This window comes from Sciurus carolinensis, chromosome 1 (genome assembly GCF_902686445.1).
Source record: "Sciurus carolinensis chromosome 1, mSciCar1.2, whole genome shotgun sequence".
NCBI classification, from domain to species: Eukaryota; Metazoa; Chordata; class Mammalia; order Rodentia; family Sciuridae; genus Sciurus; species Sciurus carolinensis.
The window spans coordinates 98,904,660-99,185,540 of NC_062213.1; the positions used below are offsets into that span (position 1 = coordinate 98,904,660).

Consider the following 280,881-nt stretch of genomic DNA (forward strand, 5'->3'; position numbering starts at 1 on the left):
CAAAATCGAGGCACTAAGCAACTCAGTGAGACCCTGTCTTTAAATAAATAAAATACAAAAAATCCGTAGTACCTGCCCCCAAAATGAAAAGAGGGTCCCACTAAATTGCTTAGGCTAACCTTGAATTTGTGATCCTCTTGTCTCAGCCTTGCCAGTAGCTGGAGTTATAGGTGTGTATCATTGTACCAGGCAGTTACTGCTTTTTATATCTTGTTTAAGGAATCTTGGTAAGGCAAGAGGATCAATTAAGCCCACAAGTTTGAGATCAGCCCAGACAACACAGGGAGACCCCATCTCCAAAAAATTTTAAAAAATTTAAAAAAAAAAAGGAAAATAAAAAGAAATGCAGTTTTGACTGGGTATAGTGTCACAGGCCTGTAATCCAAGCAGCTCAGGAGGTTGAGGCAGGAGGATAGCAAGTTCAAGACCAGCTGGGATTACAGGCCTGCGCCACTGCACCTGGCTAAACCATATTTCAATGAATATGAACCCTCTTTACCTTTTCTGCTTATGTTCCTCAAATACCTTATCTTCCACTGAAGTTGACATACATGGCAACTCCCTAAAGTTAACATGCCTTATTTTCAATACAAAAATAAGAGTCAGCACTCTCAGGAAAGGTGCTGATTCAGTAAGGCTTATTTGTAAACAGCACCAGAAAGTGGAAGAGAGATAGGGGAAGGGGAAACGTAGAAGACTGGAATATTGTTTAACTGCCGAGGAACAATTTTGCATAATCCACTTATATATAAATGGTTCTTTATGGTAGTCCTCGGAATGTTCCAAACATTGCTGGACTGAGTAGCAAGCTGAGGACGTGCAAAATGACTACAGGTCCCCAACACTTCCCTCTTATTTAATCTCTGTAAGATTTGCTCTTCATACCCTTTCCCTCAACCTCTGGGTGATTCAATGGTTAAGACTGATTTGGAGGGCTGGAGTTGTAACTCAGGGGTAAAGCGCTTGCCAGGTATGTGTGAGGCACTGGGTTCGATCCTCAGCACCATGTAAAAATATAAAAATAAAGGCACTGTGTCCATCCACAACTAAAAATTAAAAGACTGATTTGGAGCCAGGGGTGGTGACACTCACTTATAATCACAGAGGCCAGGGAGGCTGAGGCAGGGGGACCGCAGGTTCAAAGACAGCCTGTTAATTAGCGAGGCCGTTTCAAAATAAAAAATAAAAACATGGGCTGGGGATGTGGCTCAGTGGTTAAGCGCCCTTGGGTTCAATCCCTGGTGCAAAAAAAAAAAAAAAAAAAAAGAGGCTGGTTTATTGATTCGATTAATAGCCAGTAAAAACCTCTGACACAAGCCAGGCACGGTGACGCACGCCTATAATCCCAGTGACTCGGGAGGCTGAGGCAGGAGGATCGAAAGTTCCAAGATATCCTAGTCAACTGAACTGAACAAGGACCCTGTCTCAGAAAATTTGATAGATAAAGAGTTGGGGATGTAGCTCAGTGGTTGAGCGCCCCTGAGTTGAATCCCCAGTAACCGAGAGGAAAAACAAACAAAAACCTCTGGCCGCCCAAAAAACGGAGCTCGCGAGTCGGAGAGAATCACAAGAACGCTCCAGTATCGACCGGTGCAGAACCCCACGAGCCGAAGAGCTCAAAGCCACCGTTACGTAACCGGCAGCCAGAGGCCCGGAGACAGGAAGTCGCCTTCCCGGCCCCGCCCCGGTCGTGCGCAACTCTCCGGAAGCTTCCGCCCTTTTCCCCTTTTATGGGGATCCCTTTTTTTTTTTTTTTTCCTTTCAGTTTTTCTGACGCCACCGCGTAGGACTGGCTCTAAAACCGTGATCTAGGAGAACCTCTCCCACTCCTTACTTCCGCTTCCTTCAAGTAAGGAGTCGAGGCCTCCCCTATTTTTCTCACACCGACAGGCAGCGGGTGGCAGCGACGTCTTGCGATGTTTGGCCTTAAAAGAAACGCGGTAATCGGACTCAACCTCTACTGTGGGGGCGCTGGGCTAGGGGCCGGCAGTGGCGGCGCCACTCCGCCTGGAGGGCGGCTCTTGGCCGCGGAGAAGGAGGCCACTGCTCGGCGAGAGGTAGGGGGAGGGGAAGCCGGCACTGTGATTGGCGGAAGCGCCGGCGCGAGCCCCCCGACCGCTCAGGCGCAAGACGCCCGAAGGGTCGCGCGGCCGGTGCCCATTGGCGCCGAGGTCCCCGACGTCACCGCGACCCCGGCGAGGCGACTGTTCTTCGCGCCCACCTACTGCGTGTCGCCGCCGGAGGAGATGGAAGCCCCCACCGCCGACGCCGCCATGTCGCCCGAAGAGGAACTGGACGGATATGAGCCCGAGCCTCTTGGGAAGCGACCGGCTGTCCTGCCCTTGCTGGAGTTGGTCGGGGAGGCCAGTAAGAGCCCCAGCACTGACGGGTCACTACCCTCGACGCCGCCCCCAGCGGAGGAGGAGGACGACGAGTTGTACCGGCAGTCGCTGGAGATTATCTCTAGGTACCTTCGAGAGCAGGCAACAGGCGCCAAGGACGCAAAGCCAATGGGCGGATCTGGGGCCGCCAGCCGGAAGGCGCTAGAGACCCTACGACGGGTCGGGGACGGAGTGCAACGCAACCACGAGACGGCCTTCCAAGGTAAGGGTTGGTTACTCACCAAGGCCTTTTTTTCCATGTCTCCCTGGACTCACTCACCGAGGGTGGGCAGAAACCGAAAGAAGTCAGTGTTGAAACGAGTCTTACCCTATTTCTGAAACCAGAATATTCAGGCCATGAGTCATTGTTTCCGCCCATCTTGATTCTTTTGTAAATGGCAGTTCTGTTCAAAGACCGGAAAGGGTGGGATGTCAATTTGAAGTGGGGTCGACCTGAGTTCTATAGAGCCCAAATAGCGACTTCCCCCGCCGTGGGTGGGCAGGCGAATCGTGTCCTGGTTTAGACAAAGGAGGCCATGAGGGACGTGCATGCTTTTCTTCCTCTCAGGCATGCTTCGGAAACTGGACATCAAAAACGAAGATGATGTCAAATCTTTGTCTCGAGTGATGGTCCATGTTTTCAGTGACGGAGTAACAAACTGGGGCAGGATTGTGACTCTAATTTCTTTTGGTGCCTTTGTGGCCAAACACTTGAAGAGCATAAACCAAGAAAACTGCATCGAACCTTTAGCAGAGAGTATCACAGATGTTCTCGTAAGGACAAAACGGGACTGGCTGGTCAAACAAAGAGGCTGGGTAAGTTTGCTTTGGAATCGAAGGGGAGCATAAGAGTGAAAACAGAGTGGGGATTTTCTGAAGAAACTGGGACTATCTGAAGATTTATTCCAGAACTTAAGATCTTCTGGTTGCTTGATGTTGATTTAAGTAGTGGGTTTGTAGAAAAGAGTGCTGTGGTGGTCTTGAATTGTATCAGAAGTCCTGGTTTTCTGTAGGTTATTCTTGTAATTCAATCGGATAATCTTCAATGGATACAAATCGTGAAGAAATAAGTCACCTGGGTATGGCAATTAAAATACATTCTTATTAGGGCCCATTATTGGGTGGAGCCTGTGTTTTCAGCATAACACCCAGATGGCTCTAATGCAGAATGTACTTAACCGCGTTGAGAAATATTAATATACACATACACAGTTAAGCTCTTGTGTGGTGGGGATTTGAGAGTAGTAATTTTGGGATGGGGGTGTCCCTTTTACCTAAACAGTGGTACTCAGTCCTTTTAGTTTGTCACAATATGAGCAATACACAGTAAAATAACATTTAACTATTAATGGGTACCTATTTACTGAAGGACTCCAAAAATGTTTCTCTTTTGCAGCCCAGGGATGAATAATAATTGGTTCGTCATCGTTTTGGGGGGGGGGTGCCTTAGATATTTAAATTCATCTTTTCTCTGTATAAGGGGGCAGAAACCCATACTTGAAAATGTGCTTTTCTTTTTTGTTTTCTAGGATGGGTTTGTGGAGTTCTTCCATGTAGAGGACCTAGAAGGCGGCATCAGAAATGTGCTGCTGGCTTTTGCAGGTGTTGCTGGAGTAGGAGCTGGTTTGGCATATCTAATAAGATAGCCTTGTAAGTGCAATAGTTGACTCTTAACCAACTCCAGCCACCAAAACTTCTGTGAAATCAAATGTATTTATGAAGTTGGACTTCAAGCTGCCCAGGCTGTAACCTCCAAGAGTTTCACTCTAGCAACCTAGCCAGAAAGCAAGTGGCAAGAGGATTATGTCTAACGAGAATAAATACATGGGAAAAGTAGTCCCCCTTGAAGAGTTCACTGTATGAAAGAAGCAAAGTTCACTTTCAGCACCAAGCAAACTGGGAGGCCATGGAGGAGGACTGTTAGATTTAGTGAAGATAAAAATGGAAAAACTTAAATTTCCTTGTCTAGAACCAGAAGAGTGGCCAGTAGCCAGGCTAGTCATAGAATTCATTAAATATGCCCACCGAATTCATTAATTTCCTATAGTGTTAAAGAGAAGCACTAACAATGCCAGTGACCTATAAGAAATGATTTAAGCTCCAAGTAATTGAGCTATGACTAGAAGCCTCAGTACTGTGCAAAAATGAAGGGAAGCTTTTCCTCTCTAATTAGCTTTCCCAGGTATACTTCTTGATAGAAGATCCAAGTGTTCAGGATTTTTCTACCTGTTCTACTTTGGCTTGGTTTGAATGATTCTTAGTTTATTAGCATAGTAATGACCAAGAGTACTTAAAGGCTCAGCTAGTTACAAATATGAATATTCTCATTTTTTTAAGACAGAAACAACTTATAAATGTATTTGTCTGTAAAAATGTATATTTTTACAGAGAAAATATTTCTGTGAACATAAAAGGAGAAAAGTCTCGAATTTAAACTTTGAAATCTACAACTTCTTCAGTTAGGAATCTATTTCTTCATATAGCTTTTCTATTCTAAACTTTCTCCTGGTCAGTTCTAGAGTATTTACAGAATCAACTGTGAGTGTGTGCAACCTGGTTGTAGTGGGACAAATCTGATTCATAACTATGCAGGCTTTAATTTTCCAATCTGGTATTGGTAAGTATTCCTTAGATAGTTTTTTTTTTTTTTTTTTTTTTAAACCTGGGATTGAAAAGTTGTGGAATGAACATTAATCCTTTAATTTGGTTATATGTAGATTTTCAATAATTGAGTCAAAGTGGAGTTCTAAGTTTTGTTTGTTTTTGTTTTTGTTTTTGCAGGGGTGGGGATAAGCTAGTGACTTAAAAATAATGGGCTCTGATTAGGCAACTACTCATTTAAGTTCCTTCCATTTGACCTAATTTAACTGGTGAAATTTAAACTGAGTGAATGAGCTCATCTTTAAAGCTTTTACTGAAGGATTTTCAGCTGTTCCAAGTGGGACTTATTAGCATTGTTTATAAAAAGATAACATCAGGTGGATGAGAGACATTGGATCCCTTGTTTGCTTAATAAGTTGTAAAATGATGGCTTGGAAAAGCAGGCTAGAGTCTAACTATGGTGCTATTATGGGGCTTGCTTGTTAAACACAGGTTTAAGCCTCATATATCAATAAAAGAAATACTTATTGTTTTTTTTCTATTAATGATTCCCAAGCTTTGTTTTGAATTTTTGCATTGGCATCTCGGTGGATTTCAAACCTGATGTATTGAACACATTTACTTCTGTCCTTCGTTGAAATATTTGCTGCTTGTTCTGCTCCCTCTTCAGATATTTATATCAGTTTCTGCATCTTTACCCTGCCATCCCTGAACTCTTACCTAGACCTTTTAGTTTTTAGCACTATGAACCTGAGTGACCCCTTTCTTCCCTAATGCCACCCCCCCACCTCAAGAGTCAGCAGACGTTCATCATTTATGAATTTTGTCCTGTTGGGAGGTAGTAATACCATGGGTCCTGGAACAATGACAGTCAGTGGGGATGGGAAGGGAGTCCCTTGTCCTTGGATTGATACCTTTTCACTTGTTTTAACCTATCTTTGGGGAAAAAGGTTTCAAAAGTCCTTTTAAGAATTTTCAGGAAAACATCATTTTACATTGGCTTTCTGAAGTTTCCTTTGCATTTGAATAAGCTCACTTAAATTTTATATAAAGAAGTGGGCTCTGTTAAAACAACCTCAAAGAGTTATATAAAAGCTATTGGTAAACTGAAGAAAGCTGTTGGAACTAGGGTCATTTGAAAGCTTCAGCCCCAGAACATGACCTTTAGTCTGTGGACTCCAGATAAAAATAGGCATGAATAAAATGACTCAGAATGTAATGGGGAAGAATTGCCTTGCCTGCCCATCTCCAGAGCCATAAGGTCATCTTGCTAGAGCTATTTTTACCTATGTATTTATCATTCTTGATCACAAACCACTTATTTATATCATGTCTATCTCTTAAGGACCTAAAAGCACTTTATGTAGTTTTTAATTAATCTTAAGATCTGGTTAAGGTGACTAAAAGGCCTTTCTCCCCATATCCAGTTGTGGAAATAAGGCATAGGTGTAGATTGGTGTTTAGAAGCACCACTTCCCAATTCACTAGGTGTGACTGCTGAAATGTAGACCGGATATTAGTTGGTGTTTTGGGTCCAGAACACTTGAGGGCTTAGGGAGCCCAAATGGTTTGGGAAGCGGTGGAACAATTGGTTTATAGGGAGAAGAGGCACGTGGTTCGAGTGCTGACTAGCTGCATAGTTCAGGCAAATCCTCCAAAATGGAGAAGGGAGGAACTGCTTGGAATAGCTTTCTCAGTGACTTCTGTTTGTCTTATGCTTCTCTCAGGGAAAAACATGCAGTCCTCTAGTGATGTCCATGTACATTCTATTGGGGTGAACACTTTGGTTCTGGTTAAACAGCTAGTGTTTTTGACAGCTGTTCCAGGAAGTGTTAGGACCAACTACAAATCAATGTGGGTTGTAAAATGTAGTGTTTCCCTAACGTCCTGTTTTTTTCCTGAGAAAAAAATAAATCATTTTTTTTTTCAAATGTAAGGTGTGGTATGGGTCCTTTCTATTGACACTTTCCTTCTCCCTCTTAGGCAAGTCTCTTTAGGGAAGTCAACTGAGAAAATATGTATAGATTAATTTAGAAAAGAGTTTCTTTTCATTTAAGTTGAAGGGTTTTTTTCTCTCCAAAGACAGGTGTATCTAGGAAAGTAAGATACATAGAGTCCTTCAGGGTAAAGCAAGGAATGTAGACACTGAATGCTGGCTATCTCCAGAGGGAGAGACAGCTAAGGTGTTGATTCTTTAGTTAATTATTGCTGCACTTTGGAGTAATTCTTATACTTCAGTTACAGTACACTTAATATAAAAGTAAAAATCCCTGTTCTGATTTTTGAGTCACTAAGTTGTATTTCTGAGGTAAGAGGGTTCACTTAAAGCTGTTATTTCACATTCTCTTCTCTTAACCTTTTGCGATGAAACTAGGAATAAGTTTTTAAAAAATTTTTTTTAGTTGTCGATGGACCTTTTGTTTATTTATATGCAGTGCTGAGAATCAAACCCAGTGCTTCACACATGCTAAAAGCAAGCGCTGTACCACTGAGCTACAACCCCAGCCCCTAGGAATAAGTTTTGAGGAAGTTCTTGATACTGTTCAATGCTTTTCCCCCTTCTCCCAAAAAGGAGATGAGAATGAGCAAGTCAGTTTGAAAAACTTGAGCAAGCCCTTATTTTCAGCTACCTTGAAAGGGAACTGAATCACCATGGAAATGTGCAAATGAGAGGTTTGCATACTGGTTTTTCAGCCCAGAGCACCAAATGCTAATCAAGCAAACAAGATTCATTTTCCCATTTGTGTGTTTAAACGCTTTTGGCTCAGAACATTTTTTTATTATAAAGTTGCTTTGTACAAATGCCCTCCCAAGCATAAAGGTTCCAAATCTTGGCCTGTGTCAGGTTCTGCTCAGTGCTCTAGCTCCTACTTGCATTGTAATGTGAAGCCAGTTGCTAGCAGTAGTCTTACAGTTTTACACTTTAAAAACTTTGATCAGATAGTAACTAGGTAACCTGAATCACTAGAGGAGTCAATAATCAACACTTCCCTTTATTTGATACCACCAAACTTTTAGTTCCTGTTTTGTGATCTTTAGAGCTAGGTCTTCCTTTATACTGTTAGCTTTCAAAAAATTTTCTCTTGGGTCTGGGGGAGTTGCTCAGTGGTAGGGTGTAGGCTAAGCAATTGCCAGGCTCTCAGTCTCTAGCACCCAAAGGAAAAAAATTTGTTTTCTTTAAAATAATTGACAGTGGGAAAATTTTACAAAATTAAAGTGAAATAACTTGTATAGCTGGTGTGTAGCATAACTCCAGTCAGATGCCCAAAGCTCTGGCCATTTTATTCCTGAAACTCAGGATTATCAGTCAAATATTCTAGGTGTTTGTTTGTTTGTTTTTGCTTGGTTTATCAAGCATGTTATGCGCACAGAAGGGTGTAGGTATGGGCATCCGCACCCATACCTACCTCTGAACTACAATCCCCAGCCTTCCCCACCCCCACCTCCCATACATGGTTTCACTAAGCTTCTGAAGCTTGCCCAAATTTGCAAACTTTGAAATCCTCCTGCCTCAACCTTTAAAATCACTGGGATTATAGGCATGTAATCCACAGTGTGATCCATTTAGTTGTCCGGAATTTTCCCACATTCCGCAAAGGCCTTAATTTGAAGATTTGAAAATTTTATTCTGTCCCTCTTCCATAGTTTCATAGTTGTTACAGTGTTTTGTTTCAATGCTCTGGATCCAAACTCTGGCCTCAGGCATGATCAGGGAAGGTTCTACCACTGAGCTCCCTCCCCAGCCCTTGTTATCTTAAATTATGTAGAGCATGTGCCAAGATGGGGCCTGGGAACCTGCCTCTAGGCAGATGTATCAAACACCTATTAAAATTCAGATTCGATTGTTTTTTGGTGACAGTTCTTGCCGTGTTGCCCAGGCTGACCACAAACACCTGAGCTCAAGTTGCCCCTCCTACTTCAGCCACCACCTGACTAGCTGGAAAGCATACTTCCATGCCAGGCTAGAATCCCATCCCCACACTGTACTGGGGATTAAACCCAGGAGTACTTTACCACTAAACTATATTCCCATTTTTATTTTTCCACATTTTTTATTGGTGCATTATAGTTGTACTAATGATGGAATTTGTTTTTACGTAGTTGTACATGCACCACTATTTTGAGGCAGGGTTTTGCTAAGGTACTGAAGGTATTGCTAAATGGAGGGAAACAAGTTTTTGAGTATAGATCTGAGAGCACTCTAATTTCTGTAGAACAGAATTTTAATAGGGGGCATCTCCTGGAAGTTATTTAACTGGACCCCCAAAATACTGAATGGTGGCTGCCACTCTCCCTAATCTTGTTCCCATGGGAGTCTCAGTTACTGCTCTTCCCATCCCAATTCAAAAAACCAGTTTGCTCTGGCCACCCAGACTTCCCCACAGGCTGCATTCCTGCCCATGAGCTCATTGTTTTGACTTCTTTGCCTGTATAAATCCACAGCCAGTGCCAGAGGTTTCAGCCCAGGCCCCCTAACTGGCTGAGGCTACATTCCATTCAGAATTTCACCACCCCCACTTGGTATTCTTCCCGCCCTCATGTGGTCACATGTGTATGTTTATTCAAGTTAGCAGGGGACAAGGTGTGCTGGAGCAGTGAAAGAGCCAAGGAAGCAGACAAGGGAAAAAAAACAAAACAAAACATTTAACTGTTAGGTTTCACCTTAGATTAGTTTTCCAGTTTATTATTATTTCTTCTTTTGGTCCCAGGGAGTGAACCCAGGGGTGCTTAACCACTAAGCCACATTCCCAGCCCTTTTTATTTTTTATATTGAGACAGGGTCTTGAGTTGCTTAAGGCTGCGCCAAATTGATGAGGCTGGCTTTGAACTTGTGATCCTACTTCCTCAGCATCCTGAGCTGCTGGGATTACAGGGGTGTGCCACCACCCATGCCTGTCTCCACTTTTTAAATAATGAGAAGGCACCCAGGCACAATGGCAAACACTTGTAATCCCAGCTCCTTGGGAGGTTGAGGCAGGAGGATCATAAGTTCAGAGCCATCATAGACAATTTAGCAAGACCCTGTCTGGAAAAGTGTGGTGATACAGCTCAGGTAGAATGCTCCTGGGTTCAAACCCCTATACTGAGGAAAAACAAAACAAGACAAGACAAATTTATTCAAGGGGGCCATGGCAGCCAAGTTATAGGGCCACTACAAGGGGTTGTGGGGGGGTCTTCCAGTTCAGAGGAGAAATTGAACTCAGACTCCCTCACTAAACTTATATTTTATTTTATTTTTAGATGGGGTCTCCCTGTGTTGCCTGGGCTGACCTTGAACTCAAGCCATCCTGCCTCAGCCTCCCAAATAGCTGGGTCTACAGGTGCACAGGTACAGTGAGGTAAAGAGCTCACTATTTTTTATGCCAGGTGTGGTAGTGCATGCCTACAATCCCAGCAGCTCAGGAGGATGAGGTAGGAGAATTCAGAGTTCTAAGCCAGCCTAAGCAATGTAGCGAGACCCTCAGCAACTTAGGGAGATCCTGTCCAGAATAAAAAATTAAAAATAAGGACTGGGGGTGTAGCTCAGTGAAAAAGGGCCCCTGGGTTCAATCCCCAGTAACAAAAAGCAAAAGAACATATTCAGGCCAGGCATATAACTTAGGTGGAGCACTTGCCTAGCATTCTGAAGACCCTAGGTTTTTTATTCTTAGCACTGGGGGGAAGAGAGATTCTCAATTCTGTGCCCTAAAAAGTTAACTGTTTGTGTGTAGTATTAGGAAGAAGAGCTGGCCTTTTTTTTTTTTTTTTTGGTACCAGGATCGAACCCAGGAACACTTAGCCACTGAACCACATCCCCAGGCCCCTCTTTTTTAAAAAAAATTTTGACACAGGCTCTAAGTTGCTTGGGGCCTAGCTAAATTGCTGAGGCTGGCTTTGAACTTGCAGTCCTACTGCCTGAGCCTCCAGAGTCCTGAGATTACAGGCATGCGCCACCACACCCAGCTAGGAGAAACTGGTTTTGAAATTGTTGCCATACATTGTGTAATGTACTGAGCTGGTTTTGACTTTTGGGTATTCTGATCTAGGGGACAGAAAGAGGGTTTCCCTAGGAAACACTGCTTTCCTATGCATTTATTTTTTTAATCTCCTATGCCTAAATCTAGCCTGCATTCCTTCCTACTCCATTCTTTTGGTTGCTTGGAGCAGTTCCCACCCATCTCCTGTCCTTGGAAATGGGAGGAGGGCAGACAGCTGGGCTGCTGTACTGGAGCAGCTGTTGAGTTTCACTGCTTTGTTACTGAAATTTCCTGAGGGCAAGATATCTTGTTTATTTCCTGTTGACTCTAAGAGCCCAGATCTAAGGAAAGGTGGGGCACTGCTCAGGTAAAGAGAATAAGGGTGTTTTTCTTAGTCTATTAAGTTTTGGAATAATACTATATGCGTTTAAGTAGTATACTCCTTTCCTCTCCCCCCACTCCTCTTCATGATTTAAAAAAACAAAAACTGCAGAGGCTGTGGGAAGTGACATTTTCTCATTTCTCAGAAATCCCTCATAAGGCAGAGAAGAGAAATAGGGAAACAACTTTGTGTTGAAATGCAGTTTTGTGCGCGTGTGTGTGCATCATGCACACACAAGTGCATGTTTTGAAATGATATGGCTCGCTTTGTTTGTTTTCTGTTCTGAGGATTGAATTCATGGCCTTGTGCATGCCAAGCACATGCCTCTCCCATTGAGCTACACCCCTAACCCTTGTTCTCAGTTGTAAGGGACAACAAACAATACTACAGAGGAGCTTGGTAATAGTGGGGAGGAGCCTGTAGTTGCCTGCTGCTTTGACCCTTACCCCCACCTCATAATTTGGTGGTTTGTCAGATCTGAAACAGGGTGGAGGTCTCCTACCTTCTTTTCCCCATTGTGAGTTATGAAGCACATATCAGTGCTATTGAATTAAAAACTAGTAATATAGAGTAAGGATTTGGTAAGAAGTCTTGAGTAAAGATTATTTTTAGAAGAGAATGCAGTTGCATTGCTTTCAAGTACACAACATTAACATAACACACTACTTTGAATTTGTTCTAGAAAAAAAAATCTTGTTAATTAGGAATTGTTTTTTTTCTTTACTTTTTTTTTTTTTTTTTTTTTTTGAGACAGGGTCTCACTTAAGTTGAAGCCTTGATAAATTGCTGAGACTGGCCTCAAACTGATCCTCCTGCCTCAGCCTCCCATTGCTGTGATTACAAGCGTGTGCCACCTTGACCCAATTAGTAATTCTTGTTCCTTACAAGTGTATAAAATCCTGTTTGGTTGGCTATGGTGGCACACACTGTAATCCCAGCAATTTAGGAGACTGAGGTAGAAGGACTGCAAATTTGAGGCCAGTCTCAACAATTTAGCAAGATCCTGTTTCAAAAGAAAAAATAAATAGGACTGGGATATAGCTCAGTAATAGAGTATCCCTGGGTTCCATCTCCAATACTGGGGAAAAAAATTTTTTTTCTAAAGAATATTTTGTGACATCTTGAAATGGTATGAAATTAATATTTCAGTGTCATAAATAAAGTTTGCTTGGAACAGCGGTGTCCATTTGTTTACTTATCATCCATCTGTGGCTGCTTTTGTACTGCAACAAGCAGGGGAGAGTAGTTGCAACATAGATATGACCTGTAAAGCCTAAGATATTTACTATCTAGTTCTGTAAAGAAAAAGTTGCTCAACCCTTCACTAGAGTCTCATTTTGTGATGAAAGAGGCAGGCAACCTGTAATCCCAGCCACTCAGGAGGCTGAGGCAGGAAGATCACAAGTTCAAAGTCAGCCTCAGCAACTCAGTGAGACCCTAACCCTAAATAAAATACAAAACAGGGCTAGGGATGTCACTCAGTGGTTAAGTGCCCCTCACTTCAATCCCTGGTACCAAAAAAAAAGAGAGAGAGAGACAGGCAGGTTAATGGTAAAAAGGAGGAAAGCAGAGATGAAAAAGAGTAACCTAACTCCTAACTGTGTATCCCATCAAGGGGCAGGTCCATGCCACCTTGCATTTTAGCCTAGGAATCTCAAGGATACAGTCTGCTTTTTTTTTTTTTTTTTTTTTTTTTTTTGGGGCTCCTTTTATAGTCACCCCATCCTTGTTCCACCAGCTTCTTTTCCTGTACAAAGTTCTGTTTTGAGCTCTTTTAAGGGATATTCTGGCAAGGCTCAGAAAAGTACCATAAACATCTCCAACGTGGGACCTTTCTTTAGTTAACTGGGGTTCTTCCTCAGACCACTGCAGCCCTGCTCTCTGGCACTAGAAGAAATGGTCTAATCTCTCTTGTTTATGCACCTCTCCTTCAACTGGGTGGTTTATGTTCCCTAAGAGCTGATTATCATGTCTCATATTTTGGACTACTAGCCTTGGACATTTCCTTCTCAAATCCTACCCAGCTTCAGACCTCAGCCCTGAAACACCTTCTTGAGTTTTCCCCCACCTCCTAGGTCAAGGAACCCCAAATCAATTTGCTGATTATTGCCAGTTATGCTGAGGTTAACTCAAAACTGTTTCTCTTGTTGACAGTCATAGACTTAGGTACTTTCCTGAGACCTTCTACTTCCTGTATAAAGGAGTCTTTCACCTCTTTCTTCATCACTTGCCTGTGACAAACCCCCTGTGCTTTAACTTCCTGGCCCAGCTGCCTCTCAACAGCAGAGACGTAGGATTTGAGGAGTATTTTGGGAAGAGAGGGATTGAGAACCCCATCCCTTCTACACATTGTCTCCCCAAACCATAATCATGCTCCATGGTTCCAGGAGAGGAGAGGTCCCTGGTTCAGTTTACTTCAGTGGGGGAGAATGTTAAATTAAATTGGAATTTTTATTTGTTAAATTGGGGAGGAGAGAGCAAGAAATGAAAGAGAATCTGCTTGGAGAGGATCTGAAGGGGAGCAGCTCCTTGCATTTTGTTCTCTGGCCCACAGCTGGCAATGTCTACCTAGATCTTCAACCTTAATTCTCATACAGGTTTTCTGAAAAACCATGGTTTAAGGCTAAGACTCTGGTAACTGGGCCAGCAGTCTGGTTCTTGTGCTTTTTTTCACTTCTAGTTATCAGAGAGGCTGAATCTGAAAGAGTGGAGATGAAGGGAATGCTAAAACTCCATCAGGCCACCCCTGCAGCTGTGAGCACCTGCTTACAAGGGAGGCCTAAGGGCTTGGGGAAGTCTAGGAGCTAAATTTAGTCCAAAGTCTGCAGCTTAAATTGGGTGGTATTTACTGGCTGGGAATGGGGGAGGGGGGGGAATCCTGACCCAGCTGAATTTTTTCTTTTTTGGTGCTGGGGATGAACCCAGGGCCTCATGCATATTAAGCATGATCTACCACTTAGCTATACCCTCAGCTTCCAAGTGAACTTCTGAAACGTCACTGTATACACCTGGACTAGAACCACAGTCTGTTCCCCCAGCAAATATTTAAAAATGAGGAGTCCTGGGCAATGTGTTGTCCATCTACATGCTTGATCTCTCTTGTACATGTCAAATTTGTTCCTATCATCACACCACCCCCATCTCGATTCTCAGGGGTCCAGTTCCTCTGAACCCTTCCCTAAATTCCCCCTAGTACACCAAAACTAGGGGCTCCTCCACCACATCTCTCTGCCCTTTGGGTTGCAGCTTCCTCTCTCAGCCCCTCCATAGAGTTTCAGAGGTTAACATAGGTGTCTAACCGCAAAATCCCCTTCTTGGGGGCCAGGAAAAGGCGTTGCTTGGGGTCAGGTTCCCCTTCCTAAGAATTTCCACATTGTCTAGAGGAAGGAGTTCCTAGGGGCTAAGCTGAATCCTGGCTTTCAAGTGAGGAAAACAAACAAACCCCCAGATGAGAGCCATTTGATAAAGCAGAGGTTGGAGATAGGGAACTCTGGGAAAGAGAAAAGAGGTAATGGAGGCTGGGGGAAACCCCACAAGGGGAAATGGCTACATTCTCCACCTGTGATTGGTTCTCAGGCTCAGACCAAACTCCAAACCTGCCCAGCAACAGTCTTAACAGGCTAAAGAGGAAAGGGAAGGGCTGGCCAGTCAGCTGAGCTGTGCCTCCACCCAGCTCACTTGGTTTCCAGGAACTTGGGGGAGGGTTGCTTTCTGCTGTGCACCCTCCTCCATCTCAGGACTCTGCTTTCAGCCTCCCTTATCTACAGGGCTTGCTTGGGTCCCATTTCCTTGGTTCCTTACATGTTTTGACTCCCCTTGCAAGTTCATCAGAGGGGAATCCATCTGACATCTCTTTAGACTGGACAGTGACATCAAGGCTACACTTTCCTTGTACCCCCTTTTCCTCACTCCCTGCCCTGGCTGAAGTCAGTTTCATTTTCCTTCCAAGATGCCCAAATTCTTCCTTCTTAGCCATGTCCAGCCCAGGGAAAGTCTGAGTCCCAGGGTAGCACTATGAAGTAAGGAAGACTGCTTGAGAAGTCCCGTCCCCCTAGGCAACTCTGGTGTCCTTCATGGGATCCAGTCATTGGGTTAAACTGTTTATTCAGACCCTTTATTAGTGGTCTTAGCCACCTGGGGAAAGGAGAGGCAGAGATGGGGAGGCTGTCTCAATGGAGGGGCATCTACTCCTGTCACTCCTTGGAAAATCTGGCTTCCATAAGTAAGAAACTCAGAACTGCAGGGTCACACCACCTCTAGAAAGTTATTTACCTTGAGAGAAAAAAATGGACAGGGGAGGGCAGAGGGAGGGGACTAGGGTGAGACATTTCTGAAGAATGTGTCCTTGGCAGGACATCCAGTACTGCTTTGGCCCCTCCCTCACCCAGCCCTAAGGCCCTTAGAGCCAGGCCAGGCTCCTCCTCTAATCATTTCCTCTGAGCAAGGGATAGCGGGGCAGAAGTCATTTCCCTTTCCCCCATCCCATGAAAAGCAATAAACCAAGACTTTAACAGGAAAATTGGTAATAACAGAAAAGAAGGGGGAGGCAGAACGACAGGGCCATAGAGAAGAGGAAAACACCACCAAAGGCCAGGTGCCATTCAGCTCAGCCACAGTTGAAAAATACTACTAAATTCTGAGACTTTACAGAAGGAGCCCACTGAGAAATCCCCACAAACCAGGCATTTTTCCCTTAGCTGAGGATCCAAGATCCCAACTTCACATCTAAACTGGGAGAAGTGGTGACCCCTAGTGGCCAATGAGCAACCTGCAGGACTGGGACTGGCCAGGATCCTCTCCCTCTGACTCAGGCTTTTTTTTTTTTTTTTTTTTTTGGCAGTGCTGGAGATTGAACCCAGGGCTTCTTGCTTGTGAGGCAAGAAGCATTCTACCAACTGAGCTATTTCCCCAGTCCAGTTGTTTACTTTTTTACTTTTTTTGCAGGGGGTGGGGTTACTGGGTATTATACCCAGGGTTGCTTAACCACTGAGCTATGTCCCCAGCCCTTTTTTCAAACTTATTTTTTTACTTTGAGATAGGGTCTTGCTAAGTTGCTTAAGACCTTGCTAACTTGCTGAGGCTGGCTTTGAACTTACGATCCTCCTGCCTCAGTCTCCAGAGCCAGGAGCCATTGCATTGGGATTACAAGTGTGTCCTATCTGGCATTTGAGTTCACTCTAATAGCCCTTGGGGCCCACACTCTCCTCCAGAACCTGAGTACTCTTCCTACCTACGATTCTGATCTCACACTGCTTAGGTGGTTCAGATGGCTGTGTTCCCACAAGGACAATGAAAAGCATATTGCTTATTTGTCATAATCAACTTTAATACAAAATAAATTAGTTCTGGGGTGGGAACCATTTTAGAAGGTGGGAAGTGGGGACAGGGGCTAGAATGTCTTATGCTAACATTTCTTTTTTCCACCCTCTGCCCAACTGGTCCCTGCTCCAAGAGGCAATCCTTTGGGGGTAAAGCAGTATTGAAAGTGGCTGACCCCCTACCCTTAGCTAATTAGGGAGAAAGGAATAGAGTCTAGGTAAGGGAAAATGGGGGTCAAAGACAAAAGCATGGTTCATTTTTATTTTAATTTTTTAGGTACTGGGGATGGAACCCAGAGCTTTGTGCAAGGCTCTACAACTGAGCTCCACCCCTAGTCCAAAAGGATGTTAGAAGATGTGAGGCCTGAACATAAGAAATAAGGTTTAGGGCACAAAATTAGATTTGATGGGGAAACCACACTCTTAAGTAACTCAGATTAGTAAGGAACTGCAAACTTGCTTTTCTCTCAGCTTAGAAAAGTCTCAGGGAAACAAGTATTGTCCCCTCACCATTCCTTATCAGTCTATGTAATTTCTTTTTGGGAAGTGACACACATGTAAGGGGGTGCACACCCCTGCAGCCCAGATACACATCTGGGGGCATATGTGCAGACATACCATCACACCACATATACAGACCCACTCACATCTTGATAGTCACCTTCAGTCACTTTGCTACCTTTAGTCACCCTGGAGGATACCCTGGTGAGACTGGGACATCTAGAGAACCAGGGAGTACAAAGTGTGTTGATTGATGGGACTAATGATGGCATGAGAAAACCTTAGGAGAGGGTCTCCTGGAACCATTTCAGGCAGGCTCCAGCGGACTCCGCTCCAGAACATGGGCACAAGAGCGGCAACAGGTGGCTGTGTAGTAGGGGTAGATGCAGAGCCGGGCCTGTACCACCAGGGGGCAATGTGGAGAGCTGTCCTTGCATTGATCATCTGAGGATAGAGGAGGCCAATAGGTACAACATCCATCCATCTGGAGCTGTACTCCCCCTCCCACTGGTCCTTTCTCTCCTCCACACAGACCTCAGCTAATTCCACTCTGTTGGGGATTGGGGAGAGGGGGCATTTTACCAGGGCGCTGGTTGCAGGGTTGGCTGTTACAGGGTCGTTTCCTGGAAGGTCGCAGGTGAGGAGGGCATCGAGTGCTGAGGGTTTGGTTGGCACTCAGGCACTGAATCTCTCTTGTCTGTATGCCCCCTTGGCAGGATTGAGAACACTAGGAAGATTACAGCTATCATATCAGACCTTTGGTGATCCCAGGGTTCCTCTTAAACCCCAAGCCACCACCTCCCTCTCTGGAATGTAGTGATGGCACATTATCTAGGGACATTATGAAATCCCAAGTGGAGAAGGCCCATCTGTCCTCCAAGTCTATAGGAAGTAGGACAATGTGAAACCTCAGCTGGGCTTGTCCTGGGGCTCAGAGACTTAGGGTGGGGAGTACAGTGATATGAACCCTCCCTATTCCTTGGAGATCCAGACTGAGCAGAACAGGGAACCAAGCACTCACCGGACTCCAGGGTGTAGCAAACCATCGGTCCTGGCAAGCCTGACCCTGACAGGGCTGTAGGGCAGAGGGTCTGGGCAGATGGGAACAGTTGCTAGGAGATGTCACATTGAACTCAGTTCCCAGTTTGGACACACAGATGACATCTCTACGTTGTGTGCCAGAGCCACATTCTGAGGAGCACTGATATAGGGGAAGGGAAAACAAATCATTCCCAACTTCAGATGTGAACTCCCACTAGGACTGGCACTCCCTTTCTGTCCTCCTCCCAGACCCTCAGCTCACCTCACCCCAGGGTCCTGTGTACCAACACCATGTCATCTCACAGGGCCCCAAGCTGCAGGCACGCATGTCAGGAGGGCGGCTTCCTGGTGGACAGCTCTGCTCACTGGTTCCTGCTCCTGCTTCCTCTTGCCCTGCCCTAAGCATCTCCCCACTCCCAAGACAGACCACAGAACGTCTCTGGATTCCTGTCCCACAATCTGCTGAGCACTGTTGAGAAGTAGAGTGCCCTGTATGAAGGGAGGCGTCTGGTGACTGGAACAAGAAGAGGGGGCTTTGGGATGGAAGCATCTTGGGTCCTGTTCCTAGGGATTTGGCAATGCCCCAGAGGTATCAGCTGGGCAAGGGCAATCACAGCTGCATGTCCAGGACCCTCATTTATCTCTGAGTTCCCAGTATCAAGCACATGGTAGGTATTTTTCAATAAATGCTTTTTGAGCTGTGTTGGGAAGACTGATAGGATGACCTGGGTGTGGTCACCAGGGATGTAGGACTTGGTTAAGGGGGTATGGGGCCCACCTTTGAACTCCATTCACTGTGGAACCAGGCTGTGGTACAGGGCCCCATGTCACAGGCCTCTCTGCTGGGGGGCTGTGGTGGGCCTGAAGCACACTCCTGCTCGTTCACTTCATCGCCATTGTTTCCAACACAGCGAACTTGTCGGCTCCTCTGGCCTCGACCACACCGGACAGAGCACTTGAGGGTGTGAGGGAGAATCCAAGGAGCCGGGCTGCATCCAGCATCCAGCTCTGTGGTTCTATGGCTTTTGAACCAGGATCTTCCTTTGATACCCACCCCTACCCTAGTCTACAGGCTTTTGTGTGTTGAAGAGGAGGAAGTTGAGCAGGGGGCTCCAGGCCCCCACTCTCTGGTTCGGTCTCTTATACGACATATATTGGGATTTCATATGAGATCCTGTTTGTAAAAAGTTTCTGTCAATGAAGAAGGAAGTGGAAAAACTACTGATCTAGTTCACTGGTGCCCACTTCTCCAGGGTCCTCCTTGCATAGACCCACTCACCTGGCTCCAGGCAGAGCCAACCTCCCAATGGCCACAGAGGCGCAGCTGACAAGGCTGGGTAACATTGGGCCTAGGAAGATGTCCACAGCGCTCTGGAGGCACAGAGGAGCCACCTGCCCCAAACTCCTGCCGGCAGTGCAGCTGGCGGTGCTGGGTGCCTGGGCCACAAGAGCGACTACAGGATGTCCATTCACCAGTCTCCCAACTGTGGGCACGAACAGGGGAGCGGGAGAGACAGGGATTAGATGTGTGTGGGGCTACTGCGTACAGGAGAAGAAACACTCTGGGCATGGGGCCCCTTGTAGGAGAGTGGACACATCTAGTATTTGGAGTCTGGGTTCCTTGTGGCAACACAGACGGCCAGGGTTTTCTTGCTGTCTATGGGGTGTCAGTCATTCTAATCTTTTCCCCTTTTTTTTGGCGGGAGTACTGTGGATTGAATCCAGAAGGGCTTTACCATTGAGCTACATCCCCAGCCCTTTTTATTTTATTTTGTGGGGGAAGGACAGGGTCTTGCTAAGTTGCTTAGGGTCTCAGTAAGTTGCTGAGGCTGGCCTTGAACTTGTGATCCTCCTATCTCAGCCTCCCAAATTGCTGGAATTAAAGGTATTGAATGTTTGCCAGTTAACTCACTTGCCTCTTTTAATTTCTGTTTTTTCCCCCCTTGCTGCTGGTGATTAAACCCGACGCCTCACCCATGCTAAGCAAGTGCTCTACCACTGAGCCACATCCCCAGTTATCTCAGCTATTCTAATCTAGTATTGTCTCTTTGCAGCCAGGAAATGCTGAGTTGAATGCACAGTCCAGGTAAGATTCTGTGGGCAGGGAGCAAGTCCAGGAGAAATTTGTGAGAAATTTCTAGTATCCTGACCCTGCTTGTGGGCTATACTCACTATGGGGGACATGGGGGGTTGTGGCAGGGTTCAGGGTTGGCTGGAGGCCTGGCACCCGTGGCACAGTTGTGTTCATCAAGCTCCTCTCCTGACTCTCGAGAAATGCACAGGAAAATGGGGCGCCAAACACCTAAAGGGGATGAGAGGGTAGTCAGGGGAGGCAGGATGGTTTAGACATGCTTCCATGGGGTTCCAAGTACCGGGTCAAGGTGTGGACCCACAATAAGGAGTTGGGAGTGTCAAGTTGGGGGTTTAGACTGAAGATGCCAGGAATATAGGCTTGAAGTCACCTTTTCCACAGGATGCTGAGCACTTGGAGTGTCCCACTCGTTTCCAGTATCCAGCTGGAGATCCCAGAGGTGTCCTGAGATGGGTTGGGGCAGGCATCTGGGGGATCCGTACCTGGCGCTGCAGGGTGCCTGGGGTCCGGGCTGGGCGGGGTACTGAAGCAGCTGGGGGCTCCCCCCTCAGCATCTCTGTGCAGGAGAGTTAAGTAGGCAAATCAGATGCCTCCCTACCACCTTGGAGCCCCTCTCAGCTTCTTTCTCTTTCTAGGTCTAGGGATCAAGTGGAGTCTTACCAGGCTGAAGTTGAAGGATAGGAGGCTCTGCAGTGGGGCTCTCGAGGATTGGAGGAGGTGAAGAGATGACATACTGATAAAAAACACCAGGGTTATCCTCCTGAAAGATCATCTAGGGAAAAGAGAAGGTAATGAATGTTTTGGGGGTGACAGAGAGGCATACCACCAGTCTTCCTCTCACGTGACCTAGCTTTTCTCTTAGAGGGTAAGACCTTCCTCCCCAGGCCCCAGGCTCACGTAGACATCCACAGGCTGCGTTGTGGGGCCTTCAGCTGATAGACTTTCTGCCTTTCCCTCCTCCCGAGGAGGACGGTTATACCGGAAGATAGTCCCACCAGCTGTGTAGGACCCAGGGGGATCCACAGCCCAGTTCCCATTGATGATGGACTGGCCTCCAGGGCCTCGAAGTGCTGAAATGGAGAGACCCGGAAATTGGAGGTTAGTCATTCTGTCCTCCTCACCACTACTTCCTAAACCTTCAGCACATTCCACCCAGAGCTTAAGATACCCCAAGCCATCTCAGCTTCCTCATTTCCCCCAAAAGATGAGGGAACTTCTCCCTGTTTGGCTTGTTTGTTGTGCTGAATGAGGACCTGAAAAGCAGAACAAAGAGGCCAGGAGTGAAATGGGACAAAAGACTGGGGGAAATCAAGGGTACTCACCAAGGTAGTTGGCACTGGGCCGATGCTGGGCAATCTGGAGCTGGGAGGCGCCAGCTGGAATCCATAGGATCTTCTGATAGCCCAGAGGGCGCCCTTGATCAGTGAGATTCCCCGAAATGAGGCGACAGGTAGAATCATTACCCCCACAGACTCCACAGCTATCTGGACGCCTGCCAGACCCGAGGATCCCATCACAGCCAGGGCTCTAGGAAGAGTAAGGTGAAGCAAGGGTCACACGAAACCAGATACCACCTCTTACTTACCCTCAGCTCATCACCTGCCTTACTCTTGATGCTACAAGTGAGAATGTGATCTTTATCAGCCCCACCATCCCCTGCCAGACTCAGGGATGCATATGTGAGCCTGATGGGATCCCTCCTCAGTTTGGCAGGCAAGAACTTTCCCTGTGGTAGTTTGTCTGTTGTTCTGTTGTTGTAATGATGAATGAGAGACTGTGTGTGTGTCTCAGTGTCTGCACATGCGCACCCTGTCCTCCCTCACCAGACAGCGCCCAGCCACACATATGTCTGGTGCTCCAGGCTGACACAGGGTCCCATCCTGGACCTTTTCAGTGTGACGGACATAGAAACGAAAGCCACGGGGACGGCAGTTCAGCTCGCAGCGTTGGGATCCCTGAACTAAGAGACAAGGTAGAAGGTTGGTTAGTTGGGGTCCCTGGTGAGAGGTGAAAAGGTAAAGAGCCCAGAATCCTGACAGCAGCTTTACTTATATCATCTATGGGACATCTTGAGATCGCGTGAATTGGTGTGGTTGAAGGGTAAATGACAATTCCGCACTTTGAAAGATTGGTGAGAGCCTGTCATGTCATGAGGCTGAGGCAAGAGGATTGAAGTTTTGAAGCCAGCCTCAGCAACTTAGCAACACTGTAAGCATCCTAGTGAGACCCTGTCCAAAAATAAGGCTGTGGAGGTGGTTCAGTGGCCAAGTGCCCTTGGGTTCAATCCCTGGTACCAAAACAAAAACAAAAACAAAAAAAAAAACGGAAAAGAAAGGTTGGTTAGGTCAATAGAGGCCACTGAGCCCATCAAGTTTTTTTTTTTGTTGTTGTTGTTGTTTTGTTTTGTTTTGAGATGGAGTTTCTGTACATTGTCCAGGCTGGTCTCAAAGTTCTGAGCTTAAGTTATCCTCCTGCCTCTTCCTTCCAAGTAACTGAGACTACAGGTGCTTCTCATTATTCCTGGTCATTAAGGGGACTTTTAACACTTATGATTACATGAGTTCAAAGCTCATAAAGATTTGTCTTGGTATCAAGCTGACATAGGCCTAAAATCAAGGGGATGTTAAATTGAGTGCAACTGATAGCACCAGGATCCATGGCACCTCTGCACCTAATGTAATGTCTATACAGATCTCTGGTGACCCAGACAGGATCTCTGGTGTCACATCAACCCCCAGCCTCTTAGGATAGACATATTCCCAGAGAAAGCTAACCAAAGGGCACTTCTAGACACCTCTCTCTCCCAGCCTGACTGCTCTGCTGACCATCTGTCCCCATCTGACAGCTAAAGTACCCTCCCCTTTATAGGCCTGTGCTAAAATCTCTCTGGCCCAGCTCTGTGGAGTAAGAAAGAAGGTATGACACAGAGGAGAAAGAGAAGGGTCTGCACGGAGAAACAAAGGGTTGGATATCTTCCAGGTCTGAGAGTAAGCAGGTGTCCCCCCTCTCCATCATACCCAATACTGAGCCACCCATGCCCTTGGGGTAGGCTAAAAACCTCACCTTCAGTGAAGGGCTCCCACTGGTACAGCTGACCCATGAATTCCTGGGAGTCAAAGGCTGCACACTGTAGGGCCCGGGGGTCTGGCTGCTCAGGTGGGCAGGGCTGAGGTGGGGGGGATACAAAGGAGTGAGAACCAGGAGGGGATGCTGGGGTGTGGGCCAGGGCTGGATTTAGGGAGTGGTGGAAAGGTCAGGTCTATGAAGAGCCCCAAAGCCCCTACCCTAAGATCAGATGCCAGGGCCCTTTTCCCTCAGGTCCAGGTCAGACAAGGTGAGGACACAGACTCAGTGTTAGGGAACCAAACTGGAAATCTGGGCTAGGGAGAGGAGGCCCAGGGAAGAACTCACCCCTTGGCTGCAGGCTCTCAGCTGCTCACTCTCCCCAGAACATCTTGGGACAGGGCTACTAGGAGCAAAGATGCTCCAGAGGGAGCTCGAGTGGGGGCCAGCATTCAGCAGAGGCAACCAGCCATCTGGTAGATGAGGGGCCGGCTCCATGGGGGACTCATGAGGATTCCCCCCAGGTCTCCAATGCCTTCGGCTCTGCTGACCTCGTCCCCAAGGGACAGAAGGGAAAGGATCAGGGTGGCTCCCTGCTACCCAGGGACTGGCCCATCTCTGGGAATTTGGCATTCTTGGTTGAGAGGACATGTGGAAAGAGTCACTTTCTCCCAAGGAAGGGGAAGGTGAGAGAAACCCTGTGCCAGAGGCTTGGGCTATGAAGTGAGGCTGTGTGGGGACAGGACTGGTTCTTTGGGACACCTCATTCTGAGAATTTTTGGACTTTGGGGGTTCATCTGGGGAGGATGGGATGTAGACAGATGGTTCTGGAGGAGGGAGCTGAGTTTGGGAGCCATGGTTTGCAGAGGATGGCTCTGCTCCAGGAGTCAGGGATGGAAGGTATTTTTCCCTTCTAGAAGAGGTCTGGGGAAGTTCAGGTCTGGGTGACCTCCGGGGGTGCCTGCGGCTCCTATGCAGTGGCAAGGCAAAGGGCACTCTTCCATAGCCAAACATTCCTGGCTTGATGGGGTCTCGAACCCGGGACCTGAAGAGGTGTTGCAGACATGGGGTCATAGCTCTGGCCATCTCTGATCCTGTCTCTCCAGTCTATTCTTGGCACCAAAGGCCAACTTTCTAGATCATAGTGTCCTTTACTTCCCTTTCCTATACCAAGTCCCCACTTTTTTTACCCACAGCCCACTCCTGTACTAAGAGCCTTACCTCTGGGGCCCTTGAACTTCTTGGGTCTCTTCTTTCCCCAGTTGGGAAGCAGGACCTCGAAGGGAGCCAACCCTTCCCTGAGGCTGTGGCCTATACAGAGGATGGGTTTCTCGGGAAGTCTGAGGTCTAGGGCCCTGACCCCGGGATCGAAGGACTTCTGGATGTCTTGGGGGTCGGGGAGGGAAGGGCAGGCCCAGGCGGAGTTGACATGTCCGGCTTCTGCGCTGCACCCCCACCCCACAGGGCTGGGAGCAAGAGGCCCACTGGTCCCAAGATCCCCAGACACCCTCAGGGCCCCGGCCCTCCTCTGGGGGTGTCTGAGGAGACTGTTCAGACAACACCTACACAGAGAAAAAGGGCAGACAGAATTAGAGTGATCTGAGGGGAAACCATACAGAGTTTCTAGTTCAGGCCTGGAGGCTCAAGGAGTTGTTACTGGCTGAAGGTCAGAGCAATATTAGAGGCAGAACCCAGCCTTCAGTGTGTTACTTGTCGCCTGTTAGGGAGTTAGCAAAGGGAGGTTGAGGGTGCCAAGCATGAGTGAAGGGGACCACAGCTCAGCAGGTGTGGGAAATGAAGACTTGGCCTGGAGAGGCAGCATGGGAGGTTAGGGGAGATGAAAAGACTCCAGGCCAGGGCTGGCGGCTGCACTCTTGCCCAGGGCTCACCTCCTGGTCCAGGCAGAGCTGAGGGAGGTACAAAAGCAGCATAAGACAAAGCCGGGGCCTGCAAACCAAAGGCGGAGGATGCATCAGACTGAGCCAGAGGTGTTGCAACACCGCCCGCCCCCGCAGCGGACTCCCACTTCTGCCAACTTCTCAGAAAGCAGAAGTTTCTCCTCACTACCCCAGCCCCTCCCAGTGACCGACCGCTCATATCCATGGACAGAGCCATCCTTCCTCTCTGGCTGCCCCTCCTCTTACCTGCCCGCCCATTTCTCCATCGCTCCGCCCCACTGACCCAGGGCAAGGGAGGAGGGGACCCGCCCGGATCGCTACTCAGGCATCTGGGCGTGGAGGCTGCACTCTGCTGGGACAGAAGCCGGTGGTTACCTCTCCAGCAAATTGAAGGGCTGAGAGAGGTGACTCCTCAGAAGGACATCTCAGGACACAGGGGTGGGGGAGATTGGGCCAACCCTTTATGATCCTGAGGGTGGGAGCAGGAAGGAATGCTGCCTTGGTCCATCTGCTGAGGCTAAAGGGTGGGGGTCTGACCTCAGCCTCCCAGCTCACAGCTTGGTCCCCTCCCCTTGGCCCTGTAGGGACTTCTCAGCTCCTCCCTAAGTCCCGAGGAGGGGCTGTGTGTAGGGCAGCTCAGGCACAGAAGCGGTTCTTCCTTAAGGTTTTATCTAGCTCCCACTCCTGCCCTCTCAGGGTTCTTTGGGAAGGTGAGGAGGGAGGCTGGGGGGGGATGTATCAGACAACACCCCCACATCCATCTCTGTTTCCTACCTGACTCTCGGCCTTTTCTTCCCTTCTTAGCTAAGCTCCTCTATGGAAGGAATAGTTAGGCACATCTCAGCCTGCCTCTGATGCTTTTGGCCAAGGGATAAACTAAGTGGGTTGATGGCTTCATCTCTAGAGAAGAAGAGGGTAATTTAACCTCCCCTCAATGCCAGCATCCATTCAGCATGGGCTCTGTGGGGGCTTATTTCGTTCAGTTATTTTTCGTTTTGGGAAAAAAAAAAAGTATTTTCTTTTGAGGCACAGCTATAATGGCTGGGGAAACCTAGGAAGGAGAAAGATGCAGCCAGAGCTGCCCTTGCTGCCCAGTCACAGTTCTTTCATTCTGGAATGCTGGGAAATCCATTCTAAAGCCTAGCTTTGAAAACTGGGGAAGTGGGGCTTGGTCAAAACCTGACTCGCCCACCCCTACCCTCCAGTCCCTTCCTTCTCACTATGAACCCTTCCCACCCCCATCCTCATCCCGTCTTGGTTATGCTTTCCAGGAAAAAAAGCACTGTTTCTGTTGGATCTGAAAGGCACCAGGCGAAGAATCCAAGGAGCTGTTGAGCCAGCTCAAGGGCAGGAAAACGACAGAGGGAAGGGTAGGAGGGAAGGGTAGGAATGTGCTTGGGGGTAGTAATGCTCAGCTCCACTCCCCTCTGTGGGACCCCAGGACTCAGAGTTAGAGGGAGGAATCAAAGTGGTTGAGCCACATGGCAGGGCCACCTCAGCTGCTTGGAGTTGAAGAGGGGGTTGATGGTAGCCTCTCTTTCCCCTGACTGGGCTGGTCACTGAGGTCAGCAACTCCACCCTGATGGGAGGGGGAGATGAGCTTCCAGAAAAAGACCTACATTCCAACCCAACTTTCAGCCCTCTGCCTGGATGTTACTTGGGAAGGAGAGATGGGTGATGGTCACTGCTGGTCCCCTCTCCACTCCCTCTTTGCCTCTACTCCTCTCCAATCCCCAGGTCTATTCTTGCTGCTTCTCCCCATGGGTCTACCCAGTACACATAATCCTGTCCTGAGCTGGCTTTGGCAGTTCCCAAGAGAAGTGAGGGGCGGGGGTGACGTGAGCTCCTGGGGCTGGGGCCAGGCCTGGCTCTCTCTCTGGAAAAGTCCCACCCCACCCTCCCCTGCACAGCTGGGCAGGGGGCCGATACCCTCTGCTCTGTGGAAACACACATATTTGTGCTTTTCACCCCTTTTTATGTCCCTCATCTGGTGTCCTCTCTGACCAGGGTGAGGAAAGTAGAGGTCAGAAGTGGTCACTCTGGTGCCAGGTTGGACCCTGGTCAAGACAAACCTGGGCTCCTTCTAGCCACATCTTCCCACTCTGGCCTGTAAAGATCAAGGAAAGAGACCTGAGCAGAGCTAATCCCTCCACCAACACCCAGGGGACTCACCTCTAGGAAATGGGTTATTGCTGGTGGGTGGGGCTATGTAGTATGGTTCTGGGCTGGCCGTGGAGATTCCCTGTCCTGGGTCAGAATTCCTTGGTTCTCGTATTGCCCTCTCCTGGGTCCTGGAGGACTATCCCAACAGGTGTCTTTCCTTTCAACCTCCTCCGACATCAGGTTGAGCTGTATCAAGGGCACTCACCTGCATCCCTGCCAGCGACCCTATCCCTCAATTCCAGGAGTGAAAGTGTCGGGGATGGGGGAGGGGGGGAACATGTCCTCAAAAAGCACCGTCCTAGAGGAGGGAGGCAGGAGGCGCCGGCGCGTGCAGGGAGGTCTTAGGGTATGTTTTCCAACTTTACTATGTGATTTAGTAGGAATTTTGGCTCATTCTCTCGCCCGGATGATGGGGCCAGAGTACCCCCTCCCCAGGAATTCAAACCCAGGGGCTGGAGGGTCTTCTGGGGCAACCAGAGCAGGGGCCAGGGTCGTGATGGGGGCGCGACCGCTCAGCTTGGGGAGTGGAGGCGGCCGGGGCTGGCGGTCTAATAACGGGACGGGTGGGGAGGGGCGGCCGGGTGGGGTCAGGGGAGGCTCTACCTGCTCAGCGCGCCCCCGGCGGCCCGCGGACCCGTCTGCGCCCGGGCGCTGTCTCTAAGCAGCCTGGCTCCGCGGAGGCCACTGCGGCCCCTGAGCCCGGCTGGGGACACTGCCGCTTCTGACCGCGGCTCCGCCCCCGCGCCCCGCCCCCACGGCGCCCCGCCCGTCAGCCCGCCACCGGCCTGGGCCAGTGCCCCTCGACCGTACGGGGGTGGGGACCACCGACCCTAAGGCCTCCACCTGCCGGGCCACCCACCCCGAGGCTGCGGGCGGTGGTCCATTGCTGCCGGGCGCCCCCCGACGACTAGACCGGGAAAAGCCGAGGGTGTCAGCCTAGATATGACTGCTAGTTTGGAGGCAGCGGTCGATCCCGGGCACTGTTCCCACAACCCGGTTGGATCTCGGGACTCCCGGCACTCCAGGCCTTTGGACAGACTCTGATAGGAGCACTTCCCAGGCCTGGCGACCGCAAAGGACCCAAATGGTGTCTGTATCGGGTGACTTGGGCAACCTGTCCTGGTGGAGAGCTGACCACAGTCGGAGTTGACCCTGCGCGCCACATGGATCAAGGCCCTCTCCTCCACACAGCCACTTGCAAGCCCGGTCACCTCTGTCTCTCCCATGTGGAGCAGCGAATTATGTGGTTCTGACTGCTGTGGACATCTGTAAGCCTCAGTTTCTCCATCCATAAAGTTTACACATGGGGGAGTAGTGTAAGGGATGCGTGCTAATTTATGAGTCAGACTGATCTGGTTTGAATTTCAGATGGAGCACTTGCCAGTCTGTGATCTTACGGAATACTACAACCTCTCTGCTGCAGTTTTCTCATGTATAAAATGGGCTAATTTGAGGTGTAAGATAGACTTGAAGATATCTATCCATTTATATCTGCAAGAATGCACCCCAAACTCAGTAGTGTTGGTGACATCAGTGGAGGGTATGCAGGGCTTGGAGAACAGTGGGAAAGACTTTCACATTTTACTCTGCACGGTTGTATTTTAAAAAAAAATTTTTTTTAGTTGTCAATGAACCTTTATTTGTTCATTTATATATAGTGCTGAGAATTGAACCCAGTGCCTCACACGTGCTAGGCAAGCCCTCTACCACTAAGCTACAACCCCAGCCCTGTATATTTGTATTTTTTAACCACATGCATTATCAATGTATTCATGTTAAAAATACATAATATGTGTAAAATGGCAGGCATAGTGGAGATAATAAGTGGTTACTATATGTATATATATTTTTTTGTTTTTTTGGTACTAGGGATTGAACCCAGGGGTGCTTTACCACCAAGGTACATATAGTCCTTTTTATTTTTCAAGACAGGGTCTCTCCCTAAGTTGCTTATGGATTGGCTAAATTGCTGAGACTGACCTGGAACTGACCTGTGATCCTCCTGCCTCAGCTTTCTGAGTAGCTGGGCTTATAGGCCAGAGCCATGCTCTGGGCTGGTCACTACTGCCTTAAATTTTTATTTGCCATTTGCTCATGAGTCCAGTTTTGTTGAATCTCTTCAGTGTTTTAAAACTACTTTTATTTTCTCCATGGCACCTGGGATTGAACCTAGGGTCTCTCTGCCACTGAGTTACATTCCCGACCCTTTTTATTTTTTATTTTGAGACGGGCTCACTAAATTCCCTAGGCTGGTTTCTCATTTGCAATCCTCCTGCCTCAGCCTCCCAAGTAGCCTCTTTTCTATAAGAGGACTGGGGATGTTGCTCAGTGGTTAAGCTCCCCTGGGTTCAATCCCAGGTACCAAAAATTAATAAAAAAATGTGACTTGGAACTGGCATGGTGGCACATGCCTGTAATCCCAGTGACTTGAGAGTCTGAAGCAGGATTGCAAATGCAAGGCCAGCCTCAGCAGTTTAGTGAAGCCCTAAACAATTTAGGGAAACCCTGTCTCAAAATTAAAAAGGGATGTGACTCAGTGGTAAAGTCCCCCTGGATTAAATCTCTGATACCAAAAAAAAAAAAAAAAGTGACTTGGAGGTCAGTTAATACTCAGCTCAGCAGAAGATATTAGGTATAAGAATATGATGGGTGAAACTATAAAATGCTTTTAGGGCTAGAGATGTAGCTCAGTGGCAGAGCACTGCCTTGCATGCTCAAGGCCCTCTGTTTGATCCCCTGCAAAAGAACGGCTTTTATTTTACTTATTTTATTTACTTATTTTGCAGTATTAGTACTTCCATGCTAAGAAAGTACTCCAAAACAGAACTATAGCACTTCTATTTTATTTCGAGACAGTGTCTTGATAAATACCCAGCTTATGCTCCTTTTTCCTTTAAAAAAAAAAAAAAAAAACCCAGAAAATAAAAGGAGTCACTACTCCTTTTTCCTTAAAAATAAATAAATAAATAAATAAATAAAAGGGTGTCACTGCTCCTTTTTCCTTAAAAAAAGATAAATACCCAACTTGACCTTGAACTTGCTATCCTACTGCCTCAAATGGCTGGGGTTACTGGGTTTGTTTTTTATTTATTTAATTTATGTATGTATTTATTTATTTTATGGTACTAGGAATTTAACCCAGGGGTGTTCTACCACTGAGCTATATTCCCAGACCTATTTATTATGAGACAGGGTCTTGCTAAATTGCTAAAGCTGGCCTTGAACTTGAAATCCTCCTACCTCAGCAACCCCCTACCCACCCCACCCCAACTGGGATTACAGGTGTGCACCACCATGCCCATCTTCAGCTGTGTTTTTATTTTTCAAGATACTCTGGTTAGAAATATTGACAAAGTACTAAAAACAAACAACATAACCTCAAAACAGGAAGCACATCACAAAACATGGCTGGGGGTCACATTTACCTGCAGGCCTTCCTTGGTGCCTCTCAAAATGTACTTGTGCTCTGGTCCACCTTGTTCCTAAAGAGCTTGGGAAGAGAATGGGTTAATGGCCCACTCCCAAGGGAGTAGTTTATCTAGGGACTCCTGGTGACACACAGTCCCAGAGGCATATTTATAGTTCTGAGTTCTGAGGGGAAGCCCCTTTGCCCAGGTCTCAAAAGTACAATGCAAACCAAAGGCCTGACTGTGAGACCAAGGGAGATATTTTAGGGTAGGTAACTTTCAGTGCTATCCTGTCACAGCCCATCAGCTTCCACTTATCTAGAAGGAGGCAAGCGAAAAGGTTTGCCTTTGACATTTGTAACTGCTTAGAACTGAAGGTCAGAAATAGTCTTTTCCATTAAGAAATGGCTGCTGATCAAAGAGCTCACGAGATTTATTTACGACAGCTGTCACCTCCCCTGGTTTGGTGACCTGAAAGTGTTGCATAAAGAAAATTTCCTAGCTGGGCACAGTGGTGCACACCTGTAATCCCAGCTGCTCAAGATGCCGAGGCAGGAGGATCAGGAGTTCACAGCCAGCGTCAACCAAAGCAACTCAGTGAGATCCTGTCTCTAAATAAATACAAAATAGGGATGGGGATGTGGCTAAGTGGTTGAGTGCTCCTGACCTGAGTTCAATCCCTGGTACAAAAAAAAAAAAAAAGAAAGAAAAAAAGAAAGAAAATTTCCTAGTCAGGTGTGGTGGTGGATGCCTGAAATTCCAGCTATTCAGGAAGCTGAGGCAGGAGGAACACAAGTTCAAGACCAGCCTGGGCAACCTAATGAGACCCTATCTCAAAGTAAAAAATAAAAAGGACTGGGGATGGTGCTCAGTGTTAAAGCACCCAGATTCAATTCCCAGTACTGAAAGAGAAAGAAAAGAAAAAGAGAAATTTTCGTATGCCTCAGCAACTTGTGAAGTATCAGATTAAGTTTGTGGAACCTGTCTTAAGGATAAAAAGAAGTTTGTAAGGACTTAGGGTATAGCTCAGTGGTAGAGCACTTGCCAAGCATGCTCAAGGTCCTCAATTTTGATCCCTGGCACTGGGGAAAAAAAAGGTGGGGGGATTATATAGCTGCCTAGTGGTGTAGCTCAGTGGTGGAGCCTGTGTTTATCATGAGGAGCGCCCTAGCACCATAATTATATAGCTAATATGCTATAGCATTTATTCTGCACCTGGGATGATATGAGCTTTGCCCATACTATCTCCCTCTGTCCTCGTTACACCATATACAGATTGGCAAACAAGAAGACAAATCTGGGAATTTGCCCCAAATCTCTTAGCTAGAAAAGGAGAGAGACAGTTTTCTTTTTCTTTCTTTTTTCTTTTTCTTTTTCACTCCTGGTTCTTTACCACTGAGCATATCCCCAGCCCTTTTTATTCTTTATTGTGAGACAGGGTCTTGCTAAGCAGTTTGTAGAGGCTGATTGTGAACTTTCAACCCTCCTGCCTCAGTCTCTGGAGTTGCTGGAACTATAGGCTTGTGCCTCATCAGCTGCAGAGATCCAGTTTTCTAATCAGGCACTGTTAGCTGCATATGTTGTGAGCAAGTGAAATTTTTAAGAAATGTTACTGAGTTTACTTGATTACTTCCTTTCTGACAGTACATTCAGAAAGTTTTATTTGTGTTGAATTAACACTATTTTAAATTAAGGTCTGGTGTGAGAGATTGATTGTCCCTATTCTAGAACTGATGCTAAAGCCAATGTATACAGGTTGGCCCAGAAACTAACAAGAACTGTCTTTTGATGTGTGATCATAGTAACTATATCTGAAAAGCCTGGTGTTTGCCTTTCTGCCTCTCAAAATCATGGTTTGCTGAACTCTTTTGTTCCAAAAGAGACACTCCATGGTAGGCTGGTTTCCAGCCATGAATTCTCTGTTCTGTTGCATTGTCACATTGTCACACACTGTTCTGTCTCACTAATGCTGTTTTGTTTTGTTTTATTTGCACTACTGGAGATTGAACCCAAGGGTGCTCTACCACTGAGCTATATCCCTAGCCCTTTTTAGTTCTTTATTTGCAGTCAGGGTCTTGCTAAATTGATCAAGTTGGCCTCAAATTTGAGATCCTCCTGCCTCAGCCTCCTGAGTAACTGGAATAACAGGTGTGTGCTACCATGCCTGGCTCTCATGTTGTTCTTTTGACCTATTGGCCTTGGCTTGGCCCAGTTAACCCACTGCCCATGACTGTTACGGAAGCACCCTGACACCTCCTGTTCTCTCCCAGGAACATGGAGGGCGGGAATCCCCTGTGGTGTTTACCTTTGTATCTACCACCTCACCTCACTCATAGCAGGCATTTAATAAATGCCTGAGTGCTGAGCACTACCTCTACTCTGGCCACATTCCAGCACTTTCTGGTTGTTGTCTTGCTCCACTGTAGCTAAACTGGCTCTTGGGTGATGAAATAATGGAGAAACAGGATGTGAACCATTGGGTAAGATGAGGATCAAGGCATGAATAGGGTGTTCTGAACTCCTAATCTGCTCTCTAGATGTCAAGTTTGGTCAGAAATTCCCACAACCAAAATTTTTCTTGATTTGATTTACATATTTCAACTTACTAGTGCCTCTCAGGCAGGCCCAGGAGACCCAATGACAGATTTTGCCTGTCTACTGCCCTGAGCCATATGTCTATCTGTTGATTGGTGTTCCCAGAACAGGAAGTACCCAGTAAATATTTATGGAATTAAATGAATTGATCAGACATGACCTTGGCAGTCATTTAGGTCTGCAAACTCATCAGTACTTCGACAACTATGTTAAGTGGTTTGAACTCATGTGCACATCTCCCTACATCTGTGTTTGGGAAACAGGTATAATCCAAGCTTCTGGATCAGGTCTCCAAAATGGCTGAGAGTATTTGTTGTCTGCTAACAGGAAAGATTTCTTAGATGATAGTCTTTGGTGTAATCTCTACATACTGTTTCATAGATTTGATAAAAACAGTGCCTATGGGCTGGGGATGTAGCTTAGTGATAGAGTGCTTGCCTAGCATGGGTGAGGCCCTGAGTTCAATTCTCAGTCCTGCAAATTAAAAGAGGGGGATGGAAAAGACTGTGTTAAGACTAAAAACTGATCATCATGATGCCCAGAGCTCTTTGCTGAGGATGCTTTCAGATTTCAACAGGACTCAGTTCAGGATTTGCCCATGACAGAGTACATATATGTGTTTTTCATAGCTAGTTGATGATGATGGCCCAGCCCTGTGCTAAGGGGTCAAGGGAAATTACATCACTATCTGAGCAGAACCTGTCTTCTTTGCTAAGAAATCTGGCAGCAGATATGCCACCAGGGCTGAGTTCTGTGATACCTTCTCAACATGGCAGGCTCGTTGTGTCATAAAGCTCCTGGACCAGAGTAGGAGGTGGCTGTGAGCTGGGGTGCTCAGCAGCGGCTGAGGGTAGATGCTCTGGTCTGAGAGGTAGGTAGGCACTGCCCAGAGGGGAGAGATGGAAGGGTGGGGGGCCAGGCCTGAGGGCTCAAAGCATTTTGAGAAAACAGAGCAATCTATTGGTTCATTCCTGAATCTGGAATTGCATTTATTGTACTGACCACACATAACCCTGTGACCAATTCCCAGATCAATTGCAGATGCAGAATTAAGGGCATTTTGTCTTAAATAAGGGAGGTGATAGATACCCAACTCCCTCGCCCTCAAGAGCTCCTATGAGGACTGGGGTTGTGGCTCAGTGGCAGAGCTCTTGCCTAGCATGTGAGAGGCACTGGGTTCAATTCTCAGCACCATGTATAAATAAATAAAATAAAGGTCCATTGCCAACTTAAAAAAAAATTAAAAAAGAACTCCTTATGAGCATATGATAGACCATATGATAAGGGACCAGCTTCCAACCTATCCTGTCATTCTAGAAGTAAAGTTTCCATGCAAATCAGGCACACAGAGGAGTCAGCTCTGGAGGTGATAAGGGTCCTGTCCCTGATTTCAGGAGGAGGAAACTTTCTTTCAGAGTTAGGGAGCAGGGAGAAAAGAACCTGAGCAAGTTATTTCCACCAGGTGAGCCTCAAGACAGGGCTTCTTCCTCCCCTGGGTTGTCATGGGTCCTAGGCCTCTAGCCACAGTTCTGCCTCAAGGAGACCATGGTAATCTTCCCCACACGGATCTTATTTGTGCCTAGAAGTTTCTTGTACTTCCAGAGAAAACCAGTTTGTTTTCTCTGTAATTAATTAATTAATTAATCTTGATAGATTGTGCTGAGGACCTAAGAAAGGCAGACATAAAAGGATAGGAATAAGGGTACAAAACTCAAGAACTGCAGCCAGAGGCAGGCAGGCCAGTAAAAGGAGAGACAAGAATTTCATACATACCAAGGCCTTGAAGTCAGAAATAAGATCCTCAGGGCCTGCTGTGAAGGAAGCACAAGTTGAGGCAGGAGGAAAGCACTCAGCCCTGACCACAGGCCCAAGTTCATCCGGGTGGACGAAGAGTGGATGAAGGGGGGGAACAAGTTCCAGGGCTGGAAAGATCTCCCTTCTCTGCTTGCGGCCTTCCCTGTCCTTGCAGCTGCTGGATCTGATCCCGGCTCTTAGCTCAGCACGAAAAGCCTTTGCTCTCTGGCCTCAGCCTGCCTCTCCAGTTTTACCCGCCCTAAACAGACGAAGCACGCCAGCTAGGCCTGTGCCCCACAAGCCCCCTGCAGAGAGACAACTCTGTTTCTGAGGGAGCTGTTGCCTTCTGGGACAGTCTGTGCCCTTCTCTCTCCCCAGGGGAAGCTCTGTCCACCCCAGGGTATCTCTCACTTTGGTGATAATTGCCTATGGAGATTGTGAAGTAAGTGGCTTGGTGGCCTGGTTCCTGAGCTCCATGGGGGCCTCTTCTGCATACAAGTGAAACTCCCTCCTCTCAAGGGCTTATGAGCCAGGTACTAATTGCGGTCGGTTGGTTCATAGGAACAAGTACATTTCAATTTCTCAGTAATTTCCATTTCAAGCATCACTATGGACCTGGGGGATTCCTATCTTCCTCTGTGAGCTCTCTAGTGCCACCATCAGATTGTGTTGGTAAAGGTGGAGGTGTTTCCTCCAGGGGTAAATGTCCACAGACTCTCCTGATGGAAAGGCTGGTTACTTTGGCTATGATAGAGTCAGAGTCACAATCTCAGGCAGGAGAGAAGCAGCAAGTGCCTTGCTAGACTAAACATATCAGCCTGTGACAGTGGAGACCAGAACCCAGTGGAAGGAAGGGGCATGAAGGAGTCCATTCAATTTATCCAAACTGAAGTCTCCTTCCCAAACCTGTGCCCTCTCCTAGTCTTCTCATCTTCTGTGGCTAGAGCTGTTCTTTGAAATCTTAAAGTCATTTTCACTCCTTTCCAGTCTTGTTCTAGAATAGTAAAGAACTTCAAATATCATCTTGCCCAGTCCCCCCCTTATTGTTGTTGTTGTTGTTTTTTTTTGTTTTTTGTTTTTTGTTTTTTTTTTTGTCTTTTTTGTAATCCCAAATCACTGGGATTACAGGCATGTGCCACTGCACAAGACTTGGCCCCTTCATTTTACAGGTAAGCAAATTGAGACTCAGGATGGACTGTGATTCACCTTGGCTTTAGGGGCAAACACAGACTTAGACTAGACTTTCATATAGACATAAAGTCCTGGTTTTTTAAGCCCATGGATTTCTTCTTCACATATTTGTGGTCCTCAATGACTAAGCTCTCCTCATCTTCTGTGTAAGTGACATTGATCAATGCAAAAGCTTAACACTTTGCTCATGACATCCAAGGAATGCCTTCTGTCCTTCCTATGCCTCACATTCTTCTCATTCTTCAAGTGGCTCAAATGCCACTTCTTCCAAGAAGCCTACATTGGCTCTGGCATGACCTCTCCCTTCCAGCTGTATTCAGCATGCAGAATCCACATAGCTCATGCCATGGTGTGACTATAAACAGGCTGCATCCTATGTTCTCACCATTTTAATAATTGGATTATAATAACTTCTTAAGAGCAAAGATCTTGCCTCATGTCTTGGTTTCCTTGGCAGGATCTGACGTTCAAAACAAAGCAAAACAACAACAACAAAGGATCTGACATTCAATATTTGAGGCCAAGTGTGGTGGCACAGGTCTGTAATCCCAGCTGCTCAGGAGACCAAGGCAGAAGGATTGCTAGTTCAAGGACAGCCTCAGCAACTTAGCAAGACCCTGTCTTAAAATAAAAAGGGCTGGAGGTATGGCTTTGTTTGTTATACTAGTACCACATACACAAAAGAGTGATAAAATTTTAGTCACTTCTGTGGAGTAGAGGTGCAAGGAGGAGATTTGAGAAAAATGCTTAGAAATGTCTTTTGGGCTGCGCACAGTGTTGCATACCTGTGTAATTCCAGCAGCTCAGGAGGCTTAGGCAGGAGGATTGAGAGTTCAAAGCCAGCCTCAGCAAAAGTGAGGTGCTAAGCAACTCAGTGAGAGCCTGTCTCTAAATAAAAATACAAAATAAGACTGGGGATGTGACTCATTGGTCAAGTACCCTTGAGTTCAATCCCTGGTACCACCCCTGCCCCCCCAAAAAAGAAATGTCCTTTTGGGCCACTGTCCCAAGTGAAACAGGGACACAAACTGAGAAGAAAATGTCTAATTTAAGGAATGAGAATGTTCCTAGAGTAGCTGAAGGCAGGAGCAAGAACAGGGTATCTCCTTCCAGAACAGAAGGAAAGATGAAGTACATACCAAGCAACTGAAATCAGAACTTAGGGGTTGGGACTTGCTGCAGAGATGCAGGTTGAGACAGGAGGTGACCCATACTCACCCCTCTCGCCAGAGGCACAGGCTCATTTGTCTACAGGTCCCACGTGTGGTCAGGCCCACTGACTAATGACATTAACCCCTAAGAGAATTTCAGTTTCGATAAGTTGCTCTTGTAGAGATGAGAACTGGGACCCTGCTCAGGTAAAGACAGTCACCTGGCTCTCCAGGTTTCCTAGTCTGCCTTTGGCCCATCTAACTTCAACTTGATTCTCTTCACATCCAGGCACCCAAATTGGCTGAGTATTTGATTATTCCCAGGTGCCTTGGCTTGGCCAATGTGGCAGGAATCTCCCAATCTCAGCCTCCTGGGATTTGCCTCAGGCATTTTGGACCTCATTATTTTCCCTCCCCAGCATAGTACAGCACCTGAGTCTTTTTTTTTTTTTTTTTTTTTTTGTACCATGGACTGAACCCAGGGGCGCTTAACCACTGAGCCCCAGCCCCAGCCCTTTTCGTTTTTTATTTAAAAATATTTTTTAGTTTAGATGGACACATTACCTTTATTTTATTTATTCATTTTTATGTGGTGCTGAGGATCAAACCCAATGCCTCACACATGCTAGGGAAGTGCTCTACCACTGAGCCACAGCCCCAGCCCCACCAGCCCTTCTTTAATATTTTGAGATAGGGTCTCACTAAATTGCTTAGGGCCTTGCTAAGTTGCTGAGCTTTGAACTCACGATCCTCTTGCCTCATCCTCCCAAGCTGCTGGGATTACAGATATGCACCATCTGTAATTGTCTTTTTTTTTTTTTTTTTTTTTTGTGGTGCTGGGGTTCGAACCCAGGGCCTTGTGTTTGCAAGGCAAGCACTCTACTGACTGAGCTATCTCCCCAGCCAACACCTCTGTCTTGAAAGACTTTTCTGCTGGTGTGCCTGGGATGGAACCCAGGGCCTTGCACATGCTAGACAAGCACTCCATGACTTGAGCTACAAAGGTTTTTGTGATTCATGATGTCATTTGTTATTCTTAAAACTTTATGATGGCTGGGATTGTGGCTCAGTGGTACAGCACTTACCTCGCATACATGGGGCACTGGGTTCAATCCTTAGCATCACATAAATAAATAAAATAAAGGTATTGTGTCCATCTACAACTAAAAGAAAAATTTTTTAAACTTTATGAAATAGGAGTATGATAGTGAGCATTACTTTCATTTATCACATGAGGAAATGAGGCATGATAGGTAATTGCTTGACTCTGGGGACAAATGGGCCAGAGCCATAGTCTCTGGACTCTAGGCCCAGCCCCTTTCCTCACTGAGGAAGGGAGAGGGGCTAGGAAGTTAGACTGTGGTTTTCACGTATCCTAAGGAGGCAGCTGATGCTCTTAAACAGGGGGACCTGTGGTTTACCAGAGCAGGAAAGGGCATGAAGGAACATAAGCCATACCCTTATGTTGCAAAAGAAACAACCCAGGAAGTCAGGAGCTGCCTCTGACCACAGGGTCAGTGAGTGACAGCAGAGGGAGGACCTCTGGCTCTGGGGTTTGGGCTCCTCAGCTCTGTACTGTATGTTCTAAACCTCCTGTGAAGAAAAACCCTGTTAGCATGTGGACCTTTGTTCTCCAGTTCCTGGGTGCAGATGATTCGGCAAGTGTCTGTGAGACCTCTGGTGAGTCACTTTGTTTTTATTTATGAGCAGCAATGTGTGCAGGAGAATATGGACCATGCTTCGTGTCAGTGTTCTATGGGGTTTAAATGACATGATTCACACAAAGTTCTCACCTGAACAGTGCCTGCCCCACAGTAAGTCCCCCTCAAACAGTGGCAGATATTATGATTTAGAGTTTGAAAATTGGACATTAAAACACCATTTGTCTACACAAGTATGGCTAACTATGCTCTCACCCCTCAAAGGAAGCCACTCTGCAGGCCTCAGGAGGAAGCTGTTGAGCAGTCTGGATTGTTCCACAGCCAGAGGAGAGCAGCTTTTTGATTTAACTGACCTTGAGCCATCCTCAAGTCCATTCTTCAAGTCTGGAGCCAAGAGGCCCCCATCTGCTCTGCAGCCTGCCAGGGACCTGTCATCAGTGGCTGACTCTATTCCCCAGCTCGTGGCCCCAGATTACTGGGGATCTGAATACCAAGAGGGGCTTGTTGTTGCCCACTGGCTGATGACTGAGAACAGGTGGGTCCCAAAAGCCAGCCAGAGCCTATTCATGGTGAGGCCAAGCAAATCCAAGCCAAGATTCTGGAGAGATTAAAGAGAACATTCCTATCTCAGTCTCCATCTGCTGGGGAAGGCTGGGCACAGACACCAGGCAGACAAGGTGAGCCTTTACTGAAAGCAAACCAACACACTGGAAATGGACCCTTTATAAAAGCAGTTAAGAGTCAGGCGTGGTAGCACATGCCTGTAACCCAGGAGACATGGGACACTGATGCAGAAGTGCTCCACGGCACCAGGCCCTCCCCATACCTGTAATCCCAGTGGCTCTGGAAGCTGAGCAGGAGGATTGTGAGTTCAAAGACAATCAACCTCAGCAACTCAACAAGACCCTGTCTCAAACTAAAATATAAAAAGGGCTGGGGATGTGGCTCAGTGGTTAAGTGCCCCTAGGTTCAGTCCCTGGTACAAAAAAAAAAAAAAAAAAAAAAAAAAGGTCTAGCATACCCTTGGTACAGGATGAAAGGGGGATCTCCTTCTCCTTAGCCCTCCTTCCTTTCCTCTGAGGCAACATCTGTGTGTCTTTGCTGAGTCAGTCTGTGCATATGTCAGTACACATGTCAGTATTCTTTTTCTTCCTTTCTTGGATCACAGTCTCCCCAGAGGTACAGATTAAAGCTCTGGGTTCTGATGCACAGAAGATTAGCATGGCCCCTGCGCAAGGATGACACATAAATTTGTGAAGCATTCCACATTGTTTTGTGAAAAAACAAAAACAAAAACACATTCCGATTCCTTTCCCTAAAATAGGGCCACACGAAAATATAACTTCAGGGGTTCACACATACCACATAGCCCATTTTACCCTATTCAAGAAAGAATTCTGGTTGTGGCTTATAGCAACTGGGTCTGATCTACACTGGATCTCCTTAAACCCTGTCCCCTCTTCCCACCATATCTCCTAACTTCTGGGATTTTGAGAAGATCCCAACCAAGTAGCTTTTTTTTTTTTTCCCCCAGCTTTCAAGGGATCTTTTATTTTTTATTTATTTATATGTGGTGCTATCAAACCCAGGGCCTTGCACAGGCTGGGCAAGCACTCTACCACTGAGTCACAACTCCAGTCCCCCAAGTAGTTCTTTTAAGTCCATGATAAGACAGCCATTTAGTACCTTCTTTCAATAGCTTTCCATTATATTTAGAATAAAAGAAAACCTAAATTCTTTTTGTTTATTAGTGGTGCTAGAGATCACATCCAGGGCCAAACACATGTTAAACACATGCTATCACTGAGCTGTGCCCCAAGCCCCATCCCTAATGATGCTATGGGTTTTGTTTTGGTTTTTGTCTTGTTGGGTTACAGGGGATTGAACTCAGGAGGGCTTTACCACTGAGCTATATCCCCAGTCCTTTTGATTTTTTGAGATAGGATCTTGCTAAGTTGTTAGGTTGTCCTCAAACCTGTGATCCTCTTGCCTCAGCATCCCTAGTAGCTGGGACTACAGTGCATACCACCACACCCAGCTTAAATTCTTCCCCTGTACTGTCTGGTCTGAGCCTCCTGCCAGACCTCACCCATCACTGCTGCCCTTTGGGTATCAGCCACATTGTCCTACTTGTTCTTCATTGATCATGTAAAACCCAGTTCCAGCCAGGGATGGTGGCACACATCTGTGACCCAGGCATGGGCTTGGGAATTAATGCAGGAGAATCACAAATTCCTGTCCAGCCTCAGCAACTTAGTGATGCCCTAAGCAACTTACCGAGATCCTTTCTCAAAAAATAAAAAGGACTGAGGATGTGGCTCAGTGGAAAAACACTGGTTTCAATCCCCAGTACCAAAACTAAAACAAAAACAAAAACAAAAACCCAGTCCCACCTCAGGGCCATTGCTTAAATTGTTCTCTCTGCCTGGAAGGCTATTTCCCCTGACAGTTGCTTTGCTGGCTCCTCTGGTCACTCAGATGTCAGAACAAGTGTCATTCCTCTGAGAGGCCAACCTTAACCCCCAAAATGCTGCCCTCCACCCTCAGCACCCTTTCTAATATCCCATTTTGTTTTTACTTTGCCCCCCTCAGGACACTTGCCACTTCTGAAAATACCTTACATTTTTAGTCATTTCCGGTTTGTCTTCACTGTTAGGCACCATGATCCGCAGGAGCCACCTTGCCTGCCTCATCTCCAGCACCTGGAACAGGGTCTGGCACATACTATGCACCCAGCCAGTAGCTGTGGCATAAAGGATCCTAGTGGGGGTTAGAAGAGAATCTCAATCCTGTGACCATCCAGGCAGGTGGCTGCTGACAGTGCCTAGCTCCTAAACTAGGCGGAGGTCCTGCCTCATTCCTCTATTGCCTAGCCTGCCCTCTTCCCACATCTCTGGAGCCACTCCCTTCCAATCAGCATCTAACAAAAACTCTTTTGTGATTTTATGCCTGGGGGATTTTATCTGAGTCAATTGGCCTCTGCAGCTCCCGCTCCATTGAGTCCAAAGGTCTGCTCAGCATTTCCAGTGAAACAGCCAACAACCCTGCGGTCTGAGGGCTCAGAGCTCCACCCAGGGGGAGCCAGGCGACTGAACAAGGCCGCCCGCCTCTGCTCCTGGCCTGTTGTGTCCTGGGTCTTGTGGCAATAAATGCTGACCAACCAAATAAGAAAAGTAAAGGCTATTTATTCAGAGCTTGCTGTAGCAAAGAAGTTGGCCACTGTCACTTGAATTTTGGCAGAGACCCAAAGGCAGTTAGAGGAGTGGGAAAGATTTACAGTGAAAATTGGAGGCCTCAGGTATGCCCTGATTAGAGGTGGTGGGCATGGAAGACCTAGTGTACTACCTAGAAGTGAGGCATCCCTGTGTAATCAGGGAGGGTGTGTATTCTACTTTCTCTGCTTGGTCCTAAATTGCGAGGGAGGACACAAGAGGAGCTGTAAGTTATTAATCAAGTGCTGGCCATTTGGGGCTGATTGTTTTATAGAATTTATTGCTTAGCTTCCTCTAGTAATCTGGCCTCCTTCCAGTCTTCCTGGGATTGTTTATCATCGTAGACAAGAAGTTGGTTTTCCTGGCAGGTGACACACAAGAGTTATATTTTCTTTCTTTTCTTTTCTTTTCTTCCTTCCTTCCTTCCTCCCTCCCTTCCTTCCTTCCTTCCTTTTTTTTTTTTTTTTTTTTTTTTTTTGGCTGTACTGAGGATTGCTCTTCCTCTGATCTACATCTCCAGCCCTTAACTTTGAGACAGGGTCTCACTAAATTGCTCAGACTGGCCTTGAACTCCTGGGATCCAGTGATCCTCCTGCCCATGTCTCCAGAGTTGCTGAGACTACAAGCACACACAACCACAATTGGGTGAGGGTTCTATTTTTATTTCCTACTATTATTTTTTAGTTATGGGGAGCCCAGAGCCATGTACATGCTAAGCATATACTCACCAGTCCAAGAGTTCTGTTTTTACATATGGTCTGGCCAGCATTCATTTGTATGTTCAGTTTCTTAGTCAACACAGCAGATAGATCTGTGAGACACACTGGACATGTGAAAGTGCTTTTGTGAGTTGTGCAGGTTCTGGTGTGAGGGAAGGCCGTGGGAACCTGATGGAGAGGGCCTGTCTCATCAAGATGAGGAGCCTGAATGTCAGCACTGGGCAGTTGACAGTAACAACAACCAGTATTTAGTGAGTGTGAGTCACTGCCTTGAGCCTTCATAGAACCCCTACAACAATCTTATGAAGTAGTTACTATTATTATCTTCATTTTTACAGATGAGAAAACTGAGGCACAGAATGATTAAGGAAATTGCCTAGGATCACACAGTAAGTATCAGAAGGGAGAAAATGGTTATATTGTGCTTTGCAAAAAATTTATTTATTTATTTTTATTTTTTGTGGTACTGGGGATTAAACTCTGCCTTGCATACACTAGGCAGGTGCTTTACTGCTGAGCTATACCCCTAACCCTGCTTTACACATAATTAGTTGCAGCTGTGCTCTGCTGAATGCTACCTCCTCATTCAGAGCCTTTGCCCCGGGCTAGGGCTATTGCTCAGTGGCAGGGCCCTTGCCGCCCTGGGTTTAATCTCCAGAACCACAAAAATAACCCAAAGTCTTTAGCTGGGTGAGATGAAGTGCCTGTGGTCCCAGCTACTTGGGGGACCAGTGCTGGGGGTTCACCAGAGCCCAGGAGATTTTAGCCAGCCTGGGCAACATAGCAAGAATGTCTCAAAAAATAGTCTTTGTCCTTGACTGTCCTGATGCATCACTATTAGCATAAAAAAAAACGACCACCACTAAGTACCAGGCATGGCCTAAGCACTGACATGTATCAACTCAGTTAATCTTTACAACCAACCCTCTATCATTCCCTTTTTTTTTTTTTTAAATATTGTTGGCAGACCTTTTATTTTTATTCATTTACATGTGGTGCTGAGAATCTAACTCAGTGCCTTGCACATACTAGGCAAGTGCTCTACCACTGAGCCACAACCCCAGCCCTATCATTCCTTGTATAGAAAAAGAAAAGATTATCATTTCTTTTTTTCCCCAGTACTGGGGATTGGACCTAGGGGTGCTTTAATCACTGAGCTGCATCCCCAGCCCTTTTTGTTTATTTATTTTAAAATTATTATTATTTATTTATTTTTAAAGATTTTTTACTCCATCTGCTATTTTATTTATTTATTTATTTATTTATTTATTTTTGGTGGTTCTGGGGATTGAACCCAGGGCCTTGTGCTTTCGAAGCAAGCATTCTACCAATTGAACTACATCCCCAGCTTGGTTTTTTTTTTTTTTTTTTTTTTTTTTTTTGTGGTGCTGGGGATTGAACCCAGGGCTTTGTGTTTGCAAGGCAAGCACTCTACCAACTGAGCTATCTTCCCAGCCCAGCTTGGTTTTTTAAAATATTTTTTTATTTGTAGATGGACACAATTCCTTCACTTAACTTGTGTATTTTAGGTGGTGCTGAGGATTGAACCTGAGGATTGAACCCAGTGCCTCAGATGTGCTAGGAAACACTCTACCATTGAACCACAACCCCAGAGTTTTTATTTTGAAACAGGCTCTTGCTAAGTTGCTGAGGTGAACTTGCTATCCTTTGGCCTTAGCCTCCCAAGTTGTTTTGCCATTGTGCCTGGTTCTTTTATAGAAGAAAAAACTGAGGAGCAAAGTAACTTCCCTGAGGTGACCCAGTTCAGGCCTCTGGGCCTTGAGTTTGTACCTCAAACTCTGTGCCACAGTCCCTCAGTAGTCAATTAGTGGGATGTGACTACTCATCAGTCAAGTCCAGATCCATAGCAATGGATCTGTGGTGGCCCATGGCTAATAGCCAACCCCAAGTTAGTGGTTCTTACTTTTCTTAATCACAGATTCCTTTGAAAATCTGGTGGAAGCTACAGACACTCTCCCTGGGAAAAATGCATGCAAAACACACACACACACACACACACACACACACACACACAGAGTTTTGTACACTTGTACACACTGGGAAAATCACAGGTGCCTTTTAAGCCTTTTCATAGATCTCACTAGGCAAGTGGGTAATAGTGGAAGACTTCTGGGATGAATGTCTCAGCTTTGGGGTATTCTCTAGTGTGGAACCAAGGGAAAGTCTTGGAGTTCTCAAAGGTTTCATTTATTAAGACAATGGAAATAAAATTCCACATTTATTTTCATTTACTTCATGTGTGAAAAGAACAAAAAGCAGTCTGTCTGGTATTGGATTGATCTAATTACCCAACTTCTCTCCCACACCCAGACAGTTGAACATTGCTGGGGAAATCTCAGAATTCTACCAATTTATGCCAGTGTATTTATGGTTTCTAATCCCAGTGGGGTCTTTAACACAGCTTGGCAACTTTTACTTGTACCAGACAAATGCTCACACCCAGTTCCCACAACAGCTATTCCAATTCTTCTTTAATGACTCATTAAGCTTTAAAGGTTTTCATGTGATAGAAGCACAACTGCACAAATTTTAATTCTTTCCCTTTCAAGACTGTTTCTCCTTTCACCTATGCTCTTGACCCTTCAATATTTTTTGGTAGATATTTATTTAGAGGTTACCATGAATGGCACTGGGCCAACCTCTAGATACCTATCATAGTCTCTGCTCCCAGAGGCAGAAAGACCACCATTCAATAAATAATTACAATTCTGATGAGAGGTATTTAAGAATATTTTAGGAGGGCTGGGGTTGTGGCTCAGTAGGAGAGAGCTTGCTTAGCATGTGTAAGGCACTGGATTTGATTCTCAGCACTGCATATAAAGAAATAAAGGTCCATTGACACTAAATAATTTAAAAAAAAGAATATTATAGGATATATTGATCTGGGGGCTTTAGGAATAATATCTCCCTGAGAAAACTGCATTCAAAGATAAGTCTTGAGGGGATGATATGTCAGTTAGGAATGCTTTGAGGTACACATAACAGAAAACCTGACTAACAGTGAAATCATAAGGATGCTTATTGTTGCCTCATAACGCCTGAAAGTAAAGGGCTCCTGGATCTTTAAGTGGCTCAATAATATCAAGAGCCACAAGTTGACAACTCTGCATTTTTCTTGGCTTTTCCTTCAGTTCAAAGAGGGCTGCCACAAATTCAAGTGTGACTTCCTTACATAACACTGTCCAAAATCAGAATAGATAAAAGGTTCTGTTTCCTGAACAGCCTTCTTGCACAAAGCCATAAAAATTTATCCACAAATTTCCTGATGTCTCATGCTAAGTGAAGTAGGTCAAGGGCAAAAAACCAAAGGCCGAATGTTTTCTCAGGTAAGTGGCTGACCATACATAATGAAGGTGGGGTGCGGTGGTGGGGGTGGGGATAAGAATGAAGGAAATTTGGATGGTGTAGAGGAAAATGGGATGGGAGGGGGTGGGGAAGGAAAGATAGAGACAGACAGTAGTACCTTATGTATATGTATGATTACATGAATGGTGTGAATCTACATTGTGTACAACCATAGAAATGAAAAGTTGTACCCCATTTGTGTACAATGAATCAAAATGCAGTCTGTAAAAATAAAAATTAAAAAAAATTCTCTGATGTCTTCCTCCTGTGTCTTTCTGGCTGAAAGTGAGTCATATGCCCACCCAAGACAGGTAAAAAGGAAGAGGGTGACCTTGATTGATTTAGACAAGTCGTGATTTTTTTTTATCATGTGGCATGAGAACCCTACAAAAGAATGAAGTTGGAGCCCTGCCTCACAGTACATATACAAATTAACTCAAAGTGGAACAAAGCCTTAAGTATAAGAGATAAATGAACAGAAACAAACAAAAACAAATAGAAGAAAACAAGGACAAATCTTTGTGCCCTTGAATTTGGGAATGTTTTCTGATATGACACTAAAAATACAAGTAACTAGCTAGGCATGTTGGCACATGCCTGTACTGCCAGTGACTCTGCAGGTTAAATCAAAAGGATTTCAAGTTCAAAGTCAGCCTCAGCAACTTAGTCCTTAAGTAATTTAGTGAGAACCTGTTTCAAAATAAAATAATAATAATAATAAAGACTGGGGATATAGCTCAGTCATAAAGTGCCCCTGAGTTAAATTCCCAATATTAAAAAAAAATCTGATAAAAGACAGTATGAGGCATGTATAACTAATTAGGACAAATAAAAATATTTTTAGTTTTTTTTAATACAAGTATTTATTTTTAAAAAGACAGTATGAGGAAGAAAAACTGCAAGAAAATCATGGGAAATGATACAAAAATTCCAAACAAAATAATTGGAGGTTTAATCTGGCGATATATAAAATAGAGTGATACAGCATGTCCAAGTGTGTTGATTTTTTAGTAATGCAAGCTAAGCAACTTCTTAAAAATCAATTTATGAATTTACCACATTTAACAAACTAAACAAGCCTCATGAGGTGGTGCGTGCTCATGTCTAGCTACTTGGGAGCTCAGCCTGGGCAATATAGCTAGATCCTGTCTCAAAGTAAAAGGACTGGGGATGTAACTCAGTGGTAGAGTGCTTGCTAGTTCATATGAGGCAGTGGGTTTAATCCCTAGTACCATCAAACAAAATCCAAAATTACAACAATTAAACATCTTAACTGGTTTTATTTTCAATTCTTAGAATCAGATAACAAGTCATTTCAGAAAATAGTGTTCCAGTGGGCTGAGCAGAAGTTGGTTTTATACGGAGAAAGGCTGAAGAAAGTAGAAACACAAAAACAAATAGCAAATTAGTCATTTCAGTTACTTTCCTTGTAAAGTGGATTATTGCCTCCTTCGGGAATAACTACTTCTGTTAATGGATATTAAAGTCTTCACAGACCTAACGTCCTTGAGATGGTGTTGTGGTCCTCTTTACTTCTAGAATATCTTGCACTCTAACACAAAAAATCTTTAAGTGAACTTTGGAGATACATCTAATGCTGTGCACATCTTTCTCTTCCTTTCCAACAAAATCCTACTCAAGCTTGAACTCCCCAGGCTTCTCTACGTAGTTATGAGCTCTGACTCCTGTATCTTCCACCCCTAAACTTAAAAGATCACATATTAGTAGTTTGTCTATTCAACTAATTGCTGTAAATGTTAACCCTTTCACCTTTTCTTGCTAACAATATGACCCTTGCTTCCGGGCTCTAGCCAAACTCACCTCCTTTAATAGTTCGCTGGTACCTACAGAATTGGTTTTTAACTCTCAGCACATATATCTACTTAGCACCGTCTCTGGGTTCCCTTCCTCTCCTGCCGTACTGACCGACAGTAACTGCTAAGAGCACGGGATGGCGCTCCTATTCGTCTCTGACTCCAACATCTGGCTCTATGCTGGGAGCCTAAAATATCGCCAGACAGCGCCGGCAAAGACACGTCCCCGTCCGCCAGTCCCGAGACGAGTTTTACTGGCTATAACTCAGCCTGCTTTGAGCGGCTCGCTCAGACCCGGGGCGGGACGTAAATGTTGGCGTATACCGGAAGAGCCGCCCCAGCGCTTTACCCGCCCAGTTCTGTCCCAGCCCGGGTCAGACCGCGCCCACGTCCGCGCAGGCGCACTCTCTTGGTCAAGCGCTGTACGCGAGGGCAGCCCGTGGTTCCTCAGGCGGGATTACCCGTGCGGCCGCGGGGCACAACCCGGATATCCTAATTGGCCCTCGTGGACAGAGGCGGGGAGATCTGCCTGCGCAGACTGGCTAACAAATTACTTAGAAACAACCATCTGGTCAAAAAATAATAAACAATAGACTGTGGAGGAGAGGGGAAGGAAGTGGCAGATGTCGCCTTGAGCTACTGAAGATCAGCTTGACCGTGGCTAGGGCGGCACAGTAGTTCTTGGTTCCGCCGCAAATTTCGTCGTTCTGGAATGGTATCTTGGAAGCAAGGTTACAGAAGACCCATCCCGACCCGCCCCTCGCCCTGAGTCTTCATTTCGATTTTTCAGCTCCAACCTTGAGGCTATAGGTTTCTGGGTGCAGCTTCGGTAGGGCTTGAAAGTCACTGTCACCGCCACTTTCTGGTCTAATTTATGGCTGGAGGTTCTGGCCCCACTTCCCTGGGAATGGGCACGACACTAGGAACTGGTTTCCTAGGCTCCCGCTTGAGGGTTGTTGCCAGGTAGACATTATCGAAAACAAATCTAATTTGATTTCATTCTCTGATTGAAATCACCAGTAACCTCTTATCATTCAGCAACACCTGAGAGGAAGCTTGCTTTTGCGGGGTGACCCTTCTGCCTGATAATGCACCTGACCCTTGCACTATCTCTTCTGGAGGTCTGACCACGCTGCCTTGAGAGGCCATCTCCAGTCGCAACTAACCCAACTTTCACCCTGCCCTAGTCCTGTGCTCAGAACACATTAGCAACCCGGCCAGCCTATATCACAACAGTTGTGCAAACAGGTTCATGAACTGTTAACTTCAGGGCAGCTGAGCACAGTGGTGCATGCCTGTCATCACAGCAAATTGGGATTCTTTCATAGTACACAGACAGGGGTCCAATAAATGGATAGTGAACGAATCAGTGCATGAACTTTCAAAAAGGAAGATTTTTAAATGTCAGGCTGGGGGCTGGGGTGTAGCTCAGTGGCACAAGGTAATGGATAAGCCCTGGGCTGAATACCCAGTACAAAAAAAAAAAAAAAAAAAGACTGAGCTGGTTTGGGGATGGAGTTCAGTGGTAGAGTGTGTGCTTAGCATTCATGAGGTACTGGGTTTGATTCCCAATACTACAAAATTAAATAAATAAAATGTCAGGCTGGATTGTGGCATTTTGGGTATTCATTAAGGACATGTACCATTTTTTTTTTTTTTAAATTAGAGAGTTTCCTTTGTTTTCTCTTTGAAGCTCAAGGGGTACATCAGTAAACATAAATTGTTGGTTCCCATATAAAATTATCTGAGATGATGTTAAAACTTAAAAGCCAAGAAAAACCACCAAATATAGGCATGAATCATCTTTTTCACCTTGAAATTGGACAGCTAACTAAAAAGGTGGCACTCCTTTTTAAATGTGTGAATAAGTTTAAAATGACAAGTAGTAGAGTGAAGCCATTTAGTTATGGTCCCACCACAGCCTGTGGGACATCTTCTGCTCCTCAGTGAGGGCAAGGCAGTGGGCCTCAGGGGTCAATGAAGGAAATTCAAGTAGGCTGAAGAGGGTGTGTTTGTGTGTTACAGACAATGAGGACGCCAAATCCAAGAGATGGTTACTGTAATGAGTGTTCAAGAAGGGTGGGGTTCCCCGATCTGATCCGCCAAGGCTTTGGAGTGACTCATTCTTCCTTGGACTCAGGGGTAGGGCTGATATTTGTTTCCCCTGTTGGGACCTGCTCCCCCTGACCCCTGGCTCCCTCAGTGTCTCCAGCCACTAGAGCTACATTCCTCAAATAATTGATGTTAAAACAGTTGGTCTGTTCATCCCCAGGACTCAGATCACAGCAGGAGGCAGGATCTCTCCAGAAGTTCCGATGGGGACCACACAGATCATCCACGAAGGCTAGTTTCTGATAATCGAAAAGGAGAAAAGGAGAGATGATCAGAGGTCTGGTGTGGATACCTGTGCCAAAGTCCTCCTCTTGCCAGCTTATACTGCTCACCCCCTGGATCCCTTCCTGGGGCCCAGAGATAGTGCACTCCTGCCTTGCACAGCTGGATTCCTTATGACTGACAGATGGGTATATCAGTAAATGCTAGGAAGCTTGACACCCAGAGAAGGCATAATAGGAACTTAGGAGTGGGGAGTTTGCCAGATCAGGAATGAAGACTTCCAGAACCAAGGAAAAAAAATCCTCATTATTTCTGTGGGCTGATTTGAGGTACTAAAGAAAAGGGACAGCCTGCAGTTATAGCACCCTCCTCCCCCTCTCCTGCATTCCTCTGTAACTATGACCCCCTTCCACACACACTTACCTCCTCCTCAGCACAGCAGGCCCGTTCTGGAAATGGCAGGTCACAGCAGCGGGCAGTCATGTTCTGGATTAGCCCAGGAATCTGTTTACTATGTTGGTGTGAAAGAAGCAGGGATCAGGGTCTCTGGGTGTCTCTTGGCCCCCAAATGGTACTGGGAGACTATCATTTGTTTTCTCAGAGGACACGCCAGAAGGAAGGGTTTGAGAAGGGAAGAGTACCGGGGAAGATCTGAGCAAGACTCACTGCTTGGTGAGAACTCTTCGGTTTCCACAGAGATGGCCCATGAGGTTGGGGGTGACTCGGCTGAGGTCAAGGGTCAAGATGTCCCTGTCATAGTTGGGATAGGGAGCCCGACGGGCAAAGCACTCATCACGGGCAGGGCTAGGAGGGTAGTGGCAACATGAGTAGTGGTGCGTCTTTATAGCCTGCTCCTTGTCACAGTACCCATCCAGGGTATCCTCCCACTGTGGGTCAGAGAGAGGGAAGTCAGAAACTTGAACACTTGGTCCTTCTCTCCTTTACCATCTTACTCCCCTTATCACTCAGAGCTCAGAGATGTGGGGCTCCAACCCAAGGGGCCAAAGGGGGGTCAAAGAACTAGTGGGCGAGGAGGCAGCTATGGATGTGTGGGCTTCGGAAGGGGAAGGGAGGAAGCACAGACGAGGTTGCGTTGGCCACGGGAGATGAGCTGGAACAGTAGGTGCAGAGGATCAGGTGAGGCCAGAGCTGGACGGATGGATGGCAGACAGGTGGATGTGGGGGTCATGGGCGGATGAGGCAAGGACGTAGTATAAAGGCTCAAGATGAACGGATTCAGGTGATGGATACAATGATTGGACGGACAGTCACGAGCAGACGAACGTGGATGTGCTCACAGCAGGGAGGTACATGGATAGATGGATGGACCGTTGCATTCAGAGGTCGGAGAAGGGCAGGCAGACAGGCTCTCAGAGGCCTGGGATGCCCACTTACAGCCTTCCATGTACAGGTATGGTTGTTCCCCTGGCGGCAGCAGCGCTGGAACTCCATCTCCAGCCGAGTCAGAGCATGTAGCTGCCTTTGGATGGGATCAGTAGCTGGGAGGTTCCGTGGCACCGAGCGGAAGCGTCTCAGGTGGCAGATGTTCTTGAAATTGTCCAATGTGGGCATCCCAGGGGGAAAAGGCAGCTCGGGGCCCAAGGAAATACCAGGCTGGTGGGTGGAGCAGGCCTGGAGCTGGTAGTGTGGCTGAGGAGCTTCCTCCTGGAAGCAGGAGTATCGAGCCTCCTCTTGCTTTTTGCAGCACCAGTGGGGGCGGGTCTTGACTGAGAACTCGGCCTCACAGAACCGGGTCATTGCGTCCTCCCACTAGAGTGAGAGGGTGCATCAGGCCCAGTAACCCATTGTCCATATTCCTGCCTTCCTCCCAGGCTGCAGGAAAGGACCAGGGGCAGGTGGAGAACAAAAGAGCAATGGCTGTCCTCTACCTTTCCTACCGAAGAGGTCCAAGTAGGGCCAATAAAAGGGACCTGAAGTTCCTCCATTCCAGGCCTAACTGTCTAACCCTTAAAAAACACATGCTGTCTGGGGGTTTAAGGACACCCCCAGCCTCCAGAGCCCAACCCTTACCACAAGTCTTGCACAGTCCAGGCGGTTTGTGTGGCTGCGGCAGCGGCAGCAGCGGGAGTATCCGGTCTCCAGCAAATTGAGGGTCTCACCCTGGCGACTAAGATGGGAGTATCCAGACTGTGGCAGGTTCCAGGGGCCATATACCACATGTTGACGTTCAGGAAGGCAGATCTGGTTCAGATTGTCTGGAGAAGGCCGCCCAGGGGGGAAGCCATCTAGCCGGTGACCCCAGCCCCCTCGGAATCGGCCCGGTTGGCAGTGCTGGGCCGGATTCCAAGAGTGAGGTTGTGGGGGAACCTGGCCCATGAAGGGAGCTGGTTTCTCTAGAAGGGGAACAGAGGGGGAAGAGAAAGAATGGGGAGGAACAGACAAAGGCTGGATGAACTGGGAGGATTAAAAGAACTGGGGGTTAAGGAGAAAGGATTAGGAGGATAAGGGAAAATGAGGAAGAAATTGATCTGTGGTTCTTACCTTCCGATTGACTGACTGAAAGGAACAAGAATTGAAACATGAAAAGTGTCACCCTCTGAGCTGTCCCCTCCTCCCAAGTCTCTGCTCTCTGTGCTATTTCTCTCCCTGGAGTCCTGAGTCATGCAGGGGGATGGACAGACAGATGCTGTCACTCACCCTCTTTCTGCTGGGAATGGAAAATCTCCTGGTGTGGGAATGGTGGGTCTATAGGGCAGAAGGAGATGCATAAGCAAACATCCAATTAGGATGGGTATCTCTAGAAGACAGGCACCTGGCTAGTCCTCATTCATAAAGAGGAACCCAAGTACAGAAGTGAAAATAAATGCTTTTTTTTTTTTTTTTTTTTTTTTTTTTGCCGTACTAGGGATCGAACTCAGGGCCTTGTGCTTGCAAGGCAAGCACTCTACCAGCTGAGCTATCTCCCCAGCCCAATAAATGCTATTTTTGCGTCATTTAATCACATAACTATCACAGGTATTATTTCTTCAATTTTATAGATGAAGAAACTAAGGTTTGGATAGGCAATTCACTCATCCAAGGTTACATAAATGGGAAGTGGCAGAGCCCATCTTGTCTGCCTCCAAAGCCCGTGCTCTGGGGTAAGGTTGTGGGGGTGAAAGTGGGTATAAAGAGGAGAGGAGTTGCTTACTTTCTTTCTGTTCAGTAGGGAGTTGGGGAGGGGACATCTCTTTTTGGAGAGGGATGGCTTCCTGAGGGACAGGAGGATCCACTGCAAGACAGAGGTAAGGAGTACAGATCAGACCAGTGTCAGCAAGATCTTAGTGGGAGGCAGGAGAGTGGGCAAGTACTCACCTTTCTTTTCAGTAGGAAGATGGGGAGGGGGCAGCTCTTCCTGCTGGACAGGTATGGTTTCTGGAGAGGGAGGGGGCTGTACTACAGAAGGAAGAGTATGTGAGCAGCCCACCCCTGCTTGCCAGGCCAGGAGAGAGGTGGGGTTGCTCCCTCCTTCCCATCTGAAGAGCAGGAAGTGTCTTAGATTAGAGACCTGGAGTGGTAACTGAGATGGGCATGTGGTGGCCTTACCTTCCCTCTGTCCCTCAAAAGGAAGGTCATGCTGAGAAGGATCCAGGTGATACACAGGGAAGCCTTGGGTCTGGGGTGGGGAGGGCGGTGCTGCATAGCCAACTAGAGACAAGAGGGGAGAAAGTCAGAGTCTTGCTTTTCCTGGGCTCTCATGTCTATAGTTGCTTTCCTGAACTTTTTTATTTTTTACTTTATTTATTTTTTTGCTTGTAGTAGTATAGATTGAACTTAAGGGCATTCTATCCCTGAGTCATATCCTTTGCTGTTTAAAAAAGAATAAAAAGTTTTTTTTAATATATAATTTTTTTTATTATAAACAAATGGGGTACAACTTGTTTCTCTGTACATGAAGTAGAGGCATACCATTTATGTAATCATACATCTACATAGGGTAATGGTGTTTGATTCATTCTGTTATTTTTTTCCTTCCCCCCATCCCTCTCACCCCTCTTTTCCCTCTATACAATCCCTCCTTCCTCCATTCTTGCCCCCTTCCAACCCCCCCCCCCCATTATGTATCATCAGTGAGATCATTCATCCTTTGGTTTTTTGAGATTGGCTTATAAAACATGGTTTTTAGAGGCAGGATCTTGCTAAATTGCAGAAGCTGGCCTTGAACTTGAGATTCTCCTGCCTCAGGTTCCCTAGTTACTGGGATTACAGATGAATGCCACCTCCCCTGGCTCCCCCAAAACTCTTACCTTCTTGAAGGTGCTCTGGTCTCAGTTCCTTCTGCCCTGAAGCCTTGTGGCCTGGAGAGAGGAAATCAGGGGTGGTTTTGAGGGGCCCCTTCTGGCTCTGAGCAAGGAATGAGGAGACTGTGGAGGTCAACAGTGTAGGAAGACAAGACATGGCAATTACCTCTATAACACACCTGCCCCATGTCCCCACATCTCCCCTATAGACACCTGGATGTTATTGACTGGGTTCTGAGAGAACCTGTGATATTCTGATGGCCCCACCTCTACCTGGCTCAGACACTGAGTTTAAAGGAAGTGTGACATGTCAGGTTGGGAGGAAGGTTCTTATTTCCTTTGTCAGTGTCACTATCTCAGGGGTTGTGGCTGCCCTCCCCATAGCTGCTCTGCTGTGATGCTTCTTTAAGTTTCAGAGGAAAAAGTCTAACCTTGAGCTGGTTAGGACCTCACTTGCCCACCTCTTCCATCTAATCTTCTATGCCAGGCCATTTAAACCTCTTTAGGTCTTCTGGTAAGGAACTCAGCCAGAAGTTTAAGTGCCTCATTTTAGCTAGTCTCAGCTCCTCCTCAGTTTAGGTCTCAATTTGGGACCTGCAAGACTGGGACAGGCACAGAGAAAGACTCCCTTGTGGCTGATGTGTAGGAACAAAAATTAGGAACTGGGAGGGATGATGATGAGGTAGGGCTGTACCAAGATACAGACTAGCTCTCTTGAACTTCTCTCAGCAGTTTCCCTCCAGAGTTCTGTTTTGTTCAGGCATCAAAGCAGTTTATCTATACCCTACAGTGGGTGAGTCTGTAAACGGACAACCCCTCAACTCTTCCTCTAACTAGACAATGAGTCAGTCAAGGCTCTCTGGGTCAGCAAACCGGTTCTGAGCAGCCTGGGGGCCCCTTTCCTTCCCTCACCTGCCTCATAGTCCCCCCCACCACATTTTCCTCAGGCAGAATTCCCTTCACTCTGTGCATTCACTTACCTCCTCAATTGTCTACTTGAATCCAATTTTATTTCTTAGCAGTAACTTCTAGGAACCCTTCTAGGTCTGTTCTGGTCTCCCTGGTTAAAGGTTCCAGTGAGCCAGGCCTACCTTGGGCCTGCTCAGAAGGAGTCCAAATCATCCTGCTGGCGATAAGCTGCCTAGCCAGGGCCCTTCCCAAGTGCTGACCCCACCCCTACTCACCTCCCTCAGAAGTGGCATAGGCGACAGCCAAATAGGCCAAGATCAAGGCTACTCTGGCCATGGTCCCCATCCTGAGACAAGGACTGGCCACCTAAAAGCTGGGTTGTCTCAGTCAGATCTGGATGTGAAGGGCTGGGCTGCAGGAAGCCTGCTCCTCTGGCTGCTCTTACTGCTACTGTGAACTTCAGAGCTAGCTCTGGCTCCCTTTTATATGTTGTCCGTTGACATCTCCCGCCCTCCTCAGCTTCCTGCCATGACTCAGTGCAGCTGCTCCTCCTCTAGCAGCCACTCCTCCCAAACTCATACTGAACCTCCTCAGAGGATTGAGAAGAATGAAGGTGATGGGAGGGAAGCATTCACAGGACCCTAAGAGAAACTGATTCAGAGGATCATGGAGCAAGAGACATCCGAGCCTCACTTTCTGTGCACGCTGCCTCTGTGGAAAAGGGACCTGACCACCTATGAAATTGGGACTAGGGAATCAGGGCACTAAGGAATTTAGAGTGGGGAACAGGACAGCTGCCTGAACAGGTAGCTCCCCTACCAATGGGAGTCATGCCCAACTCAGGGACAGAATGGAGCTTCCCCTCTTTCTTTTTTTGGTACCATGGATTGAACCCAGGGGTGCTTAACCAATGAGCCACATCCCCAGACCTTTTTACTTTTTTATTTTGAGACAGGGTCTTACTAAGTAGCTTAGGGCTTTGCTAAATTGCTGAGTCTGGCTTTGAACTCATGAGCCTCCTGCCTCAGCCTCCCGAGCTACTGGGATTACAGGTGTGTGCCACCATGCCTGTGGAACTCCCTTTTATCCTTCTTTAAGGAGTCAGAGATCAGACACAGCAGTTTCAAGTTTATTTATTTATTTTTTGTTTCATTCTTCTCACATCCAAATACCACATCTTCCCTCCCTCTTGAGGTCCCCAAACCAAGTCCTTTTTTTTTTTTTTTTTTTTTTTGGCATTGTTGGGAATTGAACCTAGGACCTATGCTTGCTAGCCAAGCACTCTGCCATTGAGCTGCCTCCCCAGCCCCCAAGTCTCTTTTCAGGAGAGCAGACATATGCAATTCTGAGGATTCTGGGGGACCCCAGACTGTTAGTAAGGATGGAATTTCCTGCCATTAAGGGAGGTTGATGGCTCTTGCAGGTCTCTGCCTCATGTATGAACAAAGGCTCAGAAAATTTCTTCAGCATTGGGGACCCTGGTATTCTGTAGCTCCAGCAGCCGTTGCACAGCCTTGGTCAAGTCCCACTCCCCAAGTTGGCGATTATCTCGAGTCCGTATGTTCACTGTTCTCTTATTCTGCTCTTTCTGGCCAACCACTGCAGGAAGAGGAAGGGAGGTTTGGGAATCTCAGGATAAAGTCACCCGTATGGGCTATTTCCTTTTACTTTGTAGAAATTTAAGAGACTTAAATCTTTAGGAAGGGTGGGAGCAGAGTCTAGATATGGTCTAAAGAATATTTTTGGCTCTTCCTTCTCTCTAGTTCACTGCTCATCCTGAGGAGATAGGAAATGTTCCAGGTTCTACTTATCACTTCTGGTCAGGAGCCCCAGGGTCAGAGATACTAGTGTTACCCGGAGAAAGACAAACAGATCAAGAACCAGACATAAAGAGAAATGGTATGTGGGACTGGGAAATGCGGGGCAGGGAGTGGGGGGAGGGAGAGGAAGGGGAAGGGGGGATATGTAAAACTAGAAAATCAGGCGGAGGAATTTCTGCTCCTTATCTTCAAGAGCTCTGAACTCTGGATAATGTAAAAAAGTAGGAGCAAGACTTGTCTCCTTAAGGCCTTTCTCCTCAATCCTTAGGGCTGACTCCATTTATGTGCAGAATAAAACAAGGCTAATTGATTAATGCCTTATTAACCCATCCTGTCTTTGATACTTCCTTTGTTAATTAGCCCAAAAAACACCCCCTAGAGTGGGGTTAATAAGAGGAAAACTGTTCTGAGGGACAGAGTTGTGGGGAGGCACAGTGTAAAGCAACTTAGGACAAATGAGTCAGGTTCCTACCCAGCTCAGGTAATGAGCCCCAATTAACCCAAATATGCATGTAATCAAACTTAATAGACTTAACAGACAGAAGAATGAAAAGGGCACGTGAGAGAACAGGGCTCTGAGGTCCTGAGCAGCCACTCTCTTACCAAACTGGAAATTGTAGAGGGCAAGCTGGGCCCGGCGCACTCTCCGACTGACAGTCAATCCAGAATCAGCATCCAGGTCGCTGACCAGGCCTGCAGCCCGCAGATTCTGTTGAACCTGGGACACATGTTTGGTGACAAGAAATGAATTCAATGGAAGACTGAGGAGATGGGACAAACAAACGTCCTTCTTTCTTGGTCTACCCTACTCCCCATCCCTCATCCTCTGCTTCAGTGCTCCCCAATTCACACAAATTATCTCGCCTCATCTCATTGCTATATTGAGACCTCCTCTCCATCCCCAACCCACAGCATTTGTGTCTATCTTACTGGAGAAGAGTCCTCCATTACCCCATGAACTTTGCTTGCTGCTAGCCCTCACTACCCAAACCAGCTGGTCAACTCTGGTGCCATCCATATTCTCAATTCTCTTTAGAAAGGAAAATAGGGGCTGGGGAGATAGCTCAGTTGGTAGAGTGCTTGCCTCGCAAGCACTAAAGCCCTGAGTTCGATCCCCAGTACTGCAAAAAAAAAAAAAAAAAAAAAAAGAAAGGAAAATAAACCCAACTTTACCCAAGCTCATTTTTGTACCAAGTGCTCTGCTAGTAGTGTTTAACATTTTTTTCTCTTCAGTACTGGAGACTGAGTCTAAGGGCACTTCATCACTGAACTACAACCCCAAACATTCATTTATTTTTTTATTTTCAGACAGGATCTTGCTAAGTTGCCTAGGCTGGCCTTGAAGTTGCGATCCTCCTGCCTCAGCCTCCCACGTCACTGGGATCACAGATATTTATCACCATGCCCAGCAGGTCTTACTATTATTTTTTTGGGTACCAGGGATTGAACTCAGGGGTACTTGACCACTGAGCCACATCCCCAGCCCTATTTTGTATTTTATTTAGAGACAAGGTCTCACTGAGTTGCTTATTTGCACCTCACTTTTGCTGAGGCTGACTTTGAACTCATGATCCTCCTGCCTCAGCCTCCTAAGCTGCTGGGGTTACGGGTGTGAACCACCCGGCCATACTTTTTAGAGAGACTTTAGAGCATATAGGAGAGCTGCCATTCAAGTGCAATCTTGTGGCTGTAAGGGCTGTGCCCTTCCCACTACCTGATGTAGCTTCTTCCTATCCACTGCTGAGCACCGGACTCCCTAGTGTTCCTTTCTACTCCTTCCCTGAGTCCAACTCCTCACCTCTCTGGCATATTCCTCTTGCTTTGTTCCCACAGGGATGACCACTACCTGGAATGGGGACAGCCACAGTGGCCTGGATGAGAGGAAACAAAGTAGAAAATTATTTATTCTGGTTCTGGTCAGAAGTGTAGCTACAGGGGCTGGGGGGATAGCTCAGTCAGTAGAGGGCTTACCTTGTAAGCACAAGGCCCTGGGTTCGATCCCCAGCACCCCCGCCGCAAAAAAAAAAAGAAGTGTAGCTACAGGGAGCAGATATGGGATATGAAGTGGGGCAGGACCTGGAGCATGAACTATCTGTTGTGAAGGCCAGAACAGAAATCTAACACCAAAAACTCACCATTTCCCCCCACAGCTTTCTGCCAGCACTCCCAACAGCCTTTCCACAGAACCAAGCACTGCTCGGTGAATGAGGACTGGCTGCTCCAGGGTCCCTGCCTTCCTTGGAAAGAAAAAAGGTGAAAGTATCACAAATTGTACACATAAGATCACCTTCCAGTTTTTAAGAAATATTCAGCTCGGGCAGGGGAAAGTGTGGAGGATTTGATTCCGTTCTAGGCTGAAAGGATGAGGGGGAGTTGTTTACCATTGGCTGTCAAGGGAAAAGGGAGATGCGAAAAGCTTCTGTACCCCTTGTACTGGAGGTTGAATCTCAGGGGCAGCTGGAAATCAAGCTGAATCGTTCCACACTGATGGGGCCGACCCAGGGCATCAAGGAGGTGCACATCAATCTATAGGAGATGGATAGGAAGACATGAAAGAAACCAGAAGCAGCATCTTCCGTTATCTGCACCATGCATTCTTCCTCCTGCCCATGTCAGGACTATTTGGAGAATCATGTCATCCACTATACTTCACCTCTCTACTGAACTCCATTTCACTATGGCAGTGGCTCTCTCCCCTTAATGATGTTATTATCCACACCCTAGCTGCTCAATTCCTTGAGTTCCTCCTCACAGAGACCTTCAGCCCCACACACACTATCGCTAACCATTCATCCTGCCAGTGCCCCTCCCCTACCCCATTGACTGTGTTTCTGAACAGTTCACCAAATACCTACTCTGTTTTTTTGTGTGTGTGTGGTACTGGGGATTATACCGAGGGCTACATGCTAGGCAAGTGCTTTACTACTAAGCTATATTCCTAATCCTTTAGGGTTTTTTTGTTAGTTTGTTTTGGTACCAGGGATTGAACTCAGGGTACTTGACCACTGAGCCACATCCCCAGCCCTATTTTGTATTTTATTTAGCAACAGAATCTCACTGAGTTGCTTAGTGCCTCGCTTTTGCTGAGGCTGGCTTTGAATTCGAGATCCTCCTGCCTCAGCCTCCTGATCCACTGGGATTATAGGCCTGTGCCACCATGCCAGGCTCTTTTAGTTTATTTTGAGAGAGGGTCTCATTCATTTGCCCAGAATGGCCTGAAATGTGTGATGCTCCTGCCTTGGCCTCCTGAGTGGCTAAAATTTCAGGCATGGGCAACCCTGGCTGGCTTCAAAGATCTACTCTGGTCTTCCAGCTGATAATTACTACTATTACTGGCTCTTCAACTCTTAAGTTCCTTTATTCTTCTTTATTCTCCCCATCCAGAAGTCCCTCTGACTTTTGTTTCTCTCCCCATGCAGCTGTAATAGTTTTCTAGTTCCTTGTACTACTCATTGTTCTTTTATTACTTCCATATGGCAAAATGCCCCCATGGCAGCATCTTAACCTCCTATCCCCTTGACTCTGCAATAGAAATGCTCTGTGCTATCCAACTTGCCACAGACCACGTAGATGCAAAGGCAGAGATTAATGCCACCATGGATTCACAGTTTCAAGACTCAACTGGTCCCTTGCTACTGCCAGCAATTCTTTGGCTGTCATGTTGTCCTCAGAAATTTTCAAGCTTTTTTCTGTCTCTTTTTAACTCTTATCTCTAGCCTTGAGCACACTGTTTAACCTTTCTGAACTTTTTAAAGTAACAAATACTTTATTGCTTTGTTTTATTCGTGAAATCAATAAAACATTTTCATTATTCTTCAATCTTTTCATTAACTATTTATTGAGTTGCTAAATAAATACCTAGTGCTAGAATAAACATTTGGGACATAAAAATGAGCCAGGTACAGTGGCACATGCCTGTAATCCCAGTCACTTGGGAGGCTGAGACAGAAGAATTGCAAATTTGAGGACAACCTCGTCAATTTAGAAAGATCCTGTCTCAAAAATAAAATAAAAAGCGCAGGATGTAGCATAGAGGTAAAGTGCTTATCTAGCATGCTTGAGTCCTAGGGTTCAATCCTGAGACTATTAAAAAAATAAAATAATAGTATGTATGTTACCAAACAATGCCAGCACATCCCACAGTAGCTATTGAGCACCAAAAAGATTTTAGCTGCATGGTTCATATAAGTTTGGGGTTTTTTTGTACTGAGGATTGAACCCAGGGGTGCTTTACTACTGAGCTACATCTCTAGCCCTTTTTAATTTTTTATTTTGAAACAGGCTCTCACTAAGTTGCCTAGAGCATTGCTAAGGTGCTGAGGCTGATTTTGAACTTGCCATCCCCCTGCTTCAGCCTCCTGAGTCACTGGGATTATAGGTGTGCCACTGTGCCCAGCTCATATTATAGCTTTTGTATCTCCTTTCTCTTTAAATCTTCAACCCCTTCACTGACAATTCTCCTCTCTTCCACTGTATCTCAGCAAATGATTCTACTTCCTATCTCATGAAGAATTCAGATAATTGATTTTTTTTTTTTGATAATTGATATTGTGGGACAGGAATATACCTCAACTTCCTGTCCCCATACCTATACACCCTCCTTGCATCTATCCCCAGCCTTTCTTCTTGCCTGAGTACATTGGCAAGGTGGTCCCTTCTACAGAGGGCTCTTGATCCCACCTCAAGCCTCCCCAATAATTTTCTATTTCCCTCTTCTGCAACCTTTTCTCTTGTACTTCACTTTTTTCACTTTGACCCCCCCTCCTAAACAAATCCCCTCTCATCACAGCACTTACACATTCTCAAATCCCTCCCTTCATAAAAATCTCTTTTGACTAGTCAGACACCTTCAGCTTCTTTCCTGCCTTTAAAAGAGTCAAAATTCTTCAAAGATCTGTGTTCACTCATTCACTTCTGTCTGACTCCATCCACTAGAAAATAGTCCTTCAAAAAAAAAATCTAGGGGCTGGGGAGATAGCTCAGTTGGTAGAGTGCTTGCTTTGCATGCACAAGGCCCTGGGTTCGATCCCCAGCCCCGCAAAAAAAAAAAAAAAAATCTAATAGCTGGGAGTGGGTTTGCGGCTCAGTGGTAGAGCACTTGCTTAGCATGTGTGAGGCACTGGGTTCAATCCTCAGCACCACATAAAAATAAGTAAATAAGTGGGAGGGGTGGGGAGAAGGGAAAAAATAACAGAATGAATCAAACAACATTACCCTATGTAATTTTATGATTACACAAATGTTATGCCTTTACTCCATGGACAAACAGAGAAACAACATGTATCCCATTTGTTTACAATAAAAAAAATAAGTAAATAAATAAAGGTATTGTGTACATCTATAACTGAAAAAAAAAAATCTAATAGCCACCAGGTATGGTGGCACATACTTATAATCCCAGCTACTTAGGAGACTGGGCAGGAGGATTGAAAATTTGAGGCCAGCTGTGGAAACTTAGTGAGACCTTGTCTCAAAATAAAAATCAAAAGGGCTGGGGATGTAGCTCAAATGGTAGAGCACTTGCCTTGTATGAGTGGCCCTGAGTTCAATACACAGTACTGCAAAACAAAACAAAAAGAAAACACCTAATAGTCTTTTGCACTTCTGTTTATTTTTTGCTTGTTTTTTTTTGCAGTGCTAGGGACTGAATACAGGGCCTTATGCATGCCAGGGAAACACTGTTTCTCTGAGCTACATCCCCAGTCCCCTGTGAATGTGTGTGTTTTGTTTTTGTTTTTGAGGCAGGGTCTGGTTGTGTTGCCCAGGTTGGCCTCATAATCCTGGGCTGAAGTTATCCTCTTGCCTCAGTTTCCTATATAGCTTGGACTATAGGCCACATTTCAGGCCACTGCACTGGGCTCCTAACAGCCTCTATACTGAATTTAGCTAACGTTTATATTCTTTTTCCCTCTCATTTTCTTTCTTTCCATTTATATTCTTTTTTCTTCTCCCTTTCCCTTCCCCCACTTCCTTCCTTCACACCAGTGATTAAACCTAGGGGCACTTTACCTCCCCAGTCCTTTTTATTTTGAGACAGTGTCTAGCTAAGTTGTTTAGGGCCTTGTTAAGTTGCTGAGGCTGGCTTTGAACTTGCAATCCTCCTGCCTCAGCCTCCCGAACTGTTGGGATTACAGGTATACGACACTGCGCCTGGTTTCTCTTCCAATTTGTCATGTAAGTTCTCATCCCTAGCTCTAGCCTCTACATACACTGTACCTCTAGAAACCGATGTTTTTTGTGGGGGTTGGGGGGAGGGTACTGGGGATTGAACCCAGGGGTGCTTTACCATTGAGCTATAGCCCCAGTCCTTTTTATTTTGAGTCAGGGTCTGTTAGCAAGACTGGCCTCAAACTTGTGATCCTCCTTCCTCATCCTCCCAAGTTGTTGGGATTACAGGTATGTACCCTGGTGCCTAGGCCAGAAACAGATCGATTTTTGGTCAACAAATACATTTAGTCTGGAGAGTAACCCCTTCAGGAAGCCTTTCCTGTCCCCTGAACCATGCTAACTCCCATCTTGTACCCCCTTAGTATCTATATAGCACTGATCCATGATGCTGACTATCCTATTTACCTTCCACAACAATCTCTAGCCTGCAAGTTCCATGGAAGCAGGAAATATACTGCTTTTCTTTATATCCTACATGTTTAAAAAATATTTCTTTGTATCACTAAATATTTGATAAAACAAAACAAAATATGAATAAAAATTCTAAGCAGGATTCTTAGTTTACCTTAGGTCCATAGAAGGCACCATCTCCAGGGTTGAGGTCCCAGGGTTCTCCAAAATCTTCCAAGGACCTTTGAAGGACCTTTAGAGGGCATGAAACAAGAGAAGAATACATCTGAGACTTCACTTCATCTGAGCAAAACACCCCTTCCATCCCCAACTAATGACTTCCTCAGCATATTCCTCTATCTGAGGACTCTGGTTGACTTATCCCCTCCCCTTCCATTAGAGAGTGATTTATCTGCTTCTGCTTCCCTACTTTCTGCTCACCTGCTCAGCCTGGTCCCAAAGCCAAGGTTCTCCTAGGAAGCCAGATGGCCGGGTGGACAGTGCCAGGTGGAAGGAGAAGCCAAGAATGGCATAGACAGAGCGGAGGAAATCAAGACAGCCTCGGATCTCTTTTTCCAGCTAGACGCAGGAAATAAGAATGGGTGAGCTGTGCGTCAGTTAGAGATCTGAGGTGATGGTAGTTTGGGGAAAACAGAATAGCAGAAGAAAACTGGGGGTAGTAGGTAGGCAAATTATAGTATATACAGAGGGCAACTGAAAGAAAGTGATGTTGGAGGGCAGAGGATGAAAGGTGATTCAAGAGACACTTTGGTGGAGCTGGGGATCAGCCACCTGATCTGGTGCACAGAAGATGTGCGCGTCATCCTGTTGGAAGCGCCACAGCCGAGTTAGTCCCCCCAGACTGCCAGAGGCCTCGGCTCGGTGCAGGGCTCCAAAGTCAGCCAGTCGTAAGGGCAGCTCCCGCCAAGATCTGGGCCGATGGGCGAATATCAAGCTGAGGTTGGGGTGAGGAGGGTGTCAGGGCCACAGGGAGAACTAGCCTTGAAGACTGCTCCTCCCCTTAATCTGCTTGCCTATTTTCTCTGCATTGTCAACTACCATCTCCTCCACCTTGGCACAAGCTTCCACTAAGTCCTGTCTGAACCATGCCTGGTTTAAAAGTGAATTTCTGTTACACAGTAACAGGCATTATTTACTGTGCTTCTGTTCTGTGACAGGTACAGCCTTGATGTTACTTGTAAGGAGACCAAGACCCAAGAGGTAGAATGATTTTCCCAATTTCACATGGTTAGCTAGAGATTCAATTAGGTGTATCAGTACTCATTACAAGGTGTTTTTTTTTTTTTTTTTTTTTTTTTTTTTTTGTGGTGCTGGGTATTGAACCCAGGGCCTTGTGCCTACCAACTGAGCTATATCCCCAGCCCCCAAGGTGCCTTCTATCACTTTACATTTAGCAGTTGTTACCCCAGCCCCAGGGGGACCCAGGCCTCCTGGCTCCCAGCTTACCAGTGTGCAGGGCAGTTCATGGGCTTGAGGGCGAACGTATTTGTGGGATGCTTGGCAGAGCAGCCACTCTGGGAGTTCATGGACCTGTCAGAGCCTGGGGGCTTCAGGGCAAACATGTCTTCCCTATAATGTTCCCAGTGCCCTGACTGTTCCCAAAGTTTCGTAGAAAACATTGTGGGGGTTTTCACCTCTGAGAAACCACGATGGGCGTACTCAGCCTGGACAGGAGGGTACAGACATGGAAGGTCAGTGTACTGTGAAAGGAGAGGCAGGGAGGGACCTGGTTGATACTACTGGGCTCTCAGATCATTCTAACCAATAGCTATAAGCTATTAAATACCATGTCCCACGTCCACATACCATCTATGGTGTGAATGCTTCCCCAATGCACACCATACAACCTTGCTAAAGGTTACCAGCACTTTACAATATTTATGTTTAAGCTTCTGATCCACTCTTTTTTTTGGTACTGGGGATTGAACCCAAGGGTGCTTTACCAATGAACTATATCCCCAGCCTTTTGCTGAGGCTGGCCTTGAACTTGTGAACCTTCTGCCTCATGCTCCTGTGTCACTGGGATTACAGGTGTGCACCACTGTTCCCTGCCTGATCTCTCTTTTAAAACTCAAACACCTTGGCTTCTTCCCCAGCCCCTCCTTGGTCTTCCCTGGACTTGGTTCCCCCTTACCCTGATAAAAGCCACCAGGGCATTATATACCCTTGTCCCTCGTGGCAGGAAGAAGCAGCTTCCAGGGCTCAGTTCATGGAAGAAGAAGAGCTCCTGTTCCTGGGGACAGAAAGGTAATTGTTACTTCAAGGAAAGGGGAGGGCTTTAGAACCACAAGAAACAACTAACAGAGTGGCTTGGTTTGTTTGACTGAATCTGTTCCTATTTTTGTAATCTGGATCCTATGTGGGTATGGTGGCGCACACCTGTAATCCCAGTGATCTGGGAGGCTGAGGTAGGAGAATCTGGAGTTGGAAGTCAGCCTTGAAAACTTAGTGTGGCCCTCTGCAATTTAGAGAGACTCTGTCTCAAAATAAAAAAGACTGGAGATATAGCTCAGTGGTAATAGCACTCCTGGGTTCAATACATAATACCCACTGCCCCACACCCCACAAAATTAAAAAAAAAAAAAAAATTAAAGAATCAGGATTTTTCATATCTTTCCAACCCTTAAGACCCTTATCACCTTCCCTCCCTCTCTTCCCAAGTTCTGTACCTTCCCAACACGTCTGTGGTCCCGCGACACTGCTTCCTCCCTCTGTGCTTCCCAGGCCCTCAGCAAATCTGCTGTGGGAAAGGATATCCCTGACACTCTCTGCAGTGTTTCTGGAGCCCCTGAAGACCTCCACAAGGATGATGAGTTCTGTGGGAGGACAGAGGAAATCAAGGGAAGATGAGGCTGGGCATGGTAACACAAGAATTTTTTTTTTTTTTCCAGTACTGGGGAGTGAACCCAGGGGCACTTTACCACCGAGCTATACTCCCAGTCCTTTATATTAATTTTTAATTTTGAGACAGTGTCTCACTAAATTGCCCAGGCTGCCTTGAATTTACGATGCTACTGCCAAAGCCTCTGGAGTCACTAGAAATTATGTAATACACAAATGTAATCCCAGAGACTCGAAAGCTGAGGCAGAAGTATTACAACTTCAAGGATACCCTGGATAACTCAGCAAGACCCTGACTCAAAAGAACTGAAAATAGGGTTGGAAACAGTTCAGTGATAGAGCACTTGGCTAGCATATATGAGGCCTTATGCTCACTTCCTAGCACCACACAAAAAAAGGGGTATGTATCATGAAGACTGAAAGCACCCAACCTCCTTCAAGTCTCATAATACTCTCAGTGTTGTCACAGGTATGTACCTTGACAATGATCCCATCTCATCTTGCTCATTACTTTTTCTACCATCACCAATAGTAGGATGATACCTTCATCTTCTGGACTTCCTGGCCACAATTATTGCCTCGGCTTTGCCTGACTTGATTCCTACACACGTCCTGCTCAAGTCTAACCTGATCAGGCCACCATTCTTTCTCCCCATTCTCACTGCCCAACCAGTACCCCTGTGCTTAATTCCTTCCCCTTCTAGCCAATGATTATTCAGGGGAGTAACTAAATTCTGGTCAAATGTCAGTCTGTCTATCCCCTCTGTTAGAAAAGTCAATCTTTCACATTCCATTGTATTCCTGTCACATGAAATTCAAAGCCTATGCTTGCTCTTTATTTATTTATTTTTCTTTCTTTCTTTCTTTTTTTTTTTTTTTTTGATATCAGGAGTTGAATCCAGGAGCATTTAATCACTAAGCCACATCACATACCAGTCCTTTTTATTTTTGAGACACAGTCTTGCTAAGTTGCTTAGGGCCTTGCTAAGCTGCTGAGCCTAGTCTTGAACTTGCAACCCTCTTGCCTCAGCCTCCTACGTTGCATGGTGTGTGCCACCATGCCTGGCTTGCTCTTTTCTTTAAAAATACTCATAAGAGCCTACTTTCCCCCTCAGTGCTGAGGAGAACCAAGGGCCTCATGCATGCTAAGCAAGTACTCCACCACTGAGCTACATCCTGAGCCCTGAAACATCCTACATTTTATAGCACTTTTCCTCAAATACTTTCTCCTGTGTTTGATGACTTTCATTGTTTCTATGATATGGATTTATCAGTATAGGAATAGTCTTGTTTTGTAGATAGGGAAAATGGGTAAGGAGATTTACCCAAAGCCACACATTTCATTAGTGGCAGAGTGAGGACTAACGTAAAGGCTTTTTGTTCTACACTTCTGCCTGTCCCTTTGCTCCCGCTTTCATCCCATTCTAGCAACTTGCCTTGTCCAAGAACAGTATTTTCAATAGAAGGTATGCCCTTGACTGAGGGTATTTTCCCTGTGCCTATTAAATGGTATTCATCCATCCTCCTGGACAATGCACCTTCTCTCTTCAGGCTTCTTTCCTGTCTAGTCTGCTCACACTCTCCTGCTCCCTCTTCCTTAACACTGATGTTAGACTAGGGAGTTTATTTTTTTCAGTATTAGGAACTGAACCCAGAAGCACTATACCACTGAGCTATATCCCTAGCTCAGTGGGGATTTTTTTTTTTTTTTGCGGGACTGGGGATGGAACTCAGGGCCTTGTGCTTGCAAGGCAAGCACTCTACCAGCTGAGCTATCTCCGTAGCCCGGGATTTTTAAATTTTAAGATAGAGTTTTAAATTGCCATGGCTGATCCTGAACTTGAACTGCCTCAGGCTTCTAGCTGCTGGAATTACAGGTGTGCACCACTGCACTTGGTTTAAACTAGGGACTTTAAATTGACTTCTGGGTAGTTGTAGTGGCACATGCCTGTAATCCCAGTTAACTCAGGAAGTTAAGGCAGAAGGATTGCAAGTTCAATGCCAGCTGGGCAACTTACTGAGACCCTATCTCAAAATAAAATAAAAAGGGCTAGAGATGCTACTCAGTGGTAGAGCACCCTTGGATTCAATCCAGTCCTGGAAACAAAAACAAAAACAAAAACAAATAAAATTGAATTGGTTTCTGGGCTCTGGCAGGGTGTGCAGAATCTGCCATCAAATCAGGAGATTTTTGAGTGCAAGGACTAATTATCTTTCTCCTTCTGGGTTCCCTCCATAGCCATAAGAACAAAGAAGGGGCTGGGAAAGAAGATCATCTTTCCATTCTCTTGCTCACTCCTGTGAAGACAGGAGTCTCAACCTAACTACATCTTCACAACCGACCGTTAGCAGCTTCAGTCTTCCAATCTGTCCAGTGTGCCGAAGGTGGGGGCCCTGGCAAAGATCAACCAACATGCCGCAACTGGAAGAAAAAGGCCAATTAGTGCTTTTCAGATTCTTATGTGTCTAGTTTTCTCCCTTTCACGGCCTTTAGATGTCAGAAAAAGGTGAAGAGGAAGGATCTGTTCTATTGACAGAGCAATGGCAGATAAAAATCAATTCTTCCCATTTCTCTTCCTGGAGTAATAGATTATCTTCTATCTTCCTTCACTTATCCTATTTCTGGTCTTTTTCACTACTTCTCCACCTTGCTCTCTTTTCTATTCTTTTTTTATAGTGCTAGGGATCAAACCCAGAACTTCACACATGCCAGGCAAGCACTCTACCTACCTAAATCCCCAGCCCTCTCCCTGTTTTCTTTAATCTTGAAAACACTCACCCATATACTGTTGCTGTTGGGCCCGTCACTTTCTCCTCAATCAGTCGAAGCTTAAAGGGGTTATCCTAGAAGAAGGCAGAAGGGAGAGGGACCCAAAGTCTTTAGTCCCATAAAGATGTCGTGGAAGACAGCTCCTATTCCTTCAAGCCTCGATCTTCCTCCTGAAAATATGCTTTATCACCCCACCTTGAAGAGTTGACGAAGTTGATCCTGGGAAGCCTCTAGTCTCCGGAAGGGTTGTGCAGCAGCTGCAATCTCCTGGCAAATCCGCTCCAAAACAGGCAAATCTGTGCCCCTGACTGTCCTGTAAAGAGGGGAGTTGGTCAGTTTGCTTCCTCTGGAGAGACATTACCTGGTGACACACCAGTTGACCAGGGAGTGAAGTTTTGCTCTTCAAGAAAAAAAATCTAAGTTGGATGTGGTGGCGTATACTTGTAATTCCAGAGGCTGGGAAGTCTGAGGCAGGAGGATTTCAAGTTCAAAATCAGCCTCAGCAACTTAGCAAGGCCCTAAGCAACTCAATGAGACCATGTCTCTAAATAAAATACAAAAAAGAGCTGGGGATGTGGCTCAGTGGTTAAGTGCCCTTGAGTTCAATACCCAGTACCAAAAAAACAAAACAACAACAATGACAAAAAAAAACAAAAACAAAAAACTAGAGTTAAGGGCAAAGAAATAAGGTACAGCCCCTCTCCCCATTGTGACGCTGGTGATCAAACCCAGGGCCTTGTGCATGTCAGGGAAGCACTCTACCACTGGACTATGTACTCCCACCCCAAGGCTGATTTTACAGCTGGAAGAAAAGTTCTGTGCTTAAATTTTTTTTTTTTTTTTTTTTTTTTTTTTTTTGTGGTACTGGGGATTGAACCCAAGGCCTTGTGCTTACGAGGCAAGCACTCTACCAACTAAGCTATATCCCCAGCTCTCTGTGCTTAAATTTAAAAGTTGATCCAGGTATGGTGGGGCACACCTATAATCCCAGCAGCTCAGAAGGCTGAGGCAGGAGGATCACAAATTCAGTCAGCCTCAGCAACTTAGCAAGGCCCTAACCAACTGACTGAGACCCTGCCCAAAATGAAAAATAAAAAAGGCTTGGAATGTGGCTCAGTAGTTAAGCATCCCTGGGTTCAATCCCTGGTATGTATGTATGTATGTATGTATGTATAAATAAATAAGTAAGGTTGAGAATGTAGCTATGTGGTAAAGCACCCCTGGTTTCAATCCTCAGTAATTAAAAAAGAAAAAAAAGGTTAAAAGTTGAGTGCAGGGAATCTGGATAGATAAAATTAGGATAATAGTAATAAGGATATGAAGTAAAATTTGAAGAATTCATGAAGACTAGAGAAGGTAAGTTTCAAGCACAGTTAGATGAAGGAGGATGTGACCTAATGGTGAGGTTGGTACCAATATCACAGTAGAGGACTAGAGAGGCCCTTGCCCAGATTTCTCTTCCAAATTGAACATGCCCCAGATCCCAGAAACCACTCCAGAATCATTCTCCTTCCTTGTACTACTCACCGCTCCTTTCCCAGGAAGAAATCATGGTAAAACCCACATTGTGTACTTGGACCTCTGCACAGAATAGCACCCAGGAATTGTTCAGCTGCTGCCCCCAGGACATGGGTGCTAGAGTGCCAGAATACCTGGGTTCACAAGAAAAGGGTTCATGAGTTCATAAATTTCTCTTTTAACCTCTAGATCTCTGATCCTTTCCTCAGAGAAGCTGATAGGAAAATCAGTGTGGTTCATTTAAGAATAAATATCATAAAATGGAGAACCCGACTTTGAAGGTTACTGCTAAATACTAAAAAGTAAAAAAAATAAAAAATAAAAAAAGAAAAAGAAAAAGAAAAGAAAGCAGAAGTCCAGCGTCCTCTCTTTTTTCAGTACAGAGAAGCCACAGTTCCACTCCTCAATCCTTGGTACTTCCCAGTCCCATAGCACAGAAGCAGGAAGCCAGTCAGTGTTTTTTGGTACTGGGGATTGAATCCAGGGCCTTATGCATGCAGCTAGGCACACATTTTACCATTGAACTACATTCCGGCCCTGTTTGGTCTTTTGGTTCTACTTTTTTGTAGCCCAGGAATCTAGTACAATGCAGTCACTCTTCTAGGATTTGGTCACTATCCATACAAAGATGACATAAGAACTTCATTTTTCTGGATCATAGACAAGGTCTATGTTATTTGAGCTGACATGAAGAGAACAAAGTCGGGAGGGGAACAAGACTTTACTCAGTTGTGAAAGCCATGTTAGAACTATATATCATGGATGACTTACAATGATTGAGTTCAAGAAATGAGGATGTTGAACAGGTCTATTATACTTCTGTTTTTCAACTTATTATTTCTTCCTTTTGCTAGCACAAATGATGTTTGCTTCATAGACTAAGACCAAGTAAAAACTTTCATCATAGCCAGGTGCAGCAGCATATGTCTGGAATTCAAGCGACTTGGGAGAATGAGGAAGGAGGACTGCAAGTTCAAAGCCAGCTTCAGCAACTAAGCAAGATCCTGAGCAACTTGGCGAGACCCTATCTCAACATAAAAAAGAAAATGGGCTGGAAATGTAGCTCAGTGGTTAAATGCCATGGATTCAATCCCTGGTACCCCCCAACCAAAAAAAAAAAAAAAAATTCAGACAGTTATGCAGTCTGACTGGTCTTCATCCCAAATGCAAATGGAGAAAATGAGGCAAAACAAATGTTATAGTCTCCTACTTAATTGCCTCTTATTTTGCTAAGCACTGTACTCACCATGTGGAAGAAACTTACCGCTTTCCCCTCTGGGGAATCAAATGTCAGAAATCTGAGATCAGAATCTGTCTCCAAGGGTCGCTCCATATCATAAGGTTCTCCATTCACTTGAGCAGCCACTGCTGTATCTGCTAGTGTTAAACTTCAGCAGTGGGGAGTGGGGATGAAGGAAAAATCAGGGTTACAATCCACAGGAAAAGGAGGGGCTAATCTCTCGGCAACTCTAAATCTACAAAGGGCAAATGAGTTTCTAGAGCAATGAAACCTATCTTTTTTTGTTTTTGTTTTCTTCAGTGCTAGGGTTTGAACCCAGGGCCTCATGTATGCTAAGCAAGCACTGTACCACTAAGGAACATCCCCGGCCCAAACCTATCATTTATTTCCCCAGCAGATAACAGAGTAAGAGAAGAAACTCTGGAACTAATGTAGATAAAATTTCTTAGGAGCTGCCCATAGTGGCCCATGTGTGTAATTCCAGCAACTCAGGAGAGTGAGGCAGGAGAATCACATGTCCCAGTCCACACTCAACAATTTAGCCAGGTCTTAAGCAATTAGAGACTCTGTCTCAAATTAAAAAAATAAAAGGGCTGGGAATGTGGCTCAGAGTAAGCGCCCTTGGGTTCAATCTCCAGTACAAAAAACAATAACAAAAACAAAAACTTAGGAAAAGTTATCTCAATGGGGATGGAATAGAAATGGCCCAAGTTTTCTTTCCTTGATCAGGTACAGAGTAAGAAAAGGGGCAGAGGGATACTCCTGATAAAACAGGATGGACCTGATACCTGATCTGCCGGGCTAGTTGATAAGGGGTTGTGTTCCATGCTACAGCATCCACTTTCTGGCCTCCAGGAAGTGATATTTTAATAGTCCGGAGTTCCTTTTGTGCCTTGCTGGCTATCCGCTGTACCTGGGCAGCCCATAGCTCCTCAAAAAGACCAATCCGTTCTACCAACCAATGTGGGGGGGTCGGCACAGATGCCTGAAGAGAAAGATGTTAGGAGATAACGCAGATCCCATCGTTGGGGATTGGGGATGGTGAGCTTTGTGGATATTTTAAGTGGCCTTGATCCTAATCCTTGGTCTTTAAGAGGAACTGGGTAATAAAGGGTCTTAGGCTGTGGGTCCTAAGGGACTCTGCTCTCCCCTGGCCTCTGACAGAAAAAAACAGCTAATTTTAGGGTCAGGGTAGCCCTGTCCCGGCATTTGGGAATAGTGGCGTGAAGCTGGGCTGGGTCTGACGGTTCGGAAATTTGGGGACCTCACGCACCGTGTGTAGCTTGCAGGCTGGTAACTCTGGGAGCCGGAGCCATCTCCACCTCTGATAGAACCCCATGTTCCTTCAAACCAGTGCCTGCATTCTCAGGTTATCGCCGCTTTTCTTTCACCAGATTCCTTATTGGCTCTACCACAACAATATCCCTGCCTATTGGTTATCACAGCTGTCACTCTGTCCTGGCACCACCGCCCGGAGCTCTGAAGAGGCACACCCCAAGGAGCACGAGCAGCTGTGTGAGTGGTTCCGGCGAACCGGAAGAAGGAAACTGTTACACACACCTGAAATTGAGAAACCCGCAGTGTTTCAGCTCAAAGCCCAAAGTAGCAATGTGTCCAGTGTCTTTGAGGAAAGGGGCAGGAGAACTGAAGAGTGAGAGTGGGAGAGAAACTGATGGTAATCATTTCCCTTTAGCCATACATTTTTTTTACATGATCCTTAAGGTAAGTTGGAAACTGTTGAAGAGCATATAGACTTTGGAACCAGGCAGACCTAGTGTAAATCCTGCATCTGCCATTAACTACTTTTTTTTTTTTTTTTTTTTTTTTTTTTTTGCAAATTACTTAATTTCTCTAAGCCTAAATTTTCTTATAATGAGAATAATAGTATCACTCCCAACTGTTGAGGTGAATTTTATATAAATGGTCTGCCATAGGGCTGGTATATGATAAAAGGCAACAGCAACAAGAAGTCATTGTAATAGATGGATATAACAGCTTTAAGACTGGAATAAAAAATCTGCAGAGGTCACTTGTCGGAGTCCCTTCATACCCAATGTACTTAAGAGGGATCTTAGAGACCACTTAATTTTAGCTCTGCTGGCTTTTGAATCCAAGACTTGCACTCTTTGACCATGCTTTCTTTAATAGTACAGTTTACTCCCAATACACTCCCCCATCGCCTCAGAAAGAGGTAGTCGACTTCTGCCTCTGCTCCCTACATAAGTTTTTTGTCTCTCATTCCCATCCCAGCTCTCAACTTCCTTTATCCCTTCTTTCCCTTTCCATTGTTACAACTATGATACAGGACTACCCGTATTTGATTAATTTACACAGTAAGAAATAGAAACATGGTCAGATTTGTAGTAAAGGATGAAGGGAAATGAACTTGTGGGTGACTGTGAGGCTTTCAATAACTCCCATTTACTCCCCTCACCTGGGGGTATGGATGGTTAGAGTTGGTTCTCAAGTTTCAGTGGTGATGGAATCAAGGGTTGTCAGAGAAAGTAGTTTAATCTAGTTTTCCAGAGAGTCAGGAAGTTCTGTCTGGGGAGGGCAGTTGATCTGAGTCATAGGCACCACTCTGGATCTTGGCTCCATCTTCTGGTATGTTAGGCACCCTGAAATACAAAGAGAGAGAGAGAGAGACAAGACTTTGGGAGAAGAAGATTACTTGTGTGTGTGTGTATGTATGGGGCAGCACAGTCAGAAGGGAGTTAAGAATTTTTAAATGGCATTCAAAAATGGTCACAATGGGCAGAACTTTTCTTGCAGCTTTGCTCTAAAAAAGGGCAAGGGAGTGTTACATTGCAGGCAACAAAATGTTAGGTGCTCCATGATTAAGTATGTATTGACTTGAAGGCCAAAGGATAAGTACACTGACACAATTTCTTTAATCATTCCATATTGTCCTCTTTTGTTAGGATGGTAGGAATAAAGTAGGCTATCCTGAGTTGGCAGCTACCTATACTCATCCCTCAAACATTTGCTAACTGCTTACTACTGTGTGCAGTGCACTGAGTTGGGTGCTGAGGTGATGTTGATCAATCAACTACCACATCATCATCTTTATAACTTGTGTTGCAGTGGAGGAAGCTATGTCTAGTTATGCCATCCTACCCCTTGTAGCAAGCACAAAGCCAACAAAGGTCAATTCATTAATTATTGGTTCTTCTACAACTTCTGACTAGTATATGCCTCAGCCTCAGGGAATTCTAATCCATTAAGTCTCTGCCTGAGAAACATTTATCCCTGAAACTTCTCTTTACCCACTCTACCCCTGCCTGCCAGAATAAGACAACACCTACTATGTGCCAAGTGCTATGCTTTCACTAGCTCATTTGTCAAGGAGTATTCTTATGCTCCCTTTAAAACATAGAAAATGGTGCTGGGCACGGTGGTGCATGTTTGTAATCTCAGCAGTTCAGGAGGATGAGACAGGATGATTGCAAGTTCAAAGCCAGCTTCAGCAAAATCGAGGTGCTGGGCAATTCATTGAGAACCTGTCTCTACATAAAATACAAAACAGGACTCGAGATATGGCTCAGTGGTTGAGTGTCCTTGAATTCAATCCCCTGTACTACACTCCCCTCCCCCAAATATGGAAAATGGTCCTCAGAAAAATCAAGCTCCATTCTACCTGAATCTAAAGCCTGGGTTGTTCACTTTGACTCTTGGACCAGATTGCTTCCTTTTCTTCTACTCAGATACTTACAAAGCGACCTTTAAAATAGGGTACAGAGATATTGTCCAACTTTTCTTTATCAGACTGAAGTTGAGGTAAAAGAAGCATGAAGGAAATCACTAAAAGATTTCCACAGAAGTGTAGGGGAAAGGGAATCCTAAATAGAAGTTATCCTAAGCCCTTAGTCATATTTTAGGAAATTCCCAGCTTCTAGAATAGACATCCCAAGATAGCTAAAATCTTGGTTGAAAAGATATTGTTTTGGGCTGGGGAGATAGCTCAGCTGGTAGAGTGCTTGCCTCGCAAGCACAAAGCCCTGAGTTCAATCCCCAGTACTGCAAAAAAAAAAAAAAAAAAAAAAAAAAAAAAAAAAAAAAAAGATATTGTTTTTACGACTTTAAACTAGATGTAAGAGCCAGGTACAGTGTTGCACATCTGTAATCCCAGAGATATGGGAAACTGAGGCAGGAGGATCCTAAATTCCAGGCTAGCCTCAACCACTTAGCCAGAGCCCGTCTCAAAGTAAAATATAAAAGGGCTGGGGAGATAGTTCAATAGTAGTGTATCTCTGGGTTCAATCCCCAGTACCCCTTATAAAATTATATGTAAGAATACTATCCATTGGAGATAAAATACATTTTCCCCTTATCATGATCAGTACATACCTCCAAATTTATCTTAGCTCCGAAGTAAATTTCCCCCACTTTAAAGGTACTGGAAGGTTAAAAAAAAAAATTCATGTCATTGCCAACAATCTGTGTGTGTGTGTGTGTATGATGCTGGGGATTGAACCCAAGACCTCCTGCATTCTAGGCAAGAGCTCTACCACTGAACTACACTCCCAGTCTAGCAAACTCTGAGGCCCATAGAAGTAGTCAGGTGGCTAAAGGCACAGGAGGGAGTATGGAGATTAGATTTAACAAAAAAGCCCCCAAACTTTAATAATATGAATGAAAGGTCTTGAATGGGGCCAAGCTTTTACTTTAACTCTGCTTTAGATGCCACAATGGGGGAAAATCCAGAAAAATTTGTTGAGTCCACAGAGAGGAAAGCTTCCTGTTGGGGTCATGGAGATAAACTGAACCTTGGCTTTGAAAAACAAGGCCTCGGGCTCACCTAAAATCTTCACAAATTTTCCTCCCCCAAAACATCTTATTTATAGAAGAGAAAGGGGAAAAACACACACACCCTCGCCTCTTAATACTGGTTTGTCAGGTAAAGACCCAGTGGGGTGGGTCTGTTGAGGGCAGGGGCACAGAAATCTCCTAAAAGGCAGGAGCCAGTACAGGATATGTCAGTTTAGGTTCAGTGCTGAAACAAAGGTGTGGGGGTAGTGGGTAAGGAGCAAAATACTCTTAAAGGACCCCATGCACAACTAAGGCCCACTTCTAAGATTTCAAAACCACCTTTACTATGGTTCTTGGCAGTGATTGGTCACCTTGAGTTCTGTCTCATCTAAATTCAAAGGACTCCTAGCCTGAGGAGAGGGGGGAAACATTGGACGCTCCATCTCTTTGCTACTCTTTCTATCCTAATAATCCCAAGAAAAATGTATTAGTATCAAGTTTTCTCTCCTTTGCAAATTATTTGGCAAAGAACTGGAGTATTTCCCAAACATAAGGAGATACACTGGAGATAAGGAAGTAAATTTGCTGGAATATTTAATGTGCTCTGAACCTAAACAGGTCCAGGATAGACTGGTTTAGCCAACACCCTTTTGAGTCAAACACACAAAAAATTGCTGCCTATTTGTTTCTCAGTTGGCACAACAGAACTCACTAGCCCCTCCACCCACTTCTGTAGTCTCAACTTTTGACTCTTGTTTAGGTGAAAACAAATAGAAAGTTCTGGGGAAAAAAAATGGGGTAGCTAGGGATATAGCTTAGTGGTAGAACAAGTGCTTAGCAAGGGTGAGGTCCTTCTGGACTCAATCCCCAGCAACAAAAAGGGAAAAAAAAAAAAAAGAAAAAAAAAAACTTTACGGTCAACCGATTATAAATTTCTAAATAGATCTCAGCCTTACCTCCTTCACACTTTTAACTAAGCAATTTTCCTTTCTTCCCTCAGCACTGTCAGAAGTAACTTTCAAAGTTTTACATCATGTTTGCTCCTTTCCTTGAAAGCATTTGTGCTCCTCTTCTACCTTGAGATGAGGGAACAGGATGTTTACTTGAGATATCTTACTGGTGACCCTCTAGTAGCCTTGTCAATGCAGCCTCAATGAGTTGTTACTCAGCAATTGTGAGCAGCAGCTGATCAGGCTTGTCTATACAGTTACTCATAAGCAAGTATGAGAGACACTCCAATACCCATTCTGATGGTGTGTTACTGTGTCTACACATGAGGAGGTAACTCATCCTTTCGGTAGAAGATGGGCTTAAATACAATTTAGAGGTAGGAAATTTACACGTTTTAAATAATCCTTCCCCAGAGAGTCCAATGAGGAAGTCTAAAGGCTGTGGCTTTCTTAAGGGGTAGAGAGAACAAGGTGGGCAAGTCCAGGTCCCAGGAGAGAATAAGGAAGAAAGGGTGAGCTAGATTCCAAAAAGCAGCCAGAATGGTGGTACGCCCTACTTGCTGGGTGTGTTCCTAGGCTGCTGCTATTTCCAAAGTGTCTTGTGACACACGTTATATAGCTTCACGTAATCAAGGCTGCTATTTAGAGCCTTCTACCCTGCCAGTGACCCAGACCTGACCCAGATGCAGTGACTAGTCCTCTTTACCCCTTAAAACCAACATTCCATTTATTAAGCCTCATTGGGTTATGATGAAAAAGGGATGGGTAACAGAGAAGGGTTAAGTTGTGGCTTCTATGTGACAGGTTGCCAATATGCAACAAGGGTAGATGTGGGGAAAGAACTGACCAGAAAGATCCTTACCACACCCACCACCCAATTGTACACCTGCTTTAAAAATGCTTCTTGGCTAACAATTTTACAACTTTTGGAAGACACACAATTATCTATACAGTATATCCCACTTCATCACTAACCACTCCCTCAACATCTTGGTCTCACCCCACCCATTACACAATTATACTGAGAATCACACAAAACTCACAAGGCCATAAAGATCTTAAGAGGCTCAGATAGCCTTTAGTGATATTAACCGCATAAATCAAAGGGGACAGCTGGACAAGATCAATGTGAAGGGGAAAGTCAACCACACAACAAAGAAAGCTGTATTTTATTAAACTGGAAAACAAAATATTGGGGACAAAGAGTTTTGTTTTGTTTTTAAAGGAATGGCTGGAATAGAGTGCAAGTGGTCATGAGAAAGGAATGACAGGTGGTCTGTGGCCACTCTGTGGTGCCTCAGAAATGTGTGGGCACACAGGTCACTTACTCCCACTTCCCCACATATCCTTAGACCAAAAGCCAACACAACTGCATCTTCAGAGATATATCCAGGATTTTCTTTCTGCATTCTGTAGTTGGTTTCACCTTCAGCCCTGGACAATCATGTTGGATCTTTGCTGGAGAAAATTTAGGTTTTCCAACCACAGGTCTGCTCCTCAAAGCAGCAATTTCAGTTCCTGGAGAAGTTCCCTCCTATTTGGACTCACCAGAGAAGCCAGGGGCCCTTGGTCAAAGCCCCAATCTCAAAAAGAAAAATGTCAAACCTTTAGAACTAGTTATTTTATTAAATGATATCAATACACATTTCAAAAAGGATTTCATTGTTGTTGCCTCTAAAGTATGTACTTGTTTTGTTTTCCACACTGAACACGTGAGAATATCACCAACATATCTAATTTTAATCTTAACAGGCACCCCTACCAGTTTAAAAAAGGGGTGGGAGAGGGAAAAAGGGAAGCAGTAATTTACAGCGGCTTCAAAACAGTAACATCTGAAGCTTAACTGTGTGAACAGGTAACTTCAGGACTGATAGTGAATATTTTGCAAGTAGGAAGTTTAGCATATTCACATTATCTAGATAGGTTTGCTGTACCATATATACCACATTGTTTTCCTGTTATCAGTATGAGAATCCTACTCTCTATTCATTTTACCTTCCCTGGAATCAAATCAAATTCTATTTACCTTGACTTTTGGGCAGGCAGAGGGAAGCAGGGAGGAAGTTCTCAAGTTAGCTGGCTGAAGAGAGAACTCTTACAAAATACTTAAGGACCGTACTTCTGAGACGGAATCACTAAACTTTTAAGTGATACTAGTGTATTCACTAGGATTCTTTGTCTGTGATTTTACAGTGAGCACCAGGACCTTAGTAACAACTTCTCATATTCTGCTTTCATATGAATCATGTCCTTGCTAAGACACAGTATGTTATACTTTCTTTAAAAAATATCTTGTTTATTTTTTAAACTCAGGTTGAAATACAAAAGTCAGAGCATGGTCACGGAGTTTTAAATCACAGACACAGAAAGAATAAAACCCCTTTGTTTCATGTTTATGAATACCAGAATTGTCTTTTGTTTCACTATATCACATATATACATTGTTGTCTTCTTTTACTGCTGAAGAGATTTCCTTAAAATTAATAGCTGACAGTCTCATACAAATCCTCACTTCCATCCTGAAGCAAATTGCACTGAGGACTCTGTGGCAAAAACAAAACAAAAATATCCCACAAAAACCCAACCCCTTAAAAGTCCATCTTTGTACAATGTCTTTCTTTCAAGGATCAGTCATCATGCTTCTGAGGACAATTACCCTGCCCCAATACTCAGGAAGCCACTTTCCTGACACCCCCACATTTTCTGATAAAATCAAACGGTCAGAGAGCCTTTTCAAGTAAACACTACATTTAGCTTAAACAAGAGCAGCAGAAAGAATTCACATTCTTTTTATTCTAGAATGAAAAACATCCCACTTAATTTCTGCACAAAAAAAAAAAAAAAAAAAATCAATTCTCAAAGTCAGACAGAATTTCCCTTACCCCAACCCCACTGTCTCTTTCTCTTATGCTTTTTCACTAAACAAATGCCTTAGGACTCAAAACTATACTTCCTTTGCTTTGCTATACTATATACCCCATCCCACACACAAGGTCATGATATCATGCATTTTTGTGGGGAGAGCTACAGGAAAAAGGCTTGAGGGTCAAAGAAACAAAGAACAGCTGGCTTAAGACCAGATACGCATTAGGAAGATGAACGAGTTGGCGCATCCTATCCACAGAACACAAGGTGAGCCCAAATAACATGGAAAACATTACACAAAACTCCCAAGCTATGATGTACACCTCGTTTAAGCTGCTCTTTCTCTGAAAAGCAAGTTTATTCTGAGAATCATCTTCTGTTACTACATTGCCCACTCTCCCCCACCTTTAATATTCCACTGGAGAAATCCAAAGCAATTCCCAAACTTCCCTAGAGTTAGTACTGTACTAACTTGGGAGAAAATATATGAAATTTGCTAAAATTCCTACAAAAACTCAACACATACTGTTTTACTCATGTATCTGGAGATTTGCCAATACCTTGGGGTAAAAACACTAAAAAAAAAAAAAATTGTAGTAAGCAGTATTTGCTTTTCAGTTGTCCATAGATACAAAGATTTAAACAAAAGTACAATGATTGTCTTTTTCCCAAATACTAGATGTAGAAACACAAACAAGCCTTTTAGTCCAAGGAGGATAGTACACTTCTCTCATGTAAAATGAAGAGCATAAACATTGTTTACTTCCTGTTGAGCATAAGAAATGGGGATAAGGCTTGAGCCTTGAGATGTGATAGGCTGCTATCACATCTCAAGTGGTGCCAATTTGGATTTATCAGGTCCTTCTGTTTCTCTGTAATGACATGAATAGTAACACCTGCCTGCTTCTAAGACACATTTAAAGAGGTATAATATAAAGATACCACTGAATCTCCTCCTCTGAATTACCAAGAATAGGGGTGAATACAGGACTGAGGCAAGGGGAAAAGGAAGAGGAATACAAAGATTTTTCTTTCTCTAATAGTTGACATTTGCTGAAAACCACCAATGAATACCATGTTAGGGAAGTAAAATTAACATCTACTCCTTATATAAAAAAAATGCAGATATTTCATTTGTACCTTTGTATCAACTGTCAACTGTAGTGACTTTCTATTCAAAATAGAAATGAAGATCAAGGGAGAAAAACAGTCAAAGAAAAGCAGGAAACAAGAGGTTGGTGCAAGATACATGGAAATGTGTCCTATTCTCTCGTTTACAAAAGATAGATCACATCAGGTCATTAATGGTTCCTTTCCTAGTTTTATATACTGTAGGCACTCCTTATTTTAACCTGGAACTTATATTCAGCCCCTTTCTTTCCTTTTAAGAGGAGAAAAATCTTGACCAGGATAGAATGAGATTTGTATTTCCTCAAAGTTACTGCCTGATCGTACTTCAGAAGAAGGGACTGATTAAAAGAAAAAAAAAAAAAAAAAAAAAAAAAAGTAAGATTTTAGCAGAAGTGTAAAGAACAACATGCCTTTAAAACAAATCTGACAGAAAAAGTCAACAAACAAAACAAAACAACCCCGACAGGCCCAGAATATTCCACCTTTCCTCCCTTGCAACATCTCTTGGCTGTCAGTAGGGCACAGAGCATAGAGAAGGTAGTCATACTTGGTTACAGCAGTTACTTAGCTGAAGAAGGAAGAGGACAGGGTCCTTTCATGGACTACTACAGAAGCCAACCCAAAATAACACCCCAGCATTGCACATGTTATTATCTGTACTGATGGAAGTTTTATTTCAAATGTAGAAATACTCTTCAATAGATGGGATAAAATAAAGATTGCTTTCCTCCCCAAACCCCAAGCCCCCAGCCAAATGAAGTGGCTTTGGTTGTGTTTCTTTCTTTTCTTTCTTAAATACAAACAGCTTGGAGAAGGAAGTAAGTGCAGTGGGAGGAGGGACTGGATGGAATAGTAAAATGTAAGCATATATGACTTTTTAATTTGGAAGGGAGGCCCTTTATCATAATAAAAAAATAAATCAAGGGAGGGAAAACAAATAAAAACAACAATAAACCGAACTCCTACTTCCAATGCTCTCTAGACTGTTCAAAATGCCTTTTACCCTTGGTTTCCATCAGTACCTGGGAGGGAAGAATGGGCGTTTTGGTGCAAAGAACGGAGGGCCCCTAGCAAAAGGTGGCCTGGGTCTCTTTAAACTGTGGAATGGATCTCTGCCAAGAAAAGGTTCCCTAGGCCGAAAGTCTGGCCGGGGACTCCGTAAAATCATACCACTCCGGTTGATGGTGTCTCTGTGTGAGGGACCCATGGGGGGGCCGCTGCTGCTGTTGCTGCCTCCCCCACCTCCTCCATGGGCTGGGCCCAGGTGCTCCAGAGAATGGGCAGGTAGGCTCAGGCTCTCCCGTACACGGCTAAGGCCAGGGCCGTTGAGGTCCCGTTGGGTGGGGCCTCCATGGTCCCTGGGTCCTGCGAGCACCCCAAAATGCTCAGCCAGGGTCCCTTGAAGGAGGGAACTATGGTCCTTGGGAAACACTGCCACAGTCCCTGCCACTCCATGCTCTGCCAGTGGTGGGGCTGGGAAGGGTACAACTCCAGAGTGGTCAACAGGGGGTGGAGGAGGGGGTGGAGTAGAAAAGGGGACACCACTCCCGCCACTGCTGCTATGTTCCCCAGGGGGTGGAGGAGGGGGTGGGGCAGGGAAAGGAACTCCGCTGTGCTCTCCAGGAGGAGGCGGTGGGGCAGCATGGGCCAGAGCTGCCTCCTTTGTGAAGGGGTTCGAAAGATCCACAGAGGGCAGATGAGCGGGCGCATCTCGAGAGAAGATACCACTGTGATCCTTAGGAGGGGCGGGTGGGGCAGATGATGGACCCACTGGCTCTCTCTGGAAGGGTGTCCCATGTTCCAAGGGGGATGGGGGGAGATGATGCTCAAATGTTGAGTTGAAACTGTTGGAACGAAAGTTGCCGACACTCTCCTGAAATTGGGGTGCCCGTTCTTTGTATGGTGTTGTTTTAAAGCCAGTGAGGCCTCCGCTGCCCCCACCCCCAAGGGATGCCAAATCAGAGGCATTTGAGGGGCCATTGTCAAAAGAGCTGCCTGATGTGCTCAGGTCAAACCAGCCCACCCTTGAAGCCTCACGCCCATGTCCTCTATTTCCCTTCCCAGGAACTCGGATGGACTCTACGGTCTGTATTGGCTCTCCTGACATCCTTCTATTGGCTGCGTTATGATAACCCAAAGTTTCTATAGGGGCCCCTTTTTCTTCTGTGCTATCAGGCAAGTCTAAGCAGGAGGAGGAAACGCGGGTTTCTATGCGGTAGTGCTCTTCCTGTTGCTGCTGATCAGTGGTAGTCAAGTTGGGCTGGGTGAGGTTAGAGAGACTGACACCATCATTTGAAGTGCCCTTGTTGGGGGTCTGGCCAAAATGCTTATCATCTGAGGGCTTGCGTGAGGCGTTTTTAAGCATATTCTTAAACTCAATCGTCGACGTGGTGGAAATGGTGGAGGCCAGGACTTTCTCCACGCCTGACGTGGGTGGGTGGCCCGTGGGAGCAGCGAGGGTATTCTGCGGAGAGAAAAGGGAACGATGTGGGACTGGGTGAGGAGAGTCTGGGTACTGCTTCTGTGGCAAACTGAGATGCCCAGTGGTAGACTGAGACAAGCTATTGTGGTTGGAGTCAGGGGTGAAAAATGAATCATTCTTACTCGGTGATGGTGACCGGTCAGACCCAGGTTCATTCCCTCTTATGCTGAAGGCACCAAATAGCCCAGGGGAAGATGAGAGACGGTCACAGTTCTCACTAGAGTCCAGGAGGGCCCTTACAGATGGAGGGAAGGCGGACTTTACCCCAAATTCTTGGGCCCTGTGGCTATAACTGGATAGGATTGGCTGGTATTCAGTGGCGTCAGATAGCTTGCTTGATTTCAGGATAGATTTGGCTGGTTTCTTCTCCAGGTTCATCATAGCAGAAGGTGGAGGCCCTGAATACTCAAAATCTCGGTAGTCTTCATCTTCATGGAAAGAAGTATCTGGATAGAACTTTTCCTGTGAAGAGTCCATCAGGGAAGATGGTCTCTCCATTCCATCAGAAGGTTGCTTATAGGGAGATTCGCTGCCCAGGCCAAAGGGTCGATATGTAGATACAGAATTAGAGAGCTCCCGGGTGTAGTTTTCATCTCTCCCAGGGGGTGGTGATCTTGTACTGCTGGGTGTTGAGGAACCAGGGCTAATGATCTTAGAAAGCAGGGACATAGTATCTACACTGCTGGATGTGGGCTTGTCCATCATCTCATCCTGGGTGGGTGTCCCACTCCGTTCATCCCGTACAGGGGTTCCATCAATGTTGTCGATTGAGGTGCTAGTAGGGCCACGCTGGAAGTCTGAGGGATGGCTCTCTGATGGGGCACTGGACCCCAAACTGCTCAGGATTGGGATATTTAAGTTTAAGCCACTGAAACCAGGATTACCTTTTAAGAAGTTGTGGATCTTCATTTCCAGGCTTGGGGAGGTGGACTCTGACTCCAGTTTTGGCTTGGAGATCTCTGAAGATTGGCACATGGTAACTTCAGTAGGCGGGGCAGCAGGGCTAGTATTGTGGGTACCTGTAAACCCTAGAGAGTTGGATGGTAGTTTAAACGTAGTGCTTGGAAGTCCTGGGCTTTGCCCGATTGATGTCTTGCTGGCTGAGGTTGAAGAGACTTCAGAAGCTGATGAATTAGGAGAATAGTTGAAGCTTTTGGGAATAAAAGACTGGGTATTAGAGGACACATTTCTTCCCTTTATGGTAGAGACTGTGGTGTTGGCAGGGGAAGCTGATGTGCTCTGAGATGCTTCACTGGCTGGAACTGGGTTCCCAGTAACACTCTGAAGTAAAGATGACAGGCCTGTAAAAACAAAGATTAGAGGGGTTAAAAAGAACAACTCCCTGCCATAGAATAAAAACAATGTAGACTTATTAGATATCCTCATTCATTCTGGTGGGAACCAGATAGATTTTAAAATCTATTCCCTCAGAGGGAATCCAGACAAAACAAGTAATGGCTAAATGTCCTAAAAAATACTGGACCTATTTATCAATCCAAGAGAGAAAAATCACTGAAATGTTTCCAGTGTAGTTCGGAAACAAGTTCAACATGGCATAATAAAAGGCAACAGGAAGAAACAGATTTTAATGTCAGAATCATTCACAGTTTAAACAAGGCAAAGTAGGAAAAGAAAGGAAGTAAAATTATTCTTAAAACAACTTAAGCCAGTATTTCTTAATGTTTGATATGTGGAAATGGTTCTCAAAATGCAAATGGATATCCTGCCCTACCTTTCTTTCCAAACTCCACAACTGTCTCAAGGTAATATACACTTGTTATTCCTAAGAGGGAGACAGCCTATGCAAACTTCAGACATTTATTTGAAAGGGGAATACTTTTTTCCAAGAAGTATCTCTTGCTAGAATGGTGTTAGTTTTTGCAAAACAACTCTTTCAACTACCAATTTGTTTGTAAAATGTTGCAATAAAAATGAGAAATATACACCACAAAGACTTAAAAGCCAGAAAAATGGGTATTGATCTTTTCACAAGGAAACACAATTTCCATGCCATAAATTGGAAAAAAAAAACAAGGATTATTGATAAGTTAAATCTGACAATGATGAGATTCAATCCTATTCGCTGACAGATAAAACCTCCTCAGAAGTACTGAGAAATAATTCTTTGGGGCAAAGGTTGAAGGTTCATGAAAATAAATTGCTCCTATAGAAAATGTTTTTAAAAATATTTGACAAAGAGGTAACAGAAAAGTAGATAAATTCAACCATGTTTTAGAAATTTTGCCCAATTTTTGGTCATAAATAAAAATCATAAAATTTCATGTAAATGTATAGATTTTACTCTTTTTGGTACTGGGTTTGAACCCAGGGCCTCTTATATTCAAGGCAAGCACTCTACCACTGAGATACATTTCCAGCCCCAAATGTATAGATGTTAGTCAATGAATATATTAAAACTTCCTTAGCAATGATTATGGTAAAATATTTCATAATTTTATATGATAACTTTAATATTTCTTCAAAATATCAGTTTTAACCCATATTTGCTGAGATTTAAGGTCTGAAGAATTTTAGGGCCACACTAGTCTTACTTTTTAACTTTATTAATTTATTTATTTTTAAATACAAACATTTATTTATTTATTTAAAAATTTTTTTTTAAACTTGTCAATGGATATTTTACTTATATGTGGTGCTGAGAATTGAACTCAGGGCCTCACACATGCCAGGCAAGCATTCTACCACTGGGCCACAACTCCAGCCCCTAATTTTATTTTTTGTATGTGGAGGGGAGGTTCTGGGAAATGAAAGTGGTGTTTAAACACCAAGCCATATCCCCCAGGCCTTTTTATTTTGTATTTTGAGACAAGGTCTTGTTAAGTTGTTTAGGGCCTCACTAAGTTGCTGAGGCTAGTCCTGAACTTGTGATTCTCCCATCTCAGCTTCTTGAGCTGATGGGACTATAGGTGTAAGCCACCATGCCTGGCAAAATTTTAACTTCTACGTAATGTTTCCTGGTTTTTATTATTATCTAGTAATCTATTATCAATATTCAATAATATCCAAACGACTGACGTACTGTTGACTTCAGTTATTCTCTTGGGGTGGGGTAGAAGCATGTTTCATTCTGAAAAGTTTCCAGACTATACAGTTTTCCCTTTCCTAACAGTTTGATTTAATTCCTAAAAGTCACTGTTGTCCTCCAATCCCAGAAGTCCTGAAGTACTATAATGTGATATGTAATAATGTCATGTAATTTTTAAAATTTTTTTTTAGCATATCTTTCAGATACTGCAAGATAAATTCTTCAAAAGACCATCTGGTTAAGATAGATAATACCCAGATTTTTGGAATAAATAAAATTGTCTTTCACCATTAAATATTACTTTCTTTTGTGTTGAAAATCTGTCAATAAGGGCTATGGACTGTGATAACACAGAACCAAGCTGTAAGAGATTTCTTGGAAACATTTAGTAAACACATCTATTTATGCTGTTGGATATAGTCCTTTGAAAACTATAGGAGAATTCCACTTTTTATAAGAGAATAAAAGGTGATGAACCACCCTGTTAGTCCACAAAAGTTGTTTTTTGGGGGTTCTCATTTCTTATTCTGCCAAAACACTCTTAGTTCCATGCAAATTTTGCTGGATGAAAGTCCAAGTCCACATGATACTGTTTCAGAAATCTAGTGAAAAGTTCTTTAAAATGTAGTTTTATATATCAAATCACACAAATGAGTTCAAGATTTTTATTGCTACTATAGGATGGCAATAGGAGAAGAATCGAAAAGGAGAAATCATAAGCATGTTCATCTTTCAAATGAACTATTCCTGAAACTAGTGGTTCAAGATACGCCACAGTATTTTTTTTTTTGGTGGTGCTGGGGATTGGTGCAAGCCAAGCACTCTACCTACTGAGCTATATCACCAGCCCCACAGTATTATCATCAATTATTGATTGCTGGTACCAATAGTTGGAAGCTATATATTATTACTTTATAGTATTTAGTTCTGTGTGCCAAATTTTTTCTTTATCTTATAACAAAATTCATCATGATATAGTACTTGACTGATCCACTTACAAAACGGTTTAGGAAACAGAAAATTAATAGATACTTATACTACTATACTCATATTGAGCATGATTTCTCAAGCTCAGCACTTTTCACGTTTTGGGATGGATAATTCTTTGCTGTTGGGGGTTTTCCTATGCATTACAGAATGTTTAGCTACATCCCCATGGCTCTGGCCCACTAGATGCTTTAGTATCCCTCCTACTCAGGTGTGACAAACAAAATGTCCCTAATCCTTGCCAAATGTCCCCAAGAGGCCCCTCACTGAGATTACTGACATCAAGTATACCACTACAATGAAGATACTGTATTTATAATTCATTGCATAATTATACTGAGGTGTTCAAAAAGGGTTATATTGGTATCTGGAAAGAAAGAGTAGAGATCAGATAGACCTTAGGAAAAAATGTTAGAAGCAGGCAGTTTTACATGAAAACACAACTGGCAAAGCTGAACAGAAGTTCAAATGAGGCAGAGATTATACGTAAGTGAAAACAAAAAAGATGTAGAGGCCTTTATAACTTTAGCTGGGCAAAATGGCTGTAATTAATCCCAGCTACACAGGAGGCTGAGGCAGGAGGATTTAGAGTTCAAGCCCAGCCTGGGCAACTAAAACAACACACTGTAACCAGTACTAAAAGCTGGGATGTCATGGTATAACCATGTAACCAATCAGGAAATCTGGTTTTAATCTTGGCTCATCACTGATGAGGTAGGTGTGTATGTTTAAGCAGACCATCTCCTCACTGAGCCTCAGTTTTCTTACCTGGAAAGGAGCAGATTAGACTTTTTATATGATACTGGGAATTGAACCCCCGCTTAGGGCATCTTCCATGCTAGGCAAGTGTTCTGCCACTCAGCTACTTCCCCAGTCCTTTATTTTATTTTGAGAAAGGTTCTCACTAAGTTGGTCAAGTTGGCCTCAAATTTGTGATCCTCCTGCTTCAGCCTCCCCAGTAGCTGGGATTATAGTCATGTGCCACCATAGCCAGTTTAGACTAGATAATATTTAAAGTCTCTTTCAGCTTTGACATTTTTAATTCCATAAATGCCAAATCATAGATGATAAACATAAAGAGAATCAGGAACTAATTGTATTATACATTTTATGACTTTGGATTCCTCAGAAATGGAATATAAGATTAAGCCAGGGACAAACAAAATTCAAGTCCCTCTAGCACATGTCAGTTTACCTTGCAGTGCAGGGGCTGACTGTGTCTGGGTTTTGGAAAGAGCAGATAGAATGCTCTCTGGGGTGATCTCCACCTTGGAAAGGATATTTGCCAGAGGGTTGTGAGATGTTGTTGTGGCAGGTGCAGGTGTTTTCAGGCCACTGGTGAGGTTGCTGGGACTAGTAGGAGTTCCTGGAGAAGGTCTTGATGCAGGACTGACCCCTGGTGGCAGAAAGATGAACTCAAGAAAATGCAACTCAAATGACCATTCAATTCATGACATTTTCCACTCACTTCAATGAGTCTGATATGTTTAATAGAAATTCTTGTGTCTGATCCACAAATGGCCCTTTATCATGGAATGTACAAAGAAAAAATATCTGAAAATTAAGATTTGCTCCTTCTATTTGGAACATCCTTAAAACAAACAAGCATGAAGTTATTTTCTTATATATTCATTAGTTTTGAGAACTCCAACAAGAAGAGACCAGGCAATGCTTTTTTTCCCCCATTACCAAACAGTACCTATACTTAAGAGCCCTGTTAGTACTCAGTAAACTGTTGGATGACTGGATGATCAGACCTCACTGGAATTGCAGAATTCCATACTGCATACTTCCACATGACTGATAATTTACTTGCTTTTGAAATAATGACCTTTATATGTTTTTATATTTCAAAATGGTTGATTTTTAACAGGAAAGATGGTATATAAAGAGAAAAACATATGACTATTTAAAAGATGATTAAAAACTATGAACAGATTATTTCACAAACAGAAATGAAAAGCAAATAAAAAGTTTTAACCATATCTTTAATCAATGAAAAACATTAAAACAACTTGTAAAAGCTGAATGTCTCACAGATTAAACGAAGTAAAATAGTAGAGGGTGAGGATCAGAAACTTTCAGATACTAGGTACATAAAATAGTTATAGTCTTGGATATCAATTTCATTATAACATATGAAAAGACTTTAAAAACATGATGATTATTTTTTTGGGGGGGGTCTTTATCCAACTTTTTTTTTTTTTTGCAGTGCTAGGGAGTTAACCTATGACTTTGCACATGCTGTGTGAGCACTCAACCACTGAGCTGCATGCAGCACAATAATCTTCATCTCTTTGAAATATGTAAGTATTTATGATGAAACTAAATGTTTGGACTGGGTGAGGTGCCTGTAATCCCAGTATTTTGGGAAGCTAAGGCAGGAGGATTGCAAGTTCAAGGCCAGCTTTGGCAATTTAGTAAGGCCCTAATCAACTTACTGAGACCCTGCCTCAAAAAAAAAAAAAAAAAAAGGGTGGGGGTGGGGTGGGGGTTTGGGATGTAGCTCAGTGGTAAGGCACCTGAGTACGATCCTTAGTACAGAAAAAAAGAAAATAAATTAAATGTTTGGATTATTTTCTTCAAAATAATCAGGGTATAGATTTCTCATGGTTATCCTATTGTAATTGGGTGATGAGTATATGGGTTGTTCTACTTACGCACATTTTCATTTAGTTTTTTTCTTGTGTATGTGTGTGGTTCTGGGGATTAAACCCAGCACTTGAATGTGAGACAAGTGCTCTAACACTAAGTTAAATTCCTAGTCCTTTTTATTTTGAGGCAGGGTCTCTCAGTAAGTTGCCTTAGCCTTCCAAGTTGGAATTCCAGGTGTGTGACACTGCACTCAGTGCTTCCAACCTTTTCTCAAAAATTTTTATTTTGAAACAGGGTCTTTAAGTTGCTGAGGCTGGCCTTGAATTTGTGATCCTCCTGCCTTAGACTCTTGAGTAGCTGGGATTATATGCATGTGCCACCATGCCTGGCTAGCTTGATCTTTCTACTTCATCTAATCTTTATCCATCTATCTACCTACCTACCTACCTACTTACCTATTTACTTATTGGTACCAAGGATTGAACCCTAGGGCACTGAAATACTAAGTCACACCCCCAGCCGCCCCCCTTTCTTTTTTAACTTTGAGACAGGATCTTGCGACGTTGCTGAGGTTGGCTTTGAACCTGCTATTCTGCCTCTGCATTGCAAGTTGCTTGGATTACAGGTGTGTGTCCAGCTTGGCTAAATAGTTTAAATTAAAATTTTCCATTAAAACAAGATCTAGGGCTGAAGGGATAGCTTGGTGCTGAGCATGTGCTCAGTATAAAGTCTTAATTTTGATTCCCAGTATACCCCCCACAATTTATATGCTTATCAATTAAAAATGTAATTTTGGTTTTATTATTTTAAACAGTGAAATGAATGGTTTATTTATTTTGAGGTACTGGGGATTAAATCCAGGGTCTCACACATGTTAGTCATATGCTCTACCACTGAGCAACATTCTCAGCCAGCATATTTCTATTATTATTATTATTACTATTATTTTGGGTACCGGGGTACTGAGCCATATCCCCAGTCCTTTTTAATATTTTATTTAGGGACAGGGTTTTACCAAATTGCTTAGGACCTTACTAAGTTGCTGAGGCTGGCTTTGAACTCGTGATCTTCCTGCCTCAGCCTCCTGAGTTGCTGGGATTACAGGTGTGAGCCACTGTTGTCTGGCTATTTCAATTATTAAAAGAAAAATCATTACAAATATTTAATCCTTCAAACACTCATAAACACATATACTTGTAAGGGTAAATAAATATAAGTGGTATCCTTTGGGGTAATATGAGGACATATTTATTTTATTCACTACTGATCTAATTTTTCTATATTTATTTTCACTACACTTTTTAAACAAAAAAATAATTTTAAAAATTCAGTAACAACAACAAAAAAAGACTGATGGCTCAATTTAAAATGATGGAAATCAGTTTTTTATCTTCTTCACTGGGCTTACTTACCAGTATTTTTCATGACTGATGTAAGGCTGCTAAGGATGGAACTGATCTTTGCCAGGTCCACATTAGCTAGGTTAGGCAAAGCCAAAGCTGGGGAAGAGGACAGTAGTGAAGTATTCACAGGCTTTGGAAGAGGTGGGGCTGCTGTCATGGTCACAGGCACTGGGGTACATGAAGAGGCCTTTGAGAGAGTTTCTGTCGGCTTTGTAGGTACAGAAGTAGAGACAGCTGACTTCTCCATAGGTTTTTCCTTCCTGTCCTCCACTGTTTCAACAAAGAAAAGAAATGATATTATATCCTCCTACTTTCTAGGCTTTGCTCTCAATATGAAATAATATGTCCTCATATTTTCTAACTTGAGGGTTCAAAAGCATTACAATTCTAAAGAAAAGATCTGGTTACTTTGTGCTTTTTATTTAAAGTCAGTCTTCATAATTTATTTATTATTATTTATGATATTTATTATCAATCCCACCTTCTACATCTACTTAAAAGGAATTTCTCAATTATTCTTTCTTGCTTACTCATGATTCTTTTGCATCTTCTGACTATTTGTGTATTTAATGTATACATTTCTGAAACAGGAGGGAGAGAGGCTGGGGAATGAGATGAGGCAGGAAGAGGAGATGAAAAGGAAGTGGCAAAAAAATAAATAAATAAAATAAGAGGCTACTGTGCAGCCACAACTCCCCAAATAAAGATAAAATAAAAATGTGAACATTTCTGGAAAACACATTATGTGGTACATATTTGTATTGTCCCTTGGTAATGATATTTGTCATAAATTGTAATCTTTCCTTTTTCATTAACCTGAGAATCTTCTTAGTGACAACCTATTTTTGTTATATTTTCTTAGCATTTTCTTTTCTTCTTCTTCTTCTTTTTTTTTTTGTACTAGAAATTTAACCCAGAGGTGCTTTACCACTGAGTCATATCCCTAGTCCTTTTACTTTTTTATTCTGAGAAGGGGTCTACTGAGTTGCTGAGGCTGGCCTCAAACTTGTGATCCTTCTGCCTCAGACTCTTTTAATTTTTGTTTTAGTTATAGGTGGACACAACACCTTTATTTTATTTTTATTTGGTGCTGAGGATCAAACCCAGGGTCTTACGCATGCTAGGTAAGCACTCTACCACTGAGCCACAACCCCAGCCCCAATGTTTTACTTCTTGATAATTCTGTAACATGTACCTTTTAATGCTTTAAAGACTATTGGGGCAGATAATTATATTCAAAAGAGGTCCAATTATCTAATAAGAATAAGTGTAAAAGCTGGGGATCTAAGAGCAACAATTTACCAATTCAGGCAAGTTCTTAAAAGTGTGGTTAACAAATTGCAGTTTTGTAATTCTGGAAGATCAAGAGTGGCAGAGAATAAGAAATTCCAGTACAAATGCCCCTCCTCTAGAGCAGTGCAGGCTAACTGAAATTTAATTCAAGTCACCTTTAAGTTTAAGCTTTCTAGTAGCCACATTAAAAAACAAAAAAAGAAATAGATACATTTTGATAATGTGTATTTATCTTGACATATCACACTTTAATTTCATTGTTATAAAAATAAAAATCATTAATGTGATATTTTATTTGGAGAGGTACTAAGTTTTGGGAATCCAACATATATTTTATACTTATATAACATCTCAAGTTGCAGAAACTATATTTCAAATGTGTAAAAGTCAAATTTGGCTAGTGGTTGCTATAATGAAGTGTTGATCTTCAGTGGTGATTTTGTTTTTAATTTTTTTTTTTTTTTTTAGCTTTTGATGAATCTTTTTTTTATTTATATGTGGTGTTGAAGATTGAATCCAGTGCCTCATACGTGCTAGTCAAGCACTCTACCACTGAACCACAACCCCAGCCCAGCAGTGATTAACTCACGTAGCATACAAAAACATGAACCATTTGCTCTACAGACAAATGTTACCTTAGTGTTCTAATATGTTCTAAGCTATCTTTTAATACCTATCCATTAATTAGTGGGCAGGAAAAACCAATATAAAGTAAGTTATCTAATAATTACATAAGGACATACCAATGATTTTAGACCCATCATCTTCTACATCTGAGAGTTCCATGTCTTCCACATCACGATTATCTGTCACAGGTTCCGGTGTGGCAGATTTCTCACTCTCTATTGTTGGTGACTGGGATTCCTCACCTCCCATTCCCTGAAATGGAGACTCCGAACCAGTTGGGGAGGGAGCATCCATACTTGGGGAAGGGACTGGTGATTCTTCAGGATCAGGAAGGGTTGACTTCAACTGATCCAATTTCTTCTTTAAATTGTTTACTCGGTTAGCAAAGGTTTTGTATGCCTAAAAGAGAAGAATAAGTTTATTTCTCTGGGAAAAGGACCAAGAAGTTAGCATTCTGACTCTGATCAGATTTACTCATGGTTACAACGTCGCTGGCATGAAACTAGAAAATAACATAATCTGTCAAGTGTGGAGTAGTTTTTAATCGCTCTCTCTCTCTTTTTTTGGCACTGGGGATTAAACCCAGGGGTGCTTTCCCACTGAGCTACATCCCTAGTCATTATTATTATTATTATTATCTTTTTTGTGGTGCTGGAGATTAAACCCAGAGCCTTGTGCATGCGAGGTAGGCACTCTACCAACTGAGTTATATCCCTAGTCCAGTCCTTTTTATTTTGACACAGGGTCTCACTACATTGCTGAGGCTGGCCTTGAACTTTTGATCTTTCTGCTTCAGCCTCCCAATTCAATAAATTCACACTGTTTAAATCATTCAGTCTGAAATGGTTTCAATATTAACTGAAACCACTAATTCAGAACCCCAAGTCAGGTAAATATAAAGAAGAACACACTTGGGACTGGAGTTGTGGCTCAGCAGTAGAGTGCTTGATTAGCATGCATGAGGCCCTAGGTTCACTCCTCAGCACCACATAAAAATAAAATAAAGGTATTATGTCCACCTACAACTAAAATATATATTTAAAAGAAGAAGAAGAAGAACACACTTAGGCACATCATTTAATGACTAATGAAAACCAAAGATAAAGTACTAGTAGTAGCCAAAGAAGAAAAGACATATTATATTTGAAGAAGAAACAATAAGACTGATTTCTCACTGAAATGATGGATACACACAAGACAGAAGAACATGTTTTAAGTGCAAAATTAACTGCTACCCTAGAAGTCCATACCCAGTGCAAAAAAGATGCTCCAAATAAACAAATTTTAAAAATGGGCTACCATTTTATCTATAGTAAAAGAAATCCTAAAGAATATTCCTCAGCAGAGAGAAAATTATCCCAGATGGAAGAACAAAGATGCAGTGTTTTGTTTTTTGGTACCTGAGATTGAACCCAAAGGTGCTTAACCATGAACCACATTCCCAGTCCTTTTTATTTTTTATTTTGAGACAGGGTGTCACTAAGTTGCTAAGGGCCTCTCTAAGTTGCTGGGGCTGGCCTTGAACTTGAGACTCTCCTGTCTCAGCCTCCTTAGTTGTTGGGATTACAGGGGGGCGCTGTCATGCCTGGCAAAAACGCAGTTGTAAATAACACTTCCTACATCAAATGATGGTAGAACACACACAAACACAATTGAACTACATTATAATAAAAACACATACAATATAGGCAGGGATGCTGAATCCAGTTCCTTTGGTGATACCTTCAAAGAAACCAAAAGTAGTAGCAGCTAGGAAGTTAAAGATCTGAATAAGGATTTTAGCAGCTGCCCAGTGCCAAGGTGACAGAATTGAATTTATGTCCTGACAACAAAATACTGTCTTTTCTTTCTCTTTTCTGTCTTCCTTTCTCTCCTCTTCCTTTTGCACTTATGTGGTATTTGTAATTGAACACAGGTATGCTCTACCACTCAGCTATATCTCTGATCCTTTATATGTATGTATGTGTTTATTTTTGAGACAGGATCTTGCTAAGTTGCCCAGGTTAGTTTCAAACTTGCAATCTTCTGTTTCCAGAATCACTGGGATACAGGTGCGCATCACCACACCCAGTGTACGATATACTTTTGTAACCATATAGAGTAAATTAAAACTTTATCATTCAGAGGCCTTTTAATAGGGGAAGAGAAGGTCTTTAGTTGGTTTACATAAAATTTAGCAATAGAATGTCTTCATGTTACCTGAAGGAAAAAAACAGTTTATAATCCACTGGTTTATAATCCCAATTTTATATCCTATTACAGTAATTATGGGTGATTCTTCAGGGTAGTCCCTTTTAAATACCAAAGCTTTAGGTTTTTAGTAAAGCATAATGGTTAGGGTTTGTATGAGTGTTAGCATCAGAAGGACCCAGGTCTAAATCTAGTTGCCATCACTTTTTACTACCTATGTCATCTTGTACTAATTCTTCAAAAGTAAATTTGTTCATCTGTGAAGTGGAGATAATAATGCTTATCCTCGCAGAGTTAGATACCACGAGTAACAGTCTCTGGCATACAGTAAGCATTCAATATAAGATACGTGTAGTAATTACTTACATTGGCCACCACTTTTACTTCTTTGTACTGTGCTTCATAGAAAATTCCAGCATTTTCCAGTGCTTCTGTTAGTGAAGGCCCATTTTTCACCTGCTTATCCAATCCATTCACAAATTCTTCCAGCTTAGAGCTTGCCTCTTCAAATTCTTTGGAGAACTTTTTCCCCCCAGTTTTATCTAAAATAAAAGAGAAAGTATTTATTTTGAGATAAAAAAGAACAAGTGAAAATTTTACTCTTTTGAGGATAGTCCCTCTCTGTGAATCAGTTCATGTTATTCTGTGAACCTGTTTCTGCTTAGTGTATAATATTTTTAGTTTTAATTTTATCTTAAATCAAACAAATTCATGTGGCTCTGCTGAAGTGAAGGTATTTGTAATTAAGATAAGGAAAAGGAAGTTCAACCAAAACAAAGTTTGTTGATTATTGCTTTTCACCACAAATATAATGCTACACTGCTACTTAGAAATAAGAATGAAGCTCAATGCTATCCACTTATACTATACTAAGATTCAGAAAAATAAAGGGATCTTTGTAGCTATCACACTGAATATTCTTTTCTCTGTGAAAAAGATGCTTATTAATTTGATACATACTTCTTTCCCAGTAACTGCTAGGCTACAGCTTTGGATATGGGCATAATGTTTGGCCTTGCCTCTTATTAGCTATGCAACTTGAAGAAACTACTCATCTCCTTATACAGCCTCAGATTTCTCATGAATAAGAGATTTTTTTAGAATGTTTCTGGGTTGTTATGAGAATTAGATGACATATAATCAATTAAAGAATGGTGCAGGAACAAAACAGGTGCCAAAATTAATAGTTAGTAGTCATTTACTCATTATTTCAAATATATTTTCAAATGCTTATTATGTAATAAGGATTGCTTTAGGCACTAGTGCATAGTGATAGCCAAATAAAGATAATTTCTGTATTCATGAGGCTTACATTTTGTATTTGGGAGTATGAATATATAAAATTTACAAAGTAAGGAAATGAGAACAACTTACTAGATTTTTTTTTTTTTTTTTAAGTTGTAGATGGACACAATACCTTTATTTTTTTAGTGTGGAATCCAGAGTCTCACACTAGGCAAGAGCTCTACCATCAAGCCACAACCCCAGATCCCACTAACTAGATTTTATAAGGCATTACAGTGACTTTATTAAAGAGCATAACCAAACCAATTAACCTCACATGTGAAATACAAATGTTTACATATAACTCAATACACCCAGAAACTGAGAAGGATAAGAATTTAATTATGAAGGGGCTGGGGAGATAGCTCAGTCGGTAGAGTGCTTGCATTGTAAGCACAAGGCCCTGGGTTCGATCCCCAGCACCGCAAAAAAAAAAAAAAAAAAAAAAAAAAAAAAAGAATTTAATTATGAAATTTATATGAATGAAATCACTATTGGGAAAATCAGAGATACCACAACTGTCTTTAAAACCTAAAGTTCTCTTTATGGGGTAAACCAGTGTGATACCTGAAAACTACAGATCTGGAAAGAAAAATCTGAATTATTTTGTTTAAAAGGATGTAAGTATTACCTTTTAAGCATTTGAGGGTTTCTGTGCTGCATACATCCACCCTCATAGTTGACAACTGTTTCTCCTTCAATTCTATCTGATCTTCTGAGCGCTTATACAGCAACAGTTCTTCAATGAGGGCCTGAGACTGAACACAGATGAGAGTCATATTTTATTCATAAGATCATTCAGTTATTTTTATTCTACCTCTCCATTTTTCTTCACAGTCGGAGATATCAAAGATAATTCTCATGTCAAAACCTTAGGAACAAAAGAATCTTCCTTAATTATTCAAAGGTAATTTATGGATACAGGTTTATAAAACAGGCAAAGGCCTATTTACATCTCTTTATTTTATTTTTTGGAACTTGGGATTGAACCCAGGGGTACTTAACCACTAAGCCCCATTCCCAGTCTTTTTATTTTATTTATTTGAGACAGGGTCTGACTAAGTTGCTTAGGGCTGCACTAAATTGCTGAGGCTGGCTTTGAACTTGTGATCTTGCCTCAGGCTCCCCAGGCACTGGAATTATAGGCATGTGCCATCACACCCAGTTACTTACATTCTCTTTAAATTTTAGTTAGATAAACATAGTCTTCTCAACAAAAATTCTAATTTAGCAGAATTTCACTGATGAACCTCCTTGTTGGCAAAATTCAATGAAGAACTCAGCTGATAGTATATAGTCTAGAAGATTATTTTTCTCATTAGAAACAAAATTATAGACAATCTAATCCCAATCTGAATTTCATTAGAACAATTCAAGCATGTTTAGAACATAACCGATATAAAATCTAATAAAAATAAATCTTACTAAACAATATTGGAAACTGCAGCATAAAAGGAATGAATAATGTTTTGCTCTAGTTAACATATTCTGTGACTTACTCGAAATTCAGCAACTATCTTAGACTTGAGAGCAGCTTTTGGATTCGTGGATGCTGTTGGAATTAAACAAAAAGTCATTATGAATATAAAGAGTTGACTAAACTCTTAGCTGTATAGTCAAATACAAAATAGTCAAATAGGAAAAATCTTAGCTGTATAGTCAAGAATATACTCTGAAAATATGGCAAACATGCACATTTAAATCATAATATGCTTCCTAGGATAAATAATGAACTATGAAATTTTTTAAGCATGGTCAATATAAAAATATACTATTTAGACAGGTCTAACCAACTTACCTCTTGAAGTCATACAGTCATAAAGTCCTAGAATTACTGATTTGGAGATACAGAAATACATGAAGTACCTTCTTTTTCTATACTGACTGAGAGTGTAAGAGGATCTCAATATCTCAACATAAGAGTTTTTAGGAATAGGATATCAAATTAATCCTGAGTGCTGGCTGAAAAATTTACTAACAAATATCAACTCTATTCCCATATATTTAGTTTTGGATTTATTTTCTGTTAATTCACTTCACAGAAAAAACAGGCAAGGACAGTTCTAAGTACATTACCACTGTGGATGAACTTGGCTGAAATGACGACTCTTGTTGTTCCTAAGCATGCAACTTATGACCAAAAGGATGTCAGAGGATTCCCTTAACCATGATGAATATCATATGCTTGATGGAGCAAACCATCTCAAGTGTCTTGCTTCACCTCCCAATTCTCACTGTCTTTTACCTTGTTCCCTCCACACTTTCAAGTCTCTCAATATTCCTCAGTTTTCCCACAGAAGCCTATTACATGCAGTATTCCACTCCCTTGATCTCATGCTGGGTAAATATGATAAACATAACAGGAGCTCCAGTTACAAAACGAGCTTCTTGCCAGGATATGAGGCCCATGTCTAATTTGGTAGAATATATCCCCAAATTTGAAGGATTTCATGGCTCCCACAAAAAAATGCTTCTTAATGCCTAGACTCGTCTTCAGTTCTGTTGTTTAATGCCAGCTGCCCCTAACTTCTGAACCTGAAAATTAGCCTAAGCACTATCGTTTTGTTTTTCTTCTTTCAATCCCCCAACTACTTTTGAATCTTCACTCAATTAAACCCTTTTCCTGAATTTTCTTTGTTTAATAGTAGTTTTTTAAGAGGTAACTTCATGATGGCTTGTTTAATATAAGTCACTGGGAGCCTCCCAGGCCTGGAAAACATAGGCTTGCCCATGATTTATGCCAGGTACGATGTCAAATGGTCTACATTTTCTTCTGCTCCAAAAAGAGGAGGTAATTTTATATTAGTTGAGGTTTTGTTCCTTACTTTGTGATTTCTTCCACTGCTTATTCGGTTGTTTGTTCAGATTTTCTTTCAGCTGCTTCTGAGTTTTGAAAGTGGTACCTGGAAAACATTTCAGTTTTTGCAATCTGGCATTATGGGAAGCTGTTTTGTCTGTCCACTTCAGTGCCAAAGTTGTAGCATGAAAAAAGGCAATCCGAGACTGTGTTGTTTCTTTCTTTTCTTTTCTTTCATTTTTATTAAAAAAAAAAAAAAAAAAAAAAAAAATAGAAAACACCCACCAGATCTAAGAAGCTGTCAAATAAACAATTTCTACCAAAGATATTACTGATTCTGAAAAGAATAGGGCAGAAGGCTTAAAAATACCAGTTAAATTCAATGAAGAATTTAACAGCTTCTTAGAAGATTCTATTTTAAAAGCAAACTTCTAGTCAAATAATGATCATGAGAGTAGATTACCACCAACTTCTATTCAACGACTTAATTACATGCATCAAATATATAAGGACAAAGTTGCTAAAAAACAAAACAAGCAACCCAAAAACTCCCAAAACACAGGTATACAACTTACTGCAAATCTAAATCAAAACAAAGTCTGAAGACTGCCAATATATACTTACTACCAAAAAGCTTAGGGAGAAATGAATCCCTGTTAAAAAATTCTCCAACAATAAGAGGACAGAGTAGTATTTTGAAACATTCAATTAAAGTAAATGCAGGAAAATAATCAGATGACTATCATTACTTAGATTTTTTTTAAGTCAATAAAAACAAAATCCAAACCCATCTCCCAAATGAATTCCACTTAAATTCTAAATTTGAACAGATCTAGTCTGACAAATATTTAATTTTAAACAAATAAGGCCAGATCCCAAATTTTATTTTTCATTATTATACAACAGAACTGGATCTATAGATATATATTTGTAAAGTATGACTCAATTTTTCTTTTATGAGAGAATAAGACACTTACTCAAAGCTTCTCTCAATGCCAAAATCATTTCTTCTGGGTATACATTTCTGTCTTCCCAGATTTTAAAGATTCGTTCTATAGACTTGGAGACAGATGGATCCCTGAAAAAAAGAAAAAGAGATTATAAAAATACTGACTTATATCCCAAACTAGAAATGTAAAACCAACAAAATTACTATTTTCCAAGTTTCTTCTGATGTTTATTTTAAAATATTTTTTCCCTAAATGTTGAGTATTCTTTCTTCTTCTTCTTTTTTTTTTTGTGGTGCTAGGGATTGAACCCAGGGCCTTGTGCATGCGAGGCAAGCACTCTACCAACTGAGCTATATCTCTAGTCCAAGCATTCTTATGATTAGATTGATGAACTAATTTAATTTGGAATAAAGTTTTCATAAAATATAAAATGTAAATAATCCTTTTCCTAGTATGCAGGGTTAAAGAAATCTTAAAAACTTATTCAAGGGCCTGGGGAGATAGCTCAGTTGGTAGAGTGCTTGCCTTGTAAGCACAAGGCCCTGGGTTTGATCCCCAGCACCCAAAAAAACAAAACAAAAAACAAAACAAAACAAAACAAAACAAACAAACAAAAAAAACTTATTCAATACTTTTATCAATGACAAAGAGAAGGCTATGGATGAAATACTATACTTTGTGATAGATATGAAATAGACACTAGTCAATGCACTAAATGACACAACTGGCATTCTTAAAGGTTGAATCTAACAAGATGAAATTTAATAAGAACCTGATACAAAAGACAAAAACAAAGTCCAAAATAATTACATCAGCATGGAATGAGAAGACAAGACTTAGCAATACTGTGCACTGCCCACCTCCCGCTTTCCCACCACCTTTTAAAGGTTTGGTTAAAAATAATTTGAGCTGGGCACACGCCTGTAATCACAGCGGCTTGGGTGGATGAGGTAAGAGGATTTCGGGTTCAAAACCAGACTAAGCAAAAGTGAGGTGCTAAGCAACTCAGTGGTCAAGTGCCCCTGAGTTCAATTTCTGGTACCAAAATTTAAAAAAATTAAAAAGAGAATAAATCCTGTTTCAACATATTATCTAAAAAGCTATGAAATGATACTGTAAGAACATATATCTAGAATGAAGGAGGTGAAATGTTGTGCACATGCTACTTTCCAATCCCTTTTTTTTTATTTTGAGACAAGGTCTCACACAGTTGCAGAGTTGCCCTCAAACTTTTGATATTCCTCAGTAGCTGGGATTATAGACATGTGCTACTATGCTAATCATAATTATGTTTTAAGTGAAACTACAGAAGGAATAGGAGAAAATGTTGAGAGGCTTGTGAAGAAGAGGAAGAAGATGAATCAGTGACAGGTGTGGTGGTGCAAGTCTGTAACCCAGGGATTCCAGAATCTGAGACAGGAGGATCACAAGTTTAATGTCAGCCTCAGCAATTTAGTGGGACTCTCAGCAATTCAATAAAAAACTTCACTCACTTTCACCAAATGGAAATTTATAGGATAATAGTTTCAGCTTTACTGTTCTCTAGTAGTGTTATCCTATGAATGTTGGTATTATGTTTGAAACCAATTACACACACACACACACACACACACACACACACACACATACACAAATTGCATTCTATTCTCTTCATGTAACAATGATTTCCCAATGTTCTGATCAACTCTTTGTAAAGATTTTCTTTCTCTTTTTTGGGGTGGAGGGTACTGGGGATTGAGTCTAGGGATGCTCTACTCCTCAGTTATATCCCCAGTTCTTTCTATTTTTTATTTTGAGACAGTGTCTCGCTAAGTTGTCCAGGCTGGTCTTGAACTTGTGATCCTCCTGCCCCATTCTACAGAGTTCTTGGGATTACAGGGGAATGCCACTGCATCAGCATTTTCAATCACTATGCCATATTCCATTAATATTTATGAATTTTTTTTTTTTGGTACCAGGTACTGAACCCAGAGGTGCTTAACCACTGAGTCACATTCCCAGCCCTTTTTTATATTTCATTTAGAGATAGGGTCTTGCTGAGTTTCTGACAGCCATGCTAAGTTGCTGAGGCTGACTTTGAACTTGTGATCCCCCTGCTTCAGCCTCCTGAGCTGCTGGGATCACAGGTGTGCACCACCACACCCAGTTTGAATTTGTATTCAATATTCCCAAGTATGATTTTATTCTTTAGGTCTCACATTATTTCCTTCTAAGGTTATTCTTAGATATTTCATATATTCTATTGCTAGTATGACTTATCATTCCTTCCCATTGCTTACTTCCCAAAGTAAAACTCACTCAGAATTTTGTTGATGGTAAATTATCTCAGCTATTTCTCTGAAGGTATTTTTCTATGTTTGTCTGGTTCTTGAAAGTAGTTTTGTTTTTGTACCCAAATCTACATTGAAAGATACTTTATATCAATGTTCTAAAGACATTTTTCACAACTGCCCTCTGGTTTCCATTGTTGCTATGGAGAAATTTGCTGTCAGTTTAATTGTAATCTTTTGTATGTGACCTTTTTCTTTGGTGGTTTCCTTTTTTGCCATTTCTAAAAATTGTAGTTTAACATATGTAACATAAAATTTGCCATTTTAACCACTTTTTAAATGTACACTTCAGTGGTCTTAGTTACACTACAATACTGTGCAAATGTCATGCTATCTAGTTCCAAAATTTTTCATTAACTCCCTTAGAGTTCTTTTATAAGAGTATTAATCCCATATGTGAAGGTGGAGCCCCCCCCTTATGACCTAATCATCCCCAATGCCTCGCCTTTTTTGGCCAGCGGGGCGGGGTGGGGGGGCACCAAGGATTGAACCCAGAGGTGCTTTACCAATGAGTAACATCCCCAGTCCCTTTTACTTTTTATTTTAAGGCAGAATTCTCATTAAGTTGGTTAGGGCCTTGCTAAATTGCTGAAGCTGGACTTGAACTTGTGATCCTCTTCGCTCAGCCTCCAGAGTTGCTGGGATCATGGGACTGTATCACCCCACCTGGCTCTATGTTTAACTTTTTGAGGGACCATCAAACTGTTTTTTATAACAACTGTACCATTTTACATTCTAATCATAAATATTGAAGGGCTCCAATTTCTCCACATCTTCTACATCTACAACATTTGTTATTTTCTGGACGTGTATTTGTTTGTTTCTATGTACCAGGGATTGAACTCGAGGGGCACTTAACCACTGAGGTCCATCCCCATCCCCTTTTATATTTTATTTAGGGGCAGGATCTCTGCTAAGCCTCAGTCTCGGAAGCCAGTGGGATTACAGTCATACACCACTGAGCCTGGGTAGGCCTCTCATTCTTTCTTTCTGTGGTGCTGGGGATCAAACCCAGGACCTTGTGCATGCAAGGCAAGCACTCTACCAACCAAGCTATATCCCCAGCCCTAGGCCTCTCATTCTAATCTTCATTTTTCCAAATCCTTATTTTTCTTGATGCAATGTAATTAACTCAGAACTATATTCTATTTATTCTTTTTTCCTTTTCAGAATTATTGATTCTTTACAAATATGCCTAAATCTTACCCACTGTTCATTTTATTATATCATTTAATCTTTAATATTCCTTACACAGGTGTTTTATATATTCTGCTTAATACTTGGAATGTAAGAACTCATGGGAAGTGGAAGTCAAAATTTGCTTGTTTTCATTTATGGTGGTTTGTTTCCCTATGTGTTTGGAGATCTTTGATTCTGACTACTTATTTGTTTGATCTCAATCTATGGGATTTCTGTGGCCTTCTAGAAGGCAGGGAGAACTAATGACACAAAATAACATTAGCCTCCTCCAGCCTAGTCTAACTGCCTAGGTCACCGGGTACTATTGATATGGGTATACTGGTTAATGTCAACTTGGCCATTCTAATCTGTTTCCTTCCTGGGTCAGCTTATATTTTGTCAAGAATGTAGTTATTTTCTTACAAAAGCACTCTTCAGAACAGATGGTTGCTCGTTCTGCCAAAAGTCAAGTCATAATTACCTATAAACATATTTTTTTCAAATAGACTACAGAGCTTCTTCAAGGCAGAGTTTAGAACATTGTTGTTTCTTCACCACTATGAAGTCCCACTAAGTAGTAGCTGAGTAAATGACAAATTGGGTTTCATAATTTTTGTACCAAACTATTCATTATGAAGTCCCAGTAGCTATTCACCAGAGTTCTCAAGTAAAATATGCTAGAAAAAAGGAGTAAATGCTACTTCTTTTCTTCTGCAATCACAAAAACCTGACATTTTTGAACTTTAAGTTATACTAACATACTGTTTTTAAAATATCAAGGAAAAGACCTTTGGCTTAGACTGTGTGCCTTTGTAATAGCTTCTTTCCTTTGCTGATCATCAGTTACTACCCATATAGGCAAATTTTACAGAAAAATACTGAGTGATAGGATAACTCGATACTGAAAATGAAGCCTCAGTTTCTTTTTCTGTTTTCTTTTGCACAGTACTAGGGACAGGGTCTTCTAAGTTGCCCAGGCTGGCCTTCAATTTGTGATCCTGTCTCCTGAGCTGCTGGTATTACAGGTATGAGCCACCACGCACAGCTTCTAAAGTATTTTGAGTAAGATAATAATAATACTGTTATAGTTTGAATGGCTTAAAATCTAATTAACATTTCTTAAATTCTCCACCTACTAACTTGAATTTGCTTAATTCATTAATATTTCTCAGAAATGCACTCTGGCTGAGTGTGGTAGCACACACCTATAATCCCAGCTACTCCATAACCCCAGTTACTGGGGAGGCTGACGCAGGAGGATTGCAAATTCAAGACTAGTCTGGATAATTTAGTGAGAACCTGTCTCAAAATTTAAAAATAAAAAGGACTAGAAATGTAGCTCAGTGGGAGAGCACTTGTCTAACACACATAAAGCTCTGGGTTTAATCCCCAGTACCTCAAAACAAACAAACAAATAAAACCCAAATATTCTGATGGTATTCACAGCAAATGATAAAAACCTCACTTTGTCTTACAGGGAATGAGATTTTGAGTAGTCTTTTGAGGTTAGGTTTCTGCATTTGTAAACCAAATTAGTAGGTAATTTCTGTGAACTTCAGAATTCTTAGCTAGATTGTTCCTTATTTACAGAAACACAGAGATCTTACACTCTATGGTTTAACCATCTCTTGCCTTTAGGAATTCTCAAAAAAAAAAAAAAAAAAAAAATACAGTCTAGAATAGCAGCTTTCCTTACTTTGTTATCCTAGCTCTCTATTTTATCCACAATGGATCATGCTCTCAATTTCTATAGAATTTACAATCTATAATTATTACCATACATGTCATACACTTAGTTATAAGCTTTTGCTATTTGATTTATAACAATAACAACAACAACAACAACAAAAATCCCAAAAACTGGTTGACCTTACAGAATTGTGAGGATGTTCAACAGATGCTTTCTTTGCAAGTCCTACCTCCATCCCTTTAAAACTGCAAGGTTTAGCAAATTATTGAAGTTGAGAAGAATACAAGTGGAGGTACCCAGGTGTCACAGTTAAAATACAACTAAATAGCATAATCTCGTGCTTCACTTAGGGGAGTAACTCATTTATCAATATCTCATCACCAGGACACCATCAGAATAATGTGCTATTTCTTTTTTCCTGGTACTAGGCACTGAACACAGGGGCACTCAACCACTAAGCCATATCTCTAGACCTTTTTTATATTTTTATTTAGAGACAGGGTCTTGATAAGTTGCTCAGAGCCTTGCCAAGTTGCTGAGGCTGACTTTGAACTTGTGATCCTCCTGCCTCAGCCTCCCAAACCACTGGGATTACAGATGTGTGTCACCATGTCCAGTTTTAATGAGGTTTTTTTTGGTTTGTTTTTTGTTTTTTTGGCATTACTAGGGCTTGAACCCAGGGACTTGCACATGCCAGACAAGTATAAACCCAGCCCATCTTACAGGTTCTTAGTAAATATTTGCCAAATATCTGAAAGACTAAATGATGGGTCAAATCATGGGGGAGGCAGTCAATACCTTAAAAAACCAAAACAAAACAAAACAAAAAAAAACAACCCAGAGGCTCAGAAATACTCGGTGAAAATAGATCTTATCTCACTCTAAAAACTCAAAAACTTGCTTCTCCATATCTTCTGAAACTCACACTTATACAACTTATTCATCTATGACCACATACATTCCCTAGTCTGTCACCTGGTTTTCAGTTTTACAGTGTCATCTGCAATGCAGAAGTTCAATCCTTTTTTTATGTACCAGGGATTAGACCCAGGGGCATTTGACTACTGAGTCACATCCCCCGCCCCTTTCATTTTTTGTGAGACAAGGTTTCATTTTTTATTTTGAGACAGTAGCTTAGGGTCTCACTAAGTTGCCAAGACTAGTCTTAAACTTGTGATCCTCTTGCCTCAGTCTCCTGAGCTGTGTGCACCACTACACCTGGCTGGAAGTTTAATCTTGCTATAACCAAATTTACAGATATTTCAAGTCTTTTTTTTTCAGTACTAGGGACTGAACCCAAGGCTTCCGTGTGCATGCTAGGAGAGCGCTCTACTACTGAGTTATATCTCTAGTTGTTTATATTATTTTAAGACAGAGTCTCACTGAGTTGCCCAGGCTGCCTCCTTAAATTTGCAAGCCTCCTGCCTTGGCCTCCTCAGCAGCTGGGATTTTTAGGTGTGTTCTCTATGTTGTAAGGGCCTTTCATCCCCTATACTCATAAAAATATTCCTATTTTCTTCCAAAATTTATCTTTGGTGGTATTGGGGATCAAACCAAGGGTCTCATGCATGCTAAGCACAAACTACCACACAGCCAGCTGTAACTTCAAACATTCTAAGATTTTTTTTTTTGTATATCAAGGTAATTTTTTTGGTGTGTGTGTATGAGTAGGAAAATATTTTATTTTTTCTGCAGAGAAAGCATCATATACTAGAATCTTTTATTGAAGAGTTCATCTTTCCCCCAGTGACTTAAATTTGACTTCTACCGCTTACAAAGGTACCACAAACATATGGGTCAATTTCTGGGCTCTAGGTTTTGTTAAGTCTATTTGACCATCCTATACCACACTGCTTTAATTACTACAGTGTTATGTTCTGAATGTTTGTGTTCCCTTAAAATTTTTTTTAAAATTTTTATTTATTTACTTTTATGTGCTGCTGAGGATTGAACCCAGTGCCTCACATGTGCTAAGCAAGTGCTCTCTCTACCACTGAGCCACAACCCCAGTCCCTCATTTTAAAATTCTAATACCCCACAGTGATAGGCAGTATTCAGCAGATAGAGCCTTTGTGAGGTGATTAATGCCCTTATAAAAGAGGTGCCAGGGAACTCATTAGTCCCCTTTTTCATGTGAGCTTGAGAAGGTGGTTATCTATGAGGAAGTCAGCCTTCACCAGACCATGAATCTGTTGTCACCATGATCCTAGACTTTCTAGTATTCAGAATTGTGATAATTATTTCCTAGCTTTTCTTTATAGTTTAAGGTTTATGTTACACATAAATAGTATTTTGTTTTATTCCTTTCAACTTAATATAAATGAATTCATACATCTATGTATGAATATTCCTCTAATCAATTTTTTGCTAGAATTATCTATGCTGCTGCATATAACTGAAAATCATTTGTTTTGTTTGCTATCTGATATTCTAATACAACATAATTTAACCATTTTATTGCAGGAAAATAGCTGACTTGTTTCTAATTTTTATTACTATGAACAATAACAATGTCACTGTAAATTGATCAATCCTCTTACACTGACCTTGCTGTATCTGTGCAAAAATTTCTTTCTTAGGGGTATAAGCTTGGGAATGAAAGTTACTACTTCATAGGGTAAAAACAAACTGTTTTTTTTTTTTTTTTTGGCGGTGCTGGGGATCGAACCCAGGGCTTTGTGCTTGCAAGGCAAGTACTCTACCGACTGAGCTATCTCCCCAGCCCCAAACTGTTTTTAAAAAGGTTGTACCAGCCAGGCATGGTGGCATGCCCTGTCATCTCCAGTAGCTCGGGAAGCTGTAAGCAACCTATTGAAACCCTGTTTCAAAATAAAAAAGGATGTATGTGGCTCAGTGGTTAAGCATCAGTGGGTTCAATCCTGGGGACTAAAGGAAAAAAAAAAAAAAAGTAGTACCAGTGGGGCATGGTGGCCAGCCTCAGCAATTTAGTGAAACACTGTCTCAAAAAAGAAGGTATGGGGGCTGGGGCTGTAGCTCAGTGGCAGAGTGCTTGCCTAGCATGTGTGAGGCACTAGGTTCAATCCTTAGCACTGCATAAAAAGAAAATAATAATTAAAAAAAAAAATAAAAGGCTCCTGGGGGAAAAAAAAGGTAAGGGTACAGTACCAGTTCAATCCCCAATACCAGGAAAAATAAATTTTTTTGGATTAATCAATCCTCAAACCATGAGTATATGAGAGCTTCCCTTGTGCCACAATTTTGCTAATGTTGGTATTAACTTTAAAATTTCTGCCCTATCTGGCAGGTATTCATGTTAGTAACTGATTTTTTTTTTTTTTTGCCTTACAGCTCCAAATCAATGCTTATTTGACTCATTTTGTGATACCAAAGCAATACTTAAATCTCTAGTTCCTCTTAGCTCAATGTTAGATTCTGTCAAGGCCCTGTCAGTAATGACTTATTTTTTTAGAATTTAATCTTTATTTTTTATTTATTTGTTCTGTATGTGGTACTGAGGATTGAACACAATGCCTCAGCTGTGCTGGGCAAGCCCTCTACCACTGAACTACAACCCCAGCCCTGGAATGACATTTAAATGTTAGAAAAGGCTGAAAGGATTCTCCTTTTCGTGTTCAGTTCTCAGGTGAATCCACACACAGCAGTCCAAGTAGCAAGGGCTGCTCATGTAGTTCAGTGAGAAATGCTCTCTAGCCTGTTTTTTTGCCACTATAACAGCAGACAGCATTGCCACAATCACTTTCTCCTCAGTCTAGATTTCACTTGGAGGAGGGACTCCTTAGGTCCAGAGGTTGTAGCTGCTTTCTGTGGACAGTATTCTTCTATCACACCTTTTATTCCTTTTAGTAGTTTACCACCTTACACCTATTTAATGATTCATTTTTTAAAAAAAATTATTTATATGTATATTTTTAGTTGTTGATGGAACTTCATTTTTTTTTTTTTTTTTGCAGTGCTGGTGATTGAACCCAGGGCTTTGATCTTACAAGGCAAGCACTCTACCAACTAAGTTATATTCCCCGGTCCTTGGACCTTAATTTTTATTCATTTATTTATATGTGTTGCTGAGAATTCAACCCAGAGCCTCATACACGCTAGGCAAGCACTCCACCACTGAGCCACAACCCCAGCCCTATTTAACAATTCTTCATGTTAAATTTTCCCTGTTTAAATTACTGGTGTGTTTTCCTTTCCTGATCTGACTTACAGAGTATGTAATGATGTATTTCAACACTTCTTGTGCTGACAGGTGCTATCCCAACAGAATACAGAAGCAGATAAGAGTTTAGGCATTTGCAATTAAGTCAGGTATTAAAGGGTATACGGAAATGTAATATAATACTTCTGTCCTTATTGGTCATTTTTAATATACTTATTTTTCATTAAAATATTATTTATATTTATTGTTCTAAAAGTGATTAACAGGGGCTGGGGTTGTGGCTCAGTGGTAAATGCTTCCCTAGCATGTGTGAGTCACTGGGTTCGATTCTTAGCACCACATATGAATAAATGAATAAAATAAAGGTCTATCAATATCTAAAAAAATATTTTAAAAAATAAATAAAAGTGATTAACAATTGCTGGATTATAGTCCCAGCAACTCCGGAGGCTGAGGCAGGAAGATTCCAAGTTCAAGTCTGGCCTGGGCAACTTAGCAAGGTCTTGTTTCAAAATAAAAAATAAAAAGGGCTGGGGATATAGCTTAGTGGTAGAGCACCTTTGGGGTTCAATTCCCAGTACTGTCTGTGTGGGGGGAGTGACTAATAGGGGGAAAAAGTGATTAATATATGTTCAAACAATTTCCTAGTTTTTTAAAAAAAACTTTTTAGTTGTTGATGGAGCTTTATTTTTTTAATTTATTTATATGTGGTGCTGTGAATCGAACCCAGTGCCTCACACATGCTAGGCAAGCACTCATCACTGAGACACAACCTCAGCCCCTCCCAGTTTTAACTACTTTTTTTTTTTTTTGGTGCTGGGGATCGAACCCAGGGCCAGCACTCTACCAACCGAGCTATCTCCCCAGCCCCCAGTTTTAACTTCTAACATAAATGCCAGATAAAATTGTCTTTCTTCTTTATTTGCAATTCTTTATACATTCTGGATACGAACCTTTTGTTGACTGCATTGTAGATTTGAGGCTTTGAGTCTTGTCTTTTCACCATTTTAATAGTATCTTTTTTGTGTGTGTCTGGTAGTACTGGGGATCAAATCCAGGGCCTTGTGCATGCTAGGCAAGCATACTCTACCACTGAGATACATCCCAGCCCTATATGGACTTTGTCTGTTGTTGGTGTTGATGGTACTAAAAGATTTTCAAACCCAGAACCTTGCACATGCTAGGCAAGTGTTCTACCACTGAGCTACATCATCAGCTCTTTACAGTGTCTTTTGATAAACACAGGGTTTTTGTTTTAACCCACCAAGTCCCATGTTTTCAGTTCTTGGAATATTTCAATGAAATGGACACAAATGCATTAAAATTGGTTGTAAATAATCTATAGCTTCCATATTATTGATTAATATTGTTATAATTATTGTATTATTATTTAAATACAACATATAATAATATATTTACATTATTCTTAATACATATATTCATAATATATAATAATATATTGCTCATAATATATAAGATATATATTCATAATATATATACATTACATATTTAAGTTTAAATAGGTGTTCCACATCTGGGAAGAGGGGACAAAAGGGGTTAATGTAGTTGAATTAACTAATCTTATGAGGTAAGATAATGAGATAATCTCCTATATAGTCTTCAAGAAAATATATATAGTTCTTTCACATTTAAGTATTTAATAAAATGGAATTAAAATCTGTGTATGGTATAAATGGGATCTAATTTCACTTATTTATGAAAAAAGTCAATAAATCAGCATTACTTATTAAAACATTCATTTTCCACTACCTGCAGTGTCATACAAAGATCAAGCAGACAGAGATACTAGTCTATTTGTAGGCATTCCACTAGTTTCTTTGGCTAACCTGGACCAATATCACATTGCTTTATTTATCTAATTTACTTATTGCAATAATGGGGATTGAACCCAGGTGTACTCTACTACTGAGCTACATTCTCAACCCTTGAAACAGGGTCTTGCTAAGTTGCCTAGGCTGGCCTTGAACTTGTGATCCTGCCTCTGAGTCTCCTGAGTCACTGGGATTACAGGCAGATGCCACTGTACCTGGTTATTTATTTTAGTTTTACAATAAATTTTGTTATCTAGCAGAGCAAGCCCTCCCACCTTGTTATTCTTCAAAAATTTCTTGTCTTTCTTTTACCACCATTGGTGGGGAGATATGACAGGTAGACGCAGTTCCTCTGCACTTTCATATAAAATTCAGGGTTAATTTGTAGAACTGAAGGGAAAAAAAATCCCCTCAGATCTTACTAAGGATTGTGTTAGATTTACCAATCAATATTGTCAAATACTGAATCTTTCCTCTTCACAAATATTTATTTTGGTACAATGTTTCTTAATTATGTTTTAGAATTCTCTCCACAAGCCAGCTGAGGTCAAACAACGTGATATCCTGCCTTCTTGTTTTAGTTCTCATGGCTATGAGCAAGTATCCTTTCTACAGTGTATTTAGTGCCATGTTTCTTAGAATTTTTGTTCATTCCGTTGTTTAAAAATAGCTCCCAAGAATAGTGCCAGAGTACTGTCTAGTATTCCTAAATTTCAGAAACCTGTGATATGTCTTATGGAGAAAATATGTGTGTTACAAAAATGTTATTCAGGAGTTAGTTACAGTTCTGCTGGCTGTAATTCAATGTTAATGAATCAACATCATATATTAAATAAGGTGTATTTACATAGAAACATTCATAAAATAAGCTTACTATATTCACTGGTTGATGAAACTGTTGTGACCAGGTGCTTGCAGGAATCCAACCCTGTATTTCCCTGAGAAGCAATGATTCAGGATGCACTAATTCAGTGAACAGGGTAACTTTACAAAACATAAATGCTACAAATAACAAGAATAAACTGTGAGCTGGTGATGTAGCTCAGTGGAGAAGCACCCTTGGGATTAATTCTGGGTACCCCAAAACAAAAACAACAACAAAAAACTTTCTTTTTTAAACCAGAAAAAAAGGATGAGTCAAAATGTTTTTCATTTTCTTATTTTTTAAGTTCACTTTTATTTTTACATTTTGATTCATTGTAAACAAATGGGGTATGACTTTTCATTTCTATGGTTGTACACAGTATAGATTCACACCATTCGGGTATCCTATTTTCTTAAATATGATTAAGATAATGAATTTTCCCATATTGATTTGAATTCCTCAACCTTGCAAACTAATTAATGCCAGTTAGTTTATCCATAGATTCTTTTGGATTTCCTATGTATACAACCATACCTTTAAAATCAGTCACAATTTTGTGTTTTCTCTAATCCTTTCACTTATATTATATATTTCTTTTTGGGGGCAGGTATTAGGGATTGAACTCAGGGGCACTCAACCACTGAGCCACATCCCCAGACTTATTTTGTGTTTTATTTAGAGACAGGGTCTCACCGAGTTGCTTAGTGCCTTGAGTTTGCTAAGGGTGGCTTTGAACTTGGGATCCTCCTGCCTCAGTCTCCCAAGTGGCTGGCATAATAGGTGTGCACCACCGTGCCCAGCTACATCATATATTTCTTTTTCTTGCCTTACTACCCTGGCTAAGAACTTCATTACAAAGTACTGGGCATCATTCTTGTTATCACTGCTGACGGTTGTTATTTTTGGAAGATACTACTAGACAGAAGTTCCTTTCTATTACTGGGTTCTTTTATTAAGGAATGAAATTTTAACTCATTTTTTCCTATACTTTTTGAAATCATCACAAGATTTTTCTTTTTATTCTCAAGCATTAATTTATTTTCCAACATTAAAACATGCTTCCATTCCTGGGATAAACCCTATTATAGTTAAGATGATTTATCCTAATTATGATGCACTATACTCAGGTGTTTTTTCTATCTATGCTCATGAATACAATTCTATTAATTTTCTTTCTCATATTTTCCTAGTTGGATTTTGGTGTCAAAGTTATATAAGTATCTATCATTAAGATGAGTTGAAGAACATTTTCTCTGAAAAAAATTGTGTACTAATACTGGAATGATTCTTTTCCTTCAAAATTTGGTGAACTTGTCAGTAAAGGTCTAGGTCTAGGTCAGGGATGTTTCTTTTCTTCTTCTTTTTTTTTTTTTTTTGGTACTGGGGATTGAACCTAAGGGTGCTCGATCACTAGGTTCTGCTGCATTCTCAGTCCTTTCTATTTTTTATTTTTAAATTTTGAGTCAGGGTCTCAAAATTTAAGTTGTTGTCCAAGATGTCCTTGAACGTACAATTCTTATTCCTTAGTCTTCTGAGTTGCTAGAATTACAGGCATATGCCACCACGCCCAGCTCAAAATTAAAATACAAAACAAAACCCCATTTCAGATCCTAATGCTTTTTTTAAAAATATTTTTTTAGTTGTCAATGGACCTTTATTTTTATTTATATGCAGTGCTGAGAATCTGAACGCAGTAGATTAGGCATGCTATGCAAATGCTCTGCCACTTAGCTACAACCCCAGTCGCCTAATGCTTTTAAAGGAACTTAATCAACCACTTTGTCTAAATTTTCTTTTTCTTTTCTTTTTTTTTTTTGGGGGGGGGGGCGCGTGCTGGGTATTGAATCTAGGGCCTTGTGCATGCAACACAAACACTCTACCAATTGAGCTATATTTCCAGCCCTTAAATTTTCAAATTCATATGGGGCTGGGGACATAGCTCAGTTGGTAAAGTGCTTGCCTTGAGTGCACAAGGCCTGGGTTCAATCCCCAGCAACCCCCCCCCAAATACATATATATATATATATATTTATATATATATATATATATATATCCCTTTTTTTATGGCCTGTAACATCTGTATAATGTCCTCCTTTGACATTCCTAATATTTATGCCTTTCTTTTTTGTGTTAATAAATCTCACCTAAAGTTTTTCAGTTTTATTCTTTTTCTCAAAACACAACAACCCAAAATAATGTTTTCTTTGTTGAACCTTCTATTGCATATTTGTTTGGCCTTATGGTTATTTTATTCCTAGTTTTTTTTTTTTTTTTTGGTGGTGGTGGTGGGGATTGAACCCAGGGCCTTGTGCTTGCGAGGCAAGCACTCTACCAACTGAGCTATCTCCCCAGCCCCCCTAGTTTTTATAAATTTGAATATTAATCTTTTTTGTATGTGCAGACTGGGGATCAAACCAAAGGCCTTGTGCATGTATAGTACAGTCTCCACCACTGAGTTATACCTCCAGCCCTGTATCTTAACCATTTTTAAATATACTGTTTGGTGGCATTAAGAACATTCATACTATTGTGCAACTATTGCTATCATCCATATTCCCGAAATTCTCTTCATTGTGCAAAACTAAAACACGCGTGGTGGTGCATGTCTGTAATCCGAGAAGTTTGCAAGGCTCAGGCAGGAGGATTCAAGTTAAAAGCCAGCCTTAACAACTTAGTGAGGCCCTAAAGCAACCTAGAGAGACCTAGTCTCTAAATAAAATATATAAAAAGGCTAGGGATGTGGCTCAGGGGCTAGGCAGCCCTGGGCTCAATCCCTGGTACCAAAAAAACAAAAACAAAAATAAAAACCCTGGAACTCTATACTCATTAAACAGAAATTCCCCATCTTATTCTCTCTACCCCTGTCATTGGCAACCACCATTCTTTCTGTCTTTATGAACTTGACTACTCAAGGTACCTCAAAATATATTTTATTTTGCTCTTCTTTTTTGAACTTCTGAAATGAATACCTAGCTCAGTTTTTGAGAGTGTCATGTTCCTTTAGAAGTATTTTATTTATTATCCTATTTAATCCTCATGACATCACTAAAAGACAATCTGTACTACTATTCTCAATTTACAGATGAAAAAAGTAGCAAAAGAAAGTTAAATAGTTATTCTAACAAGTGATAGATACAGGATATTTAAACTGAGGCAACTTGATTCAAAAACTGGCATTCTAACCTCCAAGCTCTGCTGCTTCCCAAGAAAGAGGAGATATACCAAGAAGAAACACATACACAGACCAGGAGTGTTTGTTTAGAGCAGTGACTCATTACTAGGACATGAGAGAGCTGGAGAAAAGATGGAAAAATGTCAAGATATTATTGTAGTGGCTTTAGAAGTATCTTCCTCAGTGGCTTGATCCATTTTAGTTACTTATACATTTTTCTGGATATAGTACTACAATGCAAAAAAAAAGTCAGCAGAAGTTACTGAGTGACATGATCTCATTCTTTCATATTTTTAAATGTCCAATTTCCAGTCTTAAAGTGGTTTTATATCACTGATTTTATTAAAGTAATATAAAATATATTTAAATGAGTGATTGAAGTATTTATTTGGTAACATTAATTTGGTAATAATAATGGTACAAATTTCCACTTCATCATCAAATTCATCAAAGCAGCAGCTAACATTTAAGTGTTTGAATTATGATCACCATTCTAAGACCTTTATGTGTATTAGTAACTAATTTATTCTTTTTTTTTTTTTTTTTTTTTGTGGTGCTGGGGATTGAACCCAGGACCTTGTGCATTCGAGGCAAGCACTCTACCAACTGAGCTATATCCCCAGCCCACTAATTTATTCTTGTACTCTGTGAAGTAGTAATATTATTGGTTCTTCATATAGATAAGGAAATTGAGGTTAATTTAAATTGCTTAATGTTGTAGAGCTGGAAGGTGGCAAAGCTAAGATTCAACCCATGCACACTGGTTCCAGAGCATATGGTATTAAACCATTATCTCTCTGGATCTCTGGACATATATGTAGACATAGTCTGAAGTGAATGGAAAGGATAACAGAAACTGGAAAACTAGGTAGGCACTGTCACAATAATAGAAATACATGTAAAAGAACAATAATAATGGGAAATCAGGTGGACACAGTAGTGTACACTTATAATCCCAGCTACTTGGGAGGATGAGGAAGGAGGATAGCAAGTTAAAGGCCAGTCTGGGCAATTCAGACTCTTTTTTTTTTTTTTTTTTTTTGCGGTGCTGGGGATTTGAACCCAGGGCCTTGTGCATGTGAAGCAAGCACTGTACCAACTGAGCTATATCCCCAGCCCTCAGCAAGACTCTTATCTCAAAAACCAAAAAGGGCTGGGAATGTAGCTCAGTGATACAGAGCCCCTAGGGTCAATCCCCAGTACTGCAATAAAGGTGGTGAGAGATTAAAAAGCAGAGAGAAAAGTAGGAAGAAACATTAACAGAAGAATCAGTCACTGGCAAGTGAAAAGAAATAAAGAAGGAATAACTAAAGGTTATTCAGAAGCCATTACAGGATGAAAAAATTTTAAGTTAGATTTAGGAGGGTTATTTGACAGACATAATAAGGCTAAGAATCAGAAAAATCTGAGTTTTAATTCCAGCTCTTTAAACTGGTTTTACTTTGGTTAATTTTTTTTGGTGGTGCTGGGGATTGAACCCAGGACCTTGTACATGCTAGGCACACACTCTACCACTGAGCTACATCCCCAGCCCCCCTAATTTCTTAACTGTTCTAGGCTTGTTTTCTCATTTTGTAAAAGCAATACTAATACCTAATATGCTATTTGCAAAGTTGGTTACTGTGAGTTTAAAATAACATTTATATAGCAATTTTCAATTTATAACATTCTCACATAAATTGTAGAAGTTGGACTTCATACAACTGTAAGGCATGCTATTGCTTTATAAATTCTGAGATCAGTATCATCATATAACCCTGAAGTTCCCTGGGCTTGTGAGGTTTCCAGGAAGTAGATAAACAAGGTCAAAAAACTAGACACTGCTATTATTAGTATAGGAGTTAATAGTTAAATCCATTAGTCTCTGAAAGAAATAAAACAGGAGAGTTTGACATTTTATAATCTGAATATGAGAAAAGACTGCCAAACTTCAAACTTCCAAATGGCTTCAAGACTTCCTTAACTAGCTAATGATTAGCCCAGATGTGATGAGAAACACTTCTTAATGATAGACTGATTTCAAAGCATCAAATTCACTATTCCCCATAAACCTTTTACCAATAAAATTTTATCATGCATAGTTCTCTCTACAACTTTGAAGAAATATTTTAAAAAATGACCACAGTAGTGATTTAGTAGCATTAATTTGTTAATGATAATAATCATGTTATAATCTTCTTTATATAACAACTAGCATAAACTCATGTTTCAGTTCAGCAAAAGGTGAAAGTTTAAAAGCACAAACGAAGCTGAGCACACTGGCACATGTCTGTAATTCCAGTGGATGGGAAGGCTGAGGCAGGAGGATCTCAAGTTCAAAGTCCGCCTAAGCAACTCCACGAGGCCCTAAGCTACTCAGTGACACCCAGTCTCTAAATAAAATACAAAAAAGGGTTGGGGATGTGGCTCACTGGTTAAGTGGCCCGGAGTTCAATCCCCACTACACAAAAAACTCCCCAAAACAAAACAAAACAAACAAAAACTCCCCAAAACAAAACAACCAAAAACCCCACAAATTATTGCTTTTTATGAAGGCCTATAATAGTGACAGGATTTCACTAAGTTCCACCCACATCGAAGGTATTCTCACATTGTTCTGAATGAATACAAATGAACTTTTAGTTCTTAAGGGGATTCTTCTGCAATCTACATATAACTTATTGAAGTTACTGCTTGCTGGTGACAGAGTAATTCAGAATTTCTCAAAGAAATTTGTAGACATTTTCCTTGTGTTTCAAGTTGAAGTTTCAACTATTATATTCTCACAATGATGTACATTCAGATAAACTTGCAATTTTTGTCCCCTAGCTTGGATTGAGGACACAAATAGCAACTAAGTATCATCAAATTGGTTTACCTACATTTATATACCTCTCACACATATATACTTTCATGTTTTATATAATATTAACTAGTACATCTAAAATAAAATTTCCAGGTTTCCAGTCTATGAAATTTCAAACCAAAAAGTTAAAGGTAAAATGAAAATTTAACAAAAGGAAGTGAAATAACTGGATAAATAATTGGGAGAAAAAGTTTCCTAACTGTGCTGTGGCACACGCCTGTAATCCCAGATCTTGTCTTCCTCCTTGGTCATCTGTTTTAACATGTGACCATAAGACTATCCCATAACATTTTTTTCTTTCTTTTTTCTGGTACTGGGAATTTAATCAAGGGGCAATGTACCCCTGGGATATATCCCCAGTGTGCCTCCCCGCTTTTTTTTTTTTTTTTTTTTTTTTTGGTACCTGGGATTGAACCAAGGAACACTTAATCACTGAAGCCATATCTCCAGCCCTTTTTTAAAAATAATGCATTTAGAGTCAGGGCCTTGCTGAGCTGTTTAGGACCTCGCTGAGTTGCTGAGGCTGGCTTTAAATTTGCGATCCTCCTGCCTCAGCCTCCTAAGCAGCTGGGTTTACAGGTGTGTGCCACCACACCCGAACTCTAGCCCTTATAACTTTGAGACAGGGTCTTCCGAAATTGCTGAGGCTGAATTAGAACTTGCAATCATGTTTAAGCATCCTGAGTTTCTGGGATTACAACTGTGCACCAGTGTATATGGCTCCTATACCAACTTTTAACCAAGTATCACATTAAAAAGATTAAAGGAATAAAATAAATGCCAAAATGTGGAGATCTCTAACAGGTTGCCCACAGCTCAAATTCAGTGAACAGATGAACTCTGTTTGCCAGTAATATAATTACTTAATTAAATTTATTTATAAATATTTATTTAAATTATTTATTTAATGCTTATATATTTATTTAAATAAATATTAATTTATTTATTTATTGTGGATTTAACCCACTCTACCACTGAGTTACAACCCCAGCCCTTTTCATTTTTTTATTTTGGGACAGGGTATCACTAAATTGCAGAGGCTGGCCTTGGACTTATGATCCTTCTGCCTCAGCCTCGCCAGTTGCTGGGATTATAGGCATCTGCCACTACAAACAGTGAAGCAGCTGCTTTAAAAAAATATCTGTTTGTGCAGGATGTCATGGTGCAACCCTGTAATCCCAGTGACTTGGGACACCTAGGCAGGAGGATCATAGATTCTAGGCCAGTGCCAGCAACTTAGCAAGGCCCAAAGCAACTTAGGTAGGCACTGTCTCAAAACAATAAATAAAAGGGGCTTGGGATGTAGCTCAGTGGGAAAGTACCCATGGGTTAAATTCCTAATACCACAAATAAATAAATAGACAAATAAATAAATATAAAAAATCTATACATAGTTTATAAGACAAGTTGTCAGTCTTATATATATAATATTTATTTTTTTGTGATGTTGGGGACCGAAACTAGGACTCTGCATATTCTAAGCAAGTACTCTACCACTGAGCTATATCTCCATCCCAACAACCTTATCTGAAACTATTAACTAGGCCATGATATCCAAAAGTCTATGAAACATGAGGCTAAGTTTTCAAGAGACTATAGTGAAGTCAGGCGCTGTGGCGCATGCCTATAATCCAAGCGGCTTGAGAGGCTGAGGCAGGAGGATCATGAGTTCAAAGACAGCCTCAGCAATTTAGCAAGACCTTGCCTCTAGATAAAATACATAAAGGGGGGGTGTGACTCAGTGGTTAAGTGCCCCTAGGTTCAATCCCCAATACAGAGAGAGAGAGAGAGAGAGAGAGAGAGAGAGAAAGACTATAGTGATGTTTACAGCAGAAACTCTTGATAAAGATCATCTAGCATACTGATCTTTTACTCAGAATTACACTGGTTTATATACATAAAGAGGCAGCACAGATAGTTAAGCAGCAAATAACAGCTGTTATCAGCCTTGAGGGAAATTCTGGCTGCTTAACTCCAGGCTACTGTGAGAGATTAGGCAAGGTACTTAAACTCTCTAAATCACAATTTCTTTTCCTTAAAATGAGAATAATAGTAGTACCCACTGTATAAAGCTGTTCTCAGGATTAAATGATAAAGCATTTTGTATATTATTTGGTCAATTAGGAGTATTTAACAAATGGTAGGTGTTATTTTTACGTACTTCTGATGTGTGCATAAATCAAGTTCAAGTATTAATCCAATCAAGTGGGACCATATTTTATTCTTTTGTAATACTGATGTAGACATTTCAAGTTACTCCAAAGAAGGAATAAGGTTCATCCAGTTCAGAATGTGTTAATACTAACATATGGGTCATTGCTAACAAATGTAAAATTTGTAGAAATATTTAGTTATTCTGATTGTTCCACGTAAGTGTTTATTCTGTAGTTAAGAAAGTATCTCTTAGTGGGGCGCGGTGGCTCATGCCTGTAATCCCAGCAGCTAGGGAGGCTGAGGCAGAAAGATCACAAGTTTGAAATCAGTCTCAGCAACTCAGTGAGGCCCTAAGCAACTCAGTGGGACCATAAAAAAAAAAAAAAAAAAAAAAATTACAAACATAGATGTAGCACAAAGAAAACTCAATTAATACAGGGCAAAAAGATCACATATAAGATCGTACTACATATACCAGAATTCCCCAAATGTAAGGATGTTTAAAAGATCTTAAAAAAAAAGTGCCCATGAATGATTAGTAAATGCTGCTTTGAAATTAGCATTGTGAAGTCCCCCAAAGAAATGAAATTACTGATACAGTAATGTGCATACTGAATCTTCAGGACAGGAAAGTTAGTATGGATCATTCTCCAAACTTATTTGAGCATAGAGTCCTTCTTTCTCTGACCATTTTACAGTACACTGTAGGAAATGCTGGATAAAAATTTTGCTAAGAATGAAATAAATCAATATGATATTGGGAATAAGTTATCTTTAATTACATTTCTCTTTAATTACATAGATTTTGCTGGACACAGGAAGTGTATACCGGTAATCCCAGCAACTTGGGAGCCTGAGGCAGGAGGATCACAAGCTCGATGACAGCTTGGGCATCTTAAGAGAGACCCTATCTCAAAAAATTTAAAAAGGGCTAAGGTGTAGCTTGGTGGTAGAGCACCACTAGTTTCAATCCCTAGTACTACAATAAACAAACAAATATTTTGAAAAGGATTTGGAATGTAGTTCAGTGGTCAAGTACCCTTGGGTTCAATCACTAGTAACACAAACAAATTCAAATATCATGGGGGGAGAGTGAGATTTCAGGAATAGGAAGAAGAAATAAAAGGTGTTTAAGAAACAAGAAAAGTTGGGAGGGGGAAGCCTGGGTTTATTAGCTCAGTGGTATGGCACTTGCTAGTTTGCATGAGGTCCTGTTCAATCCCCAGCACCACAACAAACAAACCAGAAACAGTAGTTAGAAAGAAGGATAATAGGATGGTATAATATTTGGTCAAACAAGGGCAGAAAAGATTAACTTTTTAAAAGGGAAGAAATTATTTTTTTTAGTTGTTGATGGACCTTTATTTTATTGATTTATTGGTATGCGGTGCTGAGAATTGAACTGGGTGCCTCACACATGCTAGGCAAGTGCTCTACCACTGAGCAACAACCCCAGCCCAGGAAGAAATTCTTTAGAAGAAGAATGTGTAAATTATCAGAAATGTTACAATGAGTCATTTGGGCAAAATATCTATGGATCTTCAAGTATGCACAACTACCATGGTTCTTGCTAATAGGTGAAAAGGAAAACTAAAATCCTGTATTTTCTAAGTTTAGATCCCAAAGTGTAATGGGAATTTACTTACTTCACTAGAGCAGCTGCTTCAGGAAGTACATCGGCAAACGATTCACGGAATATGATTGCATTTTTCCGTTTACAGTTCTGTATGACATCATTGGCAAGGTAAAAGAGATTCAAACGGTGGGGATATGCAGCTAGAGATGACAAGAGACAATAAAAAACAAATGAGTCATTTTACACTTAAACTTATTTCAAATACAGTGTTCTCAAATAGTAAGTTTTTTTTTTTTAACACAGATATAAAAGGATGGATGTAACTGCATGGATGGAAGGATGAATAAACTGACAAATGATCTAATCGATCTGTTTACTGAATGTACTAAAAATCTTGACTGCTTCAGGTTACGTTTCTGCTTAAGGTACTCAAGCAGATTTTTCTTCCACTTTATACACATTTAGTGCTAAAGAACCCCATTAACTCTAGAGAAGCTAAAAAAAAACAAAAAAAACAAAAAAACTGTTTTCCCAAACATCTGGGAAGACAAAAAAATTGAGTTAAATAAACTGAACTTGTTTCAGCAACATAAAGGTTAGAAGAAAGAACATGGGCTTTGTAATCTAATCAGGATGTTAACTGTATGCCAGGCAGGGTGGCACATGTCTGTAATCCCAGCAACTCAGGTGGCTAAGGCAGGAGAATCACAAGTTTGAGGCCAGCCTAGGCAATGCAGTGAGACCCTGAATCAAAATAAAAAATTAAAATACTGCTTAGGCATACCCAAGTCTTACCACCTACTGGAAAGTAAGCTCTACTTTCATTGCTAGGGGAATCCTGGGAAATGATTTGAATCTAGACATACCTAAGTTAAGCTTTTCAAAGGTCTGTGACAAGGCAAAATCTTCTTTTTTGAGATAGGTTCTAGAGGCATATGCCACTGGGTTCAGTTAAACTAATTAGCTAGAATCTTGAGCAAAACCACCCAAGTTTCAATAGCATGCTGGGAATTTCAATATTCATATGGATCATCCATCACGTTTTTCTAGTTTCTCAGGTTCCTTGATCTCAAATTCAGTGACCTCTAAGAACTAGCCCTTTGTACATTTTAAATTTCCTTCTGATCACACCCTCCCACTTCTATTATACTTTTTCTTCAATTTCATCAAGATCTCACTTTTTTATTTTCTCTAACTCCTATCTCTTCTAGTATCAATTCTATCAATTCCTGTGAATTTGATTATTTAAACCATTCTTTCACCCAAATTCTCATTTTCTTTCCCTTCTCCCCCTAAATTAGCCTTGTCATGTATGCTCATTAAATCCTAAATTTGGATTAATCTAACTGAATGTCTTTATTGTATCTTTATTTCTGTTATTTGCTTCTACTGACGAAAAATCATACCAAAAAGATTGAAGCCATATACACTCGCAGTCTCCTTCTTCAATTGGTTCCTCACTGTTAGAATCCTTCCACTATGTCCTTAATTAGCATCCTTTCGTCTTTTCATATGCAGTAAGAGGTATTTCACATTTATACCACTTATCAAACCCTATCTTACTATCTAACCCTTCTAGCTCTCAGGAGATGAGCTTATAAGCTATTTCACAGGAAAAGCAGAAATAATTAGGTGGGAATCATCTTCTCTCAAAAAATATACAGTAGTCCCCCATTATCCAAGGGAATTCCAAGATCCCTAGATCCCTAAAAACCACCATATATGGTGTGCTCTTTGACTTACGAAGGGGTTACATCATAAGTTTAAAAATACTGTAAGTTGAAAATGCATTTGCTACACCAAATGAACCCAGTATGGCATAGTTTAGAAACAGTACACTATAGATCTGAGATCCAAGATGGCAGATTAGAGGGAGGCTGTGTTCCCTGTCGCTCCGTAGCCTGGGTTTCAAGCAGAGGAAATCTGTTTCTCTATGACATGGATCCCCAGCTGTTTACCCCATTTGTGTACCTCTTATCACCTGCAGTCTGCCAGCATATTGACTACCTTTTGAGTACAGATTGCTCACTGACTGTCGCCTATCACTCGCCATTTGCCTGCCTCTTGCCTGCCCATCGCCTGCTTTTCACCTACCCAACACCCACCGAGGGAGGTCCACCTGCCCATCATTGGCTGGTAGCCTACAGACCACCAGCAGATCACCAGCTGCCTGCTGTTTCCTGGAAGTACACTGTCACAGTACCCACAGGTTTGGTTACAAGTGGCTGCCACCATTTCGGGACAATAGCCAGGACCTGCAGGATGCCTCAGACTGACTCACTATGCCCCACCTCCAGAACCGTTGGCCCAACCAACTAGACACAGTGCCCATGCCCCGTGCTGCAGGTCCCCATATGTTAACACGTTTGGAAGCCAGTATAGCCATCTTGGATTATCCTGGAAGTGGTAGCTGCCATTTTTACGTGGGGCCAATCCCATCCTGAGATGCCTGCTGGAGACTGGAAGCTCATTTTCAGGTACCTCTCATGCAACAGGCTACTGAAGACTGGGACGTTTGAACAGAATATGACTGTTACAGTGTAGTTTTTTTTTTTCCCTCCTCTTTAAAAATTTTTAAGTTTTGCTTTCTTTATTTTTCTCACTCTATTTACATCCTTCATCCTTCCCCAACCTCTTTGTCTCCCATCAGAAATTATAGACCCCACTGCAAATCTATTTGTTATACTGAATATAATAATTGGACTCATCCTGTTTATTAAAACAATATTGTTAATGTCTTCCTAGGGGTTATTTGCTTTAGAGCTGCATATTGTCTATACTGGGTGCTGCTAATACTGATCTCCCCCTATAGTGGGGAAGTGGGGAAACTGCAATACCCCAGATCTGTACTGCTAGAGGGGAAGATACAAAAAAAAAAAAACAAGAAAAAACAAGGGAAGAATGTTCCAAACAAACCAAGATTCTATATTAATAGAATCCAATGACAGTATGGTAGAAGAAATATCAGAAAAGGAGATCAGAGTATACTTAGCTAAAATAATTCACGAAGCAAAGGCTGAGATAACAAATGAGAACAAATACAGGCAATGAACAAACACTCTAAGAAACAGTTCAAAGAGTAACTACGGGAAGCTCAAGATCATTTCAAAAAAGAGAGAGATTCTGAAAACAACAACAACAACAACAAAAACCAGAAATCCTTGAAATGAAGGAAACAATAAACCAAATAAAAAAGTTCAATGGAAAGCATCACCAAAAGACTAATCACTTGGAAGATGGAACCTCAGACAATTAAGACAAAATATTTAATCTTGAAAATAAAGTTGCCCAAACAGAGAAGATGGTAAGAAATCATGAATAAAACCTCCAAGAACTATGGGACATCATGAAAAGACCAAATTTAAGAATTATCAGGATTGAGGAAGGCACACCAAAGGAATGAAGAACCTATTCAATGAAATAATCTCAGAAAATTTCCCAAATCTGAAGAACGAAATGGAAAAATCAAGAGGCTTACAGAACACCAAATGCACAAAATTATAACAGATCCACACCAAGGCACATTATAATGAAAATGCCTAACATTCAAAATAAAGATAGAATTTTGAAGGCTGTGAGAGAAAAGCATCAGATTACATACAGGGGGAAACCAAAACAGGTATCATCAGATTTCTCAGTCCAGACTCTAATTAAAAGTTGGAAGGGCCTGGAACAACATATTTCAAGCTCTGAAAGAATATGGTTGTCAACCAAGAATCTTATACCCATCAAAACTAACCTTCAAATTTGAAGACAAAATCCTTCCATAATAAACAAAAGTTAAAAGAATTTACAAATAGAAAGCCTGCGCTACAGAATATTCTCAGTAAAATATTCATGGTGGGGGGGATGAAAAACAACAATGTAGGTCAGCAAACGGAGGAACTTCCCTAAAGGAAAAACCAATCAACGGAGAAATGAAGTCAAGTTAAAAACCAAAAATAAGTCAAAATGACTGGGAATACAAATCGTATCACAATAATAACCCTGAATGTTAATGACCTAAACTCATCAATCAAAAGACATAGACTGGCAGATTGGATTAAAAAGAAAGACCCAACAATATGCTGCCTTCAAGAGACTCATCTCATAGAAAAAGACAGCCACAGACTAAAGGTGAAAGGATGGGAAAAAAAATACCACACACAAGGACTCAGTAAAAAAGTGGGGGTTTCTATCCTTATATCACATAAAGTGGACTTCAAGACAAAAAGTTAGTTAGAAGGGATTAAAGGAGGACATTTCATACTGCTTAAGGGAACCATAAATCAGGAAGACATAATGATCATAAATATTTATGCCCCAAACAATGGTGCATCCATGTACGTCAAACAAATCCTTCTCAATTCCAGAAATCAAATAGACCACAACACAGTAATTCTGGGTGAATTTAACACAATACATGAGAAAATGCTTTCCCCTTCAGAGTTCTATCAATACAGTATGTTCGCTAACTTTGGATTTTTGCCAATGGAGAGAGAGAAAAACGGTCTTTCATTCAAAGTTTTAATTTACATTTCTTTTTTAATTAGTGAAGTTAACTATCTAGTTTATTAATAGCAAATTTTATTTCCTTTTTATGTTTTGAAAGGGTTATGATTTTGTCAATTTACATGTTAGGAAGGATAGTTCTTTGTGATACGAGCTGTAAATATCTCCCTTAGATGTCTTTTTTTAAAGTTTGTTTATGGGGCTGGGTCTGTAGCTCAGTGGCATGATGCTTGCCTAGTACGTGTGAGGTACTGGGTTTGATCCTTAGCAGCACCACATAAAAATAAACAAAATAAAAGTATTCTTAAAAAAAAAAAAAGGTGGGGAAAGAAAGAAATACAGTCTTAATTCTAGATTGTCAAGTACCCAGTTAAAATTAAGAATATTTATTACTGCCAGTTGCGGTAGCTCACACCTGTAATCCCACTGGCTCTAGAGGCTGAGGCAGGAGGATCGTGAGTTCAGAGCCAGCCTCAGCAATTTAGCAAGGCCCTGAGCAATTCAGTGAGACCTTGTCTCCAAATAAAATATAAAAAGGGCTGGTGATGTGGCTCAGTGGTTAAGCACCCTGAGTTCAATCCCTGGTTCCCCCCCCCCCCAAAAAAAAGGTTTGTTTATGATACTTCTTTGTATAAAAAATTGATTTTGGGGCTGGGGAGATAGCTCAGTCGGTAGAGTGCTTGCCTTGCAAACACAAAGCCCTGGGTTTGATCCCCAGAGTCACAAAAAAAAAAAAAAAAAAAAAAAATTTGATTTTATGTAACAGAAAGTACCAGAGTAATAATTTATGACTTGGGGAGTTTGGGTCATGAAAAGTTAGATAGTTCTTGCTAACTACAGATTTGTAACGAAAAAAATTTCAAGTTTTCTTCTTCTTAATAGTTGTGTTATTTAAAAAATGTCTTTGGTACATATGGACTTTATCATGGTATGGCAGGGATATTACTTTAAATTTCCCTATAACATTTATTGACTACTTTTTCCCAGTGATTTGAGATGATGTCATCTTTATACATTCAATTTCTATACATACCTGAGTATACTTACTTCTGGGTATTCTGTTTTGTTAATAGACCAGTATGATACTCTTAAATTATTTAGGCTTTTAAAAATGCCTTAATGCGGGCTGGGGATATAGCTCAGTTGGTAGAGTGCTTGCCTTGCAAGCACAAGGCCCTGGGTTCAATCCCCAGCACCGCAAAAAAAAAAAAAAAAAGGCCTTAATGTGTTTTAGTGCTGGTCCCACTTCTATGTTTATTTATTTTGTTCCCTAAATTTAGCATCAGGTGATAAAGCTTAAAACTTAAGTTTTCATTAAGATTTAAATTTATAAATTAATTTACACAGTAATATGGTCCTTCTATTTGTAGATAGGCTATATATTTTTGCTGTCAGTGATATTTTAATTTTTGTTATTAATAGGTCTCACTTTTTTATTGATATTAATATTATATTAATATTATATAATATGTATTATAATATATATAATATATAAATATATATTAATATAAGTATATTAATATATTTTTGTTACTGTTAAATATGAAATATTTTCTTCTACTAAATATTCCAAAAGATTGTTTGACTATATGTAAACTATTTTTGTATGTTGATTTTGTACTTGGTAATCTAATATAGCTATCTTACTGTTTGTAGTAACTGTTAATAAAATATCTTGAATCTTAAAAAAAAAAAGTACACTATAGACGGATCAGTTGTTTACCTCATGATCACATGACCTTTCCTTAGCAAGTTGTGGTTTGCTGCTGCCACCCAGTATTACAAGAGTACTATTCAGCACAGTGCTAGCACATGAAGAAATAAAAATCCAAAATTTGAAATATAGTTTCTACTGTGTATCAATTCTGCACCACTGTAAAGTTGGAAATTTTTACCTTGAACCACCTTAAGTTAGGGACTGTTTACAATAGTTTGTTTTGGCACTAGGGCCTTGTATATGCTAAGCAAGTGCTCCACCACTGAGCTCCACTACCAGAACCTATGCTTTTTCTTACATGTAACAAACTTTGTGCCTACTCCATCTGAACTAAGCACTTACCATGTACTGTGATCATAATTTTGGCAGGTAACTTTTGGGATATGACAGCAAAATTCAGCACAAATTTATTTCTACTTCACAATTTTACAGACGACTCCTTACAACTCAGCAACTTCGGAACACTGTTTTTTTTTCCTCTTTATTAAATAGATAGATGTTTTCACTTAACTAATTTGGTCCTACCACTGCATGTGTGGAAAACCTATAAAATCTCTGTACCTATGTTACTGCAAGATTCACAGAATTGAAAAATTGGGACTCCAGGGATTTAAAGGAAGTACTTTATGCATCTCTTTGGCATATCCAAATTTCCAATATTATTACTCCTGCATTTTGAGGTCATTATTAAGTAAAATAAAGGATACTTGAACATAAGCACTGTAATACTGAGACAGGTAACAGATAAATCAACAAAGCTACTAAGTGACTCATATGTTTGTAGCAAATACAGCATGGATATGCTGGACAAAGGGATGATTCATATCCCAGGCTGGAATGTGAAAGTTCATCCCCTGTTATTTATTTCTGAAATTTTTCCATTTAGCATTTCTAGATTGGTTGATCAAAGGTAAATGAAACTGCAGAAAGGCAAAACACAGATAAGGAGAGAATACTGAATCCATATTTAAACTTATCCAGATAAAATTACCTAGTGGAAAGTGTCATTTCTCTTATTAAAAAGTAATCCCTCCACCACGTACTATTTCCTAGTCCCTCTTTTCTCCTTGGGAACCTTATGCTCCACTAACTTCTAGTTTCTTACATTTTAAGTTATATGTTATTTATATATTTACATTGTATTCCTTCTGATTCTCAACATATTTATATGCATATCTCTTCCATCTTAAACAAGCATTCTTGAAACTACCTTAGGTTCTCCCTAGTGTCATCCCTAGCTTTCCTTAAGATCTTTCAGATTAAAGAATATGAATGAATTTTGTACACTCACGGTTTCTACTTTAACTCCCATTAACTTCCTAATTATAGGAATTATCTTTTTTTTTCTTTTGCACTTAAAATACACAATTTACCATGAAAAGAATTTTATATAGGTTGTTCTTTTATTTATGTAGCCAATACTCCATTCAAACACAAATGCCAAGCTTTCCAATAAATTCCAATTTCTTAAACTCAATGGAGATTTTTATTGTTTTGGATTTCTGGTACTGGGGATTCAACCCCGGGGTGCTTACCCACTGAGCCACATGCGCAGTCCTTTTTTTATTTTGAGACAGTGTCTTGCTAAGTTTTAGGGCTTCACTAAATTGCTGAGGATGGCTTTGAATCTGTGATCCTCCTGTCTCAGTCACTGTGACTGGTGACATTTTCTTTTTTTTTTTTTTTACCTACCTTAATTTTATTTATTTATTTTTATGTGGTGCTGAGGATTGAACCTAGTGCCTCACACGTGCTAGGCAAGCAATCTATCACTGAGCTATAACCCCAGTCCCTGGAAAGATTTTTAAAAATATTATTTCTTTGCGGTTTTTGCACATAGAATAATCTGTCTCAGAATTTTTCCTTTGCAGCCAGGTGTGGTGGCACATGCCTAGAACCCCAGTGGTTCAGGAGGCTGAAGCAGGAGGATTCTGAGTTCAAAGCCAGTCTCAGCAACTTAGCAAGGCCCTAAGTAACTCAGCAAGACCCTGTCTCTAAATAAATTATTTTAAAAAGAGCTGGGGGGCTGGGGATTGTGGCTCAGTAGTATGGCATTTGCCTGGCATGTGTGAGGCCCTAGGTTTGATCCTCAGCACCGCATATAAATAAATAAATAAAATAAAGGTCCACTGACAACTAAAAAACATATTAAAAAACAAAAGAGCTGGGGATGTATATGGTTCTGTGGTTAACCCTGGGTTCAATCTCTGGTACCAAGAATTAAAAAAAAAAAAAAAAAAAAAAAATTTTCTCCTTTGACTTCTGTTATAACCACTCTCCTAGGTTTCTTCCTATCTTTCTGGTTCCTCCTCCACAATCAAATATAGTAGGAATCTGCCTCTGATCATACTCTTTCAAATGTTTTTGTTCCCAGGGTTCTTGCCTGAATACTCTTCTCTGTTTATTCATAGCATATTGTTTTAAACAATATGTATATTCCACTCCTGGTTATGTCACTTATAAACTTTGGAGTTTTATATATTAATTCTATATGTCACTTTCCTTCTTTTGTAGAATGCCAGCTTCACAGGATTGTTTTATAAGATGGAACAAAACATAAAACATGACTGGGCTTAGTATACAGAATACAAAATGCTATCAGCATAATCATCCATTTCTATTGGCTTTAACTAATATCACCTATGACTCTCATATCTACAGATATCAAGCCTGGATTTCCCTCTCCATTCAGTGTACACATCTCTTCTAAGTCTCTGAGGTTCCCTGAACTTGATATTTCAGTTTATCATCTTCCTCTTCTTCCATCTGTTGCTGCTCTGATACTTAGCTAGAATTTTAGTAATTCTTTTTGATTCCTTCTCCTCCCTACCCTCACTTTTTAATAAATCCCCCAATGCTAGCCCATTTTGTTTCCAATATTTCTCAAACATATGTCCTCTTCTTCTCTTCCTACTACTGCTCTTTATTGAGCTTCATCACTTTTGATCTGGACTAGTACTACAACAGCTTCCTAACAGGTTATCTTACCTCTAAGACTTGATTCCTTTGAATTTATTCTCTATATTGTTGCCAAACTTATCTTCTAATAAATAAATATTAACCAATTATTCCTTATATCAAAACTGTCATTGAGTTCCCAATGCTTATTGAAACAGCAGGAATATCTTAGCCTCCTTTCAAGATCTGTATCTTCTCTTCTCTTCCAGTCTCACTGCTTCCCCTTCAAATTCAGTTTCTTCTTCTTCTTTTTTTTTTTTTTTGGCGGTACTAGGGATCGAACTCAGGGCCTTGTGTTTCCGAGGTAAGCACTCTACCAGCTGAGCTATCTCCCCAGCCCCAGTTTCTTCTTTAATATAATGAATTACCCAAAGTTCCCAGAAACCTTGCTGTTTCCCTCCTCACCTCTTTTCCTTTCCTGCTCAGAATTTTCTTTTTCTAAGATAATCCAGTCTGAATAACTGTTAGTGAATTACAGTCATCTATAGGAAAACATCAAAAATTTTAAATTTGATTCAAGTCAGATTCTGACTGTCCCCATCTTAATTTCTACAACTCCCCAAAGACATCACAAACTGTTTTATTACTAGTCTCCCCAGGGCAAATCTTCTACATTACAGCAGTATGGAAATTCAGGAGGAATAAGGGAAGTTAGTTAGCTAATATATTTGAGAAGATGCCTAAAGGCAAAGAAAGATGAGAAGGTCCATCATATTGCTTCTCAAAACCCTCTGCAACTTGTATCTTGCTTACAGGCGGATCCTCAACTGTAGTCACTCTCTCCCTTAAAGCTCCATCATAGTGAACTATACCTTGTTCTCATCTCCAAACCCCATTCTCCTTTCCTTGTCTTGTTGACTGTTTCAATAAGCTAATTCTTTTGATTTCTTCAGGTCTCAGCTTATATGCTTATAAAGCATCCCCTGACTCCACAAGACTATGCCTTTAGTGCATTCTGTATTTACACCTATCATAGCATTTACCACACTGTGGTGTACTTGTCTGTATCTCCATTATATTATAAACTCCCTTAAGGCTGGGATTCTGTCTTGTTTACTGCCACATCCTCAATAACTAATTCAGTATCTGGTGGGTACCCAATTTAGTAGTTAAATGTTTAATAGGCAGAAAGGCAGGGCAAGAGCATCCCAGAGAACAGGTCATAAGCAAAGGTGTTTAATGTGTCTTTTGTCTCTGAGGAGGCAGACTTAGAGTAGAATTTTATTTTATTTAACAAATATATATATAGTACAAAAAATATATATATATGGTACTTCTATATGCCTGGCACTGTTCTAAAGATGACACAAATATTAACTGATATTCTCACAACACTCTAAGGTTGGTACTATTAACATTCCACTTTAAGAGATGGAATTAAGTAAAATGTCCAAAGCCACAACTATTAAATGGTATAACTGGGATTCAAATCTAAATAGTTTGGCTCTAGAGTCCACACTCTTAACAACTAACTATTTATATTTCTGTCTCACTAGGAAGATTTGCATGGAAAAACACAAAGAAATAGGCAAAGATAATAAATTCTGGTAAGACTTTAGCACCAAACTAAAAAATTTCAGTGTTTATTCTGTGGCCAATAGAAGTTGAATATGTAAGTCAAGAAAAACTTTTGTAGAGGAGAGAATTTTAGAAAAAGCAGCAATTGAGCCAGGTGCAGTGGTGCACTCCTGAAATCCCAGTGCTCAGGAGGCTAGAGGATGTGGCTCGGTGTTTAAGCGCCCCTGGTTTCAATCCTTGGTACCCAAACAAAACAAAACAACCAGCAACTGATTTCAGCATTAGAAATAATTTTAAAAGCTAATAACACCATAAGAAAGCAAAGACAAATCCAGAAGGTGAAATATTCTACAGGACAATTGGCCCAGATTCACTAACAAATTAGTGGCATAAAATGTACTGGACAGATTAAGAGAGATTTAAGGGACAAAGTATTCAGATATAATTAGTGTTTCAACCAATTGTTCGATTACATTTTTAGATCAACCAAAGAATATATATGTGGTCTGGGATTAGAGAAAATGAAAATTTAACTAAATGAAAATGAAAACTGAAAAAGAAAAAACAGTAATTAAGGCAGGCACAGCTGCACGTTTTAAATACCAGCAACTCAGGAGGTTGAGGTAGGAGGATCACAAGTTCAAGGCCAGTCTCAGCAACTTAGTTTGGATCTCAATTGAAAAAAAAAAAAAGGAAGAAAGAAAAGAAGCGGGATGGGGCTGGGGTATAGCTCAATGGTAGAGTGCCCCTGGGTTAAATACTCAGTGCCACAACAAACAAACAAACATCAACAAAACAAAAAACAGTCATTACAGTGATCTCATTTTAGAAAAAAATTAACCCTGTATCTTTATTTATATGAAAAATTATCAGAGAGGAAATGAAACTAAGATTTGTAGTACTGGTTTTCTTTAAGTAATTTATTTTTCCATCCTGAATCTTGGTTATGCACTGCAGATTCAAATATCCAACTGCCCACCCGAAGTATTCGGTTCGATGTCAATAGGCAGTTCAGAGTTAATATATTCAAGACTGACCTTCTGATCTCTTTCTCCAAACCATCTCCTCCAATATTCTTCTCCATTTCAGTAAATTTTGTTCTAGTGGCTTCAGTCAAAAATCTTGAGTCATCCCAGTCTCCTCTCACACTCCATATGAGAAGCTCTCACTAATCTCACTAATGCTACCTTTGAAAGGCAGACAGACTTTCAAAGTTACAAACATGAAAAGACCAGAATAAACCTATGGTGTTGGATTATAATTGAAAGTCCTGATATAAATGCAGTTATATACAGAAAACATGCAAGTAAAAGAACATGTGCATTTACATGTGTGCGCACAACTATTTTCCAGAAGTTTCCACTGAAAAGGTCAAGAAGCGATGACATTCTAGTATCAATGAACACCTGTATTACCTAGATTTTGGTTTCTAAGAGGGACCAGGGATTCTTGGTGAAAACACTCTAGGTCAGGAGAGAAAATACAAGCTCTGCTTGAAAAATCTTGTACCAGAAAGTAAAACAAGCATTCAAACAGTGATGTCAAAAGAATATTACGAATGAGCTGGGTACACTGGGTCATACCTACAATCCCAGAGACTCAGAAGGCTGAGGCATGAGGATCTTAAGTTTCAGGCCAGCTTCAGCAAATTAATAAGACCCTGTCTTAAAAAAAGAAAAGAAAAGAAACAGGCACTAGCTTGAAGGGTTCCTACTGACCAAATCTATGACAAGTGTCAAAATAAATAATAGTAAAGGATTATAAATCTCTGAATAAAACAGGAATCCATGAATACATACTGATATAAATACATACGTAAGTAAGTGAGGGGGGGGCGGAGAAAAGCCGGTTTTATGATCAAATGCCAACTAACAAATGTAGTAGGACTGATGAACATTAAAAATTAGTATTTGGTAACCATTACAAAAAAAGTGACTCAAGTAACAATTGTTAATGGATGTTGAAACAAGTAAGTTTAATGAGGACAAGGATAGTTATGGTGTCTCAAACTATTTTACCATAAAATTCTCATTGGCTTTAGAGTGGAGAAACATAAGCAAATATCATCTTAACCAAGTAATAAAAGTTAACATCATTATTAATGGGATTTATTGATATTATATTCCTCTTGCATGCTAACAAGTTCTCTAGTAAGCTTCATCCCCAGACCTTTTTATTTTTATTTTGAGATAGGGTCTTGCCAAATTGCCAAGGTTGGCCTTGAACTTGTGAGTCTCCTGCCCTCAGTCTCCTGAGTACCTGGAATTACAGGCGTATACACAAGTGTGGCTACAAAAATGTTATGAAAAGTTGATTATGGCCAGATGTGGTGGGACATGCCTGTAATTTCAGTGGCCTGGGAGGCTGAGGCAGGAGGACTGAAAGTTCAAAGCTAGTCTCAGCAATTTAGCAAGGCCTGAAGCAATTTAATTAAAGCCTGTCTCAAAATAAAAAATAAAAAGGGCTGGGGATGTAGCTCAGTGGTTAAATACCACTGGATTCAATCCCCTGGTACCAAAAAAAAAAAGTTGATTATGACCAAAATGCTTCATGTATTACTCAAATGTTAACTGTCAGTTCATGGATTTAAAAAAACTGCTCATTATCCCTTCCAACTTAAATGGCCTTATACTTCTCCCTCCATTTATTTGTTTTCTCATCTCAAAATCCAAGTTAAATTCTTGGTCCTCAATGAAAGCTCTGGAAAACACTTGCTTTAAACTTATACTAACTACTCTTATGTTTAATGTCATGCATCATTTTATACATTAGTTTTTTCTTGCCAGACTGTAAACTCTTTCAAATCAGATTATCTTTTGTTTCATTTCTATCTCCCATAATGCTAAACACAATTAGTCTTTTTATACTGGGACTGAACTCAGGGGGGCTTATCACTGAGCTATATCCCCAACCCTTTTTTGTATTTTATTTAGATTCAGGGCCTTGATAAGGTGCTGAGGTTGGCTTTGAACCATGATCCTCCTGCCTTAGCCTCCCAAACTGCTGGGATTATAAGTGTATGCCACCATGCCCGGCACAAACTAGCCTTTCAATATATATCTGTTGACTGCCCATCTGCCTAAGTCTAAGAAGTAAAAAAGAAAAAGAAAGAAAGAAAGAAAGAAAAGAAAAGAAAGAAAGAAGGAAAAGAAAAGAGAAAGAAAGAAAAGAAAGGAAAAAAGGGAAAAAAAATCCCTTTTCATCTTCAATTAGTCTTATTAGCACAACTATTATTCACATTGATGAAGAAAAATATTAATGTGGCTGATACAAACAAAATAATTCCTAAAACATTTTCATTGTGGATTTAGAATGTATGATATTAATGCTTTTACTAATTACTTGGTAATTTTACTCTAAGGTTTATATCACAATAATCAAATACTACTCTCCACACCTTATACTTCTCTATTAAGTAAGGAAGAGAATCGCTACAAAGAGCAGGAAAAGGACAATTTGTGAGAGAGTACTATTAATCAGGGTGTTACTGGACATTTTAATACTGGCATTACCACCAACAATAGAGAATATCTAAGACCAAGAATTGTAAAATTCTTCATTTATAAAAAAAAAAGTCATAGAATTTTCCATAAAACTTTTATAATACAATGTCAGTTAACCAGTTTTTAGAGTTAGATACTGTGCCATGACTTTTTTCTCCATCTATCTAATAAGCAAAGAAATTTTCCAAGAAGTATGGCCTGGTACAATAGTCTCAAATTCTACACTTGAACTGAAATGAAATGTCCACTGGTTTGCAAAGAAATAAGAAAAATAAGAACATAAATTATTTATGCTAAAGCAAAATATATCCAAAATAAAGATTATTCTTTATTAACTTTTTCCTACTTTTCTGGTAGTGAAAATATCTTTAAGAAATAGTGGTAACAATTTTAATGTCCTTAATGGGCAATATAAACAGTCCTGTTTCAGCACCCTTAGTTTTTATTTTATATATATATATATATATATATATATATATATATATATATATATATATATTTGGTACCAGGGATCAGGGATTGCACCCAGGGGCACTTAACCACTGAGCCACATCCCCAGCTCTTTTTTATATTTTATTTAGAGACAGGGTCTCACTGGGTGACTGAGGGCCTCGCTAAATTGCTAAGGCTGGATTTGAACTCTCGATTCTCCTGCCTCAGTCTCCCCAGTCTCTGGGATTACTGGTGTACATCACCATGCCCAGCTTAGTTTTTATTTTTTAAAGCTTGACTGGTCTATAGCTGGGCACTACAGCAACTTAGTGAGACCCTGTCTCAAAATAAAAAATAAAGAGCTAGGGATGTACAGTGCCCTGAATTCTATCACTAGTACTGGGGGGAAAAACTTTTTTTTTTTGGCCTATGTCTACAGATTACTAATCTGCAAATTCTTCTCTGACCCTTACTTACTGTGCACTACCAAAATAAATGTATGCTTAAATAAATCAAACAATGTGTCTGCCTTTTACAATCAATAATTACATTTGTGTTATAACTATGTTGAAAATTTCTTTCTTGAGATTACAGGGATCAAAATGCAAGAAGCAGCTAAAAATAGCAAAGGATTTATGCAGTAAAATATGTAGCAGTGTAGTGATTTCAGTAAGACATTTAAAACTTCAGGTGTTTGCCAAAAGATATACTGATTCCTTGGAATTTGAGGACTACTTTATGTGGTCTTGGAGTTTAGGGTAAAGAGGTCTCCCATTGTCTCTGAAGGAATAACAATTATGGAACTGGACTGTATAGACTAATGCATTTAATCAAAGGTAAAAAAGCAGTCTGATGAGCAAATAAGAGAAGATAGTATTTTAAAAAAGTTAAGTTCTGGATTGAGAGTCAAAGGGTATAGGCATTAATCATAATTTCCTTGTCTTTAAAGGTCTTTCATTCCGCCTCTGCTAATAATTAGTCTGGATTTGTTCCAAGTTTTGTGGGCTTGTTTTTTTTTTTTTCCTTTTTCAGTACTGAGAATTGGATCAGGGGTGCTTTACCTCTAAGCTACATCCCCAAGTCCCTTTTATTTTGAGACAGGTTCTCACTAAATTGCTTAGGGTCTCACTAAATTGTTGAGGCTGGCCCTCAACTTGTGATATCCTTCTGCCTTAGCCTTCCAAGTTGCTGGGATTACAGGTATGCACCACCATACCCGCTTCTGTTGCTTTTTAACAGTAATCCACATTCTTCCTTTGTCTGTTTTACTTGTTTCCATCTAGAAGCTGGGAAACACATGTGTGATAAGTCATACCAAATCTCCCAAACTGAAAACTCCAACCATCAATTTATCTTATCTGCTCAGCAAAATAATTCCAACAATATTTTGCAAAGTCTACAAACTATTGGTACAAATTCAACAAAACTTCATAAACCACCTACTTCATATAGAACACACAACACACTAGATAAAGATAAAAGATATGTTAGTCTGAATTCGGAAACTGACTAATACATTATAACAAGACAGAGAAATTCATTAAAGCCACAATACATATTAGAAAAATATCTAGGCGCTGGGATATACCTCAGTGGAAGATTGCTTGCTTATCATTCTTGAGGCTCTGGATCCAATCCTGCGTATTATGAAAAAAAATCAATAACATAGGCTGAATCCTGAATAAATGTTTGTTTTTTTTTTTTAAATTTTATTTTCTTCTTGAGATAGCATCTCACTATATTGCCTAGGTTGGTCTTGCTTGTAGGCTATACTGATAGTTCTACCTCAACCTCCAAAGTAAATGGGACTATGGGTATATGCCACCACATCTGGCTTAAGAGAAGTTTGTTTTGTTTTTTTGGTTTTGGTACCTGGGATTGAATCCAGGGGCACTTAATCACTAAGCCACATGCCAGTGTTTTAAAATTTAAATTTAAAATTTTAATTTTTAAATACGATACAGGGTCTCCCTAAATTGCTTAGGGTCTGCCAAAATTGCTGATGTTTGCTTTGAATTTGTAATCCTCCTGCCTCAGCCTCTGAAGTGACTGGGATTACAAAGGTGCACCATGCCCACCTTAATTTTTTTTTTTTTTGCTACTGGGGATTGAATTTGGGGACACTTAACCACTCAGTCATATCCCCAGCCCTTTTTTATATTTTATTTAGAGACAGGGTCTTCTTTGAGTTGCTCAGGGCCTCAATAAGTTGCTGAAGCTGGTTTTGAACTCATGATCCTCCTTCCTCCTGCCTCAGCCTCCCAAATTGCTGGAATTACAGGTGTGTGCCACTCCCTCACCAAGGGCAGTGGGTTCTTCACCTGGAAATGAGATCATTTAAATGCGATACAGGGCTGGGGAGATAGCTCAGTCGGTAGAGTGCTTGCCTCTCAAGCACAAGGCCCTGAGTTCGATCCCCAGCACTGCAAAAAAAACAACTAAATCCGATACAGTCTAGCAAAGACAGCCATTTGACATATTAAAAAATAGCCTAATTTAAAATTTAGAGTTTAGAAAATGACTTCAAACTGGGCTGAGGATATAGCTCAGTTGGTAGAGTGCCTGCCTCGCAAGCACAAGGTCCTGGGTTCAATCCCCAGCACCGCAAAAAAAAAAAAGAAAGAAAAATACTTCAAACTAATACTTAACCACAAAACACATTAGTAAAAGCAAACATATAAGTACAGCTGCTAAACCAGGTAGATCTAAGGCCTTTATCCAATTTTTTTCTACTTCTTCAACCAACAGGGTTAATATTTTCATGGCTGACTTTTCTCTAGGCTTTCAAAGTATGAACATAAATTTGAATATGTATTTGTTTGTAATTTTAAAAACTCTCCTCTATATCTACAGTTAGTCCTGCTTTAAGAACACAATAAGCAAACAAAGTGTGGTAGGGCTAGGGGTGTAGCTCAATGGTAGAGCACATGCTTAACCATGAGTTTAATCCCCAGCATCCACAGAAAATTGTGGGATGGAATTGTGGCTCAGGGGTAGAGCAAATACTTGCCTAGCATGTGTGAGACACTGAGTTTGATTCTCAGTAAATAAATAAAGGTACATCAACAACTAAAAATTTTATATATAATATATATATGTGTGTGTATATATATATATATATTTTTTTTTTTTTTTTTTTTTTTAAAAAGACATTATGGGGCTGGGGTTGTGGCTCAGTGGTAGAGCCTACCATGTGTGAGGCACTGGGTTTGATTCTTGGTACTGCATAGAAATAAATGAATAAATTAAAGCCCTATCAACATCTAAAAATTTTTTTTAAAAAAGACACTAAAAAATTGTGACACATTCCACAATATGCATGGATCTTGAAAATCATTATGTTAACTGAAATAAGTCACAAAGATAAATACTATATGATTCCAGTTATATGAGGTACCTAGAAGAATCAAATTCATAGAGACAATGTAGAATAGTGGTTGCCAGGTCAGGGGGAAAGTAGCCTATTGTTTAATGAGTTGAGTTTGTTTCAGAAGATGAAAAAACATTCTGAAGCTCAATGGTGGCGATGAAGCAAAACAATGTGAATGTTCCTAATGCCATTATACAACACACTTAAAAATAGTTAAAATGATTAAATATTACAATATGTATACTTTATTGTAAATAAAATTTTTGATAGAACATTTATGTGCACAAGTACAAAAATAATTCAGTGAGAGAGAATATAGAAGAAACAATAATAGAACTATGTAGACAGAAAAATAACGTGGAGGGTAATTTTTCATTTTATAATACATACATTACTTAACTTTCATTTACCATGAACTTTAAGTTTTTCTTCATACATGTATGCAGGGCAATAATGTCTCTCATTCTACTGTCCTTTCCATCTTCACTGCCCCACTCCTCCTCTCAGTCCCCTCTGCATAATCCAAATACCATGAACTTTTGTAATAATACAGTAGTTTAAAAAGAAAACTGGTGCCAGGCATGGTGGCACACGCCTATAATCCCAGTGGCTTGGTAGGCTGGAGCAAGAGGATCACGAGTTTAAAGCTAGCCTCAGGAACTCAGTAGGGCCTTGAGCAACTTGGCAAGACCCTGTCTCAAAATAAGAAATAAAAAGGGTTGGGGATGTGGCTCAGTGGTTAAGTGACTCAAGTGGTTCAATCCCTGGCACCAAAAACAAAAACAAACAAAAAAAAACCTAACCAGTGCCTGGCATGGTGGCTCATGCCTATAATCCCAGGGGTTCAGTAGGCTAAGCCAGGACCAAATATTCAAATATTCAAAGCTAGCCTCACCAACATAGTGAGACCTAAGCAACATAGCGAGACCATGTTACAAAATATAAAAGTAAAAAAGGCCTAAGGCATAATAAGGCAGGAGGATCACAAATTCAAAGCCAGTCTCCCCATATGAGCGAGGTCCTAAACAATTTAGCAAGATTCTGTCTCAAAATAAAAAATAAAAAGGGCTGTGGCTGTGGCTCAGTGGTTGAGTGCCCCTGGGTTCAATCCCTGGTACTAAAAATAAAAAATAAAAGTAAAAAATAAAAATCAAGCTGATTAATGGCTCCCTAATATACTGCAGTGACTCTAATTTGAAAATAAACCTCCCTTAACTACATAATCCAGTATAGCTACCTTCCTATGTCTTATTTTCCATTTTCTTTCCAATATTTGGAACTAGCAGTCTACTATGATGGCAAAATATGACAACTTTCTCATTTACCATCACTATTTAAAAAAATAGTTATGTGTGCTGGGATTGGGGCTCAGTGCTAAAGCACTCCCTAAGCATGTGTGAAACACTGGGTTCAATACTCAGCATCACATAAAAATAAATAAAATAAAGGTATTGTACCCATATACAACTAAAAAATTTTTTAAAAAATAGTAATTAATTTTAATTATATGTGTGGGAAAACAGATATAGGATTCATCATGGCACAGACAACATAATTTGGTAGATTTCATTCCCCAGTATCTCCCCATCCCCTCCCTCTGCTCTGTTGGTTTTCCTTCTATTTTCATGAGATTCTCTCCCCTTTTAATTTGCTTTGCCTCCCTCTTCTCCAGCTTCCGCATATGGGAGAAAACATTAGACCCTTGATGTTCTGACTCTAGCTTATTTCACTTAGCATTATGTTCTCCAGTTCCATTCATTTACTTGCAAATAACATAATTTCATTCTTCTTTATGGCTGAATAAAACTCCACAGTGTACAAATATCACATTTTCTTTATCCATTCATCTGCTGAGGAATACCTAGACTAGTTCCATATCTTGGCTATTGTGAAAGGGGATGCATAATTCTATGGCATGCATGTCTTAGTATAGTATGCTTTTTTAGATCTTTTGGAGAAATACCAAGGAATGAGATTTCTGGGTCATACGGTAGCTCCAATTCTACTCTTTTGAGGAATCACAAATAACCACTTTCCAAAGTGGTTGTACTAATTTGCATTCTCATCAATAATATCTAAGTGTAACTTTCTCCCCACATCCTTGCCAACAATTATTGTTCTTTGTATTTTTTAAGTACATTTTTTAATTTTATTTTTTAGTTGTTGCTGGACCTTTATTTTATTTATTTATTTGTATGTGGTGCTGAGAACTGCACTCAGTGCCTCACACGACACTGAGTCACAACCCCAGTCCCTATTCTTTGTATTCTTTTTTTTTTTTTTTTTTTTGGGGGGGGGAGCGGTAAATTCTGATATTTATATAATTTTTAAGTAGTTTTTAATTTGTTCTTATTTGTTGTACATGACAATAGAATGCAGCATTAATACATTTTGATAGATCATACAAAAATGAAATGTAATCTCTCATTTTTCTGATTATACATATTGTAGAATCACATCGGTCAGGCAGTATTATGTTCTTAATAACTGCCATACTAACTAAAGTGAGATGAAATCTCAGTGTAGTTGCGATTTACTTTTCCCTGATCGCTACAGATGTTGAACATTATTTCATTTATTTTTTGGCCAATTTTGTCTGTTTCTGAGCTTCATAAAAGTGGTCTTTCAGGTGGGAGGAGTGGAAAAAAAATAACAGAATGAATCAAACAACATTACCCTATGTAAATTTATGATTACACGAATGGTATGCTTTGACTCCATGTACAAACAGAGAAACACATGTATCCCATTTGTTTACAATAAAAAAAAAGAATGTAATTAGAAAGAAAAAAGAAAAAAAAAAGTGGTCTTTCATGAAATTAAAATTTGTAATTTTTTTTTTGGTCATTTTCCCACTTAATGTTGTTCCTAAAAGAAATCTACTTTGTTAGGTATAATTTGATACACTTACTCCTCTGCAATAAATTATTTCATTATGACTACATCACAATTTTAGCCAATCAACTCTTAATGGATATTTCTGCTATGAATATTTATATATCTATACCCTGGGGCATATGTGTAGGAATGAAATTGCTAAATTACAGATTATGCAAATGTTTGGCCAATTAGTTTCCCCTTCAAAACCCCATTAAAAGTACTTTGAAGGGGCTGGAAATGGGGTTCAGTGGTATTAAAAAAAAAGTACTTTGAAAACATTAATAAAATTCAATATTCATTTATGATACAAAATCTCAGGAAACTAGGAACATAAGGGAAGTTCCTCAAACAAAGGACAGCCATAAAAAGCCTACAGCCGGGCTGGGGATGTAGCTCAGTTGGTAGAGTGCTTGCCTCACAAACACAAGGCCCTGGATTCAATCCCCAGCACCACACATACATACACACACACACACACACACACACACACACACAAAAAGCCTACAGTTAACATCATATATAATTGTCAAAGACTGAAAGCTATCTCCCTGAGATGGGGGAGGAGAAAGCAAGGATATTGACTCTCACCCTTCCTCTAAATCATACTTTTGGTTCTAGCCAGTGCTATAAGGCACAGGAAATAAAAGTCTCATAGATTGAAAAGAAGAATCTAAACTATATCTGTAGACATATAAGCCTATAGTATATGGAATACCACAAATAATCTACAAAGTAGATACTAGAATAAGTAAATTTAGTAAGGCTATTGGATACCAAAATTAACTGTACTCCTATATAGCTAGAAATTGTTTTGTCACACTGATTTGCATGTGCTTTTACTCATATCACACTTTTTGTTTTTATTTTTGTATTTTTTTCAACTCAAGAATCAAAGTTTGTTGTTTTTCATCTCTTTAGTGTCTCTCAATCTAGAAGAATCCCTTTACCTCTCACTATTTATGATATTGAATTCTTTTAAGATCCCAAGTCAGGACAGGAATAGGGTATATGCCTGTAATCCCAGTGACCTGGAAGACTAAAATAGGAGGACAGCAAGTTCAAGGTTGGACTCAGCAACTGAGTCTTAAAAAAAAAAAAAAAATTAAAGGGCTGGGGATGTTGTTCGGTTGTAGAATGTCCTTGGGGTTAAATGCTCTGACGACTTGAAAAAAAAAAAAAAAAGTCAAGCCAGCTGTCCTACAGGACACCCCACATTTGGCATCTGGGAATTTACCAGTTTTTTAAGAGTAGGTTGAAATTAAATATTTCTGGCAAGAACAACACACTGAAAGTCTGGCCTGGTGTCACTCTTATAATCCCAGCTACTTGGTAAGCTGACACAGGAGGATAGCAAGTATGAGGCCATCTTGGGCAACTTAGCCAGACCCTGCCTCAAGATAAAAAGTTTTACCTGGGCAAGGTGGCATGTCTGTAATCCCAGTGGCTCAGGAGGCTGAGGCAGGAAGATTGCAAGTTCAAAGCCAGTTTCCACAATTTAGTGAGCCCCTGAGCAACTTAGACCCTGATGCAAAATAAAAAAGGATGGGAACATAGTTCAGTGGTTAAACCTCCCTTGGTTCAGTCCCTGGTATTGAAAAAGTAAATAAAGAGATAAAAATTTTAAAAAGGGGCTGGGGATGTAACTCAGTGGTAGAGCACCCCTGGATTCAATTCCCAAAACTGCAAAAATTAATTAATTAACAAATAAAGGGCTAGGCATTTACTTTAGTAATAGAGCTTAGTGCCAAAAAAGAAAAAGACAGAACAGAATACCAAGAGTGCAAACACTAGGCACCACCCACTACCTCACAACAAGAGACATGTCATTTTCAGGCCATTCCACTACTATTGATACAAAGTTTTTTCTTCATTGTGAAGGTAGAGTTTCACCCCTTTAAAATTTATAAAGTGATCGATAACATAAAATTATCAATTTATAATTTATAATCTGTGGGGTGATATTTTCACACTCTAAGAATATATACTATTCCTCAACAATTTTTCACTCAATAGTTTTGTTCTTTGTTTTGCAATGCTGTAGACTGAACCCAAGGCCTTGGCAAATACTCCACTAATGATCTCCCCCTAGTTCTCATCCAATGGCTTTTAACATCCGTTTTCCTTGCCTGAATTAATTATGTTAGTGATTACAAAACAGTGTTTTCTTTCTTTCAAAATTATGTTTTCCAATTCTTTCTATACTCATTGGCTGACATTCTATATAGAAGAAATTTTTCTTCTTCTTCTTCTTTTTTTTTGTATTGGAGATTTAATCCCCAGGGGTGCTCTACCCAGTCCTTCTTATTTTTTATTTTGAGACTGAATCTTGCTAAATTGCTTAGGGTCTCTCTAATTTGCTGAGGCTGGCCTTGAACCTGTGAACTTCCTGCCTCAGTCTTCTGAGTTGCTGGGATTACAGGCATGTGCCACTGCACCAATCTTGTTTTTTCTTAATGATCACTTACAACCTAAGAGATTCTTTTTATCTCACTTAGTATTGTTGTCATTCTTTTTCTTTTCTTTTTATTTTATATTTTGACAGTCTCACTAAATCGCTGAGGATGGTCTTGAGCTTGCGGTCTTCCTGCCTCAGCCTCTGGAGTCACTGGGATTATAGGCATGTGCCATTATGCCCAGCACTTTCTTTTTGATACTCGAATATCCCACTTCTAGTCAGTAAAATTCCCTTTGTACCAGTTTTTACGCCCTTTTAATATATGATCTCATTCGTTTTTGAGCATTTCCTAACTTTCTGACCCAATATGCTTCATGGGTGTAGTGTTTTCTTCACAGAAAGATTTTATAGACTACTGATTCAGTATGGTTAGTACTTACTAGCCTACTTAGATTTTCAAATTGTTCTTGGATCACTATTGGTTAATTTTTTATTGGCATTTGTCCATTCAACTGTCACCTATTTCTAAATTAATTGACATAAAGTTGTTCATATTATCTTTTAAATTTCTACTTTACTTGTAGGCACACCTCTTTTTTCATTCCTATTATTTATTTATGCGTTCTCTTTTTTCCCTTTAATCTTAACAAAAGTTTACATTTTACTACACTTTTTAAAAAATCATGTTTTTAACTTTGCTGACCTTTATTAAATCTTTCTTTTGTATTTATTAATTCATTGCTGTTATTTTTATCTCTCTTCAAGCCTCACATTACCTCCCTGTCTACTTGACATCTCCACTTACACTAAGAGATAACTCAACATATCAAAAACAGCTGAATGCTGTGATACACACCTATAATCCCAGCAGCTTGGAAGCCTGAGGCAGGAGTATTGTGAGTTCAAAGCCAGCCTCAGCAATTTAATGAGGTTCTAAGCAACTCAGGAAGACCCTGTCTCTAAATAAAATACAAAAAAGGGCTGGGGATGTGGCTCGGTGGTTAAGTGTCCCTAGGTTCAATTCGTGGTACCAAAAAAACAAAAGTCAAAAACAAATGCTTAGTATCCCCAAAATCTTATTCACCTAAAACCTTTCGTGTGGGGGAAATGGAGGGTTATATTCGGGCTTGAAACCATAAATGCTTTACCACTAAGCTATATCCCCAGCCCTTTTCATATCTTGCTTTAACAAAGGGTCTTCCTAAATTTCTGAGGCTGTCCTCCAACTTGTGATCCTCTTGCCTCAGCTTCTCAAATTGCTGGGATTACAGATGTATACCACTGCTTCCAGCTTCCACCTAAAGTCTTTGCCACATAGTTAAAAGTCCATCCTTCTATCACTAAGCCACAACTTGGAATTATCTTTTTTTTGTGTGTGTGGTGCTGGGGATTGAACCCAGCGACTCGTGCTTGTGAGGCAAGCACTTTACCAACTGAACTATCTCCCCAGTTCTGGAATTATCTTTGATTGCTCTTTTTCTCAAACTACACCAATCTGTCAGTAATCTCTTCTATCTTCGAAATATATCCAGAAACTATGCTTGCTTTGGTGGTGCATAAACTAAAAGTAGAATGACAACTGAGATTAGCATGGCCTCTACACAAGAATGACATACCATTGGTGAAACATTCCATTAAAACACATACACACATACAAAATGGCTATATATATGGAGATATACATCTTATAAATACATACACAGAATATAAATTATTATAGATATACATATAGATACATAGAATATATATCTGTATCTCCAGAAATTATTTTCTTATCACCTCTATTTCTGTCACTCCTGGTTAAGTGGTAAAGCTACCTTTATATGTTACCTGGACTATTATATTACTCTTACAATAGGTCCCTCTGCTTCTATCTTGCCTCCTTATAGTTGACTCTTATGTGGTAATGGATGATCCTTTCAATATTAAGTCAGAACATGTCCTATGTTCAATCCCTAGCACCACCTCAAAAAACAAACCAACTAAAAAGCCCTCCAACAGTTTAAAAAGCCAAAGACTTTGTCCTACATGATCTACCATCTCCTCTCTGACCTTATCTAGTTTTGTGCTATTCTAGAATACTGCTCCTTGAACACATCAGAAACACTCATATTTACAATCATAACTCTAAATGAATCCTTGTTCTAGAACCTTTTCTTTCATCTATCCATCAGATTGACTCAGTATCTTCAGGGCTATATACTCAATTCTCATTCTCTTAATGAAGCCTATCTTAACTGCTTCCTTGAATACAGGTTAAGTATCTCTTATCTGAAATGTTTGGGACCAGACACATTTTAGATTTCAGAACATTTTTGATTATGAATGTTCAAATTAGGTATGCTAAACCTGTACTATAATCTGTCCTACATTCCCAGCATAAATTTCAATATCCTTTACCCTGCTCTACTTTTACCCTTTTCCCTAAGATTTTATCACCTCCTACCATACTAATTTACTTTTCCATTTTGTTTATAATCTATCCCATTGCCCTGTCAAATGTTAGCCCCACAGGGTCAGAAATTTTAATGTATTCATGAATGGATCCCACGTGGCACACTGTAGGCACTCAATAGAATAAGTTACATTTGCCAGGGACAGTGGTCCACACCTGTAATCCCAGCGGCTCAGGAGGCAAAGACAAGAGGATCATAGGTTCAAAGCCAGGCTTAGCAACGGTGAGATGCTCCCAATGCAGTGAGACCCTGTCTCTAAATAAAATACAGAAAAGGGGGGTTGGGATTGTGGCTTCATGGTAGAGCACTTGCCTAGCATGTGTGAGGCACTGGGTTCGAACCTCAGCACCACATAAAAAATAAGTAAATAAAATAAAAATATGAGAAATCCTTTTAAAAAAAAATACAGAAAAGGGCTGATGTGGTTCAGTGGTCGAGTGGCCCTGAGCAATCCTTTGTACCTCCCCACAAAATAATAAATCACATTCATTTTAGCACACAGTATTCTTATTACTATTTAGTGTTATGTATATTTAAATTTCTACTATGGGGGCTGGGGAGATAGCTCAGTCAGTAGAGTGCTTGCCTTGTAAGCACAAGGCCCTGAGTTCAATCCCCAGCACCCAAAAATAAATAAATAAATAAATAAATTTCTACTATGATTTCTTTTTTGACCCATGATTTATGTGGAATTTATGTGGGGGAGTCTTAAAGTCTATTTTAATTTTCAAAGTAGAATTTTTTATTTTTCTTATTAACTTCTAAGTTCTACCTTCTAAGTTCTAGAGTGAAATTACACAGATCTGTATGATACAGAATATTTGAAGCAATCTGAATGTTGCATTAGGATAGGAATCTTACACATATAATTAATTAGTTTAAATATACTTCATTCAAGAATGTGTACTTCCTGAGTTGGGGATATGGCTCAGGGGTAGTTTGTCTAGTCCTGGGTTCAACCTCCAGTGCTTAAAAAAAAAAAAAATATATATATATATTTTCCAGTTCTGAAGCAGGTATTTTCTCCATATGAAGTCTATTAAATCACACATGGTATGTGTTTTGTATTTTTAAAATTTTTATAAATTTTCTATCTGTTTAAACTATCAATAATTAAAAGCTATGTTTAACTCTCCCACTAAGCTAATGGAGCCGTGATCCTTTCACTATACCAATGTTTGCTTTCTATATTGATGTTCTTCTTAGGTTCTTTCTATATTGATGTTCTTTCTATATTGATGTTCTTCTTGCTGTACCTTCCTGGTGCAATGAACCTGTGTCATTTTAAAGACCCTCTTTATTCCTTTATTTTGGGAGTGGATGGGGGAGTCTTAAAGTCTAATTTAACTGTTATTCCTATGGCTACCACAATGATGTGTTTTGTTTTCTTACAGGGATTAAACCCAGGGGCTCTGAACCACTGAGCCACATCCCCAACCCTTTTTAATTTTTATTTTGAGACAAGGTCTCGCTTTGTTGCTTAGGGCCTTGCTAAATTGCTGAGGCTGGCTTTGAACTTGGGATCCTCCTGTCTTGGTCTCCCAAGCTGCTGGGATTATAGGCACACGTGTTCCACCAAGCTGGGCTGATGTGTTTTGGGCTGTTTCTTTTAGTTAGTAATTGCCTTTTATCATTAATTTTTCCATTTTAGATAAGTCTCTCTATACAGCTAGTTTAAAAAAAATACAGAAAACCTAAACTGAGCATCTCTTTTAACTGGTAGGGTTATCACATATTTGCATGTTTACATTTAATTGTGCTTGACCGATTTACTTGTTTTTATCATCATCATACGCTGTTTTTTTTTTTTTAATTTGTTTTGCTTTTTCTATGCTTCATATTTCTCTGGACTAGGGATGTAGCTAGCAGTTGAGCACCTGTCTTGAAAGCTTAAGGCTCTGAGTGCATACTTCTGAGTTCTTTTCGCTTCTTTGTGTTCTTTTTCTCTTTTGTGTTTTTTGTTTGTTTGTTTTGAAACAGGGTCTCACTAGTATTACAGGCATGAATCATAGCACCCAGTCAGAAAGTTTTTGTTTTTAAATTCTGTTTTCCCCTTTTCAGTAGCTAGAAGTTACATATTCTGTTTGTACTCATTTAGCAGCTATACTTTTTAAATTTTTTTATTTTTTCTTTGCTTAATATCTTTAAATTATGCTTACACTAATTTTTCTTTTTTTTCCAGGTTGGGAATTGAACCCAGGGTCTTATATATTCTAGTATGCTAGGTAAGCACTCTACCACTGAGATACATCCCCAATACCTCCCCACTCCTGCCTTTTTTTTGTGGTACCAGGGACTGAATCCAAGTACTCAAGCATGCTACTAGGCAAGTGCTCTAGCACTGTGCTACATTGCCAGCCCTAGCAGCTAACCTTGAAGATTTATCACATATATATATAATAAGGTCTTCTGTTAACATTTAAAAAAATTTTTTTAATTGGGGTCTCACTATGTTGCCCAAACCTCAAAATCCTGGCTCAAGTAACCTATATACCTCAGCCTCTTGAGCAGTAAGGATCATGGCATGCACCAGTATTTAAATTATTTCTTTAATTTTATTTTATTTGCAGTACTGAAGATTGACCACAGGGGTCCTCTACCACTGAACTACATTCCCACTCTTTTTTATTCTGAGACAGGATCTTCCTTAGCTGCCTAGACTTGTCTCAAACTTGTGATCCTCCTGCCTCAGCCTCTGAAGTAGTTGGGATTACAGGTGTGTGCCCAGTGTGTAAATATCTTTTCTTTCTTTCTTTTTGGTACTGGGGATTGAATCCAGGGGTGCTTTACCACTAAGATATATCCTCAGTCTCTTTTATTTTTTACTCTGAGACAGGGTCTTGCTAAACTGCTGAGGTTGGCCTCAAATATGTGATCCACCTGCTTCAGTCTCCCAAGTTGTTGATATTAAAGGCATGTGCCACAGGGCCTGGTTCAAATTATACTTTTCTTGACTTATAATATTGTAGGTAGTAGTAGATACAATATAGTTTATTCAGTTTTGACTTTTTAAAAAAAACTTCACTAATTAAACATTATTTTACATAGATAATATTCACTTAGGTTTATTCTCAAAATTACCAATTATTAGCTTAGTATTGCTTTTTACTGCTTAGACCTTCTAGGATTATTTTCCTTTAACTGAAGCATATATCCTTTTGAAAGACACAAAGATCTATTGGTTTCCAGCTTTTATCTTTATGGAATTGTCTTCCTTTTGTTCTTGTTAAATAGCTTTGTGCTGGGCATGGTAGCACATGCCTGTAATCCCAGTGACTGGGAGGCTGAGGCAGGATGATCACAAGTTCGAGGTCAGCCTAGGCAATTTATGGAGGACCTAAGAAACTTGGTGAGACCCTGTCTCAAAGTAAAAAAATAAAAAAAGGACTCAGAGTGGCTTAGTGGTTAAGCACCCCAGGTTAAATCCTTGGAACAGAAACAAAAACAAAAAAAAACAGGGGTGCTGGGATGTAGCTCAGTGGTAGAGCACTTGCCTAGCATGCACAAGGCCCTGGGTTCATAATACATACATACATAATACAAACCCTATCCTATTTCTACCCTATTTACTATTCAGTTCTTCAAATGCCCCAACTCACTTTCTATTCTTGTCATCTCTTTTACTAAAAAAGACTGAGAGGGCTGGGGATATAGCTCAGTGGCAGAGAGCCTGTCTAGCATCCCAATGCCCTGGGGTCAATCCACAACACAGTAAAAATTAAAATTAATAATAATAATAATAATAATGGCTGTGCTCAAAGGAAAAAACCCTGCATAACAAAAGATCTCTCCTTCATGAAAGAAAGAATTTAGACCTTCATTAAGGCAATCTTTCCTAAATGAGCCAAGAGAAAAATAAAAAATTCAGCAACTTTTGAACTGCAGAACAACAGATGGTTCTGAAAGCACTATTCAGGAGGGTTAAATATGACAAAAAGATATTAAGTCCAACCCAACCATCTACATCATACCTGGCAACTATAAAGGTGCCTCAGGCAAAAAGACCAAAGTTAAAGGAAGCAGAGCCAGTAGCAACTAAAGATTTATATTAGAATGACCATGTATATTTAACATATATTTATGTTTCTACAAATTTGTTTTTGATGTCCTGGGAGATTATAATTTTTAAACTATGAAATATATTAAACATCTGGCCTCACTAATTTGAGTGCAGTTTTATGAACACTAAAAGTTTTGAATAAAATTCAAATATACTAATATCAGTAACACACACACCCGTTGGTACAGAATCTAACTATTTATTATAGCTGTTATTTTATAAGTAGTTACTTTCTTTAAAATAACTTCCCCTTGCCCCTTATGCCTTTTTTTTTTGGTACCAGAGATTGGACTTGGAGGGCTGGGGAGATAGCTCAGTTGGTAGAGTGCTTGCCTTGCAAGCACAAGGCCCTGGGTTCGATCCCCAGTACTGCAAAAAAAAAAAGAAAAAAAAATACTTCTATCCCAGAGATTGGACTCCGGGGCACTCGAAAACTGAGTTACATTCCCAGTCCTATTTTGCATTTTATTTAGAGACAGGATCTCACTGAGTTGCTTAAGCGCCTCACTTTTCCTGAGGCTAGGTTTTTTTTTTTTTTTTTTTTTTGCGATGCTGAGGATCGAACCCAGGGCCTTGTGCTTAAGCACTCTACCGACTGAGCTATCTCCTCAGTCCCTGAGGCTAGTTTTAAACTCCCGATCTTCCTGCCTCAGCTTCCTCCTGCTCAGCCTCCAGAGCTGCTGGGATTCTAGGCATGCACCAGCTACCCCTTATGTCTTAAACAAATCATCTTTTATTCTTCCTCTTTGTCTTTATTATTTTTATTTAGCTATGTGTATGTGTGTCTTGTGGTTCTCATTCTGCTTCTGATTCTTAAACGCCTTTATATTTGGAATGCCTTCTTTCACCTGCTTCACATCTTTGGAAAACTATTTCCTTCATGAAGCCTTTCTCACTATACACAAATATAAACTGGTATTTTGCTCTGCCATTGGGGATTTCCTAGAAAATTTTACATAAAAGTTTCCCAAAGCAAGTTCTATAAACCACTAGTCTCATGAGATACCAAAAAAAAACTACGAAGGGATTCCAAGGTCATATAAGTTTGAAAAAATGCTTAATATACTATCCCCTTGGAAATTCAAGAAACATTTATTAATGATATTAAGGTCCAGCAGCATGAAAACAGATTTAACTTTCATTTAGTCGTTCCTAAACTTCAACAGTGAAATCCTAAACTAAACATCATCAGTTTTGGGGAAATGCTGTTTGTACTGAATAAAATTTGTACTGTTATTTTTGCTTACTACTATTGTACATATATAACTATTGCATATATTCTATGTACCTTCTCACATTCATCAACATATGTGCTATGTGTGACAATCTGAGAGAAATCAAAGGATAGAAATGAAATCTTTTTTTCCCCACTCACTGCTGGGGACTGAACCCAGGGCCTTGGGCATGCTATGCAAGTCTACCACTGGGCTACATTCCTAGCCCCAGAAATGAATTCTTACCCTAGTTAATACTATAATGTATGTGTATAAGGATAACATACAAATGAATTTCTAGATCTTCACTTTTCTATTATCAGTCTTGAAAAGTCTTTCTAAACTGAGCATGGTGGTACACGCCTATAATCTCAGGAACAAGGAAGCCCTAAGCAACTTAATGAAATCCTGTCTCAAAGTAAAAAATAAAAAGTGCTGGGCATGCAGCTCAGTGGTAAAGTACCCCTGGGTTCAAAACCCATCACCAAAAATAAAATAAAATAAAAGTCTTTTAAAAATAAAGTGAAACTGATCTTCCAAGATGTACATATTAATATGAAATTTTCTTTTAAAAACAATTTAGATTGTTTAAAATTGTTTTAAAAATTTAAATGAAAGTGTTTGGTCTTTATAGATCTAACCTTAATTTTTAATTTTTAGAAACCTTGTTTTCTGTTATTTTTGAAAATCCAGGCACCAAGGATACTGCTGTCCCTTAAATATCCCTTCAGACACAAATTCATATTAGCAGAATAGCTACAAAACATGAAAAAATCTTAAATTCTAAGAATTTCTGTAACTGCAAGATGTTGCTATATCAACAGGTAATTGAAATAATCAAAACAGGTGAACAGTTTCCACAATAGATGTTCTTCTGGCAATTTAAAAATCCATGTTCACACCTTTGGATTACTTATTTATTTTGGTACTGGAACTTGAACCCAGGGACGTTTTAACACTGAAGTCACATTTCCAGCCCTTTTTTATATTTTATTTTGAGAGAGGGTCTCCACAAGTTGCTGAGGCTGACTTTGAGCTCATAATCCTTCTGCCTCATCCTCCCAAGTTGCTGGGATTACAGGTATGCACCACTACACCAGGCCCACTTTTGCATTATTGACCTTAAAATTTCACACAGGATATTCAGGATTAATTGGAAGAATTTAAAGTTTAAGCAAACAGACCTGCATGAAACATGGTGTGATAAAATGTAAACCATAAATGCATTTCAAATGACAGTGGTTTGGGGCTGGGGAGATAGCTCAGTCGGTAGAGTGCTTGCCTTGTAAGGACAAGGCCCTGGGTTTGATCCCCAGCACCCAAAAAAAAAAAAAAAAAAGACAGTGGTTCGCTATTTGTTGAGTTCTCTATATTTCTGGTTATTTGCAAAGCACTCTATGTAAATTACTTTATTTAATCCCACCAATAATCATATAAACTGAGTTATATAACTATTAGCCTTTAGAGACTAAGTTGCAACTATAATACCAATTTGAGTTCAAAGTTCATGTTCTTTACCAATCAACTACTATATAGTACGCTTCTCTACATATGTAACCACAACAAAATTGTGCATAACCTTTCTAGCAACAGTTCTTAAAGTATGGTCTGAGGTTAGACTTAAGAAAATTTCATTAAGTTCTATATCCTCTTCTAGATGCTGAGGGTGTAATGGTAAACAAAATGAAGTCTCTGCTATCAGGAGTTTACATTCTATTTGGGGATGAGGAAATCCACGCACCACATCTCAGTAAATAAACAAATAAGTAAGCACAGTATATATATCATATTGCCCTGGAATACTATAAAATATCAAAACACACTGAAAGAAGTGGGAAGCAGTCTATCACAATGCTGAAGTGTTGGCCTCTGGAATCAAAACTGCTTAAATTTAAAACTGGCTCTATTGTTTTAAGTACTTTTTTTTTTTTTTTTGATACAGAGATTGAAAACAGGAGTGCTTCACCACCTGAGCTACAACCCCAATCCTTTTTATTTTTTATTTTGAGACAGGGTCTCACTAAGTTGCTGAGTCTGGCCTTGAACTTGTGATCTTCCTCTCTCATCCTCCTGATTCACTGGGATTACAGGTGTGCACCACCATGCCTGGCTTCTACTGCTTACCATGTGCCACGAAGTAGTTATTTTACTTCATCAAGTCTTTGATTACTTCATTTGTTATCATTTATAGTGTTTATTATTTTGCTTATCATCAATGCAGTTAAGTTTACGTATCACCAATAGACTTAGCAAATACGTCATGAATTGTCATATTAAATGATATTTCATAACTCAATAAATGTAAGCTATTTTATTACTAAATTATTAATGCTATGTTTGTGAAGTTAACTACATTAATGACTGGAAATGTTATAAAGAACATTATTATTATTATTTTTTGCAGTACTGGGGATTGAACCCAGGGCCTTGTGCTTGCGAGGCAAACACTCTACCAATTGAGCTATCTCCCCAGCCTCTAAAGAACATTATTAAACAATAACAAAGTACTTGGAAGCAACTTGGGCTTTGAATCCACTGTACTGCTGTTCTCCCACTTATTTTTATTTTCTGCCTAAATGAATAAAAAACAAAATTAAGCTTATATTTAGTCACCTTGAAACCATGTACGGTTTTCTTTTCCTATGCTATAAAATGTTCTTGCAATTTTCCCACAATAATCATTAACTTCCCTGAGAATCAATTTATAAAAATTTATAGTGAGGGGCTGTGGCTGTGACTCAGTGGTAGAGTGCTTACCTGGCACATGTGAGGCACTGGATTCAATCCTCAACACCACATTAAACAAACAAAAGGTACTGTGTCCATCTACAACTAAAAATACTTTTAAAAAATTTAAAGTGTGGATAATTCATATTTCACAGAGCTGATGTCAGGATTTTAGGTAATGTATATATGTTATCTAGTAAAGTATGCTCAGTAACAATACCGACATTCCAATAAAAAGTGATACTTGTCATACTATGGTACTTCTCAGAACCAATAATTTTTGTTCAATTAATACTTTAGTTACTAAATGTCAATAAGTTCCTTATAATGATCTCTTTTAGCACTCAGTATAGTTTTACACTGAGTAAACACTAAGTATTTCTAAATCCATTTTCTAAATTCTGAAAATTTGAAAATTGTAACATAGTTTGAAAGAACATTCCATTATTCAAGTAATACTGACTTTGCCTTCTAGATAGAGGTCACTATCTTAGAAGAATGCATCATGCTACATTTTTCTAAAAATTTTTTTTCATATATATTTAGTTGTTGATGGGCCTTTACTTTACTCATTTATTTATATATGATACTGAGAATTAAACCCAGTGCCTCGCACATGCTAGGCAAGTGCTCTACCCCTGAGCCACAAACCCAGCTCTGACACACTACATTTTAAAAACTAACATGATGTTAACTCAGTAGCAAAGTACTTGCAAAGCCCTGGGTTCAATCCCCAGTTCTGCAATAAAGAAATAAAATTAAAATAATATAAATAAAATTTAAAATGCTAAGTTACAGTTTCTAATATTATCCTTTTTTCCCCTTTCACAGTATAACTTCTGCTAAACAGTAATAAAGAAATATAACATATTGGCCAAATTATGTTATATTGTGGACATATATGAATACGTAACAACAAATCCCATCAAAATGTACAACTATAATGCACAAAAAAAAAGGTGGAAAAATGAAAAAGAAATACTACATGTCTCTGCTAGTGAGAACCAAAGAACCAGAAAGTAAAAATAAGTGAAATTAAATAACTGAAGTGAAGTGGACGGAAAAAGAGAGATTAGGGAGACAGAAAGATCACAAACTACAAGTAAAATTTAAGCCCAACATATTAAACAGTTCATTTCTTTCATCAAGGAGCCTGTTTCAACTTTTCTCTAAAAAGAAGAGAGTAAGAGTGAGGAATTTTTTATAAACTATCTTATCTTAGCTAGCAAAACTTTAATGCTTCAGGGGTTGGGGTTGTGGCAGAGTGGTAGAGCACTTGCCTAGCATGTGTGAGGCACTGGGTTCAAGTCTCAGCACTACATTAAAAAAAAAATAATGAAATTGTGTCCATTTTCAGTTAAAAATATTAAAAAAAAAACAAAAAGAAGAAGAAAAACTTAAATGCTTCAAAGAACAAATGGAATTGTTGCCTTTTCTCAAAAGGAGTAACTAGGTTCTTCCACTTTGCACAAGATGTGCATTTCTCCAGTATTCTATAATTAAAATCTGTGGGGAAGCCGAAAACATTACAAAACACCAACTGTTTTTTGTTTCCTTGACAAACAGATAAGAAAGTCATGATGGTTTGTTACAATGATGTTAAATTCTTAGATAATTTTTACTAGGGTCGTTCAGCTCCTGCTACAGATTAAACTCCATGTACTCTCAGTTCTCAGATAGTTGAAATTTTAAAACTAATCCAAATCTCTCCACTTGGAGAAACTGCTGTAAAATAATAAATGCAAGGGAAAAGTGGAGTAAAAAAAAAGAATAAGAGGCTGCAGTGGTAGCTTAGTGGTAGAGCACTTGCCTAGCATGTGTGAGGCACTGGGTTCTATCCTTAGCACCACATAAAGATAAATAAATAAAATCAAGGTATTAAAAAAAAAAAAAATGAGTTGGCGATGCACACCTATAATCCCAGCAACTCAGGAGGCTGAAGCAGGGGGAACAAAAATTCAAAATCAGCCTCAGCAACTTAGTGAGACCTTGTCACAAAACAACAACAAAAACAAAAACAAACACCACGAGCTGGGATGTAGCTCAGTGATAGAGCATCTCTGGATTCAAGTCCCAGTATGAAAAAAAAAAGATCAAAAGTCTAAGAAAAAGAATTTTGCATGCAGCTATTATATATAGTTTATAAAAGGAAAGAAACTAAATCACTAAGAATAAATCTACTCTCTAAGAAACTACACACATTCATTTATTCCTCTCTTTTCAGTAGATAAAACTGATATTCAAGTAATTCTGAGATGGTCTGTTTGAACAAATTTTAATATTAGTATTTTTTCCATTGCAACTGTAATTTTCCTCTGAAAATACTTCCATACCATATTGAAGTCTATCAATACTGTTGCATACTTCAAGTTATAGGAATGCTTGCTTTTAACTTTTATTAGTGCATTTTAATTTTATAGAATAATGGGTTTCACTGTGGCATACTTGTACATACATATAACATACTTTGAGCATACCCTTCATTACTCTCTTTTACCATCTCCCACTATCCCCTTCCTCTCTATTATATCTCTCTCCCTGCTACTTTCATGTCTTTTTTCCCTCTAAATTCTTAAAAAAATTTTTAGTTGCCCATGGACCTTTATTTCATTTATTTCTATGTGGTGCTAAGAACTGAACCCAGTGCCTCTTCACACATGCTAGACAAATGCTCTATCACTGAGCCACAACCCCAGTCCCTCTAAATTTCACAGAGGTAAAGCATATGACACTTGTATAGGAATGTTTATTTGTTCCACAATTTAACATTTAGCTTACTATGGGATCTGGCACAAGAAAATTATGTTTTACACATTGTGTTAAACTCATCTAGGGCCAAGGGTATTTCGCCCTTCTCCCTGAGAGACAAAGCATCTAATTGAAGAACATAATGACTGTTTATAAAGTCTCATAATACAGTCATAAAAGCTGGTTTAATGCGTACTACACTTCAGAAATAAGGTAGTTCCATGTTTTGAAACATTGCCAGGAAAACATGGAAAAATATTACATACAACTCTATGAACCCAGGGCAATGAAATGAAGAAAAGGTGATCTAGGCATTCAAAGGGAAAACAGGAGACAGATAATGTAATATTAACCTTTTATTTTTTTGATACTGCAGATTGAACTCATGGGCACTCTACCACTGAATGACATCCCTAGTCCATAAAATTCACTCAGAGTGTATAGTTTACTTGTTCTAGTATATTCACAAAATTATGCAAGTTACCCGCAAAGGTGTCTATTCAGTGTATGGACTGTTTTTAGGACCAGAAAGCTGGAAGAGATCAAATAGAGAGTATATGTAGATAGAGAAGTAGTCTAATAAGATAGACCATTAACACACATGAAGAAGAGATCCAAAGAGAGGGCTCTCAGACATTCTGGTATCTTAGATGCCTCTACTAACTTGATCTAATGTATTCTTGGTAAAGGTTTTTTCTGAGGCTTAAGGTAAACCTTATCTCAGTTCCCCAAAGAAATAATCTATTTTAATCTTTTTCTTGTTTCTATTCTTGGTTTAGACTCATTGGATCCATGGAGCAATAGCTTTGCTGTAACTTCCAACAGTAAAGTTAATACTGCCAGACATGGAGGTGCACACCTATAATCCAAACTACGTGGAAGGCTGAGGCAGGAGGATCACAATTTCAAAGCCAATCTGGGGGGCTTGGGAGATAGCTCAGTTGGTAGAGTGCTTGCCTTATAAGCACAAGGCCCTGAGTTCGATCCCCAGTACCCAAAAAAAAAAAAAAAAAAAGCCAATCTGGACAGCTAAGTGAAACCCTGTCTTTCACTAAGTGGGAGAATGCTTACCTAGCATATACAAAGACCTGGATTTAATCTTCAAAAAATAAATAAATAAATAAATAAATAAACTTTTATATTTATGAATTAATCTCAGTAAAGGTATTTTTAAAAATAGACTCCAAAAACAACATATTCAGTATATTCACAAGTTTGAGGCTAGCCTGGGCAATTTAGCAAGACCCTGTCTCAAAATGAAAATAAAAAGGGCTGGAGGATGTAGCTCAGTGGTAGAGTACCCCTGGGTTTAATGCCTAGTACCACCAAAAACCAAACAAAACAAACAGCTAGCATGAACACTGGGGGTTCAACACCTGGCAGTACCTCCAATCATAAATCAGTTCATACCCCTCCTCTACTCAAATAGTTGAATAACTCATTCAAAATAAAAGCCAAAGGGCTAGGGTTGTAGCTTAGTGATAGAGTGCTTGCCTAACAAGTATGAGGCACTGGATTTGATCCTCAGTACCATATAAAAATAAATAAAATAAAGGTATTGTGTCTATCTACAAAAAATATATTAAAAACAAAAATAATAAACACCAAAGTCCTTACAGTGCCTATTAAGATCCTTTGTGATTTGTCTCTTTCCCCACCATACTCTTTTTGGCTCATTTGCTACAACTGTTTTCTAAATGTTCCTTGAGCTCACCAGACACACATTAACCTCAGGACTTCTATACTTTTCTATTCTTTTGGATTAAATATTTCTGCAAACCTTCATATCTATATTGCTTAATATCTTTACCTGTCTACTCACATTTCACGTTCTCAGTGAGACCTATCCTTCTAGTCTAGCTTGAAACTGCAAATCTCTAGTAGTCTTCTTTCCTACTTTATATTTCTCTATAGCACTAAACACCTTCTGAAATATTTAATTTATTATCACTTATTTATTATGTTTGTTGTCTTTCTCCTCTTGCAAAAGTATAAATTCTTGTTAGGACAAAAATTTTGTCTATTTTGTTCACTCTGTATCCCCACTGCTGAGACAGTGCCTGGCACAGGTGTTCAATAAATATTTGTTAAGGGTTAACAGGTATAGGAGTGCAGCTGGGTAGGATAGGAGGAATAACTTTTTCTTTTTTTTTTTTTTTTTTAGTACCAGGGATTGGACCCAGGGGAACTTAACCACTGAGCCACAGTGGTCTTCCTAAGTTGCTCATGGCCTTGCCAAGGTACTGAGGCTGCTCTGAATTTATAATCCTCCTCCCTCAGCCTCCAGAGTTCCTGGGATTACAGGCATGTGGGATTAGTATGCCCCGAAGGAAGAATAACTTTTAATGTTCTATAACACAGTAAGGAAACTATGGTCGAAAACAATTGCTTGTATATTTCAAAATAGCTAGCAGAAAGAATTTATGTTCCCAACATACAGAAATGAATTATGTCTGAGGTGACAAACCAATTATCCTGGTAAGATCATTATATATTATACATGCCTTAAAATGTCACACTATACCCCAGAACTATTACAGTTATGTGCCAATTAAAAATAAAAATATATTTGCTGAAGATGTAGCTCAGTGGTAGAGCTGTTGGCAAGCATGAGTGAGGACCTGGGTTCAATTCCCAGCACAGTAAAAAAAAAAAAAAAAAATTTAAAGTATAGTTTAGCCAGGCATGGTGGAGCATGCCTGTAATCAACTTGGGAGGCTGACAAGGGCTGAAAGTTCAAATCCAGCCATCAGCAACTTAGCAAGGCCCTAAACAACTAAGTGAGACACTGTCTCAAAATAAAAAAGAAAAAGGGGTGGCTCATTGGTTAAGTGCCTCTGGGTTCAAACCCCAGTACCAAAATATAAAAATAAAAAGGGGCTAGGGTTGTGGCTCAGTGGTAGAGGGCTTGCTTAGCAAGTGTGAGGCACTGGGTTTAATTTTCAGCACCTCATATAAATAAATGAATAAAATAAAGGTCCATCAACATCTAAAAAACTTTTTTAAAGAATTAAATAAAATAAAAAGTATATTTCAAAAATAGAAGCTGGGCAAAAATGGTACATAGCTGTTAGGTCCAGTGATGCAGGAGGTTAAGACAGGAGGATCCAAGTTCAAGGCGAGCCTCAGCAGCTTAGTGAGACCCTGTCTCAAAATAAAAAGGGTTATAGCGTTCCTATGGATTTAACCACCAGTATCACAAAAAAGAAAAAAAAAAAAAAAATGGGAGAAAGACAAAGTAAAGGGACTATTACACTTACCTCATAATAATGTATAACTGCTATCAACTAAACAATTTTTAAACATTTTAAAAAATAAAAATAAAAATTTGCTGAAAGAACCACAGGTAAATTAGTGACTTGGAAGCAAAATCCATTTTAGAACTCTAAATAAGAATCTGTATCCAATCCATCTGTGTTACTAATTTGTATACATATATAATTAAAACATTGTTTCACTCTACAAGTCTAGCCTACATATCTGCTACAGGGGATAAGATTACAAAGAAAGTAAAGTTAAAGAACAGGTTACATTTCAGAGGTTGAACTGTAGAAAATGGTCCCAGGCCCTCAGATTAGTGGAATATCAAATATAAGACAGCAGGGTGGTGGTATAGCTCAGTGGTAAAGTACATGCTTAGCATCCCCAAGACCCTGGGTTCAATCTCCAGTATCTACCACCAAAAAAAATAAAAAATAAATAAAAAATAAAAAATAAAAAAAATAAAAAATATATATATACACACACACACAAACAACAGACTGAACTCTTTATCGACCAGTATACACTCCAAATGTTTTGCCACCAAAACATCTTAATTAGTTCATCTAAATAAACCTTTTATCTAGTAGACACTTTAAATATATGCAACTTGTTTTCCCTTTTTCTATTAAACAAAATGAATGTCACAACAGCAAATCAGCACAGTTTTGCCACAAGAGGGGGAAAAAAAAAAAACCACAAAAGATTTAAAAACCCTGATATTTGCTATGAAGACATGATAAATGTTTGAGGAGATATTTACCTTGATTTAAACATTCCACAAAAGTAGAAACATCATACTGTACTCCATATATACATAAAATTTTTATGACCCAACTTAAAAATTAATATAAATGGGGCTGGAGTTGTAGCTCAATGGTACAGCACTTGCCTAGCACATGTGAGGCACTGGGTTTGAGCCTCAGCACCATATAAAAGTAAATAAATAAAATAAAGGTACTGTATCCATCTACAACTAAAAAAAGTTAAAAATAAACAATATCTTAACATTCTAGTTACTCTACATGGCCTAAGCCTAAATAAATAAGCAAATTATCAAAGGCTTCTGCACTGTAGAAAATACTGTATGAATAGGAAAGGCTATGTAGTAGAATAATTCAAAGTACACTTTCTACATTAAGAATGCCTGGGTTTATCCTGGTTTAACTATTTATTAGCTCTGTAAACACAGACAAGTTACTTAACCTTCTCAATGCCTCTATTTTCTCATCTGTAAAATGGGGATTATAATACTACTTTAAAGATTGTGAGGACTGAATAAATTAGTATGTGTAAAATGCTTAGGAGCATTTGGGACATAGTAAGCACTCAACAAACATTAGCTATAAAATTATTACCAGCTTAATGATCCACTTAAGGTTCACCAGATTCAAACTGAGAAAGCATTATCATAAGATAAAAAATGGTAACTGCACTTTGAAGATCTCTGCAAAAAATAAATCCTCTATGAATAGATTTTTTTCCAGTCCATGTTTGTCTCTTTTGTGAAAAACGTAATAGGCTGTACTTCAACTTGCTTCAAAGTATTGAAGAGGAGGGGCTAAAGAGGATACATGAAAATTAAAAAAATAAATGACCATAAAGTTGATAAGTACTGAAGTGGGGTGATGAAAAGAAAGGGAGGAAGTGTCATTATCTCTTTATTTTTGTATATAAAATTTATACCAGTACCTTAAAGGAAATCAACAGATTTTGTATTTTACAACTAAGTAGCAATCACATATCTATTATTTCCTGCAAAAACCCACTTAAACTCTCACCAGCTTTCCAAAACAGACCAACCTATTCAGTAGTTAGAAATAAGACAAAACAGACGTATCATAAACATAGTATTTTACATTTTTTTCTATTAGTTCTTCAGAGAACTATAGGGAGGTTAGTCCAATAGGGAGGCTACTAACCAAGAATGTAATTTCTACCATTGTACCCAAAACAAAATTCTGCCATAATTTATTTTGAATATTCAGAATTTTATGACTACTTTTACCTGAATTATCACAGTAAGTAATTTGAATGTTTTTTATATCCTAGGTCCTATGCTAAAATACGTGCATTATCTTCTTATACCTAGACAACAATCCTATGAGAGATCATTATTGTCTCTACTTATAGAAGAGAAATTAAGGCTCACAGTATAAGTACTTCACATGGTATAGCATCCAGCATTAAGTGATTGAGTCAAGATCTGGACCTAGGTCTAATTCTAACCTATGTCTGTGTTTTTCTACTTTTCCATACTGATTATCATTTTACATTAAAAATGGGAAAGAAGTCAGGCATGGTGGCACACACCTGTAATCCCAATGACTCAGAAGGCTGAAGCAAGTTCAAGGCCAGCCTTAGCGATTCAGAAAGGCCCTAAGCAACTAGTGAGACCCTGTCTCAAAATAAAAAATAGAAAGGGCTGGGGATGTAGTTCAGTGGTAAGTACCCCTGGTTCAATCCCTAGTACCAAAAATAAAATGAAAGAAAAGAAACAAAACAAGTAAATAAAAAAATGGGAAAGAAGAATGAAGTATAGAAATGATAATCAGGTCAAATTGCACATCAAATCCATGTAAGTGCTATATCCTGAACCTGCATACAATTGTGCCTATAATTTCTTCCCACTAAACTATAAATGTGACAAAAAAAAAAAAAAAAAAAAACAACTTAAAACAATTCTGTTCTTCAAGTATTTGATTATTTCACAGGATTGGGTTGACAAATATTTAGCAACTGCTTTACTAAATGCCATGTTTGGGTCTAGTTGCTTGGGGATACAGCAGCATCAAACAAGACCGGCTGTCATCTGACGGAGGAAAATGGACAATAACATGTAATAAGGTGATTTCGTATATTGAAAATAAGATGACATTATAGCAACTGAAGGTGATCAACTTTCTGAGGAAGTACTATTTGAGCTTAGACCTAAATGAAGAGAAGGTAGGATTAGAAAAAAACTAAGAAGCAAGCAGAGCAGTTAGTGTAGGGTCTTACAGTGTAGACCACAGTAAAAGAAGTTTAGAACTTAAAGCTATTGCAATGGGATATCACTAGAGGGTTTTAAAGCAGAGGAAAGACACCTGCTTAAGTTACAGAAAGATAACTTTTATAAACGTTGGCAATGAGGGCTGGGGATGTAGCACAGTAGTAGAGGGCCTAGCATGCAAAAGACCCTGGGTTTGATTTCCAGTACCTAAAATAAAAAAAAAAATTTAAAAAAAGGGGGCAATGAATACTACAGTCAAGCAAAACTAAAAGATGCCTGAAGAAAACCAGTGAATTGGTGTGTATCTTCTTCTGAGCACACTTGCCTTCACTAAATTATTTCCTTTATAATTCATTTTTCTGTGTAGTAAACAAGTCTCTTATGACACATTATGAAATGAAGGATAAAATGAAAATACTTCTGAGGACTGGGCATATAGCTCAGAAGCAAGCACTTGCATAGCATGCCAGAGGCCCTAGGTTACATCTCCAGCACCACAAAAAGTAAGTAAATAAAAAAATATCTCTGGAATAGCTAATGCAGTTACTTAAATTACACAGAGGTCTGCATTACTAAATAGTGGATGTCAGGATAAAAAAAAAGAAGCAAAAGTGGCATCAGGAAAATGCACAATTTTCATTCTACCCTTTACCACTGAACTGAATAGTTCTCTCAAAAGGTTATATTTATATATGAGATAATGTTCACCAAGAGTAAATACAAAATGACTACGAATTACCCTTACCCATTTTAGAAAATTAAATTCCATTCCCCTAGGAAAATCATATCAGGTTTTAGAAAGTCAAACGCTTTTACAGTTAAAGAACTATATAAACTATATAGTGAATGAACTTCAACTGAATTATTGCTCTGTCTTGGAGCAATCATTTTTTCACTATTAAGATATCAACAGAGGAAGCAAGCTCAGGCACAGTATCAACAACAGCAGAGGCAGAAAAACTCTGGCTCCAGTGTATCACATTATTGCAGACAAGGAAAAAACATCTGGTAATTGTCATTTATGATCCCACAAGGTGGGGATAGGGACCAACTTATTCTTGCAAAGGATGTAATCATAAGAGTTAAAACAGTAGAGCCCAAAGGTAGGAAATACAAAATGCTTGCATAACTTAGTAAAAACCTTGTAAGACAGTGGAGAACAGGTTCTCATGCTCACATTAGCACTGCTTGCTACCAATGGTGTGCCAAATACATTAAACATTTTTTTTTTTACAAAGTTAATGGAGAAGCCAATTCCTAACTACAACATTTTACTGAGTAACCTTTAGCAACTTGACATTATTGAACCTTACTGTCCTCATTTTGTAAACCAGTGGTTCAAAAATCTACTCCTCAGATGGGCACAGTGGCACAATCCTATAATCACAGCTACTAGAGAGGCTGAGGCAGGAGGATGGCAAGTTCTAGGCCAGCCTAGGCAACTTAGCAAGAAACTGTCTTAAAAAATTAAAGTGGGCTGAGGTAGTAGTTCAGTGGTAGAGCGCTTGCCTAGCATGTGTGAGACACTGGGTTCGATTCTCAGCACCACATATAAATAAAATAAAAGTCCACTGAAAACTAAAAAAAAAATTTTTTTAAATAAATAAAGAGGGCTGGAGCTCAGGGGTACAGCATCCCTGGGTTCAATTCCATTACTTTAAAAAAAAAAAAATCTACTTCTCAGTACATTATAAAGTATATTATATGGTATAATGAAATAGTTGGACACACAGCAGACACATGACAAGTCAATCTTTGATGATGATTACTAGCATATTTGATATTCCGGATTCTAATTTTACCTCTTAGCAAAAAGGTAACTATTTGATCTGTTATTGGCAAAGAAATTAAGTAATCCTATCTCTTCCCTAGTAACTTAAATTTTTAGCATTATAATTCAAAGAATCATAAGAAATATCTCTAACAATAAGTTCCAACACAAATGGTTTGAAGCTCTGGACCTTTAATTTTGCAAGCTTTAGCCAAGCTTTGTTTCCTAAAAGGTAAAGACAAATCAAAACACTGCAGGGGCAATGGCAGAAGTAAGATAAGAAGTAAGAATGACTAGATGACCAGTCTCACTGGTGACATGTTATAGATAGAAAGCAAACTAAAATTCAAATAGCTATATGTGAAGTTTGGATTAAACCTCTCTTCTCAGCAGGAAGCAAGTGACTTCTCCACATTTTCTCCTATATGATTTAAATCTTTCGGAAAAATCTATGCTTAACAGACCTCTTTTCTGTAGTACAGCAGCAAAATGGGGAAAAAAACACAAACAACGATACAAAAAAGCAATAACTAAAAAAAAAGTATCATATACTTAAAAAAGCACATTTTCCGTTTTGATTACCTATGAAATCAAACTCAATTCTGTAAAAATGTACTTCAGGTATTTAAAAAGTAGCCAAATATGCTTTCCACTTTAAGGTATTAACGATGACACTGACTACAGTATCCCAGTTGTTTCTGGTCAGTATCAAGAAGTCTTTATTTTATTGCAGCAAACACAGGTAAAGGAAAAGCAGGTGGTTGTAGATATATGTAGAGCTCATGTTGTTTCTTGTTAACACCCATCTAGGTAAGTCCCTCCTTAAATACACAAGTTTTAGAGACATTCATTCAAATAAAGCCTTCCTTACTACATATCACAAGTTCCAGTCCAGCAGAAAACACAAAATAGTCCAACATATTCTGCTGAAGAAAGTGAACTTAACTATTGCTTAAACCACAGCCTGTCTACCATCAGGAAAACCAGAAATCATTAACACGTCAAGGCCTACAAGAAATAAACGGACGCGACAATTTCCGTAAAGGTTCAGTAAATTCAACAACACAACTTACAAGGCTCTGAACTGAAATATGTGCATCTGTATGGATCTGGGCCCAACGGCCCAAGGTCATACCACGTCAGAGGCAAAAAAAAAAAAAAAAAAATCCAAGAAATGAACCTTCTGCAGTTCAGGGCAACCTGGGCTAGGAATGGAGTCTGGGTTTGGGATCAGTCGGGTCCAAGCTTTACTGTGAACAACCCCAACCGAATGCAGTGTCTCCGTGGGAAAAACCCCCAAGGGTTTCGGGTCGTACTTCCTTCCATTTCCCCAGTCTTCCCTTCCCTAGTCAACCCCAACAACTCACATCTCCGAAGCCACTTCATCCAATGGTAGACGATAGTACTGTGGTGTTTCTTGTTCTCTATACACCAAGACGACAAGCCTTGAATGGATTCCATGGTGTTGGTTACCGACTGGAATTTTCGATCCAACGAGGACTCCAAAGCCCCTGCCGAAGAGGCCGACGAGGAGGAGGCCTTACTGCTGCCTCCGCCGCCGCCGGCCGCCATCTTCCCGGTTTGCACAAGCGCTGCTGCTCCTCTGGAGGCGGCGGCGGCGGCGGCGGCGGCGGCGGCGGGAGCGGGCAAAACAATCACTGCGAGTGCGTGGAAGCCGTAGATGGGGAGGGAGGCCAGAGGGTGGGGGTGGTGCACGCGCTAGGCTCTTCTGGAGGTACGCAAGGGAGGACTAGCAGCCCGGCACGCTGGCGGATCCTACACGCTGCAAGGAAGGGCTGCGGGTTTCGAAGGTTTATCGATATTTGTTCAGGGGTCGTGTTTAAACCAGTCAGTAGTCATGAGAGAAATACGAAGAAAACAGAACCTGCAAAGCCTTTCAAAACGCCTGGCGCCGAAACTAATCGTTTATACTCTTCGGCTCTCAACACTAAGGCCCTTACTCACCCCTACAACCACACTCCTGTGAGCCAAGGAGGGCGTTAATAAATTTAATACTCCCCGACTGTCCCTTCGGTTGTAGAAATCTTTCTCTCTCCTTTAGATTCTCTTGCACAGAAAAGGCCCAAGGCTACCTAGTCAGGATTTTTTTTTGCAACGCAATAGCAGCAAAGGGACAGCAACAGCATCGCGCACGCGCAGTTTGGCCCCGCCCCTCCGCTTCCTCCTCAACCTTGAAAGCAAAGGGAGGCGTGATGGCGGGGCAATCTGACCAATCAAGAGAAGAGTTCGAGAAGCGCGCGCAGGAGTCCGCAAACCCCCCAGGCCCAAGGAAGTGCTTCGATTATTTGTGCGCCTGCGCATTCAGTTTGCGCGTAGCGCACTGAAAGCAAAAACTGAGGGAAGGATGAAGGAACTAGTCAACCTAAGCAGAGATTAGAGGGCGGGGCCCAACGCTCCCTTCCGCCTGTCGCTTCCTCGCGGAATCGCTCTCATGTTGCTGTTTAGCTCACACAACAGGGCCAGGAAATTCCCACTGCTCCGAGTTCACTGTTACTTCTTGGCGTCTCCACCCGCTGCCACCGCGAATGGGGCACCGACGCGCGACAAAATGGCTGGCAGCCATCTTGCAGCGCCGGAGCAGATGCGCATGTGTCAGGACCAACGAGTCTTTCACTACGCACACTCCTAGAACAGACTGTATTACACGCTCCCCGTGGACGATACCATTCACAGCCGGTCGAGTATATAATCCAGTCGTATTATAGAAAGAGTAAATAATTGAGAAAATGAAACAAAAATCTTTCCCTGTAAAAAATTTGAAGCGAGGAAAGAATGATTGGCAAGATATGACCTCATTTTAGCCAGTTACGTCAAATACAATCTCAGTTGCTCCTTATATTATAGTTTAAGAGAGCCTTAAATATTACATTGATTAGCACAGACTAAAATCAACCATTCCATTTCATCTCTTTATGTAGATCCTCTGGGTAGATATGCGGGTTCAACATGTGTTCCCACTGTACACGTGCAATTTTAAGTATTTTATGTCTCTCCAGTATCGTTTGTGAGTCAAGGAACTTACTTGTCAAGTTCACATCTAGCATTAATTCAACAAAAAGTTATTGAATGTCCTTGTACCGAGTGCTGTTTTAAGTTTGTGTGAGTAACAGTAAAATAGACAAAAATCTCCTCTCTGGGGCTTAGTGGCAGAAGACCTTAAGTATATTTCAGTGCCTAGTGAGTTCTATAAATACAAAGCAGAAGATGCAACACGTGTTGTTGTGTGTGTGTGTGAGAGAGAGAGAGAAAATGGGAGAGAGAGGGAGGGAGGGAGGGAGGGGGAGAGAGAGAGAGAGAGAGAGAGAGAGAGAGAGAGAGAGAGAGAGAGAGAGAGAGAGAGAGAGAGAGAGAGAATGAATATGAATGCGAATGGAAATGGTATGGTGAACCAGGAAGGATTCTGAAAGAAAATGATACTGGATGTGGACACTGAGAAAAAGATAAGCAAGCACATACAGGGGAGGGGACATGCTAGCAGAAGGAACACCACATGCAAAGATCCTAACACAAGTAATGTTTTAACATACTACAAGAACAAGAAAGCGAGTTAGGAACAGAATAAGAGAAAGGAACACGTGGTATAAGATGAGTAAAGCCAGAAAGCAGAACAGTTTTGGGGCTTTGAGACTTTGCTAGAAGACAAAGTTTCAATACGTTTAAAGACTAGGGGGCTGGGGATATAGCTCAGTTGGTAGAATGCTTGCCTAGTATTCACAAGGCTCTGGGTTCAATCCCCAGCACCACTAAGAAAATAAAAACTAGCTATGTTCCATGCAATATGCCTGTAATCCCAACCACTCAGGAGGCTGAGGCAGAAGAATCACAAAGTTGGAGACCAGTCTCAGCAACTTAGCAAGGCCCTAAGCAATTTAGTGAGACCCTGTTTAAAACGTAAAAAGGCCTAGGGATGTAACTCAGTGGTACAGCACCCCTAGGTTCAATCTACAGTAAACCAAAACAAAACAAAAAGACTAACCAACTTTATGATTAAACCTTATGATTAAAACCATAAAATATCTCATTATAAAATGAGATATTTTCAGTTCTGATGAGCTGAACAGAGAAGTTTGACATTATTGATAGGAAAGGGCTGAGGAAGGCAGAAATAGAAGATTGTTCAATTCAAATCCTTGTAAAAATTAAAGCAGGATACTTATGCCAGCTATAAATGACCTATTTTGGAATTTGGCTATTATCTCTTTCCTGATTTCTTGAAAGGTTAAGTAAACAACCTAGTTTCATTTGGTGATATGGACCTTTTTATCATGAGTGACTTTATTTTCAATTGTTTTGTTGGGCTTAATGCAGGAATTCAATCCAAACCAATGGTCTCCTATAAATTTTATCAACTCTAGGGAGTTTTTTCTTTTCTTTTCTTTTCTTTCGTTGCTGGGAATTGAACTCAGGGGCATCCCTATTTTCTATTTTATTTAGAGACAGGGTCTCATGAGCTGCTGAGGGCCTTGCCGTTGCTGAGGCTGGCTTTGAACTCTCTGTCCTCCTTCTTCAGCCTCTCAAGCCACTGGGATTATAGTTGTATGTCCAGCTATCAGAGTAGTTTTCACCAAAGAAGTTACATGGTGATTATCCTGTCATGTTTTGTTTTCTTTTTAAATATATATATTTTTTAGTTGTTGACATTTATTTATATGCAGTGCTGAGATTCGAACCTAGTGCCTCACACATACTACACAAGTGGTCTATCACTGAGCCACAACTCCAGTGCCCTTGTTTTTTTTTTTTTTTTTTTTTGTGGTACCAGGGACTGAACTCAGGGGTGCTTCATCAGTGAGCTAAATCCTCTGACCCTTATTTTGAGATAGGGTCTCACTGATTGCCCAATGCTGTCCTCAAACTTGTTATCCTGTGCCTCTGGAGTACTGGAATTACAGGCATGTGCCACTAGTCTGGCTCATATGATGTTTTTGATACTGGGATTGAACCCAGCGATACTTTATAATTGAGCCACATCCCCAGTCTTTTTAATTTTTTTTAATTTTTCTCATTAAGTTGTTTAGGATCTTGCTCAATTGCTGAGGCTGAACTTGAACTTGGGATCCTCCTGCCTTGGCCTACCAAGTCACTGGAATAACAGGCATGCACCACCATGACTAGTATTCATAATGTTTTAAAAAGATCATCTTGGTTGCTAGGTTGAAAACAGACTTTAGAGATACTAGTTGGGAGGCTATTTGAGTAATCCAAAAAAGGATTGGACCAGGGTGATAGTAAAGTAGGTAATGAAAAGTGATATCAAATTCTGGATATACTTTGTAGTAGAGCTAAAAGGATTATTCATGGATTTATGTTGTGTATGAGAAAAACAAATGAATCAAAAGTAACACTAAGGGTTTTTCGGTTTTTTTGCTTGTTTGATTAAGAGATGGGATCTTAGTATGTTGCCCAGGCTGGCCTCAAACTCCTGGGCTCAAGTAATCCTCCTGCCTCAGCCTTCTGCCCAAGGAACTAGAACTACTTGTACATGTCACCACATTGGGCAAGGTCAAGGGTTTTGACCTGAGCAACTAGAACAGCAGTTTTTTGTTTTTGTTTTTGTTTTCATTATGGTTGCCCCTAAATATTCTGTCATAGACTTTTATAGCAAACCCTTCCAGTACCCATGATATTTTAATGTTAAAAGTATACTTTATATAGAGTAAGCATAAATTTTTAAAAAATTTTTGTTTTCCTTTCTAACTGGGAATTCAACCCAGGGGCACTTTACCACTCATCTCCAGTCGCCTTTTATTTTTTTATTTTGAGACAGGGTCTTGCTAAGTTGCTTAGAACCTAAATTGCTGAAGATGGACTTGAATTTGCAGTTCTCCTTTCTCAGCTTCCAGTAATTGGTATTAAATATGTGCCACCACACCCAACCAAACCTGTTCTTTTTATTAAGTGCAGAGTTAAGAATGACTGAGTATGAATTGTATATTAAGTATTAAAAACAGGGGGCTGGGGATATAGATCAGTTGGTAGAGTGCTTGCCTTGCAAGCACAAGGCCTAGGGTTCAAATCCCTACCACCTCAAAAAAAAAAAAAAAAAAAAAAAAGTATTAAAAACTAAACCGGGCTTAGTGGCTTATACCTGTAATCCTAGCAACTCACAAAGCTGAGGCAGGAGAATCCCAAGTTTCAGGCCAGCCTTGGCAACTCAGCAAGACCCTGTCTCAAAATAGAGGAGTATTAAAAAAGAGGGGGTGTTAGGGGGGATGTATGTAGCTCATCAGTAGAGTGAGTGCCCCCAAGTTCAATCCCAACTACAGACAAAAGAAAGAAAATTAGGATTCTAGCTCTTTAAAAAAAAAAAAAAAATGCTGGGAATAGTGGCACAGAACTAATCCTGGCTAAATGGGTTGAGGCAAGAGGACTGCAAACTTAAGGCCAGCATTGGCAACTTAGCAAGATCCTATCTAAAAAAATTTTTTAAAGGGTTGGGGATGTAGCTCAGTGGCTCAGGGGTAGAAAGCCCCTGGTTCAATCTCAGAACCAAACCAAAACAACTCTAAAGTGCTTTACAAAGGAAAAAGAAGAAAATAAAAACAAATTTAAAAAATCACCGAAGGGGGCTGGGACTATAGCTCAGTGGCAGAGCACTTGCCTAGCATGTGAGGCACTGGGTTCCATCCTTAGCACCACATAAAAGTAACAAATAAAGACATTCTGTCCATCTACAACTACCAAAAAAAAAAAAAAAAAAAAAAAAAATCACTGAAACTATTCAAAAGGATTTGAAATACATTATGAAAGAATTTGCTGAAGTTCACAGTATTTTAATTGACAGCACTGCACTGTAGGACCTATCCTGAGAATGACAAAGAAAAGAGTACATCTCTCTTTATCCACTCATTTTACAAATAGGACAGTACATATCAGTAAATGAGTTTTCTCTCTATTCAAACAAACCACTTTGCCAAATTAAGCTCCACCATTTACTGTGCATAGACTTGGTCAAATTTTTATTCTACACCTTCAGATTCCTCTAAATTTTACTTTTCAGGTTTTTAAAACAGGGAGGTAATGTTTACTGAATATGATACTCAACACTGTGTGGTCAAGAAAACTTCAAAGAACACCCTGAAGCACAGGGAGAAGAGTGATTTCCTCATGACAGGATTAGTTTCATTTCAGGTACTTCATAGTGAACAGTATTGTAGTACAAATACTCCTTTCAAATCTTATACAATCAATAAATCTTTGAAGTAGTGTATAAATTATTTATATATATATGTGATAAACTTTTTCATAAAAGCACTAATTTGTATGACAATGGATCCCCTGCTCCCTGGGATTTGCATAAATCAAGAAACACTAAAAATTAGTTCAATTTTCTTAACTTCCAAGTCTCATGATTTAATTGTACCTACAGTGGCAAAGTAAGCTTTTTTCAAAGATTTTATCCTGCTCCAGGAATTAACAACTTCACTTGTCTGGGCTAGTTTGCTTATCGCTACAAAAGGGAGAGAAGTTGTACTGGTTTCCCTCAAGCTCCTTCACAGATTCTTGTCTTTTTTCACCTCTTTGATCCTGTGGCTCCCTAGTACTGCCTTAAAATTGGAACTTTAACTAGAACCTGAAACATGTAACTTCTTAAAAAGGGCTAATTGCAGGGGGAAGTTACTGGGAATTGAAACCAGGAACTCTATCACTGAGCTACATCCCCAGTAGGTTTTATTTGTTGTTTTCAGACAGGATCTTGCTAAACTGCTGAGGGTAATTTCTTGTTTTTGTTTTTGGTAGCTGGAATTGCACCCAGCTCTGAGCCACATCCCAAGCTCTTTTTTTTTTTTTTAAGTTGTAAATGAATAGCATACCTTATTTTTACTCATTTTTATGTGGTACTAAAGATGGAACTCAGTGTCTCACATATAATAGGCAAACGCTGACTCCCCTCTGCTATTTTTTTGAGACAGGGTCTTGCTAAGTTGCTTAGGGCTTTGCTAAATTGCTGAGGCTGCCTTTGAACTTGGGATCCTCCTGCTTCAGCTTCCAGAGCCACTGGGACTATAGGCATGTCCCATTGTGTCCAGTTCAATTGAGGTTAATCTTGAATTTGCTATTCTCCTGCCTCACACTGAGCTGGGATTACAGGTGTGCTCCATGCCCTGTTTAAAAAGGGTTTTCAATTTTTTTTTTTTTTTTTTTTTTTTTTTTTGCTCACTAGGGATTGAATCCAAGGTTGCTTTACCCTGAGCCACATCCCAAGCCCTTTGGCCTAAGTTGCTAAGGCTGCTTTGAACTTGTGATCCTCTTGCCTCGGTCTCCCCAGTTGCTGGGATTCCAGGAGTGCGCTTCCAAGCCCAGCTTACTAGCTTTTTTGTTTGATTCAGTCCCAATATATCCTCAACATGCAACGTGAAATGGAAGGACAGGTATCTGGACTTCAATGGATCTTACCCTGATTTGAATACTCCAAAAAATCAACACACAAACATTAAATACTGAAATAGAACCAATAGCATTGAGTCAAATAGCTAGATAGAAAAAAATAAGGCAGGGTGTGCAGCTGAGTGGCAGAGCACTTGCTAGCATGCATGAGAGCTTGGGTTAACTGGGGATTCCCAGCAATGAAAGAAAAAGGCGGGAGGGGAGGGAAGAGAAGAGACAGAAGGAAAGTAAGAGACAAAATGTATTAATAAGAGACAAAATGAGCTAAAATCTTGAATCCTAGTGCACCTTACCAACTGACTTACCTTCCTGAGATTCTAAAAGTCTATTTTAGCCAGAACTAACATTCTCATTATGTGCACTCATTAGAGGAACTGATTTCCTGGAAACATCACTTAGTCAAGACTTGAGGTGATCTGTTACCTCTTGATTCTATCAACTAAAAGTTAAGGAATGGACACTTATCTGTCCCCCATCCCTTAAATTCTCTTCTGCTGCTTCAGAAAACTATCGCTCTTGCTTTAGGAAGAAGTCAGATATTTCCATTATACTTGAACATACATACCCATTTATCCATCCATCATCCCTTTATATATACATGAATATCACTAATACATATCTTTTTTCCGAAGCAATTGCTACATGTCTGGAAGACCCAAACTCTAATAACCTATGATTGCATGAAAAATATCATACCAAGTTTAAAAATAACTCTTTAATCATATGCATATAAGGGGAATAAAGGGTAGCTACCAGGCTGACTAGGGAAGGGAATTCTCCCTTTGCCCTAATATCTGCTTGGCACAGTTCTGAGATCACACACACAAGTGGAAGTGGATTGGGAAGAATAATAGGGGAGAGAACTGAAGAGACAAAGGTCAGTGGGGAGGGGCAAGGGCTTGCAGTAGTCTCAGTCAGTGGACTCCAACACAGATTCACTTAGTGCGAGGTCCCAGTAGTGTTCGGCCCCATGCTTTTTGAAATGCTCACGAGCCATATTTTCTGTAGGGCACTGTTTAAATTTCATCTCTCCAAAGCTCCGGTCTTTGGCTGTACCCTGGGAAAGAGATAAACCTTTTAATAAAAACACTAGTTTCTCTCTCGCTCGCTCTTTTTTGCAGTGCTAAGAATCCAACACAGGCCTTATAAATTAGGCAAGTGCTTTATCACTTAATTACACCCCCAGATCTGCAATTTGTTATTTTTAAAATTTATTCATTAGGTACTTGGGATTTGAACACAGGGGTGCTTAACCACTGAGCCACATCCCTAGCCCCCCACTTTTTAGAAATTTTTTGAGACAGTGTCTTGCTAAATTGCTTAGGTCCTCGCTAAATTGCTGAGGCTGATCTCCTAACTTGTGATCTTCCTGCCTCAACCTCCAGTCACTTGGATTACAGGCTGCACCACAACAGCTGGCTCAATTTGTTATTTTCTTTTCTTTCTTTTTTTTTAGTGCTAGGAACTCTACTCTACCAACTGAACTATCTCCCCAGCCCCTGTTATTTATTTTCTATTTGTTCTGTTTAGATATACATGACAGTAGAGTGTATTTTAACATATTATACATACATGGAGTACAACTTAAGAGTTTCATTTGTGTGTATTCACATGTGAACATGGGAAAGTTATGTCCCATTAATTCTCTTTTCTATTCCTTTTTCCATTCCCCATCCCTTTCCTTCATTCCCCTTCGTTTAACTCAATGACCATCTATTCTCCCCCCACACCCTTACTGTGTGTTAGCATCCACATATCGCAGAACTTAATTTGTTTTTTAAATCAGATATAATGCTTTCTTAAAAGACCTAATAACATTTGTGTCACAATTTCCCTACCTGAATGCTATTTTATGGTTAAAGCAATTACAATCTCTACCCTTGAGTATCCACATGAGTTTTCATAAATTTATACAGATGAATTCATACAGCTTCTTGGTTTTTCTTTTTTTAAAATTTGTTTTGTTTTGTTTTTGTGGTACTGAGAATTGAACCCGGGGTGCTTTCCCACTAAGCTACACTCCAAGTTTTTTTAAATTAAATTTTATTTTTTTGGTACCAGGTATTGAACCAAGGGGGCACTTAACCTCTGAGCCACATCCCCAGCCCTTTTTTATATTTTATTTAAAGACACGGTCCCACTGGGTTGCTGAGGGCCTTGCTAAGTTGCTGAGGCTGGCTTTTGAATTCTTGATCCTCCTGCCTAAGCCTCCCACATCACTGGGATTACAGGCATGTGCCACCACACTGAGCTCCTTTTTTTATTTTTGAAATAGGGTCTCATTAAGTTGCTCAAGCTGGCCTTTGTGATCCTTCTGTCTCAGCCCCCCAGGAGTGTATTTCCATGCCTGGCAGGGTTTTAGTTTGCAGACTAAAGGAGCAAGGATTCTGTGCTCTAGTATCTGGTTGGAATAGCATGTTAAAAAAAATTTTACAGGGTGAGTTGAGATGAACTTTTTTCTCACTGGGCCTCAGGGAATAGGTGTGAGCTTTTACAGAAAAATGACTTAAGAGAGCCAGAGGCTGGAAGAAACTTTTTTAGAAGGCTTAGTGAAAACTGTGTATACATGCAGAAGGCTTTGAGGCCCAGAGACAAAATGCAGTTGGGTGGGGAGAGGAGAAACAAAAGGAAACTGCAAAGAACTATAACAGAAAAACAGTACAGGGTGAAACAGCATTCTCAGCAAAGACACCAGCAGCAATGGCGGTTATAAAGTGCTATCTAAAGAGGTGTTCAGGGGGCAGACTCCAATAAGGAGGGTGATACAGAACTTGGCTTGTTTCTGACCCTGAGGGCTCTCAAAGATAAATGGAAGAGATGAGAAGGCTGGGATATTAAATATGCAGGTCAGAATTTATGAAACACACAAAAGGCACAATGATTAGTATTAATTTGTATGCATTAATTGAATAGTCTGGGATAAGGATATATGAAAAATTATTAATAGTAATTTCTATAAACAGTGGTCTTGGGCTAGGGAATATAGCTCAATGGTAGAGTGCTTGTCTAGCATGTGTGAGGTCCTGGGTTTCATTCCCATTATTGAAAAAAAAATAAAAAGTAAAATAGTTATTTTTATTTTTATTTATTTTTGGTACTAGGAATTGAACACAAGGGCATTCAATCACTGAGCCACATCCCCAGTCCTATTTTGTATTTTACTTAGAGACACTGTCTCACTGAGTTGCTTAGCGCCTACTTTCACTGAGGCTGGCTTTGAACTTGCAATCTTCCTGCCTCAGTCCCCCACTGGGCCACTGGGATTACAGATGAATCCTTTTTTAATAAAAGGAGCTGGGGATGTAGTTCTGTGGTAGCCTTTGGTTAGCAGGTGGAAGGCCCTAACTTCAAGCCCCAGCCCTGACAAAAAAACAAAGAGTTGCTTTTGGGGCCGGGGATGTAGTTAAATGGTAGAGTACCTAACTGGCAAATGCAAGCTCCTGGTTTTTATTTATTTATTTTGGTGCCAGAGATTGAACCCAGGAGCACTTAACCATCAAACCACATCCTCAGCCCTTTATTTTTTTGAGACAGGGTCTAGCTAAGTTGCTTAGGGCCTCATTAAGTTGCTGAGGTTGCTTGGAACCTGCAATCCTCCTGCCTCAGCCTCCCAATCTGCTGGGATCACAGGCATGCACCACTAAATCTGACAAGGTCCTAGGTTTGGTCCTCGGTACCACAAAAAAATATAAGTAAATAAACAAAGAACAAGTTAACAAAAATAAGCACATTTAATAAATGGAAGATAAAACTGGGCATGGTAGCACAATCCTGTGATCCCAACTGCTCAATAGGATGAGGCACAAGTTCAAGGCCAGCCTGAGCAAATTAGCAAGATATTGTTTGAGGATGGGGGAAGATACAATAATAATATGAAAAAAGCAATCATGGTTTACTACGAAGAGTTCATGAATGAAAGAACTGACACCACACCTCCCACTGCCCCAGATTTTGGGGTTTAAACCCACATCCTCAGCCCTTCAAAGAATTGGATAACTTAAAAAAAAAAAAAAAAAAAAAAAAGGTTCCACTGAAGATTGTCATTTTATGAAGTATTTTCCCATTATTATCTAATTTGGTTCTCAAAACAAAACCTGGTAAGAGCAGCAAATAATAACATTTTTACAGATAAGGTAACAGACTTTGACATTGTCTTACTCAGACTGCATAGCTAAAAAGCAGCAAAACAGTTTTTTTTCTTTCTTTCTTTTTTTTTTTTGCAGTGCTGGAAATCCAACCCAGAGTAGTGTATTACTGAGCTACATCCCCAGTTCCCTAGCCCACATCCTTAGCTTCTGTTCTTTTTTTTTTTTTTTTTTTTTTTTTTTAATTTTTGGTAGTGGCAGAGGGGTGGAGGGAGGGGAGTACAGGAGTACAGGAGATAGAACTCAGTGCTTCTAACCACTGAAGGACATCTCTAGTCCTTAATTTTTATTTTGAGACAGGATCTAAGTTGCTGAGAGACTGGCCTTGAATTTGCAATCCTCCTGTATCAGCCTCCCAAGTCACCGGGATTATAGATGTATGCCACCATGCTCACAACTGTACATTCCTAAATCTAGGATATTCTTTCATTATATATGTATTTTTTTTAAAAAGGCCCATAATTCACTCCCCTCTTTTTTTTTTTGTGGTACTGGGGATCCAACTCAGGGCCTTGTGCTTGCGAGGCAAGCACTCTACCAGCTGAGCTATCTCCCCAGCCCACTCCCCTCTTTTTGAGTCTCATACTCATAACTGTGAAATAACTTTAAATACAGAGTTAAGCACAGTGGTGCACACCTGTAATCCCAGCTACTAAGGAGCTGAGGCAGGACTGCAAATTTGAGGCCAACGCCAGCAACTTAGCAAGGCCTTAAGCAACTTAGTGAGATCCTGTCTCAAATGAAAAACAAAACAAAGAAAAGGACTGGAGATGTAGCTCAGTGGTAAAGTGCCTCTCTGGGTTCAATTCCCAGTACCAAAAAAACAACAAAAACCTTTCAAGTAAGAACTTTTCCTGGTGCTAGTATTTTCCATACTTTCCCAGGCAACATATACTATATTTAGATTAATTTACAAAAATAAAGCTGTCTCTCCCTCTAAAGATGACCCACATTCTCCAATAAATGTGTATTCCTAGCTTTACTCACAAAGCATCTCTTTGAGACTGCCCCCATTTTCACTGGAATGTGTATGTACTCCCTAAATAAATCTATGTATTAAAAAATAAATCATTTAACTACAATAAAATTAGGAAGCATTTGTTTCCAAATGTTTAAAGACAGATTCCAAAAAGAAACATGAATATCTGTAGAGATTATTCACTGTTTAGTTTTATTTCATTTCATTGTTCTACTTGTATAGTTTAAACCATAAGGAACTAGCTAAAGTTCTATTTTAATGTTTCACAAGGGTCACCTACCTCCCAGACTAGTACACATTTGTTGGTTTTCTTCACAGTTTCCTCATCAGATTCTTCATCATCTGGAAAAGACAATATAGCTAAATCTTATTCTAGACTTAAGGCAAGAGACCACAGATTTAGATTCTAAACAAGTAATATTCAAGTCTACCCATGTTCTCTTAAAAATTATCACCTTTTTCCATGCACTGGAATCATGTTTTGTTTTCTGTTCATTTTTATTTCCCCCATATTAGAATGAAAGCGCCAAGAAGGAAGGGACTTAATTCAACAAACACTGAGGACCTACTGTGTGTTAAAAGTCATACCAGAAACTAAGAATAAGGAAATAAAAGATAAGCAATTGATAATAAAAAGTTGTCCTAGGCACTCTTGGAACCAGGCTTTAGATATCAATATGATAGAGTATTCTCAAGGACCTGTTAGACTAATAGAGGAAAGGCATGCAGATACATCAAATGAAAATAAGAATACTTGCTTAAAAAAATACAGATTATAGAGCAAAAGTTTACTTCAAATATTTTAAGGACAAAAAGTACAGAAGGACCACACTCAGGTAAAGTTAAGAAGGACAGGGTTCTCAATCAAGCTCCATGATGTGGGTGTTTAGTCCTCAGCTACTTAGAAGGGTGAGTGAGGTAGGAGGGCTGCTCAGGCACAAGAGTTCAAGACCAGCTTGGGCAACATATCAAGACCCCATGTCACTCTGCAAATGACAGATGTTGATCTAGGCTTCAAAAGAAGGGAAGGGTACTGGGCATTGAATCCAGGGGTGCTTAACCACTGGGCAATATCCCCAACCCTTTTATTTTTTATTTTGAGACAAAATGTAAGTTATTTAGGGCCTTGTTGAGTTAACGAGGCTAACCTCAAATTTGTGATTCTCCTGCTTCACAGTCTCCCAAGTTGGTGGGATTACAGGCTTGTGCACCATGCCCAGTGGGAAGAATCAATGTTGATATGGTATAATGGCTAGGAGAATGTGTCGTGTGTGTGTGTGTGTGTGAATAATGTTTTGTTTTGTTTTTGGTATTGGAGATTAAACCCATGGAAACTTTATCACTGAGCTACATTTTAGTCCTTTTCACTTTTCAATTTTTGAGACAGGGTCTCTAAGTTGCTGGGGATGGCCTCAAATAATGATCCTCCTACTGCAGCCTCCCAAATTGCTGGGATTATAGGCACCTGTCACCATACCAGGAATTTCTTTCTTTTCTTTTCTTTTTTTTTCCTGCAGTGCTGGAGATTGAATCCAAGGCATTGCACATGCTAGGCAAGTGGTCTAACCTTGAGCTACAATTGCACCATGAAAAGTTATCTTTTCTTGATCAAAGCAAAAAACTTTTAATGATAAGAAAATCTTTTTCCTTCATTCCTTAAAAAAGTAAACCCATTTAACAAAAAATAATAAAATACAGCTACTGCACTTAATAAGAATGAACAACTTGCTGAAAGTTTACAAACTAAAAACATTAATGTAACTGGTATGCAGATTCAGGACAGACAGGGAAACCATCAATCAAAGAAAAGCCTTAAAGGATAGGCAAACAAATAATTTTAATACTCATGCATATGACCATGTAACAAATATTGTATAATTTCTACCAGTCTCAGAGTCTGAATGGATCTTTCTGAAGTTCCTGAACACTATCTACTGTTAGTAAGAGTCTCAGGAAAGGAGCAAGATGAATGGCTAGATGCACCATCCCTACCTCCCACAGATACAGCACCCCCAATTTATCCCCTCTAACCCCCATTCACCATCTCCCTTTGTGTTAGATGTCTGTTCGTCCCACTTTATCCGATGCAGCATAAGACGCTTAAACTTCTTCTGGGCCTTGGGGCCTGAAAACAGAGAAGGAGAATTTTGCCAGAGCCGTAGAAAATAGTGGGATAGAAAGAACCTTTGAGCTCATTAATGTTCAGACATTAATGTGATAGTTGAAGTAATCCCAGGAACCACATCTGTGGCCTTCTAATAACCACAGAAAAAGTGGCCCAGTATATTATATCCAGGTATGGTTCTAACATACCTTATTTATTCCCTTTTCCCCACAATGCTAATCACTCTAGGCTTAGGGTTGTCTGGGGACAGTCTCTCTCAATTTTTTTCAGACTCACCCCCTTCCACTACTACCACGTTGACATCCTTGTGAAGTACCACCACCCCTGTCAGGTACAGTTGCCCAGCATTGGCCTCAATCTTGAACTTCTTGGCTGGGTTGCTCAAATTTCGAACTCTGGAGGAGGGAAAGCTTAGTTATGTCTTCAATTTTAGCAACAGTAGCTACCTGAATGGAATGGCAAACAAACAGATGAATCCAAAAAGTTTTTCTCTCTAAAAACAAAGGTCTCTGGAACAAATATATTTCCATTTTCTTATATTTCTGCAAAGTGTAGCACTGTACAACTTATGACAAAAGAGTGGGTGATCAAAATTTACTCTATAAAACAGGAGAGGTAATTACTATGATCCAAACATATTTATAAACTCCTGTCTGATGGTGTAAAGATCTTCAAATTCTTTTTTTTTCCCCCTTTGGTACTGGGGAATTGAACTCAGAGGCACTTAATCACTAAGCCACATCCCCAATTTCCAGCCCTTTTTTTTTAGTTTATTTAGAGACAGGTCTCACTGAGTTGCTTAGGGCCTTGCTAAATTGTTGAAGCTGACTTTGAATTCACAATCCACCTGCCTCAGCCTCCTTTGCTGCTGGGATTAAAGTCATGAGCCACAGCGCCAGACTACAAATTCTTTTGTGGATGCCTAAAATGTAGTCACTAAACATAAAATTTTTCTAGAGAGCAGGAAAAACTGTTAGTAACAATTACCTATAAAGAATAATCCTTGGGGGCTGGGGAGATAGCTCAGTTGGTAGAGTGCTTGCCTTGCAAGCACAAGGCCCTGGGTTTGATCCCCAGCACCCCCCCCCCCCAGAAAAGAATAATCCTTAAAAAATAAATAAATAAATAAATAAATAAATGTTGACCTAAGAGATCAGAGCACAGGGAGGGGACTTTTTCAGTAAATGCTCTTCTGTATTGTTAATATTTTTTTAAAATCTCGTCAGGAGGTTGAGTGAGGCAGAGGATTGAGAGTTTAAAGCCAGCCTCAGCAAAAGCAAGGCATTAAGCAACTCAGTGAGACTCTGTCTCTAAATAAAATGCAAAATAGGGCTAGGGATGTGGCTCAGTGGTTGAATGCCTGAATTCAATCTTCGGTACCAAAAAAAGAAAAAAGAATTTTTTTGTCTTAATAAGCATTCACTACTTTTGTAATAATGTACCATCTTTGGGCTGGGGTTGTAGCTCAGTGGTAGAGTGCATGCCTGGCATGTGTGGGGCACTGGGCTCAATTCTCAGCACCACATATAAATAAAATAAAGGTCCACTGACAACTAAAAAAATATTTTTAAAAAAGTACCACTTTTATAATAAAGAACCAGTAAAAAAAAGAAATAAACGCATTCACTATATAGAAGGATAAAATAATAAAATGAAAATACTAGATCACCACAAAGGTAGAAAAATATTCACAACATACAAATTCATTTTGGAGTGAGGATAAAAGAATTATTGCAATATATCAGGATAAAGATATGATTGCTGGGCTGGGGTTGTGGCTCAGTCATAGAGTGCTTGCCTGGCATGTGTGAGGCCCTGGATTTGATTCTCGGCACTACATATAAATAAATAAATTAAATAAAAGTCCATCAACACTAAAAATAAAAAAAAAATTTTTTTAAAGATATGATTGCTAAGCAAAGAAATTTTTAATGCTTTTAGAAGAAACAGTGTATTCTATACTTCACAAAGAACAAACAATTCTTAGTTAACAACTTGGCCAGAACAAATATATGCATTTGTTCATTCTTCAGAACAAATATTAGTTAACTAAGAAGCCCTGAGATGGAAAAAATTAGATAACAACAACAAAAAAGAAATATTTAATTCTCCAGTGGAAAAGAATCATTAGCTCTTGACTCACACTAGGGTTATTAAACCAGAGTAGGAAGTGGTACTGGGTATACTTTAGACTACAATGATTCTGTCTTGAGCACTAGGGGGAAAAGATGGCCTACTATGGACACCTACCTATATACAGATATGTGTACCCCCTGTGAAATGTCTTCTTTAAGCTTTTTAATTTTCTTGACCTTTCTCTGTTCTGCTGTAAGCTTTCGGGCAGCGTTGGCCTCTTCATGCGCTCTGTCGTGACAGGAAGGACATCCACAAGTGAGAAAGGCATTGAAGACCAGAGGCAGGGCTAAGAGAAAGAGAGAGCAACAGAGGACTCTCCCCTCCCTCCAAATATGGATTCCCCAAAAGTATGGAAAAGGCACTTGCCCTGGGTTTCCACCCAATCCCATGGCACTTACTTCTGTCTTTTTGCCATCTGAGCTCTGACATGGGCTTCTACCTTTGTGGGGTCTTGAACAGCTTCTGTTCCTAATACTCGCATCAAATTAGAAATTCTCACTGTTAGTGGAGAAAGGACAGTAATCAGTTTTGCTAGAATAACCTGTTATTTCTTCTACCAATTGATATTGTTCACCTCTTTCAAATCTCTGCTCAAAAAAGTTACTTCCTCCAGTAATTCCTACCTTGAAAATCCCACAGATTAACTCAGTTTTCACAGTATGCACAGTTATTTTGAAAAATTTGTATACATTTACATTAAGAAAGACAAACAGCCAGACATAGTGTGCACTTCTGTAATTATAGCTACTCAGAAAGCTGAAGCAGGAGGATCAGAAGTTCCAGATAGCCTGGACAACTTGGGAGAGTTGTCTCAAAATAAAACAAAGAAATAGCTGGGGATGTGGTTCAGTGTAAAGTGCTTGCCTAGCATGTGAAAGGTCCTGGGTTCAATCCCCAGTACTGCCAAAAACAACAACAACAACAACAACAACAAAACAAAAAACCAAACCAAAACAAAACAAAACAAAAAAAAAACCCAAAAAAACAAGCAATTGAATTTCTTTGGTATTTACTGCTCTTATCACAGCATCTAAAAAAAAGAGATCCTATACATAACAGTGAAAATGGTAATTATAAGGGTGAATTTTCTTACACTGAATTTTCATTTCAAAAATTAAAATATTAGCCAGGCATGGTGGTGCATGCCTGTAATGCCAGCAGCTCAGGAGGCTGAGACAGGAGAATTGAGAGTCCAAAGCCAATCTTGGCAATGAGAAGGTGCTAAGCAACTCAGTAAGACCCTGTCTCTAAATAAAATACAAAATAAGGCTGGGGATGTGGCTCAGCAGTTCGGTGCCCCTGAGTTCAATCCCCAGTACTGCCCCCCCGCAAAAAATTAAAATATTAAGTTTTGTATATGTAACAACTCCATGCAAACACTACAACTACCACGTTAGTGAATTTCAACACTAGTATACTCCTCTAGGAAAATTAGTGTTATATAGCCAAAGATGCTTTAAAATAAGTTAAGTTTTAAGTGACCTCTATTATAAATGTTCTGATCTGTCTTTCCTGCCCCTCTAATCTTTTTTTTTTTTTAAGAATTTAACCTTGGGACTGGGGTTGTGGCTCAGTGGTAGAGTTTCTGCCTAGCATGTGTGAGGCACTGGGTTCGATTCTCACCACCGCATATAAATAAATGAATAAAAATAAAAGTCTCTCAATGTCTAAAAAAAAATTAAAAAAAAAAAAAAAAAGATTTTAACCTTTTGTTCATTTTTATGTGGTGCTGAAGATCAAACACAGTGCCTCATGCATGTTAGGCAAGCGCTCTACCACTGAGCTACAACCCCAGCCCCTGAACTGTTTTAATAAGGAAAGAGAGAGAGGTGCAGTTGCACACCTGTAATGAGGCAGGAAGATCCCAAATTCAAGGCTAGTCTCAGCAACTTAGCAATACCATCATTAACTTATCAAGAACCCATCTCAAGGGCTGGGGAGATAGCTCAGTTGGTAGAGTGCTTGCCTTGCAAGCACAAGGCCCTGGGTTCGATCCCCAGCACCGCAAAAAAAAAAAAAAAAAAAAAAAAAAAGAACCCATCTCAAAATAAAAAATTAAAAGAGCTGGGGATGTACCTCAGTGATAAAGCACCTTTGAGTTCAATCCTCAGCACCAAAAACAAAATAAACAATACGATAGTGGAAATTCAAGGAAAGAACTCATGAATGATTCTGAGAAATAGAAAGTACTCAGAAAGAGATGTTAAGGTTCCTCTAGAATTAAAGAAATAAATTTACCACCCTTTTTAGTAAGTAGGGCTAAGACATGTACCTTTGGGTTCTGGAGGAGGCATCAGGCCCAGCCTGACTTTCTCTTGTAGTTCCTTTTGTGCTTCCCTCCTTGTTTGCCTACGAAGTTTCTTCTGTTCCTTCTTGGTAAGATATACCCCCAGAGTAACTGGAGTGTCATTGTCAACTATCAAGCAGAGAAATAAGCATACCAAGGCAGTAAGAATATCAGAGTAACTTAGGTAAATATCAATACATTAAAAGGACATTTAGCTGAATTATTGTTAGTTGTTTATAAGCTGTAATGGGATAGTATGGTTATGTTTTAGAAAGTATTCTCTTCTTTCATAAAGAGTGTTCTAAGTTGTTCTTCTATAAGCAGCTGAACTCTCATCAAATGAAATGTAGCAAATGTAAAAAATAAAACAAAATTAAAGCTGTTCTAGTTCATCCTGGTAAGGATTGGGGGAACATGAAAGGTATCTAGAATGGAATGTGATTTGAAAACCCCTGGCTTAGATGATAAAATTTGTAATTTTAGAGTCACAGGATATGGAAAGAATTTTCTGGATTCTTAAAGCAGGCTTACTCAATAATTTAAAACAAAAACTAGTTGGGTGCAGTGACATGTCTATAATCCCAGCAACTCAGGAGGTTGAGGCAGAAGGATTGCAAATTCGGGCTGGGGAGATAGCTCAGTTGGTAGAGTGCTCACCTCGCAAGCACAAGATCCTGGGTTCAATCCCCAGCACCGCAAAAAAAAAAAAAAAAAGAAGGATTGCAAATTCAAGGCCAGCAAAGGGAAACTTAAGAGAGACTGTCTCTTAAAAAATAAACAAATAGCAAAAACAAAAACAGATGGGAATGTATTTCGGGGTAAAATGTCTATGGGATCTTTCCCCAGTACCAAAACAGAACAAAACCAACATTCTTCTAATGACTTGCACTAATAACAGGTAAGTAGAATATCGTAAAATAAAAATAAATAACTAGTACTGGTTGAATGTCACTAAGCTGAAAATACTAATTCTACCATATCCAAAACTTTTAAGCATAATCAGCACTAATAAAGTCTGCAAGTATTTCAAAATCTGAAAAACTGTGAAATATGAAACTAGTTACAAGCATTTCAGATAAGGGATATTCCAACTGTATCTCAAGGTCTCAATCTATTTTTCTTATTGGAGATACTTTCAAGTGAAAAATTACCAATTAGGATAATATTTCCTTGGTTCATCTAAAATCTGCTGAGAATATTAAATTGTTTATGATCCACATAACTTATTTTTGTGTGTGTGTGGTGATGGGGATTGAACACAGGGTCTTGTGCATTTGAGGCAAGGATTCTACCAACTGAGTTAAAACCCCAGCCCCTCCACATAACTTTTGAAAAAAACAAAACAAAACAAAACAAAACAAAACAAAACAAAACAAAACAAAACCAGTCAAGATCTCTACATATAAAAGGAAATTCCCAATGTGCTTAGTGATTTACCAAGGAGTTCGGTTAGTTAAAACCACAAAAATGCAGCCACAATTAAAACTCTCTTTTGACTGAGCTAATAAACTCCTGCTAAAAAAGAAAAAAAGGAAAGAAAAAGAATGAACCAGGCACAGTATAGCACATTCCTATAATCCCAGTGACTCAGAAGGCTAAGGCAGGAGAATTTCAAATTTGGGGCTAGTCTCAGCAATGCAGCAAGACCCTCAGCAACTTAGGGAGACCCTGTCCCAAAATAAAAAATAATCAGGGTTAGATGTAGCTAAGTGGTAAAGTACCCTGGGGTTCAATCCCTAGTATAGGGGTGGGGTGAGAGGAGAATAACAAGGAATAGATTGAAAATGATCAGGAGTACAATGGTAGTGTAAAAGACTGGAGTTGGAGTTAACACTATGGCAAAAGTCCAACTTGTAATGTGTATCAATGAGGCCATCTAAAGATTGGGCCTCAGTACTCTATAGCAACATGTCTAATATGGTAGCTATTAGTCACCTCTACTATTTAATTAATATTAAATAAAATTAAAAAACCAAGGTCCTCAGCTTCACTAGTGCAATTCAATTTTCAAGTGCTCAGTAATCACATGTAACCATGCATGATGGCACACACCTATAATCCCAGTGGCTCCGGAGGCTGAGGCAGGAAGACTGCAAGACAGCCTCAGCAATTTAGCAAGGACTGAAGCAGCTAAGTGAGATTCTCTAAATAAAATACAAAAAAAGGGCTGGGGATGTGGCCCAGTAATTAAGTACTCCTGGGTTCAATCCCAGTACCAAAAACAAAAACAAAAACAAAAAAAAAACACATGTGAATAGTGGCTACTATATTAACACAGCATAGATACAGAACATGTCCATCACTCAATGCATAAAATTCTACTGGATAATGCCTTGGTTGAGTAATCTGTTCATTACCTGGAGGATTGAGCTGGGCTGGATGTTCAACAAGATTTGTGATTCCAAAATAATCTTCTCTCTTTGGATTTTCCTCTGTACTAAAATTGGAGGAAGAAAAGAAAACAGGATATGTGGGTAGAGAGGATGCCAAGAGAGGAACTCTCAGAGACACAGTGAAAAATTCTATTCTCTATTATGTTTTCTAGTGCTTTTAATGTTAAATATCTATAATATGTAATTAGATTATACAAAATTTTCAGTATAAAAAACCTGAGTCCCAGTAAGACTGGAAATACTCTCCGAACCAGTCATTCTCAATCTTTTTAGTAGCCTAACACCCGAATAGATACCCATTCTCTCTTTAGTAACCATATATCCCTGGGATGGTGGTTGAAGGAGAGTAGGAAAAGGCTAAAACACAGTCTCTCTCTTTTTTTTCTTCTTGTAGTGCTGGGGATTGAAACCAGGGCCTTGTGCATGCCAGGCAAGCACTCTACCAACTGAGCTATATCCCCAGCCCTAAAACACAGTCTCTCAAATCCATATTTTAATATGATGGAATAGATACAAAGTTGTCCCAATGTGTTAATAAAATTTTATTTACCATTAACTCGACCATCAACTAAGAATCATTATTGTGTTTTATAATTGGATCTTTAGGAATGTAGTAATAGACGATCAGGCACAGTGGTGCATGCCTGTAATACTAGCAGCTCCAGAGGTTGAGGCAGGAGGATCATAAATTCAAAGTCAGTCTTAGCAACTTACCAAAACCCTAAGCAATTCAGTGAGCCTCTGTCTCAAAAAAATATAAACTAAAAAGGGCTGGGGATGTGGCTCAGTGGTTGAGGGCCCCTAGGTTCATTCTTCAAGATTAAAAAAAAAAAAATTAATTAAAGGGGCTCAGGCTCAGTGGCAGAGTGCTTGCCTACCATGTGTGAGGCACTGGGTTCAATCCTTAGCACTGCATAAAAATAAATAAAATAAAGGCATTCTGTCCACGTACAACTACAAAAAAATTTTTTTTAATAAAAAAAAAAAAGCCGTTTCAAAGCATCTCTGAGCCTGAGGAATAGATAGCATGAGCAGAGCTCACCCTCCTGAGCTGAAAAACTTTATGGACAAGAAGTTATCATTGAAATTAAATGGTAGCAGACATGTCCAAGGAAAATTGCAGGGATTTGACCCCTTTATGAATCTTGTAATAGACGAATGTGTGGAGATGGCAACTACTGGGCAACAGAACAATACTGGAATGATGGTAATACAAGGAAATAGTATTATATGTTAGAAGCCTTGGAATGAGTATAAATAACGGCTATTCAGCACAGAAATCTGTGTCCCCTTTCCAGAGGGTCTGTTTTATGACATAAAAATCAGGTCATGTACATTTTCATATTAAACTTTTTGTTAAATACACTTTTTAATAACAACAACAAAAAAAGAACAAATTAAATATGTAATCCCAGCTAGGTGTGGTGGTGCACATCTGTAATCCCAGTGGCCTGGGAGGCTGAGATAAGAGGACTGCAAGTTCAAATTCAGGCTCAGCAACTTAGCAACTCCTTGAGCAACTTAGTGAGATCCTGTCTCAAAATTAAAAAAAAAAAAAAAAAAAAAAAAAAAAAAGGTTGGGGATATGGCTCACTAGTTAAGCACCTCTGGGTTCAATCCCTGGTACAGAAACAAAAAAAGAGAGAGAGAGAAAGTAATGTATTGCTAAGAATATGTAGTTTAAAAATTTTAAGTATTTAAGCTAGGTGTGGTGGCGCACACCTGTAATCCCAGTATCTCAGGAGCCTGAGGCAGGAAGATCACAAGTTCAAAGTCAGCCTCAACAAAGAGTGAGGTGCTAAGCAACTCAGTAAGACTCTGTCTCTAAATAAAACATAAAATAGGGCTGGAGATGTGGCTCACTGGCTAAGTGCCTCTGAGTTCAATCTCTGGTACCCACCACCCCTGCCCCGCCAAAAAAAAGCTAATATGCACAACTATAATGCACAAATAAAAAAATGCATAAAAAAGAAAATTTAGTCAAACAAACAAACACAAAACAAAACAAAACAAAAACCCAAAGCAAAACAATAGAATCCTCGTTGGAGCTGTGTGGCACGTTCAACTTTACAGAAAAAAAAAGAAAAGGAAAAATATGCTAAAATCAAATAAGAATGTGTGACAAAAACAAAAATGGTGCTAGGTTCAGTCCCTAGCACCATTAAAAAAGGAAAAAGAAAATAAATTTTTGCCAATTTGTGTTTGTAGCTTGTACCCCTAATTCTGCTACATTAACCAAAAAACTTAAAAATAACCCATATAGTTTAAAAACATGTGCTTTTGTACAGTTACCTACTTCCTTTAGGTTTAAAACTTTTATTTAATAGTTGACTATCATTTCTCCCATTAAAACTATAGCCTTATTTCAGTAGCTTGGAAGGCTGAGGCAGTAGGATCAAGAGTTCAAAGCCATGTACAGAGAAACATCATGTATCCCATTTGTTTACAATAAAAAAAAAAAAAAAAAAAAAAAAAAAAAGAGTTCAAAGTCAGCCTCAGCAAAAGCGAAGCCCTCAGCAACTCAGTGATGGGCATGTGGCTCAGTGGCTGAGTGCCTGAGTTCAATCCCCAGTACTTCACCCCCCAAAAAACCACCACTATAGCCTTATTAAAAGGTATTAATTAAACTCACAGGTCGAAGCCATTGGGGATGATATAAGAGTCCCACCACTCAATTTCAGGAATATCACCTTCCTTTAGCTCTTTCTTAGGAGCAATGAGGGCGAGCCTAGTTGATGTATGGATGCCTGTTTTTCGAGCAGCCTGTGAAATCTCTGCCTGTAGCTTCTCCAATTGAGCCTAAAGACAAGATAAACCAAGACAAGAAGATAAACTGGAGCCACAGGGAAGGAACAAAACCCAAATTTTAAACCTATCCTTGTTAACTCTTTATATCTAACACACTGGGTTTATAGTATCTGAAAGAAAAAAAGAGCTGTTCTGTTTTTTCCTTTACTTTAATTCATTTAAATACATCTTACCTCCATCTCATACTGTAGGCCTCCAGCAGATATGCAGAAGTGGAATTCTATGAAAACCTCACTTTGAGAACACGAAAAAGGAAGGTAAAACTAATTGAAAATATATTCCACTCAACTCCCTAGGTGTGTAGATTATCTGTAGTACATTTTAACACCAGGTTAGTTTCCTCAGTCACTCAGAGACCTTTGAATTGCTTCCCTCTACTGGCAGTTGCATGTGAAAATTTTCAGACTCAATTTATTTCCATCTACATAGAACATAATTAGAAAGTGAAATCAGCTAAAAATCAAGTATTCCAGGAATATGGTATTTAAAAAGTTACTTACTGCTTCAAATTACCTGTTTGTTCAATTCCCCATAACAAAGAATTGATGTGCTTGCCAGCTCCCTAACTTCTAAAGTACTCTAAGTTAGATACCTTTGTCCGTAATCGTTGAGCAATCTTCTCAAATTTGCCCTTGTCGTGAAATTTAAAGGTGCGTCTTTGACGTTGGGAAGGGGCAATTGAGACTCGGGGGTCAAAAAAAGTATTGGACTCCATGTCTTCTGATGGCTTTTCTTTTAGCTGTTGCTTGAACTGTTCCCTCTTCACAGCACGAATATTGGCCTTAAGGGTAGGCATGCGGTGTGTCAGCTCAATCTCCTTGCCTGTTGCATCTACAGTGCGACCTTGCTCATCTAGGATCAGTGGGGTAGGTTTAGTCTGATCCTTTAATTCTACCTTCCTGAAAAATAGCCCACAAAGAAATAGAGCTTATGGGGACTATGAAGGCAAACAAAATAAAACAAAGCAAAACCAAACAAGGACAACTAGGTAAAATAATTCTAGGGAATGCAATCCTATTAGTGAATAACAAACTCTGGGTTTAAAACATCAAACTGGTCAGGCACAGTGATGCACGCTTATAACTACTAGGGAGGCTGAGGCAAGAATACTGCAAGTTCAAGGCCAACTGGGGCAACTCAGTGAGTGAGACACTGTTCCAAAACAAAATATAAAAGGGGTTGGGAGATTGCTCAGCACTAGAGCTCTTGACTAGTAAGCACAAGGCCCTGGGTTTGATCTCTAGCACCACAAGAAGAAAAAGAAAAAATTAAAAACATCAAACTGGGACAGAAATAGCTCAGTAGCAGAGCACTTGCCACATAAGGCCCTGGGTTCAATTACCAGCAATACAAAAAAAACCAAACAAACGAAAACACCTCAACAAAACAAAACTACACCCCCACCCCCAAACTGGCCATTTGGATTGAGGGTACAAATAAACTTGATTTACAAATTATACTGAGAAGAATTTATAATCCCATCTTTATTCTTGAATCATTCTTTTCTTGTTCATGCTAGGCAAATACTCTACTACTAGACTATAGTCCCAGTTTACTACTAAATTCTTGAGTCAGTCATGGGATGCCAGACCAATTACAAATGCTAAAACTAAAGCCTAACATCCTCCTTTTTTTTTTTTTTTTTTTTTTGGTACCGGGGATTATACACAGAGATGCTTAACCATTGAGCCACATCCCCTCTTTTATATTTTATTTAGAGACAGTGTCTCACTAAGTTGCTGAGGCTATCTTTGAACTCTCAAGTCTCCTGCCTCAGGCTCCCTAACTGCTGGGATTACAGGTGTGCACCAGCTAAAGTCTAACATCTTTGTCCAGAAACTAATTATTTTAGGTTATTTGGAAAAAGACTCAATGCCATTCAAAAGTATTTATTTCTTCTCAAACTTCAGAAATGACAAAGGATTTCATGAAATATATACTCACGGGGGAGCAATGCCCATGGCATGGAGATTAGCCAGGCCCACCATGTTGGCATTGCCAATAAGCCCTGGCTTCAGTGCCAGCTGGGCTTGGATTCGGGCTTGTAGCTCAGCTGCTTTCCTGGCCTTCTCAATGGCATCATTCATGAAAGTAGCAGCCTGGGAGGGCTGAATGGTGTTGCCAATTGGCAGACGTTCTGGTTGAGAAGAAGAAGGTGTCTTTGGCTGTGAGATAGAGAAAAAAGATTTCAGAGGGATTGAGATAGGCAGAAAGACACACACACACACACACACACACACACACCTTGGTAGATTATGGCAGATGATTGTGGAGTGGAACCTTCTGGATTCTCATTTGAATGGATGGCAAGAAATTCTGCGATAAAGATTATTCTTTTCAGAGTAATCTGGGAATAATACCTGAGGTGTAGGGGGGCTAATGAAGCTCAGCTGTTTTTTCCTCTCCTCGATTTGTCGTGTTGCTGCCTCCATCATCTGTTTGATCTGCTCTCCAGAGAAAGGAAAATTGAAAAACTATTAATTGTTCTGTTTTATTTCTCCCATATAGATTCCTAAACCCAAAAAGCATTCAGAACTAGAAACCTGAAAGTTTCTGAATGACTCTACCATATTCTGCCTGTACAGAATTTATTTTTAATTTATTTATTTTTGGTACCAGGGATTGAACCCAGGGGCACTTAACCACTGAGTCACATCCCCAGTCCTTTTTATTTTTTATTTTGAGACAGGTCTTATAAGTTGCTCAGGGCCTCACTGAGACTGGTTTTGAACTTGAAATCCTCCTGCCTCAGTCTCCTGAGTTGCTGGGATTACGGGTATTTTCCACCATGCCTGAAAAGACTAGAAAATGTAACAGACAAAATAAAGAGCACAGGAATTTTTCAACTTTTCTTCCCAGGGCAGAACTGTCATGTTATATAACTTGGTGATTAAGACTCAAACAAACCCGAGTATTAATTTTAACTTTGCCACTTACTGCCTGTGTTATCTTGGACAAAGTACTTAACTCTAAACCTCCCAAGTGTTTGAAAGGGGGAAAAATAGTATTAACCTTACAAGACTATTATGAGCACCTAATCAATTTACACAAACATCCTAGCAAATTATTATTTTTATCCCATACAAATTATTATTATTATTATTTTATCCCATACAATTATTATTATCCCATACAAATTATTATTTCAATTTTAAAAAAATCATTGGGGCTGGGGATATAGCTCAGTTGGTTGAGTGCTTGCCTTGCAAGCACAAGGCCCTGGGTTCAAATCCCCAGTACCGCAAAAAATAAACAAATAGATTAATTAATTAATTAAAAAACCATTGAATTCCAAATTCAGGTAACTATAGATGATGGTGCAAAGATTTGCTCTTTAGCCTCCATAAACTCCTTATCCTGTCCTAAAGAAGTTCAGAATGATAAGCCTTGAAGGCATAGTCAAATAACTCCTCTCTTAGGAGCTGAAGAAATAGCTCCTTTCAGAGAGTGCTCGCCTAGCATGCACAAGGACCAAGGTTCGAATCCCCGGCCCCTCAAGCGTGGCGGGGGGGGGGGACAGCAAAATAACTCCTCTCTGATTTTCCACAAAAGGCCTTGTTTCAAGTCACTTCACGATATTCCCCTTTAAGCCCCCAAACATGTGGGCTAAACCCAGGGCACTCTACCCCAAGTCACATTCCCAGCCTTTTTATTTTCATTTTTGTTAAATTTTGGAAGTCTTGTAAAGTTGCTGAGGCTGACCTCAAACTTGCCATCTTCCTGCCTCAGTCTCCATAATTGCTGGGATTACAGGCCTATGCCACTGCACCTGGCTGCTGCAAGATACATACACATATACACACACACACACACGCACACACACATACATTCTTATATGTTTATATACATTTAAAAACATATAAATATACACACATATATATTTATTTTATGTGTGTGGTGCTGGGGATTGAATCCAGGGCCTTTTGCATGCAAGGCAAGCACTCTACCACTGAGTCAAGGTATATCCCCAGCCCCCCCAGATACATATATATATATATATTTATTTTAATATATTTTTATGTGGTGCTGAGGATCGAACCCAGTGCCTCACATGTGCAAGGTAAGCACTCTACCACTGAGCCACAACCTCAGCCCCCAAGATATATTTTTTAAAATTAGTTTTTAACACTTTTATGAATAGGTGATACATTTACAAAGTTCATACATCAAAAAAATTATAAGAGGGTACTGAATTCTTCCAACCAAAGACTGGAGAGACTGAGGCAAGGCACTGCAAGTCCCAGTCCAGCCTCAGCAACTTTGCAAGACCTTATGGCACACAATTGTAATCCCAGTGACGCAGGAAGCTGAGGCAGGAGGATCAGAAGTTCAAGACCAAACTCAGTAACTTAGTGAGGTCCTATAAAACTTAGTAAGAGCCTGTCTCAAAATAAAAAATGAAGAGGACTGGGGATGTGGCTCTGTGTTTAAGCAACCTTGGGTATAATCCCCAGTACAAAAACTATTACCAGTGCCCATTTTAAAAATACACATGCTTTTTACTGAAAAAAATACAAAATCAATTTTATTTTTTATAAGTGTATTTTATTTTCTTTGTATATTTTGAAATCATTCTCCTCTACTATCTAGTTAAGTTCTGTTCATTTCATTTCATTTTCCCAATGACTCGATGAGGTAGACAACTCGGCAAAAAAAAAAAAATGTATTTAATACAAGTTGATACATAGTAGGTGCTCAGTAAATGCAATTTCAACAATCCTTAATTAGAATACTCTGGGTTAAACCAAGAAATGCTAAAATATAAAGCAGAAGATAAAACTTCCCCAAATTCGAAACACTAATTCAAATTAAGATCAACTCATTCAATCACTTTGCTTCTAGTCCCCAGTAACTAACCTGGAGTTTAGTTAGCATGCCAGGGCTCTCTGAAGGAGGCCCAGGGATCACCTCTGGCTCCTCTTCTACCTCCTCAAAGCGGGGTATTCTTCGCTTCTTTACTCCTGATGATTCCTTGGAGATCTCAGAATCATCACCAAACACCTCCTAAAGGAACCCAAGATGAAAGATGCACTGTATCCCTTCCCATCAGAAGGAAAGAATTATCCTAGCCCCTACCAGCATTTTTGGCCTTTCCCAGGGGAATATGACGCAACCTTGCAAATAACTACTTGCCAGAAGCAGGGTCTTCTAGACTCTCCACCAAGTGGATAATTTCACCCAACTTCATCATTCTACTCCAGCCAAGCAATTCATCCCCATGTTCCCATCTCAAAGCCTTTGCAAATGCTACTGCCCATATTTGTAAGGTTCTCCTTCAACTTTTCTACAACCCCTGTTCCAAATCCTGCCTAAAACTCACCTCCTTCAGGAAGTTTTCCTCATTATAACCTTATCCCACTCTGATCAAACTTTCATTTCACATTCTCTTAGCATTTCAGAGCTTGGTTCATAATAGGTTAAATTACATTGCTAATACTCTGTTTGCCAAGTGTTAGGTCTTTCAATGGTAGTACTTTCTCCCAAGTAGAGTTTAAGCTCTTCTAGGAGAGGAACTTTCTCTTTCAGTATTCCCCAATAACACTTTGTTCTCATCAAACAATGGGAACTTAAATATGTTGACTAATTTGCAAGGTGAATTTAACAGGACCAAGAGTGGCCAACTGGAAGGGACAACGGGAAAAAGCAAATGTACACACCGGTGGTAGGCTTTGGGTGACATCCCCTCTTCACTAGGAGGGCTCGTGTTTTGCAAGGACATATCCTCAGCCAGGGGCGAGCGCTTCCTGGAACTCCTACAGTTCAAGAAAAAGGACTCTCCCATAATATATTGTGTGGAGTGGGGACTTGAATGGACCAAAAATGGGACCCATATCCCATGGCTATCTAGCCACCTCCTTTGAGAAACCAATTTTATTCATCCCACCCAATGGAGTCACTTTATTTATAGTATGGCCTCAACACTTACACAGTGGCATGCCCTATCATAATATAATTGTCACGGCAAGGATCTATGTATATTGTGGATTAATCATTTCCCCTTAAACATAACAAAGTTCAACATAGTCTGAAATTCTATAACTGACCCTAAAATTTCCATAAAATTATTTGGATTTTATGATCTGTGACTGTATTTCATTGCACCCCCAACCTTTTTTAAATTGTAGCTTTTTTTGTTTTGTTTTGTTTTACATCAAGAATTCTCTCTCATTCCTCTAATCACCCTACAATGTGCTAAAAACAAAAGGCATAAGAATTTCTGTTTTTCTTGGTTCCAAGTCTGGCCAAGCAGACACTGATTATCAACTCTTTGTGTCTCAGGAAAAGTAAATGGGATAGTGAAGGTGTTAGAAGCACTTTGGAAGGTATGATGGGAGTCACATAAACACTTTTTTTTTTTTTTTTCCCAAAGAGAAACAGAGGAAAATGAAATAGAGATATTGGCTACCCACAGGAAATAAGATAAATCATCTACCTGACACTGATAAAAAAAGATCATGACAAATCAGTAATACAAAGTAAATTCTGTAATAGGAAATGGAATATTGCTGGCCTCTATTAGTACCCCATTCACAGGGCTACATGACCTGCAATATGCTATACAGCAAATGGTAAACACTCAAAAACATAATAAATTATAGCTATTTTTATGTATACTATATACACATTGCAGAGAAACCTCAGTAAAGAAGCAACAAAGAGGTCTATAGTTCAGGTAGCAGAGGAGTCATATTCTAAAGCAACTTATTAGACTACAAATAAATCAAAGATATAAAATCTTAGAACAATCAATTTACAGGTAGTAGTATATAGCAGGGGGTGGGGGTATACAGGATGGACCTGAGGGAACATGAGAAACAAAATTCCTAACTGCACATGAAAAAAGACAAAGCTATCAAATTATTTCTCTGGAATATTTCAAATGAACTTAGGTAGTTCATCATCACAAGATGGTCACAAAAATTCACCTCCTCTACTTCAGTCTAAAGACCTCTCTTGAACACTTAAGTATTCTAATGGTAGACGTCTAGTGGATATCAATGTGTAACCCAAGTAAGTTCAGCAACTTTTTCATCATTCAAAACACTCCTGAGCTCATTAGATAGTGAACTGTAACCTACCTTTAGCTCTCGTTTTCTGCTCCTGTCACTGCTAGACTTAGAATGCCTAGAGCTTCGGCCTTCCTCCACAGCCTCAAATAGTTTGTCCACAAACCGAAGAGTAGAATCATCAAGAAAAGGTTTCAGATGGTCTGACAGGAAAAAAGAAATGACAGGATTGGAAAGGTAAGAGTACAAAGTCTAATACTAAGCAAATAACAGCACTGGAATTTTTTTGCTTTTTTTTGTTTTTTGAGATAGGGGTCTCACTATGCTGCCCAGGCCAGTTTCAAATTTGTGGACTCAAGAAATCCTCCCACGGTAGCCTTCCAAGTGACTGGGAAGACATACATGCACTACTGCAACAGGTTAGTATTCTCTCTCTCTCTCTCTCTCTTTCATATCTGTGTATTCATGTATTGAACCCAGAGGCACTCTACCACTCAGCTACATCCCCAACTCCTTTTTCTATTTTGAGACAAGGGCTCACTAAATTGCCCCTGCTGGTCTTGAATTTGCAATCTTCCTGCCTCCGCCACCCAAGTTGCATTCTAAAGCAACTTATTACACCTTGCCCTTCCCCACACAGTGCAATTTTATCCAAATTGGGCAGGGAGGTTTTGGGTTTTTTTGGAACGAACCTAGGGGCACTTAACCAATGAGCCACATCCCCAGCCCCTCCCCGCTTTTTTTTTAAAGACAGGGTATTGCTAGGTTGCTAAGGCTAGCTTTGAACTTGTGATCCTCCTGCCTTAGTCGCCTGAGTCACTGGGATTACACACCCAGTGGAAGGGAGATGTTTTTTAAAATTCTTTGTACAATCCCCATAAATTCTGTTACAGTGAATGATTCTCCATCTGAGATAAAAATACAGCTATAATCTTCCAGAATAGGAAGCAGCACAGCCAGAACAATCTATTAAAGTTGAGCTTAAGATGAAGCCAGGTGCAGTAGCACACCTGTAATCCTAGCTACTGAGGCAGAAAGTTTCCAAGTTTAAGGTCAGTTTCAGCAACTTAGCAAGACCGTGTCTCAAAGCAAAAAATTTAAAAAGGTTAGGGATGTAGCTCAGAGATAAAGCTTCCTCAGGTTCAACCCTCAGTTATCCACCAACAGAAAATATTCAGATAAATAACCAACCTAACTTTTCCCAAATAGTAAGCTGTAGATTGCAATTAACAAATCAATCTCCATGAACATTTTTTCATGTATTTTATGAAGACTTCCATATATTGATAGCAATATGAATATGAATATACCTGTCATATTTCCTAAGTAAAGCTAACAGGTGACTCAGTATTATGGTAGACAGAGGGAGTCAGTCTGAGATTCAAGATATGCAACCCATCCTCAAAAGAAAGGACTAAGAGAAAAATTATTTTTAAGTTATTTCCACTATAATGCAAGAGAACATAAGATGTGGTCTGACCTTTCTTTCTTTAGATATTCCTAAGAGGAAGAATTTGGGGGTCATCTAGATTAAGTCAAAAGAGAAAGGTACATACCAGCTGCCTTCTTCTTGTCCATGCCCTTCCCCACACAGTTCAATGCTGCTGTGACTACTGTGGGTTCTGAAAAACCCAGCACCCTCTTCACTGTCTTCTCTATCCATGGTTTCAGTTCATCCAGCTCCCTCTTAGACAGTGCCATTTTTCAGGAAGACAACAATAGCTCAAATGGGACTCAATACTACACCTAAAAAGAAATATGGAAAGAGTTAAGTTAGAGAATAGGAAAAAAACTAAGCAATCGGGAAGTGGTTAGTATATCAGAAATGCCTCCCCGCTACACACACCTTAATCCCTTGGTAAGTTTCTCCACTATATTTGAAGGCAAGTATTCTCCCTAAGAGCTATACTTATGTGAAGAACAAAACACAAGGAAATAGGTTCCATTTGATTTTTATCTGTAACTCAGGATCCGTGGATCAATAACATCTATGAAATAAACTCTGGGAACACCTAGTTCAAGAAACGAGTTCTAGCTTCTTTTTTTGATCCTATCATATAAAGAACTGGACAAACGTAACATTAAAACAAGACTAAGAAGTTCACCCAGGGTCAGCTTTTCTATTTCTACTACTTCCAAACAAGCATTCTTTAACCTAGTCCTGACGTATGGGTTTTCTCTCTTCTAAGGATGCAAACAAGGGAGGGTTTATCCAGGTCACTCATCCTGTATTAAATCTCATAATCCTTAAGAATGTTCTGTCACATTTCTTTGTTGTTACTTGTGACAACAGGAATTCTATACATTGACAATTCTGTCTCATATTTTATAGGGTCAGCTGACTTGAACAAAAGAGAAGAATACCCTCATTTTGGAACTCTCTTCCTTTCCATTTTTTTTTCTATTTTTCAGCTGAGCAGAGAAAACATTATCATAAAAGACTCTCCACAAAAAATCTTTGTTATTTAATGCAACTTCATATAAAATTTTCAATATTATTCATGTTTACATTTTATTTCCTCCCTAAATCTCAAATATCCTCACAAGTACAGAGAACTTCCTACTATTCTGCATAACCATATATGACAGTCTATAAACTGCACTGACCTCAATTTGCACTACTACTCTCATAGTATGATTTGAGAATCCATCTTTCAAGGTGTTTTAAAACATCTTTTTTCTAAAAGCTACAATCTGATTAATGTCTACATTCTTGGTGAGTTTACCCCTTATAAGATATGCTGTCAAATGCTGAATTTAATCTTGGCATATCTGAACAAAGTTAGCAGATTAAAGTCTTGAAATTAAGATGGAAAGATTTTGTGCCTAAGTGACAAGTCGCATGAGTAATTTTCTGGTGGCTCTATTATCCCATCATGAGACAGCAGTACTGCCTATCAATTTCTATTTATTAAATGTGTACTGTTCAAAAGAAGCATATACTGGTACCACAAAGAGTTCAGAAGCACATCCAGGCACCAAAAATCATTGAAAAGAGGTCACTAAATGGTTGGGACACTGAGATTATATACCATTTACAAGAGGTTAGGCAAAGAAATTAATTCCTTTGAATCTCAGTTTATTCATCTTAGAAAATTATATATCTACATCATAATTAATCCATTCAATCAACCTTTATTAACTACTAAACGTCAAGCAGTGTACTTACTGGGAACTAAGGTTACATACAACAATGAGCAAAACACACAAGAATACACAAAAACCCTTGCCTTATCGGACCTGTATTCCACTACAATTGAATCACAAGCTAGAAAATATAAGCAATTTGGAAACTCAAAGCAATAAATGAAGTACCATTATTATCAGATACTAACAAATAATCCTCCATAAGATGATGTGCAACATAAACAGTTAATTGACCAAAAAAAGTTTCAGACAGTAACTAGCTTTGCCATTATTCACAATGTTCAAAAACTGCATGGTGGTGGGGAGTTGGGGTATGAGAGTAAGGCAGAGTGATCTCTGAATGGGCAGGTAGTAGAATCGAATCTTCTGAAGGAATTCCTTACTCTTTTTTAGCCACAATTCTAGATTCCCCCTGAAGACCCCATTCTTCTATTTCTACTCTCTTTTCAGCTGGCCATGTACCCCACCATGTTCTACCCAAACTCCTTACCTCAGAGCTGTCCCCTTCCCGCCCCCGCCCTTTCCCTCTCAGCACTCATCCCAACACCTTCTCCCGCGGAACCGTGTTCTTCTCTCAGCTACCTTCCTGCTGAACTCTCCCGCCTGGGTCTTCCCCCTGGACTAAGGCCCCTGGCCCCAGGCGCTCGGACCGAAGGATACCCTCTCTGGGCCCGGGGCCACTACTCACCTCACAAACTTCAGCCCCTGAGACGGAGCCCGAACGTTACACCGGAACCGGAAACCGTCTGACCGCCCTACGGCCTGCCGTCGCTACCGACACGGCTGCCGCCACGCTGCGGTCCCCCAACACGTGACCTGGGAGGGCCGGCCCAACGATTTGCGCAGTCGTAATTACCGCTTTACCAAAGACAGCGCATGCGTGATGGGATCTTAACGCTTCACAAATTGCCGGCCTAGCTCAATCTCATAGCTAGGTTACTCCAAAGTTAACGTCATCTGATGCAGAAATTGAATTGGCTGCAGTTTTACTCATGTCAAGAGTAAGTATGCAAGCCGGGCATGGTGGTGCACGCCTGTAAAGCTAGCAACTCGGGAGGCTGAAATAGGAGGATGGCAAGTTCAAAGCCAGCGCCAGCAAAAGGAAGGCGCTAAGCAACTCAGTGAGACCCTGTCTCTAAATAAAACATAAAATACAAAATAGGGCTGGGGTTGTGGCTCAGTGGTCGAGTGTCCTCGAGTTCAATTCCCGGTACCCCCTGCCACCCCAAAAAATTAGTATGCCCCCGCGCTCGCCTGTAATCCCGGCCACTTGGGACGCTGAGGCAGGGGTTTCAAAGCAGCCTCGGCAATTTAGCAAGACCCTGTCTCAAAATAAAACGTAAGAAGTGCTGGGGATGCAGTCAGGGGTAAAGCGCCCCCCGGGTCCAATCCCCAGTACCACAAAGAAGAAAAATAGGAAAGGAAGGAAGAAAATAGGCACGCTAGAATTATGCTTTGAAGCGGGGCTTCATCCATGCTCAAATTCAGCCTTTCTGGTATAAAGTATACCTTAAAGTCTAATCACCAGCATTAGCCATCTCTCCTCAATCTTTTTTCCTCATGTAACATTGCTGCACACCAAGTGTGGTGATGCACATCTGTAATTCCAAGTATGGGGAGGCCGAGGCTGGAGGACAGCAAATTCTAGGTCAGCCTAGGCAATTCAAGGTGACTCTCTCAAAAGCAAACAAAAAGTCAGTGGTGCTAGAGATCACAAAGTATAGTAGTCCCACATGTACCTTTTATTGTTTCACTCATTCAGGAGGAACAAACACTGTGCAACTGCCTCTACTTTGTGCTAAGCAACCTTTGAGAATCAATAGTGCTTAGAGATTAAGAGCTCAGGCTTTAAAGTCAAACTTCCCTAAAGTGACATTTCATCTCACACCACTCAGAAAGGCAGCCATCAAGAATACAAATCATAAGGGCTGGGGTTACAGCTTAGTGGTAGAGCACTTGCTTGGCACATGTGAGGCACTGGGTTCAATCCTCAGCATCACATAAAAAAATGATAAAGGTGTGGTGTTCATCTACAATTAAAAATGATTTTTAAAAGTACAAATAATAAATGCTGAAGAGGATGTGAGAAAAAAGGAATTTGGTGGGGTACTGGGGATTGAACCCAAGGGTGCTTAACCAATGAACCACATCCCCAGATCTTTTTTGAGTCAGGGTCTCCCTAAGTTGCTTAGGGTCTCACTAAGTTGCTGAGGCTGACTTTGCAATCCTCTTGCCTCAGCTTCCCAAGCCTAAAAGATTACAGGCATGTGTCACCACACCTGGCAAGGAACACTTTTACACTGTTGGTGGGATTGTAAATTAGTATACCTGCCATGGAAATCAGTATGGAGGTTCTTCAAAAGACTAGGTATGGAACCACCATATGACCAAGTGATACCATTCCTCAGTATTTATTCTGGAGAATTGAAGTCATCTTTTTACAGTGATACATGCATACCCATATTTATAGCAGCACAATTCACAATAGCCAAACTATGGAACCAGCCTAGGTGTCCATCAATGGATAATGAATTAAAAAATGTGGTAGATACACACAGTGGAGTTTTATTCAGTCATGAAGAAGAATGAAATTACAGCATTTGCAAGAAAATGGATGGAAGTAGAGACCATCAAGTTAAATGAAATAAGTCAAACTCAGAAAGTCAAGGGTCATATGTTTTCTCTCTTGTGGAAGCTAGAGAGGAAAAAGCAAAAGAAAGATGGTGGGTGGGGAATCTCATGAAAATCAAAAAGAGGTTAGTAGAGGAAAGGAATCAAGGAGTAGAAGGTAATGAGAGAGTGGGAATGTGCTGGGGAGTGATATTGACCAAATTACATTGTTATATTGTGTGATTATGTAACAACTATTCCATCATTATGTACAACTATAATGCACCAATTTAAAAAATGAGGAAGATCAAAGTCAAACTGCATTGGTTCTCTGACATTAGGCAAGTTACCTAAACCCTCTGCTCACTCACCAGTAAAATGTGATACAAGAATGAACAAAAAAAATCTACCTCATGTAACTGCTTGTGAGGAAGTGAGGGGGTTGGAGGGTGTGGTCCAGTGATACAGCATTTTCCTAATGTGTGAGGCCCTGGGTTCAATCTCCATTACCACCAAAAATATCAAAAAGACTGGACTGAGTGGCAACTGGGTGACTGTGAGTCAGGACAATCTCAAGTTTGAAGCCAGTCTGGGCAACTTAGTGACACCTTGCTCAAAATAAAAATTATGTGACAAATGAAAGAAACACATATATATTGTACCTGGGATTGAACCCAGGAGTACTTAACTACTGAGCTACATCCCCAGCCCCCCCCCTTTTTTTTAAGTTGTCAATGGACTTTTTCTTTTATTTATATGCATTGCTAAGAATCGAACCCAGTGCCTCAACACGTGCTAGGCAGGTGCTCTACCACTGAGCTACAAACCCAGTCCTCCAGCCCTTTTTTGTATTTTATTTAGGGACGGCGTCTTGCTGAGTTGCGTAGAGCCTTGCTAAATTGCCGAGGCTGGCTTTGAATTTGTGATCCTCCTGCCTCAGCCTCCTGATCCGCTGGGATTACAGGCAGGTGCCACTAAGCCTGGCCCAAACTCCTATTTTTAGTCTGAACTACAAAAACTAAGAATATAAGATGTCCTCTAGGTGGCAGACTCACCAGAAAAATGAAATTATTCTCTAGGGAGTTTATTATCAAAATTTCACAGGTAGCATGAGATTTTTGTATCTAAAGGCTGATCTGAAAAACATTTTTTAGAGGATTTTAGTATGTTGCCTAGGCTGACCTTGACTCCTGGGCTCAAAGTGACCCTCCAGCCTTGCTTAGCCTTTTGAGTATCTGGGACTATAGGTGTGGGCCACTGAGCCTGGCTAAAGAGTAGCTTTAAAAGTTTAAAAAATACACACATAAACCCACTTTCTCTGATAAGAGCAGGATAACATAGAAAAAAGCCTGGTTTTCATTAACAAGTTGGGGCAGCTTGAATATGCTGATCAACTCATTCATATCTCGGTTTCCATATCTAAAGCACTTATACATAGATGTCTCACAAAATATTCACTCAATTTCTGAATAGGTTACTTTTTCTTTTCCAACTTTTGATTGGTACATTATAGTTACACATAATGATGGATTTGTTGTTACATACTCATATATGCATACAATATAACAGCATAATTTGACCAGTATCACGCCCCAGCACTTCCCTATCCTTCTCCACATCTCACCCCCATCTCCCCATTCCTTTTCCTGTACTGATGTCCTTTTGATTTTCATGAGATTCCCCACCCACCATCTTTCTTTTGCTTTTTCCTCTCTAGTTTCCACATGAGAAAAAACATATGACCCTTGACTTTCTGAGTTTGACTTATTTCATTTAACTTGATGGTCTCTAGTTCCATCCATTTTCTTGCAAATACCATAATTTCATTCTTCTTCATGACTGAATAAAATTCCACTGTATGTATCTACCACATTTTTTAATTCATTCATCCATTGATGGACACCTAGGCTGGTTCCATAGTTTGGCTATTGTGAATTGTGCTGCTATAAACATGGGTATGCATGTATCACTGTAGAAAGATGTCTTTAATTCTTCAGAATAAATAAAGGAATGGTATAGCTTGGTCAATATGGTGGTTCCATACCTAGTCTTTTGAAGAAACTCCATACAAATTCCATAATGGGTGTACGAATTGACAACCCCACCAACAGTGTAAAAGTGTTCCTTTTTCTCCACATTCTCTCCAGCATTTCTTATTATTTGTATTCTTGATGACTGCCCTTCTGACTGGTGTGAGAGGAAATCATAGTTTGTTTTTTTTTTAATGTTTAATTGTCAACAGACCTTTATATTTTTATTTATTTTTATGAGGTGCTGAGGATCAAACCCAGTGCCTCACATATGCTAGGCAAGCACTCTACTACTGAGCTACAACCCCAGCCCCAAAATCTTGTCGTATTTTTTATTTGTATTTCTCTAATTGCTAATGATGTTGAACATTTTTTATATATTTGTTGGTCTTTTCTATTTCTTCGTTTGAGAAGTGTCAGGTTAGTTCATTTGCCCATTTATCAATAGGGTTATTTGGAGGTTTTTTTTGGTGTTAAGTTTTTTGAGTTCTTTATATATCTAGCTATTAATCCTTGCCAGAAGAGTAACTAGCAAAGATTCTCTCCTATTCTGTAGGTTCTCTCTCTCTCTCTCTTTTGGTAGTGGTGATTGAACCCAGGGGTGCTTAACTACTGAGCCACATCCCCAGCCCTATTTTGTATTTTATTTAGGGACAGAATTGCTTATTAGCACCTCACTAAGTTGCTGAGTCTGGCTTTGAACTCTCAAGTCTCCTGCCTCAGCTTCCCAAGCTGCTGGGATTACAGGCCTGCACCACATGCCTGGCTATAGGTTCTCTCTTCACATTCCTAATTGTTTCCTTTGCTGTGTATAAGCTTTTTAATTTGGTGCCATCTCATTTATTGACTCTGGGCATTATTTCCTGAGCTTTAGGGGTCGTATTGAGAAAGTCGTTGTCTGTGCCAGTTTGCTTAAGTGTTGACCCTATGTTTTCTTCTAGGAGTTTCATAGTTTCGGGGTCTTATGTTGAATAGGTGATTGAGTTCCAGCTGTGATGGATTGTTGTAAATTTCTTTTGTTTCAGTGTTTTAAAAAATCAATATCCTATAAGGAACTGATTTTCTAGGAACTGAAAACTTTATTTCCAGGATTTGGAAAATGATGGGTTTAAATCCTTAGTGTCCTAGTAGCTATGATTCCTTTAGATAATTGTTTCTGAAGTGTTTTCTCAATTATAATAAAGTGAGAATGAAATGAGGAATGTGCCTGTGATTCCAGGTACAAGGGAGGATAAAATAGGAGGGAACTCGAGGCTAGCTTGGGCAACACAGGGAGATCCTGAAGAAAGAGAGAGAGAGAGAGAGAGATAGACAGACGGATAGAATCTCTTTACTTTCAAATAGTATTGTGAATTCACAATAGCCAAATTATGGAATCAGTTTAGGTTTCCATCAATGAATGAATAAAGAAAATGTGGTACATATACACAATGGAGTTTTTATTCAGTCATAAAGAAGAATGAAATTATGTCATTTGTAGGAAAATGGATGGAACTTGAAAGCATTAAAATAAGCAAAAATAATCCAAAATAAATAAATAAACCAAACTCAGAAAGTCAATGGTCGTATGCTTTCTGTCATGTGTGGAAACTAGAGATTAAAAAGGGGGGAAAGAAGGTGAGGGGGGAAAATCTCAAGAAAATAGAAAAAACCAACAAAATAGATGAAGGGAACCAAAGGGAGGGAGGAGAGAAGGGAAAGGGGAACTGGGGAATGACACTGTCCAAATTATGTTATTGTATTGTGTTACAGTGTGTTTACATACCCATTTGTAACAATGAATCCCACTATTATGTATAATTATAATGTATCAATAAAAAACTTTTTAAAAGGATATTGGGAGGATTAAATATAATATACAAAAACACCTTGGGGGCTGAGGTCGTGCCTCAGTGGTAGAGAGCTTGCCTGGCATATGTGAGGTACTGGGTTCAGTTGTCAGCACCACATTAAAGAAATAAATATTAAAAAAAAAAAACAGGCAGCATGGTGCCAATGTAAGGATATTTAGACCAATAAAACAGAATAAACCCTCATGTATGTGGTCAGCTGATTTTTTTGATGCTGCAGATTGAACCCGGGACTCCACATCTGCCAGGCAAGTGCTCTACCACCAGGCTACATTCCCTGCTCTGGTCAGCTAATTTTTAAAATATATGTTTTCGTTATAGATGGACACAATACTCTTTATTTTTCTTATTTTTATGTGGTGCTAAGATCAAACCCAGTGCCACACATGTGATGTAGGCAAGTGCTGTACAACTGAGCTACAACCCCAGTCCTGGTCAGCTAATTTTTAACAAGGATACCAAGACTATTAAATGGGAAAAAGGACAATCTGTTCAACCCAAATTTAAGAACTGCACTAAAACTAAAGAGCAAAAGTATACATTTTTAGAAGAAACTACAGGGGAAAATATTTGTGGTATTAGATTTGGCAATAATTTCTTGGAAACAATAAAAGAAAAAACAAACTGGACTTCAAAGTTTAAAATGTGAGGTGGACAAGGGTGTAGCTCAGTGGTAAAAGTATTTGCCTAGCACAAGCAAGCACTGGAGTTTGAGCCCTACCATCATAAAAATAAAATAAGTGAATAAAAACTTGGACTGGGGATGTGTGGCTAGTGGAGCACTTGCCTGGCATGTGCAAAACCCTGGTTTTGATTCCTAGCACAGCAAGAAAAAAAAAAAAAAAAACTGGGGGCCTAGTGTAGTGGCACATGCCTGTAATCTCAGGAACTTGGGAGGCTGAGGCAGGAGGATTAGAAATTTAAAGCCAGCCTCAGCAATTTGTTGAGACCCTGTGCCCAAATAAATAAATAAATAAAATAAAAAGGCCAAGCCCAGTGGTACTGCCTATAATCCCAACATCTAGGGAGGCTGAGGCAGGAGAACTGCAAGTTTGAGGCCAGCCTCAGCTACTTAGCAAGACCCCATCTCAAAATGAAAAATAAAAAGGTCTGGGGATATAGCTCACTGGTAAAGTGCCCCTGGGTTCAATCCCCAGTACCAAACAAACAAAAAACCTTCTGTGAATCAAAAGACATTATCAACAAAGTTAAAAGGCAACCAAAGAATGGGAGAAAATTTGCAAGTCATATCTGATCCAGGGACTCATTCAGAGAATAGGAAGAATTACAACAAAATTTTTTTAAATGCTCAAAGAACTTGAATGTATATTTTTTCAAAGAAGAAATGGCAAATAAACATGAAAGAAATGCTCAACAGTATTAATCATTAGGAAAAGGCAAAGCAAAACCACAAGATGCTACCCCACATTCATTAGGAGGGCTCAACACACATACATACACACACATTCACACACCAGAAAATGACAACGGTTGATAAAGATGTAGAGAAATTGGAACTTTTCTGCATTATTGGTAGGAATATAAAATGGTGATGCTGCTACAGAAGTACAGCAATTCCTTAAAAAACTAACATAGAAAATTTAGTTGAATGTGGTGGCATACCTGTAATTCTGGAGGCTGAGACGGGCATTGAAATTCAAGGACTGAGGATGTAAGTCAGTGTTAGAGTACTTGCTTTTGGGTACATAAGCAAAAGAATTGAAAGGCAAGTCTCACTTTATTTATATACCTTTGTGTACTTATACACCAAAGGTACTTGTCTGTCCAAGTGTTTGTACACCCTTTTTCACAGTAGCATTATTCACAACAAATGAAAGAAGCAACTCAGGTATCCAAAATGTGGAATATACAAATGACAATATATTGTTTTAAAAAGAAATGAATGCTACAACATGGATGAACCTTCAAATTATGCTAAGTGAAATGAACCAGAGAAAAAAGGGCAAATATTGTATGATTCCATTTATATGAACTATCTAGAATAGACACAAAGTCTCCAGATGCTGGAGAAAGGGGTTATAAGTTTTTGTCTCAGATGATGAAACAGTTTTTTGTAACAGTGGTGATAGTTACTCAACATTATACATGTACTTAATGGCACTGACTTATATACTTAAAAATGGTTAATAATAGTAAACTTCATGTTGTTTGTATTTTATTACAATATGACAAAACACATTTAGGACAGTGCCTGACGTAAGACTCAGTAGATCATTGCAATTGACATGAATTTTTTCAAGAAATATTTATTGAATATTTAAATGCTGGGCATTATACAAGAGCCTGGGAATATAGATGTAAAAGAGACAGACCCAACTTCTAAGTAACTGAAAATGTAATGATGACAAATAAGCGATAGATCACAATGTATTATAGAAATAAACTATTTTATATAAATATTAACTTAGAAAGGGAAACTCAAGATACAATAAAATAGAATACAAAAAGTCAGGAGTGGTGGTGCACACCTGTAATCCCAACAGTTTTGAAGGCTGAGTCAGGAGGATCACAAGTTCATAACCAGTCTCAGCAATTTAGTGAAGCCCTAAGAAACTTAGATCCTGTTTCAAAATTTTTTTTAAAAAGGGGTGGGGGTTGGAGATGTAGCTCAGTGGTTAAGCACCCCTGAGTTTAAATCCCCAGCACCCAGTTAGGGCTGGGGACTCCAGCGGATTTCCCTGGGGTGTCAGCAAAAACAGCACTCTGGGAAGACAGTGGTTAAGCCTTAAGTTCTTGGCGGAACTTGCCCGGAGCCACGCCAGGAAGACTGGGCCACAATGAGGCGGATGCAGGCCACCTGGATCAAGCTGAAACCACTGGATTCTAGTGAAGGGGTTGGAGAGAACATTACTAGCATCATCTGTCAGTGAGGCCAGTTGACTGGTGAGCTACCACATAGTCACAGACCAGTACTCTCATATATCCAGATCTATAAGAATACCAACTCATTATTTTTTTGTGTTCAGGAGGCTATATGCCTCTCTGCTTCGTTGTTACACGATGTTCCTGCCCCTCCCAAAGCGAAGCCAAAGCTTTTTAAGGTCAGAAGGCAGTGTTGAAGGGCATCCACCGCCATAAAAAGAAGATCGGCACATCACCTACCTTCCGGCAGCCCAAGCCCTTGCTGCTATGGAGGCAGCCCAAATACCTGAAGAGCTCTCCTAGGAGAAACAAGCTTGACCGCTATGCCATGATCAAGATCCCCCTGACCATGAGTTGGCCATGAAGATTGAAGACAACAGCACACTTGTGTTCATTATGGACGTCAAGGCCAACAAACACCAGATTAAACACGTTGTAAAGAAGCTCTATGAGGACTGGGGTTGTGGCTCAGTGGTAGAGTGCTTGCCTAGCATGTGTAAGGCACTAGTTTCAATTCTCAGCACCACATAGAAATAAATGAATAAAATAAAGATCTATCGACACCTAAGAAAATATTTTTTAAAAAAGCTCTATGACATTGATGTGGCCAGGGTTAACACCCTGATCAGGTCTGATGGAGACAAGGCATGCATTCGACTGGATGTTGCCAACAAAATTGAGATTAAATAGAGTCCAGCTATCTAATTCTAGTTTGTTTTCCAACATTTAAAAATAATTAAATTCCCAGTCAGTACCCAAAACAAACAAACAAACAAAGCAAAGCCCACAAAACCAAACCAAGAATGGCTGGTAAAGGGATCAGGAAAGGCATAACAGAAAACATCCCAACCAAGAGTTGATATACAGCGCAGGAGAGGAGATATGAAGCATATGCTGTTATCCAAAGTGTTTGAGAGGACATAAAGGGCCTTATATGCTATGCTAAGTGGTTTGCATTTTGTCATGAAGGCAATGGAACCAGTTACCAGTTTAAGCAGGAAAGTTAAAAGATAGGGTTGCATTTTAGAAAAATCATTTTTTGCTAAACTGAATGGATCAGGACACACAGGGAGATGATCAAATGGTCATTGTAGTTGGGACTAGGGTTCTGGCATTCAGTCACAGACATAGCCAAAGGGATTAAATTGATACTAGTCATAGTTGAGTGAAGAGTAATCAAAGATCAGGTTTCTGGCTGGGACATGAGTTCCATGTGCCAAATACTGTTCTAAGTACTGGACACACCTTATCTCCTTTAATCTGTACCGCAAACCTGTAGATACCATTATCCTCACTTTATAGAGGAAAACAAGGGTTAAGTGATTCATCAAGATCATGACTAAATCCAGATTTTTTGGGGGGGTGGGGGAGTACTAGAGATTGAACTTAGGGGCACTTGACCACTGAGCCACATCCCCAGCCTTATTTTGTATTTTATTTAGAGAGAGGGTCTCACTGAGTTGCTTAGTCCCTTACTTTTGCTGAGGCTGGCTTTGAACTTGTGATCCTCCTGTCTTAACCTCCCGAGCCACTGGGACTACAGGCATGCACCATCGCACCCAGCCCCTTTAGCATTTTTGAAGGAGCTCAGAAACAACTTTAACCCAAGGAACACTGGTTCTGGTTCGCTACTGCAACTACAAACATGCTATGTAACAAGAGGTCACCACATCGTGGCTTCAAAATAATTGAAAAGTGATTTTGAGACCAAATTCAGAGATCAAAAGATGATTTGAAGAATTCAATTAGCTAACTTGCTAAAATTAGGTTGTATAAATATAACAAAGTTGAAGACAACCTGTCTATAGATTCTTCTCCAATCATGATTTCCCAAAGTCAAGGAGATCTTATTTCTAAGCAGTTTCTAAGGAGGGATTTAATGGGCCTGATGGTGGTGGAATAAAGATGATCCTGAGAAGCAAGGACCACTGTGATTCCAGGATATCTTCTTGCAGTCCCTGCTTAATCAATAAGTATGCTACGTGTAAAAAGAAAAATTTAAAAAGAATTAAGGTCAAAATCTGAAGTCACTGTATTATACCACAAGGGGGCAATGTTTAAACACTAGCAACGTTAAGTATTTGGCAGATGCTTGGCTTATTTCCCTTTTTAACACCATGCTGAGAGGACTGCAGCCTGTGGGAGGTGGGCTGGCCTCTATCTTCTCCCTAGGGAGTTGGCACCAATTCTCTTAACACTGGCAGCACAGTATTCAAGGGACCAAGAAGAGAGGAAGCTAATAGCAGGAGGGAAAGCAAAGCAGCTGATCTTCTCATCCTGGTCTGTGAAACATTCCAGTAATGCCTGGAGGTAGAGGTGGTGGTGGTAACAGAGGTCCTCCAACTGTAGCAGGCATTAGAATCACCTGCAGCCCTATTAAAACAGATAGCAGGACTTCAACCCCAATTTCCAATTCAGAAGACCTAAGGTCTAAAGTGGGAACCCATCATTTGCATAGCAAACAAGTTCTCTCAGGGGATGCTGACGCTGCTAAGGACACATTGAGAACCACTGCTATATGGTATTTCTGGCTCTGTGCCCTTCTTTCAACATTCCCCTATTTCACCTTTCTTACCATCCACTTCTTTATTTCTTCTGTACCATCCCTCCCTTAGCCTCCTTTAGGAAAACTAAAGGACAGACAAAAAACAGGAATGAACATTAATGTTGGACTTGTCTTGATTACTCTGAGCAAGGATTCCATCACTCCATCCTGATGTTAAGATGTTTCGAAACAGAATTTATTCCACATACATACATACTTCCTCTCCTCTTTACTCAACAGTTGCATGGGGGTGGACGGAGTAGCTCAGTAAAAAGGAACAGATGTTTTTCCAGTAAGATTTTGCTTTAGGATTCATAAAAGTGAGTAGAAAATGGTAGGTATATGTTCTACCAGATTGGAAAATTTCCTCACTTATCCTAGACTTAAACATATTTATTGTTAATACTTACACAAAAATTACCACTTTTACTATTTGTGTGTAATTCAGGGGCATTAAGTACAGATTTTTTTTGCATCTATCTTCAGAATGTTTTCAGATTTGCAAATTGACACTCTATACCCATTAAACAATTCCTGATTGCCCCCGTCCCTATCCTTTGGCAACCACCATTCTACTTCTAGACTACTTTTGATTTCAGTGTCTCTTTCACTTAATAAAGAGGGTCTACTGCTGACCAATGCATATATGTGATTTGAGTTTATTGTAGAGAAAGAGGTGGAGACAAATGATGTGGGCCATCAATCCACATCTCAGCAGCCCTGCCATGGATCTGCCCGATTCTTTCGCATCAAAAAGTTGATCTTTCGAGCCATTTCCATGTTGTAGATCCGCCGGCAGTTTTCATAGCTTTCCCGCTGTCGTCTGCGGCAAGGTTTCTCATAGTATCTTCGTCGTTTAATGTCCTCAATGAGCCCATCCATGCTGAGGATTCTGTATGAAGGCAGGCAATCAGATTAGAAGCCTGGGCTCATTGCTGCTCACAAACTCCAAATGGGATGAGTCATTTGTAATTTAAAAAATATATATATAAATCTTTAGGGGGTGATTCCTACTTGGTCCTTAGTGGAGAATATGGTTCCATTCTCATTAAGAATTGAAAGTGCAGCACAGTGGCACACACCTGTAATTCCAGCTACTCAGAAGGCTGAGGCAAGAGGATTGAAACATTGAGGTCAACCTGCACAACTTAGTAAGGCCTTAAGAAACTTAGCAAGACCCTGTCTCAAAACTAAAAAGAAAAAAAGAGCTGGGGATATAGTTCAGTGGTAGAGTGCTTGCCTACCATGTGAAAGGTCCTGAGTTCAATTCCTAGTATTGGGGGTTGGGGGGAAGAATTGATACAGCTGAAATCTGTAAGTCTGAGAAATATTAGGACCGACCTAAATACAGGAAATAGGTGGTCCATACCACACCAGTGAAGCTGCACTCTCAGTCCCTCATTTTCTTAAAGAAATTTTATTGTACATATGTTTAGCAATTATTTCATTCTGCTATTCCTTTATTCATACAAATGTCTCCCTCATTACACTGAAAATCCCTGAAGGCAGAAACCATGTTTTATTAATATTAATCTAAGTGTCAGTTAAATTGATAATTTATTTCTTGCTCACCTGTCCAATTCCTTTCAATGCACATTTTTCCCCACTGGATTAATAACTCCCTTAACAAATTTACCTTTGTTCCAAGCCAAGAAGACACTGGGGCTTTATTCTATAACCAATCTAATCCCCAGGCTCCCAAGACCTCTGGTGTCAATGTATAATTTGTCTTTCCATTTCAACTTCTTATTGATTGGTCCTGAAGAAGCTGGTGGCACCTCCATTCTGGCTTTGTCCCTCCATTTCTGGCTTCATTTACATGGCCCCATTCCTGCTTACCTTGTCCTTTCATGATACGCAAAAAGTCAGTCACAAACACAACTGGAGACTGGAAGTTAAAACATGGCTATTATAACTTGAAGAAGGGAACAAAGAAAATAAAAATAAGAAAACTACTAGCTACTTCTGCCCAGTGGAAAGCTCCATTTATTGTTGCTATGTTGGACCACAAAGTCTGAGATAATAATAGGTTGAACACAAAATTGAAAATAACTAGCTTTAGGTAAATTACAAATGTGAATAGACATAAGAACCACTTTCCTATAGGCTGTTTAACAGGATCCTGCTGTTTAACATCAAGAATGAGGGGCTGGGGTGCAATACAGTGGTACAGAGCTTGCCAATCACGTGAAAGGTCCTATGTTCAATCCCCAATATGGTTGGGGTTGGGGGTTCCTTCCCTGATGGCTCCTGGGTCCCTCATACAAAGGTTCCTGACAGGCCTTTTCACTGGCCCTCTATGGAAGACCAGATATTCTAAGCCCCAGCTATAGAATAAGTTATAGGCTACTAGAGTCATATCTGTATGGATCAGTTGGTTCAGATTTTAGTTGCCAGGAGTTGGGAACCAGGAGAATGACTGCATACTCCCAAAAGGAGATGATCAATGCAGGTTCTACTAACAGTCATGCCTGGAAGTCATGTGGATATAACACTAGATTCTTACAACACAGAAATGAGGCACTAAAGACCAAAATACTTAGTACCCTGACCCAAAAAGTGTAGGCTTTTCTCTCAGTTTACCCATAAATGTTATCCCTTCAAATGCTGATTATAAACCTCCTTGATTCTGATTCTATACAATTCTTCTAACTTTTGCCAAAGGGTCTCAACCTTGATGCACTCATTTCCTGAAGACTTTTTAGAAGGTACTGATGCCTAGCTCCCACTCTTCAAAGATTGACTTAACTGGTTTAAGGGCCATGCACTGGGAATTTTTTTAATTTCCCAGGTGACTCTAATTTCAAATTATGATTGAGAAAAAAAAATGACCCAGACACTGACTCCTAAATTTTTATCTCTAGCATAAACCTTATCTTAGAGGTAAAGTGGTATTTTCAACTGCCTCAAAACCGTATTTGTCTCCTCCTCAAATTTATTCTATAAGAAATAAAACAGAGCTGGGCAAGGTCGCACACACCTGTAATCCCAGTGACTTGGGATGCTGAGGCAGGAGAATCGCAAGTTCAAAGCCAGCCTCTGCAATTTAGCAAGGCCCTAAGTAATTATGTGAGCCCATCTCAACACATAAATCAGATCATATAGAAGAGTATAGTCAGTAAGTCCCAGACTTGTCTTTACATTAGAACTACCTGAGGATATTTTTAAAGTCCCAAACTCAGGTCATACCCCAGATTAATTAAATCACAAAGCACAAGGAAATGGAAAGGGGCATGGGAAGAGTTTGTTTTTAACGTTTCCTAGGTGATTCTAATGTGCCAACAAATCTGGGAACCATTATTCTAAGCTCAAAGTCAAACAACTGAGCTTTACCCTATCTTTAATAACTTGTCCTTAAAGTCTATACTCTGGTCACACTGAAGTATGTACAGCTCTTCATGCATTCTATGTAGTTATTAAAATTTTATCTTTGCTCATGATGTTCCCTTTCCTTGGAATATCATTCCTTTCTTTTTCTACTTGATAAAATCCTATTTGTTCCTCAAAGGTCCAAATCAATTTTTGTCTAGAGGCTGAAGCAGGAGGATCTCAAGTTCAAGGCCAGCATCATCTGAAGGGTAAGTCAGTTGCCCTATTTCCATTCTCCTTTTGAGACCCTATCTCAAAATGAAAAATAAAAAGGGCTAGGGATGTAGCTCAGTGGTAAAGTGCCCCTGAGTTCAACCCAAAATAAATAATAACAATGTCTGTAAACTGGTCCAGGTGAAACCAATTACTCCTTCCCTCCCTTCCTAAAGCACTAATCTCAAACTTATGCAACAGACAAAAAACCTGTTAAAACATGACTATTGTGCCACCTTCAGTCTTTTTCTCCTGTAGGTCTAGAAAGGAACTCAAGAACATACATTTCATTTTTCAGTGCTGCGGATTGAACCCAGGGTCTCAAATATGCTATCATTGAGCCAAACCTCCCAAGTGCATTTCTAACAAATTCCTAGGTGATGCTGCTGCTCATGATCCAGGAAGAACCAATGCACACTGTGAATGTCCCTTAGAACACTGATCAGACAGTATTATATTTAACTACATTAAAAAAAAAAAAATCCCTTATTGGTTGTGTGCTTTCTAAGATTAAAGACCAATTCTTTATTCATTTTTACATACATCATAATGCTTGGCAAAGAGAAAATTATCAGTAAATGTACCATGTTTACTACTGTTTAATCAAGGTCTCTTTTTGAACTAGAGACTAGTATATTGGGGAAAATATAGAAAAAAAAAAGCCTCTGAAAGAGATTGGATATATAATGTAAAAAGGAAAGAGTGTGGATTTGAGAGACTATAAAAAGGACCGAGAATCTGGACATAGTATCACCTAGGAAGAGGAGCCTATTGGAGTAACAAAAATAGTTTTTTAGAAGTAGGATGAAAGGAACTCCAAGAGGAGAGAATTCAGGCACATTCTGGGGTACTCTATTTGTATTTCAAAAGGGTTTTGAAAGAGATGATCATATTACTAAATAAATGCCTGTATTGTGAAACAAAAACTCATGGCAAGAAAAATACTACTAAAAGAACATAGGGTGGAGGGGAAAGGATAGAAAGAACATGTGGTTGAGAAATGGTGTTCCTTGGATGGTTCTAACACTGAGCAAATAAAAATTATGAGATACCAAGTGAAGATTCCCTCTCATCCTGTATCTTCTAGTTATTCTGAAAAAGCACAGATTAACTTCAAATGCTATAGTCCCTACAGTAGAGGCATCTATTCAACTATCTAATAGATAAGAATGGAAGAAGAGCTTTACAGAACTCAAAAAGTAAATAGGAAGGGTGTTACTAATAATGCTTCTGCTTCCAAAGGTAGTTCAAGGACTAGCAGACCAAGAGCTTTAGTGTAAACATATCAGCCTGCAGTTCGGGTGCCTGGCAACCTAATATGAAGGAGAAACCAGCTGCCAGTTTTAGTGAAATTCAACTGATTATGTAAAAGGAGCCGAGTTGCCTGGAGGGAGGAGCTGGGGGTGGCAAACTCACATGTCAGTGTAGCTAGTTTACGTCAAGACCAACGTGTATGTAGAAGGACTCAATGGGCCCAGAAGCTGGCCCACCAGGAGTAAAAGGGGTCAACTGGGCATGCTTCCAGTATGTTTGCCTCTCCTTGTCTGGGGGCCAGCCAATCACACAGGGCTCCCTAGCAACCCCCACTCTCCATCTCCTCATCCCAGGGTGAGGGCCTCTGGTTATGTAACAGGCATTTTGTGGCGGTCTTACTGGGCAGACACACAGGTTGTTTCTTTTGTAAGACTGCCTCTGTGCTCCAAACACAGTAAGTTTTTTTTTTTTTTTTTTTGGGGGGGGGTGGTGCCAATTGAATCCAGGAGCACTTTATATAAAATTTTATATATTAATAATCTGGACAGGGTCTCAATAAGTTGCCAAAGTTGGCCTGGAACTTGGGATCCTCTTGCCTCAGCCTCCTATGTTGCTTGGATTACAAGTGTGCACCACTACACATGGCAGCCAACTTATTTTTAAACTACCAACTATCAGAAAGCTGAAAGAAGTTAATGAGAAACCTGGGATATGAAAGGTATACAGAAAAGGTGGTCAGAAGGAACATTAGAGAAAAGCAGAGAAAAAGAAGTATAATGCATTAGTCAGAAAATACTGTATTTAGTAAGCAGGAAGACAGAAGACTAGGTCACTCCAAAACTGGTCCACTTACATGTACAAGTTTAAAAGTCTTTGCCTAGAAAATTATTCTAAAAGCAAAATATGTGTTCACTTTTCCCCCTGAAACTGAAGTAACAATTTATGGGACACCTATTTAATAATTCAAGATAAAAAAGGGACAGAATGGGGCTAGGGATATAGCTCAGTTGGTAGAGCGCTTGCCTCGCAAGCACAAGGCCTTGGGTTCAAATCCCTAGCACCATAAAAAAAAAATAAACAGAAATGCACTTTCTTCTCACCATTTTTGGAGTTTATTCTAGAAATGCAGCTTTCTAAAGAAAGAATCTAAAATGACAAGTATCTTCCTAAAGAATATAAATATAGAGGGCACTGTGGTACACACCTGTAATCCTAGTGACTCAGGAGACTGGGGCAAGAGGCTCAAAAGTTCAAAGTCAGCCTCAGCAACTTAGCAAGGCCCTCAGCAGCTTAAAGAGACCCTGTCTCAAAATAAAAAATAAAAAGGGCTGGGGGTATAACTCTGAGTAAAGCACCCCTGGGTTCAATCCCCTATACCAGAATAAATAAATAAATAAAATAAATAATTTATCTGTATATCTATACCTATGTCATTTCCATAATATGTTCCCAAGCCAGCTATTTGTAACCAATGCACTTTTTTTGGTACCAGGAATTGAACTCAGGGGCACTTAACCACTGAGCCACATCCCTAGCCCTTTTTATTTTTAAAACAGGGCTGCACTAAATTGCTGAGACTAGCTTTGAACTTGAAATCCTCCTGCCTCAGCCCCCCAAGCTACTGCGATTATAGGTGTGCACCACCTTGCTTGGTGCTAATGCACCTGCACTGGTTTTCTAGACAATCATGGCCACAGTGTTCTAATTTTCTAAACTCATAAGGAAGCCTAAAGATTAAACTTCAGATTCTGAATCTCTGGGGCCTGAATTTCTTTTCTTTTTTTCTCCTTTGGCAATGAGGATTATACTCATGGCCTCATGCATACTAGACAAGTACTCTAACACTGACCTACATCCCCCAGACTTTTCTTTTTTTGTATCAGGGACTGAAACCAGAATGAGCCACATCCCCAGCCCTTTCTATTTTTTATTTTGAGAAACAGTCTCACTAAATTGTTTAGGGCCTTGCTAAGTCGTGGAGGCTGGCTTTGGACTTGTGATCCTCCTGACTCAGCCTGCCAAGCCCCTGGTATTATAGGCATGCACCACCCTGCCCAGCTCTCAGACCATTTTTTAAATTTTGAGATGAAACAGTCAGTCTCCTGAACTGTTGATATTACAGGCATGTTCCCCTGGGCCTGGCCAAATACTATGTTTTTTTCTTTTTCTTTAATATTTTTTTTAGTTGTATATGGACACAGTGCCTTTATTTATTTTTATGTGGTGCTGAGGATTGAACCCAGTGTCTCACACGTTAGGCAAGTACTTTACCACTGAGCTACAACTCCAGCCCCAAATACTGTTTTTTAACTAAGGTACTTAACAAGAGTTTCTGGATTAATTTGCTATATCTCACTGAAGCACTGACTTTTTCCCTTTTTATTTTTAAAATTTTTATTTATTTTTTAAATTTTTTTTACATGTTGATAGACCTTTATTTTTTTAGTCACTTATTTTTACATGGTGCTGAGGATCGAACTCAGTGCCTCACACATGCTAGGCAAGTGCTCCACCACTGAGCCACAACCCCAGCCCTTTATTTCTGTTTTGCTATACTGGGGAAGGAATCCAGGACCTTGCACATGCTAGGCAAACGCTCTACCACTGAGCTATATCCCCACTCCTGGAGCACCAATTTTAACTGCAGTGAGGTCGGGATGTGGCTCAGTAGCAAAGTGTTTGCTTGGCATGTGTGAGGTTGTGAGTTCAATTTCCAGCACTGTGAAAAGAAAAAAAGCAGCTGAGTGAGGCAAGTAAGGGCAGGAATGCTGGTCCTAAAACAGATGAAATGACAATGAATACAAAGTTTAGCTAAAATTTTAATTAAAACCAAAAGAGAAACTTCAGGGATATTCTGTGTTGCTTATAGTTCTTCGCTTTTCTCTGCTGTTAAGGATACTTCAGTGGAAGAGTTTGACATGAACTGGAGTTGTGGATCAGTGGTAGCACACTGGACTGGCATGTGTGAGGCCCTGAGTTCAATCCTCAGCACCCAAATAAAATAAGTAAATTTTAAAAAGATCCATTGACAACTAAAAAATATTAAAAAAAAAAAAAAAAAAAAAAAAAAAAAAGTTTGACAAACACTTAAAGGGACTGACAAAAGACAAAGAACATTTATGTTCATTAAACATTTAATGAGCACTTCCTATATGCCGGACACCTCAGTAAATGTGAGGCACATACAGATAAAAAAGTATACATAGGTCTCTGCCATGAGTCTAGTCTATTAAAATGATTTTCAATTTTTTTTCATAATATTTAGTAGTTAATGGACCTTTATTTATTTATTTTTTAAATTTTTATGTGGTGCTGAGGATCAAATGCAGTGCCTCACACATGCTAGGCAAGAGCTCTACCACTGAGCTACAACCCCAACCACGATTTTCAATTCTTACAGAATATTAAAATCTCATGGGGCATTCTGGAAAATGCTACATCATGCCACAGATATTCTCATTTAGTCTCAAGTTGGGCCCTGACACTAAGAGGCTTTTTTGTTTTGTTTTTGCAGTGCTAGGGATCAAAGCACTCTCCCAGAGCTATACTACCAGGCCCAAATGACTGTTTAAGCTGGATGTGGTAGCACCGTTAGGAGGCTGAGATGGGAGGACTGCTTGAGCCCAGGAGGTAACAGGTGAGCCTGGGCAACATAATGAGTCTCTGGCTAAAAAAAAAAAAAAAAAAAAAAAAAAAAAAAAAAAAAAAAAAGTTATAGATTCCCCAGGTAGTTCTAAAAAACAGCCAGGGCCAAAAATTGCAAGATGTCACACTGACTGTTTCTAACTAAAATTAACACTTTCACTCAGGAAAAATGTATGTGTAAACTGCCAGTCATTAAAAAAAAAGAGAGAGAATCTTAACAGAAGTTATGAGGCTGGCTGCTTTTTGTAAAAAGAAAGAAATTTAGAAAGAGTTGAAAACCAACTCCTTAGACTACCTGAAACAGAACCAAGCCGGGGCAGAAGGTATTGTATACATGTACTTTCTGCCATTTATTTATTTTCCCCTCACTTACCACCAACTTGCTAGGAGCACGAAGTGGTTTAGTTAAAAATGAAAAACAGGAAAGAAAAAACAAGAAAAGCAAAAACTTAGTACCAATTAAATAAAAAAGATCCTGACTGAATAAGGATTTTGGAAAAGGCATATACATAGAGGTATAATTGTATGTTAATTAGAACAAGCCCAAAGAATTAGAAAGGCTCCTCTCAGGAGAGTTGGCCTTGTGCTTTCTGTAGAAGTGGCTTCAATGAAGAGATGATCAACTCAATCTCAGGAGATTATAAAGATTTAAAAAAAATTTTTTTTAGTTGTAGATGGACACAATACCTTTATTTTATTTAATTATTTTTATGTGATGCTTATCAAACCCAGTGCCTCACACATGCTAGGTAAGTGCTCTATCACTGAGCCACAACCCCAGCAAGCCCCAGCCCTTTACATTAATTTATTTTTTTGGTTCTGGAGATTTAATCCATAGGTGCTTTACCACTGAGCTACATTGCTAACTCTTTTTTTATTCTGAGACACTGTCTCACTAAGTTGCTTAGGGCCTTGCCAAATTGCAGAGACTGGCCTTGAACTTGCAATCCTCCTGCCTCAGTATCACTTTTTACTGTTTATTTTGAGACAAAGTCTCAATAAGTTGCTTAAGGCCTTGCTAAATTGCTGAGGCGGCTTTGAACCTTTTTTTTTTTTTTTTTTTCTTCCTACTTCATCTCCAATGCTACTGGGATTACAGGTGTGTGTCACCATGCCTGGGACAGAGATATTTTAGTTCTCAGATTTTCTGTTTAAAATTTTTGAAAGTGGAAATGAAGAACACATTCTATATACACAAGAATGAATACAGAGGGAATAAATGCTGCTATTTAAATAGAGATTAGCAATAGGCTAAACAGAAGAGGACTTGGTTGGAAAGCATCAGTCTTCAAGAAAATTCATTCCAATATCAGTAGTAAACTGATTCTCATGTCAAAATAAAGTTGAATAATAATTTTCTCATTTTTCCCATCTCTGGGCCACCTTAAGCATAACCCATTAATCAAATAAGACAGAAGACAACTAAAGTAAATTCTCAGTCTCTCAAAAAAACAAATCACCCACAGAGCAAAACCAGCTTACAATGACTTCCACTGTAGAAGCAAAGTTTCATTAAGGAAGCAAAACTTCCTTATAATGAGTTCCAATTGGGATAATACCTAACACATAATGCCTACTATTATAGTTTGGATCTGGAATGTCCCCCAAAGGCTTATGTGTTGAAGGCTTAGTGCCCAATGCAGCTATGTTCAGAGGTGGGGCTTTCAGGAAATGACTGCATCATGAGGGATCTAACCTCATTAGTGGATTAATCCATTGCTGGACTTATAATCTGAATGACTATTGGGAGGTGGTATGGGACCTAGTTAAAGGGAACGTGTGTGTGTGGTGGGGAGGGCAGGGTACTGTGTCCCTGTACTATGCTCTCTCCACCATGATATTCTGCTTCACCACAGACCCACAACAATGAAACAAGTTGACCATGGATTAAAACCTCTGAAATTGTGAACCAAAATAAAACTTTCCTCCTTTAGGTTGATTTTCTCCAGTATTCTGCCACAGCAAAGGAAAGCTGACTAACACACCTACTATGTACCAAACATTGTTCTAAGTACTTTATTCATATCAATAAGCCTCAGGTCAACTCCACCAGGAGGATATCGTTAATAAGTTCCCCTTGACATGAAGAAACTGAGGCAGAGGCATTAAGTAACTTATCAGACATCATGAAGTTATTAAGTGGCAGAGCTGGGGGGGTCTGAACCAGGCAGTCTCTTTTTTTTGGGGGGGGGAGGTGCTTACTGGGGATTGAACTCAGGGGCATTCAACCACTGAGCCACCCCAAGTTCTATTTTGTATTTTATTTAGAGACAGGGTCTTACTGAATTCATTAGTACCTCGATTTTGGCTTTGAACTCTTGATCCTCCTGCTTGAGCCTCCTAAGCCACTAGGATTACAGGAATGCACCACCGTGTCCCAAAGTCTGCACTCTTACATCACTGAGCTATAGTGCCTCATTTACGTGAAGAAACTATTTTCAAGTTGTGGCGTTGTCAAAAGTATTAAAATTATAGTTGGGCACAGTGGTGCAGGCCTGTAACTATAGCAACCTGGGAGGCTGAGGCAGGAAGATAGCAAATTTGAGACCAGCCTGGGCAACTTACTAGATCCTGTCTCAAAATAATTAAAATTTTCAAAAAGGGCTGGGGAGGTAGCTCAGTGTAGACTGTTCGCCTAACAAGTGCCAGGCCCTGGGATTAATCCCTAGTACCACACAAATAAGCAAATACTCTGCATGATTTTGGTTCCTTGTCAGATTAGCTGATTGTCTAAACACAAAATCCCTTTTGTGTTACCTGTACTTTAGGTATAGAGATTAAATTAAGGGGACCAAAAACTATCCTTCTGGAAATTTGTTTTATCAAGTAATAACTGCCCTTTAATATCCCTCAGTAATATGAACATCTCAGGGTAGAGATAAAGCTAGTGGTAGAGTGCTTGCCTAGCATGTAAAAACAAAGCAACAAAAACACATCTCAACCACTCCGACCCATCTAAATCCACTGAAATAAATCATAAATTAAATAAAATATACAAAAGAAAAGGACAGGGAAAAGGGTAGTTATATGTGAGATATTCCTTTGCTCAAATTTAGTATTTCACTTTATTAGCTAATTCACTATATAGAGTCTGTAAGTCACTTGAAAAACATTCGTTTTGTGCTTCCAATAAAGGTCATCAGACACTTCATCCCTCTTAGACATGACACCAGATGGTTTGAAATATGACAGAGACAGACACACACACACACTGAGCAGTGCAGCAACACAGGAAAAAGAGAAAGAAATAGGATCTGTTAATGGATTATCTTAATTGTCTTAATGGATTACTCTTAATCTTAATGACAATGCACAGGGAATACCTTCTGCCCAAGTATGTAACTGGTTTGCATAAACACAAAATGAGGTGATGGGGCTGACCCAAGACCAGATCTTGAGTTTTATTTATTTGCAAATGCTATGGATTAAACCCAGGGCCCCACACATGCTAGGCTACCACTGGGCTACACTGCCAGCCCCCCAAATGAGATGCTTTTGAAAGAATACAAACCATCCTGATTCTGAAACTGCTCATTTAATTTCTGACAGCATCTCACTTACTGCATTCTTCCCCCATCTGGTCCCGCTCACCCAGAACTCTGCTTTCCTAAAAATTAGAATCCCCTTTTATGTGCATTCCCAGTCCTCAAAATCCCAATATTTAAACTTAATCAAATAAGGATTCTTAACTGGACAATGACTACATGTCCCTCCGTTTCCAGAAAAGCTAATAAACTAGTAATATAGAGCAAAGAATACTAAAAAAAAGTGTGCTTTATGCTCCTCTATACAATTCAATAATTGCATGACCCAAGAAATATAATCTTTGTGGGCTTCCTTTACTTGTGAAATAAAATCATCCTAAAGGACTTAAGACAGAGGGCCAGCTCATGTAATCTCTCAAGATCTCTTTCCTGCCAGGCACGGTGATGCCTATAATTCCAGCTACTCAGGAGGTTGCAGCAGGAGGATCACAAGTTCAAGTCCAGCCTAAGAAACTTATTGAGGCCTAGTCTCAAAATAAAAAATAAAAAAGGGTAGTGGTATAGCTCAGTGGTAGAACACAGCTGTATTCAATCTCCAGTGTCATGCAAAAAATCAAACAAAAAACTCCTACAACTCCTTGATAATTGAACACACATTTGTTTCTCCAAACCCTGGTTCTCACTGAAGAAAGAAAACAATGAATGAGGAATTTCAGAAAGTCAAAATCCTAACAAGTGGTGACAAATTTTTGCTTGAGAAATTTGAGTGGTAAGGCATTATTAGGGCTATTCTCTATCTCACAGCCTAGCATTCAAAAATCTCAGTACAGCACCTCCACTTCTAATTTACTTCCATCTATGTATTTTTGTTTATGCTGTAACCCTCTTGTAAACCTATAATGGCCTCCCATCTCTTGTTTGTTTCTCCAAGATCCCAATCTAAATGAATCTCTTCCATGAGCCTTGTCCCACACCAATCCTACCCTCAGCTATTTACCAAGTTCTATGTTACTACTTCCTAGGAACTTCACTTCTCAATTTTTCCTTTGGGTTCTTTAAGTCGTGGATAAAATTCAGGTTCATCATCAAAGGGACGATTATTGCTTGGTGAATAAGCTTCATAGTTAGGTTTCAGGAAGAACTTTATTTTTAAGAAAATAAACTTTGAGGCTGAGAAGGTTCAAAAAGACTATAGACACCCACCTGGGTTGGTACTGATTTGAGAACAATCTGTGACGTGTGTATGACCTCACTTCCCAGAGAGTGGATCTAATCATGTTTCTGATTCCTTTACATAGTTACCTGTTCAGGGTCCTGTATGCACCTTCCACGTTCCCTTCCTGTACCATCACAGTCCTGGCAATGAACTTCAGGTGTTTTGCCATGGCCTTGGATTTAAGTCTTCACTTTGCAGGTCCTACAGGATGATGGAGAAAGGGCAAGGAAAGCATAGAGACCAAGTAAGAGAAAGAACAACAAAATACACGTCACCGCGCGTTTTATTCAAGGTCTGAAACTGAAACGTGCTCAAGGACACGCGAGACGGGGTACACGGAAGGTATTAATATCGTAGAGCATGCGAATCGTTAGCAAGACTCCCTTGTTGTCTTTGCTAGTACAAACCCTAGAAAACGGAAAAAAGAAATGGTAGCCAGGCGAAGTACCACAGAGCCTGCGTAGCCGAGCGAGCGTGGGAAGACAGTAGAAGGATGCGCCCCAGGGTCCCAACTACCGCTCACCACCAAAAGGAAGGTTTGGGATGCGATTCGGAAAAGGAATCTGTCGGTCTTTGGGAAAGGGGCAACAATGCAAAACATGCCCCCTCGCCAAGTCCTCCGTTACGTCCCAACCACCTTATAAACTCTCACCGGTCGCACTCAGCACTGGTCCGAGGCACTCGCGACCGGAAGCGGAAACTACGGAATCCCCAGCGCCGGCGAAAAAGCCGGGGGGTGTAGGGAAGAATCGGTTTCTGGAAACCATGGCAACATTCTTTCTGGCTTGGGTTGACGTCCTCTGCTTGCCCCGGGGCCTGGACTCTACACCTGACAAAGCAAAATGCTTGACTCAGATTTCGCCGAGACAGTTCCTTGCCTTCCCACGGCCTCACAAACGATCAGCCCGATTCCATTCCCCTTAATATTTAAGCCATTCGTTTTCCTGGATGGAGAAGGAGAAACAGGCAACGCTTCCTGAGCCTGTTTCCTGTTTTTTCTTTGCAAAGAACAGGATATAGTTCAGTTGGTAGAGTGAATCAACTCTACCAACAAGAACCCACAAGGCCCTGGGTTCAATCCCCAGCACCGCAAGCAAGCAAACAAACAAAACACAGATCTGCCGTCGATCCCCAACGACAGACAGCCTCACATCCTTCATCTGCCTCGAAACTAAGAGAAAGCGGGGGAAAAGTGAACATACTATGAGTTTCCTATAACATCATCTTCCTAACAATTTCACTAAATTAAGTGAAATCACTAAATAAAGATATGGGAAATGTCTGCAGGATTTAGAATAAAAAATGTTTTATGTCAGTTTTGCCATTTCTAGTAAGACCTGCTAGTTATATATATATAAAACTTCTTTCACATTGTGGAAATAATCATTTATTTATTTTTAAAATTTTTTTTACATTTATTTTTTTTTATGTGGTGCTGAGGATGGAACTCAGTACCTCACACATGCCAGACAAGCACTCTACCACTGAGCCACAACCCCAGCCCCTATTTATTTTATTTGTATACTATTTCTACATATCTATTATGGTTATTCACATAAGTTCAGATCTAACAATTATAGGGAAAACATAACTCCCCTAGAATGCATACAGATGCCTTCTCATCAATTATACTAACAGGAACTCATACAAAAATGTAAGCCTAGCCAGGTGTGGGGAAACACCTATAATCCCAGTGGGTCCTAAGGCTGAGGCAGGAGGATGGCAAATTCAAGGCCTCAGCAACGTAGTGAAATCTTATCTTAGAATAAACGGTTGAGAATATGGCTCAGTGGTGGACGGCCTCTGAATTCAATCTCCAGTACTGCAAAAGAAAAAGAAAAGAAAAAACAAGAATGAAAGGGAAAAAAAAAATCCCTTAAGCCTACCTCAGAGTAAGCCAGGTCCAAAATACCAAAACATAGTTAGATTGGGATATCATTATGCTTATCAACAAACTTTTATTGAATGCTTACTCTGGTACTGTTGATAGCATTCCAGTGCCTTTTACACCACTAAAATATGTGGACATAAAAAATAAATAGTAAAAACAAGGTAACATATAACATATGCAAAATAAATAGACAACAGCAAAATATGATGGAAAGATACTGAATTAGAAGTCAGAAGGTCTGGATTCTATCCCAATTCTGACACTCATTAGACATAAGACTTTGAACAAGTCAGATCTGACTGGATATGGTAGCACTCTTCTGTAATTCCAGCAACTCAGGAGGCATAGGCAGGAGGGTCAAAAGTTTGAGACCAGCATGGGTAACTTAGCAAAACCTTAGCAACTTAGTAAGACCCTGTCTCAAAAATAAAATTGGGCTGGAATGTAACTCAGTTGTAAAGCACCTCTGGGTTCAATCCCCAGCACACACACACAAATCAACCAACCAATCAATCAAGAGTCTGCAAACTACTGTCTGCAGGCTAAACCAGCCCATCTGTTTTTGTAAATAAAAGTATTAGAACAGTTTTGCTCATTGCTTGTTTATTAGATATAGTTACTTTGGGTTACGATGCAGACTTGGGTAGAGGAAGCAGGGATATATGGCCTACAAAGTCTAAAATATTTACTATTGGCTCTTGCCAGATTTGAACTCAGTTTGAATGGGGATGTGGCTCAGTGGTAGTATGCATGCACAAGGCCCTTGGTTTGATTCCCAGCATCACACACACACACACAAGAAAGAAAAAAAAGTAAAATCAATCTATTTTTCTCATCTATAAAGTAGCATTAGAATCTGCACTATCAATCTAATAAAATTTGTCATGGGAATCAAAAGAGTGAAAATTTAAAAAGATATTTGGGGCTGGGGTTGTAGGACAGTGGCAAAGTGCTTGCCTAGCAGGTGCCAGGCATGGGTTCAATCACCCATAAAATACACACACAACCATATCCATTGACAACTAAAAAAAATTTTTTTAAATAAAAATTTTTAAAAATTAATATATAATTATATAAAATTAATATATAATTATACATATGGTTGTGTATAGATATAATATGTATATCTATATACACACACTATGTATATAGATATTTCAAAAGGATGAAATAAAATAACACAGGAGTCTACTATATACCAAAACAGGTACTAAGAGTTTTATGTATGTGATCCCATTTGATGGAGTAAAAGGCCAAAGTCTAAAAGTGTATAGCATATTCAACAGGAAGAATGATGTCGGATGCTGTGGCCCACACCTGTAATTCCAGCTACTAGGGAGCCTGAGGAAGGAGGATTACAAGTCAGAAGCCAGCATGAGTAACTTAGCAAGACCTCATCTCAGAATGAAAAAGGTTTGGGAATATAGCTCAGTGACAAAGTGCCCCTGAGTTCAATTCCCAATATAAACAAACAAACAAACAAACAAACAAACAAATAAATGAATAAATGGAGGGGGATTTGAATTAGTCATTGAATGAAGGGTAGGGCTTAGATAACAGAAACCGAAAAGGTTGGGCAAAGTGAACAACATGAACAAAAGTTTAGAGGCAAGAAAGGCTTACAGTATAGATTCTGGAACAGAAGGATCATGCAGGGGAGCAGAGGAAGAAATACAGACATTTGACTAAAGATTTTGTACTTCCTTCTCATGGCATTGGGAGAAATTGAATGATTTGATAAGGGAATGGCATGCAAACTGCTGTTCTAGGAAAATTAATCTGTTTATCACCAAAAAGATATTAGAGGTCTGGGGATATAACTCAGTTGGTAGAGTGCTTCCTAACAAGCACAGGTACCTGGGTTCAATCCCCAGGACCACAAAAAAAAAAAAAAAAAAAAAAAAAAGATATTAGAGGTAAGAGAGGTAAGAGAGATTATTGCTATAGGGAAAATATAGATCAGAGTAATGGCAATGGAATGGATAGGAAGAAATGGAATAGAAGAAACATTCCAAATAAAGAACAAAAAGAATTTGATGACAAAATGGCACCAAGTTTAAGCCTAGTTAACTAGAAAAATGTTAATATCATAGATAGCACTAAATGAAGAGGAGATTGTAAAAAGGGAAGTAATTTTATTGGCAATCACTGGAAAAAGCAGGAGACTGGAAACCAAGAATTCTGTACCACATATTGTGTTAGCTTAGACACATCCATTTCCTCATCTATAAAATGAAGGGATTAATACAAAAATTGTATCTTACCTCTAACATGCTGATGTTTTCATAATTTTGTGCCAGCAATATATAACTAAAACTGTCCAGGAGAAATGTATATATTCAATATTCCTTCTATGGGAAAGGTTGGGAATGGAAATGGAGATTTAGCATTTATTAAAATTGAGGCAATAAACTTATGAAAGAAGATGAAACTTTTATGAGAAAGAATATAGTCAGAGGGGCTGGGACTGTGGCTCAGTGGTAGAGCACTTGCCTAACATATGTGAGGCACTGGGTTTGATCCTCAGCACCACATAAAAAAATAAATAAAATTTAAAAAGGTATTGTGTCCAACTGCAACTAAAAAGTAAAAAAGGGATCTGGGGTTGTGGCTCAGTGGTAGAGCGCTTGCCTGGCATGTGTGAAGCCCTGGGTTAGATTCTCAGTACCGCATATAAATACATACATACATACACACATACACATGAAAGGCACATAGACAACTAAAAAAATATTTACAAAAATACAGAATTTAAAAAATTTAAAAAAGAATATGGTCAGAGAAGAAGACTAAGTATGGTCTGAGCGTAGGAGAACACACACACACTCTCTCTACTAGGTGCAAGTGGAGCCATTAAGAGACTGGTAACTTGCTGCCAGTTAGGTAAGAGGAGAATTAGGATAGTGTGCTGTCATGGGATCCAAATGAGGAGAGTTTCAGTAGGCAGAAATTAATATCAAATGATACAGAGAACATGAAGTACATACCCTTGGTAAAGGACCTTGGGCTAAGTTGTTGATTAGGTGGAAGCCACATTATAATACTGGTTCTGTGAGATCATTGGTGACTTTGGAAGGTGCAACAAAGTGAATGTAGTAGAGCCAGGTATCATGGCGCACACCTATAATCCCAGAAACTCAGGAGGCTGAGGCAGGAGGATCATTAGTTGGAGCTCAGCCTCAGAAGCTTTGCAAGACTCTGTCTTGAATTAAAATAAAAAGGGTGGGGGATGTAGCTTAGTGACAAAGTGCTTGCCTAGCACATGTAAAGACCTGAGTTCAGTCCCCAGTACCAGGCAGGGGGAAGGATTACGGACTTGGGGAAATTTTTTTTTTTTTTTGTGGTGCTGGGGATTGAACCCAGGGCCTTGTGCTTGCAAGGCAAGCATTCTACCAACTGAGCTATCTCCCCAGCCCGGACTTGGGGAAATTATGGAGAAAAGAGAAAAGGACAATCAGATTGAAGAGATGTCTTCCTTCCTTCCTCTTCCTTTTTCAGTACTGGGAATTAAAACCAGGGGCACCACTGAGTCACATCCCCAATACTTTTTTTTGCGGGACAGAGTCTTGCCAACTCAGCAGGCTGGTTTCAAACTTGTGATCTTCCTGCCTTAGCAGCCCAAGTCTCTGGGTTTGTTGGAGTGTACTACCATGTAGGGCTTAACAAATGTTTTCAAGGAGGAGAGACCTGATTATACTTATAGGGGAAATAATTGTGGGTAATGTATAGAAGTTACAACAGGGGATACATGACACAGTAGAAGTTTCAGAAGTGAAAGGCAATCAAAAGCAGAAGTGGAGAGGTTTGCCTTAGAAAGGAGGTCATATTCACTGAAATAATGGGAGGCAATTATTCACTGAGGACAGGACTTGAGAAATGTGGCAAAGATGTCTTAGTAGTATGTGTGATGTACTAAGGAGTCAATAAACAATAAGATGAGAGAATATTGTGATATACTATACAGGTTTAAGATGGGAGAGAAAATGGTTTTTGTGGAAATTGGGACAAATCAGAAACAGAGTACTATTACAGAGAAGGGTAGAAACAGATGTATTCATGGACTTAATTTTTGCCTCCTGAAGATAATGGGTAGCCTTCCTTAGTTTATTATACACCTAGCAGGTACAGTTTTTTGAATAAAGATGAGGCCCAAAAATCAAAGGATAGTTTGAAAAAAAAAAAAAAAAAAGATGAGGCCCAGTGTTTGAAGGGACTTTCTGCTACTCTGATAATTGTGGGACACCCTTTCTTCTTCAAAACTGGCAACTACAGTGGTTGTTTTGGGTCTTGGACCCCCTCCTCTGGCAGGAGAAGGTTACATATGCATTTACCCACAAGCATCAACATCTCCCATCAAAGCAAAGAGGTTTTCCAGAGCAGAAGAACCTGTTGGTCTAGGACAGCTAAAAGATTACACAGGGGAGAAATACAAAGGGAAAGGTACTAGTCTTTGAGCCTGAAAAAAAAATCCAACTTTGAATCCTGTAACTTTCCCAAGGGTATTCCCTTGGAAAACAGCAGCAAGAGTCTCTTTACTTCCCTCACAGATTTATATTGTCCCATCCATACTCTAACTTGGTGGAGTTCATACTCACAAATATTCCCATCTCATATTTTCTGCAACTCAAAGGATAAAGATTGGTATGTGAGGCAGAAAGTTTTCAATGTACCCCAAAGTGTTTAGGTAAATAATTTATTTAACCAGGAAGGATTTATCTCCCCTAAACACAAATGCACACATTAGAAGTAAAAAACATATGTACATATATTTACACAAACGGGGAATCACAGAGGACAATTGCATGGCTTGGGTTAGGGGTTGAGGAGATGGGCATCAGAAACAACTGGAGAGTGGCTTTTCATCTGCTCCTCTAGGTATCCTATGTTCATCTCACTAGTCATGGTAGGTAGACCAGGAGAGGACAGAGTGCAGCTCCAGTCTGATGGTAGAGTTACTGGCAAACTGTGACAGCGAGGTTCCTCTCCAGATAGTTTCTTAGGATCACCAGGAGATGCTGCAGTAGATGGAACTGGAGTGGTAGGAGCAGAGTGGGTGAAGGACTGCACTCCATGCTGGAGGAAAAGGATGACACCAATGCTAGTTCCAGTGCCTACAGGATCATGGCTAAAAGATATGGTACCTGGGGAACTTAGAGGGGGGTTGCAAATAGGGGTGGTGTGGATCCAGGTGAGGTTCATAGCTGGCCATTCTGTGAGGTGCCAAGACTGCTTCGGTTTCAAAACTAAATGTCCTAGCTGTGTCTGGCCCATTTTTTCCATAGAAGTAGTTTCATCACTGTGGTGGCTAGGAAAATTCTAGGGAAGGGGAGAAATGAGAAAAAAACTGTGAAGAAAGTTTTCAGACTGACTCCAACATTATTGCTTAAATCTTTTGCTTTTCTTGGGAACTCGGTTCACAGTGCAAACATACCTTGTTTTGTGCAACAGATATGTTCTTGCCAGGTAAGAACATATTAAATAAAATTTTTAGTAAACAAGTTATACTTCCATTTATTCAACAAATAGTTGAGAGCCTACTATGTGCCACACACTATATAAGACATTGGATAGTCAACAAATAGTCCTGCAGATTCTCACTATAAAACAACTCCTTTTAGATGTTTTTAATGTGTTTTTATATATAAACACATGTGTGTGTGTGTGTGTGTGTGTGTGTGTGTGTGTGTTTAGATAGGGTCTCACTAAGTTGCTAAGAGGCTTGCTAAGTTGTTAAAGGTTGCCTTTGAACTTGGAGATCCTTCTGCCTCAGCCTCCCCAGTAGCTGGGACTATAGGCATATTCCATTGCACTCAATACAGATTTTTTTTAAAGAAAAGTTGTTTTGTTTTTGCCAAGGCTGGCCTCAAACTTGTGATCCTCCTGCCTCTGCTTTCTGAATAACTGGGATTACAGGCATGTAGCACTATGCCTAACTATAAAGAAAAGTGCTTTTTGTGTGTGTGTGTGTGTGGTGCTGAGCTATATCCCCAGCCCCAAGAAAAGTGTATTATTAATTGGAAACATGATTTCACAATTTCTCTGTTTTAAATTCTAATTTTCTATGTTTAATGCTTTATGAAGTATAAATTAATATTCAGGCAAGATTCTTCTGCTTGCTTATTTATTTATGGTACCGGGGATTAAACCCAGGGGTGTTTAACCACTAAGCCACATCACCAGCCATTTTTATATAGTTTATTTAGAGACAGGATCTCACTAAGTTGCTGTGTATGTTTTAAACTCACAATCCTCCTGCCTCAACCTCCTGATCCACTAGGATTACAGGCCTGACCCAACACACCCAGCTTCTACTTATTTTTTAATCAAGTTATTTTCACACCATTAGTAAATGTTGTTGATTGAAAACAAGGATATATCATTATCTAGGACACTCCCCTCTCCCCATTACTTGAATGCCCTCTAAACACCCTATTATTTCAAAGGCACAGAAAATAGGTCACTTCCACACCAGGTCCAAGAATCTATCCAACACTCTTCTCTATGGATGCACCATGGGTGCCCTCTCCCCTATTCCCAGTGATGTACCTCTTATTATCAATTCTTTAAACCCAGTGTAGACTTATAGGCTTCCAGGGGATTTGAAACAAGGATATGTGCATTGGAGTCAAAAGAGGGGAAGAGTTTTAGGGCAGCAAGGAAGAAAGCATTTACAGAGAGAAGCTGAGGTATCTTCCCACATGAATAATTTGTACAGGTATAAAATGACTTCTGTATCTGTACAGAAAGCAGATTAACTGCAACATGAGGGATAGGATTAAACTTCATGGAGTTCTGCCTAGTGATCCAAACAAAATAGAACAAAAATCATCCAGGAATTAAGACAATGCAGGAAGTTTAGGCATTCCTTTCCTAAAAGAAACTTAAGGAAAAGATCCAGAAGAAAATACATGCATATTCCATTTTCTCCATTATTCTCCCACTTCTTCCTTAGGTTTTAAGTTCTTACCTTGGCCATCTGATGTCTGCTACCACCCAGTGATGACTTCTGGGCAGCGATATGAGGAAACCAAGTCTTTAACATCCCTTCTACTTGTAGCAGGGTTCCTAGATAACGCTCCCTGTGAAAAGGATATTAAAACAAAAACAAACTATTAAGTATGAAAAAAGAAACAAGAAAGGATTGGAGAGATCTCCTTTTTATGAGGTACTGGGGAGCAAATCAGGTGGACTTACCCCATCTGAGGCTTCTGCAAAACACCTACTATGCGCTGGATCCTGTCCATTGCCACACTCTGCTGGAAACTGCTCAATCCTGGAGTCAGAGAGAAAGATTAAGGACCAGTATTGATTCAATACTCTAGTCAGATAAAGGAAGGACACAGGGGTCAAAATTGATTTGCCTAAAGAAATCAAATCACAAATACAAAAAAGAAACAATCCAGGCCCAGAACAAAGACTTAGAGACATACACATTTGAAAGAGATAGACAGATACTAAGGTGGGAATGTAGTCCAAAATAATGCAAGTAATAATTACCTCTCTCAAAGCGACCCATCTTCAATCCATTCAGTAGGTCTGTGAGGGGGCGGATGAATCCTTGGAGCTCTTTACACTGTAGGAAAACAGGACAGTGGCTATGAGAAGACCAAGAATTGCCCGTATGAGTAGTGATTCTTCCTCTGCCTCCAAATCTGGGCGTCAATACTATCATCTTAAGGTCGTTAATCAGTTGAGTGTTGAGCAATATGGTCTCCTTTCTCCTACCTTCTGAGCAAAGAGCAGGTCTCCCTCTGTGGTACAACCCTGGATTTTTAGACAGGTTTCCAATTCACCATCTCTTGATCTTTTAATCCCAGATCCCGTCATAGGAGAAGTCAAGCCTCGCTGTTCCAGGTGAGATGCTGTATGTTGGTTACTGGAAACCTTGCGACGATGCCTACAGCGGATAGGACCCGGGCTAGGCCGGAAACCTCCCCTCTGCCCAACAGTGTCTGACCTGGGCCCTTGAGACCCCTTGTCCTCCCTCTCACTATCAGAGGGGAAGCCAAAGTCACCGTTCACTGGGGAGGTGGAAAAAGAGGGAGAAAGAGAGGAGGAGGAATAAGAAGAAACACTAGATGGAGAATCCATAGGTCCAGAAGCAGGGGGTGGAGAGTAGCTCCTGGAGCACCCAAAGATCGGAACCTGCAACTGAAGAGCAAAGCGAGGGAGTTTGAAACCAGAGTCTAAGAATTACGAAATGGACTGGGAGACTGAGGTGCACTGCACGGGATAACACCTCTATTTCCCCTCCCCAATAGAGACAATAGAAAAAGTCATCTCCTCTACCCCCACTCATTAAAAAACTGGGGCTGCCTCTTTGGTCTCTGCAGAGCAGCTCTTGGCCTGACACATCCTCTGTTCTTTTCCCTCGGTTCGGAGTAAATATCTTACTAGATACCTTCCCCTGCTCTGCTGTTCTCCTGGTTTGTTCCCCAGTTCGACCTCTCAGTTGCCATCTGAAGCCACGCCACCCGCGAGTGTAAATCTGCACACCTGAACCTACCTAACCTAACTAGCGTCCCTATGAAAATTACCCCCACAGGGACCGACCTCCTAACCTTTCCCAATCTCTCTTGATCAAGATCCTTGCGTTGGTCCCTCTATAGTCGCGCCTGCCAGGTGATGCAATCCCCACCAATACCAAGATCTGCGTGCAGTCCCCCAAATCCACTCCCCCTGGCTCCAACCTTCTCCAGCGGTTCACTCATCGCCCTCTGAGTCTCCTTACCTGGGTCGATCGGCGCAGCCTAGACTCTGTCCAGCTCCTCCTCAGTCTCTCTGGGTCTTGGCTACCCACCTCCGCCTCACTCTCAGTGGGTCCCGCCCCTTCCCCCTCCCAGACACGTGCGGCTCGGCACGTGCCTCCCCCTGCGTACACAGATTTCGCACTCTCATTGGTTGTCTAGCCGGTAACACGTGACTCCCGTTAATGAAGTTCACAGCCCATTTGCTACAGCTCACAGGGGCTCGGCCAATAGAAAAGTAGTCCGGTGATGATTGGCTGGGAGGGAAGCATACCATGCTCCGCCCCTACATGCGGCTCTAGGAGAGGACCCGGTGAGGAGAAAAGGAGGAGGATGGAAAAGGAGTGAAAAAGTAGGAAGGGGAGAAAAAGGGCGGAGCCCATGACCTTAAATAGAATGATGATGCGAAGGAGACCCACTGGCTTAAAGTGTTCAGAGAATGGCTGTACAACTGGATGCGCGTGCCTGGGGGCGTGGGACCTATGGTTCTGCCTCCCCTGCTAACACGTCTGCCCCCTCTTTGAGCGCCTCCGCTCACGAGCACAGCACGTGGAAACCCTCAGTTACTTGTGTGCAACGTGTTGAGAGAATGGATGTGTGACACTGTGTAACCGTTCCCAATCTCGGCGTCCCAGCCCTCGTGACTCCCTAGTCTCTGTTTCACCCTCCCCTACTCTAATTCCTCCAAGTTGGGTGCCTCCTGCCCTGCTGGGTGAGGAGGGTGGGGACTGCGGCCGAGAACACGGCGTCCTTTCCCGGGCTCCCGCTGGGGCGGCTCCTTCAGCCCTTTCCTTACATAACCTGCCACGCACGTTACCAGCTCAGATGCCAGCCCGCCAAGACCGTAGAGGTCAAAGCCGAACTCGGTTGTTCCTGTCTTTTCTGCCCTGTCTCTTCAGGCCCTGTGCCCTGAATTATCTGATTTTAGCACAGGTAACAGTGTGGAAGATCCCTGATCTCCTAGGCTGTGGCTTTATTCAGTTTCAGTTTATTTGTCCACTGGAGGGGATTGGAAAGACTTTGAAGGAAGGAGGGAGACAAGTACAGAATTTAGAGAGTCTCAAAAGTAACAGACACAACTAACTATTCGTTGTCCCTTGCAGTATTTAAAGAGAACAATGGAAAGGGAGTAAGAGCCTGGGACTGTGGGCTGGTTGAAGCTATAACACCGTAGAGACCGCAAGAGGGCAGCCCAGTTCTTTTTTTTTTTTTTTTTAACACTGTTAACATTTTATTTTATTTATTTATGTTGGGATTTTTAAAGTTATATGTGACAATAGAATTCATTTTTACATAATTATAAAAACACGGAATATAATTTGTTCTAATTCAGTCTCCAGTATTTCTCCTCCTCTCACCCCGTTCCCTTTCCTCTACTGATTTTTTAAAATGTATTTTTTATTCCCACCCCTCCTTTCCCTCTACTGATCTTTCTGCTATTTACTTATAGTTTTTTTTTTTTTTTTTTAATTAGTGTCTGTGGATGTACATGATGGTGAGATTCACTATAGTATATTCATATATATACCTGGGAATGTTAGGTCAGATCCATTCCACTGTCTTTTCCTATCCTAGCCCATCCATCCTCTCTTCCCTTCATTCCCCTTTGTCTACTCCACTGATCTTTCTTCTATTTTTTTAGGACCCCCTCCCCTTATTTTGGATTAGCTTCTGCATATCAGAGAAAACATTCAACCTTTGACTTTTGGGGGCTGACTTATTTCACTTAGGATGGTCTCCAGTTCAATCTATTTATCAGCCCATGCCATAAAGTCATTCTTAATTATGACTGAGTAATACTCCATTGAATTACTTTATCCATTTTCTTTATCCATTCATCTGTTGAAGGGACCTAGTTTGGCTCCATAATTTGGCTATCGTGAATGGTGCTGCTGTAACATTGATGTGGGGGCAGCCCAATTCTGATTAGGGTCCTGAGGATACTTATTTTTAAAGTGTCCCTGCCATAATTACTAAATATAAAAGGCACATTGTTGAGCAGAAGTATAGGTGGAAGTTGGGGGAAAGTGTGACTATTTCAAATCTGTTCTAACACTTAATATTTTACCTATATTTAACAATGTGCTTATTTTATGAAAAGAAAAAAGCTTTCTAAATAAACCACAACCCTATCTCCTCAAGCATAGTGTCTCAACACCATATTTAATAAAGCAATAGAATTAGAGGAAATTATGGACTCTGGATAATCCTTTCATCTGTGGGTGTTCATTCTACGCCAAATTCCAGGTATATTTACAATTCATAATTCCTTCTAATGTTACCTAATTCCATTCCTAATCTACTCTTCCTGCCCCCAAATCCTGGTACTCTCTTTAGTGTTGTGACTTTAGAACAGACCTCCATGAAGTAGACAGTGACTAGATTTATTTCATTCATTTTTAATTTTATTTTCCAATTTCTTCTTGTCAAACTCCCATCCAAAGAGTCATAGCAGCCTTCTCTCACCTTAAAAAAGCAGAGGAGAAAACAAGGTCAGGGAACCCATGAAGTCTCTTCATGTCCCTTCCTACCTCTAGGAAAACTCCTCAAATTTATATTCTGAGCTGGGATTCCCCTATTCTATCTCTTGGGGGAAATATGTTCCTTCCCCTCCTCATTCCTTCCTCCTCCTACTGAATCTCGAACTCTGGCCCTTGCACATTCTAGGCAACCACCCTACCAGTTGGACCATATTGTCAGCACCCTACTGAATCTCTTTATGCTCCATAGTTATTTAGAATCCCAACGTAAAATTCCTTCCTTATAATACAGCTTTATCTTCCCTGCTCCTTTTCCCCATTATCACTCCAGTACATTAGGGAACCAACGTCCCTTCTGACTCTGAACTTTGCCTCTGGACTCCACCAGATTATAGGACCCACCCATTTTGCCCTCTGAATAATGACCAGAATGGAACCAGCTCTGATTCCTCAAGGCATGTTGGCAGTGTTGAGAGGTTTTTTTCTCTAGTCTATCTGCCTCTGCTTTAGGAGGTCATGAAGTCCTCACAGTTTAGAAAACTTAATGACTCATAATCTTTGTCTCAACATCTCCCAAACTTTTTTAAGATTAGATAATGAGGATTTTTTTTTTTTTTTAATAAATGTGATCCTCCTTCTGTCTTTTGTTTTTTGGTACTGGGGATTGAAACCAGGGCACTTAACCACTGAACCACATCCCCAGCCCTTTTAAAAATTTTGTTATTTTGAAACAGGGTCTTACTAAATTGCTAAGGCTGGCTTTGAACTTGAAATCCTCCTGTCTCAGCCTCCAGAGTCTCTGGGATTACAGGCATGTGCCATCATGCCCAGCTCCTCCTTCTATCTTTAAGCAGCTGAGAATTGATAAGGCTGGAAACACTAGACAAGGACATCTAGTAAGAATTACTCCATAGACTTCCCCAAGGCCAGTTGATGCACTCTCACCTTTACATGAAATACATCCCCCCTTGAAGGAGGACCCATGACAGGAGAAGGGAAACAGGACTCTGCAGGCTGGACACAGCATCATTCAGATCTGGATTTTGCTAAAATACAAACACCCCCTACATCAGTCCAGTGTCATTCTATTGCTTCCCACTTCTCCTCAGAAGGATAGACACATCATTACACTAACCTCTTTCTTACCTCTGCTCTCAGAGGAAGATCTGGCTCTCCTCTCCATTACTATAAAAAATTCTTCCTGCAATTCCTGACCATACCGGGGAGACCCCAACTCAATTTAATGACACCTATTTTTATGTGTTATGTGCATGACACTGTTCTTGGTGCTATAGGGGGGATATAAATACAAATGAAGACATGGTTCCTGTCCTTAAGAAGTTTACAATCTAAAGTGAACCAACTGTATTCTTTAAAAACATCTAACTGTCCCTATTGTCAATCTTTTGCTTTCCACTCCTACCGGCTCCTCCCATTTGTGGTCAACTATATGCAGGTTGCTCTTTGATCCTGTTGCCCTTTCCAGCTGTGGCTATTCTTTTTTCATTACCAGAGTTTTCAGGTGGTTAGTCTATACCTGCCTCCGTTTCCTCATAATGTACCTTCTCCACAAAATCTAGCTTTCACTTAATTAAAACTACTTTCTTAGGGATTACCAATGATCTCCTTCTCCTTGGTCTCTTGGTAGCATTTGATTGATTATATTAAACTCTCTCTTCTAGACTCTAACACAAGCATGGCTATCTGTCTGCCTCTCCAATCACTCCTCTTTATCTTTGATTCCTCTTCCTCTTTCTACTAACTACAAGCATGTTCAGTGGTCTTTTGAGCTTCTGTGCAAACTGGCTCTGTTGAGCTCATTTACTTTCGTAACTGTGACTTTGCACTTAGAACTCTAGCTCTGACCTAGTTCAGCTGCCTTTAGGACACCCTCATAGGGCTGTCAGTATCAGTTCAACTTGGCCAATACCAAATTTATAACTTCCCTCCTACACCACTGTGGTTTCCAAAAGTCCCAATTTTGGTCAACCATTTTCCCAAACATGTTAAAAACCTATGTTATTTTTACTCTCTCCTCATTTATTCCTCAGATGAAATTATTAATGAAGCATTTTCTTCAAAATATTTTTTCTCTTTCTCCTCTAGATTCATAACGCCACTTCCTCAGTCCAGGCTTTTAGCAGATTATTGTTGGAACAATGCAAATCTGATGAATCTTTCTCTACTAAATTTCATCTTGAACAAACCAGACAAATAGTTTTTTCTAAAATGCTACTTTCATCATTTCTTTAGCATACTGAAGGACTTACTAGGCTCCCTATTGCTTATAAGGCCAAACTTCAGTCTGACATTTCAGACTATCCATAATTTAGTTCTATCTTGCCTTATGCAAAGTCACCAAGCAAATATTAGGAAGGTATTTTTTTTTCTTTTTTTACTTAATTCCTACTCTTTCCATTCTCTAGACTCTCTTCTTCAATCTCTATCTCTCTTCCTACAATGGCTAAAACACTTGCCTATGTCACATGCTCTCAAATTTATATGTAATTTAATATTGTAACATACCTTTCATTTTATTCTAAATATTTCATAAATGTGAACATCAGTTTTGTAAATTCCTCAAGGGTAATAGCAACATCATAGATTTATTTTTCATCAGCATCCTCAGCAGCCTCAGGCACAGATACATACACATTAAGTACTATTGAACTGAAATTTAATTAGAATGGATCTTCCCAGTGTTTTGAATAGAGGGTTAATATTACATCTCAGTGAAATATATGATGGCCAAGTTGAGATGAACACCTTCATTGCAGCAGTAGTTATCTGGTTTCCCCCTCCACCGAAGCCTAGTATTCCAGCCCTCTCTCTATTCCACACCACCAGCCCTGGGATCTATCTGGGTAGAGGATGTCTTCTCTCCCTCCTCTCTAACTTGCATTCAACTTACTGTTTCCATTGTTACTGTTTTCACGGTTATGGGCTTCTGATGGTCTGCACGTTCTGTTTCAAGAATAATGGTAGACTCCACTGCTTCTGTTGTTACCTCCTTATCGAACCTGTTCTGCTCTCAGTAGGAATGCAAACAGAGTTATCATCACCTCCATCCAACATCCTCATTCTCTGTTTTCCCCTTCACCAGTATCACCCAGGTCACTCCTCCCACTCAAAAAGACTTAAGCTCTGGGATTCTCCCTACTCTGTGCTTCATGGATAATGTATTACCTATCCCATTCAACAAGTCCTTTTTTTGTTTGTTTTGAGGTACTTGCTGGGAATTGAACCCAGGGATGCTTTACCACTGAGCTACATCCCCAGCCCTTTTTATTTTATTTTGAGGCAAGGCCTTGCTAAATTGCTGAGGCTGGCTTTGAACGTGTGATCCTCCTGCTTTAGCCTCCTGGGTTGCTGGGATTACAGGAATGTACCACCACACCCAGTTCAATAAATCTTTTGACCACACCTCGTTCTTAGTTCTTAGTAAAGCTACTGGGTTTGGTTTCCTTCTTCTCCCCAGCTGTCATTAACAAGTCTGTTTGGGACTCACTTCCTAGTTTCAAGCTATCTAATTTCCATTCTTGCTGATCAGTTACATTTCAACATTGCCCAGTTTCTTTTTAACTTTTATTTGTCCTGAACTCTAAGATGTAGAGGTCACTCACCAACCTGTCCTCTGACTCAAACATGGAGTAATCAATGGTGAAATTTGCACTAAAGTCATCTGGGGAGGAAAAAAAAAATCAGTAACAATGGAGAAAGGGAATTCTAGATCCAGAAATGAACAGGGAAGAAATGGCTCAGAATACTTCAACTTGCTCAAGTTGTAAACTACATTGGTATAATATACTTCTAATTAACTTTAATGTTAAAATGTTTATGAATGTTGTACTTGTTTATATTTTCATCAGGTATCTAAAATAATTTACAAATTTGAAACTTTCCAAAGTGTTTCAACCATTTTCCAAAGAATTAAAAATCACTAGCTTGAAAAAATAACAGCATGAGCTTTGATAATTTTTGTTCATAGCCAAATTTCTCTCTCATTCACTTGCTCTATTGCAAAGGGAATGGCAAAGTTTCAGAACTAAGTATTCCCAAAGCCTCTCTTCACCCCACTTAGGGTCAGAGGCACTCACCATAATTAGGGGTGACTGTGTAATAATAGGCCACCTGATAATAATCATCTTCTGCCAGTCCTTCTTCATCTTCATATTCTTGTCCTATGGGGATAAGGACTATAGGTTAAGGGACATCTGGAATGCCTTAACAACAAAAGAACATTTGAGGCTGATCCCAAATCTACCAGTTTTTCTTCTTTTGACCTCCCCTCCAAAGGTCTTCTTATCTCCCTGCCTCTGCACTTGTAAACTCTTCTGTCTTCTGGATTCCATACCTGTACTGAGGCCTGCTAATCTGTGCCCTTTCAACTCAGCAACTCCTGGAACAGAAACAGATCCCTTCACATCTATAAACCCAAAGAGAGAACTAAACCCAAAAGAAGGAAGAAGCTAGAGACCTGAAATTGAGAACACCAAATCTTCTATTCAATATGCTACAGAATTTACTGTTTTTTTTTTTTTGTTTTTTTTTTTGGGGGGGGGCGGGTAACAGTGCTGGAGATTGAATCCTGGGCCTTGCACTTGCTAGGCAAGTGTTCTCTGAGCTATGCCTAAGAAATCATCTCATCAGTGTCTCTCACAAATAACTAACACACTCTCAAGCTATTAGATTTCGGTTTAGTTCCACCTACATGCTAACTAGCTGAATAACCTTGACAAACTATTTAACATCCGCTTTCTTAAAATGAGTCAGTTGGACTAAATGAACCTTCTCCATTAGTTTTCTTCCTTTCCAGAACTAAAAATATGTGCCTTTGATGATTGAATCAAGAACTCTAGGCCTCCTGCTAAACACTTTCCTGAGCTCCTTAAACATTTTCCCTCCAATCCTAAGCTAGTGACACAAGGATCTAGGGGAAAGGGAAACAATGAGACACACCTGGCAGACTGGGGAACAAAAGAGGGAAGGAGCCATGCTACTCTTGGGACCCTGTCCCTGAGGACGGTCAGTTTTCCACTACCCTAAAGGCCAACCCACAGCCATGTCTTTACTAAGTTTTGTGTGTGTTTGTGTTCCTTCTACTCTCTGAGAAAGGAGATAAACTGGCTTCTTTTACTAAGTTTTAGGCTGCCCTAACTTCTAAGAATACACCTCGCTCCTTCATTCTCCTGTTAGTCCCTTTAATTTTGTTCAACTTTATGGTGAACAAAAAGTGAGTTGAGTCTTGCTAAAGGACCTTCCTTCCCTCCATTATCTAAAAACCTTCTCTTCTTTGACTGGACTCTGTTTATCTCCTTGTTTCCTGGTGGCTGTACCATACTGATCTTTGTCCTGCCCCATCACTGGATTCTGGCACAGATTAAGAAGGCACTATCAGGACTGAGGTTGTAGCTCAGTGGTACAGCGCTTGCCTCACATGCTTGAGGCACCGGTTTCAGTACTCAGCACCACATAAATATGTAAATTAGGGGTTTGTGTCCATCTACAACTAATTTTTTTTTTTAAAGGCTCTATTACTCCCCACTGAGATGTACAACTCATCCTCTCCAAGTTTTTTCTCCCACCCCATTTATGGTAGAAGACCTAGTGCAAAAGCTCAGGAAGAGAAATGGACTTACCTAGGATAAGTGGCACAACAAGGATGGCTACAAAGAGGACATCCATTCTGAATTTTGCAATATCGCCGTGAAAGTAAAAAGAGGAAATTACTCCGTTTCCCACCAAACTTACCCCGCCTCCCCCGCTGCTCCAAAGCTGTGAGGGAGTTCCAGTGACTCTTCTCCCAGGGGGCGGAATTCTCCGCCTACTTGCTGACTAGATAGATCTTCAGTTACCACCAGTCCTTAGCCAGAGCTGAGAGAGGCAAAAGATGCAAACTTGTTCATGGAACTCCTTAACCCTAGATTGGGTTCATGCAGTACTCCCGCTGCCGCTACCAAAAAAGTCTGTCTAGCTTACCCTCTATCCCCTTTCCTATCCTTTTTTCCTCCCAGTCCTTGCAAAAAGCTTGCTCTCTTGCTGTTCCTCACTTACCATTCACCATTCAGAGTTGCTCTTTTCTCTGAGGCTTAATCATAGTCTCTTTCACCATAGTGGAAATGTTCAAAGGAAGGGGTATTTTTTTTCTAGACTGAAAATAGTCCCTCTTGTCTGCCTGTGTTGGCTATGGAGGGTGGAAGCAATATATGTTGTTTGACTCTCAAAGCACCTGCTGAGTTGTTTCTGATAAAAATCTCTCAGCCAAGGCTAGTTATTTCCTCTCTGGTCAGTGCTGACCTCATCTCACCTTTTTTCTAAACTTCCTGTATATGGAATGGAAGAAGTAGTACACAGAACGTCTTTCCCTTAGCAGATGCCATACTCCATCTTCCACTTTCAATCACTTGGTACGGTTCCCTTCGTTGAGGACTACAGGGGTAGAGTTCTTATCATTCTATTTCTCAATTTTCAATTTTCTTTCAATTCAGTTCAGAAACAGTAAACTGTATTAGATACAGTTTGCTAGGCAATTTAGAGCTCACAGGCAATGGGATAAGAAAACAGTATTTTGTTTTGAAACAGATAATAAATATCTGCTTAACATCTACCATGAGCCAGGCACTATGCAAGTCTCTTTGAAATCACCCATACACAAGACAGGTTAGAGTCTGCTCTTACCTGTCAGGAGATGCAATGCTAACAGCTCAAAGAAGAGTCATCTCACCCCCTTATCTTTCCCTGACTTAGCCTGCTGGTCTCAGGACACACTGGAGTCCTTAGGACTGACCAGGATGCCTGTCCTCTCAAGCTTATTGGGGAAAGATTTGCTCCATGACTTTCTGTGCAGATCTATTCCTCATATTCTTTCCAGAATTTTCTGGAAAAAGTATAAAACATCTGTGTGAGTGGATACATATATTAAATGATAAATCCCTTCCAGGAACCCTGGTTTTCTTCAAATAATTTCTGTAGTTTTTTTGTTTTGTGTGTGTGTGTGTGTGTGTGTGTGTTTTGATTACACTCTTAGAAACAATATTTCAGATTCAATTTCCCATCCTAGGAGTCCTTTGCCTAAACATCCTCCCTAAGGATCGACCCCTCACTATTCAAATGAGATGATCATACCCTCCTCTCCTAGTTTAACTTTCCTTCATTCTAATATGGAAACCTCTCTCTCCAGTTTGGGGAATAGATACCAGTGAAATTCATTTTTCAGAAAATAAACAGAGGAAGTACGACATAAAAGGAACTGAATGTCTGGGGGTGGAGTAGGGGGACATGAGACTTTTCCCTCAACCCCATTGTTCTAATTGCTTTTTAACTTCTCAATTCCTTCTAAATTTCTTTGTAACATTTCTATCCAGGCTCCTTTTGCTTCTCTCTGATTCTGTCATCACAGATGAAGACTTCATTAGTTGTATACTGTATTCCATGTTTCCAATACTGGCTTGTTCAAAGAGCTCCTGCTTTTAAGTCTAACCTTCATCCTTTAAGCAGCAACTTTAGCCAATTTCCTCTTATTCAAGTAAGAACAATACCCGTCTGTATCTCCCTGTAACCCCTATCCTGTGTTCTTTGTATTTGTCTCTTGGATTCAAACAGGATCTTCCCTCTCCGAAGCCCTTCAAGAAGTAGAACTACTACCACCCTTCCCTACAAAGTAATGAAAGGAAACCGCGGCCAAGATGCAACCGAACCCAGGAATCTGTGCCAGGTCCAGGCCCAGCCCCAGCCAATTCCCTTTAACCGGCTAGATCCACTGCCAAGACGAGGTCTAGGGCTCGGAGGACCAGGAGACTACAACTCCCAGCAGGTCGTGCAGCCACGCCCACGGCCTTCACCGAGTCTCCATTGGCCTTCCGGGGGTGGGGATTACATGGGAGGTGGCCATGGGGCTGCGGCCGGGGTTTTTCCCCTCTTCGGCTTCCGTAGACGGAGTCGGGCGGACCCTCTTCTGGGGTTTCGGTACCCCCCCTTCCCCTTCCCCGGGGTCCGGGGGTGACATTGCATCGCGCCCCCGGCGGGGTCGCGTCGCCACCCCCACGCAGACTCCCCAGTTGGCGCGCTCCTCCCATTCGCCTCTTTTGGCCGGGGCTCCATCCCGCCCCCAGCTGCCCAGCCATGGGGGCTGCAGTGTTTTTCGGATGCACTTTCGTCGCCTTCGGCCCAGCCTTCGCGCTTTTCTTGATCACTGTGGCTGGGGACCCTCTTCGCGTTATCATCTTGGTTGCGGGGTGAGTAGGGAGTGGTGGAAGAGGCCTGAGAGAGTCGAAGAGATAGAAGCGGAAGGGGCTGGAGGAACTAGGGCGAGTCCGGGAGCCTGAGTTGGGGGAGATAAGTAGGAGGTGAAGGTTGGACAGGGTCGGATCCGAGGTCTGGGTGATTTGTCCTTTCCCACAGTTGATTTCCGCCTTCCAGAGATCGAACACATTTCCTCCTTTTCGCTCCCAGCGATGTCAGAGGCAGCCCAAGGCCGAGATTCCTGAGGGGGTTGTGCTGACCTCGGCTGGCCGAGTCCGGTGTGCAAAGGGAGGATCCAGGAATGGATACTTCATCCTTCGGTGCTTGCACACTGATTCTCATCTCTCTAAAGACTCTCTAATCAGATTTATACCCCTTCCCCTGCATTCAGATTCCTACAGACTAGTTCCTTAGTGGAGACACCCACCTTATCTGGTCCCTGTCTCCCTGACCATCCAGAAGTCTAACTTCCACTTTTCATGCCGCAGCCTTGGCTGGTTCCCTTCCTTGATTTCTCTGGCCGCCCCTACCATTGCCTGTCTCATTGCCCTTGTCTTTTCTCAGGGCATTTTTCTGGCTGGTCTCCCTGCTCCTGGCCTCTGTGGTCTGGTTCATCTTGGTCCATGTGACAGATCGCTCAGATGCCCGGCTCCAGTATGGCCTCCTGATTTTTGGTGCTGCTGTCTCTGTCCTTCTACAGGAGGCCTTCCGCTTTGCCTACTACAAGCTGCTTAAGTAAGAAGATGGGGTGGTCTGGAGGGAAGAGGGGCAGAGAATTGCATATGGGAAGTGGGGCAGCCCTTGGGTGGTGGTTTGTAAGAGGCACTAAGGGAAGACATTAGAGGGAAAGGAGCATTCCTGCCTTCCCTCATGTTCCCCCACTCTACCTCATCCCAGGAAGGCAGATGAGGGGTTAGCATCGCTGAGTGAGGACGGAAGATCTCCCATCTCCATTCGCCAGATGGCCTATGGTGAGCCAAGGGAGAGGGACCTGAGGAGGGAGTTGGATATCCCCCTCCCCTAAGGAAATCTCCAAACATCCACATGTTCTGAGTGACTTCTTGTTTCCCTTCATACCTGATTTCCAAGGAGAGGTGGTCTGGAGGGAGAGTAGGCGTGGTGAAATATAACTGGGAATGGGAGGGTGTTACTGGTAATGAGGCTACAGTGATTTCTGACATTGATGACACCCTCCCTCCCCCCAGTTTCTGGTCTCTCCTTCGGTATCATCAGTGGTGTCTTCTCTGTTATCAATATTTTGGCCGATGCACTTGGGCCAGGTGTGGTTGGGATCCATGGAGACTCACCCTATTACTTCCTGACTTCAGGTAAGGCTCACTTCTAATCCTACCTTCATGTCCCTTTTATCCCTGGCCCTGATCTGATATATTGGCCTTCCCTGGGAGACTTCTTTGGCTCCACATCTCAGGAGGCTGGGAGTAGATCAGGGATGTATCTCATCCCCATCTTCCTCCCTGCAGCCTTTCTGACAGCTGCCATTATCCTGCTCCATACCTTTTGGGGAGTTGTGTTCTTTGATGCCTGTGAGAGGAGACGATACTGGGCTTTGGGCCTGGTGGTTGGGAGTCACCTACTGACATCGGGACTGGTGAGTTGGTGATAGAGGCCTGAGTTAGGGAGAAAAGCATTTAATGACAAATGGGTCAGGGGTATGTGTCCTCTCTTAAAATTTTTGATTTACTATGGGCAGAGGCAGAAAGGTGAGTCTCTACAGGTTTGTTATCTCAGCATCAGTTATGTCACCTGTTCTGGGATGCTCTTGGGAGGAGTTTGAATGGATTAGGCAAACTATAATGCAGAGGGCCTGAGATGAGCAGCAGTGGTCATAACCTTTGAGGGAGTTGAAAATCAAAAGTCCCTTGAACCACAAGATGTTGGTGTTCTGAAGGGAAAGACTGAGGAATTTGAGTAAGATGTCTGGGGGAGGTTTTGGTCAGAGGCACAAAAAGTATATAGGGATTAGGTAGAGAAAGAATCTAACTTCTTTTCTACTCTTACCCTCATTCTCAGACATTCCTGAACCCCTGGTATGAGGCCAGCTTGCTGCCCATCTATGCAGTCACTGTTTCCATGGGGCTCTGGGCCTTCATCACAGCGGGAGGGTCCCTCCGAAGTATCCAGCGCAGCCTCTCGTGTAAGGACTGACTACCTGGAATGATCGCCTGACAGATCCCACCTGCCTGTCCACTGCCCATGACTGAACCCAGCCCCAGCCCGGGTCCATTGCCCACATTCTCTGTCTCTTTGTTGGTCTATCCCAACAACCTTCAGGGTTTTGCTTTGTCCATTTGTGACCTTTAGTCTCTAAGCTTTACCAGGAGCAGCCTGGGTTCAGCCAGTCAGTGACTGGTGGGTTTGAATCTGCACTTATCCCCACCACCTGGGGACCCCCTTATTGTCCAGGAATCCCTATGTGTCAATGCTCTGCTCTCACCCTGCCCATGACTCACCCCCCTTCCCCTCTGCAGGCCGACGGCAGGAGGACAGTCGGGTGATGGTGTATTCTGCCCTGCGCATCCCACCCGAGGACTGAGGGAACCTGGGGGGGGACCCCTGGGCCTGGGGTGCCCTCCTGATCTCCTCGCCCTGTATTTCTCCATCTCCAGTTCTGAACAGTGCAGGTTGCCAAGAAAAGGGACCTAGTTTAGCCTTTGCCCTGGAGATGAAATGGATGGAGGCTCAAGGGTAGATGATCTCTGAGTTTTCCAGTACCCCCTCCCCAGACTGGACATCTTGGTCTTTTTCTCAGGTCTGAAGGGAACCATTTTTGGTGTGATAAAGACCCTAAACTGCCTTTTATTTTTATTTTTTAAGTTGGAGGAGGGAAGAGGTATGTTGGAACTCTTCTAACCTCTTTGGGCTATATTTTCCCTCCTCAAATTTTTCCTTATGGCTGGGCTCATTTCTGTCCCCTTTTCCCTTGGTCCCAGGCCCTGGGGGAAAGGAAGGAGAAGTGCATGTTTGGGAACTGGTATTACTGGAACTAATGGTTTTAACCTTAACCACCAGCATCCCTCCTCTCCCCAAGGTGAAGTGGAGGGTGCTGTGGTGAGCTGACCCACTCCAGAGCTGCAGTGCCACTGGGGGAGTCAGACTACCATGACATCGCAGGGAAGGAGGGCGGATTTTTTCTAGTTTTTAATTGGGGTATGGGATGGGTGGGGAGGTTTTCTATAAACTGTATCATTTTCTGCTAAGGGTGGAGTGTCCCATCCTTTTAATCAAGGTGATTGTGATTTTTGACTAATAAAAAGGACTTTATAATTGTGGGGGAACTTGACTTTTAAGGGAGGGGATGATATATTAATTGAGATTTCTGCCCTCCCATGCCTCTTGTCCAGTCTCCTTGCTGACCTGGCAACCACTGATCTCCAAGCATAGCTTTGGTGCAAAGACAGAAATCTGAGCTGGTGATGTAACATGTTGGAAACTTTGGATGTCCCCTCCTTGGGGTGGGATAAAAGGAGTTAATCACCCAGGCTTCTTTTCTATGTCCTTTGCCTATTTCTACCACCTGAGGAACTCTCCCACTCTCAAGAACCCCAAAGGATAGGCCAGAATTAAGGTCAGAAGCTTTAATTTCCAATTATATTGAGCAAAAAAAATATAATAACCCCAGCAAAAGCCCTTTTTCCTTGGGGGAGATTCCATAATACATCTAGGGGAAGGGACATAAAGGTGAAGGGTGAGGGGTTTGGGGGGACATCTTCAACTTTACCTACAACTAAACATAGTTTGCCCTCTGTGTTAATACACAGGGATCTCCTGATCTCCTACATGTTTTGAGAGGCCGAAGGCTCTGCTGTTCTTCCTTGAATGAGAATCTGCGTCCTTACCTCTGTGTGAGAGATGTCCAGGAAATGCGGGGTGTCTGCCTACAACTCCTAGTAGTATTTTTTTGTTCAACCCCTGTACCCCACTTTAGAGGTTCTCTGACAGACACAAAGGGAAGGCATTCATGAGGTCTAAGAGGGAGTTTATGCCTCCGTGGTGGCTCGTGCTGAGGTGAAGACCACACTCTTACGGTTTCCCAGCCTCTTCTTCCTAGAAGGGGGAATAATGGTTCATGGGAGTGACTAGTGTCCTCAGTGAAGCAAATTAGAGGTGAAATATGAGAATGCTTTTTTTTTTTTGGATGCTGGGGATCGAACCCAGGGCCTTGTGCTTACAAGGCAAGCACTCTACCGACTGAGCTATCTCCCCATCTCCCCAGCCCCGAGAATGCTTTTTAATATAAAAGAAAGGACTGTAAAAATGGAAAGTAGGACCTCACCGAATCTTTCTAACGATGAAGTAAACAACTAGCAGAAGGCAGAGACAACCAATCAAGATTCCCACACCTAAACTCAGCATTTCACCTGGGGGAAATAAAAATGGAAGGTGTCAGCCTAGGACTAACATTGAACTTTCCCCCCACTTGCCGATAGTTCCTCCTGTCCCTTAGTTCCTGGGTAGGGCTGTCTTACCTGTGGTATACAAGGATCCCACTGTAGAGGAAGAAAACCTGGGTCAGTGGGGCTTCAGATCCCATCCCAACTGGAAGTTGCCCACTGCTTTTATGCCTGGGAAAATCAACTGGGCACCAGGGTTGGGGATGGTTCCCAGTCCAAGTAAATAGTGGAGACCCCTTCCCCTCTTAACCTTTTCCTTCTCAGGGGCTCCCTGGTTCCTGTCATTGAGTCCCTGGTTTCCCATCTCATCTGAACTTTGGAAAGTCACCTTGAGTGAATGAAGCAAAGACAGTCCGCTGGTTGAGAGGCTGGGGGGCTCTATAGTTCTGTATGAGGGGCTCAGAGGGCTCCTCTTCTGTGGAGAACAATGTCTCCTGAAGCTTTTCCAACTGAGAAGAGTGGGAGAAGTCACTTTGGGACTGGGAAAGGGTCTGAAATTATAACAAGTGTCTTCCTTCCCCTCTCCAAGACTCACCTGTCCCATCGAAATCTGGGCTCTTCTATTGAAGACTGTCCAGAGCACACTTTGATAGCAGGGAGGAGTTGTGAGTGAGCCATTGTAACGAAAGAATTGTTCCAGCTGTGGGGGGAGCAGCTCTTGCACATTGAAGGGAGGTACTAAAGTCTTCTGATCTGGGGAGAACAGACAAGTTCATCTTCTTGCTGTACCCTAACTTACCTAGACAGGGTTCCCCAAAGCAAAACCCACAGACAGGCCTTAACTTTGCCATCTCCAAAAGCCTCTTAGGTCATTTTTTGAAAGTTTCCCTAAAATCTAATCTCACTATAGATTTTTAGATCTCACCTTTATGTCTTATTTCATCCAAATGACTCAGAATGTGTTCATAAGCTGGATTCTCAGTCTCACCCACCTGGAAGGGGAGGAAAAGGAGAGAGTATGGAATGAGTCCACATTGGGAGTAAGACATTTATGTACAGAATCAGGGTATACAGGTCAGGGTGCATTGTTGCCTGTGATTAGGAGGGAGGCAATGAAATGGGCCTAAGGGATGCAGAGGAAATAGAGCTGGGAGGGACTGGGGACCACTGACCTCAATTAGGATGCCTAGTACAGCCAGCCCCTGAGGCCTCTGGGCAGCCTCACTTAAGCTGCCATAGGAATCAGAGTCATAATGTACCATGTGGAGCTGAGGGAAGGGAGAGGGAATTCAATCATTTAATGTTTCTTCACCCCACCTTTTCCAAGGCTTTGACCCTAGCCACTATTGCAATCCCCATCATGCTCTAAATCTGTCCCCCAAAGCTTGGCCTTATTCCCCCAGCATGGCTTTTCCCAGTGTCCAGATTCTTTCCCCAGAGCCAGTCGTCCCTGTGTCATCCCTTGTGTCCTAGTCTAAGCTCTTTGTTCTCTGATACCTCTGCAACTGTGGCTTCACTGTTGATCTGGTGCTCTGACCCCCCTGGGGATCCTTTTTGACCCCAGTGCAGGTGCAGCTGGGCAGCTACATATTTTCGGGGCAGTCCACCCAGATACAGGGTTGGGGGCAGAGAGAGTTGCACTGTGAGGAAAAGAGCAAACTAGAGTTGGTGGAGGAACATAGGTCATTCCCACCCATAGTTGCCACTTCTTGGGAGATAATTCCTCCCAAAGACCAATGCTTTTCTAGCACAGCTCCCCTATTCTCAATGATGTTCAAGTTAGTGTTATGAACACTAATCTGCCCATTAGGCTTGATCAGAGGCATTTAGTTCCCACCTTGATTACAGGAGCCCAATCCCCATTCTCATATCTCAGTTCATGGATGGAGCGTTCTGAAAACTCATGTTATGAAAATCTTTCCTTCCCTTGGCCCCTAAGATTTGAACTGGAGATTTGAACTCCTTGGAGCCTGGGCTTTTACCTGTGTGGCCGTTGTTGTGCAAGTCCAAAGGCTCAGTACCAGGCTGGTCATATCCGTGGGGCTGCAGAGCAGGCAACTCGGAGTCAAATGTCACACTGTCTGTCTGGATATCGATGGGGGACTGGGCATTGCTTCCACACTCAGGGTAAGAGGCTGGCCAATGGTCCTGACCATGTGGGCCTGGTGGGGGTTACCACAGACATTTGTCCTGCCCTCCAGCCCCAGCCACCCTTCAACACCCCTGCTAAGTTATCCATCTGTGTGCAGGTAGAAATACACTTCCCCCATCCAGGCATGGGCGAGGTAGGAGTCCGCACTGGACTCTCTGCTGCAGTTTCCCTTGTCAACCCAGAGGCAGGGATGATTCCCCAATTACTCTGATAAATATGGAGTGGTAGCTCTTACCTGTACTTTGATGACAAGAAAGCTGAATAAGGGGAAGAGGAAATGAATAGAAAGCCTGAATGTCCAGAGAGGATGAATTAGGGAGTAGGAATGATAAAATGAGGGGAAATAAATGATCCTAAGAGAGATAAGGTCTTCTTGGGGTGCTCTATCAAGTGGTCTTGGAATTCAGCTATCTTTACTTTGTCATTTCTTGCTCTCACTGGAATTTGCATTGAGACTGGAGTTCTGTTAAGTCATTAATCAGAAGTTCAGAGGGATAGAGTTCCACCTCCCCTAGGATCACAAACTATCCTGCTAGCTCTTCCTCACCCCTCATCTCAAGCTGTGTCCCAGTTGCAAAAGCAGGTTGGGGGTAGGACTTGAAAAAATGAAGAGAGTAAAGAGAATAGCAGCTAAGCTCAGAGATCTTCTCCCTGCCCAGTTTTCTTTCCACTCCAACTCCCTCACTCCCACATGGATTTATTGAGGACTCAATTGACTTTTATGCTGAATCAGGAGGTGTGGGATTTAATGATTAGATCAGGGTCTATGAGTCATATATGCACAACCCAGGGCAAGGGGAGATGGGGAAGGCATTAGGGTGCAAAGCTAAAAGAAACTCCGCCCCACCACAGGATAAGTCTTCCTGCCAGGTAAGGAGGTCCCAATATGAAAAGGGTGTCGACAGTCCTGGAGTTTTGCTCTCACCTTTGTATGTCCAATGGTGACCTGCAAGACAGAGTTAATTTTGGTTACTGTCAGTGCAGTCTGGGGCAGGGCCCTGGCCCTCCCCTCCCAGGGGCCCTTTGTACTGCTTCCCCTCCCCCTCTGTTCTCTCCTCCTACCACTGCACTTCCCAAAGGAAGCCCTGAAACCGGACACCTCAGCGGAAAGGTCGGGGGGCCTATTTAAAATCACAGCCAGGCTCTGTGCTTGCTGAGTAAAGGGGTAAGAGGAATGAAAAGAGATAAAGCCTAGAAACTAAAATTAACTTGGATCTAAATGTGCAGCCGGCCCAACCCTTACTCTTTTCTTCAGCCTGGGCCAAGTCAATCTAACACTTAAGATTGGGGTGGGGTGAGGTGAGAATATGGGCAAAGAGTTTGGAGGAAAGGGACCAGAAAGAGGAGAAAGGAAAGAATTAAGTATGTGTGCTGGGGGGTGGGGACTGCTACTGAGAGCAGAAGGGAGAATTATTCTTTTGCCTTGAAGCATTACATAAAGGAAGGCACTGATCTATAAATTAATTTTGCAAGTCTTCCTTTCTGACCCCACTAGCTCTAGAGGAATCTCTCCATTACCTGGAACCTCTCCTTCCCAAGATCCTTGATGCATCTGGAGGGGTGGGAGTCAGGGCAGGGTCTACTCTAGGTTGAGGGTGGTGGGTGGGGATAGGCAGCCAGGCTGGCAGGGACAGGATGAAAGTGAAGCATTGTGTGTAAAAAGGAGAGCTGCCAGCTGGGTCACATGCCAGTCCTGTCTCTGACTGAAAGACTGGGGTCTGCCGGTATAGCCCCCACACAGGGCCTAACTGCTTCAAGGGGAAGAGGGAGGCCTTGTAGATTTTTGCTGCAATATTAAAATGGCCAGAAACACTGGAGAAAACCCTACATTCTTTTCCCTCTCTATTATTCCCTTAAATTTCCCAAACTTGTAAGATGTCTTGGATCTCAGCATGGTCTATCCCACTGGCCCATCCCTCAGCTCAGACAACTCTAAAAAGCTACCCAAGGAACAGCTGGAGGCAACCTCTTATTTACCAGCTCTGTGGGCTACTCCAACAAATGGAATCCCCTTGTTCCCTGGAGGTGCCCTTTTCCTCCCATCAAATCCTCAACACAGTGATTGGATGTCCCTTCCTCTTCTTTCCCTATTATTTCCTTTCTCCTTATATGAAATTTTGGCTCAGTCTGTTCTATTATCCTCTTGCATTCTTCTGACCTCTAGGCAGTTCCTTTGCCTTGTTCTAAGAAGTCTTTGTTGCACACCTACTATGTGCTAGGCATGAGAGACACAAAAAAGAGGTGTAGGGCTCCTGGGGACATTTCTGGAGCTCCTCAATTCTCCCAAGAATGCCTCATCTCCTGGAAGTTCCTGAAAATCCACTTTAAACTATAAAGGTCCAAACAAATATTGACTATTACTGCTAGTACTCTCAGAGAAACACTAGGAAGTTAATCTCTCCGTAGACTCAAGAGAGGACCTCAGCTATGAGGTGATCAGGCTATCAGTTGGAGATCAGGGTCTGGCAGGCCATGTTAGATATGTCCCCCATCTCTATTCCCTAATTGGCAGAGTTTATAAAGAAGCTCCCAGGGTGGCCTGGGACTAGGACAGTGGGGAAAGAGCTCTGCAGAACTGCAAAGAAATTCCTGAACTTGTCCGTATTCAGACCCTGCCCCTGGCTACTTCTCCCCTATCCCCAATAACAGCTAAGGTGAAAAGGGAAAGGAAAAAGAAAGGGAATAGTTTGTGCCATATACTTTTCCCCCACCCCTGTGCCTATTGTTCCAGCCCCTAGGCTTCCTTTTACCTCTCCTTCCCCCACTGAGCACACATGGTGACATGTGGACATCAGCCCAGACCAACACACAGACATCCAGTTGTACCTACCCCCATCTGCAGCCAGGATCCAAATCACCTCTAGCAGGAGGGCGAAGAACAACATGGTATCCCAAGGAAGGGGCACAGGGAACCAGGAATTTGGGGACTAGAGGACTAGGACAGACAGAAAGAGGGAGAGGCGGGAAAGAAGAGTTTCTGGCGATGAGTATATTTATCTCTTTTTCTCTTGCTGTCTCTGTCTGTGAATTTCCAGGGAATTTGATTTTCATTGGGGTACCGTGACTTTCTGTGTCCCAGGAAAAATCACTTGCTGCCTCTCCCTGCCCTCTATCTCTTTCTGAAGTCTCCACTCCACTTGCTGGCCAGCGGCTTCACAATTGCCTCTCGCTTTTAAGGTGGCTCTGGACTGATGTATGTGTGTGTGGGGGGGTGCCTTGGATTGCTGGCGGGCAGCTCCTTAAATAGCCAATTAGGCATGCAGGATGGCCCCGCTCAGAGCCAGAGCGCGCGAGTTTCACCGGAGCCCTGGCCCTGGCTCAGGAGCCCAGCTGGGTGAGCTCTTCTTTCCTCTGCTGTTCACAGATACTGCTCAGATGGGTATCCCCTGGAGCAGACAGGAGGAAGAAAGGGAGGCTTTGGGGCCCAATCCAGCCACCTCAAGAGGACACTATGTTCTCATTCGCCTGCCCTGCTTCTCCCCTGAGGAGTAGCACTCTGGGTGGTATGGGGCAGCCGGTGGGGGCCCCTAATTCCCAATGCCCTGCTGTGTCTGAGCTGCCCCGGAATAGAAGTCGGAGTTAGGGAAGAAGAGGACAAGAAGGAGCTGAGGACTTAGGGTTCAGGTGGGATAGGGGGTGGGAAGTCAAAGTCTAAAAACCTGGGTTGTGGAGAATAAGAGAAGTAAGACCAGGAGAACTTGTCTTGAGCGCTGTCTTTTCTCCTGTTCCTGACACCACCTCCTTCCCATGGTGAGGCCTGGGTCCACGTGCCTGTGTAGCCTGGGGGGGTGGTGGTTTTGTTTGCTGTATAAAGCCCATTTGTGTGCCCAGTGGGGGAGGGGTGCCACAGCACCATGGAGAGACAGCAGCTCTAACTGCCAGACCCAGCCACCTCCCTCCCCAGGGAGCCCAGATCTAGGGCGGCTTTTGTCACTGAAGAGGACACTGACCCCTAACAGAGAGGCCTGGGCTGGAGGGAGATGAGGAGACCGTAGAAATAATCACTATCACAGAAAAAGGTGGACTCCAGAGAAAAAGAAGGGAGAGACCAGAGAATTTATGTGATTCCAGATAGAAGAGGGGCCCAGGGTCTTCCTTCCTGCCCCAGAGGGGTTGAGGCAGGACAATGGAACTGAGCGAAACCTGCCACCATGGAGCTGGGCCAGTGGAGCATGGAGGCGGCGCGTCTCAGGAATGTGGGCTGCTGTGTGCTCCCCCACAGGACTGGAAATCCCGATCGGAATGTACATCCTAAATCCCTCATTAGGGCTTGTGAAAACCCACAGATAATTTCAAACTAGATACAGATAATTTCAAGCTCTTTCTCCTCTGTACCCTTCACCAGAGTCACTAGCCTGAAGGATGCACCCATTTGAGCTCCCTCTGTCCTCTTTGCTCCTTCTGAGTAGCAATAAATAGCCAAAACAAAGGGAGCAGAAGCTAAATAAGGGAGCAGGATAAAAGCCAAATGAACAGAATAATGCATGGGCTGGATCATCAGCTCCTGCAGACAGGCACTAGCTGCGCCTTTCTCTCCCCTGTGATTGATCTGCTAAACAGAGCAATTTTTCAGATGTCATTTCCTTTTTTATTTTCTCATCACCCTCTGAAATTATTTTTCCCTTACAGAAAAGTTTTCTGTTTTGAAGTTTCCCCCAAAGACCCATCCATCCATCCATCTCATCTATAAAGAATAAAAAAGTGTAAATTAGATTTCTTCGGAATCAGAGTGGTTAATACAGAGGAACTGCAACAACAAAAGAACAGAGATATCTTTCACATGGTCGGAAAGAAGAGGTCTGTCTGCAAAGAATGACCTCTGCCAGGACAGAGTTCCCCTGGAGCCTCTGTGACTGAGAGTCAGTTTCCCAAGGCAGGTAGCATATCTTGACAGGCGCCACCTCCTGGCTAATACATGAATTTTTAAAATTTAAAATGTTTTGGGTGTAATTCCTTCTGGGAAGAATTTCAGGGCTAGTGGGCTTTTTTTGTCTATAAAATGGAACATTGTTTCACAAAGATCTCTTATCAACACTTTCCACTCCTGAGTGAGCAGCCCTTCTAGATGCTCATGCTCCCAGACAACTGCCCTGGTTTCTAGGAGAGAGGGAGAAAGGAGGTAAGCATTGTCTTGATGTTTAGGTTTACTGTGAATACATCTGTTGTTTTCTAGACTTGCTGATATGGAGTAGGTGTCAAGATAACCCTAATTATTATTTTTTAAATGACAGTTTCTACTCAAACTCTGGCATCTTTGTCATCCTTAGTGCTGACTTCTCCCTTTTCAAGTTCTTTTATCCTGGGGGTGGCTAAAACTACTAAAACCAAGGCATTCCACTGTCTTCTGGCGCCATCTCCTGTCCTTGCAAATGCAGTGACATGTGAATGTCAGAATCAAAAGTGTTCAGGTGTGGTGACTTTCTTGTTTGTCTTTTCTTAAAAGGTCTTAAGCTAGATATTTAAACTCACTAATCTAAAATATTACAGAAACCCATTAAGTGCTCTGAGTTTGTGTGGTGGGGTATGTGAGAGTTAAGTAAAAGAGGAGGCAGATTTTTAAGAACCCCGAACAAAGAATGGTTACACCAGAACTTATGCAAGCAGTACAAGTGGTAACTAATTGCTGAGAAGAAAGAATCTATGAGGAGACAGAATTAGATTTTCTAGAAAAGCAAATAACATTGTTCAATGAGGTAATGTAGTCCTGAGATTCTAATTTGATAGGTAATCACATTTAGTATTATATATTTATTGTTTAACACTTTAGTACTACAGCCCCTTAAGAAAACACAAAATTGTTCAAGAATTAATGTCAAAGTAATCAAGGGGAGGAAGGTGGTCAGAATTCTTTAGTTTTTTTTTTTTTTTTCAGTTTTCCAGATCACATTGCATAACAGTTGCAGTATGAGAATCTTGTAGGCAGAGGATAAGTAAAAGTACATGGTCTGGCTAGGTGAGGTGGTGCACACCTGTAGTCCCAGTGGTTTGGAAGTCTGAGGCAGGAGGATCTCCAGTTCAAAGCCAACTCAGCTATTTAGTGAGGCCCAAAGTTACTCAGGGAGACTCTATCTCTAAATATAATATAAAAAAGAGCTGGGGACTATGGCTTAGTGGTTAAGCACTTCTGGATTCAATTCCTGGTCTGAAGTAATGCAATATATTTAATTATATGCCATATGTTGATCCCATGCACAGAACACTGCCTGGTACATAGATACTTGTTGATTGAATGAGTTAAACTAGTCATTGGAACACTTATTTACTTTCTTCCCACGTCTATTATTTCATAGAATTTTAGACCAGAATGTCCCTCAGCTTTATTCCAATCTTTTTGTTATGCCCTCTAGAGAGTGAGTTTTGAGGGACTCAGGGATTTAGTTGTGGTTGGTCATATAGTTGCTAGGCTAAACCAGAAGAAGGACACAGTCACCAGTGAGCTTTCTCCTGCAGCATTGGTTGTCAAAAGTTAGTGTGCATTGGAACCACCTGGAAAGCTTATTAAAATCCAGGTTTTTGGACCTCACCTCCACAGTTTCTGATTCTGTAGGTCTGGAGTATGTCCAGAGATTCGTGTTTCTAGTAGAGACCCAAGTGATGCTGATGCTGGTTTGGACCAGGTGATGTTGATGCTGGTGTTGCAGGACCACACCACACCAATCAGAGAAGAAGAGGTAGTGAGCTTGCCATTCTTTTTAGGGATCCCAGCCATTGCTAATCAATTTTTGCAGTCACAATTTTTCCTGAGTTTAACAATTGCTTGAGTAATTTACTAACACATATTAAGGACTTCTAGGTTCTCAATTTCATGTCATGACCCAGAAGTACAAAAACGAATAAAACATAATCCCTTCCCTCAAGAACTTCACAATCTCTCAGGGATACAGTTACCTTACCCAAGTACTAGAATACAATGGTGAGAAGTTCTAAATAGTGGTGGAGCTAAGTGTTATGGGAACCAAGTGAGAGTGGGGAATAATTAGGAGTGATATTATTTTACCTATCAGCAGTTCTTCTGGGGCATGGGGACATAGCTGTTGTTGTTTAACCTGGTCTGACTATTATGTGTAAGAACATAAAGATTACCATTTCGAGCAGGCAAACCTATGCTTCATTGTCTCTGAAAGTGACACCAAAGTACAGGCTATGTTAAAGCAGATCCTCCTCAATGTATTTAGTAAACTACTTCCCCTGGAAGGAGGGAAGGAAAAGATTGCCATGGTACATTGGAATTGTGATTATTTTTCCATCTGCTTGGTGTCTATCTCATTTTGTCTGTCTTCTTCCCTTCCTTCTTATTGTCTATCATTCATCTAACTCAAATGAAGGGTATGTACCAACCCAAGCAAAAAGGATTTAACATTTCTACTCTTCAATTGTGAGAAATTTTCACAAATTAGGAAATTTTTTGATTGATTTTGAAGGAATTATTATATCTGAATCTCTATAGGAATAGTAATCAGAGAATAATAACAAAATCTGGGGGCAATGGGCAGCTTATTACCACTTTAAATCACCCCCAAGTCAGAACTCTGTTCTCAGATCAGATTGTGACAAATTATTTAAATTTACTTTTTTAATTTTTAAAAGTATGCTATATTTTGTTAAATTTCTTTGAAAGCTTATGGAAAGAGAGTTTGTTGTGTTTTCAGTGACATCCTATTTGTCCCTCAAAATAGTTCTCTTCTTTCTACCTTTTTTTTTTTTTTTTTTTTTTTTTTTTTCTGTGCTGGGGATTGAATTTAGGGTTTGGCATATGCAGAGCAAGTGTTTTACCATTTCAAGTTATATCCTCAGCCCTATCCTCTTTTTAGAAGAATGTGAATCTTGAAAGTTAAAGTGACTTAAACACACACACACACACACACACACACACACACAATCGGTTTCTTTTTTTTTCCCTCCCATCTGAGGGCCTGGGGATTCAACCCAAGGCCCTTGCACAAGCTAGGCAAGCGCTTTCCAATGCGAGCTATTTCTTCAGCTCCCAATCAGGCTCTTTTTGACACCTGACTCAAAACATTAGGGGGCTTAGGTTGTGGCTCAGTGGTAGAGTGCTTGCCTAGCATGGGTGAGGCACTGGGTTTGATCCTCAGCACCACATACAAATAAATGAAATAAAGGTATTGTGTCCACCTACAACTAAAAAATTTAAAAATAAATAAATAAAATAAAGTTATATATAATAAAAAGCATATTAGGATAATTAAGTACAACCAAAAACCTTTAAGTCAATAGAGGACATTTCCAACTGGCTGCTATTGTCTCAGTTAATTCTCTGTAGTTTTGGGAAGGAATGCTCTCAGAAGGAAATCCAAATATAAAAACCAAGAATATTTTTAAACTTAAATTCATTTCTAAGGTAACATCTTCAAAATAAAATGTGGTTATTAATGAGGTCATAGATCCATCATTCTCTCCATTTTTCTACCATCCAACGTGCTTGTTATTTCACATATCTACATCTTTTACTTAAGTGGCACTATCGCAGATTGGTTATAAATCCATGCACATTGGAAAGAATTGACTTTTTTGCTCCTTTTTCTTTTTTTTTTCTTTTGTTCTTTCTTCTTTTTTTATTTTTTATGTGTGCATGCTGGAAATTGAAGTTAGGGCCTTGTGTATGCTAGGCAAGTGTTCTATCACTGATCTCTATCCCCAGTCTCATTGATCCTTTAAAAAAAAAAAGTAGGTACTTGGAGTTGGTTTCAGAATGGTAGAGAACATCTGATCTTAGTAATGACTTGTTACTTTCCCTCTCAGTTATTTATTTATTTATTTATTTTTCTTGCAGTATTGGGGATTGAACCCAGGGCACTCAACCATTGTGCTACATCCCAACCTTTTTTTTCAGTTTTCATTTTGAGACAGGGTCTTATTAAGTTGCTGAGGCTGGCCTTGAACTTGTGATCCTCCTGCCTCAGGCTCTCAGGTAGCTGGGATTATAAGCATACCTTACCTTGCCCAGCACAAACATTTTTCCTATGAAGATATAAAGTTACATATAAATTAATATATTTTGGACATATATATAATATATTCATATATTATATATCCATATATTATATGTATATATTTTTTTACAAAAAATGGGACCATACTATATGTATGATTTGTGAAAGTTCTGTCAATAAATCTATAGCCATGTTATCTTTAGTGACTGCATAGTATTGTATTGAAGTAAATTTTTTTTGTGTGCTATGGATTAAACCCAGGACCTTACACATGCTATGCACATGCTCAGCCACTAAGCTACTCCCCCAGCCCCAATCTAATGTATTTAACTAATCCTCTGCACTTGGTTTTTACCTATAAGAAACAATATTTGGTTAGAATATTCTTGTTCATATATATTTATACATTAGCCTAAATGTTTCTTAGAAGTAGAATTGCAAATAAGTGTGTATTTTTAAAAAACTTTTTACTCTGAAAAATTTCAAACTTTTAAAAAAGTTTGTATACCAAGGTCTATGTATATATAATTTACATACAGAAAATCACCCTTTTTGGTGTTCAGTTCTGAGTTTTGACAAATACACATAGTTGTATAATCACCACTGTAATCAAGATATGGAACAGTTCCATCTCATTGCCCCTGCCATAATTCCCTTGTGTTCCTTTGTAGTTAACGTCTCTTCCCACATTTACACCCTCTGGTAACTACTGATTTGTTCTCTGACTCTATAATTTTGCCTTTCTCAGCATGTCTTACATATAAAATTATATAGTAGTAGCTTTTTCAATCTGGTTTCTTACACTTAGCATTCATTCATGATGTTGTATATCAGGAATCCGCCCTATTTTGTTGCTGAGTTTCTGTTGTGTAGATGTACCACAGTTTTTTTTTTTTTGTTGTTTGTTTGTTTTTTTATCCACTTATCAGTTGAAGAACACATGGATGTACTTTCTAGTTTTTGGTAACCATGAATAAAACCTATATAAACATTCGAGTACAGGTCTTTGGACACATTTTTTTGGTTCTGGAGTAAGTACCTAGTGCAGGATTATATAGTAAGGGTAGGTTTAACTTTTTTTTTTTCCTAGTAAGAAGTACTTTAATGGTTTTTCTTAGGAAAAAAAAAATGTCCAGACACCTAACAGTTCACAACATTTCAACAACAAAGTAATGGTTGAGAAGGGTTTTTAGGAGTTGGAGATTCTGGAGTATGAGGAAGAAATGTTGGTATCCTGCTTCATTATAGATGGATGGCATAGGTTTATAAATGCAAGATTTTGGGCTGTTAAGCCAGTATCAAAACCAGTGGAATGATACATCTTTTTGTATAGTTTCTTTTCTGCTGTCTTCTCTATTCCACAGAAATGTACCATACAAAGCCCAGTAGCAGTTAGCTTAGGATCTAGTCTTCCACTTGAATAGGAAAAGGAGTGAAGGGAAGGTCACTCCTGAGTTTCCATGCTTTCCTCTTCCTCTCCTTGAGGTGGTTCTTCTGTATTCTCCTCCTTTTCCTCTCCTTCCTTCTTCACAGGTGGCTTCTCATAAGTTTCTTCTGAAGGTGTCACTATCACTCAATCCCAGGTAGATATTTCAGAAGCAAGATAGCTGGCACCATCCTCCTGGCAAAGGATCTTCCTAAAGCCACCATGTGAGAGGATTTAAACCAGAGTCTGAGTTGTGTAGCAGACCATAGCCTGCTGTTCCAGGGTCACAACCGTGTATACTCTGAAGTTGCCACTCTCACAGGGATCAGTGATGCCCACTGATCCTGGAAGGAACAGTCCTGCAGCCAGCATCTGCAAGCAATGCCTGTATGCAACATTTAGGGCCAAAGGTTGTTTGATGGTGTTATTCATCACAGCATAGTGCCCAACTAGGTCAAGGATCCAGGGTGTGAGGGGCTCAAAGCCAAAAAAACAAATCTTCAGCAGTCTGATGAGAACTTTAACTGTGGACTAAGAAGCATTTTCCTCAAACCAGTGGGTATGGCTGCTAAGGCACGCTGCAACACCTTGATATCCAAATGGAGTTCTGGGTTCAGTTTTCAGAGACTGGGTGTCACTGTCCTAATGAGAATCTTCACTGTGGCATTAGAAGAACTGATTTCAAAACCAGTTTCATTGGTCAGCATGGTCAAAACTTCAGATGGATCCTGTGCTCCTAAACTTTCTAAGACTTTGTGCCCCAGGGCAGCAACAGCTTCCAGTTTTGGCAGAATCTTTAGTGTTACTACCAGGTCAGCTATGTTGTGTCCTGTAGTCATTGTTCCCTTTTTATATAATCCTATTTGTTGGACTTCTTCAATTTGCACTTCAAATGTCCCTGAAGCCAAAATAAAATTGTCAATCACATTGTTTATTTTTGTCGCCTGAGAAAGGATTGAGGCCTGTTCAGCAGAATTGGGAGCAAGGTCCTGATTCCTCTTCAGCAAGGCTTCACTGAAGGAAGTTTCATCAGGTGCTGGCTTGACCCGAGAGAAGGCCATTTCACACAAATAGAAATCAAATTGGATGGATATGTGGCACAAAGGGCCTGAACCCTCCTCCTGGACCTCCTCTGAAACCAAAGTGCCCACCACGACCATGGCCTCTGTCACTCCTCATGGCACCATTAATCCTGAACAATGGAGGCTGCACCAACTGCCCCTTTCCTCTGAGGTGCAGGTAACTGGAGAGACTGGGTAGGTTTAATTTTATAAGGAACTGCCAAGCTGTTTGCCATAGTGGTGGTACTGTTTTTCATTCCCACTAGCAATGTATAAGAGTTCTGGTTGCTCCTCATACTAGCCAGAACTTGATATTGTCAGTTTAGAAAAACGGAAAGGAAAAAAAGTCATTCTTTTTTTTTTTTTTTTTTTTTTCAGTTGTTGGTGGACCTTTATTTTACTTTTGAAATTTATTTGTATATGGTGCTGAGAATCAAACCCAGTGCCTCACACATGCTGGGCAATCGCTCTACCACTGAGCTACAACTCCAGCCCAGGAAAAAGTCATTCTAATAGGCATGCAATGGTATCTCATTTGGGTTTTAATTTAGGGTAGCACTTTTAAAGAATTTTTGCTGTATTTATTGCTATATTGCTTTCCATAAAAGTTATACTGCTCCAGTGGTATATACACAAGTTGTCACTCCTTTCCTGTTTTGTTAGCAAGATAAACAAGGGTCCCTGAAATTGGTGTTCTACTACTAGGCAAAAATTCAGTATTTTTCTTTCCCTTCTGACTTTTCAGCTATCACACAAAAATAAAATTCACTTATATCATAGTTCAATTTCTATACAAATTCTCTCATCTTTTCATGAACTTTCAGTATAAAATGAGGGATGTTTTCATTTGGGGAAAATTTTGGCATAAAGACAAGTAAAGTCTACATTAGTGAGTATAGTAAGTTCTTTAAAGAAACACATTGAAAGTAAACCAACATTTTATAAGAAAGCGCAATACTGAAATAAGTTAAACTAATACAAAATATTGCTTGTCAAAATAACTCAAATGATTAAGCAGAAGAAAACCTTAATTAAATGAACCACATTGCGCCAAATAGTCAACAAGCTTCTATCAAATTTCAGTATATTTCAGTAAAATTACATTAAATTCTTGGATTAGTAAGATTTTGTTTCAGATATCTTGTGGAAGCAATTGGTTTGATTAAGCTGAAGCTACACAGAAACACAAGCACAGCCTTGGCAAAACAAAACAAAACAAAAACAAAAAACAAACAACAAAACAAAAATGAAAAACCTCTGAACTTAGTAGGGGAAAGTACTTATTGAAATACCTAGCAGAAGAGTATACAAACATTCTGTCAAAAGGTTTTATGTGTTGAATAAGTTCTCTATTTTGTCACTGTGTCTCTTTGGATTTGGTATGCTAAATTTCTGTTTAACAAGATATACTCATATACTTTTCTTTCACCACAGAGAAAGAAAAGCAGATATTGATTTACAAGTCTGCTCATCCACTCAGTATGTTTCCTTGTGTTTGTGGAATGTCCACGAGTCATTAAAGTGGTTAGCCACTTTACATTATTTTTAAAAATCAATTTATTTTGGTATGGGGGATTGAACCCAGAGGGGATCAACCACTGAGCCACAGTCCTGGCACCCCCTTTGTTTTTTAAATGTCTATTTAGATAATTAACCCACTTTTGCTTTAATTTTCTTTAGTTGTTGATGAACTTTTACTTCATTCATTTATTTATATGCGGTACTGAGTATCAAACCCAGCGCCTCACACATGCAAGGCAAGTTCTTTACCGCTGAGCCACAACCCCAGCCCTTTTTCTTCAAGTTTTGAGATAGGGTCTCACTAAGTTGCTTAGGTATTCAAGAAGTTGCTGAGTATAGCTTTGAACTTGCAATCCTTCTGCTTCAGCCCACCCCACCCCACAATCGCTGGAATTACTGGTGTGTGCCATCATGCACAGGTTGTGAGAGTTTTTGTTTATTGGAAGGGCACTCAGTGGGCTCACTGGTTTAAAAGCTTATGCCCTTCAGCTTTGGGACATTTTCTCATATTATCTTTGACAATTCTCTTTCTCTGGAACTCCTCTTGTTAATGCTAAGTTGAATTTTCTGGAGTGATCCCTAACATTCTTAACTTTTCTTTTTCTACTTCATGACTTTTTGCTTAACTTTCAGAGAGATTTCTTCAATACTTTCCTACCTCTCCTAAGTAATTATTAAGTTCTACATTCATATTTTAAAATTTTTCTTAAGTTCTGTGTGTGTGTATGTGTGTTTTGTTGTTGTTGCAGGATACTGGTGACAAACCCAGGGTTTTACGCATGCTAGGCAAATTCTTTACCTCAGAGTTACAGCCCCAGTTCATGAAATAGCATTCTTTTCTTTATTTCCTTTTGCTCCCTGCTCTGATTCTGTTTCTTCTGAATTCTTTTTTCAATTTGTTTATTTTGGGTCAGAACTCCTTCTAAAATATTTGGTGATTCTTGCCTTTTATTCACATGTAAGATTTATGATCAGGTCTGGAAGCTTGTTGGCTAGCAGACTGCATGGTGAAGGGATGGAACGGGTATCTGGCCATTTCCTACCATTTTTCAGTGTCTCTGGATTTGTGTCTTAGCTGGTCAGTATCTTCAGAGAGGAAACTGACTGGGTTTGTGGGGAGGGTTCTCACAGTTTGAAATATAGCTTTTCAGTTCTAACAGTTTTCACTCAACTTGTTCTACCTCAGTTCTACCTGAGTTTAGAGTAACTATTTGATCTCAGTAGGTCAGAGTTGGGAATGGAAATTAGCTCTTTTAATAAGCCTTCAACCATATTCTATTTTAGCCCTACCTTCACCCTCACCTTCAAGGGAATTTTTGTGGGTATAGGATGTAAATCAGTTTGTCTCCTAACCTCCTGCAGGGAGGTTTCAATTGTCTTCTCTCTGCTAAGATAATTACCTTTAGACTGCTGGGATGAAGGGAATCCCAACAATGGCATTCCTTTTTCATCCAATTCCCAAACAGGTTGAGAAATAAAGCAAAAAGTAAATATGGAGGTCAACATATCGACTTTTATTACTGTTTGAGGCCAGTTTGGAGAATGCATTTTAGTATGACCAGTACCCCAGAATAAGGCAGCATGGATAGGGTCAGACCTCAGTGTGAAGGCACAAACAGACAGAGTTCTGGTGGGCAGGTTTCCACTTTAGAGTAGATGAACAAAGCACTGAGAGAGGCCCTGTTAACACTATTTGAGCTGTCTCTTCACAAAAAGGAAGTCATCAGAATTAAAGAAAAAACATTTCTGAACTACATTGTTTACCAGTTTTACAGATTCCAAATTTTGTTGAGTTCTCTTATTAGTTGTCTTCTCTTCCCCCCCCATATATATATATATATAGATAGATATATATATATATATATTTTTTTTTTTTTTTTTTTTTTTTGCAGTGCTGGGGATTGAACCCAGGGCCTTGTGCTTGCAAGGCAAGCACTCTACTGACTGAGCTATATCCCCAGCTTCCCCCCATATTTTTATTGCATTATAATTATACATAATGGTTGGATTAATTGTTACATATTTGTATATGCACACAATATAACAATATAATTTGGTCAATATCATTCCTTTTTCCTTCTCCTTCTTCCTCCCCCTAGTCCATTCCTCTACTACTGTCCCTTTGATTTTCATGAGAGCTCTTTTGGCTTTCTTCTTTTTCCTTTCTAGTTTCCACATGTGAGAGAAAAAATATAACCCTTAATTTTCTGAGTCTGGCTTATTTCACTTAACATAATGTTTTCAAATTCCATCCATCTTCCTGCAAATGACATAATTTTATTCTTCTTTATGACCAAATAGAACTTCATTGTATATATGTACTACATTTTCTTTATCCACTCATCTGTTAGTGGATACCTAGCCTGTTTGTTTGGCTGTTGTGAGTTGTCTTCTCTTTGCTCAGTCTCTTTGTTCTTTTATATTTAGATCTTATTCTTTCAAAGTCATGTTAGTAAGATTTGGGAAAAATGGAGGCAAATATGTATATTAAAATTTCCATATTTAACCAGAAGTTTCTAGTTGTTTTTGAAAGTAACCTTATTACCAAAGTTTTATATATATATATGTGTATATATGTGTATTTTTTTCCCCCCGACTATCAGGGATTGAACCCAGGGGCACTCTACCACTGAGCTATATCCCAGCCCTTTTTATTTTTATTTTGAGACAGGGTCTCTCTCAGTTGCTAAGGATGGCCTTAAACTTGTGATCCTTAGCCACCTGAGTAGCTGGGATTTCAAGTGTGCGCCACCACGCGTGGTCACGAATTTCATTTAAGGCAACTATTTATCATCTATGCTACTGGGAGATACATTGCAGTGAAATTAATTTCTATTCAATACTGCAACATGGCTGTATTTCTAGAAAACTCACTCTTCAAAATTTGTCTTTGGTTTAGGTGAGAACAAATTTGCACTCCCTTATCACAGGGAGGTGATTCAAACTGGGAATGCTCAGCCTAGATTTTACTATTTTTGCAGCTATTCCACAGAATTTGGTATTTACATGACAATAATCAAGTTACTGCAACATTATGTAGGTTTTTTTCTTCACCATGTACTGACTGTCTGTACAGAGAAGAAGATTCCAAATTATAGAAAAAATAGGACTAGAAAATGTAAGGCAGTTTAATTATTTCCTTCCTTCCTTCCTTCCTTCCTTCCTTCCTTCCTTCCTTCCTTCCTTCCTTTCTTTTTCTTTTTTGGTACTAAGGGGCACTTTACTACTTTACCACCATTTATTTTGAGACAGGGTCTAAGTTGCTGAGGGTCTTACAAAATTGCTAAGGCTGGTCTTGAACTTGCCATCCTTCTGCCTCAGCTTTTTGAGTCACTGTGATTGCAGGTATGTGCCACAGTGCCTGACTTTATAGTTTTCCTGATGCCAATCAAAACTTTTCAGAAATATCTGATAAATATCTTTAAATAAGGCTAAACTAAAATAATCAAGTTTACTTATTGGTTATCCTGTAGTTTTTGCATCTGGACACGGATTATATGATTGAATATCTGTGGCATTTTGAACATCAGCAGGGAATAAGAATAATATTTTAGCTGGGTGTGGTAGCTCCTACCTGTAATCCCAGCAGCTCAGGAGGCTGAGGCAGGGGGATCATAAGTTCAAAGCCAGCCTCAGCAAAAGTGAGGCACTAAGCAACTTAGTGAGACTGTGTCACTAAATAAAATACAAAATAGGGCTGGGGATGTGGCTTAGTGGTCAAGTGCCCCTGAGGTCAATCCTTGGTACCCCTGCCCCCCCAAAAATAAAAAATAAATAAATAAAAAAGAAGGGCTGGGGAAGTGGCTCAGTGATTAAGCACACTTGGGTTCAATTCTTGGTACCAAAAATAAATAAATAATATTTTAGGGAGCACTCACAAATTAAACAGGATTATAAGGAACTTTGCTCAGAGAAACTGATTTATGAAGATTCTTCTTCATAAATTACTAATTATAAGACCTTGGGTATACTCCTTGCTTTAGCTTATCTATTACTGCTATTGTTTAATTATCTATTGCTAATGAACCATCTCAAAATTTAGTAATTTAAAACAACGACCATGCCATGTTTACTCAAGATTCTGGTATGGTATAATAGCCCATCTCTATTCCACATAGTATTGGCTGGGTCCACTTGGCAAGAATTGAAGGATCTAAGAAGACTTCATTCACATGGCTCATGCCTGCCTTATGGTGACTGGGACAGCTAAAGGATATCTGGATTCTCCTTCCCTTCACAGTCTCCTTCTCCAGGGCTCCTCTCTTTATAATGAGAGATTCAGTGGCCTGTCTTTCCAGCAGGATAATTGGACTTTATGTGAGAACTAGCTCCTAAAACAGCAAAACAGAAACTGCCAGCCTCTTAAGTGATAGGCTCAGATCTGGTGTGGTGTTATTTCCACTATATTTTACTGGTGAAAGCAAGTCAGAAGGTGAGCCCAGATTTAAGGGGAGGAGAAGTGGATTCTTTTGATGTGAAGAGGATCATGTGTGCATAGAAATGGGAGAAATTGTTGTTGGCCATCTTTGCAGATAATTTACCTTACCATTTAACTTCACTAAGGTTCAGGATTTTTTCCCTTTGTAACTCACTTTAGAGAGATAGATAGATAGAGAGATAGATAGATATTCCCTAATTCTAAGGCCCTAACCAAATATAAAAACCTACCTTGCCTTGAAGGATGTTGACCTAGAAAGTTCACAAAGGATATTAACACAATGAACAACTAGAATTGTTGTTTGCTGAATATTGATCACCTCTCCTGGAACTAAGGGGAACAGTTATGATCTTGTTTTTTGGGGGGATAGAATTTCTCAGACGTATGGGTGAGAAACATTTCTGGGGAGTTCCAAATCAATCTGAACTCTGGAGAAAATACATTGATTACACTGATCTAGCTTTATTTTAATTAATTAATTAGTTAATTAATTAATTATTTTTGATACCAGGGATTGAACCCAGGGGTGCTTTACCACTGACATATCTTTTTTTTTTAATTTTAAACATTTTTTTTAAAATTGTAAACAAATGGGATACATGTTGTTTCTCTGTTTGTACATGGAGTCAAGGCATACCATTTGTGTAATCATAAATTTACATAGGGTAATGTTGTTTGATTCATTCTGTTATTTTTTCCCTTCCCCCCACCCCTCCCACCCCTCTTTTCCCTCTATACAGTCCTTCCTTCCTCCATTCTTGCCCCCCTCCCTAACCCTAACTAACCCTAACACTAACCCCTCCCACCCCCCATTATGTGTCCTCATCCACTTATTAGCGATATCATTCGTCTTTTGGTTTTTTGAGATTGGCTTATCTCACTTAGCATGATATTCTCCAATTTCATCCATTTGCCTGCAAATGCCATAATTTTATCATTCTTTATGGCTGAGTAATATTCCATTGTATATATATATATACCACAGTTTCTTTATCCATTCATCAATTGAAGGACATCTAGGTTGGTTCCACAATCTGGCTATTGTGAACTGAGCAGCTATGAACACTGATGTGGCTGTATCTCTGCAATATGCTGATTTTAAGTCCTTTGGGTATAGGCCAAGGAGTGGGATAGCTGGGTCAAATGGTGGTTCCATTCCAGGTTTTCTAAGGAGTCTCCACACTGCTTTCCAGAGTGGCTGCACTAATTTGCAGCCCCACCAGCAATGTATGAGTGTACCTTTCTCCCCACATCCTCGCCAACACCTGTTGTTGCTTGTATTCTTGATAATCGCCATTCTAATTGGGGTGAGATGGAATCTTAGGGTGGTTTTGATTTGCATTTCTCTTATTACTAGAGATGTTGAACATTTTTCCATATGTTTGTTGATTGCTTGTAGATCTTCTTCTGTGAAGTATCTATTCATTTCCTTAGCCCATTTGTCGATTGGATTATTTGCATTCTTGGTGTAGAGTTTTTTGAGTTCTTTATAGATTCTGGAGATTAGTGCTCTATCTGAAGTATGATTGGCAAAGATTTTCTCCCACTCTGTAGGCTCTTTCTTCGCATTGCTGATAGATTCCTTTGCTGAGAGAAAGCTTTTTAGTTTGAATCTATCCCAGTTATTGATTCTTGCTTTTATTTCTTGTGCTATGGGAGTCCTGTTGAGGAAGTCTGATCCTAAGCCGATATGTTGAAGCTCTGGATCTTTTTAAAAATATTTTATTTAGAGACAGGTTCTAGCTGAGTTGCTTTGAGACTTATTAAGTTGCTGAGGCTGGCTTTGAACTCGTGATCCTCCTGCTTCAGCCTCCTGAGCTGCTGGGATTACAGGGGTGCACCACTGCGCCCAGCTACTTAGCTTTATTTTGAGACCACAAATGAACCAGTTCGGAAAAAGGAAAGTTAAAAAGGTAAAAGGAAGAGCAGTCTGCAGTTATCCTTAACTCCTATTTCATCACCAGTTCCCTAAGAAAGCACAAAGCAAATTCTTTATTTCCTATTTTAAGTATGAATTTAAACTACTACTTGAGAGATACTTGAGATATAATCAATTATTAAAAATGCCTTGAGTACCCAGTCTATACACAGTACTGTGCCAAGTCCTGTGAGTGATGCCAGAAAAAAGTCAAGTTAATGACCTGGTCTTTCTCTAGGAAATTCCAATCTGGTTGGGAGAAACCAGAATTAAATAACATTCATGGATATTTCAAGGAAGCATAGGATAAATGCTGAATGAATAGATGATTTATAAGCTCTGAGAATTTAGAGGAGGGAAAATTATTTTGGTTAATGTAGAAGAAAAGCATAAGCAAAACTAAAAAGAGTAGGGTGATTATCACCCCTCATATCACAGAACAAAAGGAGTCTCCATCAGAAAAAAAGTGTGTTTTAGGAAGTTGTTCCAATTATTAACAATAACAATTAACAATTGTTATTTTTGTACAACAACCCCAAATTTAGATGTTTAAAACAATAAAGATCATTTTATTATTTCTCCTGTTTTTGTGGTACAGAAATTTGGTAAGGGCTTACCTGGGCAGTTTTCACTCAAGATCTCGAATGTGGTTGTGGTCAGACAGTGGCTGGAGCAGGAGAAGCTGTAGGCTGACTGGGAACCTCTCACTCTCATCACAAGGTCTCAAGGCTTTCTCCACGTGATCTGTTACATAGGTTAGTTTGAGTTTTCTTAGAGGGTAGGTGTTTGGAGAACCACTGTCACATGTTGGGTTCTTCAGAGAGTAGAGTCTGAGGTGAAAATAACATTCAGGACATTTATTATTGAGTGCTATTGGTACCAATACCTGTGGAAGGGATGAGAAAGATTAAGCATAGGGAGAATGATAATGCAATCCTAATAAAGGCCTCTTCCAACCCATGGGGGGGCTTGGAACTGGATGACCATTCAGAACTTGTGTAAGTCTGGACAAAATGGCAGACTGGGGCTGGGGAGATCGCTCAGTTGGTAGAGTGCTTGCCTTGCAAGCACAACGCCCTGGGTTCGATCCCCAGCGCTGCAAAAAAAAAAAAAAAAAAAAAAAAAAAAAAAAAAAAATGGCAGACTGGATCTTTATATGTCTGTGTCGATCAATTGCTGGTTGTTGGTTTTCTCCTTCTGCAAGGGCTAGTATCTGTTAGAATCATCTTTTAGCTATACTCTCAGCAGTTAGGGGAATGAATCCATTCCTAAAGAAAAACCTGGGTGGTATTGAGATAAAAATTTAGGATTGCAAAGAAAGAGCCTACAGAGTGGGAGAAAATCTTTGCCAATCATACTTCAGATAGAGCACTAATCTCCAGAATCTATAAAGAACTCAAAAAACTCTACACCAAGAATGCAAATAATCCAATCAACAAATGGGCTAAGGAAATGGATAGACACTTCACAGAAGAAGGTCTACAAGTAATCAACAAACATATGGAAAAATGTTCAACATCTCTAGTAATAAGAGAAATGCAAATCAAAACCACCCTAAGATTCCATCTCACCCCAATTAGAATGGCGATTATCAAGAATACAAGCAACAACAGGTGTTGGCGAGGATGTGGGGAGAAAGGTACACTCATACATTGCTGGTGGGGCTGCAAATTAGTGCAGCCACTCTGGAAAGCAGTGTGGAGACTCCTTAGAAAACCTGGAATGGAACCACCATTTGACCCAGCTATCCCACTCCTTGGCCTATACCCAAAGGACTTAAAATCAGCATATTGCAGAGATACAGCCACATCAGTGTTCATAGCTGCTCAGTTCACAATAGCCAGATTGTGGAACCAACCTAGATGTCCTTCAATTGATGAATGGATAAAGAAACTGTAGTATATATATACAATGGAATATTACTCAGCCATAAAGAATGATAAAATTATGGCATTTGCAGGCAAATGGATGAAATTGGAGAATATCATGCTAAGTGAGATAAGCCAATCTCAAAAAACCAAAAGACGAATGATATCGCTAATAAGTGGATGAGGACACATAATGGGCGGTGGGAGGGGTTAGTGTTAGGGTTAGAGTTAGGGTTAGGGAGGGGGGCAAGAATGGAGGAAGGAAGGACTGTATAGAGGGAAAAGAGGGGTGGGAGGGGTGGGGGGAAGGGAAAAAATAACAGAATGAATCAAACAACATTACCTATGTAAATGTATGATTACACAAATGGTATGGCTTTACGCCATGTACAAACAGAGAAACAACATGTATCCCATTTGTTTACAATAAAAAAAAAAATTTAAGATAAAGAGAGGCTGGGGGTGGGGCTGGGGAGATAGCTCAGTAGGTAGAGGCTTGCCTTGTAGGCACAAGGCCCTGGGTTCGATCCCCGTCACCCAAAAACAAAACAAAACAAAACAAAACAAAAAAAAAAAAAAAAAAAAAAAAAAAAGAGAGAGAGAGAGGCTGGGGTTGTGGCTCAGAGATAAAACACTTGCCTATCATGTGTGAGGCACTGGGTTGGATCCTCAGCACCACATAAAAATAAATAAATAAAATGCAGGTATTATGTCCATCTACAACTAAAAATATTTTTTAGAAATGTAGGATAAAGAGAGATATACTGACTCCTAAAGGAAATGCCTCTGAGCCACTGAGATACAAAAAGTACAGTTGTAAATCTTGAGTGACATGCCCTTGTAAAATGAGGGAAATACGCAAGAAATTGCAGGAAAAACTGCAACCAACATGTGCACCTCCACCTCTAGTCCTTTCCCTAACTATAGCCCTTCAATCAATATTGGATCCCCAACCCAAGGAGAGGCTTCTCACTCTGGAGATAGCCTGCATTCCCCCTTGAGTGTGTATTTACTTCTAATATAAACCTCTGTGCCTGTCTGGCTTGCACTGAAATTATTTTCTGTTCTGTATACCAAGAACCCCACTGGTCCTGAGTCAAATTCCCCCTCCCCTGTGAGAACTCCTTGGATCCTTCTCCACAGACATCTCTTCTCCTGTGACACTATGTCCAGTGTGCCACCAGTAGGATCTGTAGTTTTCAATAGAGGGATTCAGCTATTTTGTAAAGACCTGGCAGAGGAAGTTGGGGAAATACCTCATTCTCACTCTTCTCCTGACTTCTGATTTTCTTCCAAGACCAAACCCAAGTAACTGGAGAATTTGATGCAGCCATGTGGATTTTATGTTACAAAACAGGATGGAGAAGAGTGAAGAGATCTAGAGGGGCAAACAAAACATTCGGCACCTGAAAATGAGCTTAGTTTTTGAATGTTAAAGACATGTTGAGTTTAATAATATCCTGGTGCCTATTTCTTTTTTGGGGGGGGACAGCGGGCGAGATGGAACCCAGGGATGATTAACCACTAAGTCACATCCCCAGCCCTTTTTATTTTATTTTGTATTTTGAGACAGGTGTTAGGAAGAACTTGACATAGGCAATGCCATTTTGAAACATATCCTCCATCTCAAAACTAGGTCCACTGTGATTCAGCTTGACCTAAAGCCCAGACAATACTCCACCATCATGCAAAGAAACCCCCAAACCCTCTGAAGGATATGGACAATAGGCCCAAAAGGAACTCCGCCCCGCCCTTAAAGCACCAAACACCAAAACTCCAGCCATGACTTGGCCTGCCCGCTATCCGTCAAAAGGGCTGGCCAAAGTTACTAACTCCTCCCAAGACTTGGTTCTTCTATAAAACCCAGACTTTCATGGTTGCCCGCCGCTATTTTGCCCCCAAAGATGTGCCCTTCTGGTGCTGAATAAAACATCACTGGTCCATGCGGTCTGCTTCAATTTTTCTTTTTCTTTTTGTACTCCCTTCCATGTGCTTTTACACTCCATCATCATAAGAAAGGAAATTGTTGGGCTGGTGTTGTAGTTCAGTGATAGAGCACTCCCCTAGCATATGGAAGGCATTGAGTTCAATCTTCAGTACCACATTAAAAATAAATAAATAAAATAAAGGTATTGTGTTCATCTACAACTAAAAAAAACCCCAAAACCAAAAAACAACAAAAAAACCCCAAAAAAACCCCAAAACCAAAAACAAAAAGAAAATTGTTATCTGTAACTGAAAGCCTGAAAATTCCTAGTTCCTTATGAAGGTAACAACCACAAGGACCCTTCCCTGACAATCCCTTAGCAATGGCCTAATTTCCCCCTCCCTCATTGCCCTATATCTACCCCAGGCTGTAAGCAGAAGACAGGTTTCAGTCTTCACTGGGCCCCCTTCTGCAGGTTTGTTCCAAATAAACTTGTGTTACTATTGAGTTGCTTCTCCTCTGTTTATTTCCTTCACTCATTTCTTTCCTTACAAGGGTCTGGCTAAGTTGCTTAGGGCCTAGCTAAATTGCTAAGGCTGGCCTTGAACTTGAAGTCTTCCTACCTCAGCCTCCCCAGCCCCCATGTACCACTGTGCCAGGCTTCTGATACCGGTTTCTCATTGGTGAATTAAAGGAATCTTCTGAACCCTTTCACTCATTCTATTTCTTTTTCATCTTCTTCCTGATGACTTAATCTCACTTTTCATACTACCAATTAACCTTACCTAATTACTTCATCTTAAAACATGTTCAAGTTCATGAGTTTGGCTTTTCTCCTGACTGCATTTCACTCCACTTTTCATTTTAACACCAGTATACTCATCTTATAGCCTGGTTATGTTCTTCATTCAACTCCTTTCCGGGTATCTTTCTTTCTGTGTACTAGCCATACAGGTGAGATCAGGGCAAAGGACAGGTAGCTGATTATCAAAGAAAAGGAAATGGGTAGATAGCACTCCCCATCACCGGTTGCTAAAAGCTTCCAGGGCGAGGGGAAGGATCATAATTTCTAACAAAAGCAATCACCCCCTGGATGGTTCTCTTCCTGTCCTTTCGGTCACTTTTGGTCATGTAGGAGGCAGAGACAAGAGAAGAAAGGAAACCTGAAATCTACAAAAGGGGCAAGACAC

General features: G+C 40.7%; 11 protein-coding genes, 2 non-coding genes and 1 pseudogene across 54 annotated transcripts; 3 read left to right on the forward strand and 11 right to left on the reverse strand.

Annotated features, from left to right (window-relative positions):
• The first annotated feature begins 1,778 nt into the window (after positions 1-1,778).
• Positions 1,779-6,918, forward strand: Mcl1 (MCL1 apoptosis regulator, BCL2 family member). Of its 2 annotated transcripts, XM_047550787.1 has the most exons (3): positions 1,789-2,604; positions 2,950-3,197; positions 3,911-6,918. In XM_047550787.1, the coding sequence occupies exons 1-3, from the start codon at positions 1,917-1,919 to the stop codon at positions 4,025-4,027; spliced, it is 1,053 nt and encodes a 350-aa protein (XP_047406743.1). In that variant the 5' UTR covers positions 1,789-1,916; the 3' UTR covers positions 4,028-6,918. The 2 variants fall into 2 exon arrangements, with proteins under 2 accessions (XP_047406750.1, XP_047406743.1); XM_047550794.1 differs by lacking the exon at positions 2,950-3,197 and having other exon boundaries at positions 1,779-2,604.
• A 9,721-nt stretch (positions 6,919-16,639) lies between these two features.
• On the reverse strand, positions 16,640-35,197 carry Adamtsl4 (ADAMTS like 4). Of its 13 annotated transcripts, none has more exons than XM_047546113.1 (20): positions 28,001-28,091; positions 27,307-27,341; positions 26,009-26,134; positions 25,481-25,583; positions 25,226-25,283; positions 24,558-24,898; positions 23,685-24,381; positions 23,337-23,439; positions 22,082-22,233; positions 21,596-21,800; positions 21,171-21,343; positions 20,934-21,045; positions 20,644-20,829; positions 20,354-20,483; positions 19,461-19,665; positions 18,960-19,136; positions 18,444-18,650; positions 18,162-18,341; positions 17,723-17,867; positions 16,640-17,584 (listed from the first exon to the last, which is right to left on the reverse strand). In XM_047546113.1, the coding sequence occupies exons 4-20, from the start codon at positions 25,498-25,500 to the stop codon at positions 17,448-17,450; spliced, it is 3,228 nt and encodes a 1,075-aa protein (XP_047402069.1). In that variant the 5' UTR covers positions 25,501-25,583; positions 26,009-26,134; positions 27,307-27,341; positions 28,001-28,091; the 3' UTR covers positions 16,640-17,447. The 13 variants fall into 13 exon arrangements, with proteins under 13 accessions (XP_047402069.1, XP_047402078.1, XP_047402089.1 ...); XM_047546122.1 differs by lacking the exon at positions 27,307-27,341 and adding an exon at positions 27,407-27,583 and having other exon boundaries at positions 28,001-28,056; XM_047546133.1 differs by lacking the exon at positions 27,307-27,341 and having other exon boundaries at positions 28,001-28,084.
• A 5,166-nt stretch (positions 35,198-40,363) lies between these two features.
• LOC124968438 (U6 spliceosomal RNA) lies at positions 40,364-40,469 on the forward strand. The gene has a single exon (XR_007105722.1). It is a non-coding gene; the product is annotated as a U6 spliceosomal RNA (small nuclear RNA).
• Positions 40,470-50,349: 9,880 nt separating this feature from the next.
• Ecm1 (extracellular matrix protein 1) lies at positions 50,350-56,260 on the reverse strand. 7 transcript variants are annotated; one of them, XM_047530255.1, is made up of 12 exons: positions 56,067-56,260; positions 54,889-54,939; positions 54,188-54,289; positions 53,957-54,037; positions 53,793-53,873; positions 53,300-53,347; positions 53,144-53,158; positions 52,673-52,995; positions 52,037-52,411; positions 51,308-51,528; positions 51,065-51,152; positions 50,350-50,658 (listed from the first exon to the last, which is right to left on the reverse strand). In XM_047530255.1, exons 1-12 carry the CDS (start codon positions 56,134-56,136, stop codon positions 50,428-50,430), a joined length of 1,686 nt encoding a protein of 561 aa, XP_047386211.1. In that variant the 5' UTR covers positions 56,137-56,260; the 3' UTR covers positions 50,350-50,427. The 7 variants fall into 7 exon arrangements, with proteins under 7 accessions (XP_047386211.1, XP_047386185.1, XP_047386221.1 ...); XM_047530229.1 differs by having other exon boundaries at positions 54,889-55,005; XM_047530265.1 differs by lacking the exon at positions 53,144-53,158.
• A 648-nt stretch (positions 56,261-56,908) lies between these two features.
• On the reverse strand, positions 56,909-74,090 carry Tars2 (threonyl-tRNA synthetase 2, mitochondrial). Of its 7 annotated transcripts, none has more exons than XM_047527652.1 (18): positions 73,833-74,068; positions 73,348-73,544; positions 72,584-72,707; positions 71,329-71,453; positions 69,997-70,114; positions 69,811-69,875; positions 69,375-69,453; positions 66,860-67,006; positions 66,325-66,423; positions 65,637-65,890; positions 64,962-65,124; positions 64,611-64,748; positions 64,345-64,422; positions 60,037-60,137; positions 59,747-59,848; positions 59,410-59,482; positions 58,215-58,329; positions 56,909-57,390 (listed from the first exon to the last, which is right to left on the reverse strand). In XM_047527652.1, the coding sequence occupies exons 1-18, from the start codon at positions 73,896-73,898 to the stop codon at positions 57,242-57,244; spliced, it is 2,193 nt and encodes a 730-aa protein (XP_047383608.1). In that variant the 5' UTR covers positions 73,899-74,068; the 3' UTR covers positions 56,909-57,241. The 7 variants fall into 7 exon arrangements, 4 of the variants coding, with proteins under 4 accessions (XP_047383608.1, XP_047383623.1, XP_047383617.1 ...); XM_047527667.1 differs by having other exon boundaries at positions 65,637-65,854; positions 66,355-66,423; positions 73,833-74,067; XM_047527661.1 differs by having other exon boundaries at positions 65,637-65,854; positions 73,833-74,064.
• Positions 74,091-79,410: 5,320 nt separating this feature from the next.
• On the reverse strand, positions 79,411-170,614 carry Rprd2 (regulation of nuclear pre-mRNA domain containing 2). 6 transcript variants are annotated; one of them, XM_047527631.1, is made up of 12 exons: positions 169,550-170,613; positions 123,760-123,889; positions 101,936-102,036; positions 100,987-101,064; positions 99,661-99,713; positions 98,793-98,919; positions 97,244-97,419; positions 94,804-95,086; positions 92,777-93,037; positions 89,965-90,165; positions 85,621-86,037; positions 84,491-84,718 (listed from the first exon to the last, which is right to left on the reverse strand). In XM_047527631.1, exons 1-12 carry the CDS (start codon positions 169,752-169,754, stop codon positions 84,630-84,632), a joined length of 2,121 nt encoding a protein of 706 aa, XP_047383587.1. In that variant the 5' UTR covers positions 169,755-170,613; the 3' UTR covers positions 84,491-84,629. The 6 variants fall into 6 exon arrangements, with proteins under 6 accessions (XP_047383551.1, XP_047383559.1, XP_047383587.1 ...); XM_047527611.1 differs by having other exon boundaries at positions 84,859-86,037; positions 169,550-170,612; XM_047527595.1 differs by having other exon boundaries at positions 79,411-86,037; positions 169,550-170,608.
• Positions 118,572-118,643, reverse strand: Trnaa-agc (transfer RNA alanine (anticodon AGC)). The gene has a single exon. It is a non-coding gene; the product is annotated as a tRNA-Ala (tRNA).
• A 6,672-nt stretch (positions 170,615-177,286) lies between the features above and the next one.
• On the reverse strand, positions 177,287-204,430 carry Prpf3 (pre-mRNA processing factor 3). 4 transcript variants are annotated; one of them, XM_047520640.1, is made up of 16 exons: positions 204,307-204,430; positions 202,028-202,217; positions 200,544-200,674; positions 198,322-198,468; positions 195,825-195,908; positions 195,409-195,629; positions 194,057-194,363; positions 193,289-193,455; positions 190,621-190,700; positions 188,249-188,392; positions 186,375-186,474; positions 186,091-186,204; positions 184,117-184,235; positions 183,757-183,840; positions 181,996-182,057; positions 177,287-177,648 (listed from the first exon to the last, which is right to left on the reverse strand). In XM_047520640.1, the coding sequence occupies exons 2-16, from the start codon at positions 202,170-202,172 to the stop codon at positions 177,502-177,504; spliced, it is 2,052 nt and encodes a 683-aa protein (XP_047376596.1). In that variant the 5' UTR covers positions 202,173-202,217; positions 204,307-204,430; the 3' UTR covers positions 177,287-177,501. The 4 variants fall into 4 exon arrangements, with proteins under 4 accessions (XP_047376596.1, XP_047376612.1, XP_047376604.1 ...); XM_047520656.1 differs by lacking the exon at positions 204,307-204,430 and adding an exon at positions 204,201-204,263; XM_047520648.1 differs by lacking the exon at positions 204,307-204,430 and adding an exon at positions 204,166-204,255.
• An 11,745-nt stretch (positions 204,431-216,175) lies between these two features.
• On the reverse strand, positions 216,176-229,520 carry Mrps21 (mitochondrial ribosomal protein S21). 3 transcript variants are annotated; one of them, XM_047565948.1, is made up of 3 exons: positions 229,371-229,520; positions 228,805-228,919; positions 216,176-216,428 (listed from the first exon to the last, which is right to left on the reverse strand). In XM_047565948.1, the coding sequence occupies exons 2-3, from the start codon at positions 228,885-228,887 to the stop codon at positions 216,248-216,250; spliced, it is 264 nt and encodes an 87-aa protein (XP_047421904.1). In that variant the 5' UTR covers positions 228,888-228,919; positions 229,371-229,520; the 3' UTR covers positions 216,176-216,247. The 3 variants fall into 3 exon arrangements, with proteins under 3 accessions (XP_047421904.1, XP_047421895.1, XP_047421915.1); XM_047565939.1 differs by having other exon boundaries at positions 229,242-229,384; XM_047565959.1 differs by lacking the exon at positions 229,371-229,520 and adding an exon at positions 229,167-229,291.
• A 5,773-nt stretch (positions 229,521-235,293) lies between these two features.
• Positions 235,294-239,426, reverse strand: Ciart (circadian associated repressor of transcription). 3 transcript variants are annotated; one of them, XM_047566172.1, is made up of 6 exons: positions 239,341-239,426; positions 238,335-238,760; positions 238,107-238,182; positions 237,804-237,882; positions 237,577-237,688; positions 235,294-235,925 (listed from the first exon to the last, which is right to left on the reverse strand). In XM_047566172.1, the coding sequence occupies exons 2-6, from the start codon at positions 238,698-238,700 to the stop codon at positions 235,422-235,424; spliced, it is 1,137 nt and encodes a 378-aa protein (XP_047422128.1). In that variant the 5' UTR covers positions 238,701-238,760; positions 239,341-239,426; the 3' UTR covers positions 235,294-235,421. The 3 variants fall into 3 exon arrangements, with proteins under 3 accessions (XP_047422128.1, XP_047422143.1, XP_047422134.1); XM_047566187.1 differs by having other exon boundaries at positions 238,335-238,506; positions 239,341-239,401; XM_047566178.1 differs by lacking the exon at positions 239,341-239,426 and having other exon boundaries at positions 238,335-238,506; positions 238,625-239,289.
• A 2,303-nt stretch (positions 239,427-241,729) lies between these two features.
• C1H1orf54 (chromosome 1 C1orf54 homolog) lies at positions 241,730-247,599 on the reverse strand. Its single transcript, XM_047559269.1, has 6 exons — positions 247,476-247,599; positions 245,934-246,017; positions 245,460-245,518; positions 244,748-244,861; positions 242,782-242,882; positions 241,730-241,822 (listed from the first exon to the last, which is right to left on the reverse strand). The coding sequence occupies exons 1-5, from the start codon at positions 247,519-247,521 to the stop codon at positions 242,784-242,786; spliced, it is 402 nt and encodes a 133-aa protein (XP_047415225.1). The 5' UTR covers positions 247,522-247,599; the 3' UTR covers positions 241,730-241,822; positions 242,782-242,783.
• Positions 247,600-249,721: 2,122 nt separating this feature from the next.
• On the forward strand, positions 249,722-253,364 carry Aph1a (aph-1 homolog A, gamma-secretase subunit). Its single transcript, XM_047559264.1, has 7 exons — positions 249,722-250,070; positions 250,642-250,812; positions 250,975-251,048; positions 251,283-251,405; positions 251,559-251,686; positions 252,109-252,232; positions 252,567-253,364. Exons 1-7 carry the CDS (start codon positions 249,958-249,960, stop codon positions 252,629-252,631), a joined length of 798 nt encoding a protein of 265 aa, XP_047415220.1. The 5' UTR covers positions 249,722-249,957; the 3' UTR covers positions 252,632-253,364.
• A 294-nt stretch (positions 253,365-253,658) lies between these two features.
• Positions 253,659-260,465, reverse strand: Ca14 (carbonic anhydrase 14). 5 transcript variants are annotated; one of them, XM_047559253.1, is made up of 12 exons: positions 260,241-260,349; positions 259,412-259,516; positions 257,507-257,527; positions 256,412-256,591; positions 255,927-256,069; positions 255,602-255,697; positions 255,355-255,421; positions 255,025-255,182; positions 254,818-254,938; positions 254,565-254,585; positions 254,372-254,456; positions 253,659-254,142 (listed from the first exon to the last, which is right to left on the reverse strand). In XM_047559253.1, the coding sequence occupies exons 2-12, from the start codon at positions 259,464-259,466 to the stop codon at positions 254,076-254,078; spliced, it is 1,014 nt and encodes a 337-aa protein (XP_047415209.1). In that variant the 5' UTR covers positions 259,467-259,516; positions 260,241-260,349; the 3' UTR covers positions 253,659-254,075. The 5 variants fall into 5 exon arrangements, with proteins under 5 accessions (XP_047415209.1, XP_047415215.1, XP_047415199.1 ...); XM_047559259.1 differs by lacking the exon at positions 260,241-260,349 and adding an exon at positions 256,817-256,838 and having other exon boundaries at positions 259,412-260,215; XM_047559243.1 differs by lacking the exons at positions 257,507-257,527; positions 259,412-259,516 and adding an exon at positions 256,817-256,821 and having other exon boundaries at positions 260,241-260,465.
• A 6,488-nt stretch (positions 260,466-266,953) lies between these two features.
• Positions 266,954-268,137, reverse strand: LOC124962217 (interleukin enhancer-binding factor 2-like; annotated as a pseudogene).
• Between the last annotated feature and the right edge of the window lie 12,744 nt (positions 268,138-280,881).

Excerpts from the sequence above, each read along its gene's own strand:
- Aph1a (XM_047559264.1), top strand. The coding sequence starts at position 249,958 with ATGGGGGCTGCAGTGTTTTTCGGATGCACTTTCGTCGCCTTCGGCCCA. Across the intron at positions 251,049-251,282 it reads CATTCGCCAGATGGCCTATG|TTTCTGGTCTCTCCTTCGGT; the intron begins GTGAGCCAAGGG and ends CCCTCCCCCCAG. Across the intron at positions 251,687-252,108 it reads ACCTACTGACATCGGGACTG|ACATTCCTGAACCCCTGGTA; the intron begins GTGAGTTGGTGA and ends CCTCATTCTCAG.
- Tars2 (XM_047527652.1), bottom strand. The coding sequence starts at position 73,898 with ATGGGGTTCTATCAGAGGTGGAGATGGCTCCGGCTCCCAGAGTTACCA. Across the intron at positions 65,125-65,636 it reads ATGAACTGCCCTGCACACTG|CTTGATATTCGCCCATCGGC; the intron begins GTAAGCTGGGAG and ends CCCCAACCTCAG. Across the intron at positions 60,138-64,344 it reads GTGCCTTCTATGGACCTAAG|ATTGATGTGCACCTCCTTGA; the intron begins GTAAACTAAGAA and ends CATCTCCTATAG.
- Adamtsl4 (XM_047546187.1), bottom strand. The coding sequence starts at position 25,500 with ATGGAGAAATGGGCGGGCAG. Across the intron at positions 21,801-22,081 it reads GTCTGGTGAGGGAGGACAGG|AGCCCTGGCTGTGATGGGAT; the intron begins GTGCGCATGTGC and ends TACTCTTCCTAG. Across the intron at positions 21,344-21,595 it reads GCCCAGTGCCAACTACCTTG|CACTTCGAGGCCCTGGAGGC; the intron begins GTGAGTACCCTT and ends TCTCCATTTCAG.
- Ca14 (XM_047559243.1), bottom strand. The coding sequence starts at position 260,437 with ATGGTGCTGTGGCACCCCTCCCCCACTGGGCACACAAATGGGCTTTAT. Across the intron at positions 255,422-255,601 it reads TACTAGGCATCCTAATTGAG|GTGGGTGAGACTGAGAATCC; the intron begins GTCAGTGGTCCC and ends CTCCCCTTCCAG. Across the intron at positions 255,183-255,354 it reads GGATGAAATAAGACATAAAG|ATCAGAAGACTTTAGTACCT; the intron begins GTGAGATCTAAA and ends TGTTCTCCCCAG.
- Ecm1 (XM_047530229.1), bottom strand. The coding sequence starts at position 56,136 with ATGGGGACCATGGCCAGAGTAGCCTTGATCTTGGCCTATTTGGCTGTC. Across the intron at positions 54,038-54,187 it reads TTTTGAGGGACAGAGGGAAG|TACAGCCCCCTCCCTCTCCA; the intron begins GTAAGGCCACCA and ends TTCCTTCTGTAG. Across the intron at positions 51,529-52,036 it reads ATACCTGTACATGGAAGGCT|TGGGAGGATACCCTGGATGG; the intron begins GTAAGTGGGCAT and ends TCTGACCCACAG.
- Rprd2 (XM_047527595.1), bottom strand. The coding sequence starts at position 169,754 with ATGGCGGCCGGCGGCGGCGGAGGCAGCAGTAAGGCCTCCTCCTCGTCG. Across the intron at positions 93,038-94,803 it reads TGATGGGTCTAAAATCATTG|TGGAGGACAGGAAGGAAAAA; the intron begins GTATGTCCTTAT and ends TTGTTGAAACAG. Across the intron at positions 90,166-92,776 it reads ATCAGTCATGAAAAATACTG|GGGTCAGTCCTGCATCAAGA; the intron begins GTAAGTAAGCCC and ends TTCTGCCACCAG.
- C1H1orf54 (XM_047559269.1), bottom strand. The coding sequence starts at position 247,521 with ATGGATGTCCTCTTTGTAGCCATCCTTGTTGTGCCACTTATCCTAG. Across the intron at positions 246,018-247,475 it reads TGTTGTGCCACTTATCCTAG|GACAAGAATATGAAGATGAA; the intron begins GTAAGTCCATTT and ends TTATCCCCATAG. Across the intron at positions 244,862-245,459 it reads TTGAGTCAGAGGACAGGTTG|AACAGGTTCGATAAGGAGGT; the intron begins GTGAGTGACCTC and ends TACTGAGAGCAG.
- Ciart (XM_047566172.1), bottom strand. The coding sequence starts at position 238,700 with ATGGATTCTCCATCTAGTGTTTCTTCTTATTCCTCCTCCTCTCTTTCT. Across the intron at positions 238,183-238,334 it reads ACCTGCTCTTTGCTCAGAAG|TGTAAAGAGCTCCAAGGATT; the intron begins GTAGGAGAAAGG and ends GTTTTCCTACAG. Across the intron at positions 237,883-238,106 it reads GATGGGTCGCTTTGAGAGAG|GATTGAGCAGTTTCCAGCAG; the intron begins GTAATTATTACT and ends CTCTGACTCCAG.
- Mcl1 (XM_047550787.1), top strand. The coding sequence starts at position 1,917 with ATGTTTGGCCTTAAAAGAAACGCGGTAATCGGACTCAACCTCTACTGT. Across the intron at positions 2,605-2,949 it reads CCACGAGACGGCCTTCCAAG|GCATGCTTCGGAAACTGGAC; the intron begins GTAAGGGTTGGT and ends TCTTCCTCTCAG. Across the intron at positions 3,198-3,910 it reads TGGTCAAACAAAGAGGCTGG|GATGGGTTTGTGGAGTTCTT; the intron begins GTAAGTTTGCTT and ends TTTGTTTTCTAG.
- Mrps21 (XM_047565948.1), bottom strand. The coding sequence starts at position 228,887 with ATGGCAAAACACCTGAAGTTCATTGCCAGGACTGTGATGGTACAGGAA. Across the intron at positions 216,429-228,804 it reads GCATACAGGACCCTGAACAG|AATCCTCAGCATGGATGGGC; the intron begins GTAACTATGTAA and ends GCCTTCATACAG.
- Prpf3 (XM_047520640.1), bottom strand. The coding sequence starts at position 202,172 with ATGGCACTGTCTAAGAGGGAGCTGGATGAACTGAAACCATGGATAGAG. Across the intron at positions 190,701-193,288 it reads ATCCCCAATGGCTTCGACCT|TACAGAGGAAAATCCAAAGA; the intron begins GTGAGTTTAATT and ends CTCCAATTTTAG. Across the intron at positions 186,475-188,248 it reads GCCTCCTCCAGAACCCAAAG|TGAGAATTTCTAATTTGATG; the intron begins GTACATGTCTTA and ends CTCCACTAACAG.